This window comes from Miniopterus schreibersii (assembly GCF_964146895.1).
Source record: "Miniopterus schreibersii genome assembly, chromosome: 17".
Classification (NCBI taxonomy): Eukaryota; Metazoa; Chordata; class Mammalia; order Chiroptera; family Miniopteridae; genus Miniopterus; species Miniopterus schreibersii.
Window position 1 is genome coordinate 7094649 of NC_138117.1, and position 288358 is coordinate 7383006.

Consider the following 288358-nt stretch of genomic DNA (forward strand, 5'->3'; position numbering starts at 1 on the left):
AACACCTCCACCTGAGCTTCTGCCCCTCCTTCCTCTCTCTCCTCGGTTATCAGCTCTAACCCAGGAAGGGGCTTTCCTTACCTGCCTGCCCCTCCCCACTGGCCACTCTGTTCCTCACCTGCCTGCCCCTCCCCACTGGCCACTCTGTTCCTCACCTGCCTGCCCCTCCCCACTGGCCACTCTGTTCCTCACCTGCCTGCCCCTCCCCACTGGCCACTCTGTTCCTCACCTGCCTGCCCCTCCCCACTGGTCACTCTGTTCCTCACCTGCCTGCCCCTCCCCACTGGCCACTCTGTTCCTCACCTGCCCGCCCCTCCCCACTGGCCACTCTGCTCCTCACCTGCCTGCCCCTCCCCACTGGTCACTCTGTTCCTTACCTGCCTGCCCCTCCCCACTGGTCACTCTGTTCCTTACCTGCCTGCCCCTCCCCACTGGTCACTCTGTTCCTTACCTGCCTGCCCCTCCCCACTGGCCACTCTGTTCCTCACCTGCCTGCCCCTCCCCACTGGTCACTCTGTTCCTTACCTGCCTGCCCCTCCCCACTGGTCACTCTGTTCCTTACCTGCCTGCCCCTCCCCACTGGTCACTCTGTTCCTTACCTGCCTGCCCCTCCCCACCTGGCCCCTCTGAGTGATCGCAGGCTCCCACACACTCCCACTGAGCTGTAGTGAAAGGTGTGGGCTAGAGGGTGGAACAAGCCCTGGGATTTGCTCTTGTCGCAGGAAAGTTGACTATTAGCTAAATCACAGCAGGAAGCCGGCCATTCGGGAGTAATGGGATCAGAAGTTTCACTCAGTGCAAACCTACCTGCAGGAAAACAGTCCGGCTGTCTCTGCCTCTGAAGGAATCGCTGAGCTTTTGTATTCCAGCACTTCATGTACCATCTTCAGCACAAAGGTTCTGGTTTTAACATTAACGATTTCTAACTCGGTCTGGGCTAAAAGGCCGGAGGGCAGAGGCCCCACCCACTGACCCTCCTCAGGAAGGAAGGGTGCTGGGGTCAGTCCTGATGCGAGAAGCAGGCAGGGCCGCCCAACAGCAGAACTCAGGGCTGCCTTCTTCTGGAACCTTGCTGCTGGGGGAGGGGGCAGAGTGAAGCCATGAGAAAGGCGGGTGACTGCTCAGGGCTCCCTTGTGTCCTCTGCCCAACCCTGGAAAAGCCAGGCTGGACGAGGGCTGAGTGGGCAGGAGCGTTTGAGAAGGACGCCAGATTTGCTGAGAAATAGACCTGGTGTCTACATTTTCAAATGGTTTATAAATAATGTAATCAGAGTGGAAGTATCGAAACCACCATAAGGAATGCAGGAGGGGAGGCAGGGGGAATAATCTCATTTTGAATTGTTAAAAAAGGAGAGATTGTTTCGATTAAGACGCACTTGTAAGTAACATACGCCCTAAGAGTTGCTTAGATAATCCTGGTACTCATCCTGTCACAGAACAGAAAATGGGAGGTGGGAGGTTCCCAGGCTCACCCAGCCATGTAACAGCATCTTTCAAAGCCAGGCATTTTTCCTTTTAACTCTTTCATCATCGGTGACTTGCTTTGTCGGTATTCCTCATGTCTGTTGCCTCATGATCACAAGACGGCTGCCACTGTTTCAAGACGGCATCCTCACACAACTGTGTGAAGGCAGGGCGCAGAGTATTCCTGGCAGAGCTTCTCTTCACAAGCCTCACCCTTAGCAGAGTGGAAAAAATATTTCTCCATAAGGTTCCAACAGGCTTTCCTTTATGTCTCATCGGCCAAACTGGGCCACTTAGCCACTTCTAGCTCCGAGGGAGTCTGAGAAAGCAAGCATGTGACTTCCCCACCATCTATCACTGGAAGCGGGCAAGGACTGGGAATGGCTTTGGAGTAGGCAGCTACAAGTATCTGCCACAGAGATAAATAGAAGTGTGACCCAAAATAAAAATGGAAACAAAACCGCCTCCTCTGAGGCCGAAGGAAAGGTTTTAGAATGTATCTACAGTTTTCGTAAAAAGAAAGCTTAGTTTATAAACATCTCTTATAGCCCGGCCGGGCGTGGCTCAGCGGTTGAGCGTCGACCTGGGATCCAGGCGGTCCGGGTTTGATTCCCGGTCAGGGCACGTGCCCGGGTTGCGGGCTCGATCAATGACTCTCTCATCATTGATGTTTCTATCTCTCTCCCTCTCCTTTCCTCTCTCCGAGATCAATAAAGATATATATATGTTTTAAAAATAAACATCTCTTATATAAAAGAAAAAACCAGGCCTGGCTGTATATGCATACTTTATTTCCATATAGAGTTTCTAAAAAATAGTAGGACAGCCCTAGTTGGTTTGGCTCAGTGGTTGGAGCATCGGCCCTGCAGAAGGGTCCCGGGTTTGATTCCAGCCAAGGGCATGGACCTTGGTAGCAGGCTCAGCCCCACTTGGGGCACGAACAGATGGCAACCACTCGATGTGTCTCTCACATTGATGTTTCTCTCTCTCTCTCTCTCTTCCACTGTCTCTGAAAAAGCAATGGGAAAAAATATCCTTGGGCGAAGATTAAAAAAAAAAAAAAAAGTGGGACAACTTCAGAATTCTGCATTCTTCTGACCCAATTTATCTCAGGGGAAAATTGTGGATGTGCCTAAAGTTGTATATGTACAAAGGAATGAGTGCATGTGGATGCTCACCACTGATGTTGACAATGGTAATAGGTTGGACAATCAAGCACACCTACTTCCTGCTGCTCTGCCAGGCACGAGAGTCAGCTACAAGCTGTCCTGGAAAGGAGAGCGGGCATCTTCCCTTTGTGTCACCCTCGGTGTGGTCTGTATCCCAGCATGGCAAGGTTCTGTACACCCACTCCTTCAAGGTCTGCTGTCACCTGTGTTCCACCTGGAAAGGTTTATGTCATGGCCTCACCACTACATTCAAAATCTCTGCCCCATCCCATCACTCTGGTCGGAACCATCAGATCTGTCTTCTCCTTGCCCTGGGGTTGATTCTTTCCCAAGAAACCCCATGCAAAGAAACTGCAGATGAGCTACCACACAAGTTTCCTCTATATACCCAACCGTGCCTGAATCACAGTGGAGGGGCCTAGGCTCAAAACGAGATCCCCACTGCGAATGATGATCCATCTGCATTCCACCTGGTGCAGGGAGGGGCTGCAAAGGCAGAGCAGCAGCAAGTCTGCACCAGCAAGCTCAGTCAAGACGCCGGAACAGCAGGTGGAGATCCCCCGGGATTGGGGGTTCTCCCTAGAACAGGGATGTACTGTGGTGCTAAAGCTACTTGTCTTTGCTAATTGTAGAACCAAATGGCAATTACTCAGTATTAGGACTTGTGATTTGTTCATTAGCCTTAAAAGGGAATGTTCGTGATAACAGCAAGGAAGGATGTTAAAGCTGCACAGATAATTAAGGTAAACTAAGTGTCCCTGGCTCCTGATGCTGTAGGAGGGTGAAGCTATCTTATTTACTAAGAAAACACAAGAATGTACTTCCCAGCCCACTAAAATACTGGATACTAAGATCACTTAGAAATGTATCCCAAAAATTTGAATGACCAGTCTGTAAGATGGAAATGAAACCCATACAATGAAATGGTTTATGGGGACACCGCAAGAAACCCACAGCTCAACCTCAAAGGAACTATTGGCTGTCAGCTAACAGCTAATGCTCCTGTTCCGGGCACAGAGTTAGGATTTTAGTGCTAGGTAGAAGCTTTGACATAATAGTTTCAATTGTTGAGCAAAGTACTGTGCGCTGGGGGCTATTTTAAGTGTTCTGCATAATACAACACAGAAAGTCCACACTGTTGTTCTTCCCAGTGTCACAGATAATAACTTGCTAAAGTCATCCAGCAGTAAGGTTTGAACCCAAGTCACTTGGCTCTAAAGTTCCTCCACAAACAGCAGCGTCCACACTGAGGTACCTTCTATGGGTTGCAAGTGAACTGGGTGAAGATAGAGTCATTGGCTGGAGCATCAGTAAATGACGCCTAGCTCCCAGGACACCTGCTCCCTAGACCTGAAATGTGAAAATGCTCCCATCCTGCCCCTACCATAGATACCACCTTCCTAGACTGAGGTGGGAGGGAGCATCGGGTATCCAGGGCCAAAGGAACTCACGTGAACCCATTCTGGACCAAGAGACAGGACAGGAGCTAGTATGCCCTCCCCCCCCCCCATCCTCAGATCATTTCAGAATGGGCCAGAGGGTAGGTGCCATCTTTCTGCCATTTCTGACTCTGCCCTCTGCACCACCCCTCCCCCCTAAGCAAATACCAACTCCACAGGCGACTCTGGGACTGTCCCGGCCTCCTGACACCTCAGAGGATGTGTGGCGCTGTCGGTGTTTCATACTACTCAGCATCCATTTATGGAAAGAGGCTTTTCCTCCTTCAGTTGGTACAGAAATGCAGGTCTTCCCCCGTGGCACTGTCCCCAAGGTTTTTATCTCTCCAAAGTCAGCCTAGGCTGTGCCTCCCCAGGGCCCCTCCTGGGAGCCTGTCCTTTCTAAAGGGCCAGTGCTGAGCATGAGTTTCTTCTGTGTCCGGAGGCCTCGCTCCTGCCAAGCGGCCCAAGCTCATCTGGAAACACAATCTTCCTTTTTTCACAATCTGCCTCCTCAATTCCCACAGTGAAGGAGCAGCCAGAGCTTGATAAAGCAGCGGCTCAAGGGCTCCACCACGTGGAAGTCAGGAAATGAGGCCTCCAGCAAGACATTTCCAAGACTCATCTGGAGCAGGTACCACCCACAAGAAGGCCAAGGCTGGAGATGGGGAACAGGGGCCCAGTGGAGCAGCCAGGCCCCGCTTCTGACCTGTAGAGCACAGAAGGGTAACTTGGTACAGTGTCCCCCACCCCCCGCTCCAGCCTCTTCTGCTTCACCCTGCCCCAGGGAAGGCAGTGGCCACAGCGGCCTCCTTTGGCTTTCTCCAGCCCCAGGAGGGACACATGGGGGCAGCTGGAAAGACACTGAAGCTCTTCTCCCCTTTTTGGGAATTAGATGGAATTAGCTTTGCTAAATTCTCCCGTTAGCCCTGCCCACCAAATGCCCCAGTGAGAGCAAAAAGGCCGCCTGCCAGCTGCTGCTGCTGGCCGACGGAGCAGCCTAGCCCTCGCCCCCGCCCCGCTGCCTTCCCCCTGCAGCACTCTGCCCCACCGCCCCAGGCCTTGCAGCCCCTTCAAGTGGGATGGGGCGGGGACTCTGCAACCATCAGAGATGCAGCAATGTCTTCACTGGGGGATGCCAGGGAAAGCATGAGCTTTGCTATCAAGCAGGACTGGGCCAGAATCCTGGCTGTATCTGTACCACTTTAAGCAAGCAGTACACAAGGAGAAGACCTCTCTGAAAGTCATCTCAAAAATGGAGGAAATAACATTTTCTTTATTTTGCTGGTTTATTATGTCTTTCCCACTGTGCTCCATGAAGCAGACACGGTTTTTGTTTTTTTAAATCCTCACTTGAGGACATTTTTCCCCATTGTTTCTTCAGAGAGAGTGGAAGGGGGGAGGGGGGGGAAGAGAGGGAGAGAGGGAGAGAGGGAGAGAGGGAGAGAGGGAGAGAGGGAGAGAGGGAGAGAGGGAGAGAGGGAGAGAGGGAGAGAGGGAGAGAGGGAGAGAGGGAGAGAGGGAGAGAGGGAGAGAGGGAGAGAGGGAGAGAGGGAGAGAGGGAGAGAGGGAGAGAGGGAGAGAGTCCGACCGACCAGACATCAGGGAGCTCTCTTGTCCCTTCCTCCACATGGGGACACAGCGAGTAGACAGCTGTCTATTGTCCCTTCCTCCACATGGGGACACAGCGAGTAGACAGCTGTCTATTGTCCCTTCCTCCACATGGGGACACAGCGAGTAGACAGCTGTCCATTAACCAGGAAGTGAGACTCACCAGACAGTGACTCTGTCAGTACCTTGATCTTGGACTTCCCAGCCTATGGAACTGTGAGCAATAAATGTCTTATTTAAGCCACCTAGTTTTTTTCAATAGCAGCCTGAATGAACTAAGACAGTGAATTTATAGAAGATCCGGTTTGTCTTGAATGACTTTTTCTTTAGAAGTATTTGGCTGCTGGGATGCAAATATAAAAAAACTGGATTGTAGGGCTCATAACAGGTTGGGGAAATATATATGTTTCTTGATTAGGGTAGCGCCTGCACTTAAAAAGAAACACCCTTACTCAAAAAGGGCATACACAAATGATGTAGCTATGATACAGTTTATTTCAACATACTAAACTAAAACAAAATAAAACAACTCATTTCTTTGGGGGGAAAAACACACAGATTCCATATATGCAGGGTTGTCTTGATTCACCATAATGTGTTTTAGCAAAAAATATGTAGGTACACCACACCTCATAAAGCTCTCAATACACAGTAGATCCCAAATAACTCTGCTAAATGACCAAACATTAGAAAAAATCAAAACATAGTTATAAAACAGAGTCAAGTGCATGAGTTAAGAATCTTGTGAACTTAGCAAAAGACTGAGTTATTACATTTTTATCTATATAAAAAAAATCATTCTCTAGCCTTCCATTTTCACCTAGATTTTCTTTAACAGAATGAAGCCTAAAATTCAAAAGCTTAAATCCTTTCTCCCTAGAGCCTCAGGAATGTCAGACTCCCCCCTTCACACCTGTAGCTGCCTAAGAAGGAGCAGACGACTGAAAACAAAGATACACAGATTTCACTTCTACACTACTTACGAAGATTCTCGTGAAGACGAGTTCCTGAGTTGGCTACCAGTTCAGTGAACTTAGTTCAAAAACCTAAGACCTGATCAAAGAACTAAAATGGCTCTCACACAGCCCATCAGCAGCTTTCTTTATCACTGAAAACCAGTTAGTGGCATTTAGCCCTCAGCTTAATCTGCACAAATGCAATCTTGGAATTCTATGACAGTGATGCTAGCATATTTATATGTGAAATGCAAGGTTCTGACAATTAAATAATATATTTTTAAAATATGCAAGCTGCTGTCTTTTTCAATAATCACTTTTTAAATGAACAAATGAAAACAAAATGGCAAAAGCAGAAAATGTGGATGTTCCAAAATGAGACAACTGTAAAAATTTCACACATAAAGACATGACTGGGGTAAGCTTACATTGTATTAATAACTGTTCATTGTTGTATATAATTGAACAGCAAAACAGCCCTGTCTGAAAGCACTGGATCAAACTGTCTTCCCAAATCCTTCCAAGATATGATTCTACATACTACAATGAAATATATTTAACAAATGCAATATATCATAGAACTACCAGTTTTTATATTCCTAAATAAACTTTAACTACTATAGCAATGACTTAAATATATGTGCTGTTAAAAAATTATAAACATACTCTGATTTTTTCTTTACCTGCGAGATAATATTAAAAAGAAATGCCACAACTTCTTGATTCCTTAAAAACTAAGAACCAAAGTACTAAACATAATAAACAAACATGCAACCTGGAGGCCTGGGAAAGGGTACAGACTACTGAATGTAATACACCAGTATATTAAAAACTCGGTATGTCAATATTAAAATTTCTTCATCTCAGTAGTTAAGATTTATTGCTACTATAAATAAGCTTCATATTAAGGCACCTGTCATTATCTATGAGAAAAATTTGGATTCAAAACAAATAGAGACTGTACATATGGACTATTTTTCTTTTATTCTGACATCATTAGAGATATTATCAATTTTAAATTTAAGTTTTTGTATGGCAGTAAACATATTTCAACATTTACCCGAATATAGCTAAGATGTTTATGATACTTTGATACTTTAATTAATGTGCATGATACCTTAATTGAAGTATATAATATTTTAATGGGGAAGTAGGCAAAATCAAATCGAGATGGCTGACAAAGGACTAGATTCAAGAAATATGATGGCCTTTAAAAAAAATCACTTTGTAGGGATAGTGACTATGAACAGACCTTGATCAAGTCATTTAACTTCTCTGAGCCTCACTCTTTCTGTTGGCAAAATTTCAATACTAGCTGCTCTGTCAAGCTCATAACACTGTTGTGAGATCAAATGAGGTGATGTAAAACCACTTGGCAAACTACGAAGCACTGAACAAATAAATGGTATTATCGTAGGCCAAATATCTCAAGTTTCTAATATTATCCTCTCTAACAAATAAGGTTATAGCCATTTCTTTTTCCATCCACTTGAGAACTCCCTGTTTTAATCACTTAGATAGTTGTGTCATGAATGGAGCACAAATTTATACAAAGAGAAAATCTCTAAATTTGAGCTTCCAGAATTTATAAAGTGGTATGCTGTGAGTGGGGGACCCCACTGCTTGCTGGGGCTCAGGCTACCTCTGACACTTCCTTACAGGAAAGAGGGACAGCCTTCTCAGAGAGCTTGGCTCCTGGCCTTTCCTTGGTCTCCTCGTAGAGACCTCTGTCTCCCTCACCATCTGCTATCGTGGGCATGCACAGTTCCATTAAAAGAACTACATCTCACAACAGCATAAAAGAGTTATAAGAGTATTAAAGAAACACAGCCGATCCCAATCACAGTACATTACTCAGCTTGCACAAATTTGAAATGGTGTCATAACCCCACCAGGTTCTCCTTGGCTTAGTCCACAAGCCCTTCTACATATAAAATGGTTCCAGGCCAGCTTTTTCCAAACCGTGTTCTGAAAACACTAGTCAGATTAGATGTTAACAAAAAACACTTCTGCGTAAATAAGTTTGGAATATGCAGACGGAAGCAAGTATACGTACTGCAGAATTTCTCAGTCTTTGATTTACTGAGTGTACACTGTAAAGAGGAATGGACTGCACAGCATTTCCCAAACTCATGCGTCCACAGAATCCCTTTTCCCCACAAAATACCTAGAGGGTCCATAATAGCTCTTAGAATGCTCTTTGGGAAATGCTGTTTTAGCTAATTCACCTAGTTTTAAACATTCCAGGGTGATGTCTGGCAAGAGTTACCCTTTTTAATTTCTGAAGGAGCAGAATCATTTTGCTCACAAGGCCAACTACCATGATAACCTCCTGGATTCCACTCCATAAGTATCCTGCCCAAAGCAACTAAGAACTAAATTTCCTTTACTACATACTGAGGAATTCAAAGAAGTTACTCTCAAATGAATGAGAATTATAATTTTTAGGAAATCTTTATATCCTTCCTCAAACATTAAAAATACAAAGATCTAGCTCTAGATCTTAGGATCTAGAATCACAATTACTTTGAGATCAGAACATTTTATCACAATATCACTGCAATTAACACTATCAATAATAATAATCAGTAGTAATAGCAGTAGTGGTGGTAGTACTGACTAAGCACTTATTTTGTGCCTTAATCCTCATGTCATGTCTATGAATTTAAGACCTACTATTGCACTTATTTTATTTATTTTTTATTGATTTTACAGAGAGGAAGGGAGAGAGAAGGAGAGAGAAACCGATGTGAGAGAGAAATATCGATCAGTTGCCTCCTGCATGTGCCCTGACCAGGGATCGAACACACAATTCACGTATGTGCCCTGAACAGGAATCAAACCCACCAACTTTTGGTTAACAGGACAACGCTCCAACCAACTGAGCCACACCAGCCAGGGCTATTACATTCATTTTAAAAATAAGTACACTGAGATTGAAAGCGATTAAGTGACTTGCCAAGTGTCACACAAAGTGTAAGGAAAGAATCTCAAATTCATATCTGACATCTCACCTCAAGCTATTAATCACTACATAATGCCATCTTGTATTCTGGTAACAAAACAAAAGGATTTAGGTCACACTCTGGTTGTGAAACTGGAAAGTTAGAGTGTATTCATATAGATCCTAATGGATTATTATTTGGTTTTGAATTTCCTTTTGAGGAAACTCCTTAAAGGAGATACTTTAAAAGGGTTTTGTTTGGGGTGTTTTTGTTTTTGTTTTGTTTTATTTTTTTAAGCAGAGAAAAATAGACTGCTATTTACCAGTAAGTTTAAATAAGGGAAGGGTTTCAAAAATCTGCATCCAAGGTGAAGACATTATCTGTGTTTTCCGCCATCACTGCAAAACGCTGATACTCTGAAACTCGTTTCTCAAAGAAATTTGTTTTCCCTTCTAAAGAAATGTTTTCCATAAAATCAAAGGGATTTTCTGCCTGAAAAAACTGGGGAAAAAAAGAAATATTAGACATTCTGAAGAAGCCAAATTATATCCCATAAGAAGCAACAGACAACTAACACAGAGTTCAGGTCTCCCAGCATCTGTCTAGGCACACCCAGGATCACACTATTCCCTAAGGACCTGGAGGCCCTCAAAACTGATAAATGCTCAGGTGACTAAGATCACCTACTAGCCTCTTCAGGAAACTACACTAGCATCTCTGGTATTCTAGGAAGTGGAAAGGGAAAAGAAGTTTTTTTCAGGAAATGTAAGATTTAATACCAACCAACTAAAATGTGACTAAGGTCACATAGCTAGAAAGCAGTGGAACCAGGATTCAAACCCAGGTAGTGTGGCTGCAGCTTCCATCTGTAAGTCATGTGAAAAGCACACCTCTTTATGAAACTCAGGTACATTATCTTTGACAAACAAAATGACAGAATAACTTAAAGACAACTGAGTTCAAAGAGTAAATTATGACAGTTAATGTCTTCATAGTAACTATGTCCTAGTTAATAATGTTATAAGTATTAACCCAAAAATTACAACAAAGGCAAATGGAGATTTATACGAGGGTAAAACACATATATGCATATTAAATGCAATTACTTAAAAATAAACTGATTTAGCCCGGCCGGCGTGGCTCAGCGGGTCAGCATCAACCTATGATCCAGGAGATCTCGGTTCGATTCCCGGTCTGGGCACATGCTTGGTTGCTGGCTCAATCCCCAGCGGGGGGGCCTGCAGGAGGCAGCCAATCAATGACTCTCTCTCATCATTGATGTTTCTATCCCTTCCTCTCTCTGAAATCAATAAAAATAATCTGATTTATTGAGCTTATTAGTTCCAAGATTTATCAGCCTCCTCCTTCTGTTAATGAATTTCATTTTAAGTTTCAAAGGATTTTGCAAAGCCAATTTTTCATGCAAAACAAGGCTCTGTCACGGACATTTTAAAAGTAAACTAGTATGTTACAAATGCTTTCAGTTGAAATATAATATTTTAGTGGCCTTACTTGACAATAACATTTTAGCTTAGTAACAATACATTTTAAAACTCTTACTTTTGAGAATCCAAGTTCCACAAGTAATCTGTCAGCTACAAACTCAATATACTGTTTCATCAAAACAGAATTCATTCCAATGAGGCCAACGGGCAAGGCTTCTGTTAAGAACTTCTGAGAAAAAAACAAGAACAGAATACAGTACAAAGACAGAACAAGAAATAAGTATGGATCTTCCAAATAAAAAGATGGTTTTAGTTTTATTCATCTTCTAAGTCACTAATCTTGTCCAAGGAAAGTACACTAGGTTAAATTCTCTCAACATGGCAAACAATGTCCATTCGTTTAAAAATGTTTGGGATGTTTACTGTTCACATTATTTCACATCTTCAAATAGTCAAAATAAATTGAAACTAATTATCAAATTACTGGTACTTTTAATTTTTATTTGATTGATTTTAGAGAGAGAAGAAGAGAGAGAAACATCAATTTGTTGTTCCACTTATTTATGGATTCACTGGTTGATTCTTGTATGTGCCCTGACCAGGAATTGAACCTGCAACCTTGGCATATTGGGATGATGCTCTAACCGGCTCAGCTGCCAGGCCAGGACAAATTACTGGTATTTTTAAAAGCAGCGCATCTAGGACCTGAATTCATATACTTTCTCAATAGAAAAAAGGAGATACTTTGTTCTGAAATATCTAGAAAAATATTCATCAAAGATAATCATTGTGGGGAACATGATTATGGAAGGACGTTGCAAAAGAGAAAAAACAAAATTAACGAAAATGAGAAAGAAACAGGATTGGATCTGAGGGTTGGGAGAGAGACTGAACTCCAAGTATATTAAAAGACAGTGGTGCCCAGCTGGGTGTAGCTCAGCAGTTGAGCAATGAGCTAGGATCCAGGAGATCGAGCTTCGATTCTCGGTCAGGGCACATGCCCAGGGCTTGATCCCCAGTCGGGGATGTGCAGAAGGCAGCCGATCAATGACTCTCTCTCATCATTGATGTTTCTCTCTCTCTCTCTCTCCCCCTCCCTCTCTCTTCCTCTCTCTCTAAAATCAATAAAGATATATTTAAATAAATAAATAAAAAAGACAGTGGTAACATGTTAATAGAGGGGGGGGAAAAACATTAACTATCTGGATTTAGTTCTCAAAATGATTAAAGACACCAAAATGTATTTTATGCCTTTTCCCCTTCCCAATATGAAAAGTATGGCTGTTTAACTATGCAGTATTTTTTTTAAATTTGTTTTACTTTTAAACTAGTTCTTTCAAATGATAAAAACACATCCTAAGTGGAGCATCCAGATCTTTCTAGTCATAGGTCGCTACATGCTATAAATTAAGTTTTACTATTTACTCACTAACTCATTTACTCATTCACTCTCTAAGCATCTGGTGCCTTCTTTGAGCTAGGTCCCTGCTGGGTTTTGAGAGTTCAAGACACGCAAGAAGCCATCGCCACTCTCTGGCAGCCCATAGCCTAAAAATACAAATTCTGTGCCATTTGTCACAGCACAGAATTTGATGAGTTGATAAAACAGAAAAACAGCCCTTAAACAGATTTTATATACATGAAACCTTAATATGTAATACTTACTTATAAACCAAATTATAAACTGACATAATAATTGTACTACATTTCCTATTGGTACTGTCAGATTGACCATATAAAATTGCAGATGTTTATTTTGACCTACAAAATGGCAGTTTCATATGAATCAACCTAATAATATAATGGTACAAACTTGAGAGAGAGAAATGCTAACCATATGTAAGCTTCCCTGCTCACCTGCTCGATTTTAACAGCATTAACAATGATCTCCCTGGCCCTTTCTTCTGAAGGCTTATTTACCAAGTATCGAAACATCAGGCAAGCAAAGTCACAGTGAAGCCCCTAAAACAGAAGAATAATACCAATGTCAAAAAAACATTTTATCAGCTATTTTCACACAGTGACATGTCAGGCATCATACAGAATAGGTTCTAGGGATATAACACGTAACCTCTGGAAGATGGAAGAAAGGTTAAAAGGGCCAGGGACTTCTTTTCTTCAAATCTCATTAAAATGCAAATTATAATAACCTATAAAAAATATTTCAGTGCCAGCAAATCTTAGTTCATCAATATTAAAGAAGAATTAACTAACAACAATAAAAGACATGTTCCTATGTTGCTAGGTAAGGATGAATACTGATATAAAATTTCTGTGAAGAAATGTACAAACAAGTGTGAATGACCGTTAAAATGTTTATACCTTATAATCTAACAATTCTACCTCCAGGAAATCTAACTAAGGAAAATATTATGAATTTAGGACAAAGCTTATATACAAAGATATGCATTTTGCATTATAGCAAAGCAAATAAACAAGAAGTCTGGAAACAACCTAAATTTCTAACTATAGAATAGTCAAATAGTACTACTCATTAGAATATTACATATCTAACAAAATTACTGTTTATAAAAAATGCTTAATGTCGTAGAAAAATGCTCACAATATTCTGCTAAGTGAAAAAATAATAGCTCACAAAACTACAAAGATAGCAGAGTATCTCAAACTGTAAAAATAGAATGTCTGTGTATATCTACATAGTTTCAAATGCAGAAAATCACCAATAAAGAATACAATGAAATATTAAAAGTGGTTATCTCTGTGTGTTGAGATTGAGTGATTTTATTCTCTTAATTCTCTATAATAATTACATATGACATTTATAATAAAAATTATTAGAAATTTAAAGGGGTAAATCAACAAAAAGTTGATTTTTGTTGATTTACAAAGTATTTTATGACACTTAAAAAGTACTCACACATACTGTTTAATAGTATTTTAACAAAACCCTGTTTAGATTTAGTTGAAGATACTGAGTCTCAGAGAAGTAAAGTAACTTAACAAGGTCACTTAGAAATAAGCTGGGGAACTAGGATTAATATAGTCAATAAATGTGAACTGAATTGCTGTAATGGGCTAAGTATTGAGAACAGAAAGATAAATGACAAGGATTTTGCACTCTAGGAGCTTAGAGTCTAGCCAAGGAGAGAGAAAAGAAGTACAATATATGTTATGGACTGTAAGACAGGGACAATTTCGGTTTCAAAGAGACACATAAAGGAAAGAGTGGTCAATTTTACCTAATTGGGTCAGGAAAGTTCTGAGTTGCAACTTGTAAGAAGCTAATCAACAAATTAAAAAATTGGTAGGGGGAGATTAAAGATGGTGGCAGACTGAGTGGAAGCTACACTGACATTCCCAGGACCAAACTGGAACTATGACTAAACTATAGAAAAACCACCCTGAATAATCAACTACAACTGAAGACAGGCTGGAGAGCACCCTCATAACCAAGGAGAAAAAGGGGAGACCACACAGAGACGGGTAGGAAGTGTGGAGGCACAAGAGCGCTGAATGGGCTCCCACAGGCAGCAGCTGAAGGTCCGGAGGGAGATCTCAGTTGTGGGGGGTTCCCACTGAGGATTCTGGGGCCTAACTCCAGGCTGGGCTTCCCTGCCCAGACCACCAGAATTGAGAAAGGTGCCCAGGATAGAAAAAAATCATTCAATCAGAGATCCAAAAAGAAAAACAATTAAAAAACAGGAGGACAATCTAAGGGAACTGTAGGACAACATGAGACATAACAATATTTGCATCATAGGAATGCCAGAAGAGGTCAAAAGTAAGCAAGGGTTAGAGAACCTGTTTGAAGAAATAATGGGAGAAAACTTCCCTAACCTGGTGAAAAAATTGGTAGGAAAGATGGAAAAGGTACCGCAGGCAGAGGGAGATAAGATTTAGTTATTGTCTGGGTATGTGTGAAAAAGAAAATAAACCATCTAAAATGACTCCCAGATTTCAAATTTAAAGGACTGGATGTAAGTTAAAGACCCTCAGTAAGATATGGAAAACAGAAGGAAGAACAAATCTTGGGAGAAGGATGATGAGTTTGATTTCGCCTTCCAGGAGAAACCATCTAGCAAATTCAACAGGTTTGGAGCTCAGAAAAAAATATATGGGCTAAAGATAAAGTTTTGGTTGTTTTGAGCATCTGGATGGTAGCTGATTCCATGGGAATAAATCATCCAGGAGGTCATGTACAGTGAGAGAGGCCATGATGGGAACCAGGATATAATATTTAAGGATGAGCAGAGGAGACTGAGGAGCTTTTAATTACTAGGATCCTTGTGTCACCATAAGCATTTTCCAGGGGAAAGAAAAAGAAATGAACACCAAGTATGAATACAAATATAACTAGAAGAATACTTCACTCCTTACTTCATCTCTGCTGATGAGTTCATTGGAAAAGGTGAGTCCAGGCATAAGACCTCTTTTCTTTAACCAGAATATAGCAGCAAACGATCCCGAGAAGAAAACTCCTTCTACAGCAGCAAAGGCCACCACCCTTTCCCCTGAGAGACAAAAAAAGTTTCATTTTCTGAAATATATATTGCAGACATTTTTAAGCTACACAATCACACACACACATGCTCTTTTACATATTTTTTATAACAATACCACAATTCTTCTGTCCAAAAACAAAATCAACAAGTTAGTGCAATAACCAGAGTCTTTAGAGGAAGAAATCCGCCACCTCCACCTCCTATAGCAGAAAGGTGCAGAAAGGTACATCTACTTCAAATCCTATGTTAGACACTGAACTCACCTATAGGTCTTGGTATGCAGACAAAGGAGAGCCTTTTATACTTTAAAAAAAAAGGTGATTTATCTGTGCACCACGCGTGCCTGTGAGTTCAGTAAGTGTGTGTGCATGTGTGTCTCTCTCAGAGTGGAGAGTGGAAGACAGCTTTTATGACAAATGTCTCCCTCTTTGTGGCTGGGGGAAGAAAGGTCACTGAGGTTTATATGTTTAGAAACCTAAGGTATCTCACAGATTAGCTATAAACATTTCAAAAATCACTGCCCTGCATCTGCAATTAGAGAAAACGCAGATAAATCCAGCTGAAAATTATAAATATGTCTATCAGATAAAATGTCCCATCACATAGGAAAAATACTGTCCTCTGCTAAACATATAAGGCCCAATTTCAAAGGTTCCTCACTGTTCGGCAAGGACTTTGCAGAAGCCCATCTCCTGAAATGTCTCTAGTGGCAGCATATCTGCAACACTATCTCTAGGGGATGATTATAGGTCTAACCCAAAAGAAGGTCATTCTCAAGCCCCTTATGCCACCATATTGCATGCTCGGGAGAAATATTTATCTATAAGTCTGCCTGGGGAGAAGAGTTTGTTCTATAAGACCATGAAATAAAGGCAACTACAGACCATAGATGACACTGTAGCTTGTATCCCAGTACTTGCTGCATGACCAAAAACACAATAGCAGGCACTTAATAAATGTGTCCTGATCTGAATCAATGGGGACTATGTAAGCACTAGATGATAAAAGACATTAGAGAAATTGCTAAAAGTTGATGCAGAAACTGAATAAATATTTATAACTTCCCAAAGGTAATTGTAATATTTAATTTCTAAGAGAAAGGCGACTAGGCTTCAACAGTTCTGGGTGTCTCTAAATAGTGCTTTGGTATGCCCTTGTTCTTACCCATGATTAACATAAACAAACCAAATCAGATAGATCAACTATATCAAATATTTGTCTATTATTAGCCCGAAATACCAGAAACACTTTTATAGGATCTTATTTTCATAGACACAATTTAAAAAGTCACTTTGAAAAAATGGCAGAATAAATATAAATTAAATAAGTACTTGAGTACATACTGTGTAGAAGGAATTAACAAAAGAAGTCTCTTTAGTTTGGTATATATTAAATATGCTATAATTAAATCTCAAAATATATAATAATAATAATCACTATGTTCTGCTGACTCTTTTGAAACAAAAACGGGTCTTTAGTCATATTTTTAAGATGGAAATTTATCATTAGTTTAACACAGATTACTGTATTTCCACTTACTATTAATAAGGTAATGAATAGTTGTAATTGATATTTTTCACTGACATAAAGGTGATGTCACATGGACATTTATTTATCTGTACGGGAATGAGACTAATTTAACATAAGCACTGTGAATAAAAATAAAATTATTTTAACTATTCTGTGTATTCATGTGAATGCCAAAGAGTGAAAATCGTAGCAGCTAGAGTTACAGGAGGCTATTCTTCTTGGAGAGGATTAAAGGATCATAAGGGGTAAATTTTACAAATTTTCATGAACAGATGTGAACTAAAAAGAGACTTCCAAAACATTTCTTCTAAAAGCTATAATGAATGCGAAGGCTTCATGATCTGTTTTAGAGAAAGTAGGACGTATTTTAAAGATGCAGCTGACCTCTATGGTGCAATGCACTAAGGTTGTATAACTACAGGCTTTTTGATGTTTGAAATTTCATTACATATATTAAGGATGAATTTATATATTTAATGTCTTAAAGTCCTTTAAAGATATTTTTTAAAATTAAGTAGTATATCTCAATTTGTAAAAAACTAAGCAATATGTAATTAAGAATTTTTAGCTTTACAGGAATTGAATCTCCTTATAACATATCAACTTTCAAACAAACTAATGCTTTTTGAAGGATTGTTATGAGGTTCTCTTTAGCTAAATGTAAAGAATTAGAAGAGTCTGGATGTGAGGAAAGAACAGTTGCTCTACTGGGCCCTACTAGGTGCAAAAGTCATCAAGGTCACCGAAAATACCAGCAAAGCCCAAAGCCGGCTTCACCAAGCTACAGACACTAACGGTGCAGGTGGCAATTAGCTTATAAAACTGCACTGCCCCAGCTGGCTGACGGGAAGTGCAGGTGTCTGGTGAAGCGAGACGACGCTTTCCTGTCTCTTAGCCCCTCTCCTAAAGACGAGAGCCATCAATGTGTTCTTCACTTTTTCCTTTCCCACCGCCCATTCCACCCCCTACATCATTTTAGACCATCTTCTTTCCACTGAGACCCTGACTCAGAATCTAAATGGAGTGTGCCTTGAGAATAAGCAATATGGAAAATTTAAATGGAGCCCCTGATGCCACATGGTGACTGCCACCCTCATTTATTTTCTATTCTTAGGTTGCTTTCTTTGGCAGTGTCACAGCATACATGGCTTCCAGGAGCCTGTTCTTCATTTTCCATCAGGATCTATCCATCCTAATATTTTCAGTGCATATTGAACACCTTGGAATTTCCTTCTTTTTTGCTCTAAAGCCAATGCTTCTCCAAATGTGCCTTTCAAACCACTTATGAGCGAATCAACGGTATATAAAATGCAGATTCCTCAATTCAACCTGGGTCTCCTACGTCACTCAGGTGAGGACCAGGATTCTGCAGGGCTTTTCCACAAATTCTCGGGTGATTTTTATGCACATTGAGAACTGCTGCTTTTCTCATTCTCCAAATGAACTGAGGGCAATGCAAACATGTTTCTTCCCTAACACACTATAAGCTTGCCATACCTTACACTACATCACCAATTCTCAATGTGTGGTCCTGGGGTTGCTGGGAATTCATACACCAAGGAGGTCTACGGGGTCAAAACTATTTTCATAATAAAACTAATGGACTTTTTTTTTATAACCATTCTCTCATGAGTGTATACTGGTGTTTAGCATTTCCATAATAATCTGAAAAGCCTGGTAAAATACTCCTCCCTTTTCTAACTACGTATCTGAATGAGGGCAGATTTTCTTTGCATACTTCAACTAAAACAGCATTCTGCAACAAATGAATACAGAGGCAGATATAATTCAGCTGTTTTCTACTCAGTTGGACATTATAAAGATTTGCAAAAATTAAAATCTATGCCATTCTCACTAATTCTTTTCTGCAAAATACAGTGTTTTTTCATAACTATATGTTAGAATCTAACAGGTTACTCTCATTTAAAAATGCATTAATAAATATGTTGAAAGTTTCTTGGTTTTAATATCTAATATGGAAATATCAATAGCCCACATGAATAAAAGCACCTTGGAGTCCTCAATAATTTTTAATAGTACAAAGGAGTCCTGACATAAAAAATTTTGAGACATGCTTCCCCACATTTTAAATAAAGTCAGAAAGTAAAGACCACCAATTACAAAACAGATAAGACTGAGACAGATATTTAGAGCTATTCAAATGAATTACCTGAATATTTTAATTAAATTTTAAAAAGATTTACTGAGCACTACTACGTATAAGATGCAATGTCAATCACTTCCTTTAAGCAGTTAGTTATTGGACCTCAGCACATCCAGAAGGGTGAAAAATAAGCCTGTTCTGGCAAACTGCTCCTTGCCCTAGTTTAGTGCACTAATCTTTAGTTTTTCAGAAACTACATATTTGTTCCCTGAAAAATGTAAAAACTTTGACTTGCTTTAAACTCCTAAAATAAACATTCCTAAAAAGCAGATATAAACTTGCTTTAAGACTCTTGTTAGATTCTGTGACTCACTTATTTACCTGTTGTTATACACTGACATCTTAAGCTTTCAATTTATTAAACAGGATACAGTTTTAGATTGTTTTAATTTTATTATTATTTTTTTAAAGAACTGTATTGATTTTAGAGAAAGGAAGAGAGAGAGAAACATCAATCTTGCCCCAACTGGGGATGAACCCGCAACCCGGGCATGTGCTCTGACTGGGAATAGAACCTGCCACCTTTTGGTGCACGGGACAGTGCTCCAACCACCTGAGCCAACTGGCCAAGGCAGCTTTAGGTTATTTTAATCCTAGTTTCTAAGTAATTAGTAGAAAGAAAGATTCTACTAAAGGTGCACACTGAGACTTTTAGACAGTTACACCAGGTAAAATAGTACTATATCACCCAAGGCAAGTCTGATATATATATAAATTAAAGCTACATACCAAAAGTAGATTTTCTATCTGCTATCCATTGCAAGGCCCAATCTGCTTTCTTCTTAACATATGGCATTGTTTCAATTGCATTAAATAAAAATTCCCTGTAAAAACAAAAGAATTAATGGCAAAGTTATTCACTTGTTTTTCTTAATCAAAATAAATGTTCATTGGCTAATCAGAGATAATAATTGCAACTCTCTGGTCTACTACCAAACCTGTAATTTTTCTGTATTTTTGCATATCCATAAAATATAAAAGTTAAAACTCAAGTTAGTGGTTTCGATCTGGTCTGATACAAAACTAAATTCAAATATTCAATTGCTAAGCAGAATGTGCTCCACAGAGTAACAGGTTCTATACAAGTTCTTTTTTTTTTTAACCACATTATAGAATAATAGAAAACACTATCCTCCTAAACTTCCATATTTGAATAGTATTTCCCTAACATTTAGTTTCAGAGTAAATTCTGCTCTTAACATAATCAAGCAATATAAAACTTTGTAAGTAAAATCCCAGCGGTGATACCTTTCCTTGGGATCTCTGATGTAAGTGTCTATTAGCAAACTGTACATCTCTGAGTGAACATTCTCGATGAGAATTTGAAAGCCATAGAAACAGCGAGCTTCTGGAACCTGCACCTCCTGACTAAATCGTTCCACCTATGAAAAATAAGGGAAACAAATATATCCAATTCTGTGGGCTCTCATTAAACACCATAAATCAGAATCTGGATGTCAGAATTATCACTTAAAAATTGCCTGTCATGCCACTAACAGGTCAGACAGGATTATGGATTATTTTAAGCAGTACTGTTCGTAAACCCACCACAGTAAATATGTTGCATAATGTATTCTTAAGCAATTAAATTATTTGACCTGTTAGGTGGAGATACTGACTATAGCACCAAATAAACTGTAGAACATCTACCAAAAAATAATTATTTCACTTTGTAGAATTGAACATAAATCATTTTGTTTCTCCAACAGCAAACAGTAGACCTACTGAAGCCCTTCTTCCAGTTCATGATGAAAGTTCACCTCTCTCTATTCTCTTTAAAGAAAACACGCCTTCTGGCCAACCACAATACAGGTTTAAATATGGGGAGTCAGAACCCAGAGCTCTGTTACAGAGCTCCAGAAGGGTTATTAAGGTGCAGGTTCTTCATTAGGGTTCACATCTAAGGGTAAAAATCAAACTCATGTTTATGCATTTTAAGTAGTTTTGATTGGCACAAGGTTGTTGATGTAATGATATTTTGCTGGTCAAAGAGAAATGTATCCTTTCCTCTGACACTTTATCAGAAAAACATATTCAAGAAATAAGCTTCATCTAGTTCATTTCCAAAACATAATTTTTTAGGTTCCGTCTAATTAACTTACTGCCATTACCATCGTTTAACTGCTGAATGGGAACAAAAGTAAAATAAAACAGAAATCTTACCAAATTTTCATTCACAATTCCATCACTGGCTGCAAAAAAGGCTAAGATGCGAGAGATAAAATACCTCTCATCTTCTTTAAGCTTGTTCCAGTGAGGGAGATCCTTTGATAAGTCAACCTAAAACAAAAAGATTTTCAAAATTTTAACTTGAAGTTGAATTCTTCTCAAAATGTTTGGAAAACTAACTTCCACCTCAAAGTTAAGGAGAGACATCTCATTAGCAAGAAAATGTTTAAAAAGGAGAAAATTTTAGTATCACTGCTACAGACTGAATGTTTGTATTCACCACCACCCCCCAAAAAAATTCCTATGTTGAAAACCAATTTATACTACATGGGTCATTTTCCATTCCCAACGTAAACCTTTCTGTACAGCTTTACCTTATTTGAGTAAATTCTCCAATTTAGCATCTAAATATTGATTCCAAACTACTAGTTGTCAGAATTCCCTGGGTAGCATTTAAAAAAACAAAAACAAATCCCAGAACTTTGTCTTCTGAATCAAGGTTTTTGATGATTAGCCATATTTAGGAATAAAGCTAAACCACCGAAAAAACAAAGTCTAAAGATTAAATTATAACTTACATAATTTTTTTAAATGAAAAATATGTGGAACTAAATGTGTTTGACTTCCCTTCAAAATACGTAATTGAATCTTCCTAAAAGCTGCCTACAAACCTGTATATTACAGGGCAGGGCAAAAGTCGTTTTACAGCTGTTCATATGGAAAATACAATAATTAATAAATAAGAATAAACTTTCATGTATTCACAACTATAAACCTACTTTTTGCCCCATCCTGTATAATTTTTCAAATTAGTGTTTCTTAGTCATAACACAATATATATTACATTTGCTAAAAGATGCATATAATTTTCAAATGAATTTCAAGAAACTCAAGCATCGCAAGTACCTTTTTAACCCAATAAATGAAAAAGCCACCTGTATACTCCCCTTGTTCTCTTAACTATATCTAACAAAAAAAACCTTTAAAACCACAAACAGTAACAGTCAGGTGTGCCAAGCACTCTGACCCAATTTGAAAATGCTGGGGTATTGTTTTGCTTTGCTCTATATGTTAAATTTAACAAAGATGTTAATGATATAACAATACAATATAACAAAGCTGAGTAAGTGGGTAAAAGTCATGACAGAAGCTTCAAAAATTGGTGCTTCTGATTTCTAGTGCAAATCTCCCCCATTCTGAGAAAATAATAGCTTACATTTATTTGGTGCTAACTAAGTGCCAAGTAACATTCTAAACATGGCATTAATTTCATTAATAAGATTTATCTCATTAGTCCTCATAACAACCCAAAGAACCAGGTACTATTAGCTCAATATACCAATGACAATACACACAGAGGTTAAGCAACTTCAGTTCCAGAGTGAGTTAAGTGGTAGACCCAGGATTTGTCTGCTCCAGAACCTGCATTCTTAACAGCATGTATTTACATTTACAGAATCAATCTCATGAAAAATAGGCAGATAGGTCCAACTATGTCTATCCAAATATATACATACACACACACACACACACACACACGATTGACTGATCGATTGATAGATAGACAGACAGACAGACAGATAGACATACACAGAGAGCCAGAGTGCTATGCAGGTATCATCCATCATACGCAAAGATGAAGAAAATGGCTATTTTTGTGTTAGGTTAAACTACAGAGCAACCACTTGCATGACCAAATGTCCTTACCAAACCAGCAAGTATTTTCTAATTTGTTGTGTTCAACTCATTTCCAAGGTGGAAAATGCCACTAACAGAAAGCATTCTACAGCTGTCCTGTCTGCTGGAGCAGCTGGGGCAGGTTTGCTGTGGCTGAGAACAGGGCAGGACTGGGAGGAGCACTGTGAATTCTGAAGTGAGTGCACTGCCTAGTGGTCAGTGCTTCATGTGACAGCTCCTCCTGTACAATCAGACAAGTCTCTCATTTGAAAGCAGGGTCCCTAAGGCCTTCACTTTCTTTTTATGGCTATAGCTGCAATTTTACTTATTCTGCTGACCATAAGTAAAGACTAGTTTGATCACAGCAAACCAAAAGTCTGTTTAAAAATAAAAACGTACTAAAATATCCTGGAAGTAAAAATCTGGAAGACTAAGATGCCACTTTTGTGGTAGGAAACATGTTTCTAGCCACTAAAAACCAAACATTGGCCAACACTGTATTTAATCTCAGTAATTTCAAACATTATCTTATATAAGTGATTTTATTCAACGCATCTTACAATATAAGTTAAAATTTTTCGATGTCTTATAACAAGATGTGAACACTGCAACATGGATCATGGTTGCTGATTAAGGTGATGCCGCTTACCTCTTCTGCTGTCCAGAAGGATGCCTGAGCCTGTTTATACATTTTCCAAATATCAGGGTACTGGATCGGAAAGATGACATAGCGGCGAGAACTCTTTCTCAGGAGTGGCTCTTCATTTTCGTTGGTATCTGAAGATAACCTCTTTGAAAATTAAAGCACAAACGCCCATTTTGTGTAGACATTTACTCTTTATTCAAAATCCACAGAGTAATACTTTCTCAAAATGCATGAGCATTCCCTTTTACCAGGTTAAAATTACTATACATATTGAAACCATGCAGCATGTTGTTGAGGGGGCATATTTCACAGAATGAGACAATAAAAATAAGACTGAAAATCAGCACTTCGGAAATTGCCACCGCTACAGTAGAACCTGACATGAACCAAATGACCCTATATTATTCCAGACTGTCCATTATAGTACAAAATCGTGTCCGTTTACAGTAAGTGCATAGTATTATTCATGTTTTCAGGCAAGTCATTTTATCTGAGCATCATCATCTGTAAATCAAAGATACTTGCCATACTTATTTCAAAGTAATGTGTACTCTGCACACTCTCAAGTGCTATACACTTTTTAAATTATTACTGTGTTATTAACTGTTGGGATGCTTCTAGTTGGTCTTTTAAAGGCTACCTCTATATTCAAAGAACTGATAAAAGAACTATTATAGTGGTTAATTATTTGGTCACTCACTACCTTCTATGACGGCCTTTAGGAAACTTTCATTCATGAAATAAAGAACTCTTGGAAAAGCTTCGAACTTAAAGCCCAATTGAAAAGGAAGAAGTCTGCAGTCAACAGATATTTCAACTTGTCTTGCCCCACATAGTTCTTCTAGATTGTGCTTTTATCATCATATATAGGTTTTTGATACGATTCTGCATTTCTCTTTTCTTTTTCTTTCTTAAACATATTTTGTCACTGGGGTACAGAGCTGGAATTCTTTACCTTCACTCTATCTGCTATGTGGGCCCCACTGAAAGTTGAGAAGGACATCATAAGCAGCAACCCTTTGGCACCAAGCACCCTGGTCCTGAATGGGGTTTTTAAATGCTGACAAATATTTGATCAGCATCAGGATCTATGAAAACTGCTCAAGACCTGTACCTTCAAATCAGAATGAAAATCATGTGTGTACATTTGTTCTTCCTGTTCCATCCTGATAATATGTGGATTGTTAAGAGAAGAAGCTGGATTAGGAGGGTAGTATGAGGGATTTTACAATGTGAATAAAGGAGACTTAACCAACATAAACCTTTGAACTGAGGTAGAGATGACATATTGCTTATTTTCATGATGCTTAGAAAAGTCCACACACGTTAATGCAAAGCCAGGAGGGTCACACATTCTAAAGCTCTAGACTCTCCACCGTATTCTCTGTGGACCTAGGTTAGGAAGCCATATTTTAGAAGAGAAAGCAATGTAGGAAGAAAGAAAAAAAAAGCCTAAGAGCATGTAACATTTTTTTAAAACTGGAAGAAACTCTGTAAGTCTGGACTTCATGGCATGTGGGGACAATGGGAGGAGACGAAACCAGAAAGAAGGTAGAGAGCGCTTCCCAAATGTGTTTTCCAAATGTGCTCTGAAGAACTGTGGTGCCTCTGTCCTCTCTGTCACAAACATTAGATAAAACTTCAGTTTTAAATGTTTTTAACCTTTTAAAATAGTAATAAAAATAACAAAATTGTTTTCTACTGTACAGAAAGGAAACCACCAGTGCATGAACTTGTGTTTCCAGGTTGTCAGTTTTCTTTTTTTTTGTTGGGGGGGAATAACCTCAGATGAAAGTTTCTCTAGCTATCTCTGCTTAACTGAAGAATAACATTAGACTAAAAGACAGGCAGTTAAAAAAAATAGTAATAAAACAAACAAAAAACCGCAGCAAAAATTAAAAATTACCCTGTAACCATTTGTATTTATTTTTTAGGCATAAACCAAAAAAATTTTGAACCCTTCCCCTGTCCCCCAAAAAGGAAGAAACAATGCTACTAATAGTACCAAGAATACAGTAGAAGCACTCTTATTCAAAGTGACGCAAACTGGTCGTTGAAAATTGGCTAAAGTAAGAAATCATAAGAAAAGAATTTGACTTAAAACATATAATTTACACTTATTTGCTAATCATCTTTTATAAAGCCAAAGCTTTTTGTTGTTGTTAATCTGGCTCACTGACTGGAGTCCCAAGTCTTTCTGACATAAACACACTATAATGCATCACCTATGCTTTCTAGCGTTAACATACTTAAGACAGAACAATTTGAGTACAGAATCCTTACCTCTTTTATAAATCTCACCAATCTCTTTTTTATTTGTTTGTTTATATCTAATTCTACAGAATTTGTTTTTAATAACTCATTTTTATTGGGTTTCCCAAACTTTCAAATTTTCATAGAGACAATTTCTTTTCATACTCACATACTATTAGTTTACATAATATTTAAATTACAATAACTATAAATACAACTGGTATATAAATAGGACTAGAAATAAAGATAACTGATCCTAGTAAGGTAAAACTCAGAATTATGGGAATGCATCAGAGAGCAGCCTAAATGCATCCTAAAAGCCTATGGGTTGATAAATCCATAGGCTGGCTAGCAGTAAATTGATTAAGAGAACTTTGATAAATATGCAAAGAAACTGTTTGCTAAGTTTGATATAAATCTTCAATTATCGAGTACACCCCAATTCAAAGCAACAGGTTCATCAAAACAGCTTTATTATTCCATTAATTGATTTTATAAGTAGTAGTTCACATATTAACTTTAAAAATTACACTAATAAAATAGGCAAAAGTGGATTTAATCAGTGCTGCACTTTTAGTTTTTTTTTGGAAAATAAGCCCAGGTGTTAAAGCCACGGGAGGGCCTTCAATGCAAATATACATGAATTTTGCCACAGCTGTTTCCCTATAGCCGTTTTGATACAACTGTTTTGATACTTTACCTCAGTGTCATCATTTTGATGAAACAAATGAAAAAACACTTAACTTTCACCTTTTAAAATCTGTACTCCATCTCTAGGCTTTATCGGAGGTTAAGGTGGGTATGTCTATTTTGCATATTAAATGAATATTAAGATGTTGACTTAAAAAAAATTTGGAGCAAGTCAAAGTGATCTGCTTTGATATATAACACTGGCATCTGGCCTCTATCATGCAGACTACTGGTAGCTGCTGAAAGTTTTTAAGCAGGTGAGAAGCATAATCAGGTCTGTGTTTTAAGATCACTTTTATAGAAATGTGGTTAGAAGAGAAATTGGAGGCGGAGAGAACAACTTGAAAATTACTGCACTCCCCATCTCTTGCCCAAAATAGGATCTCAGCAGTAGAAACACAAAAGAAAATGATTTAAAACACATAGAAAATGCTCAGCACCTGGAGGACAACTGAATAAATCAGACAAAAACTGTTGCTTCTCTAATTAGATGTTTAGCAAACATTTCATTTGAATTAACCCCTCCCACCAACACAAGCCACAACAAAAATAAAAAGTTGCAAACACAAAAGTCTTTAAAAAGTCAATTTGGTCAATAAAAAAGATAATGGGTTCCATTTCAAGATATTCAGTGGGTAGCTGAAAACATAACACTAGGGTAGGCAGAGGCACGATCTCCACTCCCTCCCTAACAGGGTAATGATGCCATTAGGAATCGCCCTGGGGAGGGTTTTGATTATCCAGGGAAATCTTGGAGAGCAGCAGCGAGCCTGAGGACGAAGCCCAGAGAAAAGGAAGATGATAGGAGAGGAGCCAGCTGGGATTAAAACCGGCTGAAGTGGATGTAAAGCAATGGCAGAAGTGATCTGATTTGGCCAAAGGGTCAACAGCCGAGACAGGGAGGAATTTGGTAAAGGATCCACACTCTGGATATCAGTCTATGAGGTTAGGAATTTCGTGGGCCAAAGAACTTCAGACATCTGGAGGACTGGGAGGCTCAGATTCTAATTCTCCCCACTTGCTCCCAGCCTCCAGGTGCTGGCATTCTTGTGCAGCACAATTTGAAAGTCATTCCTATGGATAGTCATGGAAAATTCCTGAGTAGCAATTAACATGAATAGGAACGGCATTAGGAAGATTAATCGGATATCCACGAATGACAAAAAACAGCAGCTAGATTTTGGTAGTAACTATGGTGTCAAGTTCAGAGATGGAAATGACAACCTGAATTAAGATACTGCAGTTAGCATGAAAAAGCTGCTTGAACAGGGCTTTGCCAGTCAGAGAAGTTGGGCATTTTTTGGCGGGAAATGAGACCCTTTGGGGAGTTTTTATTTGGAGGGAGTGACATGGAGGCACTGGTTTAATGATGGGTTAACTTGGCAGGATTGGATAGCAGGTAAGACTGGAGGTAGAGAGACAACTAGGTGTGAGGCGATGAGAATCTGAAAATTTGCAGAGACATTCCTTAGCGACATTCCACCACCTCTTCCATCCCAAGAGCTTTTGATTCATGATCAAAATTGATTACTGGGTGTAGTAGGTCCAGTAATTTATATTTTTTTTACAAAGTATTCCAGGTGATTCTGATGCAGGTGGCCCATGATGCACCTCAAATCTAGTACTTACGGCATCCTTGTATCTCAAGTTTAAAACTTTCAGACCATATGCTCACTAACATTCATTCTGGATCTAAAGTTCTGCTTCTGTCTTTGTGGGTGTGGATCACTGAGATAGGGATAGTAAATAAAAACTAACTTCCAGGTCTTCAGCCTGAATGATTGCTGGTGCCATCAGCACAAAAAGAAACATGCGACTTGTCTTATTCAAGTGGGGAAATCAGTACTAAATGTATTTGCTTCAAAACGGAAGGAAAAGTTTGAGAAATATTTACAATTTGTTACTTAGTTACTAAATGTTTACAAAATCAAACTAAAATAAAACCCCAAATCTGGAATCTACAACTGTCTAAAGAAACGTAGGGCTAAGTTTAATTCTCTGTGAGCTGAAACTATTAAATCAAAGAAACTGCACGCTGCAGCAGGTTGAAGCGAAACAAATGGTTTAGAAGTATTTGCAAAATAACAGGGTACGAAAATTATAGAGCAACAACGTGAACTACCCTACAAACCGAATGAATCTTGGTTTCTTTACTGTCATTATGTACTTTTATTAATGCAGAAGCAGAGTGGAGGAACGCGTTAACTTAGGTTTTATGAAGCATCCCTAACTGCAGTAGTGCTTTGCACTAAGCATTTTACTTAATGCTCTGCGGGGGCAGTATCGCTTCTACTGTATAAATGAAGAAAGTTACATTCCGAAGACTCACAACTAAGTAGCCAGGTCTGAGCAACACTGGCCTCCTGAACTGCTGCTTTGACTGTTAGGGAGATTTCCAGTCGTCCCTGAACCTGTCACCTGCACCCCGCCTACCTGTGCCAGTTTCCACAGGCGTCCTCCGATTCCTTTTACCCACCCCACAGATGGCACGCACTTCCGTAGATACGCCAGCCCTAGCTCCTTGCCTCAGTTTCCCCGGCCAGGGCCCCAGAAAAGGGAAGGGCAGGAGGAGAGCGGAGGAGGGGGTGCGCCTCGCCCTGGCCTGAAGCCGCAGAGCGTTGCCCTTGGCTGGCCCCGGTCCGGAGCAGTGGAGCAGAAACCCGGCTCTCGCCTCGCCCCTCCCCGGGGACGGCCTCCGGGGCAGCTTTAAAAGACGAAACCAGGCTGCGGCGAGGGCTCCTGGCCCGGCCTACACGGCGTTTCGAACGGCAACGGGCAGCGTTTCCTACAGCGCTCCTGCGCCCGGCGAGCCCGCGCCGCAGCCCGCGCCCCAGAGGCCGGGGTGACTGTGGGACCGCAGAAAAGGCCGTAGCAACGTTTACCTCATCGAGCTCCGGCCTTTCGGGGTCGCCCATCGCGCAGACTCGCGAGCGCCGCGGCCGCCGCTTCAGGCCGCCTCCTACAAAGACGGGACGGAGGGGTCAGTCCGCCGGCTGAGCCCGCCCTCCCGCGCCCGCAGGCCCCGCCCCGCTCCTCGGCCCCGCCCCCGCTGTCTCGCCCGCCCAATGACGACTCTCCCTGAGCCTGCAGGCCCCGCCTCCCTGCCTCAGGGCCCCGCCTCCCGCCCGCGGGGCGGAGGAGCTCGCGCGGAGCCCGCCGGGCCTCGTTCCCCGCCTGCGGCCTGAGGCGTTCGGCCGGCGGCTTTCGGGCCCGCGCTCCGAGGCGGCTGGAGGCTCTACTGCCCTGGTACCCGAGGTGCCGCGCCTGCCAGGTCGCCTCCCCAGGTCGCGAGTCCCCAGCTGCTGTCGCCGTGCCTCGGGAACACGGTACGTCGCGCTGCTCGACCCGTCCCGAGAGGCTGCCAGGTGGCGGCGGGGGCACAGCCACACTGTCGGTGGAGAAACCAAACCCGGCCGCCGCGCTCGGCTAACGAGGCAAAGCCGCCGGTGCTGCGTGCGCCGGGAGGCGGCGGGCGCAGTGCGCGTGCGCGGGGTAGCGGCGCCCGACGGCCAGGCGGCCGCGGCGCTTTAGGAAAACGCCTGTCCCGGCGAACTGAGCTTTCCGTAGCGTTGAAGCCACTCAACCGTGAGGTCGCGACAGCAGCGTCCCTCGTGTTGCGGATGGAGGACCTCACTCGGGATAACTGAGGTTACCCACCGGGGAGGCAGCGGGCGGCGGCCACCCGAGGTCGCACCCAACGCCCGTCTCCCAAGGGAACCCTAAAGACGTCTGCAGCAGGACGGAAAGTTTGACGCACTTTAAAAAAAAAAAAAATGAGGCAAGAGGTGCCGTGAGGCAGCGCGGAGCCGCGAGGAAGCGAAGGACCCAAAGCTCAGCTGTGAACCGCCGGAGGCGCCTTCCGGCCCCGGCCCCAGGGTGGGGCCGTTACCCCTCTGGGGCAGCTCCTAGCAGCCAAGTGCGGAGCGAAATGTTTTACATATATTGGCTTTAAATTCTGTGAGAAAACCGAGTTTTAAAGACGTCGGAGCGTTTGTCACAGGCCACATGGCAAATAAACCGAGAGCTAAAACTCGACGTTTAATTCACGTCCTCAGACTGTCGGGGCCGGGCGGGGCGTGAGCTGTGTCCCCTGTGTCCCCTGTGCCGCCGGGGCCCGTTCCCGGGCTTGGGGCAGTTCCCGAGCCGGGGGCCGTTCCCGGGCTTGGGGCAGTTCCCGAGCCGGGGGCCGTTCCCGGGCTTGGGGCAGTTCCCGACCCGGGGGCCAGTTCCCGGGCCGGGGGCCAGTTCCCGGGCCGCCGCCTTCCCGTCTGTAGCACGATCGCGCCCGGCCCGCTCCTGGGCAGCGCACACACCTCGGTTCTGGGTTCAAACCCTGGCCGCGGCCGGTACTGTAGGCAGCCGACGTCTCATCAGTTTTTTTCTCTCTCCCTCCCTCTCCCCCCTTCCTCCATCTCTAAAATATCAATTTACAAAAATAAAAAATGAGTAATTCCTTCCTCATAAGAGCGTCACGTGGCCCCTTGCGAAGCACTGGTTGGGGGAGTTGCTGTGGGCGCTCCCAGCCCGCCGCCCCCCAGGCGTCGCAGAGGGCGCGGGACGGGGAGGCGCGGGTCCCGTCGCGGTTCCCCCACCCCGTCTATCGAAGTGAAATACACCTGGGGGGGGGCGGCGAGGCGGGGCCCGCAGGTGGTCAGCGTTTCCCGCGTCCGCTCGCCCCGCGGTGGCCGCCCGGCCTCGCCGCCCGGTGAGGGAGCCGCGCGTGGCCCGCGCACGCTGGGGCCCGAGCTCAGGGCCGGGCGCGGGGCGGGGCCGGGTGTCGCCCGCCCCCTCCGCTCCGCTCCGGGACCGCAGGAGCGGCCTCACCCCGGACATCCCGTGGGACGCGGGGTGCGCTGGCCGCGGCTCGCGGGGCGGGGTCCAGCGAGGTGCCGGGTCTTCCCGCGCTGCCGCTGTAAGGCAAGGCGTCCATCGTTCAGAGCCCGGGGGCACTGATTCATAACGAAGGAGGTGGCGTCTGGCCCCGCTTCCGAAAACCCTCGGGGTGTCCTCCGCGAGGAACGTGACGAAGGCGCCCTTCGTTGTGAAAGAGGCCGTTCGGGAGCGCGCCCCACGTGGGGCTGGTGCCGAGGATGCCAGGGGTGGAACTTCAAGGCCCCCACCCCGCTGCCAGGGAAGGGGGCCTGGAGGTGGCATCAGTCACCACTGGCCCCTGAGGAAGCCGCACGGAGCACACACGGCGGGGCTGGGGGGCCGCGGGGAGCACGCGGGGCTCGGGAGGCGCCCTGGCCCGGGGAGGACGCGAGCTCCGCCTCCTGACCCGCACACGGAAGGGGTCTGGGAACCACTGATGTGCGGCCGGCACCTGGAGGGGGTCGTGGGAGACGAGCCCTTCACCTGTGGAAGCTGACGCTGAGCCCAGGGACAGCGTCAGGGCTGTTACATCGGAGGACACCAGCTAGTGTCAACAGCGCTTCTGGGTGTGAACACCCCCCCGCACCCCACATTGGAACTGGGCGATGAGAACCGTCAGTAAACCCACCTGCCTATGATCATACCTTCCACAGCCCGGTGTGTAAGGCTGCGCGCCCCAGATGCCTGGGGACGAGCCTCACGTCAGGCTCATTAGCTGTGCAACCTTGAGCAAGTTCTTTAACTTGTGTCTGTTTTCCTAGGAGGATGGTAATAGGATTTATCTCATAGGATAAAATGAAATATAATACATGTAAAGCATCTGACATAGTGCCCGGCACATAAATACTAACAAAAGTTAGTAATTAAGAGAAACTTCATGTCACAGTCATAACAATCCAGTAATATATATATTTTTAACTTTAAGAGGTAATGTGAAATACTTCCCTTATATTTAATCTAAGGTATCTTGACACGAACAAAGCCACACTTTAGGTAAATTTCTACATTAATCAAATGATGTTTGGACAATTCATTTGTACGTTCATGCTTACCTCCTTAGGTTGATGTAAACACTGAAAATATGTTCAATCACTGCTCAGGCAGTTTATTGAAGGCACTTCTAACCAGCCCTTTATCAGGAGGAAGAACCTAATTCAGTATGAAGTTATTAACAGAAGCACTTTTAAATAGGTTTTAAAGTAGAGGAAAGATTTGGCTCTTGGGAGCTTACAAACGGGAATTTCTGTTTGTAAATAAAAGTAATGCTCTTTGGGCAGTTTCAGAGTCTCCTGGAATGCTGTTTAAGAATCAAGATGTGGCCCAGCCGGGCATGGCTCAGCGGGCGAGCATCGACCTAGGATCCTGGAGATCGAAGTTCGACTCTGGGTCAGGGCACACGACCGGGGTGCGGGCTTGGTCCCCAGATGGGGGGGGGGAGGGTGCAGGAGGCGGCCGGTCAATGAGGACTCTCTTCCTTGATGTTTCTCTCTCCCACGCCCTTTCCCTTCCTCCCCCTGAAATCAATAAAGACATATTTTAAAAATAATAGTAAGATGTGTCTTCCACTTAAGATTTCCTGAGCAAGAACATGACAGATCTGCATGAACAAGTCCCACAAGAGCATCTTAGGCCTACAGTCACCTGAGAACAACTGCCTCAAGGGAAGACATGTTTGAGTTTAGACCTAGAAATTGCTGACTACCTTTAAACACACACACTATCTTTAGGAGAGAAATGTTTAAGGGCAAACACTAAGTAGTGAAATCATACTCTTAAAAAGCCGTCTTAGGTCTGCCCCATAAGCCATTATGCTGGAGTTTCGATATTCAGATGACTTAGGAAAAAAGAGCAGAAGTAGCAAAACTTTGAAAACCTTCAGTAAAGTTCATTCTTGGTCTTCTCTTCCTAAATTTGTTTTCAGTTCTATTAGATTTAATCACTAAGCAAGACCAAAAGAGAACTTTATTTTACATGACTTTATTTTACATTTAAACCATTTTATGCTTTACTTAAAAAAAAAAACCAAAAAAACCTCACTCTGCTTTTAATATTCCTAAAAGCATTTTAACCAAAATCTTGATTTAGGAAGACTTAAGACATTTTGCATTATTTTAAATATTTTCATTCTCTCAATAATTATTAAAAATAAGTTCACAATTAGGGTTTCAAATGTCCTAATCATATCTAGTTTGTTCTCATTTCATATTTTATCAATCCCATAATGTGCATACAGAAATTAAGGTGATATATAAATTTAATCTATTTCAGACATACCAGTGATCAGCTCTTAATCTAATTACTATTTCATTTACTCAGAAATAGCATTTAGACATAAAAACCAACATTACTTTGTAAAATAACTTTTGGCTAATTTACATAAATCTAACAGCATGTTGTGTAAGTTTTAAGTAATACAATGAGTTTCACTATCATTTTCATTTTTAATATTACGTCAGCAAGGCTGAGAATATCATGTGCTTCAGTCTTCTGAAGGAAGTTATATGATAAAAGTGTAGTGCCTTTGAACATGAAAAACATCCCTAAGGCCAGTTCTATGAAGGAACTGAAAGGTAGGAGAAATTCCAGAGAATCTCCCTCCTCATTTTCAGTATGTAAAGTGACTAGTTTAAGTCACTGTATTGAAGACTGAAGAAAACTGCATTTCATATTGTGCCACTGAACAAAGCTACTAAAACCAAAAGAATTTAGAGAGCTTGGTCCTACGCTACATAATTAATGGGTCGTCAAAAAAGAGACTGTCACATAGTTATTTAGTGTGAATTAACTTCCTATGCCAAGTAAGGGTCCCAACTTCACTTCCTCCATTTGTAAAAAGAAAAGGTGGCCTGGCCAGTGCCATTCAGGATTCTCTGCTAACTGTAAAATGTGGACTGATTTTCTTGTTTCTTATAGTCCATGTGTATATAAACTTTCAGTTCTTTAAATCAAAAATTTTTATGCACATAACCGTGTCAGTGTATTGCCCTCAGTTAAAAAAAATGTACAACTACATAAATAAAAACTATTGTTTCTTCAATATTACTTGACATTTCTTCTGTAATTTCTTTATTTAAAAAAGTAAATGTAACAAGATACTTAAAAAAGGCTAGATACAAAAGTAGTTAAGCTGCTCACGAACATTTAAAATTTTCCAAAATGTATCTTCAGTAATCATGATCTTATAAAACATTTTACAGTTATCAGAAAGTGCCCAGGCTGAATTTACATAACTGAATACCTTAGTACAGATGTCTACGTAGAACTGAAGTGCATAACCTCCTGACTGCTCATTGAAATAGGGATACAAAGGGGGGAAAAAAGTTGATTGTGATAAAGTATTGTGCATTGGCCCCATCCTATGTACAAAAAAGTGCCCTCACTCAAATGAACAATTACATGCAAAATATTAGTGATTTCATTTAATATCCTAGAGCTCAATGCAGCCAAAATAAACCGCAATAAGTGGGTTTTATAGGTGAAACTGATTTTATCTCTAAGATCTGAATGTCCAGAACTTTTTACAAGTTCCATATACATGATACACAATTGCAGCCAACCACAGATTAACCACCATAAAAAAGTTAAAATGAAAACACAGAACATACTTAATTTTTTATTTTGAAATTCCCTAGTCCCTCTATACAAGAACCTTTGCTGAAACACTTTCCACAAAGGCAGCAGTGAATTTTCAGAACATTTTACATTTTCCCCTCAGCAAAAAGATAAATCACAGTGTAAATTATGTTGTTCTGCTGTCATCTTTGGCTGGGGTTAGACCCAGAAGTTGTTAACTAGCAAACCATTAGAGTCAAATGTTGCCAGTGCTCCTCAGTCCTTCAGGCTACAAACTCAGCAAGGAATGTCTGCATTTAATCTCTTTAGGTGCCTCCGGGGGTGTGACAGCATTGACTTCCATAAACTTTTATAGACAAATGGAAAAAAATCTACAAAATTAGCTAGTAATATTACACAGCAGTACATACTTTTTATACTCTACACAAAACCAAAATTCTTGGTCTTAATGGCGAGTAGCAATTTCTGTTTGAGAATCTGTTTAGAGGAATAGAGTGGGACGTAAAGTCGAGAAATGCAAGTATTTGCAGTAGGAAGATGTTGGTCATCTGGTGGTCTTATTGTGATTGAGGGCATAGGCTGAAATCCTTCTTCACTGGCTGGTAACGATGGGCTTGATGTCCAAAAGTAAACCTAAACAGAAATATAATAATTATAGTTTTGACTTTTAACAGATTAACATCCAAATCTTAATATGGCAATATACACACAAAGCCCCATTCTTGTATTAAAATTTGAGGGAAATGTCCCTCAAATTTCTATAAGAAAGTCTAGTGGAGACTTCCCTTTCAAGATTAATGGACAGGTTGATTTGGTTATGGATATATTTCAGGCTGGACATAGATTCCACTGACTTAGGATAGACTTTTCACTATGACCAAAGTTAAAATTACCTAATTTATGCTTCTAAGTTAATACGTAATAATAAGATTAAAATCATAGGTTTAATATCCACAATCACAATAAAGGTATCTGTATTCCTAGTGTACAGATAGCAGTCAAGATACTATACTATTCAGAAATTTTGGAAAGGCTTGGTACTAGTCAAAAGGATGAAGGATGTATAAAAGGAGCAGCCAACATACGCAAGCAAGCACTACAGGGGGGAAAACGGGTCTCAACAGTAAGCTGGTGTTATCTTCTGCGACTAAATGTCGTATTACAGCCAAGATGTATTTCTCTCACTTGGCGTACAGCGTTCATGAACACTTCAGGTGTTCTGTTGTGGACTAGTAAAACAAAACTGCCTGTGATTTCTGACACTCTCATTTCTTTAGCCAAAATTAAAATAACCAATCGTTACAAACTTTTAACAAAAGGCTCATACACAGTATTTTAAAATTGTATATTTTGTTCTACAAATTCTGTAAACTTACAAGATCCTGTCGCTCTGTCATGCTCATCTTCTCTACTATTGACCAGAACCAACGCTTGAACTGTAAGAGCTTCTCGGCATTTTCTCCTAAGAATGAAGAGTTAAAGTCAATCTACTGTATCAGTAGTTACATTTTTAGTGTATTTCTTATTATAAAGACACACACACACACATATATAATATTAAAGTGTCATTTAGGTCTAATTCCTAATATAGAAAATTAGGCATAATGTAAAACCTCTGTAGTTTATTAGTCAATCCTAACTCAAGATGAGCAAGATAAGAAAAATTAACCACTAGTCTCAAAATTGATAATCACATGACTTTAATTCCATCTGTAAGTCATGATTATTCTCATGATCTTAAGCAAGTGCTTCTCAAATTTTAATGAATTTACAAATCACTTGGGATCTTTTTAAAATGCAGATTCTCATTCACTAGGTCTAGGGGAAAGAGGGGGGGAAGAATTAGAAATACTGCATTTCTAGAAAGCTTTGGATGCTGCTGCTGTGATCTGAGGATCACATTTGGATTATCTTTAGATATATTCTTCCCCCTCCTAGGTTTTTGACTTGTAAATGAGACAAATTCTTACCTGAGAAGTACTGAAAACTATATTAAAAAGTAGCACAAAAACGATTACACAATGACCTACATATTGCCAAGCATGGAAAAAACAAGAAAATTTATCCAAATTTAACTTACTAGAATTTGACTGAAGCTGTTTGCAAAGTATGAAAAATAAAGGGGAAAAAACTGGTACCTTCAATGTAGGCAACAGTCTTGGACTATAGGTATAATCCTCTCATCATGAATTTCTTGGAGCTTCGTGTTTTATGGTATAGTCACAGCTAAGAAGTCTATTCCTAGACTATAAGACTTCGAAAAGACAAGAGTTGCAGCAAATCAAGCACTGAAGGTAAGTGTTATTGTAGGAGGATTATCACTACCTCTCTCTATTCTTTCTAGGTTCTTCATGTGTTTTGTGCTGCTATGTCTTTGTAAGTGCGCTTTGGGTCTAGTTCTACAAAGCAGACATCATGCAGTCAAATTCTTTAACTAGAGAGTTTAAGAGACCTCAACTGGGTAAGTTCAATGGAAGTGACACATGGATTGTTTTTTCTGAATTAGTACATAAAATCCTTTTCACCCAGTTGCTCACACCACAAGGAATTTTTATTTTACAACCCATATATTCTTTAAAGTCTAGAAAAATTAAGCAATAAAAATAAACACTAAGCCATCATCATTCAATCGTATGTTAAAAAAAAATGTAAAAAAACCTTTTAAGCATCTGAGTAATAGAGCATTTCCAAAGCCCTGTATCTAAAAACTAGAAACTCGGAAAGTGCTGACTGACCAATCTATCTATGTAGCTTATTCCTTAAACAAACATTTCAGAAATGTCGTACCTGATTCATCATTGAAAGAGGTAAAACTGATCAGCATCTGCACATTGACTTCGCCACAGCCGTTTACCAAAAGCCTAAAGTCTTCTGCTGTTAAATCTTCCAGTGAGTTTTTTGGAAGCACATCTAGGAGACCTTTCCTCATTGCCTAGAGAATTTTAAAGATCACCCTTCATTACTATCGGTACTTTCCCATGTAGCCTTTATTGTTAAAGCCCAATATTTAAGGGAGGCGGGGGGAGAGGGGCAGTGCTTCAAGAATAGGCTTCATTTCGAAAGTGAAGTGTATTACACACCAGTCATCAACTGAAGCAGCTGTTTAAACTGTATTAATAACAAACAGGGTAGTTGTTGAATAAATAAGAACAGCTTCAATTTGTTTAACATGCTATCCTGTCACCATCCTAAGATAGGTATGATAGTAACAAATCAAACTTTGACACAAACCCAAAATCTAGAAGTTTACAGAGAAATTACCACATGCCAAGAACTGTTCTAAGCACCTTACATGCATTAATTCATTTAACCCTATCCTCAATTTGCAGAGGGGGGGAACCAAGGCACAAAGAACGTGAGTGGTTTACTAATGTCACAAAGCTAGAGGGTGCTACAGCCAGGATTTGAACCCTGACAGTGTAACTCCAGAGCCTGCACAATTATTCCCAGCCCAAATCAGAAACACGACACTACCAGTCCGAAGTCTACATAAGCAAACATTTTAGCCTAGAAGGGGAAAGAGTTAATGTAGCAAGCTTGATGTTGCTCTTTAGAGGGCCTGAATGGCTCTCGGCTGGCATCTGGGAACTAACTTGGTTTTTGGAATCCTTACATTACTAACTGATGTGCCTGTGAATATCTGGGGCAACGAACCCTGCTGTACAGCTTGCCTAGACTATTGGAGCGAACAGTGTGACTCACGATGAACACGTGCTTCCCTCTCAGAGTCTGATTTCCAGTAATCATGTCTGGTTGTGCAGGCAGGAATATGCTAACGGGACTGGCCTCCAATTAAAAAGCCTACTGACTCTTAAGAGGGATTCCCTTAGCACAAACACTGCACATGTACGGCTGAATTCACTGCTGGAGGAAGAAGCGTGCTCTTTGAGACAACCCATGTCCCCAGACAGAGAACTTTGGAAGCCTGCACCTGGATGCCTCTATACACTCTGCCTGATACATTTTTTCCCCCTCCCTGAGAGTCTTTTTGCTATAATAAACCGTAACTACGAGTGCAACTACCTCTGAGTCCTAGGAGTCAATCTAGTAGGTCAGCAAAAGTATGGGTGGTCATAGGACCCCAAAACAGTAGTCATTTCAGTCCCATAAGCATCCTTTCCAAACTTTTGCCCATCAAATTAACTCTGATGATTACATGGTTTTTCCAAGTAGTTTCACCTAAAAGTAAGTAATAGGCCTGGATTCTCAGGTATAATTTACATTGTAAAGTCACTTTGGTTTAAAAATGTTGACCGTTTACAGGCAGCTGAATATACTGAGCAAGTTTGCCACAGACGAAGACACACAGACCCTCATCAGATCAAGTAACACTTCTTAGAAAACACTTACATGTAATGGCTGTTCTGCAACGACCAACATTCTGTGCTCTGCATACTTCCGCACATACTCATACACATTCTGGGGAGTCACTGGTATATTTACACCATTAGGAATAAGTTCAACCTGTGAAAATTTAGCAATGCCATTTAACAGTAATTTTGTCAAAGCAGTAATAAGTTAACAGTTTGTATGGTAAGTGGGAAAATGCGCCGCTTCCCAGGACACATCCAGCTCCCCCTCCTCCCCGTGGGGAACACAGTGAAGCCATCTGGACGCAGGAGAGACCTTGGGAACCTGGCGAGCAACTCAGCCTAAGAAAGGCCAAAGAGAACTGCTTCTAGAAGTGAGTCTGGACGGTAAACAGCCAGTGCTTGGTCTCAGGCCCATCACCCTCCCCTGCACGCCCTGTTTCTCTGTTTTCTGTGCTCTATAAAACCTTGTTCTGGGGAAGTCTGACGGTGGCAAAACAATAGCACTGGGCAGCCACTCCGACATAAACGTCACCGGTCAGCTGCCGCCGTGAGCACCTAAGTCCTATAAACCCGTGTCCTCCACAGCCAGTCCTCCAGGTCCCTTCTTCGGAACCCACGAACAATAGTTGAGGTTTTCTGGGACCTCAGCACTTTAACACAGTTCATAAAGCAACTTCCTAATTTTTTAAATTTAAAGACAATTCCGTATCTGACAAGAATCTAAGAGAGACAAATAAGTACAAAAAAACTCTTCTGCTTCTCAACTTGTCTCTTGCTCTCTGTCTGTAAGTCTCCGCTGTCTTTTCTGTGTGTCTTTTTCTTGGCTCCTATCTATCTAAACTGTTTCTATATAACATAAGCACAATAAACCAACCAAATTCTCTTGCCAGAATTAGAAAACTACGTAATTGCTTTACCTGTCCTCCACCCTCTTCTTTACACAGGTCAATTGCAAAAGCCAAATCCATTGCTGAGAAAACAGCATCAGCATCTGAACTCTGAGAAGCGAGGATAAGTTGCCGCAAACTCTCGTACATCACAGGGTCAAAAAAAGCAAAATCATGCCAATTGACCTAAGTAAGTAATCATACGAAAATTAATTTTTTCAATCTTTACTGGATTCATTAGTAAATTAAAATCCGTGATAAAGAATAGTTTGAAGATATACTGATAAAGAATAATCTTCCAATAAATATATAATAACTGATTTAAAGCAGTAAAATTTAATACATCTTTGGTTCTGACAATACATTTTAAAGTATGAAAAGTGTAACATATATTTTGAAAAATTTAAAGCCAATAGTGTAATTTTTTTAAGTTCCAAAATAATGTTTGCAAAAACCAGCACACTAATTATTAAACAATGATTATGCCGAGAAACTGGTCCTACACTAAATATGCATCCAACCCTTAATAATTATAAAATTCAGATTATTAATTCCAGATGATAAATCTGATGCTCAAAGGAATTCAGTAGCTTGCTGAAGATCATGTCATTGGGTTAAACTTGAGTCTATTTGATTCCAAGATCTTTTCCATAAACCTTGTTAAAGGCTAGACATAGTAACACGTGTATGCTGCTGAACTTTAATCCCAGTTCTTCTTTACACAAGGACATTTTAGCTAGAACGCTTTTTAGAATTCAATAGGGTCAGGTCTTTCTTTTTTAGGAGAATTATATATGTATATATATATATGTACACACACATGCACATATATGATATTGCTGTATTAACAGAAAACAATAGGAGGTTTGATTAAATAATGCTTGAAAGTTATTTATAATGGCTATAATGCTTTAAAACTTAACACAAAATTAATGCCATAATCAGTATGCTAGTATATAACTGTTTCAGAATAGGAAATTTTTGCAATTGTAAGAGCAGTCTGATTCATTAAAATCACTTACTTTTCTACCAAGCAACACTTTAATCACATGCCTATTCAACGTGATAGGACATAGTTCATTCTGTAACAGACACAGTCCAAGAATCCTAAAAATAAAAACAGTAAATATTTAAATTTACAAATAATTCTGGAATATGTATAACACCTCACAGAGATAATATACATATAGCATTGAGAAATTTTCTATAGCCTCACTTCTAATCAGTGTGAATCAGTATGCACATTTAAAAAGCTAATATATTTTAAAAGTCTCATTAACTGAAATTTTTTAAAAATTCAAATATAAGATTAGAAGTATGTTACCTGCCAATGTTTCTGAAACAATTCAACCTTGCTTCTGTGTTTTTGCCAGGTCTTGGAGTATAAAATCCTCTTTTTCCAGGTTGGTAAAACAAAGGGGCATTGTCATCACCATCATCTGTGTCATCTAGATCCATATCTACTACACTGCGACTAGAGCCATGACGCTTTCGGTTTTCCTAGTAACAGTATCAGAGATTAAGTCCCAAGATTAATTTTAAAAACAAAACATATGAACTTAAAATCATTCAAAGTGAAGTCAGGTAGGTAGAGCAACATTCATATTTAACTGTATGTGTGTAACATACTAACGGTAAACTTTTAATTCATCCTCTCAGAACTGTGATGTACAAAGCTTGTGCACGTTAAGTCTTTAACTTCCCTGCTCATATAAATAAAATCACTTTAATGGACCTCTCGTAGCTTCTTTCCCTTTAACTCCTTAAAGATATTTTCACTGGACGTAGAAGCCTAGAGTGATCATTTTTAAAGCACTTTAAGGATGACGTTCCATTCTCTTCCAACCTTCCCAGTTTCTAATGAGAAATCCAGTCTTTCCAATCATTGTTTCCATGCAAGGCACTGTTCTTTGGCTGCTTCATTTTACAAAAGCAGTTTGATTATAATGTGTCTAGACATAGTTTTCTTTCAGTTTACCTTGTTTACAGTTCACTGACTTTCTTGAATCTATAAACCTGCCTTGCATCAAACTTGGGAAGTTTCAGCTATTATTTCTTCAAATATTTTTCCTGTAGCAAACTCTCTCTTCTTTTCATGGGTACTCCAACGCATGAATGTCTGATCATTCATGGTCCCTGAAACAGTTCTGTTTGAAATCTTCTGTTTTCTAAATGGATAATTTCTAGCTCTAAGGTGACTGACATTTTCCTCTGTCATCTTCATTCTATTGACCTATCCAATGAATTATTTTCTTTCAGACATTGTACTTGTAATTCTAGAATTTTCCTCTCGTTCGCTTACAAAGTTTCTATTTCTCTGCTTAGAACCTCTATCTTGTCATTCCTCAGTGTTTACCTTACCTCAGAGAAAGAACATGAGATGTAAAGTCTTTGATAATTCCAGCAAGTGGGCCATCTCTAAGTTAGCATCTACTAGTTTTTTCCCTGGAAGAATTGGTCAGTCTCTCCTGGTTCTTTGTATGTTGAGTAATTTTGGAGTGTACCCTGGACTTTGAATATTGTTGTGAAAGCTGAGGTCTTGTTAAAAAGATATGGAGAATGTTGGTGTTTTGGCTTCAGGAGGCAATCGACCCGGTCAGCTTCAGGTTGGAAGTGCCGCCTTCTACATGTAGTGGTGACGATACCAACGCCGACTAAGTCTCCAAAGCCTTTCCTTGTACTGTTTAGGGTCTGCCCTGCAGTCACCATTCGAGGTAGCCTGAGCCGTGGACAGTGGTCTGTACTACAGGTTAGCTCTCACACCTCTGCTCTACCTTCCAGCTAACATGGAGTACCAATGATCAGCTTTCTACTCTCCCCTCCTTGAAACGATGCCCTACCAGTTGTTTTTCAAATTTTGATTTCCTTCTCCAAACCGTGTGTTTACTTTTCAGGATCCCCATTTGTATTTGTCCAGAGTTTTCAGCTGTAAGCAGTTAGAGATGAGACTGCATTGGGCTTGCTCCATCCTGGCTGACAGTGAGGTTCTCGGGTCACTGAAGAATGAAATGCATCACGCACTAAATCGCCTCCTTTACCGCTATACCACCTGTCGTGCTTTGTCTGCATCTTAGGCACTCAACTGCTGCTTTGAGGAATAAGTGCTAGGATTCCATGTGGCCTCTCCTCCTCTGCTACTAATTCATGACATCTCTAAATTAAAGCTTAATTCAGGCTGTGCTCAAACGAAGGCGGCCAGTGAGTGGGGTTACACTGAGCCCTAACTAAACAAAACTTACTTGATTCTGCGCATGACACCTATCTTTGTTTTTTTCTCTACTATAATCAAGCCTTTTACTTATGAAGGAAGACATAGTTCCTTCATAAATATGGCTTTCCTCCCCTTCTGTAATTCAAGTTCCAAGTGCTTATTAACAGCGCATGTACAAAATATCCCTTACCTGTACCTTTTCTGAGGAGTCTAATAATCCAAGATCCAGGATACTATCAGCTCCATTTTCCCTAAAAACAAACAAAAAGCCTTTCACATTCCAGATAACTGAAACTTCTAGAAATTAGTGTAGAGAAAACACTTGAATTTAAATTTACAAGAATTTATAAATACATTTAAGTTTTGAAGTTATAAATATCCAGGACACTCACTAATCTTAAAGCAGAGACATAACAAAAGCACTAGATGTTCCAGGTATGGTTCAAGACAATAAGCTAAAGGTTAAGACAAAATAAATGTGGCCTTCACAGGGGTGCTAAAGCTTAAGCTTGGGAAGCATTGTAAAGAACAGAAAAATGTTCAGAAAGTAATCACAGCTGGAATCAAATTCTTTAGTGTATTATTCTAGAATACTATTAACTTCACTGTTCACTCTGTAAAACAAGGTAGGTGAAGGGAGCAACCATATGATGTAGTATTTGCACTCCATATAACACTACTAGATTAGCAAACCTTATATATATTTACAAAACTCTTTTATCAAAATATACATTCCTCTCAACATTTTCTATGATGGGCTGAGCTATATCAGTGTGCTGATACCTCCAGAGACACAGAAGAATAAAGAAATAGTGCATAAAGTCTAGAGAAGAAAAACAGTAATAGCAAAGAAAATAAACTTCTAGCAATAGTTTTTGGCCTGGACCATTCAAAGTCTGAAACGGGAAGTGGCTGCTTAGTTTCAGTGCTTAGCTTTCCCACTTTCCATCTCTAGCACTAGATCTAACCTAAGTTCCTCATTCAAAATCATGACTAGGAAGAAAAAAAGAAAATTTCATCTAAAATACGGAACACCTTAAAGCCTCAAACTGGGTATTAGGGTAGCCCCAGGGTAGAAGGCACAGCACAAGTACGACATATCTTCCTAGTATCACTTGTTGCCTTAGAAAAGATGGGTAAGTCATTTAACTGTTAGAAATTAAAAATTTCGTATTAGAACAAAGGTATTACACAGTGGAGAGCAAACACGTGCATGGACTGAGATAACGCAGGAGGCCTGAAAGAAATTCCATAACTTACTGCAACAACTCAGGGACTGCACCCCAATTCCTTGAGGTATTTAGTCTCTGCCATGAGGGGATCCTGGTGGAGAATTTGAGATGCACCTCTTACAATTTCTAAATATCAGGTACGGAAGGGATGCTGAAATGCTGAAATTCGACCTTTCTAATACACGTGAAACTCAGCTCTCTCAATCATGGATTTTAAGCCATCTCTTAAAAAGCCATTTAAAGTCTTCTGCTTTACAGTGTGAATTCTAAGACACGGTGGCACCCACATCCTCATCACAAAGTAGGTGTCTAAACTGAAATGCTTTCCCAGCTGTCCCCATTACCGTCCGTGTGCAATAATGAGTTCCATGGCCTCATCCACTCTTGCTCTCAGAGAATCTTCACTTGCCAGAAGGAGAAGCAGCTGAGCTGGGGATAACTCCAACAACATGCCAGTGATTTTACTCGCAAATGCCTGGAAACGATGAATAAATGTTAATTCCCCTCATCTCTGAAATCTCTTGTTTAAATCAACAATCTTGCCTGCCCCCCAAAAGAAAAAGAAATATGACAAACTTCGATAACAATTCAAAAGTTTCTATACCAATAAGGAATTTCATTAAACAGAAGCTTAATCATAGAGAACTTTGGTGGGGAACAGCCCATGCACACGCAGTCTTGTTAAAGCTAGTTTATTATTTGTGTAGTGAGACTTTCTGTAACTAATGCTTCTGAATATTCACGAGAAAACATACAAATTTCCTATCAGAGAGCCAAGCACGTTTCTTTCATTTGTAGGAAGAGAGATGGGAGAAGTAACGTAGGAAGAAGAGAGGAAAAGATGCCCGTGTTTAAGGTTAAAGATTTACTGAAAGAACTATAATTAGGTTTCTGTTTTATTATTCTTTTGCTATATAACTTGTACATATAGTTATGTATAAAGACAAAAACCACAACCAGTTTGTTTCATATTATGAAAGAAACCTCCGAGGGAACATTCAAAATAGAAAACTTGCAATACTTACCAGTAGTAAAACACAGTACTTGCAATGTGTTCTAGCTACAGGTTGATAACACAAAAAGTCTGCTTTAAAATGTAACAATTTGTGCAAATATGGGTACAAATAACTACAATGCACAGAGAATTCTTTAGCACACAAGGAACTTATTAGGTAGAATGCCACAGTAGCATAGGTAGGAAATAGAGGAAATAGAACAAACCTCGAGCTATACAGCTTCTCTCCAGCAAATATGTTCCCTAAACTTCATTCTTACTCCAGTACTCAACCACCTGACTTGCCAGGAGCTGACAATTTTTTAAAATACCAACTTTAATTCAAAAACAAAAATGGCACACAGCCAATTAGGTGGCAGCTAAGTGCACGGTACATACTGGTTGCATTGCTTGTACACGGGGATAAAGTCTCTCTCCCAGCGCCTGCCGATGCGCCGGCAGCGGGTCCGGGTCATCGCTGGGATTCCCTTCAGAGGCTGGTCTGAAGGGTCTAGTGTCAATGGAAAGCTGTCTTCTGAAGTCTCTGAAAGAAGAACAAAGCTATTACGGTTTCATTTCCTCTGTCTGCAAAATGAAACATCAGCACAACAGGTAATGAAGTTGGAAATGGCACACCATGGTGGTGGATGCCTAACTTGATGATGTTGGGAAATAAAGTTTATCTGGATTTTGTCACTTGCCAATCTATAAACTCACAATGCACCGTTCAACTTGATTCTAAGGGAGAGGGCCTTAAAATACCAGAATCAAGAGCCCACCCATAATTCCTGGAGACCATAGTCAAAAGTAAAATGCCAGTCACTGCACCAGGATAAAAATTAAAAGGGTTAAATAACAAAATTGCAATAATTATAATTTTAAAACAAACTTAATAAATGTTTCAAAGGTGAATATAATTTCAACTGCCCTTGAGAGTTTTTAAAGCAGAACACTTTAATAACAGTTTGTTAGCTTTTTAGTTATTATGTACATATCCAAATATTAAGTTTCATTTTCTAAAAAAGAGTCCATAATTAAGATTCTTTTATTTATAGGCCCACTTTCAATTCATCCAAAAAGGTAAAATTCAATAAAAGATACAAAATCATCTCACCTATCCCGATCTCTCCGGGAACCGGCTCGCAAGCCACTACTTCTCCTCATTTCCCTTTCTCTCTCCCTTTCCCGATCCCGCTCTCCTCTGTTCCTTAATCTCTGCATTAGACCTGGAAGAAAATATGAAATAAAGTCAATGTGAGGACATGACCCAACATAGTAAGACACAACAACTATAGAACCATCTTCCTTTCACCTGTGGTGGTGCCTTTCTCTCACTCTCCCTATGGTTTTGAGGGTTGGGGTGATTGTGCACAATGTATCTAGCACGGAAAAGATGTTCACTCAGTATTTGCTTAATGACTTTTTCCCCTTGTCATGTCAAAGCTGTGAAATAATACGTAGCAACCAGGGCTATGTTAGTTTGACCAAAAATAATGCTGAAATTTCTTACAGATTAGAATCAGATTTGAATATCTTTCCTATTATCAGTATTTGATTTAAAGCATTATAGGCCACTCATAACATTAGCTATTATTATTTGTAAAACTATAAACATAAGTCAGAGTGTGGTTTCTGAAGAATATGCAGAAAAGTTATTTTTGAATTGTTAAGACTCCCCAGGTTTCTTCATTTACATTTGTCAATTTCCTATCATAAAACTATAGAAAGTCAAATGGTAAAACCACTGATGAAAGGCTGGAGTCCACTCCCCATCTTTTCAATCTCAATCCTTTACAGAGCTCATTCAGCCTCTACTGTGGCAGTTTACAGAATCCCAATAAAACATACCTACAGCCTCGTTAAAATATGGGATTATCTTAGTAACTCCCTCTCCCTCAATTACTATTTCCATCCACGTACAAAATTGACGATATTCTGCCCCCTGCTTTACATGAATTGCCAATTATCACCTACTCAAGGCTTTTTGTCACTTTCACAGACTTTTTAATTTGCTAATTGTAATCTTGAAAATTAGGCAAGAGTTCTAATCCCAAAGTGCTGCTCAAAGGAGGTAAACAGTTTGCACCAGGATGTTAATAGAAATCTTACTACCAAAAACCAAACAGGGAGGTTAGTGACATAGTCAACTAATTTACATTTGGTTGCCAAGCTCCATTATCTCATTGGGAACCAGTAGCAACACTACAAATCACACTTTTTTTAAAAAAATTATATTTTTATTGATCTTTTAGAGGAATGGAGGGGGGTAGGGAAAGGGAGAGGGGGAGAGAGAAACATCAATGTGAGAGGGTAACACCGATAAGCCGCCTCCTGCGCGCACCGCACCAGGGATCAAGCCCACAACCTGGGCAAGTGCCCTGACCAGGAATCGAACTGGCAACCTTTCGCTGCACAGATGACGCCCAACTGAGCCACACCAGCTCGTGCTACAAATCATACTTTTAATAGCACTGCTCTAAGGAACAGTATTTTCTTCTCAGGTATCTGTACCAATTAAATATAGGGGTGGGAAAATACTGCAATCTGCTCGCAGAACTTTTACATTACCATGGATCTTACAACCTCCCACTCCCAAACCTGTAACAACTAAGACAAGAAACTCATAAACGTAAACATTAAGGAAAATATGAGGTAAAAGGGCAAACTGCTAAACTGTCTATTAAAGTAGTGTAAACAAGATTAAATCATTAATCTAGAATAAAAGTATATAAAAATGTAAATGTACATTAAAGTTCTCCCACTATAAATACATACAACCATCATTATCATTGTCTCAATCAAACAAATAAAGATTTGTATGATGTCTGCTATCTGGAGACTACTTACTTGTGTGAGTGCCTTTGTTGGCATTTTGGATACAATCTAGATTTGGCAATTTTTCATTTGACAAAAACGCTTGTGCGATGGCTGTATAAAAACTCCGTGCTACACCACTGCCCTCTCCTGGCTCATCCTTAAATGTGACTTTTACTCTGTGTACAGCCATTGGAGTAGTAGCACATCTTCGCCCAAAGTGATTGTTCAGCTGCCTCATGGTCTGCTGAATAAGAAGGTCTCGATCCCGATCGACCTAGTAAAACATAAAAAAGCAGTAAGTTCAGTGTTGGAAACCACCCTGAAAACTTTCTATGTAAAATCTGAAAATCTAATTTTAGCTTTTTCTTGACAACTTAAATAACTACAAAGTAATTCAGGTTCTCAGAAATGTATACATTCTAAATAAACAACATTCTCAAGTATTACAAGAATGTCTTGTTAAGTAAAATCAGATAATGGAATTTAACACAATTCTAATACTTTCTTAGAAGTCCACGAGAAATAGCAATTCATTCAATTTTGGAATGCCCCAGAATAAATGGCAAGTGGATCACAAGTGTAAATTTTTTTAACACAGCAAATACTAGAAGAAAATACAGGATATTTCTTTGGTGACAGACCACCACCACACGCAAAGTAGAAAAAAAAAAAAAAGACAAACTGGGGAAAAGGAAAATTCTGCCCCTTCTGGTAAATGATACATATTCATGAGTAGCATGCACATCGCCTAAAGATAAAGTGATTCTAAAACCTGAGGAAAAACCAACAACTGAAACAGACAAAATGGGTAAGATATATCAGCAAAGAGCTCACAAAAGAGGACAGAGCCTTAAATATATAAAATAATGTTTAACTTTGCTCATAAGAGAAATGCAAATTAAAACTATATTGTGATGCCACTTCTTAATCTGTCAGATTGGTCAAGTCTAAAAACTTGACAAACTGCTGGCAAGACTATAGGCATCAGGTATTCTCGTACTGATGTTGAAAATATAAAACTATATAACCATTATGGATAGGTGTCTGCCAATATTTGGCAAAATTATGTATGCACATGCCCTTTGACCCATGTCTAGGTTCCATGTCTAGGAATCTATCTCAAAGACGCACTAGCCCACAAGAGATACACATGAGGCTATTTATTCCTCACACCACTACTGTAACAGCAAAAGGCTGGAAGCAAACCCAAAAGCCCATCAATAGGAGAATGGCTGAAAAAAACTGACATACCCATAAAATGCAGTACACGAAGACTAAGCAGCTGTAAAAGGTAGGCAGGCTATCTACATACAGTTAAGGCTGTATCTCTGGGACATACTCTTTACTGGGAACAGAAAGATGGGGTAAAATGTATAGCATGCTCGGGGTGGGAAGTGCGGGAGAAAGACGGGTAAAGAATACACATACTGGGTTATTTAAAGGGGGAGGGAACTAAACTTCAATTAAGAACTTGAAGGGTGGGGTACACAGTAAGAGAGAGAGAAATTGGAATGAAAACTAGATTTCTCTGAATACATATATCTTCTTTGTAGAGGTGACCCTGCAACATTCTAGATATTTTACATTAATTGTGAAAAAATAAATAAAAGGGGAAAGCAATCCCTAAAAACTGAAAGCAAAACGAAACAGAAGGCCCCAATTATATGGAGAGGGTAGTAAAATCAAACAAAAATAAATTTCATGTAACTTTAAACAAAGTCATTTGACCGTACATCTCCAACTGGATACACTCTAAGGACAAAAAAACTGCGAACAAATCTTGTTATTTTCAATAATCATTTTGTGGTAGTGTTGACATTGTGATTCTAAGACTGTTGTGTGTGTGCTGTGGGATAAAAGCAAATGAGTAATTAATTTACCAGTGTTGTTGGGAATTTAAATACTCAGTTTGGGAGAAAGGCAATAAAGCCGAAGAAGTAAAAATAAACAGAACCTCGTGGTCCTTAATCCTAGAGCTGACAAGTCAGCAGGATGAACTCCTGATGCCATTTTCTTCTTTTCTTGGTTTTGGTTGTTAAGCATTTCCTAGCTTTCTCCACGAAAAAGGCCTAAAAACAATGACCAGCCCAGGAGGCAGCGAGCAACCCTAGAGCCCAGATTATCATCTTGGAATACAACTTCCTACTGAAAGAGCAAGGGCTCCTGAAGAAACGGCTGCGACAGCAAACACACAAGATGAGACACACCAAAGCGTAAGGACATCAGCAAAGATCAGTCGCCTCGAAAGGACTCAGGAGCCAAAAAGGAACCCGACTCCTGCTGGCCAAAAGAGACAATCTCAGCATCAAATGGAGTAATATCCTCCATGAAATGAAGCATATCAGGAACATTTAAATCCATGTGTTCTTAATGACACTTAAAAACAGAAAAACTGAAACAAAAAACTCGTCACTAGAGGATGCTGGGAAACTAACTGCCAGAGACAGCCACTACTCTAAATTTGGTAATTACCATTTTTTTCTTTAAATTTTTGAATTATACAGCACATATCCCTAAGCAAGATTGTTAATTTTTGTTTTTAAACTTCATATAAATGGCATACTGTATGTATAGTATAAGAAAATCTAAATACCTTTACCTCTAGTGATAAATCTCTTGACTGCTGATTTCTCAGTTTTTCCATTTCTCTACGGAATTTTGATTCTTTTACCTCAAAACCACCCAATTCGGTTAGGATCTTAAAAAAAATGCATGACAGAATTATTCTCTGAAATACGTTCTTACGGACAAAATAGAATTTAAAGTGCTCAAAATACATACTGATCCAGGTTCTGCTCCAACATCTTCCATGAACACCCTGCCGAACAGCTCCAAGGAGAGGCGCCAGCGTCCCAGCAGCATATCGTGGGAGATGACCATTCCCATGAAGCTGCACTGCGGCCTGCGGGCGGCGAGGGGAGAGGCGCTCAGCCAGCCGGCTCGGAAAACTCCCTGCCTCCTGGCCGCAGTCACTGACTGGTCCTTTGCTATTCTGAGGCTTCATGTACTTCACTCGCACCCTCTCCAGGGGAGCTTCCTACGGCCGCTCGCTCTTCCCGATGTCTTAAGTCAGGACATGTCCCCAGGCTGCCTCCCTCCCCCCAAGGACAATGCCCATGCCCATCCCCATCTCGGACTCCCAGACACCTCTCTAGTTCACACGTTGGCAATGGACTGGAATTTCCACTGTGCTACACACATATAACCCTCCAATGACACTCAGTTCAGACTCAGTGGGGTAAAGCTGAACGTGGCCTTCGCGACAGTGACACTGCCTCCCTTCCTTCAGTAGTAACACACTTCACTACCGCGCCGACGTGCAGCAGATTCTAATTCCCCCGCCCCCGTTCCTCCAGGGTGGCCAAGTCCTTCACGAGCTGCTCCTTCCTTTCGGTGGCTTCCTTTCCACCCAGCGGCAAAGGCGACATTCCACCACAGCGTCCTTTCAACCCCTAGCCAGGGCCAGGAGCCACCCCTAAACTTGGCTCCCCGATTCTGCTCTCCGCCAGTCTAGCTGCTGCTCCGCAACCGTCTCGGCTCACACCTCCTCCGGGAAACCTGGGCCGCCTAGTCCGCAATTCTTCCTTGCCTTTTATGGTTGGTAGGCCATGTATGTAAAGTGTATCTAGCTTCCTAAACTAGCTTAATTCCTCCCAAGCAAAAATATTATCTGACACTATGTAAGCAAAAAACATAGAGCACATATATCTCAGATACTCTACAGGTCATTTGGTGATTAGCCATATTGAGCCACAGTGTATACTGGCAAATTTTTATTGGGAAAGCAAAGAACCTACCTCTTGCAAGAGAATTACCAACTGTGGACCTGGCAAGGAACCTCAAGTGAGTGTGAGAACCACAAATCTAGAAACCTCTTTTTAGTTATTCTCATGTCCCCCCCGCTTAGCTGAGCTGCTGGTTACATGTCTATAATTGGCTATTTGACGTGGATATATGTACTTTAACTCAGTACTAAGCATTAAAAACAAGTCTTAGGATTTCCTCAGTTAAGTGAGGGGAAAATCATGCCAATCAATGACAACACAGTCACAAAAAAAAAAAAAAAATCCATAAAACTAAAATTTAATTTTAAAATCTGCTTATAACCTATGAAAACAGAATAACATTTAATTATCTTATTTATATACAAATAAAATTACAAAATTCCTAAATAAAAATTCTTACAACAATCATATAATAGCCATAAAAGTATTACAACAGAAAAACTATCTTCACTTAGCAGATACCTGAAAGATGTGAGAGGCGGCCCTTCACTCTCGGTCAGTCCTATCTCTGCCAGTAAACTGCTTTTCAGTTGTGCGGCGAGGTCATGAGCAGATGGCCCCGCTTTTGAACTCTCCGCTTCTTCTGGCACCACGCTCTGCTCTTCCCCTTCCTTTTTTTGACGATTTTGCATGTTCATTACATTTTTCAAATTGGCAGCATAAGACATTTTAGTTGGAAGAACCTATGAATTTTTACATTTAAAAGTTACACATTAAAGAAACTAACTAGGTTTCATTTTCAACCTACTAACACTCCATAGAAATCAGAGAGAAGTGACATAATTCTTTTCTGGCCCTTCAACCACCAAGATGCAGCCCGTTTCTTGTCTGATTCCCTCAGTGACCAGCAATTCCAGTGCATTTACCACCACAGCCTCCAAGACCTTTTAAAATAATCTCAGTGATATCTGTGGTTACTTAAGTCTCTTATGCATTTTCAACCTTTTCTTTTATCATTTAGATTAAAAAAAAAATTCTATTCAACTAAATTTCTTCCATGCTTGCTCTTAAACATGGTATTACTTTTTCATTGGAGAAACAGTATGGAATAATTTTAGGTTCTCAAATCAGACTTTTATCTAAAATCTAGATCTTTCACTTAACCAGATGTGTAATAGACACTACCACATGAAATTTATGTAATCTCTCCAACCCTCAGTTTATTACCTATAAAAATCAAGATAACAATGTTTTCTACCTAACATGGCTATAAAGATTAACTGAGACAGTGCCCAGGAGATAGAATTATTCAAATTATTTATAATACCTTATTCACATTCCAAATTCAAAAAGAAAAATTGCAAGCTAATTATTATGCATGCTCAAAGACATAGAAATGTATCTACGTATGTACATATAAATTTAAATTTTCTGGAGCATTACAACAATCAACTCTGTGAAATAGAAGAGCACATAATGAAACTACCATTTTATCATGAAATAACCTGAAATAGCGCAAGTCAGTCTCAAAGCAGGCTAATGAAACAGTTGGAACTCCTTTTATTGTCATTAAACAGGAATTCCTGATACTTCTATCATTTGGGGAAATGTAATATTCTGAATTAATGCATTTCCAAAAATCTGGTTGCTGGGACAAGTGCTCATTCACAAATATGATATTGCAAAGATTTTTACTATCTTACCTCAAGGCAGTTTCTATCCACTGTAACCTCCATTAAGCATTTCCCACTACTGGCAGATGAAGAATAAAGACCCTGACTTGGACGGCCAAAAAGATCCTCCTTTCTAGCATTTGGCTGGAATTTTAACAGAAATATTCTAGTTATATTGAACACTTGAAAAAAATAAAGTCAATTTAAAAGAAACCTTGAGACCAGTTAATTTAAAGTACCTGCAACAGATGTGGCTGATCAGCCAAGGGGATGGCTTCAGCCAGAGGCACTTCAAATGGATTTGGGGGTATACACCCAAGGAACGTCATGGAATCTGAGCGTCGGAAAAATGGATGGTTTTGGCCAGTTTCTGCAGGAAGAGAGTCATCATCCTTATCATTCAAAGCAGCACCTAAACATAAAGAGGTAAAATGTATGGTTTTTAGAAAAATTATTTAATTACTGGGGAAGGGTAAAAGAATCTTAACCTGCTCCACCCAAAATTCCATTATCTTTATAAATTTTAATGCCACTCAAAAACAATAGTCCAAAGTTTTTATAATATTTTAAGTGATAAAGTATTAGCAGTTTAAAACGGTTACAATAAGTTTTATGTTATGTATATTTTAAATAATGACAAAAACTTGACAAAAATAATCAGCAGTCACAAGTACTGTTCCATTTTATATTAGATGGACGTTTGCCATATCCGCTTTCTCTCTCTCTAGAGATTCAGACCGAAATACAGGTAGACGCCTGAGTATATTCAGGACCTGGCTCACACATGACTCCAAAAAGAGGAGATGGACAGGAGCTGAAATCTGAGCATTTGCTTACGTAAGTTCTGCTTCCTTTAGAAGATAAACAGATCTCTGGGCACTCATGAATCCCGACAGGAAGTCAGCACACCAACTCCCCCTAATGGAATTAAACTCTGGGCAGTGCTTACCGTGTGCTGTGAACACAAGAGGTAGCAATGGCTACCAGTTAGGTCAGCTGTCTCTCCCTGGCCGAATAAAACTGCTAGCCGATGAGGAGAGGTAAGTGGACTACCTGACCCCATTTTTAAAAGTTTTTAATTCCACTTGAAATAAGAGCTGAGCACTACAAACAGGCTGCAGAAGATCCCAAAAATTTCTTGCATTTGGAATACTTTCTCTTTTTATTGCATTAACTGTTACAGATTTGGGTATTTGGGGAGTCATAAATGTTATTTCTCATTTTTCTTGACTTAATGTATTTTGTATCAATGTTACCAAAGGTTCTGCTAAGATTTTAATGTAATGCGTACACACTCAACCTAAGAGTAAAGATAAACTTAAAACTAAGAAATGCACAGGAGAGATACAAAGATTATGCAGAAAAAAATTTTGATTTTTGAAAAGTCCATGACATTTCTTTAACTATCCTTATTTTGAAGCAAATAATGCAAGGATATATAAGGAAAATGGATAGAAAAGGCAAGAAATGGGACATAGAGAAGAAGAGAGAAATTCCCACCCAGACAGAAAATAATGACGTTAAAAAGCTTGAAGGGGAACTACTGAGGCAGCCATTCCTTGCGGTAGGTTAGCAGATTTTCTGTACACTAACTTTGATTGGTGTCATCATCATTTTCGTGTTCTGAATCTTCATTATCAATACCCAGTTCCAAGAGTTCTCGCGTCCTTTAAAAAGACAATGAGTCATTTTACATGAAATATTTGTGTAATATGAACAGAAGCAAAGATGATGGGAACTATAAGCAAAAAACACTAAAAAGGGCTATTAAGTATCTAACCAATTTCAAACATTTTGATAAAGTTTCAGACTCTGGGAATTGTACACTAACCAGCCAAATGTACCACAATTACAAAATAGACTTAAACAGAAGTAAAAAGCTAATCACACCAAGAAACTGAGTGAGCGGTTACACAAACTCTAATAGAACACACGATCAAGCAGACCAAACCATGGATTCTTGGGCTTCCCCCCTTTAAGTGAGGAGCAGCTACAGTGAAAGGTTGGGTAGACTCACGCTCACTTTCCCACATGAAATGGTCCTGCACTATTTCTCTTTTGCAAAGCTGTTCTCCTTACTCCAAATATCAGACAATGTACTAATGAAGACCACACTGAGCAAGTAAGTATTTCTTAAACCAACCTCACGGCAAGTATGGATACCTTTTGCGTTCCAGCTGAGGTGTATCCAATGTTGTCTGCTGATTCATTGCTTTAATCCAGTATATAAGGGCTTGAAAAACATATGCGACATGCTTCAGTGAGCAAACGTCTAAAACTGGAAGGACATCAGAATGCTCATCATTATGAGACCTCATTAGAGACAGAGCATAATTTAGGAAGTCCCCTCGAGCCGACATCATTCCTTGGCGGGCACTAAGCAATGTGGCACGCCTATAGGAATAAAAAGAAATGCACGCTATTACAAAAGGAGCACAAATGTGAAGTTTGCCACTGTCATAGATATGCAAAATTAGGACCTGAAACTATCCACAGGTAAAAATTCATTAAGCCCGTGGCTCTGCTTTAGAAACATAACTATCGTGTATCATTCATAGTCCCATACTTTCGTACAGAAAAGGAATCCCAGTATCCTTTGGAATGGCAGATGGACCGCCTTCCCTAAAGACAATAGTTCTCAAACTTTAGCATCATCAAAGTCACCTGGAGAGTTTGTTAAAACAGACAGCTGGCGCCCCTCTCACAGTTTCAGTAGGTCTTGAGTAGGGCCCCAAAATTTGCATTTCTAATAAGCTCTCAGGTGATACTGATGGCTGCTATTCTGGAGACCACACTTTGAGAACCACTGCCTAAAATGACACCGAAAGCATAAGCAACAGAAGAAAACAGAGATAGCACTGGACTTTATCAAAATTAAAAACTTTTGGCCCTGGCCGGTGTGGCTCAGTGCTGAGAGCGCATCTGCCTGCACAAGGGTTCGATCCCGCCCCAGCTGGGACACAAGCAGGAGGCAACCAATCAATGTGTCTCTCCCCCTCCCTCCCCTTCCATTCTCTCTAAAAATCAACAGAAAAAATAGCCTCGGGTGAGAATTAACAACAGGAAAATTAAAAACTTTCATCCTTCAAAGGACACCATCAAGAAAGTGAAAACCATCCACAGAATAGGACAAAATTTCTCCAAATACTACTTCTGATAAGGAACTTGTACCCATAATATATAAAGAACCCACACAACTCAGTAACTAAAACGACAAAGGATCTAAATAGACATTTCTCCAAAGAAGATACACAAACGGTCAAAAATATATGATAAGATGCTCAACGTCATTAGCCATTAGGGAATGAATATACAAAACCACTTCACACCCACGAGGATGGCTATTATCAAAAAGATAGATAGAAACAAGTGTTGGCAAAGATAGGGAGAAACTGGAACCCTCCACACCCTGGTATTAGAAATATAAAATGGTGCAGCCACTTCAGAAATGAGTCTGGCAGTTCCTCAAAAGGTTAAACATAGTGTTACTATATGATCCAGCAATTCCACAACCAGGTATACACCCAAAATAACTGAAAATACATGTCCACACAAAAACCTGTACACAAGTGTTCACAGCAGTATTATTCACAATAGCCAAAAGGCCATTTTGGCCATAATAACCATAAACAACCCAAATATCCATAAACTTATGGATAAACAAAATGTGGCATATCCATACAAGGGACTATTACTAGGAAATAAGGTATTGATATATACTAAACATGGATGAACCTTAAAATCACTGTACTAAGTAAAAGAAACCAGGCACAAAAGACCATGTATTATACAAATCCATCTGTGAAATGTCCAGAAGAGACAAATCTATAGAGACTGAGAGTATATCAGTGGTTGCTTAGGGTTGGAAGGTGGGGGGAAGTGGGGGGGTGACTGACAGGCATGGGGTTTCTTGGGTAGATAATGAAAGTATCTCAAAATTAACTGTGATGGTTGCACAGGGCTCTGAATGTACTCAAAACTATGGAACTGTACACTTTACTTTTTATACACTTTACATGGGTGAATTATATGATAGATAAAATTGTATCTCAATAAAGCCGTTGAGAGAGCGAGCAAGAGGGAAAGGGAGAACCCTGTCACCAATGAAGATCTACTATCAGAGCCCTGTTCTTCAGAGCACACAAGCCTGATGAAGACAGGGCTTGTGCCTGCTTTGAGCAGGCTTCCTAGGGCAAGAAAGCTGATGCCGCCAAAATCTCCCTGGTCTAGGTCTCTCTGCCAAGCGCTCCATTTTGCATGATGGACATTTCCATCAAATTCTCTCCCCGTTCTCAACAAGTTCAAAGACACGTGCGTGTGTCCACTACAACCCTCTACGTCTTCCTCTTTCTTTTCCTATGGGTTATTCACAATCAAAGTCCAAAAGCAGATTCTGCCTTTTTGCTCTATCCCTCAGCAAGGCCCTAAGCTGCTTATATGATTTCAAAGCTGCTCTCTCCTCCTTCCTGAACTTTACTGTCCCACTAGTTTAGTAGCTATTATGTCTCTTGTACATGCCAACCAGAGTCTTGTTAAGTTTCCTAAGCAGTCTCCTAGACCCTTGTCTTTCACCCTTTATCATCCACCCAAAGAAGGCAGTTTAGCCTGAGCCAAAACTAGAACCAAACCCTAGGACTCGGACCTGAGAACAGGCACTTTCACTACATGGCACTGTTACTGCGCTAGTGATCAATGTGTCACCTAATTCCTAGTCCCGAAAAAGGCCGCTTTATAACTGAACAGAAAGAACACAACAAACCCACAAGGAAACACTCTTTAGTTAAGACCCAGCAGGCCAGAGAAGGCACAAAAAGAAACATGATTTGAAAACCAAGGAGCAGCTTTGGAAATCACATAGACTTTCCCCTCCTGAGTACAAAGTGCATTCATGTTCGATCATGTTCAAAATACAAGTTTTTCCATGAATATATGCCTTTGAGGGGGCTTGGGGACAATAAGGCAAGGATGCAGACTAACTCCTTCAAAAACGACGAAATACTTAGTATCAGATCCTACAATCTCAACAAATTTTTAAAAATAGCCTGGATTATAACTAATTTGTTTTGCTCCTGCTACACAGTTTTTAAAAAAAGTAATGCAAGGCACTTCTTCCTTCACAACAGACAGAGGGAGGAGGTCTTACGTAAAAAACTTTCTAGAATACAAGGGTGCCATCTAAGCACAGCTGAAGACTTGCATACCGTCTGCCTTCAAGGGTGCGTAAACTAGCCTCTTCTCGTGCAGTCATCCTCTCTCTTCGTGCTGAATTCTGAGAAGCGTGAAGAGGGTGATTTGGATGCCCCGGGTCACCAGCAGATGCTAATGCAGAACCATAACGTAATTGAGCTTCAGTAGAATCCATAATACTGACCATCCAGTTCCATGTGGGAATAAGCTTTTCTTCTACATAGTTCTATGAAAACCAAACTAAAATAGTTAAATCTGTGAAAACCAAACTAAAATAGTTAAAACTACCCAAATGAAGTTAAATTTGACACACAGCAGGTCCTTGAACAACATCATCTTGTTGATGTGACGCCATAGGAACGCAACTCGTCTGTATCAGTTAACCTATGGTAAAATGGTTCCATTTTGCTTAAAGTCGCAGAACCTATCAACGATGTTAAGTGAGGACTTACTTGGTAGTATTACATAAACACTTAAATATTTGTAATATTAATCCCCATGACACTGAACCTCTCATAACTGACAGCCAAAAGATGTGTCCGAGCGAGTAACTTCTCAGCGGCTTCCTACCTGTAAGCTCACTGCATCCTGGTAAGTCAGCTTCACCGCGGCTGGGATCTGCGAGTACACCAGGTGGTTGTACTTGGGAACAAGGCCCATCAAGTCTGAGACCTGTCTGACGACAATGCTGTAAGCCCTGGCTAAGCTGCTTGCCGATGTCAAGTAGCTGCTGGCACTGCTGGCTTCCAACGCAGCTGCGGCAGCTGCAGCGCTCGTGCTGATGGTGCCACTGCGACGTAAGTTTGAAGGGTCGATATAAATCAGACCTGCTGAGCTTGCTGTAGGAAAAACGGACAAGCACAACAAGCTAATGTCAGTTGCTAATTGTGTTTCTCAAGCACTATATATATTTTCAAAGCCTAAAAGGTCAATTATTTGCAAATGTAATAGCAAAAACCTTTAAGCCACACTAATTTAGAAATTATAAGCGAGACAAGAATTACTATAATGTTCTCAACCAGAGGCAATTTTGCCACTGCCCCCCAAAAAGGGGGATAGTTGGCAGCACATACAAACATTTTTAGCTGTCACACCAAGGTGAGGGATTGCTAATGGCATTCAGTGGGTAGACACCATGGATGATGCTAAACATCCTTCAATGCAAAAGTATACAAATAAAAAATTATTTAGCCCAAAGTAGCAATGGTACAGAGATTGAGAAACCATGCTATCAGCTTATAGAAATAATATTTATATTTGACCTCAGCAAAACAATAGAAAACTATTATGAAACTAATTTGTTCTCTAGATGAACATGTGTAACTTCAAAAAAATCTACTAAGCACTCTTAGGAATACTGAGTTTCTGACTTGCCTGCTGGCGTGGATGTGCTGGAAGGGGCTGTGCTGGCCGCCCGCTGGTGCTGGGTGTTGCGCACAGCCCACTGCATGGAACGGGGAGCCTGGGCAGCGCCGTTGGCGTGGGAGCTATTCGTGGTTCTCTCTAGGGGCTCATCGAGCATAAAGGTCTCCTGTTCTATGTCGTCGCTCTGACTACTGCTGCTATCAGAATCACTTGAGTCATTTGACTGTGAATCATCTTCAGAAAAGAAGGCAGGAACACTGCTTGCACCTAAGTTTTTAATTTTTAAAACCAAAACCATTGTGAGTTTGTTGATATTTAAAACTACACTGTAACCCCTCATTCAGGAAAATATATATATTAAACAGAATGTCAGGCTGTATTCAACAGTCCACAAACACATCATTAAAATAGTTTAATTAGAAAAGAATTCTTTTAAATGAACCTTAAAATTAATCCATAATTTAAAATAACCAAAAAAGTCATTAAAATAATACCTTCTTGACTAATATGTATAGGGAAAAAGGGTGAAGTTACAATAAGCTTTAGTCACCCTTGTGCACAGCGTACAGAATGCATTTAACCACTTCACGCTAAATGCACAACAGCCTTAGTGTAAGAGAGAAAGTTGTTAGGATAGGGTGACACACCAGCTTCTGAGCCAGCAGTTGCTGCCGTGACAACACTTCTGCGCCCACTAGCATTGTCTTGGTTGCTATGATTGCTTTCGCTGTCACTTTCTGTTTCAGCTGCTGCTAACAAGTCCAGCTCCATGTCACTCCCTAAGTAAGGAGAAAAAAGAAGTACAAACTCACTGTAGATCCAGACTGGGTCTTATAAGCCAGAGTGTCCTAAAGGGGGGGGAGGGAGGAAGACTAAGAAAGTAGGAGGGGGAAGCAAGGGCAGAGAGAAGTGATAACTACAGTACAGTAAGCATGACTGTCTGCTTGGCAGGAAAGGAATGCCTAGGTAAGCCATGGTGCTCAGCGATTATCACGCAGCAATTCAGTGTCTGCCCCGCAGAGCCTTAGGTAAAAAGTGCTGGGCAGGACGACACCAGCCAGCGGGCAGAGCTCTGGGCTAGTCCACCGCTTCCTTCTCATCTGTTTTATGTATCGGGCTTCCAAACCGAGAAGGATGTTAAAAAAGTCTGTTCTTCATATTTCACAGTATATACACACAGCAAAACATACAAAATGATGTATTTTAAATATGTCCAATTTATTGTATGTCAGTACACCTCCATAAAGCTAGTTCCAAAAAGTCTGTCCAGTGACTACTGGTAAAAATGGTTAAGGTGACCATGTAGCAAAAAGGCCAAAATGATTATTTTAAGTGAAAAAGGAAGTCACAAAAATCTCATATACAATATCTAAAAGACATGCATGGGGATGGGGCAGGACAGGGTCGGGCCGAAAGTAAAACACACCCTTAGGATATGGGTAGCGTTATGGGTCATATGTTTTCCTTTTCTCTAATTCCCAAATGTTTCATAATATGGTTATGATTATTTTAATTTCTAAAAACCCTTAAAAAAAAAAGTGATTTAAACCAAAAGGTAGAGAAAATAAACTATTTTATAAGTATACACATGTATTCATGTGTACAAACATACATACATGTATATATACACCTACAAGCACAATTAGATACACGTTTGTGTATGTAAAGTATGTATATGTACATGTGTGTACAGGGTGCAGCAAAAGTATGTCGACAGTTGTGAGCACATGAAACAGTTTATTCTTGTATTATTATTTATTATTACATTATTTTCCACAAACAACTGTTTGTATGTGTGCACACACCCCCCTCCTAAAATCTGAAACAGGCTACAGGATCCCTTGGCAGAAGGGGCGCCCCCCGTGGCCAGGCCGCCCCGAAGGCCGGCGCCCGCCCCGTAGGCCTACCGTCCTCGTCGTGCTCGTCGTGCTGGCCCTCGGCCTCCGCGTTCTCCTCGCCGTGCTCCTCCTGCTCGTCATGATGGTCCTCTTCTCCAGCCACGCCTTCCACCACCTCCACCTGCGCCCAGAGTCTCACTCAGACGCCGCAGGGCGCAACACGCCGCTTCTCCACCAGCGCTCCTCCGCGGCAGTTAGGGAACGACACCCAAGGGCCCGAATACAGGGAGCTGAACCCTTTGTTTGCCGGGGACAATTCGCTATCAACAGGAACGCTGACCCATCTCAAAGCTTTAATTATTGCCCACACACAGAACCTCAAAACTAGAAGCGTAACAATGTGTAGTTTAACTTCCGCAATTATAAAATTTACCTAAAAAAAATGGAGTATTCTCCCCAGTTCAAATACATTGCACAAAACTACTAAAACTGTTTTAACATTGAGAATATCTTTTCAATTAACCCTTAGGTTAGTTTCCAATTTCCTACTACTCAGTAAATCAAGCACTATTAAAATATTTTTAAGACGCATAACCACAAATGGGACATAGCAAAAATCCAGAAGCCGGCAACGGCCGCACTTAACAGTAGTAAGCTACTATTAATAAAACTCCGAGTGACTACCTTCCCCTCCCCGCCATAAAAGCCCCTCAGCTGCCGCGGTTACACTACCTCCTCCACATCTGCCGAGACGATGTCGTCCTGCTCCTCGTCTCTGCCCCGCACGGGCTGCGACTGGCTGATGCGCCTCTGCTGCGGGTTGCGGATGATGTAGGACGACTGCGACTGGCTGGAGCTGGAAGGAAGCGGAGGTGAGGCGGCCCTGCGGCCACGCCCGACAGTGCTCCTCGGCCGTGCGCTCGCGAGGAAGCTACTTTAAACCTGACCCAAAGGTCTTGGAAACCAGGAAGAATTAATCCAGTCTCCAGAAAACATAAACCCCAAAGAAATTACTTTATCATAAAGATTTAACTTATAAATCGCAGAACCGCTTTACTTCTAGGAAGTCACTTCAAATCTGTGTTGACACACACTTTTCATGAGCCCTCCCGACACCTTCTAAAGGGAAGGTCCTCCCTCCCACTGCTTCCAGCACCACAGTCCTTCACTTCCCAAGGCTCAGGCAGCATTCACCCACTAACAAAGCGTGCTGACTGTAAATAATCCACTTTAAGAGACCTGACATCACTTGCTTTGCATCTGCTTATTACCCTTTGACATCAGTTCAAAAGTGTGATGCTAAAATAGAATCATAACGCAAGGTGCGGTGGCAAAAGTGTTACTTCCTTAAAAATCAGACTGAGAAACAGCCAAGAAAGAACAGATGCCTCCAATATTTAAAAAAAGGGGGGAGCGGGGGGGGACAGAGTACAGCTTAAAATGCAGGTGGTTGCTAAAGACCCTGTGACCTACCTATTAACCTTTATTTACAGATTTTAAAACACAGTCTAAAATAGTGGTTAAAGGACCTTTAAGTGCTTACACTGTTCCTTATCTTGCCTCACCTCAGCTGCTCTGAGAAACAAGACCAAACCAGCTACACATGAAGAGTCATCAACTGAGACACAACCTTCAATAAACATGCCTCTTGGGCTAGACAGGTTAACGGAGCCATAGTTTTCACAGAAGATAGTCTGAGCAAAACAGGAAGTTTTGTCATAGAAATCCTCTCTTCTCTCCCCTTCAAATACATGAGCCAGACATAAACCATGAAAGGGCAACAGATTTCAAGAGACTTACCCTGTGTCAGCCAAGGATGGGCAGAGGCAGAAAAACACCGGTTCAGAGAACTTTCCACTACAAGCCTGAGCTCCTGAGAGTTTGGAACTGCAATGTGCCCTCTGAGGGAGGGTGGGCTTCAGTGCTGGTCAATCCACTGCCTCACCACTACCAGGATTTGCACCAAGCAGCACTTCCTCTCTCTACTCTCCCATCTCATACTCTGTCTGGATTCCTAACTATTCCTCAACTTCAGTAGCTGTGGGACCTGTTTTCTAACCTCCATGAGCATCAGTTTCCTCCCTTTCAATGCATTACAGATGCATTTTCTGTTTGGTTACCACCTAACAGGTAATGCATCTATAATGCTTAGGAAAGCTCCCAGTTCATACTAAAATCCCAGTAACAGTTATTATGAGGCATAGTGACAAAGTAGACACAGACTCATTAATAAGGACATTAAGAGTTTTAAAGAGGTGGGAGGGAGCAACAGAAGCAGCAAACTACTAAATTTAAGAATTTATACTCAATGGAGTGATAAACACCATCTACCATCCAACACAAGAGAAATCCAAGAAACTGGTTGTTTATGTTTTACTTAAAATGCTTGGAACACTGGTCAGAACACACCCTATACAAAGGAGAGATTGTACTGTATTATAATGAAGGACTTCTGTATTGTATCAACAGTAGTAGAAAACATTAGCAGTTATCTGTTGATTATCAAATGATAATCTTCTGGTGAGACAGAAGATTGATTGGCCCAACAATACAACAAGGGGAATGGAGTAAAGAGGAGAGCTTAAGAGTATACAATACTTTAATAAAGAACCTAAGCAAGGTGGCAAAACCTTAAAACTTGAGATGCATTAAAAAAATTTATGTTCTGAAATAAAACCAAGGGAAGGGCACAAAGAATCCACAAGATAATACCACTTAAGGAGTTGGGGGTTCCTCGCGGGTTATTAGAATGAGAAGCATCACAGGAGTCCAAGAGGATTTCACTAGCAGAGCCTTCAGATAATAGGATATATCTGGCAAGTCTTAAAACATACAGACTTACTGTATTGTATGTTATATTGATTTATTAACAGTTTTCAGCAAATCCCAGAAGTACATCAGTGACAAGGCTACCATCAGAGAGCTGTGACAGATAAACCTGGATTTAGATTCCAGGGTTCCCTATGAGACCTGACAATAAATGGGAAGTTGGGACACATACCGGCATATGGTGTAAAAAGAATAGTGAGAGAGCAGACACTCAATATCAACCCAGACAAAACTCAGGGGTTAAGACTTGGGAACTGTCCAAATACTAAAGCAGGCCATCCTTAACACACAGATGTTCAGAAAAGAGGAAGAAGGGTCTTTAGGTCTTAAAGATCCTTATTAAAGCATTATTACATATCCACACAGTAACAAAATTAGACCTGAGAAAACCAAATAAAATTTACCAAACAAGTATTTGCTAAAGGTCTCTAGAGCTTTGCCACTCAAAAGTGTGACCCCTAAACCAGCAGCTTTGGCATTATCTGCCAGTTTATCAGAAACACAGAATCTCAGGCCCCACCCAGACCTCCAGAATTGGCCTCTGCATTTTTATATAAGATCCCCAAGTGATCTGCACACGTATTAAAGTTTTAGATGCACTGTGCTAAATAAAAGACACCAGAACATTCAGCTTTATGTTCTAACCATTCTGACTCAACAAGCTGGAGTCTAGGTAGGGAAACTATCAAATGAATGAAAAAGATAAATGAGATTTGAGAAGAATAAGTAACTTTGTAACTAGAAACTTTTCATTACTGAGTTGTTTCAGCCCTAGCCTAGTTAATATGGCTGCTGTAGACAGTATTTTAAAATTCTACCATTCCGATTGTTATTTACATTATATGTAAGCTGCCCGCCTTGCCCAAGCCTCTGGACACAGAGAAAGTTACGTTTTCATTCTTCAATTTGGCCTCCAGCAGGAGGAAACAGAAAGTGACGTGCCTACAGAAGTCTTAAGCTTTCTCATCAGATTACTGTACCAGACTAATAAAAATAGTGCCTTTCCAAACTGAAACGAAAACCCACAACTGTCTATCAGATGTGGAGACACATGTATAATTTTTAAAGTTTTCACATGTTCCAAAGTAAAATCTTTACCATTCATTACAAAAATGGTCGTGTACACCACCTGAATGCTTATGCAAAGGTTTTCGTAAGCCAAGCACGACCTTTCCAGAGGAAGAATTAGTCAGAATCTATTACCAGGTAGAAACTTACCTGCTTGACTGATCAGATGATGGCCGAGGCGGTAGTGGTTCCACTGAAAACAATTCTTCACTGCCCTGCATGGCATCTATGCTGGTACTCGCCAGGGTGAAGGGCGCCGTCGGGCGCGCGATCCCCATGCGCACAGGAACAATCAGCGACTCTGCCACATTGCACAGCTCTTCCACCGCGTACGGGAGCAGAGCCTGGAACACGCGCTTGCACTTTCCAATGGGCTGCGGGATGAAGTTGCTAGAGCGAAAGGGGAAATACAGCAATCTGCTGTGAATCCTCTCATATACATGATGTCGTTTGCACAAAAAGTTCACACGAAATAATACAAAGTCAAAATTAGAAAGGATGTCTTACTTTTTCTTTTTGGATGAAGCCATTTCCACACTAAGAATGACAAAAACTCTTGCCACTGAACGCAGAAACCTCATGGTCACAGCGATGGCTTCTTCCCGGCGTCCAGGTGTGTATTTGTTTTGGAGTTCTTTCACTAGTGTGCCTAGGAGAGTATCTAGAAGCTTTAAAAAATTATAAACACTCTATTAATGTTGAGACATCACAACAGATGTTTAGACATTCATAGAGTAAAAGGTTCCAACACTTTTTCAACGTTAACATTTCATAATAAAAATCTGCAAATAAATTTAACCAAAACATTTACAAAGTCCGTGATTAATTTATGCCACATGCTGACCGCTGTGCTTGACCTAGAGGTCTCACAGTCCTATATAGAGCTTAATGTTCAGAAGAACAGTATCAGATAGTCAAGCCAGAGGAAGAACGTATTTCACTTGCCACGGTACTTACTGAACAGCAAAGTAGATTCAACTATTTACATTAATAGGTTCACAATCCCATCCCTTCGCTTAACCATTAGTACTTTCCAGTCTCATTTCTATGCACCATCTGTCATACAGATAACAATGACAGAGAACACCCAATTTCAGGTCATTTTGTTTTCTTAATGTTACTAAAAATAACCCTTATTTTAATTTTTTAATTCAAATGTTTGTTTGTTTTTTTAATGTTTTTTTGATTTTAGAGAAAGAGGAAGCGGGAGAGATAGAACATCGATCCGAGAGAAACATCCATCGGCTGCCTCCTGCAAGCCCCCTAACTGGGGATCGAACCCACAACCAGGGCATGTGCCCTGACCAGGAATCAAACCAGTGACCTCTTGGTGCATCGGACAAATGCTCAACCAACTGAGCCATACCAGCCGGGTAAAATAACCCTTACTTTTAAACTGCTACATTACATTTCAGTGAGTGGTTTACCTCTTGATTCATTTGTCCACGATGACTGGATCCATAAAGTACTGTTTTTTAATTTTACATTATTCTGTGGTATTACTTTTTCTTTCTCGTATCATAAATTACTTCCTTATGACAAGTTCTGAGGGCAATGATTATTTTTATGGCTCTTGACGTTGCTAAGCTATTTCCAAAAGAGTACCAAATGCAATGCCACCCCATCAGCATGAGGTGTTCTTTCCACCATAACCTCATCAGCACTGGATTGTGTGGTTTATATTCTTTTCTCATTTCACAGCAAAAAGCGGCACTTAAAAAGTTTGCGCCAAGGTGCTATTAATTCTGAACACGGCTCTATACAGTTTTACGCTGTTGTATTTTTAATACCTTTTAGGAATTTACTCTGAATGGAGTTCCTGCTGTTAACTAAGACATTTAAATAACCCCAAAAATTCCATTCCCCTTAATATACTGCTTAATTAGAGCTTATTAGTACTTAGGAGTCTGGACTAGTAAAATTATGGGAGCTAAGTTAGGAAAACCACCTTTTCACATGCTTGTGAGCAAACATTCAAAGGACTGACTTACCAAGATATCTGCTGTGCACTTGACTATAAGGCAATGAGTGAAGCAGTCCAGCCGAATCGTGCCGCTTTGCTGATTGAGGTATACTTGCTCTTCTGGCAAAAGATGGCCTATTCTACTGCTGGCACTGAGACTTGATGGGGAAGGAAAGACAGAATGCACTATAATTGCCTACAGTAACAGGGAAAGTACATAAATCTAAAAAAATATTAGTGACTACATACGGATCTTTATTCTCCTGTGACCCAAACATAATCATAGATTTCAAAGCATTCCAGTCCTGTAGAACACGCTCCAGCGCAAGCTGGGCAAATCTTGGGGGCTCTAAATCATGATCAGGCATATCTGAATCTAAAAAGAAAATGAAATGGTGGGTAAGACAAAAAAAATATATATATATATATCCCCTTTTCATGTGTGTCATAACTGTAAAATTTACTCACCTTCAGGATTGGCTGTTTTTCGGTTACGATCCTCCCTGATCCGAGGAGGTCTGTACTGGCAATGCTCTACTGTCTGCCTTGCAACTGTTTGCACTAAAAACAGTAGCAGGTGCTCTCCCCTGCAAAACAGAACACTGCTGTGAGGGGGAGCGTGTGTGTATGGGGGTGGGGAGCACTCAGATGTGCTGTGCTTTTTCAACCTAATTTATGTCCTAAAAACCTCACTTGCCTGCTGTTTGGCAGAGTGACCAGATTAGTAGCAGTGAGCAGGCGATAAAGTAGATCAAGACGAGCAGATTTCTGTCCAGCAATTAGAGTTTTACATTTACATTTCTCCCAACAATCACAGTAGGCTGTCGGTGATGTCCGTTTGAGTCTAGAAAGAATTCACCCACAAGTATAAAAACTAATTTTTTAAAAAGACAGACATCTATATTGAAATTATGAAGGCATAACTCATTGAAACCAAACAGAACCTTTGTTAATTTTTAAATGCAAAGTACAACTATTAAAATATACATAAGAAGAATTACATAAAACTCTGAGAAGAGATATCTCATAAATGACTTGGGTATAGTAACTTCCTCTGGGATGCGTTCCCTACTTCCCCACAGCCCCAACTGAGTTTATGTGATTTTTCTATGTGCCTCTAATGAACCCCAAAACCTTATGGGGAGATGTTTCTTGCTTATGTCCTCTGACAGGACTGTCAACCCTGTGAGGACAGGAACTATCACTGTCCACCACCACCCTAGCTTCTAGCACAATGAGTGCACTTAGTAAGCAATCAATGAATAAAGATGGTCACTTTTAGATGTTTAGAATAAGATGAAAGGCCAAAATTCTTTAAATAAAAACCATAAATAAGTACCAATATAGTAGCTATAAAAATTTTCCATTTGTCCTACACAATTGCTTCTTTTAAAGCAGAACAGATGGTTTTTACAAACCAATTCTCTCTTGCCTACAACATCTACACATCTGTACCAGTTACAGCTGATGTCCCTACAAGACTCTGAGGAACTGCAAATGTTAGTGCCAGGTATTTTATTGCTTCTCAGATCTGTGAAAACTAACAAACTAGCCACGGTAGCTCTACTGCTGAACTGAAAGGTTACAACATTTAGCTTAAGACATAAATGAGGCACAGGCCAAACATACACTATGATTCTCTTCATATGATTAAACCCTGCTAGTAAACCTGACTCTGGCTGGAAAATACAGAAAAAAATCATCCTGTCACCATATCTCAAAAGATTAATCTGATCCCCGTCACAATGCATGGCCACATATGCCTTTGCATATTAGCCTTTTATTTAAAGAACAAATATTTCAAAGTACACTTTAAATCAATAGCCATATTTTAATACAAAACTGGCTTAAAGAGGACAAGATGATAAAACCTCATGCCTTTCTGAATCATGAAACAGAACATGACTCGGGATAGCTCATTTTAATGTGGCAACAGGAATCTAAGCAGTTTCCAATGCTAAAGTCAACTAGATTGTACTCACTTGCAATCATGGCCTTTATGACAAACCCTGGCACATTCCGTACAACAACAGAGTGACTCCAGCAAGCCACAAGTTCGACATTCAAAAATATCCTAGAATTAAAAGGGTATACTTTAAAAATATGATAGGTATATCTCATCATAATTATTTCTGGCATTTTCTAAAACAATTCAATCACAATGCAGAGCAAATAGCGGAGCAAAATTGATGTGCTCTAGAAACAAAGAGTCATGGATGTGTATAGCAAATAGACATTTTACAATATTAGACAAATGCTAATCAAATACTACCAGTAGAACAAAAATTAACATCATCCCCCTAAAAAGAATTATACTTATAAAACTGTATCAAGAGTTGTGAATGAGATTATACTACCCAGTGAAGATTTCTAACTTTCATGAGATCTCATAACTAAGTTAAGAATCAACTCTCTGTCTCATTTATTTAGGAATTAAATAAAAATTAATTTTCTTTGAAGAATTTTATAACTCAAGAGTAACAAGAAATATCAGACTTGCAACACCAAGCTAAAAACTATAACTCTAGTGATGGTCAAAGGGAAAAAAAGAAAACCTGATAGCATAAATATAGGAAAATGTAAAAACACTTACCTGGTTAATGTGCTCTGCTCCAGTCCATGTAAAACTGCAAGTATCATTACAACATAAGACATATAAAGGAGAGTCATCAGGGTTGGTGCCTGATGGGCAAACCATTCCCATAAACACATCTTCCTCTTTTTCACTTGAGGATACTTCAGCTACAAAGATTAAAGAAAGGACTAAGTCACAGCCATCAATACTTTCTTCAAATGGAAAAGCTCTAACATTTACACAATATAAATCAGAAACTACTATATATTAATTTAAAAACTGATATACAAAGTCAACATATGCAAAGAAAGCCAGTCAATTCTGGTGCAAAGTAAAGCAAAGTGTAATTATACCATAACCACATATGAGGACAATACAAGTGCACACACATCAGCCACCTGAGTCTTTAGCTCCAAATTATGCTGTTAAGATTCAAGTCCTAGCTCTGCTTAACAAAGTACAGACAATCCTGCAAGTATTTATAGCCGGTATTTTAAAGAGAACAACTACTACAATCTTTTAAGGAATAAATGACAGGAACTGATATTCCCTAATTATTCTATGAAGCAGGAATTCCAAGTCAGAAAGAAGAACAGCAAGACACCTGACCTGTAACTTCTATAAAATGTTACCACCACCACCATTTTAACCACTGTCAGGTTCTATCAATAATCCATCTTTACTTTCAAAAGATAGGCCATTACACTATACATTATGAAACTTTGAAATTTAAGAAATCTATACTAGATGCTTTTTGATGGAAAGTTAGAAGATATAATTCACTTGAAAAAAGTAAAAACATGAGTTTTACACACATACAAACATATACATACACAAAATAATTATCTTGATAATTTCTAACCAGTTGTATCATTTCCATATACAGAAATTAAGTTTGAATAATTATGATGTTAGAAGAATTCTGTGTATAGAAGAGAATCTATTCAAAATTAAAAATAAGCAATTCATTTAGGACTTGTAATAAATTACCTTTTGCAATTTTCTGGGCTGTTTCTAGGATGGTAATTGCAGCTGGGTAAGCTCGGCCACTTACAGCTGACATAAATGGGGTCATCCCTCTTGCATCCCTAAAGTGAGAAAAATTGTACATAAAAATATTAATTACCAATTACTTTTCCTTACTGATTATAAATAAAAGACATATTCATGATGAAACAAAAACTAGTTATGTTTTGTTAAATAATGTCCCACCACTCAAAGGAAATCACTGGTGATGATTTCTGGTCTAATACTATCTAACTTAAGAAAGAAAGCCAACTCTATGGAGTCCTTGCCTCTCAAAACCATGCTTCTTATTCTTAGCCTTTGGAGACACTACAGACCAGCAAGGGCTCTGGAGTCAAACTAGTACTTTTTAAACGTTGGGACAGGAATAGGCTCTATCTCGAACGATTGTGATGCGGATTAAATAACATACTGTAAAAGCTTTTAGCACAATGCCTGCAAATACATATTTAATAAATGTTAGCTACTATTATGTATTCTCTTAAATGCATGCCTTCAATATTCTTTACTGAATTTCTACTCCCTCCTGGAATTCCCAGAAGTCCAACTTCAGACATTTGTGCCTCCCTCTCTTCCACCACAGCGATGACCACTCTGTGAGGCAAGTACAGCTCCAACCACCTACACTTGCTTACTTGATAATCTAGTCAGGATTTTCCAGTGATCCCTCATATTCAACATTTCAAACCACTAAAATCACCTTTCTCTCCAAATCTGTTCTCTGACTTCCGTCAACAGTATCCTAGTCCCTAGTAACTAAGACAAAAAAATTGGATTCTTCATGAAATCTTCCTTCTAAATCAATTTTTTACTTTTGCATCTAATCTTTTCCACCTTCAACTCATCGGTTCAGTTTACTGCCCACACACAGGAAAAGGCTGTGAGCAGGCTCACACGCGTAGCCTTGACTGTGCTCTCCGCTCTGGCCTATTTTCACCCTTTTATACCACCGTTGCATTATGATTCTTATAACCCCACTTTCATACTGTTACAGTCCAAACAAAGCCATTATTCAGAGGACTAAAGCCCAAAGGATAGATCTAAGTGGTGGCTTTAACCTAACTTTTCAGATTCACTGGCTACTGTTCTTCTCTTCTGACCATCCGCTCCAACTGGATGGGTTACCGTTTCTTAAAATATTTATACTTCTCCACTGTTACGCTGTTGCTCAATCCTGTCCCTCATGGTTCTACTCAAACTTCGTCTTCATCAAGCTGCCTACTACAAAACAAACACATTTCTCCTTTCTGTTTACTCCAAAATACAAGTGTCCTTCCTACCCCAAATTAATGTCTCAGTTCTGGAGGCAAGAGACAGACCAGGGCTGGAGTTCCAGCTGTGCCACTCACTAGCTTTATAACCCTGGGCAAGTTAATTAACCTCTAAAAGCCTGTACTTTCAAATGTACAATGCGGATAATATCACCTACTCCAGGCAGTTATTTCTAGAATTAAGAGTTAATGCAAGTAGAGTTTGGCACAGATAATGGCTAATTTTTATTTTATTTCTTTACATATCTTTATTGATTTCAAGAGAGAGGAAGGGAGGGGGGAGAGAGACAGAAACATCAATGATGAGTAACTGATTGGCTGCCTCCCGAATGCCCCCGACTGGGGATCAAGCCCACAACCCGGGCATGTGCCCTGACCCGGAATCAAATGACAATCTCCTGGATCCTAGGTCAGCGCTCAACCGCTGAGCCACACCCGGCCGGGAGATAATGGCTAGTTTTTATAAAAATGTTATGAGCATGTAAAGAAAGATACACAATCATGCTGAAAGCAGAGATATGATCTATTAACAGCTAATGAGCATTTACCACAGAATACTTATCAAAAACTCTGCATAGTCTCATGATGATGCATTCTGCAAGCCAAAAAGATTTCCAAGGCAACTATCAGAATCATCACACAGTTTTAAAATACAGATTCCAGTTCCCATCCCAGACCCAGAGTCATACTTCTAGTGTAGAGCTTGGGGGAAGAAGCTGTGTAATTTTTAAAGTTCTCCAGGTGGCAGTAGTAGAAAACTAATTTACAGATTCACATTTGAGAATAAAACACTGTGATCTATTTAACATATTACACTCAAATCAAGCTAACATAAAATCACTTTATATTCATTCAATGTGCACTGTATTTTATGGAGAAAGCACCTTTCACTGAAGACAGCGTAGTAACAGAGGGACTACAATGCTGGGTTCTGATAAATTATTTTAAATTCACATGAAATAATTGTCCTATGCTGCAAGATCAACTTAAACGGAGCTAAGCTGAATCTTCTTACCCAAAGTATATGAAACTTACTTGGCAGAGAGGAGTTCCCGTAGATAGGGCTGCAGAACAACACTGTCACATAACAGTTTTAATATAAAATGAGCGTTGGCTTTTCGATCCTTGGATTCTACTACAGATGGCTCTGTGGAGGGACCTGTAATTAAGCAGATCCATTCGGTAACAAGCATAAACAAGACAGTGAAAGAATACACTGGAATAACATACCAACTATCTATTAAATAAACCACCAGAAAAATTTTCTAGTGGAATAAATAACTTCATTAAAGAGAATTTAAACACATTAACACCTTTTACAAATCTCAACTGGTGAAATGTATGTACACACACCACAATTTCACTGACACATGGAAGATAATTCAGAGAATCAGATATTTTTCAAGCCAAGGAGAGTCTCCTTGAGATAAAGTGTGGATCTGTAAAAGCCATTTCCAAAGTGTGTTCATAATTTTATCTTCCAAATGCCTAAACAAATAAAGTACAGATTCTCACCTGGAATGGTGGAGGTGCTTGGTCCTTGAGCGGTGCCAGTGGCTGCTGTGGTAAGAGATCCCACAGCAGGGGCCAGGATAAAATCAATGTCACCATCTTTCAGTAAACAGAATGGCAGGATGTATATCATTATAGGCAACATATCCCTAACATGTTCTCTTAACTGGCCTTAAGGCTCTTCTGTGCAAGCCAAACAACAAATCAGGCAGAGGTTTAAGTATAAACTTCTCTTCCTAACTATAAGAGAAGGAATCCACTAGGGTAATTTATTGATTTATCCTGATGTATTACTAGGTAGCTTCTTACCAGTATGGAAATATTTCAATAAAAAAGGGATACCTGACAAGAGTTTCCAGAATTTTAATTTTTAAATTACAAACCCCTTAAACCAAATCTTTACAACTAAATTGGTTATAATACACATTATGCTACTTATAAATATTTCAGATTTTTCAATATCCCATTTAAAATGCTCAATTTCCCTTGTTTCATACCCTTCTCTTTTTGTTAAAAACTAAATAAAATAACAGATCTTACCAGGATCCATCGCAGGAGGGTCAGGAACCCAACTCGGGGGAGCTATGGGGGGTGAAACTGGATCCTGATGGTCACTGGACGAAGCTCCAGCCTCATGTCTACCCAAACCAGCCGCTCTCAATGAACGTCTCATCATTTCCCGTAACCTCAAACTGGAAAAACATGGACGAAATCAAAACTCACTACCACGACTAAAGGCACTGACAAGGTGCACAGCACTTCTCATGTGAGATCAAAGTTTGTTCTACAAGCAAATGCTCCGAGCAAGGGCAGAAGTACAAATGCCAATTCCGGAATCACAGAGTAAGTCAGTGAGGGACAGAAATCAAACTGGGGGCTCCTAGTACCCAGTTCAGCACTAAAACCACTATACTGAGCTCCCGCACAAACTTAAGCACAGGGCACAAAAGTTGCAGTGAAGTAAGAGTAGAAAATAATCTTTCATACAGTTAAGACAAATGAGTAGCTGAATATTAAAACAAAAAATTTTTCTGTCCCATTTATTATCAGTAAGAACTAAGTTTAATAACAGACATCAGCAAGCAGACTGATAAACACAGAACTAGGGACTGATTTAGCCCCTAAATCCCTTTCTGTGATCTCAAAGCAACTGAATATTCACAGAGTAAGTAGTTTTAAAACAAAGACCAATTTAGATTTATTTTTTAAGTTTTTTCTTTTACAGTAAAACTTGCATCACAAGGAAATTAATGAATGAAACTGGAGCTTGTAAAGTGTGTTGTTAGATTAATGTCTGGGCGTGATATATTTTTCCCACTATAAAAAAAAAATACTGCACAGATGTGCCCACAACTAAGAAGGAAAAGAATCCAGCACCGTCCCTGTGAGGGAGCCGGTAACTACCTACCCACACAAAAACCTGCACCTCTGAAAAAAGCTTGTAAAGGCTACAGAATTAATACATTAATAACTAACAGCAATTGAGAGAAAGCACACGAGGCAAATCCCTTCAACTCACATACAATTTAGAGCTTCTAAATGAATAGAGTAAAAATTCAATTAAGGGCCAGGCAACACATAAGGGATTTCATCTTCCTTTGCAGATTTAATCCCAAAGATACGACACTTCTGATGTGAAAGACCTAACGCCTTACCAAGTGAGCATCGTGATGTCTACAAATAAGTAACCTAGAAAGATTTTATTAATGTTTGAATCTCTAATTATGATTATTTAATCAAGAGTAAATGTGTCTTTCCTTAATAATACATATTCAAATTCATAAGTAAATTTCTATTTGTAAAGCATTTACAAGAATTTCTTCTAGGGACTACTTTCAGGAACATGTCTATTTTACAAGGCTTTTGCATGATGATGTATCTTTGGGAACAGAAACATTCTTTGGAAGACTCTGGAGTAAATTTTAATGTCTCAAATAGTATCTTAGTTACTATAGTATTCACTGTTTAAAACTACCTATAGCTGCCCAGCCGGTGTGGCTCAGTGGTTGAGCATCGCTCCATGAACCTGAAGGTCACGGTTTGATTCCCAGCCAGGGCACATGGCTGGGTCGTGGGCTCGATCCCTAGTATGGGGTGTGCGGGAGGCAGCCGATCAATGACTCTCTCTAATCACTGATGTTTCCCTCTCCCTTCCTCTCTCTGAAATCAACAAAAATGTAATTTTTTGACAAGTGTATTAAAAAAACAACTATGGTTAATTCTTTTACAGTGTCAATGTCTTCTCCCTCCTAATTTAGAAAGCTTAAGACTCGGTTTTTACAACATGGAGGGAGCGGGTCACAGTGATTATTTCCGTTGAAGTCACGTTCCTGTCCAAAGACATCACCCATGAGAATGCAGGCTCACAGTAACAGCACACACCAGGGTGACTGTCCATACTGTGACGCTCCTATACAATTTCAATTAGGCTCAACATAGACACTTGGTATCCTAATGTGCCCTCCTCAAAACACACACAAGAGGAAAAAATTCAGCAGTAATTGGGAGGCACTGCAAATGACCTGAAGAATAAATGCATGTTTTGGGCTTATCAAGGCTTACACCAGGGTCACAAACTCAATGCCTCCTGGGCCCGGAAGATAAAATAAATCAAGGAAAGGGCAGGCAGGTGTAAGAAGTAGGGAGCAAGGGCAAACTAGAGGTGTCCACGCTCATCTAAAAGCATTCAAATTGTAAAGGAAAAATTTAACATTGCACAGGCCAAACGAAACATGTGGGTTATTCTCCCACCTCTAGCTTAGAGTAGATTAATAATAAAGGAAGATAAATGGAGATCATAGTCTCATCTCGAACTTTCAAACTCCCAACTTGGTGGTTGTGATGTAGTCAATTCAATATTAAATGAGGGGACCATTCCTTGTCATTTAAAAAGTTGTCCTTAACCTCTTTTCTTCATTAGGTCTTGGGAACACTTTTAAGTACAATGCCCAGCTCCTCATACAGATTCTTTAAAAACAAAAACAAAAAAACAAAAAAAAGAAAATTATTCTTCAAGATGTTGTACACAATTCATGAAGATTCACCTGTATCCTCAGTGGCTGAGGACAACACTGAGGAGATACCACCTTGGCTGCTAAGATTCAGGGTTTTGACATTTCTTCGTGTGGGCTTGCCTGGAAGTCATCGTATTTTCTGACAATATGGAAGAATTCAAGCATGATGTAATCTCCTCTTTGTAAGCACGTTATATCCATGCTACAGAAGCCTTAGAATCCAGTCATGTTCAAACATACCACTGTGACAAAAAAGCGAAGGTCACGTGTCTTCCAGATTAACAATCTCTAGAGCACATACACCTGCAATCAGATGCATCAATCAAGCTCTCCACTAAATCTGCCCTTTGTACTCAGGAACTATCGAGTCACATAACAAAACTTCTGAGTCAAATCATCATCTGAAGGCATTTAACAGAACTCCAGTCAACATTGCAACTGCATCAGTTTTGAGCTTACAGCTCATGAATCCCAGCCTGCATACTCATCAAGGGGCATCGCCTAGAAAATCCATGGTAGGCTAGAGGAGGGTTTCACGTCAATGAAGCAGAGTCTGTGGACTTCCTACTGCCCGGCGTGGATAGTAAGACTCCTGTGCTTTCATCTGTTCAATCGGCAGCCCTGAGTTTGAACTGGGGAAGAGCACTGCAGTGAAATCTTCGGCAAATGCCTCAAAGGAGCTTACTCTGCAAATTATTTCTGTGAGCAACACATCGCCCACTCTTGAAGCTCCTTTTAGTCTTTGCCTTCAAAATAATCCTATATGAAAAAAAGATGGCAGCACTGGCATTGGACCAATCATATCAGAGTCCAACTTGATTTGCACCTGTATTTTCCCTGAGGAAATGAAAGACCTGAAATAATTCAGACACTAATTTCTTCATGAAGAATTTAAGTTGCTCTCCATTTTAGACCAAATACTTTGTCTGCTTAGTGCAATCCTAAACAAACAGGCTGGTCATCATTTCCATTCTGTATAGTCTACATAATGTTTTTGTACTGTTTTAAGTTATAATTTGGTGAACCAAAATAGTTTTTTGATAAATCTCACTTCAGGATGTTTTTGAACGTGGGACGCTATCAAGTTGGTACCAATTTTAGAAGACTCATTTTTAAAGGGAAAGTTGAGTATGGAACCGAAAACAGGCAGAGATTCTTCTCAGTAGACTTTACAACTATCACATTAGCACAGTGAGCAGTGCTTCCCTTAATGATCTATCAAGTATACATGAATTCTGGCTGTCATGTCTAATATAAATGTACTTTTCTTCAGAAATACAACTATATCCTGAATTCTTTATATTCGTCACCTAGCCAAACACTAGTAACTATCAATGTGTTATTAAGGTTTATCCATCCCACAACTCAGAAAGCCTGAAAATTTGTAATACCAAATACTCATAATACACACCAGCCTTTCATTTCTTCCCAGATCATTTGGATATCTGAGAAATTAACCTAAATAAGTAATCTCAAAATAAAAGATTGAGGTTCTTTCAATTACTGTTATTAGTTGCTCTCCAACTAAAGAAAATAACTTCCTAGGAAACAAAAATAATACATTTAAAACATATTCAAAGAATCAAGTTTGAAATACTTATCTAATTTATCTCAGATTTTTGGAGCATCCTAGGTCCTACTGTTCTACACTTAAATTCTAAGTAGATATTATCAGATATTTTTCCCAGCGTGCTATTGGGAGGAACAAAAACAAAACAAAATGACCCACCAATTCATGCAAATGACAGGTAAGATATACATTTATTTCTGTACTTGGATGTTTCTGCCAATTAAATTTTCCTGGTAAAAATCACATTACCTTCGGCTACTTGATGATCCAGCCCGATTACCCGGGCCATTACTTGAAACAACGGATATTGCATTTGCAATCGCCTCAACAGCGGAAAGCCTTTCAGCAAACGTGTTTCTTTCCGAGCGCTCTGCTTCTGAAACAGGAGAGAAAAAATTAGGGTCAACTTAAACTTCAAAAGTAACTAAGATTGAGTGTGTACAGGCCATTAAATGCTAACTGCTATGCATTTTAGTGCTCTAATTCACATACTAGAGATAATAAAGTTTTCCTCCCAAGAGCAATAAACACTTAAGGTAGACTGAATTATGTATGACCTTTAATATATGAATTATTTCTTTATTCTGCCTTACTTTTCAGCCCCCAAAGGTCAAAAATATGGTCATTTCTAAATAGAATGAAATAGCTTTCATTACTAAGGAAGAAAAAGACTCACATCGGTCCCTCAATCCTGATTTATATACTGCTTACTCAAACCACTGTTCAAAATGTGGCTACTAGATATTGGCAGAATCCAAAATAAGGAAAAACATGAATTACACAGTTGCACTTTAGGTTTCCAGTTTCCCCCTTCATTCAACAAAAATTTAAGGCAAAAATACTAATTTACTTTTCCAAAAACATCTAACAATTTATTAGGTTCTTTTCCCTCTACATTCTGAAAATTGGGATAAGGTTGTTGCCTTAATGTAAATTGCCTTCACTCTGCTAAATAACTCCCATGGTATTAACAGTCATCTGCAATTATACAATCAGCGAAGCCCACAAAGTATTACACATGCGGTTTGTATATATCACAGAGACTAGAACTCAAAACAACAAAAACACATTTGATTAAACTTTTATTTCCTATTGTCACACACTCAATCCTAGCAAGAAGACTGGAATTTTTACCTTCTGAGAATGCCAAAACTCCTAGACTTTACGAAACAAAGTAAAAGTAACGTAAATTCTTTATAGTGATTTCTTTTTCTTTCCTTTAATAGTTGTTCTATTTTCAAAATTGCCTAAAATTCCTATTAAAGACTTCGACATAGGTTTCATCTCACCCTCTTCTTCTTTAGTCTCCTTATTGCTTGTTGGAAAGCAAACGGACACACAAGCATGCAAAATATTTCGGTTTCCGTCACATCGGTGGCTGATGAATGTCTGTAGCATCTGTAGATTCTGCTCTAAAACAACTGCCTGCTCAAGATTCATAAGGTATTGTCGACAAGCCTCGTAGTCACAGCGTAGGATGTGCTGCATTAAGGTTTGTTTCTGTGCTCAGACAAATTAAGGAAAATATCTTCAATAAATTTGAAACATTACCCATCAAAAATTTCTCATGGCCAACAAAATAATATAATCAGCTCTGCAAATAAGTAAAGACAATTTCAGGTAGCCTGGCAAAAGGAGCCGAACTTAAGGGTGCCCTTTAAATAGAGTATACAATCAACAGGAATGGAAAAGGTGGGTAAATTTTCTGTAAAGAATCAGTAAATATTGACAGCTTTTCAACAACCTCGACTCTGTGGCTACAGTGGGAAAGCAGCCATATAATATGCAATGGATAACTGAACGGTAGTGGCTGGATTTGGCCTGCAGGCCATATTGTGCCAACCCCTGGTTTACACTATCTAAGCAGTATGTAACTGCCGAATTAGAACCCTAGTTAGTACTGTTAATCAATTAAGCAAAGAGCATACGTTTTATTTCAAGCCTACTCACATCCTCTTAAAGGATGCATCACACTGTGGGGCACATGAAAACCAAAACCTTTAACACCCCAGAAATCACGGCATATGCAATCCCCCAAACATGACAACGAACATACTTCGTCATCAACAACATGGTAACAATGATAAAGCACAGAGTACACCATTAACCACCAGAGAAACAGCATGCTATAGACTATCTGTGTCCCCGTCCTCCAATTCAAATGCTGAAATCTAACGCCCAGTGTGGTGGTGTTTGGCGGTGGGACCTTTGGGAAGTGATTAGGTCATCAATTTGGACAGACTTTGGACAGAATGGGATTAATGCACTTAAACGCTCAAGAAACCCAAGCTCACCCTTTCACCTTGTGAGGGTAAAGTAGGCCCTCACCAGACATCAAATCTGCCCACACCTTAACCTTGGACTTCCAGCCTCCAGAAATGTGAGAGAGAAATTTCTGTTGTTTATAAGCCACTCTATCTATAGCAGCCTGAACTTAGGGACTAAGCCACAGCATGAACATACCAGGAAGTTCAAATGGACTTCTTTCAGAAAGTAAAACTATACTTATGAAATATTTAATGGAATGAACATGAAGTATTAGTTTTGGAAAACAAGTAATATTGTTCATTTTAACAAGAATCAGAAACTGCTGGAAGAAAGCAGGTGGGAAGAGTGTGGATATACAAAGGGAAGAGAGGAGAAAGGTGCATCTGAACCACCTGCTACCTCCCCCAACTGCCTAAATAGCCCATTCCTTCCACTAAACTCAGACTATTCCCAGGACCTGCTACGTATGCTAGACCATTCTGTGATGGAATTAAAACTAAGACTCTGAGGTAGCCCCATAAACTACAATCTCCCGTTTAAGAGTACGAGGTGGGCCACATAAGACTAACCTTGCCCAAGAGTCTGGTGACATATCAACTGATCAGTATGTTGAGAAAATATGTCAAAGTCTATCCAAAGAGTAAGTAGCACAGTACTTTTAAAAGTGAAGAAAATCAAGATATTCTGCTGCACATCACTGTGATACAGTGTTTTCAAGCAATCAGCCAGCCATCTGGTTGGAAGCAGCTACTCTGCAGGGAACTTCCATCTCCAACCTGCTGGACTGGACACGGACTCTCACTGTGAGTATCAACACCACACTCGCTGAGTTACAAGCAAAGAAGTTTACTCTGCATCACTGTATGCTGCATTTTTCACTTATTCTTATAGCAAAAGGCAGGGAGAGGAGCGTTCACTAAAATAATTCTTGCAGATCTACTATGCACCAAGTCCTGAGATACAAAGATAAATGATAACATACTTTACCCCTACCTGTGGGATGAAGACACATTTTATCTTTACCCTTGAGAAGCTGACAAAGTGAAGGGGTCACAGAATCAAATGCCTGTAGAAGCATCTGAAGTGATATAAATGAGTGGAGGAGGCTGGTTGTAAAAAGAGAACACAAACTGTGTAATAAATAAATGGCAGCAACATTTGGACTCAGAGCAATAAATTTTAAGTAGCAGGAGCTACAATGAATTGGAGACCAAGACAACACCCATTCTAGTTTTCCTCCAAACCCGGTCAATGCTCCTTCTTAGTCCCTCACGCAGGTTCCTCATGATCCTCCTGGCACTTAAATGCTGGGTCTATTCCCATGGCTGAGTCCTTAGGCCGTTTCTCCATAAACTAGGTAATTTCATCACAGTTCCTTTAAACATCACAGATAACATACTAACCCCTCCTAAGTGTATTTCTCCAGCTTGGTCCTCTCTCTCCTGGTCTTCAGACTTACACATCTACCTCTCTATGCACCAAATCCTCTTGGACATCTGAAAGGCACCTTAAATCTAACAAGTCCAGAACAAAACTCCTGGTATCACACCCCACCCCCGAGCGTGCTTCATCACTAGTCTTCATCTCCACGATGGAGATTTCATTTTTCCAAACCGGGTCACCCTCTCGCCTCCTCTATTCAGCACCCTCTACTTACCCATAAGCAAATCCTGTTGGCTCCACTTTAAAACAGATCTAGTACATCCAGAATCTAATCACTTCTGAATCACAACTACCTCCTGGGCCAAGCCATCACCACCTCCCCTAGATTATTTTAACAGCCTCCTATCAGGCCTCCCTACTTCCCCCGTCCCCCAAGTACTCCCAGCATGTCAGCAGTGATCCTCTCTGGGTCCAATCAGCTCAATCTCTGCTCACATTGCTCCAACTTCCAAAGGTGTTACCTACGCATCTAACAAATTAGCAACATGTTCAAAATGAACTCCTCCTCCTCCCTCTGGTTCCTCCTTCAGTTTCCTCTCTGTGTCAACCACACCCACACCAGAAGGGTGCAACTCCTTCCTTTCATTTACTGCTGGCACCCAGTCATCAAGCTTCATAGTTTCTCCTTCCTTAATCTCTCAAATCTACCCCTCTTCCTCATTCCAGGAGTTCAAGCTTTGTTTCTCACTGGATGACTGTACTGGCCTTTTTATCTGGCCTCTGAACTTCTGTCCCCTGTCAACAGCTAATTTTCCTGGTGAAAAGCCAGCTTAAATTCCTTCTCCTCCTAGCTTCCAGGGGAACTCTCACACCCCTTAGGTTAGCACACAAGACACCCTAGTGCCTTTCTCCAGGTTTATCAGTGCCACTCACTAATCTTTATGAGCCGTACCTTTTGGTTCTATTAAAAGAATGTGCATGCCCTAGCTGTGTGGCTCCATGGTTAGTGGCTCCACGGTCAGCCCACGCACCAAAAGGTAGCGGGCTCGAATCGATTCCCAGTCAAGGGCACATACCTGGGTGGCACATTAGATCCCTGGCCCCAGCGGGAGCTTGTTCCAGAGGCAACGAATCAATGTGTCTCTCTCACATGGATGCTTCTCTCTCTCCCCTGGCCCTCCCTTCTACTCTCTAAAATTCAATGCAAAAAATATCCTGGGTGAGGATCAGCCAAAACAAACACGAAAGAACATACACGTGACCTCCAATGCCTGCGAGAATACGTCCCCCTTCATCTTGTGTCCAGGACACCCCTCTGATTACTCAGAGCTCTGTACAGGCATCACCTCCTCAGAGAAGCCTTCTCTACAGTCACAGTCTGATTTGTATGTCACCACACTGTGTATGCCTCAAACATTTAAACTGCATTTAACCACTGGTTTACTCATCTCTCTTGTCCTAATAGACTATTAGCTCCTGTAGGGAGGGGCAATGAACGATTATTCAAGACTGTTTCCCTGAACTCGTGTCTTCTGAATTCAAGCATCAAGTAGTTTCCAAAGCCACATTACCTCTACAGCCATGATGATAATAGCAGCTTTCTTCTTGATTGTTGAATTGGCAGGAAGGTTTACTAAAGAATGCACACCCATTCCAAGACTACTGATAGGTGGAAGATCAAGCCAATCCGGGTCCCTGATTCCTCCCATGCAGTCTTTGGCCATTGGGTAGATAGTACCATTTCCATCTCGAAGAATTATGGGAGACTCCTGTGAGAGAGAAAACAATAGAATTTGGTTACCAATTCAAAACTGTACCTCTGAGTTTCACAACAGGTATCATTTTAAAATTAGATTATGTGTGTGTGTGTATTAGTAATAATGACCGAATAAGAAACATAGTGTTCAAATGTGCTGAAAAATCTAAATTCTTCAATCGTTTAATAACAAGCAAACTAGAGCCAGACCCTAAGCATCACATAAATGGCAATGTTGTCATGTCACCTTTCAAAAGCAAACATAAGCCTCTGTACCTGTCCAGCAGTGAAAATGGCTACATTCCTCTCATTCTGACCAAGGAAAGCAATGCTGCTTGTGGGGAAATTGTTTTCCTGCTCTGCTTTTCCTGTAGCAAGATCAAAGATACAGTACCGTACCCAATTTCCAGTCTTCAAAACAGCATGCACACCTTCAGAAACATATAAATGTAAACAAATTATTACGTATCTTTAGTCATCTCCAATAAGCACTACCAAATTTTGACTTCTCTGTTCACATTTGTAAATCAATTCCAACAAATACGTTTTATTCCGTGACATCACACAAAGGGACTAAAAACTCTGAAATGCCTCAAACCATTCTGTTCATTTGCTGCACAATGTTAAGGCAATATAGTGTGTGCCAGATGAAAAACTTGTGGAATCTTTACCTTTGGAATCTACATTCACTGCTAATATTTCTGTTTTTTCAGGTATACAAAGCTTTTTAGGAGTCCTTTGGAAACAGTCAGGAACTTTCGGTGTTCCACCCGTTTTGACAACCTGCATGACACAAAAGTTCTGCTCTCAAATCCCGTAACACCCTCAAGGCATCAGTCCCAATATTCACCCCTGAGTGAGTCCTCTACTCTTACCTGCAGTTCATCGATTCTCAGTAACCTACAATCCTGCAGGAGAGAAGAAGGGTCTGCATCGGAGCCCGAGCTGCTCTGACAGTTTGTATTACTGGACGTTCCTGGAAATTTTACAGCAACATAGGCACCATCCACTTTTAGCACCTAGAAATACAGGTAAATGTGCTCAAATTAATAATCTAAATGAAATGAATATGCAAATGGTATTCACTGAATTAATTTAACACTGAGACATTTAATTCCTTATGTTTAATAATCACCAAGTTATGAAACTAACCTGAACAGACTCACCAAAGCTTTGTTGTTGGTTCTATTACTCAAGGCTTATTTTCCCGCAGAGCCAGTGACTACAGTTCTGGGGATGCTTAGCAATCCACGAAAAAATCAGGTATAACCCACAAAGTCCTCCCAAAACTCTTCTGTATTAGCTTAGAGCCTGCTGTGCTGAAGAACTTTTGCATGATGGTATGTTTTATTAGACCTGCACTGTCCAATATGACAGCCGTTAGTGGCTACTAAGCACATGAATTAAGAGTTAATGTGGCTGAGCAGCTGGCTTTAATGCTGTTTAATTTTACTAAATTTAATTAGCCACACATACAGCCAGAGGCTGCCATATTGGACAACACAGGTAGACAGTCAATAATGCACAGAAAGACAAGCACAGGACTTGAAACCAGAACACCCGAGTCCCACCTCTGCTATTTACTGCTTGTGATTTTGAGCCGGTGTGATCTTCTCAGAAGAAAATACCTGCCCATAAGCTACAGTTCTATTTTAAGAATCAAACAGACTAGAGTGTGCAAAAGGTCTTTGTAAACTGCAGAGGGTGGTGTATCTACTTGCTCCTTAAGGAACAAGCGAAAGACCATCACAATTCAGAAATTAATAGGCAATCAGGAAAACGGTTACTCAGCAGATGTTCTACAGGTATAGATCCATTTTGGTTTTAGGTAGATGTGGAGAGAAAGGGGAAACAATGACATTCCAGTTGGCACTCTACTACTAGGTTTCCTAGAAGGTAGGATGCTCTCCAGAAAGAAGGGGAGAGAAAATGGAAGGTGACTTAGAGTAGTAAGATTTTTAAATGTCATGGAAGATGATCTCCATTAGGACTGTCTTATAGTTCCAAAGAATGGACTCTATCAGAAAGTAATTTCTCTCTTTTCATCTAAAATTATTCCAAAGTAACATTTTCTTAAGAAGCAACACAGTATAAATGTGCGTGGAGAGGCATCATAACCACCTGCTCATCTGTCCCGCAGAGGAGATACCCGCATGCAATTAAGGGCTGGGGCTCACGGTGAAAACACAGCAGCTTTGAGACAAGAGCTGAGAGCTCGCCACCCAGATGCCCGGGTCCCCAACACCCTCACGGCTGCTAGAGCTCCACTGCCAAGAGCCGCGAGCGCACCTTGCCCACGGGAACGTTCTTCACGTCCTCCACGAACACGACCTCCCGCAGCGACCACTGCTCCTCGTTCACCTTCTCCTCCTCCTTCGGGGCGGGCGTGGAGCGGCGGCGTTCTTAGGCAACAACAAAACGTAAGTACCGAAAAGAAAACGCGCGGGAGACCCCGGAGCTCATCTAGATCTATGGACAGGCAGTCACGGTAAGGGCTACGCACTGAGGCGCCTAAACTAACGGCACGGACTGCTGCGTGGCAAGCAGGGCCTCCCGGGCCGCGCCTCCCGAGGAATTCGGGAGAAACAGCCCGGCCTGCCGCTCGCCTAACCACAGTGCCGCCACCGCCTGCGAGGAAGACACGCAAAGCTACTCTGGACCGTCAAGGTCAGGGCTGTCTACACAGCTCCTGGAAAAGCAAGCCGTGCTGGGCTGCTCTTACAACTGTCACATAGCTGGTAAAGTCTAACTTTCCATTTCAGCTGCAAAATGCTACCCAATCTGAGCAAAAGTTGTGACAGAGCCATAGGCAATTTACAGTAACATCCTCAGCAAAGCGGCGCAGAGGTCTAGCCGGGGGTAGCTATTCCCGCCTGTCACTGAGATGCGTTTTACATGCCGCAAGAAACCACAAGGCTCAAAAACAGCAGCAATAGTCAATGCTGTAAATAGTATTTTTTCATTTAAATAAAGTGGCAAGGACACAAAATCAAACCAGTAGAAACACAATTTCTAAAAACAGAGATTAAAACTGGTAGGGGCCGCCTGGAGCGAGGACAGGCCTGGCGAGCAGCGGGCCGACTTACTGTAAGGCATGGACGCGCTGCTGGCGATGGACGACGCGTCGCTGCACGTGGACGCGGGCGACGGCGGCGGGCCCATTTCCGTCTTCACCGGCTCCTGCTTGCTTTCAGGCCTGAGGACAGAAAGGAGACTCTCCTTACAATCGGGAAAAGAAGTACTAGGAACTGCTCAAATGGTTTACTTTTTAAAACTCAAGTATATTCTTATATAAGGGAATAAAATACTAAAAACTTGTACAAACTGGTGTATTTTTAGGACTCAAGGTACTGAAGAAGGTACACAGTGCCTACTTCAACTTTTTAGTACTATTTTAAAGTAGGAAAGAAAAATATACCACATAAAGCTATCAAGAACTTGGAACAATGCTTCAGATAAGCCTTATCGAGGAGTAACAATGAAAGCTACATCATTTATCATCGTAGCTTTATCACAAGCCTCCAGCAAGCAAGCTTCACATTTCAGTGAACCCTGATGTGGACACAGCAATTTGACTGAAAAAAACGGTAAAGGCAAATAAATAAAAACACCCACTAGATGATTAATTTCTTGGAGTTCAAAGAAGGAACTCTACTCACAATGGTTTACCAAAACTTATTCTTGAACCATCTGGTGATGAACCATCACCTGCTATAACTGAGAAATTACAGAATTAATAAACTACCCCTCTTCATTGGGTTATTCATTAATTATACTTAAGAAGAAAACTATAGAAACTACACAATATTCTGCAGATGGTAAAAACAAGTATATTTATTCATTAAAGGGCAGAAGTAGATTTTCAGTCAGAAAAGTCACTGTTATTCAGAATGTGTTAAATACAGATCATCCTGGTATATATTATAATCAGGGACATCTCCTTACCCCCACCAGGAATCTCACTTGGGTTTAGAAAAACAGTCCACAGAAAACCAGGACTGTTTCTACCAGCAGAGTCAAGAGCTCTGTGCAAGCACATGAACTGCTCATACATACCTTGTGGTGGAAGCAAGTCCATCCTGACTAATCACTACATGCCTTTAAAGTAAATGCACTTCAATGGCTTGCAAAGAGTAGATAGACATGAAAATGATTATCTTCTTAACATTTAATTTCACTTAGTTCTTTTACTAAATTTATTAATATAGATGGCGAATTTCAAGGAAGATCTTGAAAAACTTCATATGTAAAGAATTTTAAAAGCATATTCCATTGTAATTTCATTTATACTATTTATGCACATCAAAAATATCTGAAACTCTCTTAAAAAGTTTCATAAAAAATAAAAATGTGTTTTGTTACTTTTACTTTTAGGATAAAAAAAAAAAATCAATGTAATTAGGGAGAAAATCTATAAACCACTTTTTAACAACAAGACCAAACACTAAAACAAAATTTAATGAGACATAAATTACAATAGCTTTGGCTTATTAAAGATTCTTTTTTGTTTTAATCTTCACACAAGGATATGTTTTTATTGATTTTCGAGGCAGAGGGGCGAGGGGGAAGATCAATGTGAAAGAGAAACTGATCGGTTGCGGGGGGGAAAGGGAGGCATAATACACAAATATTTTTAAAGATGAGCAGATGCTTCCAACAGTACACGTGTTAAGATCTGCGTACCTGGCTCCCAAACCATAAGTCAGGCCCAGAATGTGGGCTACTTCTGTTCACATATCCCTCAGACCCAAAAGTTTGCAAATCCTTGACTGAAGTTCCCTTCCCAGCATATTTGAACTGCAAAATCCTTCCGATGCTCAAGATGCAGGCGAGATGATAGTTAGAAACTAAGATAATTAAAGAGCGAGAGGGCCCTGGCCAGGGGTTAGAGCTAAAGTCCACGGACCAAAGAGCGTGTACATGGGTTTCAGGTTCACTCCCCAGCCCCCGTCAGGGTGAGTGCAGAAGGCTACCAGTCGATGAGGCTCTCTCACATCAGTGTTTCTCCCTCCCTCCCTCCCTCTCTCTCCCTCCTTCTCCCTTTCCCTTCCTCCCTTCTACTCTCTCTGAAAAAGTAATGGAAAACATATCCTCAGGTGAGGATTAACAAAAAAAGGTGGGGGGAGTTGACCTGACATAGAAAGACTGAACACAGTTACTGCTGCACAGCACGTGCAAAAGGCATACTCAACCAACACAACAAGAACAGGAGAACCACACACCGGCATTCTGGCAATTAAACGTCAAGAACAACTACAATATATAAATATTAACCAAGCAACAAACGGTACATTTCTCCAATTCCTCTCCAAACTCCTGAGGCTCTTGAGAGAACGCACCGTGCCAGCGCTTTTCTGTGTCACGATACACCTCCAGGTCTCCCTCGCTTACCCCCTTCATGCACAGCGCAGACCACGAAGCCGTGTGAAGTCAAGGTTAGTTGGGAACAGTACTTACTTAGCCTCGGTAGTTTTGCTAGCTTTGTCCATGCTTTTCAAGCTCTCAGGAGATCTCAGTTGAAATCTACAGCTATCATTCATATTCCAAACGGACTCCATTAAGACACCCACTTTAGGAATCCCAGCACTGATTGAAAAGGCAACTGCTCCAGCATGATAGAGAGGATTATTTCTCAAGCACACCTGGCAAACAAAAGAAAAGTCACCATGGAGATGACAAACTAGAAGTGTTATTTCAAACATGTATAAAAATACAATATATAAAAGTATATTGCTTCCCCAGTTTGCCAAATGCAATCTTACACAACCAAGAGGGTGATGAAACACAGGCTTAAAGGTCTCCATTAAAAAAATGTGCTCCCAAAATAAGGAGCAGGAATAATTTTAGCACATTTGCTAAAAATTAAAATTTCAGGCAGCAAATATTCTGACATTCTGCTATAAGGAAACAATAGAAATAGCAAAGAAAACACAAACAAGGTAACTTAAAAAGTGAAGTGTGAACAAAACAACTGCACATTTTTGTCTGTTTCTTATAATTTGAATTTTCTTAATTCACGACCCTACATAGGCTCTAGCACCTCCTATCTATTGATGTTTGTTTCCCACCAAAGGCTGTTGTTTTCTACAGGCCAGAAGCTTCCCTAGATAATGTAACTTTTCTTTTAATTAAATGAGTATACAGACAATGTAGCATCTAGTTGAGTTCAGGAGTGAACAAGCTATACACTGTGACTGCCAGGGAACACCCTGAAACCAATAACCTGCAAGGTGGCACTGGCACACGCACTAATGATAGCTCCAAAAATGACATGAACATTATTTCTGGAAATCTCTTGATTCTCTAGTAGCCCAATCTCACTGACATTGTTTAGTTGTCCAATAACTAGTGATTATGATGTACATCACAGTGGCATATATGAAGATCCTGGTTTTTGGTGATTTATACTTTTGGTAAGTATGAGAACTGAAAATACTAGCAGAGTCTCAGTTCCCTCAAAGAATAGTTGCATCTCACTAAGGTACTTCTGTAACCTCTAATGAACAGTTCCTTTTTCTTTTCTTTTTTTAATAAATCTTTATTGATTTTAGAGAGAGGAAGGGAGGGGGAGAGAGACAGAAACATCAATGATGAGAGAGTCACTGATCGGCTGCCTCCTGCACACCCCCTGCTGGGGATCAAGCCGGCAACCCGGGCATGTGCCCCGACCGGGAATCGAACCTCGATCTCCTGGATCCTAGGTTGATGCTCAACCACCGAGCCACACCGGCCAGGCTAATAAATAGTTCTTAATAGTTAACTTCTTGAAAAAGGTATGTCCTGCTTTGTTGTGACTTAAAGGGAAGTTTCATCCACAAATTTTCAGAAAAGACTGGTGGAAAGCTTAAAGGCTGAAAGAGGAGCAGTAAGAAAGGTGGCTGTAACTGAGAGAGAAATGTGGCAGGACACATGCATTCTAACAAAAATAAATGCACCTTAAAGACCAGGAGGTGTGTATCCAGGGTCAAGCTTATAACAAGACATACAATGAAAATACAAGCATACCTCAGAGGTATCATGGGTTCTGTCCCACACTGCCGCAAAAACAGCAGTATTGCAATAAAGCAAGTCTCACAAATTTTTTTGGTTTCCCAGCGCATATAAAAGTTGCTTACACTATATATTGTAGTCTATTAGGTGTGCAATAGCATTATGTCTTAAAAAAAAAAAGAATATACCTTAATTTTAAAATACTTTATTCCTAAAATGCCAACCATCATCTGAGCCTGTTGGAAAATGGTGCTGACTTCTTGATGCAGTTGCCACAAACCTTCAATTTGTAAAAAAACACAGTATCTGCAAAGCACGATAAAAGGTGGTATGCCTGTACATTTCTCTCAACAGCTCTGGCATGAATACATGTGTAGCTGAAAACTCTAAATGATCAGTAATTCTCTCTGATGGTAACAATTCTCTCTCCTTGTCCTGTGGCTGTCTTAACCCTCCAGTTTTCTACAACTTCAATACAAAAACTTACTTCCACATCAAATATTTTAATATGTTGCTATCTTTTGGCAATTTAGTGCCAAGCTATTTTATTAGCTTCTCTTCAGCACATCTTTAAAGTACTTGTTCAGCTCTCCCTGTCTATAGCAATGCCACCCTATAACAAGGAACTTTGAAAATGCCTGAAAGCAGTCTCTGAACTAACTAGGAAAAGGGGAGCCCCAAGGAGAGGGAGGTGCCTAAAGCGAATGACATATTCAAAATAGCGGGTAACTGCTGAAAACTTCCTAGCTGGAAGACCAAGAGAGGATCAGAACAAGACAACCATGAGTAAGGCAAAAACAAAAGCCACAAAGAACAGCTCCATTTCAGCTGGGTTTTGGACAAAAGTAACAGCTAAAATAGTGACAACTTTTTAAGACAGAGAATATAATACCATGAACAAAGTAATATGAATGAAAGTGCCAGATGAGGAACTTAGCTCCACATTATGTAATAAAACCCGCCCTTTGTTTAAGTGTCAGGGATTATAAAGTCCTTAAACATTCATGGCAGCACTTGCTAGAATGAATATGAACATCAAGTTTACCCTGAACACAAACTTCTCTGAGAGTCTCATGAACCAGACATGTTACAATAGCCCTCAAACTCCCCTATTAAACATTACTGAGAACCTAACAACCTCCTGTTCATGTGGGTCATATATAGCTGGTTTGTAATATATTATTAGTTAAAACTGAGAAATTTTAAAATATATATTTAACAGTCATAAACCCCACATTAATATGAACAATTTTTATGAACAATACATTTTCAAAGAATCAGCGAGAAAAGTGGCACTGTTTGCATTTTTACGAATCTCTTAATGTCAGATTTAATAGAAGTCAGCTGGATTCCCATGTCTGATTCTGCATCCAATCTGCTGTGATGTTACTTTGAGTCAAGAACGTGAAGACAATTCAGCCTCACACAGCTATGTAATTGGAGAAAGATGGACTCTGCAGACTCCTGGAAAGAACTGAGAAGCCAGCTGGGGAACTAGGAAAATCACCTTCCACAGATACCTGTAGGAGCCTAAACCATCTGAGTCAAAAACCAGAAACTGGTGGAAACATGGGTAATGTGAAGAAGCCTCCAGTCTCATGCTGATAACGTCCCCAGAGAGCAGTATGTTGTAAACAGCTTGGTCATTAAGAATCATCTGGAATGTATGTTAAACACAATGGTGCCTGGGCCCTACCACCAGACAAACTGAAGGAACGTTTCAGGTAAGAGGCTCCAGACTCAGCATGTAAGTACCAAATGCTTATAACCAGACAAGTCTGGGAACCCTGCCCCACAGGGAAACCTCCTGACATTGGGGCAGACTCTAAATGTTACTCGACTACTGAAAAAAGTGACATGCCACATTCATGCTGCCGGAACCTGGTCCTTTAAATGATGTTCATTTGTAAAACTGCTTAGAGGGGACTTACCGGAGAAGAAAGAGAAACAATGTCCCTTAGAACAGGATTAATTCTCATCACTTACCTGGGTACCAACAGTGATGTTCGGCATTGAAGAAATACCAGCACTAGACTTGGGCTTTTTATTTTTTGCTCTAGCTTTCTCTAACATTTTTTTCCTTTGACTAAAAGGGACTACACCCCTGAAAAGAAAAGGCATAACTTGGTCAAATAAGCAGCAAAAAAACCCATCAAACAAATATGAAATTATACTTATTACTTAGGCACTTCTGAAATATATTCCTTCTCCAATATTTTTGCTTCAGAATATTAACATGTTCAACTTATTCTTAATTATAACTTGATCAAAGGTTTAATAATAGCTGGGTCCATTTTTATTAAACCTTTAGGATTAAAACTTACAGAAAATTCATCAGTTGGTATTTTATTCCAAATAATTATATTTCATTAGATTTCCCTATATATTATTTCTGCCAATGCAAATTTACTGATGCCTTAAAACACAACTGAGAATACACTTAAAGTTCTTTTTTAATAGAATACCTAAGGCATAGACTATACTTAACCCTTAAAATTACATTTTAGGTAACACTGTTGAATGAAAAAGTACCCTATAACCTGTGTTTTCAATTATATAAAAGCAAAGTACACATTTATGTATAGGAAGGAAAGACTAAAATACCACCAAATATTAAGAGTAGTTGTATCTTTGGGGTGTAGGATTATAGGTGACTTTTGTTTCTACTTTGTATTCCTATAAAATTTCATAATTATAGTCACTAAGTATGTATTGTTTCTGTAAACTTCTCTTTTAAGGTATTTTTAATGTCACTTTGCTGCAAAGTGAAACTTCCCCTCTGAAGAGTCATCTCTTGCTCATCTTCTCATATTGGTATTTCACTACTCAAAGCACCTACTGATGCACATAAAGCATTCCCTGAGCCTCCTCCCTGATACTCACCACCAATATAAACTGTTTTCTAGCTGGGCGCAGGTGTAAAGGGCACAGCAATGTAAAGAAACTATCCGTTCACCTTGAAGTTCTGAATAAGTCTGTGCAGTGTGTTCTAATTTAGAAGCCACAGAACTTAACGTTTCATCCACCCAGGTAGCAACCTAAGGAACAAAATTAAAGTTTTAAACAAAAACAATATTTTCAAAAGAACTGTCATCAAAATGTAATACTCTATGGACTGGAATTCTAAAATATTTTCAGCTAAATGCTACAAAAATAAAGTAATTCAGAAAAGGTTCTTAGTAAGACTAGAAAGTAAAATACTTTCTTTACAGAAATAAATCACAATAGCAGTTACTGAAATGAATGTCTAAAGCCAGGTAAGGCATTCATCAAAAGTAAACATTTGCTCCAACAATTTTTAAAAGAATTTAATGACTCCTTTAAAGCCAAACTGATGATGTGAGGTGTAATATTCATACCTTCTCCATCTATGATGCAATCTCAAGTTACAATGCTTTTCACATCTCTCTGTCAGCACTTACCCTGAATACTTTTTCCTTCCCTTAAAGTAGGAAGATACCTCTAGAGGTGGGTTATAATACAGAGATAAACAAGCAACAGAAAGGTTATACGCTGGGTTACTCTAAAGCCGAGACACTTTGTACGTGTGGATCTAGTTAGAAAGACAGCAAATGAGCAGAGAATCAAGAACTTAAGCTCAGTGCAAAGTGTTTCCTACCTTGTTGTTTTCTGTAGCTACCGTTGCTCTTATGCTATTTGCAGACAGCAGGACTATCTTTTCATTGGTTAGCCCCAAAAATGTTGCTCGTGGATGATGTAATGAAGGATTCTTTGAAAGCATAAGAAAAGCGATCAGCATTTTATACGTTGGTATGTAGAACTATTCAGTGAGAGATTTAACATAACCAAATACCTGTGCATTTCTGTAAGGCTCAGACTCACTCCACTTCCACTGATAAAGTTCTCCTTTACTGCTAACAGCCAAAAGCTCAGAATAGAGAGCCCCAATACAGATGAATTTTGTCCCATCCTATAAAGTAAAAATACAATGGTATAAATGTAACAGTTGCCAAACCTAATGGCTTGAATCCAATTACTACATAAGACCTGGGTTCATTACATGAACACATAAACCACAGCTACGCAAGTCCTCAGCACAGCCTGCAAGGCCCTCCAGAACGGGCCCAGGTCCCTCCCTCCAGTCACACTGGCTTTCTTCCCGCTCCTGGGCCATGTCCACCAGGATCCCACCATGTCCCTGTTCTCTTGTCTTATTTCTTGCGTGACTCCCTCCCTCTCCTCAATCAAGTCTGCTCAAATGAGACCTTCTCTTACCACACTACCTATAAAACCACCACTCATATATTTATCTCCTTACTCTGCTTCCTAGCATTTCACAACAACATATTACTTTAACTCATTTACAGTCGACCTCGCTGGAATATAATGAGCTTTGTACTTTCGCCACCGTATCCCCAGTTCTCAGAACAGTGCACACAGCAGGCAAAGCAGGGAATGCTGAGTGTGAAAAGGTGCCTCTCTGCAGGCCCCTCCAAGCCGCTAAAACAAATGTCTATGTTGGTTTTTTAAGGTAGAAGTTTGTTTAGTTCTAAGGCAATGCACATGCAATGAATTGGAATGCAATTAAATTATAAAAAGCTTGGACAATAAGTGTAAATAAACAATATCAATGATAATTTTTTAAACATAAGACCGATATGATCACAGTCATGAAGCTACCCAGAAATCTCACTGCAAAACTTGCCAGTAACAGATTTCAGCTTGTACTTTTTGCTACTGGTCTATACACCTCTCTCTTTGGAATTCTGGCTCCAGGGTATGCTAAACTAATGGTGTCTTTATGGCTTTCTGTCAAATTCCAATCTTATTTGGTCAGATGGCTTACAGTGCTCAGCTAAAGCCCATGAATTCTGCTGAGATTTTAAATGTAATAATAACAGATTATGAATTAGAGTTTAGGATATATTCATAGAAGTGGGATCACTGGGTCAAATGGCAGTTCCAGTTTTAAGTTTTTGAGGCAACTCCACACTGTTTTCCATAGCACCAGCAATGTACTAGGGTTAACATTTCCCCTCACACTTCCTTCTCAACCCCCTTGATTCAAAGAAGGATAGAATCAGATCAAAGGAGTCCAAAATCTGGACCCAACTCTTACTAAATATGTGACTTCAGGTAACTCACGTAATTTTTCTGAACCCATTTCTTCCACTCGAAAATGAGTATGACAACACATATGGAGATGGGAATGGTAAAAACCAAATAAAGTAACATATAAAGTACACAGCACAGAGCCCAGCACAAGTAAGTGATCAATCCATTCAACCATCATTACTCAGCTCCCCTGACTTCATCTCCTACTCACCCAGAAAGCACAAGCCTCCTGAATATTCCCACTTCTAGTCTTATTTAATGAAAAACACCCCATCCCAGAGAAAGCAGTGTCCTTCTCCATTTAAAGATAGCACACACACACTGGATACAACTCTTTTAACCCCAACAACCATCCAAGCCAACCTCTCCTTCAATCCTACTCACAGTAAGTGAATTATCACCTTACCAGCTTTCCTTAACAGCCACAACTGCTCTTACCACAGCTGTGTCACTGCCCCATGCGTTTCATCAACCCTCCTTCCCTTTAACTTCTCTTTGAACCATGCGACCCTGGTCACCATCAGTTCTAGAGCTGCCTCTCCCCCTTATTTATAGGTACCACTCTCTATTAGTCTTCCTCCCAATTTTCCTGACTTTTCTCCATCTCCTTCCTACACCCCCTACCCCAGAGCCTGTCCCTGTCTCTTTATTCAAATTATGTCCCACCCTCCACCTGGGTGACTGCATCCTAGGGCACCATGCTTTTAAACATGGAAGGCTCCTGTCTCCAGGCTAACCTGCAAGAGCTCTCTACCTGATGCCTTAAAATACTGTCAAGTTGTCACACCAAATGCATCAGCTCCTCCAGAGCTGCACGTCTCCTGCAGTCCCCAATCAAAACGAATGACATCCACAACCCACTCTGGGCGCCCTCAACTCTTCTTTTCCTCTCAATAACCTAGCAACCAGTGAACCAGTGGCGCACTTGTCGCAGGCTCCTCTCAAGTTCTTCCCTTCCTGTGTCCCCACTGTCACTGCTTTGGTTGAGGGCTTCACGATTCCTTTCTTCAACAATTCTATCAGTCTCTTAACTGACTCTAGATTTTTCCCATTCCTATTGCTCTCCCTCAATGCCAGTAACGTTCATCACTTTAAAAACAAAACCCACAAAACCCCAGCAAGCTCACTGTGTCACTCTCTAAGAACTCCACTGGCATCCTGGAGAACGCAAAGCACCTCCACTCCTCAGCAAGCTGTGTAGGGCGCTCAGCAGTCCTGCTGCGCCTTGCTCCCCCCCAGCAGCAACTCTGCTTCTCCCTGTTCCTCATGCACGAGGTGACCTTCCGTGACTCTGGCCCATGCCTGATACGTCTGGAATGCCTTTGCATCTTGGTCAATGCCCACTTAACCTTAAAAATGCTGCCTAAACGTCATCTTCCCTGCGAGTCTTTGCCAAATCTCTCAGGTGCTGTTGGTCGTTCTACACTCTGAGCCCCTAGGCACTGTGCTCTCACCGTAGGCCTGCCACGGATCACACTGAATAGCCCGCACGGTATGTGAATGCTTGTCTTCCCCATGGAGTATCCTGTGGGAGGGCCACACTGTACTCACTTCTACACTCCCAGAGGCCAGCCTGGCACATGGCACACAATGGGAAACACTGGTAACTGAATGAACATAGGAATCTAAATTCCAACTTCTTCAAGTAAATGGCCGTGCCAGAGCAGCGCAATCTGAACAAACCACCCCTGTGGCAAAACCATGGTGCACAAGGCCCTCTGGGAACTGACTTCCCAGTACCCTTCAAGGGTGGGCCAACATTCCCCAGGATGTTAAGCCCTGAGTGAGCCAAATGAACCCTGAAGGCCCTGAAAAGCCACCATGGACAAATGTGGACAGAAGGCACAACCACCAACCAAGGGAAGACGATGGAAAAATCACCTACTGCTCCTTGCCTGCTTTGTATTTGTAGGTAGAAAAATTCAAAACCATCAAATACACACAAAGGAACAGTACTTTAGCTCCCTCATTTCACAATGTCGTAGAAAACAATGCTTTCATTGTTTTAGCAGCTGCTTCTGAACAGGTTGGGGGCCTGCTTCAACCCAACTGGAAAACTGAATATGCACTATTTCCAAAAAGATCAGTAGTTTGGCTCTATTTAACAAAAATCAAATCATTAGAGGTTGAATCTAATTAGTAAATCTGCAACTGTCTGACTAATAAACGGGTCATCAATCAAATTAGAAACTCATCCCCAAAGGAAGAGGAAAATTTAAAAATATGATGGAAATTAGCTCGTGGTCACTCAGCCCGGCAATATGCACTCCTGCCAACATCACCTACGTTTAGTAATTTATATTTTGAAAAGGTTGGTCTTTCCAGTTCTAAATTTCTCCCCAGAAAACTTGGCTTTCATCTTTTTTATTTTAATTTTCCTACTATTAGCAAACACTAGTTTTCCCATTAAGTACCAGCTCCAAGAACGTATTATGTATCACAGCTGAAACGGGCGGAACACAGCTCCGGGTCACACGGCAATGTGGTCAGCGGGGCTTCTCCACACTGCAGTTCTCCTGGCCTACTTTTCCACATGACCCTCCTGCCTGCCGCCTTCTCCTTTTTATGGCTGTTTCCTCTTATTTCATTATTAAATTACATTTGTGACACACCTAGCTAACTTCTAGCAGATCTTCCTGGAAACGTTCCAGTCAGTTAAAAACAACAACAAAGGCCTCTCCCCCAGCTTCCACATCTGGAGCCCTGCAGGAGAAGCAATATGACGGAGTTTGATCAATTGGCTCCAACAAGGAGGCTGCTCCAAATGGCTTAAGTAAGGAACTAAACGTCATGGAGCTGTTTCCTCTCAACGCCACTCGAAGAAACTGGGAATATATTACACACAACTCTGTAATTCAAAAGGCTGGTGGGATCAGATGTCCTTAGCTCCCCTAGACTATCTAAACAGAGCCAGGACAGTAGGGATGTGACTAAGTTAACAGTACTGGGTGCTCAATCAGCTGTCTCTTCAGCACCTACCGCACGACTCTCACCGAGCTCTAACTGCTAAGACTGCGAAGCGTGGCCCTTTAATGAAGGGTTTGTCTGGGACGGGGCACAGTTTTCGTGTTCTGCTCCAGCAGATTTACTTACGTGGTTTCTGTGTAACTGTCCCCCTTCCTCTCCCTTCGACATTTATTATTCTGCTCTTATCCTTGCATTTTACTTTGAACAGTCTTTGTTACTACTATAACTGCACTTTTCCCCTTAAATGAGTCACTTCAGATTCTTGTTCAAAGTAGGTTGGTATAAATACATATAGAGTTACAATTTACACATTCACATACATATAGTTACAACGTACGCATTCAACAACTCTCCCTAACACCTAAGAAAAGGCCTACCACACTAAAGTTGGCATTTTTGGTAATACTATTCAGAAAGCAGTACAAACGTGGCTAGTTTTTACATCAAGGACTGGGATTTAAAGGCATAGATTTAAGCACTCCCTCCACTTCTTACTTTGGTACATACAGACTGCCTTTTAATTTCCTGTTATGCTAAATTACTATTGTAGTAAAATGTTCCCATTACTTGCATTCTAGTCCAGTCAGAAATGAGTGACGGTCTGTATCTCTCTACTGGCAGACAAGCTGGCACACAAAATGCTACTGCCACATGGACTCCCTGGAATCCCCGAGCCCACTGGGCGCTCTCACCCTTCCATGACCTGCGCAAACTCCGTTGTCTGTCAGGACCCTGAGAGAACCCTGCCCTTCACACTTTACATACATGAATGAATTCTCATGACAATCCCATAAAGTAAAAACCATTATTATCCTCTCATAGATGAGAAAACCAAGGCCTAGGGCAGTTACAGAATTTGACCAAGGCCACACAGCTAGTAAGTGGCAGAGCCAGGATATAAATTCCTGTAGCCTGGCTCCAGAGTCCAGACTTTTAGGAATTACTCTGCATGGCCTCCTGCAACTCCCAAAGCCTCTTGTACCTAATTCTATAACTGTACCTACTTGAATGTATTATCATTTTTCTGCCTTCTGACAAAATTCTCACCCTAAGACCTAAGCAAGAGGCCTCACACACTTAAATTAACACTGATTTAATTACCCTCACACCTGTCTTCATGGAGCTTTCAACGTCCCTGTAAGTTTCAATTATGCTTTTATACTAAGTTTTGACATTTAACTAAAAGGATAATTCATGGAAATACTTAAAGATTAAGGTTATCTCAAACATTTTTCAGGTCAAGACTATACTGTAGAGCCTTAAAGAAAGAGAACATTCCACCACGAAACGTGGTTTACTAGCCTACGAATGGTAAAATGTTGAAGAAGCGGCTGTTCCTCTACATGGGTGGAAGGAAAGTCGGTACTAATCTAGATAACATACCAATTGGACTGCATCCTAATTAAAAGAATGAAAAAAACTGTAGGTACTAACCAAACTTACAATCTAAAAATAAGCTGGGATGCATATTTTTAGAGAGAGAGAGAGACAGACAGAGACACACACTACTTCCACGTAGTGCATGCTGACATCTCCCTGAACTCTCTACCTACTTCTCCATCCCCTATGAAGCCTTCCCCCAAAACCTTTTCCTCCTTGGGAACCACTGCTCCAATTTTGAAGGACAATATGGCCCCACATACTGACTGTTCCTTCTTGTGGTGTTTATCTGATGCCCCTGAAGGCAAGGTCCTTTTACCGTTTCATAAATATGTTCTCTTTCTGAATGTAGCATTCAGCCCTGTAAATGAGCATCTACTGGTATTTGTCAATAACTGATAACGTTTAATAGTTTAATTAGGCTTAAGCTGTTTTCTTTCCCTGAACTAAAATTTCTGATGTCTAAATGTCAATCATAAACTAATAAAAAGGGGTTCTTTTTCAATGACAATATTTTAAATTAGGTGTTTAACAGGAAAAAAAAGGTACAGCTAGGCTATACCACCTTGTTTCACATACTGCTATTCCTCCTTCAGTCAATGTCTAAACAAACCAAGAAAATACACTAAGTAAGGTCTGTGCATTGTCAAGATTTCATGATGCACCCCATAACTTATCTCTGAAAATAAGCTGTGCCTAAAAACATGCCTATCAGTAAAGGCAAATACACTGGCTAAATCTAACAGGGGGTACACGCTGGCCAGGGAAAAAGCTTGCTAAACTTGTACTATTCAAAACACTTTCATTAATCAAAAATAATGATAAAGAAGCCTAGACTAATATACATGTGATGGCACTATTAAAATAAGATTCAGGAGTCTTCCATGACTGCCGGCCAATATGCAGACACAGCCCTAATGTGACACAGGCAAGAGAAACAGGAAACACAGAACAATGCACTAAACAAACTAAAAAAGCCCAGCGGTTTAAATCCCCTTCTACCACATGAAGTGAAGGTAAAACTTTGGAAATTTCTAGTTTTATGGAAATAAGTAAAAGAATTCAATTCAGGGGAAAATCTGTTAGCTGCCAAGGAAACCAGAATAACCCTTTGCTTCCAAAGGGACTGATTAAAATTAATGCTCCTGCCTGCATTCAAGTTTTCTACACGAGCTAAAAGCAGGGGAAAATAAATGGACCACGTCAAGATCTGCAATAACTAAGGGAAACACATTCAGGGGGTTAGATCTTTGCCTTTAACATCCCAAAGTCAAATTCAACTTAAAGAAAAGAGAGAAATCCTCATCAGAATCTCCTTATCTACCCAACTGGTTCTGGAAGTAAGAAGAAAGCACCACCCCAAAAAAGAGGTGAAAAACATATGGCTTCCTGCAGGGCCCTCTGAAGATGAATTACCCATCACTTACAACAATGAAACCCACACACCACCAACAGGGTGCATCACTCGAGGCAGTGATGGATTCTTAAAGGTTCAAATCATCTTAACAAATCCTGGCTGCTTTCCACAAGCCAGGCATTGTTTCCTCTCTGGCGCAGAGGGGAACTCCTCCAGTCCATTACTGTTCAGCCTGCTTGTCCCCCACCACATTAGAGCAAAGAGCCTGTCGGAATTCGCTGCCGTCAAAAGGGACAGCTAACTAATCAAAGGAACACAGATCCCTAATCTTGCCCTGACATGCATGGTTGTATCTGAACGACCACAAACGTGTCTAGCAAAACTGGGTCCACGTGACATTACAAAACAAATCCTACCAGAAATACACCATCAGTTACTGGTGTAATTATCACCAGAAAAGAAGTCCAAAAACAGAAGGTGATGGGTTATCTGGAACTTCCACTCCCATTTCTCTGATTTACTTTATCAAGTAGAAAAAATAGCACCACTGAAACAGCTCACTAATACGACTCATGTAGTGCCAAATAAAGATGCTCTACTTCTATTTTAAACAAAAATATCACTTTATGTCTGTGTGTGTGTTTTTATTAACAATAGTACAAAAATATGAAAAAACAGAACAAAACAGAAACCTTTTGGGGGGAGAGGAGTGGTTGCCAGGAATCTATTTCAATGGAAAGGGTGGAGATTTTTTCCAAATACCTTATCAGGCCACCACTGCAAATCTTCTCCTAGAGATACTGGACTTTGAACAGGTGTATTCTTCTTATCCAAGTTTGGCTCGCCTTCCTTGCTGGTAGAGCCCCTTTCATTATCAAATGAGGCTCCGTCAAGCCACCTTCGTTCACGTAAACGTAAAACGGATTCACGTTCACGCAACAGCTCAGAGTCTCTCTCTAAGGGAAGAAGGAGAACTGGTATGCAATTGGGTCACACCAGTGGGATAAAAGTAAGCCACTCTCTAGTAAAGACCCTTCAGGATGCAACTAACAGCAGTTTATCTACTCACAAAAATGTACTGTAAACGTATTTCTAGTAAGCCTGACATGCAACATTCAAAACATTAACTCTTTCAAGTGAATGTACAAAAACTATAAACTAGTATTTTTAAGAACTATGTAGAGGCAAGATTTTCTGAATCCCAACTACATGTTTTTTAGAGCAGAATAACTTTATTTTAAACTGGACTATGGGTATTTTAAATGGACTTTAAAATTTTTAGCATTCACTAAAAATGCTTATTATAACTTTTTTATTTATCTATTAGAAAGTGTGCGTAAGTTAGAACATCAACACGTTATATACATATATAAACCAAAAGTATTTGTTAGAATGTCTTCTGTTATTTAAAAAAACAAAAAAACTATACATACAGGAAAAAACTTGAAAGGTTAAATCCATTAACATTAACTAAAAAACTTTTGATAATCCAATCCCTTGTTTAGAGTAATTTTATAGGCTGTATCTTTATGAATAAGTCTTATTTTAAAATTTGAGAAACCAGACAGGCTTTTTTCTTTCAAGAATCTTTATAAAAAGATTTCCTTTAAAAAATGCTTCTCCTGCAATTGGCTACAAATTCTCTAATTCGCAAGTTCTTTGCAATTCCAAGATTTTGATAAGAAGGACTAAAAACAACATTAAGTTGAGCCATACAAAACTGTCATCAGTGCAGGTCAAAAATCACCAAGTACCGGCAATTTCATATGGTTAAAACTAAAGAGTAATGCCTGCTACATAGAATGACCTAAAGAAAAGGGGGAAACTTAAAAGGAGTTATTTGTGTTAGATATTGAATATTTGAAAATGCAATACTTGATGCATGTAAGGCAGTAAAGTATGCATTTATTTAAAAAAATGTTAAGCTATTATATAATAAATTCAGTACATTAAAAGATCATAGGTTTGTTGTTTTAAAACTGTTTTTAAGTACTAGATATTTACAACATGAGCTTAATATAATATGGCAACTTCTTCAGTTTGTTAATGATCAGTAAATAATACAGCTGACTGTTACTGAAACAAGCAGTTTTACATTCAGGAAACTAAAAACACTGACTTAAAAAAATTAAAATGTAAACTAAATCTATACCAACATAGACAAAGTCTTATATCTGTATGATTTCAAAATCTTTCTAACCTCTATTATATCTTGTAAAATAGCATTTTAATAGGCTAAACATTTCTATATATTTACTATTGGCCAATCCCTTTCTAAGAAGTTTTTTCACTCTTCCACTTAACCAAGATTTAAAATTAACAGAATAATCACTGTACTTTAACCAAATAAACTAAAGAGGCTTGTTTTCTGAATGCTGCATGTCACTATAAAGTAGAATTCTGCTTTTAGTTCAGAATCCATTGTCCTACTTAAAAATATAGTTAGGTATAAGTCATAACCCTTAATGAGTATTCCACAATGTAGATAAGATCATCTCTAAAATATTGTGGCTCTTCAAAATAAAAAATATCTAGTTTTAATGCCAAAGCATCCAAAAAAACTAGTAAGTAATGATTTCATCTATTGTAATACTGACAGTTCAAATACAGTAAATTTTACCGCCAATGATCACAAAGAAATAAATGCAAAATTACCTCGAGATGAGCCTAGCCTGGAAAGTGATGATCGACGAAATGAAGGGTAACCAAAATAGCTAATGTCTTCAGAAAACATGGCATCCGCATCAATAATGACACTTGGGTGGGCAGAATGAATGTCAGCATCAAGAAGAGACATAAGATCCTCTACAAACAGAAACAAATAAAAATGAAGCAGATACAGAGAAAACATCTGCAAACCACTGGAAGGTCTCTGCAAATTAAAACAGGTTAAAATCAGGAACTGAATGACATATCCTGAGAGAGAGAAAAAGCAGTAACTACCTAGGAAATAAAGTGAACATTCTTAACAAATATTTTAAAGAACATCAAATGCATGTCTGCCACTTGTGCTACCTACTAAATATACACAAGGAAATAAGATCTCTATTTAAGATACTTGTGCCATCAGAGAGATAATACAGTCAAAATTTAAATGCAGTTAAGACATATTCAGTAATAATGGCATCAAAAAACATTCCAGAGTCATTCGTCAGCCAGTGACAAAGCCACGTGCAGACATCCATTTCTTTGTTGGGACCAAACACAAGTACACTGATCAAGACATTTCCCGATTTCCCTTAAAAAAGAATTTATAATAAAAAAACACTACAGTGTGAAATACCTACCACCTTGGAAATTAAAATCAGAATATTCACTGTACTTTAAAATTCCATTCCCGTTAAAAAACTTGTCCCTCCAGAGACTCGGAAACCACAAGGGGATCCACCAACCTCCCGGCAAGTAAGATTCGCTGGCGGTGTCGTCGCCGTCGTCGCCGTCTTCGTCGTCCCGGCTCAGGAGATTATTCACAGCAAGGTTGACATCAAGATTTGTTCGCTGAAGTTCCCGAATAATGACACTTCTGGATTTGCCTTGTAAAACGACCTGGGCCTGCATGGAAAACACAAGAGCGCCATGCCAACCCCCGACTGCCCTGCGGGAGTGGTCGGGGCAGGACGCGCCCCAGCCTCACCCCGCCTGCTGTCCTACTCAGTGTCCCACAAGGGCCGCACCTGTGAAATGAGCTCCTCGGGGATGACGGACGCGGGGATGACGGGCTGCGGCTGGCTGCCCAAGAGCCCGGACCCGCGGTCCCGTCCGGTGCGGATGACGCGCGTCTGCCGGCGGGAATCCCGCGCTCCCGCGGACGACCGGCCGGAGGAGCCTCCTCCGCTGCCCCCGACTCCGGAACTCCAGCGGCTTCTGCACACGCGGGGATCGACAGGTTACCGCGCGGCACAGCACCCGGGCACACCGCCTCGGACCGCCCCGCCCCGCCCCGCCCCGCCCCGCCCCCTCCTGTGCGAAGCAGGGCTGGCTGCCTAACTGACAGTACGCGGCGGAACTCTGATACAACAAGGTAATAGAACTGAGCTTTAAAAGAACACTTGCAATTTTTTTAAATGTTTATGTATAAAACCACCTTTTAGAAAGATAAATATCATACTGTTACATCTTTTAAAATATGTTTTAAAAGATCCACATACCACAGATTTCTAGTCACAACTTTAAGATGAGTTCTAGCACCCATCTCGCCTCTGCCTGATGTAACTACCAACACTCTGTTACACAAAAAGTAAAAGTCAGAGTTTAGGGCTCAAAGTGCTTTTCATAGAATAAAACATTCATTTGCAAAGATAATACACTGTTCATTAATATTTAGCACTATTAGCTACCTTTAAAACAACTTAGAAAGGGTATGACATTTACATGGGACAAGTATTGTCCATATACGTGATCGGTGGTTAAAAAAGTATATACATCATCAAAACTAAGGAAAGTCTGACGAAGTGTCAGCCAAGAGGAGCCTAAGGAAAAATGACTAAATATAATGTGGTGTCCTGGATGGGATCCAGAACACAAAAAGGACATTAGGGGAAAACTCAGGAAATGTGAATAACCTGAGGCCTACAATTAATAACAATGTATCAGTACACATTACACTGCAAAAAACATGCCATGCTGTTAGATGTTAATAACAATAAACTGGGTGTGGAGTATATAAGAACTCTCAGTATATCTTGGTAAATGTTTCTGTCAATTTAAACCTGTTCTAAAATAAAAGTTATTTAAAAGAGAATATACATACACAAACAGATGCGTGTGTGTACACACACTACATATGCACACATACTATATACGTCTGATTGGTGTGTGTGCATTTATATGAAAATATTAATTAGTTCCAACATTTAAATCAGGAGACTTCACATAAAAATCCAGATTTGCAGCTTTTCTAATAAGGACAAAGGGAGGGGCATCAGGGTTTGTATTTGGCAACAATTCCCCTCCAGTAATAATCAGCTCATCAGCTACCGCCTTTTAAAATAGGGCGTCCACTTCGTTTGTCAGAGCCCTGCTACCTATTATCTTACCAACCTAGTCAGCATCAACTATTTACAATTACAATGACCTGCTTGGCTTTTACATTTCAAATCCTGTACAAATTATCAGCAGGAATATGATAGTTCAAACCAGTGAAAGCAGCTTATACCTATCACCTATTATGTCCAGTGACAACGAATAACAGAATAAAGAGACTTTAGATACTAATATCTCCATTTTCAACTTACTCTTGAATACAAATACACTTGGTGTTCTTATCCATGACCTGGTTTGAAATAAGTTTAACAAAAATATCTAGATTTCTGAAATATCTCCCAGGATAAATTTAAGTAAACAATTTAACAGCAGCAACTAGAAATGTTTAGCACACAAAACTGCCAATTAGTAAAAACAGCAAAGGGAAAAGTATTAAAAGTCCCATACATTCTGACTGCTATGCATTCCTGAGTAATCAAAATAAATGATCAATTCTCAATTATCCATGCTGATGAAAAGAAAACAGTACCAACTAAGCCAAAATCTTTCCAATGCAGCTATCAAATACAGAGACCACTCACTCCGATTCATGACACCTCCTGAACCCAAAGGGAACAAGCCAGGACACTTAAAGGTACAGGGTGGGGATGACGGTCTGTGGGGATGGACTCTGTCATATCTGACTGGAATTGATAAACTTGTGGGTAAAAATCCCTTCTGGAGACTCAAGATCTGCTTGTCCTAGATTCTGTATTACAAATTATAATCTGCAAACTTATTTCAAGTTTGTTATAATCAACACAGAAAGGAGGGGACACTATACAACTGAAAGAAAAAAATATTATGAAAGAAAGTATTTTTTACTCTAATTTCTTGATTTACAAAGTAACTTGATTACAATTTCAACATCAACAAACTGAGAAGAATTTTCACAGAGGTCAAGAGAAACAATCAGCCTTTAAGTGTGCACACTTGTGCACACTTGGTAAACATCTCCAAGACCAAATGAGGTAAACAATGGCCCACAGTGAGTTATCAGCGGGCACTGCAACATTTTTCAATATTCTAATACATGGACCCAATGCAAAAGAAAGTTTATACAGTTTTTTCTGGAGTGTGTGTACGTGTGTGACGGGGGGGAGGGGGGAAGTGTAGGCAAAGATGGGTAAGGGGGAACCCAAAAATTACTGACTCTCTCTACTTTTCAAAGTCTTCAAATTAGCCCTAATCGTCTTTGGAGTAGGTCTACAAAAGTTTTATTCAGGCTTAAATGTACTATATTTTACTATACTTGTTGCATATTTTATTAGTCAAGTAATTACATTCCACTGCTCTACTGGAGTTATTCTGCCACACAGCCTATTATAATTGGTTATATCCAAGTTTCATTTATAAAGAAAAGAGGATTTAAATCTAGGACAATTTGAGCAACGTAATAATAATAGTAATGGATTATAAACTATAAAACAAAATATCCATGAGACCATAATGATATAAATAACCAAAGAGAAACATAATAGAACAGAACATAAAAGAAATGGGCAAGTTCTTCCTTACAGCTGAATTCCAATTAATAAGTGTAAAAGAAATGGTGGATTTTTTTTTTTTTAAATCACTATTTGTCCAACACCACAGAAATAGTTATGGCAAAATAGTTAAGCCTGTCAGAGAAAGACAAACATCACATGATCTCACTTATTAAGTCACAAAACCAAAGATGGTATTACTAAAATGTTTAAATGATAAAAGTGACATGATAAATGGCATTATAAATACATGTGAACATTTTACATTTTTAAAAGGCCAAGAACCTGGATTAACTGTAATTAGCCGGTGTGGGTTATTTTTATCATGGTGGCTCATCATGAGCTACATGAGCTCCTGTCCGGAGTTCAGGAGCGGTTCCTCATTCCATCGCTAGACAATATTCTGTCGCTGAGACACTCACAGTGAGAGCACTCAAAAGCACTTAAGAGCACTGCCCAGACCAATGGATACCAACATCCGGCCACAACATACCCCAGGGTGTTGCCTGCCAGCCTGCCCAGAGTCTCGGAACCTGAGAGGAACCATGGGGAGTCGCTTGTCCTACCGGGCCTCGAGGTTCTCCCTGCCCCCGAGTTGCTGTTCAACTTTGACCTGGGAATAAACAAGAGGTAGAACAATCAGAATAGTCCCAAACTGCCTAGAAACAGGCCTGGGTTTCCAGGCCTCAATACTGTGCGACTTCCTACAGTAAAACACCAGCCTAACTATTCTCTGATTAATCCTACTAAAAATGTACACTTCACATCAAATAACAAATCTAACAACCTGTAGCCCCATAACAATCTGGGGTTCTTTACCAGTTGAAACTATTTTCAAGGTTTAACTACAGATGAATTATTCTTCAGGTTTTTTTTTAATGTTTTTATTAACTTCAGAGAGAGGAAGGAAAGAGAGGGAGATAGAAACATCAATGATGAGTCTTTGATTGGCTGCCTCCTGTACGCCCCCTGCTGGGGATGAGCCAGCAGTCCCAGCGGAATCCATGATCTCCTGGTTCATGGGTCAACGCAAAACCACTGAGCCACACCTGTGGGCTATTCTTTAGATTTCTTAAAGTAATCATGCTTTTCTTAGAATCAGTCAATTGAAATTCAACACACATTATCTAGCAACCTTTTTTGCATGCCATCATTTATAAAGACCAAAATTTTAAAGACCCTGTCATTTTCATAGAGTTACTTGATCTGAAAATATTAAAAAGGAAAAAGAAAAAACATGACTTAAAACATGACTTAACAAGTTATTTCAATCAAAGAGCAAATCTGACCTGGGACCTACTGAATACGTATCATTATTCTAGTAACATTTCTGTCAGGTATCATCGCCTCTGTTCCTACTTCTGAAGGTAATATTTTTAGCTGCAAATCACTGCATGCATAAAAATTAAATCAAACTACAAAGTAACCATTTCACTCTGTCTCTTTTTCCACAATGCTTTTTTTTTTTTAACTTGAGGTTACCAAAATCAAAACACAGGTTTAAAATAGTACCTTGTAAGAGCTAAATATTAAATAGAAAGGACATGTCTTACCCATCATTATTATCAGGTTTACCCAATTCCAATCTGTCTGGCTGTACTGAAAAACCAATCCTGCAAACTCTACCATCCTAAAAGCAAAGAAAATAGAGGAAATTTCCAAAGTAAAAATATGCCTTAAAGTTTGAATTTATTCAACAGATTGATTATGCACCTATCTATCACTGTCAATTCAGAAGACAAAAAATGAGCTCACTTGAGAAGGTGCTCACACTGGAGTTGGGGAAATATGTTTTATATACATTATCAAGAAGCCAGTAAAAATAATTTAAATTATCTTAATCTAACAGCTTCAGAGTAAGGAAATGACTGGATATCAGGAACTCTTCCCCATTATGTTACTAGTTTCAAGCTCTAGTAAATCATTTAAGCTTTATCTGGGCCAGAGGATTTACACAATAGGAAAATGGAACTGGGTGATCTCTGAAATAACTCTTGCAAGAAACTGCTATTTTCCATGGTTAAAAAGAAAGAAACCTGATGATGTACAGCTGTATTTTAACTGTTTATTTTCATTTCTCTATCTTAGAGTAAACAATTTACCTCAAGAAGAAAGGCGGCATGATTTGGTCCCACCACACACTGTTTAATAGTAGCCTGTTCCAATACATTCAAAGGGGGATGGCTGGTGAATAAAAAAAAGTATGTAAGTAAAATTACTTTGTAAATGGTAAATTCTTCGTAGGGCTGTTTTCAAAAAACTAATATTTGCATATTTTAAAGCAATAATTGAAGAACGGTAGTTGTATCCTCACGGTCATTATAGCTCCTTGGTATGACGGATTTTTTAAAAGTCGGCATGAACAGAAATTGTAAATCAAATGATCCCAACTCATAAAAAGTTGATAACTAGATTACAATATTCCTACTAGATGCTGCCTAAATATGAGTTCTTCCTCCTAATAAGAAAACATCATTCTTTTCAGGAAATTTTAAATAACTTACAACTCTTACCTGTTTAAATTATATTTGTTCAGTTTCTCTGAAACTTCCCGTAACCTTTAAAAACAAAACAAAACACGAATAAACCACATGTACAGATTCTTTGTAAACAAAACAATTCTATTATGATAGTACTTACACCATTATTTTGGTGATTTCTAACAGTTGTATACATGTTTGCTATGGCAAGAATGTTTTAATATTAAATTTGATCCCCCCGCAAAAAAAATCACAAGACAATTCTGCAATTCCCTTCCCTCACCACCCCATCAGCAACTTCAATAATAGTAATAACAATAATATTGTTAATCCCATTTTACACTTGAGGAAACTGAGGCTTCTAGAGTTCATATAACAAAAAGTGTCAGTAGAGCTGGTACCTGAATCAACACCCAATGGAAAGCCCAGTTTTAAACACTGTGCTATATATGTCAAGAGATTCTTGAATGTACATGTATATCATGAAATGAAAATACATGGGAAGCACAAATCTATTAAGAATCTAATATAATGAGGCAGAAAAAGCCCAGGAGCCTTAAGGGCACCTTATTATGCCTTAAGCACTTATTGTCATATTCAATTTCATCTTAAAGGGCCTTATGGCACAAAATGGTACAAATTAAAACCTCAATGTCCAGCCCAGCCAGCATGGCTTAGCGGATGGGCATCGACCTAGGATCCAGGGGCTCGAGGTTCAATTCCCAGTCAGGGCACAGGCCCGGGTTGCGGGCTCGATCCCCAGTGCAGGGTGTGCAGGAGGCAGCCAATCAATGACTCTCTCTCATGATTGATGTTTCTCTTCCTCTCCCTTCCTCTCTCTGAAATCAATAAAGATATATTTAAAAATAAAAAACCTCAATGTCCATATCTATAGAAGAAGAAGACCATCTCCCATTTTTAAGAGTACTGAATATTCTTAGAAAAATCTCAGAGCTGCATTAAAAAATATTAATTCATATTATCTATTATGATGTTGCTGTTTCTCTCAAACAGTTCTGAATATAAAATACTATAATACCCATTTAAACAATTGTCAAACTACTGACATAAGTTTATAAAAATATAATCAAATGTAGAGATTTTAAAGAGTTTGATTCTATGAAGTTACCAAAACAACTGCCTGGTCTTTCCAAACTCTGTCAGAAATAAGTCTCAAAAATAAACTGACAATTTTAGAAAGCAATAGGGAAAAAATTAGAACAGTAAATTCCATAAACTTTGCTCTCTAAAAAGTGGCAAAAATACATGAAATCAAATTTCAATCATTTGTACTAACAGATCAAAGTGGAGTACGTACTCAAAACTAAATCGCACCTCTCAGCCAGTTTAGGATTAAAAGGCTGCCATGAACCATATAATATGAGGGCAAATAATCTAATTATTTCAGTAAGAGATTCTAGTAGCAGCCAGTTGTCCCTCACCGTTCCTTCCCCTGCTAGTGCCACCCTCTTTCAAACGCTAAATGCGCGCAGTAACTGGCCAGTACCGAGCCGCACTCCTAAGCAAGAGTCACTTCTTTCCCGAAAAGTAGATGCTCGCTGGTGACTTTATTCTCACTTCCAAAGAACAGCACCTGGTCGTGTGTGGCATGGCCCCCAATAGGACACATTTTCTTTTTTGCAGCGTGGTGTTATGCTGCACTTCATTAACAAAAGTGTGTTTTACTGGGCCCGGAACAGCAGGCTGTCCCCAGCCCGGGTCCTCCCTGGCGCGGCCCACTTCTGGGCTCTCGGGCGAGTGAACCGTAGGGTGATGCGGCGGGAGTGGCGCTGGAGCGAAGGCGACCAGGGTCAGCAAGGGGACCCGGCGGGCTCCGAGCGGAGGCTCCATTCTGAGCATCCGCAGCCTCGGGCAGAGGCGGGGCGCTCCCTCGCCTTGGCCCCCACTTACTCTAAGTAATTTACAACACTGTGCACCCAACTACAGCCAGAATGTGAGCAAGGGTTACGAAAGGTTGACTTCCCCAAAACCAGAGCAGTGCCACTTTCAGGAGGTACTTATTCACTGGCTTACAACTAAACCCATTCACTTCCATTTCTTTTTTCTTAGCTCAACACTATCTCTAGAGTTTTTACAAAGTATACAGTATTGGGGAAGGGCAGGGATAAGACTTGTCAAAGTTTTTTCAAAGCAGGACAACAACTGAAATTAAGAATTAATGCTCCTTTCATGGTTCCAAATGTCATTCCAGGTAGATAAAATTTTAAAACCAAAATTAGCTTTTGAGGATAGCAAAACGCTAGAAAATATTTAACAACACAAGAATTCAGCAAATTTCAAGATACTAAAGGGATGGAGAAAATGGTTAGTGCCATTAATTAAAATTTCTAATCTTAAAAATCATGGTGGACTCCGAAGCACGTCTGAAATGTACACCCATTTGTACTAGAAACAATACCCACTGGATAGCAAGTAATCTCAGGATTACTCCCAGCTCCTCTACTACTAACAGGGCTCATTTAAATCCATCAGGTCTCAAATTCTCGCCTATGTGAGGAAAGATGAACAGTCATCTCTGATTCTTTTTAGTCCCAAAATTCTTACGAATGTACGAAAGCAAATGTCTCAGCAGAGGGTATATAATGCAATTATTTTATGGAAATAGCACTTATTAACTGTCAGGTTGAATTTCATCTTACCCATCTGAAATTTTCATACACAAATTGATTTTACATGGACACTTATTTTGAATGTTTCCCTAAATAATAAATTTTTTACTTTTCTTAAATTCAATCCCAAATGTTTATATAAAATGTATCATTCTTCCAAATCTCAAGACAGTTATCATGACTAAACTGGCCACCTACACATTAATTTACAGGAATCCCAGATAAAAAGAAGTAAACTATAAGTGTGTATTTTGCATTTCCCCAACAGACACACAATTCACAGAATCACTGTGGCCAAATCCCATTCACTTAAATTTACTAAATCCTGACTGTTATCTACATAATTATTAGGCCCTTGTCTACTTCGAAGGGTCTTCCCCCAAAAGCTTCTGATGCTTAAGGTTATTAACTATATTTCCTCTCATAGCAACATTAACAAAAGCTTTCCCCATTTTTAAAATAAAAGGATAACCACACTACAGCTCAGCAAATTCTATTTCAGTATAAATCTTTACATATGGTCATGACAGAAAACAATTTTAAGAGTACACTGTAACATTACAAAATAACCGCATAACTCAGTTCTTAATCTCATTCAGGGACATACAGAAAAGGCTTTGTGAGGTGGCTCTAACACACAATGGATAGGTTAGCAATAAGCTTCTGACAACCCTTAGTGCTCCTACACCAAAGATTTATTCAATATTCCAATTCAATAACCTATTTTATTCCTTTAAATTTAGACATTTTACAGATTCGGGAGCTGGGGTTTTTTTAAGCACAAGGGTAACAGCAAACTGATGTTAATAGAGAAACAGGAAATCAAAGTATAACAGTACTTGCTAGAAGCTAACACATTTCACTGCTGCCCTTGAAATCCCTGTAACTTCAGTCTATTTTCCCCAAATTTAACATTATAATTTCAAAGACAATTCATCTTCTCACTGGTACTACTGAACAGGCAATAGCACTTAGTGCGGGTTCAATTTTATAATTTTCTGCCTACCCTATTCCTGCCACATAACACACCTGCATGTTCAGACACACACACCTCTAAAGCTGATATATTTCTAGCTGAATTTCTAATCCTAAAAAAAGTAGGTATCTCTAGATCCCTAAAAGGCCTCAATCCTCCAGGAGAGATATTCCTGGCATCCCACCTTCTACAAGATGATGGCTTTCATATACCTGCAACTGTAAGACAGGACACACCACCCATGTTTCGTGTTTATCAGCAATCACCTCTATGACAGAAAGCGGCACACTCTGCCACGACTACCACTTCCCCAGTCTCATTCCAGTTAGCTCAGGCCCAACTTAAACACGACCTCCTCCCTGAACTTTTCCTGGTAGCCCTCACGGTCTGCCTATTGAAGTCTACAGTCTCTCCCTCCTGTAGGACCTTCACTGTCTACTTTACATTCTAGTCATCTGTGTTTCCATCTGAACCAGCTTCACAGACTCCAAGCAAAGACAGGATAAAACTTCGCAAGTCTTTCCCCACTCTTCCACTTCATTAGACAGTTTCCACCAGTGAAAATGGACCACTACTTGTATACAAACTATTTCAGAGGCAAAACAGCTATACTCCTCTCATTATCACCCATCCTCACTTCCATTTACTGTTTCAGGAAATCCCAATGTTGGGGAACCATCAGGGTATTCTTTAAAAGCAAATCAGGCCCTGCCCAGTGTGGCTCAGTAGGCTGAGTCATCCAGGGCACCACGAGCTCGCCAGTTCAATTCCCAATCAGAGCACATGCCTGGGTTACGGCTCGATCCACAGTGAGGGGCGTGCATGCAGGAGGCAGCCCATCAGTGTTTCTCTCCCTCTCCCTCTCCCTTTTCCCTCTCCTTCTCACTTCCTCTCTCTAAAATGCAATAAAAAACTTTTCTTTTAAAAAAAGTAAATCAGAATCTCTGGATGCATATTTTTCATCTCCCCAAATGTTCTTTAAGTCCTCTCAGCAGTCTCCGTTTCCAACCCCTCATAATGTACTTTAATGATTCTCAAACTTTTTTTTTAATCTCAGGACCACTTTACACTCTTAAAAATTATTGAGGACCCCAAAAGCCTTTGTGTGGGCCACACCCACTGATATTTAAAACATTAAAGTAAAAACCAATAATTTTTTAAGTATTTACTTTATAAATAACAAACTCATTACATATTGACATAAATTACCTTATGAAAAATAACTACTTTCCAAAAAATGTTTGTGATGGGGGACTGTTTTACATTTTTGCAGACCACTTTATTATCAGCCTTAATATAGCATAGATTCTCGGTTCTGCTTCTGCATTCAATATGCCACACAGTACAACGCTGCTGTGGTTGAAGCACATGAAGAAAAGCCGGCCTATATAGATAATTTGTTAGAAAAGCATGGAATAGTTTAATACCCTTTTCAGATCACTGTAGATAGTCTTCTTTGATATTACACCAAAACTCAACAAGTGAGAGTTTCTTTAAAACTGGGAGAAATGAGGAACCTAAAACCTATCTATCAATAAACAAACTCTTTTGCCATGCATGAGTCTATAAACAGCTTGCATCGGTCACTTGAAAAATATTGGTTTACTGACTTGTGCAGCTCCTCAAAACCACATCTGTTCAAGTCACTATCAATTTATATTGTCAAACTCACAGTGACAGATACAAATGTCCCAAAATGCTGATTTTTGCTTGCAAGCTCAATTTTAACACTGGCGACGAAGAGCTTCAGCTGCTTTCCCTGCAGCGGGAGGCTCAGGGCTCATTTTAAGGGCGCTGTCCCATCCCCGAGTCTGAGTAACCGTGTGCCAGGTAAAAATGGTGCCCAGAAGAAAACGCCAGTTCAACTGTCAGCGGGGGCACCTGCCAGCGGCTCCGGAAGCTAGTAGTGCGCCCTGAATACTGCAGTGGCACACACTCGCAGGCCAAGGCGTAATAAATTAATACAGTTTTACTGCTTCGGCAAGGACCCCCTAAGGGAAACTGGCATTCTCCCCCTGCAAGTACAAAACAAAGTGACGACAACAATCATTTCCAGTGCAGTTTGGTGCCAATACTTCAATTTGTGCTACAAAGCTGGTCTTTTCTCTACCAGTGTTTTGAACAACAGCACAAATGTCAAAACAGTGAGAAGAAAAGTCTTAGTATTATTAAGAAAGTTCTGACCTCAGAGCCCTGAAAAGGGTCTTGGGGATCCCCAGGGTCCACAGACCACACTCTGAGAGCTGTTGTAGTTGAGTCTCAAATGCCAGTGCCATTAAAGTAACCAACTACTAAATCAATGCCGGAAAAAGTAACTGTTCTTTCTTACTAAAACAGCCACAAATGTCAGCAAAGATAATCTCCCAATGATGTACTTTTAAAACACTTTTTAAATAATGGGTATTCTTTGACACTACACCAAAACCCATCAAGTGCTAGTTTCTTAAGGATTGTGGCCATGTAGAATCTGAAACCCGATCAATGAGCTTTTCATACTGTTATACTAAAATCCACTGATCTACCTTGCACTGTGAATAAATCATTTACCCATGCATGAATCTGTTTAGATATAAAAGGGCACAGCAAAGTAGCAGAATGCATATTTAAAATTTCAATACCCCCTCCCTCACGGTATTAAGCTCCCATGGGGCCCTAAGTGTCTAGCACTCGCCTGCCAGTGATTTTCAACAGTGGAGGAGGGGGCAGTGCTCACAAGGACACAAAAGAACTTCGAGATTTATAGGCAAAAGCTGCTGCCGTCAATTACCAAAAGCAGGTGGGACACCTCAGACACACTTCAAGGAATTCACAAACTGCCAGCCTACACTTTTTTGGACACTTTTTTTTTAATTTTACTGATTTTTAGAGAGAGAAAGGGAGGGAATGGGGAGGGAGGAAGTGGGGGGGAGGGGGAGGGGCAGACATCCATCCATTTGTTGTTCCACTTATTTATGCATTCACTGGGCGATTCTTGTATGCACCAACCAGAATCGAACCCGCAACCCTGGTGTATGAGAACAATGCTCTAACCCACTGAGCTTATATTCCCCAGCGGTGAATAGAGGTACCCTTACCTACCGAGCAGCTGGGGCCTCTGGGTTTGAGGGCACAGACACAGGATGACTACTCACACCCTGGGAAAAGGATGTTTCCTTGGTGAAGAGTCATCTGATTACCGTTTTATAATTTGATTTCAGTCTGATATCTCTGCTCAGCCATCAAAGTCTTAACCACATTTTATTTCTTTAAATTTGACTTGACAATTTCTACAATAGCAGCCTAACTTTTCTTTTTGCCTAGCCAAAGAAAACTATGCCAAGTAGCAAACATCTGACTTTACTCTTAAAAGATCCCAAATCACAGAAATGATGGCTTTTGTAGAGGAAAAATCCATCTGTCAGCTTCCTCAATAACAATTATAGGTAAGATGTACACATACTTTATGCTTATGGAGATGACAAATGCCAATTTATATAATGTGTTCACTTTAGTCTAAATAAATGATATAGGACATTCACCTTCAATATGCATTCAAGACCAAAAAGAAAAGAAGCTTCTAAATATTATAAATTCATATAATATAAATTTTTGTAAGTGGGGAATTTTTTAACTATCCCCCTAAAATGGTTTCAGTTGAAACTGTTAAAAGAGTTCTATAAAATTAACCCTTTGCAGTCGTATTAAATTTGGACATGGGTGTCGTACTGGTCAGAATTAAGAGCTTTCAGAGAAATTAAGAACTGATACATGAATGAATAGAGTTCAGATTCGTACGGTTCCTTGCTGTGGTGGCTGAGAGCAGACATACGACCGGAACGGTAAAAAAGCTTTGGTGGCTGAGAGGATACAAACGACCGCAAAGGGTTAAGATAACAAAATTCATGTTATAGGAACACTCAGCCAACTATCACAGAAAAAAATGACACTATACTTATAAATTTCTTCCTCTAACCCGGAAATTTTTTCTGGTTAGAAATTCCTATATAGTGTCATAAAGTTTCACCAATAAAATAGATATCAAAATTTCAAACTACTGTGGCATTTGAAAGATAAACACATCTCAGAGAAACTAAATGCTGAACACAACAAAATGAGTCATTTTCCTTTAAAGCAAAACCAACCATGTTATTTTCAGCTCCATACAAAACAGGAAAAGGGAAATACACATGCCAAATGGACAAGAAGAAATGTGATAGTAAAAAATAATTCTGAGAATTTCGTAAGTCCTGTCTCATCTAATTTCATTTTCTTAACATGAGACTATAAATACATACAAGAATCAAACTGTGCTAACAGGATGAGAAGCCTTCTTTAGAGCTCCCGTCCAAAAAGTTCGGCATCAGCCAAAATTTCAAGAGAAAATTCTTGGTTTTCTTCACCCTTAGGCCATATCCACACTCTGAATATCTGCAACATCATTCATTAAAGTACCTGCCAGATGTAGATAATGTATTCAAATCATTACAAACCCAATTTTAACTCTATATACAAATCAAATGTCTCATGAGATAACTGATGCACTTCACAGAATAAACACTGCCATTTGGCAAATTATGCAGTCCTTGAGATAGAACTGCAAACTGTAATACAATACCTGTAAAGAAATCTGATTTTTCCACAGAAACAAGACAATTAGAAGGTTCTATTCCTGACCAAGGATCTTGACGCCATTAAGATTCAGGGGAGCTTTTTTAAACTACAGCTACTGGGATTCCTTCTTCATGCCCTTTCAACATCAAAGATGAAATAGCAGTTTTACTGACTCTGAAATGGTCATATTGCATTCCCGAGCTCCCATTCCATCTGCCCCAGGATCCTCAGCTGCAGTCTTGTGAAGGGCAGCAGGTAGAGTGGGAAAAGAATGAGCTGTGGTATCACGCAAATAAACCTGGGTTCAATCCCATCCCTACCCTTCACTGGCTCTCAAGCTTACTTTAACATCCCAGAGCCTGGAAGGTTTCTTGGTCTGTTAAATGGAGATAAAAGCACTTGCCTGGTAGTGCTGCTATAAGGATAAAAGGCAATTTTGTAATGTACCTTGGTAAGGGCCAACTATTTAAATGCTCCAAAATTGGCAGCCATTATCATTACTGAACTGTATTTTTCATCCCTGGAAAGCTTGCTGTGTGTGTGTGTGTGTGTGTGTACACACATATATGTGTGTGTATATGTGTGTGTGTATTGTTGCTTCAAATCCACCAAGTCTGGCTTGAACTGGAAGCCAAACTAAATAGGGCCCAATTTGAATCCTGAGATCTGGTAGGAACCAGAGGATGCAGGGAATGACAACTAAGTCTGGGAATTCTTGGAACCGGAAATCTGTAGACGCACTAGAATTCTGTTACTTGTGCATGGGTTTTTATTTCACAAAAGTATCCTTCTCTTCTGGCCCCTACTCTCTAATCTCCTTTCCTCACTCCTCCAGAGCACTCTATACTCCAAATATCACTATACTCTCATTAATTCCCTACCTAAATTATACACCCAAAATACTCTACACTTTTTTGTAAATATCTATTCCCTCAGCCTAGAGTAACTATACCCTCACTGGCTCCTACATATCTAGCTATCAGTCCCTGAAGGCTGGGCTGAAAACACTGTGGGAAACCTTAACTCACCTTTCACTCGAGGCTAAACTAGGCATTTCTGAGACCCAGTTATACCTGGGGCATATTCCCTCCATAGCACTTATGCTATAACTATTTGCTTGATGAAATCTTTCACCACCAGACAAACTCTATGAAGGCAAGAGCCATGTTTTACTAATTTCTTAATCCCCAGCACCTGACACAAATCCTTAGTAACTGTCTGCCTATAGATGGGTGGCTAAACGAATGAATGGACAGTCATACACTGCCTCAACATGGTGGATTTACAACTTTTCTATTCTTTTCAAAGTCATTTTAGATGTTCTGTTGTGTGACCAATATTATGACTAGGTTTTTAAAACACACCAAAGGAATGTTGTCCTACAAGATAACCCATCTGGGGGCTATACCCTAATTCAAATGGTCCTGCAATGCTATGAGAAAACTTTGAAATGTTTTCTTTAAGAATTATTCCAAGAAAGAGTTTACCAGCCAACAAGAAAATCACACAGTACTTTACAGTCTCCCAGTCTCCTCCACTTAGAGGATGGTCTTCTTTCTCTCCCTCTCCCTCCCAGCTCTCCCCCCTGTGATTTAATCTGGGTTGGTGTTAAGGAAATGTGCTGAAGGGGCGAAATGAAGCTGGAAGCAAAAAGAGGAGAGGAAAACTCATCAGGAAGCAAAATTACAGATAAAAATCTGTGCGCGGCCTGCCTATTTAAGTGCCTGAAATTGACAATACAAGTCTATCTGGCTAAGTGACTTAAAAAGCAAACTAGAGAAAGTCTAATCTCTGGACATCTTCTACTGGCAAGTAATGCAATAAAATAACATTTAATGCTGTAGCAAAATAGGACGAATAGGACATAAATACCCACATTAATTTTTTATTTGTTTGGTTTTTGGCCAATCTTAAGCATTGTGGCCATGAAAACACAGAAATAGTGCCAACCTGGTTCTACCTAGATAACCAAAAAAAAGCCCAGGGCTCTGAGTCCCAGCTCCACCATTTAAAAGATGGAACATGACCTTGAGTGGGTCATTTAACATCTCCTGCTCTCATGTTTCTACCTCCTGGCCAAAATGGTGATTATTATATCTGTTTCACAGAGTTGTTTTAAGAATTGGATAACATGCCATATACAGAAGTAATATGTATCATCTAAAATAATGGTACCTAAATCTGTCCGATCATCACAATCTCTACTGAACAGTTTAAAAGACATATTCCCAGGCCCCATCCAAACCTACTAAATCAGAAATCAACAAATACAAGGCTCGGTAGTTTATATTCTGGCTAAATAAAGTATGGCACATGCATTAAATACCTCTGGAAAGAGTAATGTCAGTCACCAATGAGGAAAGGAAGTAGGCAGGTAGAGAACAGAGCAGAGAGGGAAACTCTTCCTGTGTGTCAATGTATACTTTTTGAATTTTAAAACACGTAAACATTATTAACTCAAAATTTAAAAAATAATTTCTAAGTGCCCAAAGTCATTCTGATGATCAACTAGGTTTGCAAATCACTTCTAAAAATATAACAAGTACAAATAGGATTGCTTAAAATAACCAAAAGATCAGTAGTTCATTTAGGGAAATGTTAATAACCCTACTGTTTCAAGTTTTGTTAATGTTGCTCAGGACAGTCCCATCTTAAAAATTCACAATTCACATACTTCCATTAAAAACTGATAAATCCTACAGTAAAGAACCCTGTTTAACTATGCTTAATCTTCTGTTTCCCAAATTGAAGTTGAACATGGAACACAGTTCAGGTCATTCTTTCTAGTAAGATCTTAGGGAACCAGAGGACACTGGTTTGAGATCCTAGCTCCCCAAGGTAGAGATGGTGTCTTACTTACCTCTCTGTCCCAGAACCCTGGGGAGTGCCTGGCCCAGAGAAAGCCTCTCCAAAAGCTAGAGCTCAAAAGTGACAAACTGCCTTTCCTGTCTTTTCTCTGTATCTAAATAAAAATGACCTGCCAATTTTCTTATTGCTTAATCAACTTAAAGCAAAGCAAGGTAAACCGCATAAACAATCCCACTTTGCCTAAAATTACATTGTTAAAAAACGCAAACTACCTTCAGGAGATAATTTTTTAAATCCAAGTAACACCACAACAGTCATTTTTACTCCTCTAAGTGGACAAATAAAAGACCTTTAACTATGATTCAAAATCATCTACTTTTAGGAGACAGTAATAAGTTTCAGTATCATTTCCTTCTACAGTACAAGCAGACCTTACTGGGCATCTTTATTACCATGAAGCCAGACTAATCAAGTGAGCTTTACAATCAAACTGACAGCCTTACTTTTTACTGGAAGCATGCTCATGGGTAAACCCAGGGCACATCTGAAAGTTGCATCAAATAGCTTCTCTGAAATCTGCGCGTACTAGGGTTCTTAACATGATTAACCTCTACTCCAGAAAGCCTTCCTTCAGATATAATTCAGACATCTAAGCCAAAGGGATCAAACAAATGTCATCAAAACTATAAACCACCAGAGTCAAATGTAAGGGCTCTACCAGGTTCCTTTGGTTTCATCACTAGGGGCACAAATGAACACAAATTTCTCCTCTCTGGCTACACAGCTACCAAAGCAAAGGTCGGGCTCTGGTCTTTGGCCTCAGGGATCCACCATTAAGCTTCCAATTCTTTCGTCTACAATACGTTGACTCAACAGGCGGAATCCAATTCACAGACTGATAATTCTAAGAGGCTTTCATTCCACCTCAGTCCCCACTCTCTGTCTCCCAAGCACTACAGTCCAGTGGGCAGGTCTTCTTTTGACCTCATCAAGAATTCATCGATTCTATTCAATTTTGCAAATAATCAATTACTGCTTTGAACTATTGTCATTGACATTGCTAGTCTACTTTTACATTAATTTAAGTAATTTTAAACATCTTAATGACCGGTCATGACGGAAAAGTAGCCAGCCACACAGGCAAGTTCTGGCTCAAAATAGCTGGTCAGTAATAAATAGGTACAGACATACTAGCTTTAGAGATGAACAATGGTCCTAGTTTCAACACTCAATTGGGCATGGAAGCTATTCCTCACTTTATACACCGTTCCCTCTCCTCCCTCAAACCCCAGGCAAGAGGGAATAAAAGACACACAATGCTGATTCTGCCCTCTGCAAAGAGATCAATATTTTAAAGTAATTTAAAAAAACGTATTTGTGTAGGCACAGATAGTTAATATAGTGCTTTCAAAGGCTAGAACAGTCATTTTCTATGACATTTTTATTTACAAATATTTAAAACTGCAGTTCAAAGAAAGTACCCATGAGCCTCAGCAGTAGAGCCTATTGTGCAACTTACTATCTAAGGGTCTGTGTTGGGAGACCTTCCACTCACACAGTGCAGCCTGGAAACCATGCTTAGATTCCTTCAACTCAAATTTTCTCCCCAACAGTGCTGCCAGGATGCTAAAGGAGATATTTGAAAAACAGTGCTTCATACATAGTAAGGAGCAACAACACTAAAAATGATGTTTAAAATGAGCAAACCACAAGATTTACATGATCAGCCTCTAAACACTAAATAATTCTAACCCAAAAAGTTACATCCCTCAATCTCCAAAGACGGCTCTCCACAAAACAATTTATTATCTTTGGGGGTTTTTAATATAGTCACATAAAGAAAACTTTATGTCAATTTTAAAACTTTATGTCAATTTTGAAACTAGGACCATTGTACTGGGCTTTTTAATATCTCTAAATGTAGAAAAGAGTCACTAAAAATTTATCTCAGAATATGATTAAGCTTCTCTCTGATATAACATAATAAACAGTGTCATTTGTTACCACTACTTTTAGCCTCGGCTTCCCGAAAGTCCAAAATCTGATTCAACTTCAATTGACAGTTCACTGGCACCTCCTCCCATCATTACCACCCAGAACTTCTGCCCACTCTTTCCCACTTTTAGTGTTAGAACTGGTAAGGCCCTTAGAATCAGTCCAGTCTCACATCTTCATTTTATAATGACAACAATAAGGCCTCTTTATTAGAAACAGACAAAACAAAAAGTACTGTATGTACAAAATAAATACAGGGTCTTTCTTTTTTTCACATCATACAAAAGATGCTGCAACTTCACATATTCCATTTAATAAAAACTTCAAAACAACAAGAAAAATGACACATTACTAATGTCCTTTAAGCCTGACCACAAATAGTAACAGAATACCACTTAGAGTTATGAAATAAGGCCTATGTCTAACAAACTTTACGTGCAAACAGACCTCATCTTCATATTAATCATACTGGTGAGCTACACATTTATTTCAACAATGACCCTGCCCAAAAGATTTCTGGAACTCTCGTTTTGGAATTGACTGTAAGGTTTCTTTTGAATGCCACTATGTACCCAGTAGCTAGTACAACACCAGACACATAACATACTAAGCATACAAATGATCATCAGAACAAATAGACTCAGCAGCAAAACCTAACCACTTCGTGGCATATGTGTCTCTGGACATAGAAAACATTCAGTCTGAAAGCTGACTAATCAAATGGATCATGAAGCTGAGTATTTTTATCCAAAGAAAATTCTGTTTCACAGCAAAATACATGCTGCATCTGAGTACAGTCATAGTAAAGAAGCAGCCCATATTTCAATCTTTAAGTCTCAGAATGTATCAAATGCTTCACACTTCCTAAATAATGCACCCCATCAACCACCTGACTATATGAGTAATACCAGTGATGTCAAAGAGGCACATTTATATTGACTTCCCTGTGATTCTGACCTGCGATGTTGAGTGCCTCTGTGATGTTAAGTTGTTGAACTGTCAAGTTCAGTACTTCTGCCTGAAATGTTAGGTTTATTAAGTTATGACTTCCACAAAATGCATAATGTCCAGTGCTGCAAATGGCAAGTCTTGTTTTTATTTTCAAATACATGACCATCAATCTTTTCTAATACCTTCATGGTATCCAAATCTCCTTCTGAATAATTATACTTTACTATTAGTTTATCATATTTTTTAATGGTTGTGGTGGTTTTAAAAAAAAAAATCTATAAATTCTTTGACACGCCTCCCATCAAGAGGTGGAGTCTAATTATCCCCCCTTGAATGGGCCTAGGTCTTGCTTGCAGAAAAAATGAGGCAGAGTGACTGCATGACTTCTAAGGCTATGTCATAAAACGGCATTCCAGCCTGACGCTCTTTCTTGGGACACATGCCTTTGAAACTCTGAGCTGACACGTAAATCTGGCTACCTGGAAGCCTCCGTTTTGCAGAGGCCACACACAGAGGTAGAGATGCCTGAGGAACCAGCTGTTTGGGTCTTCTGGATGACTCAAGCAACCATCTGACTGCAACAGCAGAAGAAACCTAGAGTAAGAACCACTTAACTGAGTATTGTCAATTCCCAGAAATAATGATTGCTGTTTCACATTAAGTTTAGAATTGTTTATTACACAGCAATAAAAAAAAAAAAAAAAAAAAAAAAAAAAAAACCCTAGAAGGATCAAAGAAAAACCTCAACATTGTCTTTGGTCTGTGAATAAAGCCTCATTCATGCTCCATCATTGATGTCGTTACCAGTTTCCTTTAACTGTGCCAAAGTTAAAAACCAAAACTTTGTATTACCTACACCTGTGGACTTCCTTAAACGTTTATTTCAAGTATCTTATTTACAAATCTATTTAACCATAGACTCATCTGAACAGTAAATCTTTGCTCAAAATAAAAGCCAATCTTTATGTAAACATAAACAAAAACCTCTCACTTCCATATGCCCCAATAACTAATATAACACTGACAGGCCAACTCTCCCGTCAATCACCCAGTTAACATACACTGATAGAAAGTTCCCGTCTCCTCATCCCTGCAGCCAGGGGACTGCATAAGGAAACAAAAGCTGACAAGGCCAAAACCTTCACGAGAGCCACTGACTTATTAATATGGTCTCCAAACATGCCTGCAAATTTCACAAGTGCACAACCTGATCACTTCCACATCTTTTGAAGTCAAGCTGCTGCTGATCATAGGATGTCATCTGACAATAAAATATAATCCAGCGCAAAGTAAGTGCAAAGTGAAACTGTAGATCCTGCAAAAGACGCACAATTTCATGAGGTCTAGGAAAAAGTAACATCAAAAACTTCATCAAAACATACACACCTCTGACAAATGAAAACCATATACACAGAACAATTGAAAGTTCGTGAAAATTTAAACCAATGACACAACTGTGCTTCAAAACAGAACAATTTTAGTATTTCTATAATTAAGTGTGGTCCTTGGAAAAACTGCAAATGTTTTGGTAAAAATAACTCTATGACAAAATTCAAATGAAGCCAAATCCAGTGTGTGAACCTTGATTGAATTCTGGTCTGAAAAACCCAGCTATTTCCCAGCCGGCATGGCTCATCGGTGAGCATCACAACTTAGGATGCAGGAGATCTCGGTTCAATTCCCAGTCAGGTCACAAGCCCGGGCTGCGATCTCGATCCCCAGCAAGGGGCGTGCAGGAGGCAGCCCATCAATGACAATTCTCTCCATCACTGATGTGTCCCTCTCTCTCTCTCCTTCTCCCTTCCTCTCTCTGAAATCAATAAAGATATACTTAAAAAAGGAAAAACTCAGCTATTATGGACATTTTGAGAACAAGAGGAGAATATTTTGAGTATATTACTGGCTATTGGATGATATTAAGGAATTCTTGTTAAGTTTCAAAGGTGTGATAATAGTATAGTGGTTGTACAGAAGGTCCATATTCTTAGGAGATGCAACCACATTTTAAATGTAATTAAATTAAATATTTAAAGATAAAGCATCACGAGATAAAGCATCACGATGACCGCTACTTCCAAATAGTTCAACAAAATTATTTATACATGTATATTTTGAAAATTTGATAAAATGTTAACAATTACTAAATCTAGAAGGTGGACAATCAAATAATTCACTGTTCATTTTTTCAATTTTTATGCATATCTGAAAATGTTTACAAAAGAATACTGGAAGAAAATGAACAACTCGACCTCATCAAAAGTACAAACACACAGCTAGCTCCCCCACTCGGCCCTCAGCCACCCTCCCATTCAGAATCCGGATGCTCCTTTTAAACATGCCTTCTTCCGGTCCTTCCTTCTTCCTATGCGCCTCCGGAAAAGAATCTGGAACTTCCTCTTCACTGCACTCGTCGGACTGCCCAGTACCAGCTGGTCTTCCCACAGACAGCTCCACCACCATACACCCAAGACGAGAACAGACATGTAGCAGAAGCCCCCCAAAATTTACTGAATCAAATGATGAGATATTATTTTAATGGCACATATATACATATACAGTGTACCCATAGTAATAGTTAATTCCATTTATACATATTAATACATGTATGTGTATCAGAAACACAAGTAACTTCCCATGCTCGTTCCAAAAAGAAAAGGAAAATCAATGAAGATGAGTTCATGCAGAGTCTAGTCTTTGCCACTTAATCATCTTGGGCACTCCAGTCCTCAATTTCCTCAGCTGTAAAAATGAAAATTTGAAAATCTTCCTTGGTGTAAAATTCTGAACTTCTCAAATATTACCTCCTACTCAGCAATCAAAGCCAAGCAGACCTGCAGTCTACCACTGCAGTCAAAAGGCAGCATCAATTATTACAGCCCAACATATCCACAATGGTAACAAGTGTCCTGGAAAACAGAAGTTCAAGTCCCGCCGAGCACCTGGCAGCACCGGGACCTCCCAGACAGCCTTGCAAAGAGAACAGTCTCGACCCACCAGAAATCAAAGATGAGCAAACACTCCCCCTCCCACAGGCGACACACAGCTAATGTGCGTTTGCTTTGTCACACCTTGTTTCAAAGGAACTTTGTCACACAGAACCTTCCCCCTTTAAATTTATATGGAAAGTATATATAATTAAAAGATAATATAACTGTATTAAATTCATTCGTGTCAAATACATCAGCCCTAGCAGTTCGGAATTTTTTTAGAAATACAGAATATTTGGGCTGGTTTTTAAGAGCTCCCCTCCAATTAAACAAACAGGTGGACTTTAGAATATCTACAATTCTAAATACCCCTTAAAACAAGCACCAAAAGGTAGGAAATCAATCTGAGGCAAGAAATAAGTATCAAATCTGACTAACATATATAAATATCTAGAGGCCCCCAAGTCACACAGACTCCAAGCTGAAATGAACTTTCAGACATCAGTAACACTCCTCATCTTACAAATGAGTAAACTAAGACTCACTGCAGGCAATGACTTGTCCAATATCCCACGAGTGGTTAATTCAAAGACCAACAAACCTCCTAACTCCAAATCCAGTGTCTTTCCAGTTCTCAGAGCTTTCTCCCCATCAGGACCTGTCTGTAATACACAAAATCTTTTGGATATACAGTACACTCCCAAATTCTGTAAGAACTGTAATACCTGACAATGAATATCAGTATCATAAAACAAACCTGAAGATAGGTAAAAATGTATTCCAAAACTTAAGAGATTAAGCAGGTACATCTAAATTCAAACATGTATTTTTGACTATTTCATCTCACCCTGAGGTCTTAAATCTGGTATGAAATTCTAAATCCATTAAAATTGTTCTATCACATGAATATCTGTAACCATAACCTTCAAATAATTATTGGCAGTATACTAGATGAATTTAAATATTTTAAACAAAGATAAGTCAGAGGACACTTGGTCTCATTTTTAAGCGTCTCTGTACTACTACACCGCTCTCCTGGCAGCATTCAAGGTGGCCACAGGATGACAGTCCCAGCCTGTACACGAGTGACAGACAGCAGACTTCCCACAAAACTCTTCAGGTAGCCCCTTCTCCCCTCCCTGCCAACTCCCAATAGAGCCAAAGCATAAGGATGAAGCAACCAGTTTCACACCCTGATGGGCCAATTATCTTGTTTTCTTTTCCCTAGACAGTACCTTTTGCAAATAAAAAGCAAAGAACAAAAACCACTGACTGTATGTGAACTGTTCTCACACAGCACAAGACTCCTGGACTCTCATCATCAGTATCAAACAGAGGCACCGATGATGAACCCCTGGCTGCTGACAGTATCTTCAATTCTATAAACAAAAATTCATTAGGCTCAAGAGAACGGAAAGAAAATGAACCAGTCCCCACACCCTGAAACTTTGTCTTCAAAGCCCTTCATAAGCACCAGGTTTAGTCATCAGATCCTTCTTCCTTGTAACATATACTATCTCTTCAACTTTTAAATTCTTTATTTGTATGTCTGTCTCCCCATTAAACTGAAAGATCCCTGAAGCAGAGGTCATCATCTCTGTATCCCAATGTATATAATTTAGTTGGCAAAATACTCGTTGAATTGAGCAAAAGAGTAAAATTTATTTTCCCACTTCCCAAGTTCATCTGTTCCACTCATCAACAAAATTTAAGGATCAGTTCTTTCTCCGCTAAGCCATTCCACAATACAAAAACCCTTTTCCCAACCATAATTCTGAAAGAATGGAAACTGGAGTGGGAAAAACCTAAATGACCTGTCCCAATTCTCTCCTTTTACAAATGACAGTGGCATCATTTACTCCTGGTCACATGGCGAATTAGTGTCAAATACAAAAAGAACAAATCCCCAATCATTGTTTTCCTCCCATTTGTATTGTTTACCATCATATCAAAGACTAAAAATTTAATCACTACCTAGTATATATTCCATCAATTTAAAATCATCTAAAAATATCAAGTTTTCTTTAAATGTGTCTTCTATGTTACCTTAGCAGAGAAATAAATAATTTTCAAAAATGCACATAAGGAAGACATTCCTTTCCCTCTCTACTATTTTGACAAGGATGTGAAAATTACTTGGCACAATCAAGATGTTACCATTGGGGGAAGCTGGGTTATGGGTACAGGGGACCTCTATGCACTATTTTTACAACTTCTTATGAATCTATAATTGTTTCCAAGTAAAAAGTTTAAAAACAAACAAACACATGGCACACCCACCTGATGCCACTCCCTAGGCCCACTAATCTACACCTCACTCTTCTCCGAACTTTCCCAATAAGCCAGAAAAAGTTCCAACTACTTCTCAACCCAAAGTTCCAGGAAGGGTTGGGGCAGCAACCTGGCCTAGCAGCACCCCTGGCCTAGCACAATGTTTGAGCAGCACACAAACATTTACTGACCAAGGAAAATTAATCTAACACTGTTCTCAAACTCTGTGCAGGCAACACAGAGCAAATATTTACACAGGCCAAACTCTTTCACCAGTCTCTCTGTTTGGTACTGGTCGGTGGATCAGCTTCACTCCCTCAACTAGACTATAACCCTATGAGCACTGACATCTGTTTTTAAAAAGCTATCCTCCCAGGGCCTTATAGCTCTGAGGACATAATATTTATGTAACTTAACTCAAATTTTTAAAATTTCATTTGTAAAAACAAAGCAGCAAACAAGTTAGTCTCAAAGGGCAGAAAAATACCCTATTCTCAGACAGACAGCTAGAGAACCCATAATCTCAGGGGGAAAGGATGGCTAGGGGTTGTGGGGAACTGGTAAGCTTGACCCTATTTGCTGTCATCAATTCATTTTAAACAAAGAAATGGGTAAGAGCCTTTTATACAGTGGTCCATTTAGACACTATGAGAAGCACTACTTTCAATCAAAGAAACTCTTAGGAAAAGCCACCACAATAAATGTTTTTATTACAATTTGGTTAGGTTTTGTTACTCTTAACAATCTTTAACATTATTGCCAGAAAAACTTTCCATTAAAAAAAAAAGTTTGAATATATCATACCCCAAAACAAATGCTATCACCCCTCAAAAATGCCCTAGAATCTACCAAAGAAAGATCAAATCTTTGTGTCAACTGAAAAGGCTTTTTACATTTCCAAAGAATCTTCTGAGGACTCAAGAGGCCCTGGAGAAGAAAAGCAAAAGACAAACTGCCCCCTGTCCCAGCCCCTCAATAGGTTTGTAAAACCAGAAAAATTCTGGGATGTTACAGGCTGGCTGCTAACCACACACAGATTCCTGTCTCTGGATGTGGGTGTTGTATTTTGCAGTAGCTCTCTGCTCTCAGAAGGGGCAGAAAGATGAGCAGCTGCCAACAGAAGCAACCCACATGTCACCTGACTTGCAGACCATGGGCTGCAAACCTCCGGTACAGAAGACACCCAGTCCTGGTTCTGCATGCACCCCCTCAGCAGTGACAGAAGCCTAACAGGGAATCAGTAGGGACAGGTGGCAGCAATGTGTACTCATCCCTGCTGGCAACTGTAAGAGGCAAAGAAAAAACAGTTCCTATACCTCCCCAAAGAACCACCGAAACAAAAGGCCGCGCTGTCCAGAGCATGAAGCGGTCCCGCTCCCTCCTTTTTCCAGCTACAGAGATCACAACACCGCGCTCACTGAAGGACAACACCAAGGGCTTTCTAATGAGACTTCAGTTTACACACCACTATAAGAATGAATGTTTACCCTAGATTTGCAAGCAATTTAAGAAAAATCACTTGACTGGTGCTCCCTTTAAAGACAAAGTAGGGTTTCCATATGCAGACGATGACACAGCCATAACTAGACTAGTTCAAATTACTCTTGGACAGGAAACAAAGCCACTCCTTCAACGTAAGCAAGCAGATGATGAACCGCACAAACCCAATACTCCATCCTCCCACAGCCTTTTCTATAAAGCCCTGTTTTCTCATTTAGACATTAAAACTGCCCTACCACACTGTCTGTTTTGACTTTTTCATCAAATTAATTAAATTTCCTTCTCTCAAAATTGGCTTTTTTTTAAGGCTTACAAAACCCATCACCCTCTACTTTTCAGATCACAGCAAGCAGGTTGTCACCCACAAGAAATACTTTTGGTGTGATGAAAACGTTCTGTATCTTAATTGTGGTGGTGGGTACACAAATTCTGTATACATCTGTCAAAATTCATCAAACCATACACTTAAAATGGGTGAATTTTATTGTATGTAAATTATACTTCAATAAAGCTGATTTACAAAACGAGTAGAGAAAGTTGAAAACATTTTATTAAAATGAATGATACCACCAGAAATTAAATAACATTACTCTTGCTATGTAGGTAAGACAGGTTGTGTCTTAAATAAAGACATGAATACACTTGAAAGAACACTGATTTCTAATGCTTTACTTAATATGCCGACAAAAATGAGACTCACAAAACATAGTTACCAAAGAATTTACCGTATTTCTCATTTTAAAGGGTTTATTACCACTATACTGATCTATCCAGAAAGTAATATGACCTCATTAGAGAAAAATTTCTAATAGCCAAGTTGAAATCACCGACAGCCTCACCTGCATGTTAACTTGGAAGAACGCTGCAAACTTTCTGCATGGCGACCTTGTTCCTCAATGTGCTCCGCGAAAACGACTTAATTTCAAGAATCTCACCTCACCACCATCACATAATCATTACAAGTGACAGCTGATGAAATGCTGTGACACTGGAGGTTACGAAGTGACAGCATCAAGCTCAGGGAACCTTGAGATTTCCAGTGTGATGCTGCCCCTCCAAGTCTACAATCCAAACTTTTTCTTATTCTTAAGAATGTCACATTTTGTAACATGTTAGAACCTAATTAGTTTTATCAAATAAAATTATCAAAATTGTCGATCAAAAATAAGTATTTATGTGACAATAGGAAAACCTGAACAGACTGAATTCTGATACTAAGGCATTTTTCTTTTTTGCCTTCACCTTCGCAGTACATCGTGAAGGTAGTGATTCAATTACCTAACGGAAGGGAAGGAATGGGGAAGAGGCCTGAAACCAGACCAGCTTAAGCTGGTAACTGCTGAGACTGGGTAAAGCTCATGGGTGTTCACTATACTAACCTACCTTTGTACATGCTTAAAATTTTCCATAATAAAAAGCTTAAAATTAATTTTCAAAGGAAAACTTTAAAATTGCTCCCTTCAATATACCCTGTAAGTTCCACTGAAGCGTAATTTTGCAATCTCCAATAATTAAACTTTCCTTTAGAGACTATTTCCCAAATAACCTAATTGTTAAGGAAAAATCCTGGCCTTTCTTAAGTTCATCATTATTCCCAGTTGTACTCCTGTATACGGTGTGATTTCCTTCACAAGTGTCTGCTTACGACTAACCTACAATATAGTCACTGGTTTCTTGATTTATATATTAATCTGCTCTTCTTTGCTTTGATTTTCAGTATTTTGTTTGGCTATTTCATAACCTGTCTTTAGTCTTACTTTCCTTAATCAACTTTATTTAATTATTTTAGTTAAGCTCACCTGTACTTTCCCAGTACAGTTGTTCTGTGTTATTTGTACTAACGATCTCAATAATCAAATAGGGAGATTTCCCACTGGTTTCGTGATGTGGTCGATGCTCTATCCCACACAGCCTAATACTTGTGTTTTCTGGCTGAAATCTTAGGCCGCTTTCAACTACCCACCACAACCTCTGTTCAGCTCTATGAAATCCCCTGGCATATTTTCTGGCTCCTACTGAGAGGGCAAGGGTATGTCTCAGTCTTAAAACCCAACAGTTCCAAATAAAAATAAGGAGCACTTACATTTTAAATGTCATGCCCTGTGCGCAAAAAAAAAAAAAAAAAAAAAAGCACATCAATGCTGCCTAACAGAACTTTCAGTGAAGAGGGCACTGTTCTGTATCTGCACTGTCCAGTGTGGTGGTCACTAGCTCCATGTGGCTACAGAAAACTTGAAATTTGGCCACTGTTACCGAGGAACTGACTTTTTATTTCATTTTAATTAATTTCTATTTAAATAGTCACATTTTGAGAGTAACTTATATTGTTTGGATTTTCTTCATAAAGATCATTTCCATTTAGTTGTACAACTATACGCATTGAAAATAGTCTTGGACAGAGTTTCTCAACTTCAGCAAAACTGACATTTTGGACAGGACATTAGCTGTTGTGGGGGCTGGCCTGTGCACTGTACTGTAGGATGTTTAGCAGCATCTTGGGGTAGAGGCCAGTAGTAGCAATGCCCCAGCTGGTCAAAAATCACACACAGTTTAAAACCATTGACCTAACATTAAGAGTCTCAATTCTCCACTCAGTGCTGCTAAGGATATTCTCAGGCAATTTTTTGGGAGATCCTGCTTTTCTATTTCGAAACCAGACTATACTTAAAAGCAGTTAAAAAGTAACCATCTCTTCATTACATTTTCTGTAGAATCTACATTATAATATTTGTGTTTTCTGACCATCTCAACTGCTCCTCACTGACTGTGAGGTAGGTATTCTGTCTGACTTAGAGATTGAGGTGTGGGAGGGTGGGGGGGAAGGAGAGAGAAAGGAGTAAGGTTCTAAAGTGGTTAGCCTACCCCAACATAGTTAATAAACAGCAGGGCTAAGACAAACCCAGATTTAGGAATTTCAAATTTCAAACTCCTGTCTATATTTATATTATCTTACCTCATAGTCTTACAGCATCTAAAGGGGGAAGCTCCTTAGAGAAAGGCCCTTTTGATAAGACAATCTTAACCAAGACTGTTTACGACTGTACAACACATGACAATGCCAAAAAGCAAGGCTCACAGGAAAAGTCCACATAGCGAAAAAACAATGAGAGCTGGTTTGTAATGTTAACAACCTGCATTCCTAGGAGTAATTCAGGACAGAGACAAGTCAAGCCATACCCACATCACCTTAAAAAGGCCTCCCCTCTCCTAATCTAGTTCTAGGAAAAGGTGAGAGAGCACCCTAACAAAAGGCAAAAGGCAGTTTGGAGCCCTGGAGGGAGGAGGGAGGGGAAGGGGAAATCAAAACTCTAAGACAGGTGGCTGCTCTAAAGCTGGGATGCCTCAGAAAGCAGAAATATCCCAGAATACAGGCCACGCGGAATAGTGGAAAGAGTTCCAGACTTTGGAAAAAAGTCGTAAGACCCATCATGTGGACCTCATACGTCAGTCGTTCACTGTGTACCCAGGATAAATTCCGTAAATCTCTAGGCCCGTTTTTTCAACCTAGTGAAAAGACTCGTCTACATGACTTCTTGGGCACTTTGCAGTTCTCCCCTCAACCTCTACAGGCACCATGTTCTTGGTACCGGTTGTCTTATTTCTGAGACAATGTTTTAAGCAGGAACATAGCACTAACAAGAAATTCACTAGAAAGGAAATTAAAAGGCCACAAAAGTATCTGAACATGGAATGGTTTTAATTCAGCTCAATGAGTATCTGCAGGCCAGCCACTCAGCACCAGGGACCTTGTAATCACTCCAGGAATTCACAACCAACCAACATCCTAGGACTCTGAATTCCTCACCTCTGTCCTAACCATCTCTACCTATATTCATCAACTGCATTCATTTTCTGGTCCCCCAGGGCCAATAGTTAAAGACTTTAATACACAAAAATATACAAAGGCTAAATTAGCAAGTTTGAAAACACAAAGAAAAAAACCAATATAACTTTTTCTAACGTTGAGTACATTTTACACGTCTGAGGAACATCGCACGAATACACTGAATGAAGTATCTGACTGTTCACAGGATGTGGCTATTTAAAGAAACCTTATTTGAAGAAAATGTTGATGTTTTGAGTCCCCTAAGTTTTCTTTACCTGAGCAATTTACTTGCAGTACCATGATGTCTGTCCAATCTTACTTTTTATGTAAATAGTCTACCTATTTATACTCTTTATCATTTACCATTTCATCTGTGACTATCACAGGCATATTTCTCAAATAAAAATAAAAAAAAAAATCAAGCTGTCTATAGTAGCACACTCTTTTCTATTACCCAAACTTACTAAACCTTGTTAAAGCTTTTATCTGAAGATGAGAATATTCTGGGCTTCTTGTTCTAGATGTTATAATTCCAGAAAACCAGTATCTCTGAAAACAGATTTTTCTCAAAGCAATGCAGCAATAGGTTGACTGGCTCCTTCCTCCTGAAGGGGCAACACAGAGAACAGCTCCACCACAAGTCAACTACTGTACTTCAAAACTTAGGCTGCAGGGCTCTCAACTGCTGCCTTCACAAACCTCAACAGACCAGACATTTTTACTGCTACCACATACAACTTTAGGTCCCTAAAGTTATACCTACAGCACGTTCCTATTTTTTTGTTTTGTTTTTCAAAATATCTGCACCCTTGATGCACAAATTTTATGATCTGAATCAAATCTACTTGCCTTTTATTTCATGAAATGAAAACTAAAGATGATCTAAGTATTCTTAATATTGTATTCTGACACTACAGGAATCAAAACCAAAGCTGACTACTTGTTTATACTAGGAATGAAAAAAGAAAAAGCAGCTTAAAGAGATACATTACTGGTCAATTTCTCAGACTAGCTGAAGCAAAGGGAATGCTCAAAAATGAGTCAAACTGTCCAACACGACTGCAAAGTAGGTTTTGGTACACATGGTCCTTGGGTAAACTAGTCAGTATTCTTGTTATATAAAGTAAAACTAATACTGAAAACAAGTCCTACTCCTCTCCTCCCTGGTGGAATTTTCTGTTACAAGACGTTATGGTCCATAAACTACCAGTTTGGTTCTACGAATGACAGCAGAGCTATCCTCACTACTAGCCTCATTCGAAAATTTAACCAGAAAATCTGTTAACAGAAGATCTCTAACACTAATGAAATAAAATCAGAATAAGAACCCGTAACAAAACCTTAAATGACCTGAATCTTTTTCAGTATTTAAAGAAACTATGTGATAACTCCAAATGCTCAGTATTTTCAGAAAGTATTCCAAAAGTTTCCCAAACATGTTAAAATACGGCTACGGCAAAGATTAGAGAAACCCGAGCCGGCTTTCGGATGGAAAAGCTGCCGCCCCCCGCCCCCCCCCCACCCCCCGAGGCGGTTGGACCCTCCGAGCCCGAGCCCGAGGCCAGTATCTTCGCAGCAGGTCAGGCCTCTTCCTCCCTCCGGGAAGCGCATGACGAACGGCGTCACTCAACTTATGTCACCCGGTCACTTAGCAAAAACCATATCTGAGTTCAAAACTTGGATCCAGACGGCCTCCTACACTCAAACGCGAGAGCGCAGCGAAAGCGCAGGGCGGCGGCGGCTTAAGGCGCCCCACTGTGACCCCGTAAACACTGAGCCCATCACTAGACCCGAGTCCTGGGTTCCGAGACCTGCTCAATGGAGGCCTCCCTGGGCCTCCCCCGGGTCCGTTTCACACCAGTGAAGGAACTTTTCCTGCCCCATCGCAGCTGCCTGAGAGCATGCGGCCCTGCACGGGCAGGGACCGGCGGCGGAGAGGAACCCGCGGCACGGCAGCCTTCTCCGGAAAGACACACGAGATCATCATCCCTCCTCCGCCCGCGGCAAACCCATCCCAGAAATCCACGGCGTGTGAGGAACAGCAGCACTGCGAACTGCACACGTAAGAGTTTCTCTTCGACTCGACGCGAGGTTTTCAGCTGTCAAATTACAACTCAGGAAAACACTATCATTAGAATAAAAAAGGAAACAAAAAAGCTCGCACCGCGGGGAAGGGAGCCGGAGCCGCCAGCCCCGGCTCGCGGGCAGGGGAGCGAGGGGAATCCGAGCCCCCCCTTCCCGCCCCCGCCCGAATTCACCCCGGCCCCGGGCCGGCCAACCTCGCAGCAGGGGCTCAAATTTAATAACAACAACAATAATCATGGCGCTTCCTCCCTGCCCCCCACCGCGACGACCTGCCGGGAATCCGCTCCCACCCCGCCCCCACCCTCCCCGTCCCCGTGATCCCCAGGCTTGGCAGGTCCAGACCACCCCGTGGACACAGCTCCCCGTGGACCGGGCGAGCCCAGCCTACCCCGGGGCCCCTCCGCCCCGCTTCTCCTCTTCCCTCTCTTTTTACCGCCACCATCCCCCATCTGCATTGTCTGTCTCAATTCAACTTTGACTAATATGGATTCCTCGGGCCTGGGCCCGGCGGTAATTACAGCCCGCCCCCCCCCCACGCCCGCGGGAGCCGGATCCCCCCCCCATCTCCGCCGAGTTCAACGCGGCTCCCCGGGGGAGGGGGGGTGCGGCGCGCTTCCCCATCGACACCGCGCTGCCCCCGCAGCCCCGCGCCCCCGGGACCAGAAGTTTGCCCCGGAAAGGGCCTAGCTGGGGGCAGTGAGGACACCCCCACCCCCTCGCCAGCCTGCCGGCGCGTAAACACTGGCGTCCGCCCCGGCGTGGCCCCGCGGGGAGGGCAGGGCGGGGAGACGCCCCTCCCCCCGCCCGCCGGCCCCATTACCTGTCATTGAGCTGGTCCTCGGTGCCCGGCAGCGGGTGAACCACGAAATGGATGGACGTCATGGTGCTTCCTTCTCGTCCTCCTCCCGAGGACGGCCCCCTCCCGCGCTCGCCCGCCCCCCCGAGCCCACTTCCCCTCCCCAAAACCCACTGCCGCCGCCGCCTCCCAGTCCCCAAATGGACGGAAGCAAATGCGCAGGGGCCGCCGCTCCCTGCCGGGTGCGTGTCCGCGGCCCGGCGGCCGGGCGGGGCGGCCGGGCGGGCAGGTCTACTCGCCACTCGCTCCCCCGGCGAAAGCGCGCACGACGGCGAGGCCGGCGGCCAGGGCTCGGGGCGCGCCGCCGCCGCCAGCGGCAGTCGGGCGTCGGGAGAGGGGGCGACTGGGGAGGGAGGAGAGGGGCGGGCTGCGGGGACGGTGTGGTCCCGGCGGCGGACGGGGTCCGGACTGGGGAGGTGGGGAGGGGGGTGAGCCCGCACCGCGCGTCACTGGCGAGAAGCCGCCGCCGCCGCCACCAGCACCGCCGCCGCCATCTTCACTTCTGCCCCAGTTTCTCCGTCTCGCAGGCTCGGCTCCCGAGCGGCGGGGGAGGGGCGAACGGGGGGAGGAGGAGGGAGGAGACCGGCGGGCGGGGGGTCCGGCTGCGAGGGGCGGGGCTCCGGGAAACGGGCGGTAAGGCCCTTGCGATTGGGCGGCTCAACGTCGTCGGGCCACGGCGCTGTAAGGCGCGCGCCGATTGGTCCGTTCGGCCCCGAGCCCAGCCCCCGGTGGGGGCGGGCTGGCCCCCGAGTGCGAGTCCCCGAGAGCACGTGTTCGGGAAGGGGCAGGCGGAGGGGCGCGCCCGGCCGCGCGGGGGGCGCGCGGGGCGAGGCGGCCGAGCGCGGGTGCGTGTCCGGGGAGGTGGCGAGGCCCCCGCGCCGCCGCTGGTCCCCGGGGCTGCCCTAATTATTTTCCGAGCCCTTAGGGGGGTTTTTGTTGTTTCCCGTCCTTCCTCTGCAGCTATATTTAAAGTGGAAACGTAGAGCCAGCTAAGGGGCAGGAAATGCACAGCCTTTCGCTGGAGAAGAGAGTTATGTAAGGACCTTGCCGCCAGGTCCAATCGCAGGATCCTAGAGCTGACTTTGCAGCAACTTCTGGTATCTCCTTGGTCTCCCCAGTTTCCCCAGCACCACCACCATCACGGAGCCGCACAAAGAAAAAAAAAAATGGAAATTTCCACTAATTTCAATTTAAATAGTTCATGATTTTTTTACGACTTTTGAATGAAAGGTGTCCTGTCTATTCTACAAAAGCGTTCTTCAGCTGTGAATGAAGCCAGTTGCTTTTTTCTAGGGAGCCAGTTCGTAGCTTTCTTTCAAAGGCTTCTACGGCCCCTTCAAAAAATCAAATTCCTATTACAAAGCAAAAGTGAAAACATGAAGCCGCTTCTCCAGTCTGGATGTAAAATCAGGGGCCTGTGAAAAGTTCTTAATGTTAAATAACACTTTTCTTCTGTTAATGAGTTACGTACGCACACTTTTGCTTAGGAGGAAAAGTGTGTATTTTTCATGAGCAAAATATATGAAAATTTATTAATAAATCAGGATAGATAATGGAGCACTTTTTTGTAGGTCACCAGTTCCAACATCGGCCCAGATTAGTATTGACTAAAAGTAATTTCAAGGCCACTATTTATTAGAAGTCCATATGAGCCATGGGGAAGCAGGGTGGACCAATGGACGCTGCTAGTTTTAGACCCAAGACAGACCTAGGTTTGTGTCCTGTTGCTGTTGCTTACGTATGTGACATTGATTAATTTAACCTATCATAGCATCTTTTTTTTAATTTGTAAAATATTCCAAGTAATAGATCTACATAGAGTTGTGATGAAGTCTAAGTAAAATAACACGTCAAGCACCTACGGCACTTCATGACACTTAGTAGGCTCTGCAAAATGGAAACTTATTTGCCAGGGGCTCACTATGTACCACTTTATACATGTCTTATTTATTTATTTATTAAATATATCTTTATTGATTTCAGAGAGAGGAAGGGAGAGGGAGAGAGAGAGATAGAAACACAATGATGAGAGAGTCATTGACCAGCTGCCTCCTGCACTCCCCCGACTGGGGATCAAGCCCGCAACCCAGGCATGTGCCCTGATCTGGAATCGAACCGCGATCTCCTGGATCCTAGGTTGATGCTCAACCGCTGAGCAGCTCTGGCCAGGCTGTACATGTCTTCTAATAGTCAAATCACACTCTGGGGTATGTATCATTACCCCTGTTACACACTGAGGCTCAAACACCTTAGGTAACTACTGAAGCTGAGACTGAAACCCAGGTCAACTCACTTTGCTCCATTGCTTTTTCCGCTGTACCACAGCTGCCATCTAGTTAATAATTTAGAAGGAACAATATTCAAAGCCGATAGGAAAAAATGTGGTATGATGAATGCAGTAAGTGTCCTATGGGAGTTAAAGAAGGAAGTGATTCCAGTCAAGAAAATTAAGAACAGTCATTTAAGCCGAGCTTTCAAGAATATTCTGGGCAAATAGAATTATCTAGCTTAAACCTAGTCATTTTAGATTTTCCCCTTAAACTCCACACCATGCCCAGACTTTGCCTGAGGACTCTTTCCTCCAAATCTACCTTTCTTCATCTTTTCTTTGTGCTCCTTCCACCCCGCTTCCAACATGGTTTGCCCACTCCCTCTTTCCTAGAACTGAGACTCTGTGGCCTCAGCCCATTCAAACTGCCCACTTGGTTTTTGACAGCCTCCTTGACATAGCCACCTTTTTGTTGTCCAAGGATGGCATGCTAAGGGGAATTTTAGTCTCCCAGGGCCCCAACACCTAGGTGGGTGGGTCACACTTTGAACAGGGAAAAATAAGAATAAAGGCATGGAGTTGTGCAAGCCCATTGCACGGATGGGGGAGGAGGGAATGCTAATAGGGGATGGAGATAAGCAGGGTTCAAGCAGAAGCTTTTTGGAAAGTCAAAATGCAATACAAGCCTAGAAAAAGAGGGGCTTTTTCCCTAATAATTTGGACTTTTTCTCCCTTTGAAGACAACTGGAAAAGTTAGCCAAATATTTCTGTAAATCTGCTTAACGGTACAAGAGAGTTAAGAAAATAATGATGAATTACCAAACAAGGATCCAAGGAAGTGAGTCTTGTGTTTGGAGCCACTTTTTCCTCTGGGATGAATGCCAGTTCCAGAAAGAAAGTGAGAAGCCAAGAGGCTGAGCAGTTCTGACAAGCTCTCAGGGCTGAAACAACAGGGAATGATGTCGAAGGTCCCCCAGTGCAGTGGTGAGTGCTAATGAGCCCCTCTTACTTTGTGTTGAGCCCTGGAGAGCTATATCTCTGAAATAGGCCATGTCTTAGATTTAGTTTCCCAAAAAACAGACCTTAAGACAAGGATTTAGCTATAAGTAGTTTATTTAGGAAGTGATTGCAGGAAGCACTGTATGGAAATGAAGAAATGAGACAGGGAAGGGGGGAAAAAACAACAAGATGAGCTGATGAATGTTTTACCACTGTGGGCAACTGGAATTCAATCCCACTGGGGACCACTGAGGGACTGTGTGGCACACCCCTCAGAATTATCCCATTGAAGGGGGAGGACACTGTAAGTATTTATTCGTCAGCTCCATCCCTCGTTTGTTGAGGATTGATCCTGAGTTGTTCACTCCCTGGCTTGGCAAGCTTTCCCCACTGGGGGCAAAGCACACTACTAAAGCATAGCCTCAAGAATGGGAAAAAAATGGACATTCCAAAAAGAGAGAGAGAAAATGAAAGGTGAGAAATGTTTAGCAGTCAGCCCACACTGGAGGGTATTCTTCGACCAAGAGGAAAATGGCTCCCCAGTGCAAGCCCAGAGACATCGAGGAATGAAGGAGAAAGAGAGGGGAAATATGTAGGTATGTGATTGGTGTCGGAGTAAAACAACTGAACCTAAAAATCCAAAACACTGACACCACCAGGTGCTGGCAAAGATGCAGAGCAACAAAAACTCTCGTCTGTCGCTGGTAGGAATGCAGAATGGTACAGCCACTTTAGAAGACAGTTTGGTGGTTTCTTACCAAATTAACATGCATTTAACACACGATCCAGCAATGACACTCTTTGGTATTTATCCAAAGGATTTAAAACCTTATATCCATGCAAAAACCTGCACACAGATATTTATACCAGCTTTATTCATAATTGTCAAAACTTGGAAGCAACAGAGATGTCCTTCAGTAGGTGAATGTATAGATAAACTGTGGTACATCCAGACAATGGAATATTATTCAGCACTAAAAAATTAAGCTATCAAGCATGAAAAGATATGGAGGAACTTTAAAGCCATATAACTAAGTGAAAGAAGACAATCTGAAAGGTTATATAATCTGATTACAGCTAAGCAGTGATGAGTGACTTGTCTGAAATCGCAGAGCCAGAAAGTACAACAATGGGTCTTGAATCCGGCTTCTGATTCTGGGTCCAGTGTTGCTACTGTTAAACCCATCAGAGAATGCTAATTTCCCACTTTGCCAACCATGAGATGTCATGGGAAGAGCTGGATGGTAGAGTAGTTTCCTGACGCTACGATTAAAAGTAATCCACAGAGTTGACTCTGTGGGCCTCACTGGCTCAAACATTTCACCTGAGCAGCAAGGCTGTGACATTTGCCTTTGTGTGGTCCACAGCTTCAACAACCATATGGCCTTGGCCCCAAAAGGATACACTTTATGAGAAGTGTATATATTTTCAAATTTAATGCCACTCCTGGGGGTAATAGTGTCTATCCCATTGAGTTCTGTCCACTGAGTCATGGTGTACAAATCGCCTAAACAAGCAAACAAAAATCAAATGTCTACTTGTGCTTACAACCTTCGATATTCCATAGCCCTCTGAGCTACATGTTGGAGGAAAATAACAATATTAAAACCCCCGCTTTACAGATGAGAAGAACAAGGTTCAGAGTGCAACTCTGGGCAGCTTTCAAGGTCACACTGTTGGACGCTTACAAGGGGGAAGTATCCCCTGACTCCAAATCTTATGCTCTTTCCAGAAAGACTGGCTAGGAACAATATCTATAATGATAATAACTAACATGTATATAATGCTTTAAAGTTTTACCAGGCATTTTCACATATAGTCCATTTAATCTTCAACAACCCCTGTAGGTTGATATTAATTTTCCCAATATTGCTTTTAAATTCTCAGCCATATTATCATTGTACCCTTTCACCTCCGACTAATAAGTGCAACTCTCAAGAACATTCATTTATTCATTCAAAAGGTGTTGTTGAACACTTGTGTGTAAGACCCTGTACTTGTTCCTGTGGTCGGACTGTGATTTGCACTCCTGCTCTCCTGGTACACTGTTAACACAATCGGGACATAGTGTTTGTGATTAGCTGAGAAATGAGAGAGGCAGATAGACCTACCTGATATTTTGTAATCAGAAACGGGATGACTCGTTTTACAGAAGGGAAGTGACCAACCACAGGGCAAAAAAGGCAGGCTCACAAATGGCATCAGATGATTCAATTAGTGGCTATTTCCACAGGCTAGAAAATAGATTATATATGTGCAGCCTAAAAGGGAACATTAGCCTAGCCTTGGTCTATGAGCCCTGTCCGTACACAAAGATACCAATCATTATGAGTAATGTCCTCATAAAATGCTGAGAATAATATTACAGGTCATGGTTATTGAATTGACAAGTGATTAAAGGTTGGCTCTGGAGCCCTCCCTTGACGGGGTTCAAGTGCTCATGGCCCCATGCAGAGGGAAATCAGTAGTGCGTCATTTCAATGATTTAAGAGAGGAAGGGGAACAGCCACACACTGTCATTTCTTCACGTCTTCCTCCTGTTTTTCTGTCTTTCTGTAGCGACCCAATGAAGAAAGGTCAGTGATTAACTGGAGACACAAGAGACTAAATTGGAAAGCGTGTATTGACCTAGGTGGCCTGGGGAGACCGGATTCCGTCGGGGGAAGTGACAAGGTTGGTGGAGTTCTCAGTTTGCCCTAATATTTTAATCCCTATAAGGGCAACTCGCCACAGTGCCACTCTGACGGCCATCAAGATGCTGAAGCATCTGCCAGGAGATAGAGCTTGATTTTTGTCACCTTTCCCTGAGAACTGCAGCTGGGAGGGGCAAGCATTTACACCCCCTGAAGACAGCCTTCAAAACTGGGGCCTTTCCAGCAACCATTTAGGTACTATTTTGACGTGAGCAAGCGGGAGCAGCATGAAAGCAAGACTGGGAAATGGAAAGAAGGCGGCCAAGGAGCGCCAAGTCTCTGTGTGTTGGCCCCGCACCAGCGTCAGCCCACGCGCTCGCCGGCCAGTGGTGCAGGTCCTGCTGTGCTGGGCAGTCTGTCTGCCTCTGCAGATCACTCTCCACCCGCTCTCACCCTAGGAGGCCCACCCCTGCCCACCACCCCAATGGGGCTCCCTTGCCCTCTGGCCTCTATTTGTACTAAACCAATGGCTGCCACTAGGGGGAGATCCCCCCACCCCTTGCTCCCCCCTGCCCCCTCTGCTGGGCCAAGGTTTCACAGTGCCTGCTGACTGAAGGCCACAGCTGTCTCCAACATCTAGGGCTCTGCCCAGGTTCCAGTAACCACTCCCTCTCCTTTCCTCTGCGGGCTGGGGGTGATAACCTGGAGTTGCTTACCCCCCACCCCCATCCACACTGTGTGCTTCACTAAAACCCTTGTTGGTTTTTCTAAGTAGCCCCTTCGCTAAATTTTATTCAACTGCCTCTTCTGAGAGTGCCACCTAACTTTAGGCAGGCCCCTAACCATTGCACCACCCCAAAGCTTGCTCCTAAGGTTTCAACCTGTCTGTGTCCACTCTCCACCCTTCCCTGAGACCCTCATTTCCCTCCTTCTTTCCTCTGTTCCTCACACTATAAACTCAAAGCTCCTAATCGTTTCCCTTGCCAGTTCCTTTAGTGCTCATCTGGGTTCATTTTAATTAAATTACATGAAAGTAATACGCCCTAAGGCAATGCTGCTTGACCTTAATCCCCCATCCCTACGCCCCACCCCGCCCAAAAAAACAAACAAAAAAACCCTCTAGCTAAGGAGATAGTCAGGCTCTTTCTTTCTCTCTCTCTCTCTTTTTCCCTCTGAGATGCACTTTCATTTAAAATTGCAGCGAATGGGACAAAAGCTGTGCTAAACCTCAGGAAAGAGGGAAGCCCTGGTTGGGCAGCACAGTGGGGCCTTCCGATGGGAAGTGGGCAAGGAGAATGGAGAACCAGTGTGGCTGTTGTGTCCCGGGTTGAAAAGGTACAGCTGCTTCTGGGGGGGAAGGCGGGGGGCAATGTTGTGTTCTACTTCAGAGGATCTGGAACTTGTCAATGAGACAGTGCATGGCCACAAGATGATTTCTAAGGTTGTCCATTTCTCTCTGCAGCACAGGACATTGAGGGGCAGTCCTGTGCTCCAGGGGGTGGCTGCTGCTTTTCCTGTAGCGGTGGTTGGAGAAGTGCCCTTGGTCACCTGAGGGTAGGGCCACTCTGGGCTTGACTCCTTCCTGGGCCATGGCTGAAAACTGTGAATGTCCTGGAACTTGGGAGGTCTTGATCTCAGGGTCTCCACTGTTGTATTCCCCCAAAATGCATGGATAGGCGAGATGGCTCTGGCTTGTTTGCTGGAAGTTGGCCCTTTGGGGCTGGCTCTTAATTTGGGTTGGTATCTTCTTGGAACACCAGTTTGGACTCCCTCATCCTACCCACCACTGGTTTCTTCCAGGAGTTGTGCTTGGTTGTTTGGGCCCCAAGGGGACCAAGGAATATGCTCAGCAATCCCAAGCACTGGAGAGCCAGAGATTGAAGGGAAGGTTGCTGGTGTCAGGGGACCTCCCGAGATGCAGGCTTGGGATTTTCTCCCCAGGACAACTTTTGGGGTACTACTAGCTACAGATTTCTTCTCCTGAAGCTCCTTCTTCCTCGGTTTGGCCAAGGCAGGTGACTGGGCCTGTCCCCTCTCTTCCCGCTGACCATGCTTGGCATTTTCTTAGCTGATGACTTGTTGGGAGAAGAGATATCCAATTCTCCAGCAAACCTGCAAAAACTAGAATAAAAGGAAAAGACCGGGGGGCCTTGTCTCTGGAAACTATTCCCTAGGGTGGCTTCTTGTGCTGACTCTATGATTACCTGTAGCTGAAATCAAAGGTTTAATCTGTATTTGGAGTAGGCTTTATTGTGTACGAAGGATGCCAAACCAAGTTTGGAACTCCTTCCATATTCCAGATGCAGGAGCCTTTGGTCTGAAAAGATCCAATGGAGAAAGAGAAGCCCGAAGGGAGTGTTGAGGAACTGTGTGGGCTTCCGTTTCCCAGAACGACTGGGGGGCTAGAGAATATAAAACCCTTCCCTCCGCAAGCTCCTTTAAATGTTGACGAAACACAGCAAAAGTCCTTTAAAATGTGTAGCTGAGCTCCTGAGAAAGCAAGAGGAGTCCAAAGGTCCAAATGAGAGACAGAACTGAAAGAGAGCAGGGGCGGGGTTGCTGCTGCGGCTTGGGTGGGGGTGTTTACCCCCCTCTAGGCAATCAGGGCGCTTGGGATTGCATGGCCCCAAGGGCAGAAAGCTGGACCTGAGAGCCTTGCCTGGAGCTACAGCCCTTGAAGGGTTACATCCTTGAGGAGGAAGGTAAGGACTGGAAAATATCCAGCCGTCAGCACCACGAGACCCCCAGGAAGCATGTGTTTCAGTGCAGACTCGGGGGGGGGGTAAGAAGTAGTGAGAGCCCATCATTTCTCACCCCGGCTCACCCTCATGTGATTTTGTGGCTCCACTGTATTCTACTGTGATTTGCAAATCTTCAAGCACTTAATAGGTGCTCAAGTAACACTAATGCCACCCCTCCTTGGGTAATCTGGAGATGGTGTGCAAGCTGAATCCAGACAGTGTATGGGTTTTATTTGACTCATAGGGGCTTTTTAAATTTAAATTGATTGGCTGAATTAAATATCAAAAGATGTTACATAAAATCCAAGTATTAAAAATCACTTTCAAAAATTTGAAGATCTCATCACCCACATTCCTGTTTGTCAACAGCTGTCCCTTCAGATGCACTGCTCAGTCCCGGTTGGCCCCGTCTCCACTATTCCCCGGACTCTCCTACCGGCCACCCTCATTTTCCATGTCTCCTGCCTGGTCCCTGTAGGCATTTGACCTTGACACTGCTCCGATAATTTATTTCCTGTTCTGGCTTACGGCCTAAAATAATTCCTCAGCCACTCAATATTTATAGTAAAACAGTCTTATTTAAGTGCACATAAGTCACGAAATGTCAAAAACTAAAATCCCCTACTATTGGTAATATTTAATTTTCAACTAGTTACCAAGGTTACACTATCAAATATTTGCAAGCATCCTAAATTTTCTTTCTAGATATTCCTCCCTCTTTCCTGTTAGTGAAAAGTTACCTCCTAATCACATCCTGCTTCCAACTACATAACATCACAAGACAGCCTCCAAAATGATAATTGTTTCTATGTTCTTAATCTCCAGTACCTTCAATAACCCTCTAAAACATAATATAATAAGGGAATTAACTTTTATATCTTTTGGTTATTGTTTGTTTGAACCATGAAGCAGAGTTCTTTCTAGGCTTTTGGTTCTGATGTGTTTCAGAAAGTTGGTTAGTGGTTAGTTTTTCATTTCTTATCACCATTGCAACTTTAATTTTTTCATGCAATAGGTTTCATGAAAAAGACATGCAACTGGTGTCAAATTTTATACTGCTGGCCTATTTGCTTTGTTTTAGCCAGAGTTTGGCAGACTTTGCAGAACAAAATGAAGCCTCGCCCTAAAACTTTTAACACAATTAGTCAAAATACACTAGTTCTTTGCTGTGCCAAAAATCTCCACACTAATGTTCTAATGCAACTGAGCTGTGGGAGAGAATATACCCAACTTTTTCTAAAACGGATTCAGAAGTCATTAAAGTTAATTTCTCACCAATGATTAGAGAAGAAATTTTTCAGGGCCCTCTGTAGGGTATAAAGCAGTATTTTAAAAGTCACTGCTTTTAGGAACTTACTTTTCCTACTGCCTCTCAAAATTCTTGTTCTGCTCTTTCAAAATTCTTCATTTCTACCTTCTTCAACTTCCTCTTATCTTTCCTTTTATAGCTTTCTCCCCATGAGAAGTATAAGGGTCCTCTCAGACCTTCTGGTATTTTTCTCATTGTAGGACAATACCACACAATGACAAAACAGTGCATCGGCCATTCACTAAACCGTGTCTGTGTGGAGGGGATGTTTTGCTTTATTACAAAATACAACTTTACTTTAGGCAATTACTTGCAATTAATATACCTTTTAGTTATTCATGATGTTGTATATATTTTTGTCAGATAAAGTGGCCATTTAAAAGGGAAATATAAGCGATCTAAATGCAGCTGGTGCCCAGCCAGTGTGGCTGGGTGGCTGAGCGTCGACCTCTGAACCAGGAGGTCACGGTTCGATTCCCAGTCAGGGCACAAGCCTGGGTTTCGGGCTCGATCCCCAGTAGGGGACGTGCAGGAAGCAGCCGATCAGTGACTCTCATCATTGCCGTTTCTCTCTCTCTCTCTCTCCCCCTCTCCCTTCCTCTCTCTGAAATCAATAAAGATATATATATATTTTTAAAAACGTAGCTGGTAGTGGGCCTAAAATTAGAAGCAGTGGTCACTAGCAGGCACTCTGCTGCTTTCTTGGCAGGTCCTCTGGTTTGACACTGGATTTACCACTCCCTCTTGCTTCTGCCAGGTCCCTTTATTTCGCTTCTCATTCAGGTCACCTGCCTCACCCCTGCAGCATTTCAGTTTGCAGCCCCCAAGGCAGTAAAGACCTGAAATGCTGAAGCCAGGAATGTGTCATCTCAGCAATTCAAAGACCTCGGTGCAGTGGGGCGACTGCTTCAGGCCCTACCCAACTTTGAAAATGGAAATTCCTGGCATCCAATGAAACCTTCCCTCATTTGCAACATAGATAGCGGGAGAACCGTAGACCGGTCAGCCCAGAAAGGAAGACCCCATCTCCACCCCACCCCACCCCCAAGATAACAGGCACCGTTCTGCAGAGGGCTTACCGTGGAAGACAGTATTGCAAAAACCCGTGTAGCCAGGAAAGACAGAGCCCAGAGCCTCGGGAAAGCAGTGGGTGATTTACTGCTTTATGGGTGAGGCTCTCTTATCAGAGGCAGCAGGACCGATAGTTTGTCTATTAATCAAAGAGCTTGCTTAGAGCCCAGAATCTTTTCCTAAAATGCCATAGATACCTTATACACATTAACTTAAAACATATAAACCCCAGTGTTTAAATGCAGAGCTACGGTATTCTCCTTTAGTATGGATCAGTGGACTCTGAGTTGTCTTTCCTGCAAAAGCCAGACCCGTGGTTTACTGCCTTCAGCTTCCAGGGTAGGTGCCCCAAAAGTGGAGTGAAAACGGCAGGGCGTATTTGATTCAATTAAATATTAAAAATAACAAGTACAGCCCAACTGGAGTGGTTCGGTTAGCTGAGCGTCATCCCGGGCACCAAAAGGTTGCCAGTTCGATTCCTGGTCGGGGCACGTGTCTGAGTCGCGGGTTCAATCCCCACCCGGTTGGGGCACTTATGGGAGGCCGCCAATCGCTGCTTCTCTCTCACATCGCTCTCTCTCCTCCCCCTCCCCCCTTCCTCTCTCTCTAAGCATGTCCTTGGGCGAGGGTCACAATTAATTAGTTAGTTAACTGAACTACTCAAGGTCACCGAGAGGCAGATTGGGAATCTTTAAAAATATATATATAATAATAACAAATACAAGTAGCAAAAAGCGATTTGGGGACCAAAACCGGCTGAACAATTCAATTTGTAGGAAGAGAAGTTATTATACCAGAGAGTGTACTATGACAAATAATTCAGAAACGGGATGACTTTTTAAGGATCCTTTTGTATATTCAGAAATCACTGAGAAATAATAGTTGTAACTTTAAAACAAGAAAAGGATGTTTGTGAAAATGATAGAGCGGGAGAGCAAGAAAGACACTGTAACTGAACCCTAAGGGCCCTGCACTTGGGGTGCCCTCTACAGAATCGGACGCGGTCGCCCCAAGGTAGTTTCACTTGGGGCGAGTAAAGGAGACGGGATTCCTGCCCAAAGCTCTGTCTCCCTCAGGGGAGGCTCGCCCGTTGCTTCTGTGCACTTTTTGTTCAATTACATGTTGATTTCTTTCTTTTATTTTTCAATTACAGTTTACTTTCGATATTCTTTTGTATTGGTTTCAGGTGTACAGCATAGTGGTCAGACAATCATACACTTTACACGGTGTTCCCCCTGATATTTCCACTCCCCACCTGGCCCCACACATAGTTATTACAATATTATTGAGTATATTCCCTATGCTGTGCTTTACATCCCCGTGACTATTTTGTGATTGCCTATTTGTGCTCCTCAATCCCTTCACCGCTTTCACCCAGTCCCCCCGAACCCCTCCCCTCTGGTAACCACCAGGCCCCTCTCTGTGTCTATGGGCCTGTTACAATTCTGTTCGTTCATTTATTTTGCTCTTTAGATTCCACATATAAGGGAAATCATATGGCATTTGCCTTCCTCTGGCTTGCGGTTGGCTACATTCATCTGGTTGAGTCCCTGTCAAACTCATCCTGCGTAGAGCTGCTCTCCAAAATGCTGTGCTACATTTTAACATTTAGCAAGAATAACATTTACTCATAACATTTAGAACTGCCCAGACCTTGAGACCCTGGTCCTATCTAACAAAACCTTGGAAATTTTAAACGATTGCTAAATTTTGAAAAATGAATAGAAGTCTTGGAAAATAAAGTTGAAAGATCCCTCAGAAAGTAGAACAAACAAACAGAGAGGAGGAAAATCTGAAAGTAATAAGGTCAATATCCCATTTATTAGAATTACAGAAAAAGAACAGAAACAAGGGGGTGGAAGTAAAGAAATCATGGCAAAGAATGGATTTTTGCTGAATTCTTGTATCTGTAGACAATCTAAGGTTGTAACTAATGAGTGTAATTCCAATATGAATGTTGATTAATATTTTTCTTTACATTACTGAGTAAGACAAAAGTGAAATAATGAAGAGGTATGTCTGAACGTCACTCATTTGTCAATGATGTGAGCAACTTCTTTGCTGAGTTGGATAACAGTTTTCAAATACTGGAAGAATATGTTCTCATTGTTCTGTGCTCTTTACAACATAACAGCTTATGTGACAGACTTTTAAATTTAACCTGCATTTTTAACATTTCCTCCATTACTTCCTAAATCTAGAAAATCAACAAAACTCAAGCCCTGATTTGTAGCATTTGTCAATCTCTGTGGCGCAAATGAAATCTGCAACCATGGCCCATTTTAAACTACCAACTTCCTAGCACTGAATGCAGAGTTGGGAAGAGATATACAATAACTTACGTATACTATATCTATATGTGTTATCATTCCCAGCATATAGAGACAATGTACATAAATAACCCAAAGAACTTAAATACTTGTAGTGAAATAATTAGGAACTTTTGAGTACCCCTTAGTATAATTTATTGTTATAAGTTTATATAATTAAAATTTTACTGATGGCTGTGTGTAAGAACTGGCTCACAAATTCCTGAAAATCAAGCGAGCTCTCGGAGCTGGTTTGCGTGGACTCCGGCACATCACTGCAGCACACCCATGCATCCAGTCCCAGGTGCGCCAGATCCTTCCCAACACCCCAGAAGGGCCCCTCTGCCCGGCCCTGGCACTGCCACAGTTAAGGATAACCACTAGTCTGAATTCACAGGGTGCTCTTTTGAGGTGAAGAATTTTATTAGGGAAAGTTCTAAATTTTATGTGGCGAAGTTGATATGATTTGAATGTTTATAATGCTTCTACATGCCCCAGCAACAAAGAAAACACCATATCAATGAACATTTAAAATTGTATTTTATTATGTTTTGATTGCTTTCAATGACATTTCACAGAATACCTTACTTCTTTTACAACTTAGTTTTTAAATTTTTTTCATTATTTTTAAGTTTGTTTCATTTATCTCCCCTTTCCAACATGAATCCCCCGTCTATACACATTTGGGGTCTCTGCTTTTCATTCTGGTTACTGTGTGCATTAGCATTGGTTAGACCCCACAGCACAACCTTATGCAAGAAAGGGGTGGATACCCAGGCCCAAGGGGCCATCCTGACTTTAGGAAGCAAGGGGCGCCATTTGGCTCGGAGTCTTCCTTGGGACGTGGGGACATATGTGCTAGTGGCTATCGCTGCATTCCCCGTCCTTCCCCACGTGCATGACATTTTAGAAAGAGGTGTCATCAGCGGGCAACCGTGGCCATTTAAGCCAGTCACATTGTCATCTCTCCTCAGTTTTTCTATAAGCTGTAACGTACTATCAATTTCATTGGCTTTAAGCCCTTGATTTGCGTGAGAAATGGTTCAAGCTCATCTTGGAAAGTTCTTAACTGCAAGTACTTCAACGGCCTGTGAAACCATTTTCATGTGAGATCCCTGCCACTTCGTTGCAGATCTGTGGCAAAGAAGAACACTTGATATTTTGCTACTAAGCTTTGCTTCCTTTCTTTCTAGTTCTTTTTGTAATTCTGTCATTTCTTCTCTGAAATCATTGTCAAATGCACTTGAGAACGTACTTTAAAATCTTACTGATTAATGACCTGAAAGGGGAACACCATGGCCTCCCTTTCTCAACTGTGGAATAATAAAGTACTTAAACCTCTATAAAAAAATATACTAAAAACCAGGCTTATACCTAAGTGGATATTATAGTAGGTCCCTGATTAACGTCATTCTATTCAATGTTATTTTGTTATAACATAGATGAGATGCCATAGGAACTTAATTCTTGTTTATACCAATTAGCCTATGGTAAAATTGGTTTCCTTATGTGTCATTTTACTTAAAGCCGCAGAACCTATCAACCTTAAGTGAGGACTACTGTGTTTGGTTTCTGGAAGAACATAAGTATAACATCAAGACAGGGTGAGGATGGGGTAATAGTGAAAATAGTGCAACGGGCGTGGATCTACCCAACACTCCATAGGGGACGATAGTTATACCTCTCAAACCAACTATGTAAATTATAAAATGTAAGTCACAGTTCTATTTGGTGAAAACTTAAAAATATCCAATTTTTCATATGGATAAAAGCAAAGAAAAACTAAGGCCATGTATGGATTAAACGTTTGTGTCTCCCCAGAATCCACATGTTGAAACTCTGCCTCCCAATGTGATGGTGTTAGGAGGTAGGGCCTTTGGGAAGTAATCGGAATCAGATGAGGTCGTCAGGGGGCCCTCATGAACGGGATTAGTGCCCTTAAAGAATCAGGAGAGAGCCTGCTCCCCTCTCTGCTCCCTGCCGTGTGAGGATTTAAGCAGCGGGCCGTCTGTGAGCCAGTAGGTGTGTGCCCGGGCTTCTGGTAACCGAACGCCTGTTTCATTCTTTCTCCTGCACATAGGCCACCGCGCTTTCGCCCTGCACAGGAGCAACCCCGAGCCTCAGTCAGTCACTACATTCAGCTCAAGACTCGGGACTTGTGGATCACGCGCTGATGTGCGGTGCTCGCCGCCAGGCCTGAGTGTGGCTCCTTGCGTGCACCGTCGGGGCCTGAACCCCCGACAGCAGCACATCCTTAAATTTTGCACCAGGGGCATCTCACTTGCCTCACCCTGGCCCCCGCCCTGCTTTCTGCACCTACTAATAAACTGGCGGGACACAGAATTACTGCATTAATCGCTCGCATTTGGAAGAAAAAAAATGGAAGACACGCAGCAGTCACTGATCTAGAGAAATGTGAGATCCTCTAGGCGTTCATACCCTGGATTAAGCCCCAATTCTGTTCTCTAAGAGGAACTTTCCGTTGTTTTCTGTGGCTCTGCACCTACCCTTTGGCAAGGTCTTCACTGTGCATCATTTTCTTTGGCTACAACCGAAACGTATGTTTGGAAGGACGTCCTCCTTGGAAGCAACATCAGGGGCTCGAAGCTCGAATAGTCGAAATGTTTCTCGTCTGGGCTGCTGGATTCAGAACCTTTGTGGGCTTCCCGTCTCTTGTCTTCAAGCCAGTTCCATGCGCCAGTAACCTTACCCCAAACTCCTTCCCACACATAGTTTTCAAGGCTGCCTTATTTTTTCGTTCCCAATCTGCCATCTCCCCCCATGCCTCTTTCTCCTTCGTGGTGTCCACGGTCACACTATCAGACCTGGGTGGGAAGGCCACACCCTCCATCTGCTCTTGAATGCAAGGCTGAGCCACGTGTTCGATTGAGAAATTTTCTTGGGACTTTGTTGATCAAAGTCTTATTCTTATGTCTTTCAGCTTGGAGCCTAAAATCATTCGGTTTTCCAGCTCTGCGAGACCTTGAATTTCTGGCCTTCCTCTGTTCCTCTGCTTTTGCTTAACACATTGGCCAGATTTTTCCCCTCTTTTTTTTAATAGTCTGTCAAATGCAGCCAGTAAGAACCAAAACACTACTAATATGTTGTTTTCTAATTTTTTCCCCCACAAGTTCTACAGGCATATGGTCAGCCTCCAAGAAATCACGGGTGACAATTTTACCAAAGTTTTGCCCCTGTGTTACATGGACTTCTAGACATCAGCTTGCTGTGTCTGTTTTCCTGCTGCTTTCTACATGATAACACAAGTTATTTTGGGTTTTTGTTTTTTATAGCATTTTTAGTACTGATTTCTCTGTTACCTGGGATGAGAAATTCTGGTTTCTGTAACAAACCACCCCCAAAATCCAATGGCTTGACCCCACAAATGATTTCTAGCTGACATCACAGTCTGATGTAGGTCAGTAGACGGGCTTTGCACCACGCAGCTGTTCAGGAACCAGGACCCCTTCCTCTGGGCTCCAATGTCTTCTAGTGCCTCAGAGTCCATCCCTGAATCCTTGGCATTTTGGAACATGAGGGGGAGAGAGAGAGTTGGAAGTATTCAACAAGAAATGTGAAAGGCCGTGCCTGGACGCAGCACGTGGCACTTCTGTCTGTATTCCACGGGCCAGAATTCATTCCTGGGTCCTGATGCAAGAGTCACAGAGTAAGTATTCCATCGACGCGTGTTGAGTGAAGACTTTCACCAGTGCTCGCTAAGGTACTGGGCTCTTTGTCCACCCACTAAATGTCTGTGGAAGCCAGATGTGTGGGACTTCCTGTCTATCTTTTGTAGATTTCTGTCCCCTCTTGCTGGCAGGTTGACGGTCATCACTTCCGGTTGCCCTTCGCATGCCAGTCTGCCCAGCTCTCTTGTTCAGTTCCCATGTGCTTGTAAGCTGGACGCCAGGTAACATGCTTATTCGGCCGTGCGTAGTGCAGGACTACAGGGGCTGTGAGTCAGGACCCAACGGATAGTCTAGACTTCCTTGGGGAGAAAAAATACACGACTTCTTATTCCATCTTTTTCATTTTCTCCTAGACATGGGTTTCTCAGCTGTATTCCCAAGAGGCTGCAGATTGCTGAGCTCTAGAGAAGTGAGAGGTTATAAACAGATGAAGTTTTTATTTTAAGGTAGAGCAGTGTCAGCATGTGCTTTTGGTAAATTTCAGACACAGTTACTTGGTTCTGAGTCCCAGGGTGCCATGGCGAGCGAGTGGCCTAAAATAATAAACCTTTGCCATTAGCTTTGCAGGTGGGTTTTCGCTTTATATGCGTACAATCAAGCCAGCCTTTAAAATGAATCTCCTCATTTTGTAGATTTCTCGCTCCATATTTTGAGGGGAAATTAAGAGGAGGGTGGATTGGTCCTTTGCACCTCTGCTAGCATCAGAGAAACGAAAGCTCCTACAGTTTTGATCCGGCACTCTGGCAAACTGGGTGTGATTTGTTTTTAACATTCGCATTTCCTCTGCCAAGGGCATGCTATTTGCTTGGTCTTGTGATCTCTTTGCCATAATATTTATTCTGTATTATTCCACAGACTCCATGGCAGAATTAATGACTCTTGGAACCTGATCTTTAAGCTGCTGGTGAGTCAGCAAACACTCACTTAAAGCTGCTGGACAGGAGGCTGCTTCCTCATGAACCCTGCTCTTAAGGGGAGATACAGTCGTCAGATGAAAAAATCCCCAAATACCTATACCCTGGAGGTGTATCCCAGTGGTTAGAGTGTCGGCCCTCGCACCAAAGGGTCATGGGTTCGATTCCCAGTTGGGGGCATGTACGTGGGTTGCAGGTTCGATCCCCGGCCCCGGTCGCAGTGTGTGCGGGAAATAAGCGATCGACGTGTCCCTCTCGCATCGATGTTTCTCTCTCTTTCTCTCCCTCCCTCTCTATCTCTGATTTCTCTGAAATCACTCTATCTTCCACTGTATCTAAAATCAATGGGAAAATATCCTCAGGTAAGGATTAACAACGACCAAAAATCCTCAAATACTTAGGGATGTCAACAAGCGAAAGTAAGTCAGGAGTTGGGGTCGTCACCCATAGTTAGCATTGTAGATTTTTATTATTATTAGTCTGAGTGGCAGAACTTATTTGCCCCCAATATTTATTCTCCATTTGTTTCTCAGTAACAGAACGAATGGCCGCCTGGGCCCTTGCCCACTCAGAAGCAGCACTGCCTTACCCGCCTTCCTGCCCACTAACTGGACCTTGTGACTTAGGTCAGGCCGGGGGGAAGGGGGTCACGATTCCGAGGAAGTCTCTCTGTGGGGGGAGAGGGTGTCTGCCTCTCTCTGAACCACGATGTGAAAGCTTTGTGTTGAGAATGGAAAAGCAAGAAGACAGGAGCGTGGGCCCTGCTCAGGGCACAGCGCCGTAGCGGTTCTGGGCTGCCCTTCCCAACTTCATGTAAGAGCGAAATAAGCTACCATCTTGTGTAAGCCTCTGTCACTGTGATTTTTCTGTCACCTGCCACTGAGTCTAATCTGGATAAAGTCCCCATCTTTAGAATAAATATTGTGCACCAGGCAGAAAATGGTCTTTTCTTTCTCTATCTAATGCAGAGTCTGGGTGCACATGAGATTGAAATGGGGAGTTTAGTCCAAAACCTTTTGACGCAATGGGTGACCTATTACTGTCTGTCTGAGATCTATTTAAAATTCTGTCTTGAGGGTGAAATTTCTCTTACCGCCTCCTGATGAGTTGTTGATAAACCAAAAACCAGTTCTACCCACAGAGTGTCCAGGGAAACCTGGTAGACACTCTCCAATGATCTGCGTTGACAAAGATTAAGGATGCAGTGCATGTGATTAAAGCGTCATCAGATTTGAGGCTTATTATAGATTTCTCAGCACCTAAAAAAACGTAGGAATTGTAAATCCCTGTGGAGGCTGTGAGTCTGGCTGTCAGACAAATGATGAAGGTAAATTCTGGGGACAGGTCGCGGAGGCACGAACTTGATGGCTGAGGTCTTGGAGACAAAGCTCCTACTTGAGATACGGTGACTCCCCCTGATTCACAAAACAAGGTCAATTGCTCAGATCTCTCTCTGACTGGAAACTGGTAATTATGCCTCATTTTACGTGGTTGATCAAACGCTTCAAGCTGAATAAATGCCTGGAGGAGTTTCCCAGCCCCCAAGTGACTTGGAGGACCACTCAGGACTGTCAGCTCACATGATTATCAGTCTGGTCACCCTCATGAATCCCAGGGACTCGCTGCTCTCTGGTCTGACCCAGCATGTGGGTTTTGTCTATTTTTCAAAATGACCAATTACGGACTTTGATCAAGATAGAGTACAGGCACTTTTCCCTGGTCTTCCAACTAAGTCAATGAATACCCCTGAACGTTACATATAAAACAAACACGAGGAGGCTCTGAGAGGCGGAGAGAGGGAGGCAGAGCAGCTAGGGACACTGAGACCCGAGGGACAACACGGTGGCGAGTTCCCTGGGCTTTCTGTTTGCCTCGCCCTTCCCAGACTTGGAGTTAAAGACGCCAACAACCCAGAAATGCCAACAAGCTAAGAAAAACAAAAAAGCCCCAACAAAAGCCTGCTCTCTCCAGCCAAAGAACCAGAAAAGGGGCAGCCTGGCAAGAACAGAAAACTTTTAGTTGAAAAACGCTCTACTGTAGCCAAATACCACAGAATAAAACTGTAGTCCCACCCCCACCAATGCCGGAGTGGGGAGCCTAGGTGGCTTCTTCCTGGGGCTGTAATGTAGGTTGCAAATGGAAAGTGTAAAACCCATCGCCAGGGTGGTGGGCGAGAGACCAGAATAGGGGGCTGAGAATTGTATCCTCAGAAGGGGTAACAAGGTCCCCTTCATCACGTGGAGAGCCTGGCCTTATCCCCCAATCCACAGTCATGCAGCACCCCCTTCCTTCCCACTGGGGTCATGTCAGGGGGGCATAGTGGACAGTCAGGACTTTCGCCACTGCCCAGCAGTAACAAGGCCACTCCCCACTCTGTGATGTCAGTGGAGGGCCCATGAGGAGCCACCCTGAGGCACTCCTACCTCTCCCAGCCAGAGCGGTATCAGTGCAGGCCTGGGAGAGAGCTGGGACCCCCACCCCACCCAGCAGTAATGAGGAGCCCCGCCCCCTCCCTCAAGTGTCAACAGAGCTGAGCTGGAAATCTGGACTCTACCCCCATTTGGAAGTAATGAGGCAGAACCTTCCCCCTGCCCCTGCCAGAACAAAGTCAGAGAAAGCCAGCTAAAACAAAAGGTTTTTTAATAAGATCCAAAGTCTCATAATACCCCCAAATTCCAGATTTAAATTAAAAAATCACTCATCATACCAAAACCCAGGAAGATCACAAACTGAATGAAAAAAAGACAGTCACTAGATGCCAATATCAAGAGGACAGACGTTAGAACCACCTGACAAAGATGTTAAAGCAGCCATCACACAAACGCTTCAATGAGCAATTAAGAGCAGGCTTGAAGCAAAACAAACATAGACGCGGCCAAGAAACAAAACCTCTCAGCAAAGATATACCAGCTATAAAAAAGAGCCAAAGAGAAACTTCAGAACTGACAAATTCAGTAACAAAAACTCAGTGGATGGGGCCAAGAGCAGAATGGAGGGGACAGAGGAAGAAATCAGTGAAGTTGAAGCTAGAACAATAGAAATTACCTAAATATCCTTAAGTTTTTTACTAGTTTGTCTCAAATAATTTCATAAAGCCAGTAAACTCATTTACCGCCCAAGATTTATGTAGACAAGGGAGAGGGGTGTGTCCTGCTCACCGGGAGACACGGGTGTGCTTTTCCGGGGAAGGCCATCTGACTGTTTCTCAGGAAGCCTCAGGTGGCACCTGTTACCTTTGGCTAGTTGCCATGGTCCGCTGGGTGGTCCTTGGTCTTACGGGTTTAGAAACCTAGTTTTGTCAGTTGTGCTCACCTTAACCAGGCATATGAGATGAGATATAAAACCGAAACACCACTGCATTAATCTACTCAGAGGTGTGCTCCGAACATGCTTTGAGGCTCCAAAGAAAGTATTCTTTTAGGCACCAGCAAATAAGGGTGCCTACTGAGACTTGAGCTACAAAATCAAAACACAATGTAGATTATAGACTGAAATACCTAAATGGGCATGGGGAGCCCATTTGCTCCCTGTAGCCAAGTTGTATGGGAAGCCAAGTCATAAACTAATAACAATTAAATTCATTTACAACATCAGAGATAATTGTTGTGATGGGAATACACAATGTCCATATTCTCCGTACAACGTTTCTCTGTAGGGACATCGACGTGAGAAGCTAGGGTAGTGAAGAGCTTGCTAATAAACATGGAATGAGAACACGGGAAGTGGGATTCGTTGCATGTTTAATGGTTTTGCACACACACACAGCATGATACACCCAATTCACTTTAGGGAGGTTCTTGCCTAGGAATCTGAACATTTATGGCCACTTGGTAACAATCTCCTGCTTCTACTCCTGCGTGGGGAATGGCCTTTCCAGGCCAAAAGTAAAAATAAAAAATAGTCAAAATTCAAAAGCTGTCGACTAAGCTTTCTGCTGCTCTAGGCAGTGCCCCTTGGCTAGGCACTGCCCATATTCCCCTCCATGCTTTTTGTAGGGAAGCCAAGACCTGCCTGGGTGGCATCCTCTTGCCTCAAGGAGATTTTCGCTATTTCGACTGCAACCTATTATGTTTCGATTTTACTGTTTAGCTCTCAGAGGACCACCTTATTCCAAGCTCTTGAGATTCAGTTCAGTAGCCTACAAATACTGACAAACATTTTGCAATGTGTTTATCTTGGAAACCACCCCCAGAAGCTCTGTGGCTCAAGTCAATAAAGATTTTTCCTTTTATTGACCCTGGTGGTCATTGGTAGAACTGTTCTAAAACCCTTCAAGGTCAAATACTTTCTGTGTCGCTATGGGGGTGGGGGCTTGGGGCTTTTCCCCATGGTCTATATTAGACCAGGTTCCGAATTGTTTTCTAAATAATCACTTCTGCTCTCGGTATGGTGTAAATAAACAAAATAACATAACATTGAGCGTGCACATGCAGGTCACTAAGCTAGATGTTACTTCAGAATATTTATATTTATCTCTATTTTGTAAGAACTGATAGATGTATACGAAAATAGCTTTTTCTTCCCCCTTTTGAAGAACCTGTACTTGTCTGTTTTCTCCCAGCAGCTCTGACGTCTTACTTTTGTCATAGGGTGACATTGGGTGACAAGGCAATTCACCTGCTAGAAAGAAGTCCGAACGCCCTTCTGGTGGCTGGGTTCATACACATTTCCTATCTGTTTGTGCTGCTGACGATAATGCCTCTTTCCAAGCCTGGGATTGCTAGTGAAAGGTGCTGACATTTCCTGCGGCATCTTGAGCACAGGATCCCACTAAGTGGAAGGTCATGGATCTTTGTTGTTGTACAGCCTGAATTAGCAGGCGGCTTTGCTCAGGAGTCTATCACTGGCCAAGGTGAGGACAGACACTGGTTTCTTAACCTGGGTCTCTGGTTCACATGAGCTTGAACGACGACATACCTTTGCTGCCACAGCCTCTCTCAGATGACAGACTGGACCAGGACTTCAAGTCACGGTGTGCTCGTCAACAATGCAGGAGCCACAGGCATCTGAGCCAGAAATTGAATTTGGGGGAGCCTGAGAGCAAGTATTTCAGGGTAAGACTGCATGAGCTCACCCACGAGGAGAGCCTAGTGCCCTGAACTGTGCACATTTACAAACCCTTAGCTCTCCAGGCCCTTTCAGCATGCACATGCCAGGCAGAGACACCCACTGCCAACAGAAACCCCGGGGGTTCTTATGGGCCACTCTGCCCCACATCCCTCCCAGGTTCTTACTTCAAGGGTCTGTGTCTATGAAACAGACTGACTTGCAGGCAGCCTGTGGCCTATAGTATAGAGGCATTTCATGTAGAAGTGCTTGTTCATTATGACCCTCATACATTTCTTTGAAGCTTATTAATCTAAAAATCACATTTCCCCCGGAAAGTTCTCTCCTAGAAAGTGACCTCATTAAGCATTTTACCTCCTGTTTAGTGTGTCAATGAACTTACGTCTGTTTTTTCAACTACACTATCTCATGGATTTGCAAAAACAATTTGGCTTCTTTTGTTCTGAGTAATTCCTGACCTGCTGACGTCATTGCGTCATGTGGGGTTACAATAATAAAATTAACATCAACCACCCCCAAAATAACAATAGCATTGAGCATCCAATGTTTTGAGCACTGTTCTAAGTACTTTACATTTATGAACACACTTCATCCCCACAGTTGCATGAAGCCGGAAATGTTATCTCCATTTTATAATGGGGGAAACTGAGGCACAGACAGCTTAGCTAACTTGCTTAAGGTTGTACACATATCAAAAGAGATGTGTGTAATTGCTCTTTGGAAAAATATTTTTTTGTCTTATCTTTAAAAATAACTCAGCTTATGGTTAAAAACAGTTGCTATAAGACTGAAAATTACAATAAAAAAGTGAAAAAAAATTGCACTAAATTCTACCACTCAGAAATAACCACTGATCATATTTAAGTTCCTCCAAACAGCTCTTTATATGTTTAGGATCATATTGATTTATGATTATCAAACCTAAATGGGCTCAAGCACACAAAACTTTTCAGTAATTTCTTTCTTTCTCTCCACTCTATCACGGGGACGTCAGCAGCCCTCTGGAGACTTCCACGTGTTCTGTAAATCTCTCCGGCTGTTAGAATGATTGGGGCTGAGGGTGCCTCCAGCCTGATGCGAAGGGAGAACGCCAGTGTTCCAGTCCCTGAAGGACTCTTGCCTTACTTCATAGCAGGCATTATGTTAGCCCGATGTTTCGGGCAGCCCTTCCTGAGAATGCCACAGAAATCCTTCCTAGATGCAAGCCGGGGAGAGCTGCTGGCCAGCCAGGGCCTGAGGGCCTGACCCCCCGCTCGGGGAATTAGCGGGGCTCCAGGTTCATGATGTCTGAGTCACGGGCCAGCTGGCCCGGGCACCCCACCCTGCACACAGGTACCCTCAGTGATGGAGCTGAGCTGAGAGCTGTCACCGGTTATATTGCTTCAGATGGACAGTGACACGAGATGGAAACTAGTAAGTTTTATGATGGGAGCGGCCCCAGGGCGCCTCACTAGGAGGCCCCATTCGCATCAGGCTACATGAACCGAGTCGCACAGCACGCACAGATGAGCAGTCTGCAGAGCCGGCCCCACCGTCCGTCAGCCGTCTCTGGGCCTGCAGGACAGACTTACATCCCGAGGCCAGATGGGAGAGAGCAAGCCTAATAGAGTCCCAAGTGTAACAGCTGGTACCTTGCAGAATAGCCTCGGATTGAACTGAGACTCCAAAGCTGAGAAAAACGGGTTCAAAAAGCCCCCTTGTTCTAAATAGAGATTCTAGACAATCCACGCACGGCTTGCAAATTGGGTGGCCCCAAAGGGATTCTTCCGGCCGTAGCCACTAACTACCTGCAGTGGCAGGAATTAACTAGGCGGCTGAAGCTGCCTGTGTTGGGGGTTGCTTTGGGGAGAGTTAGCAGCACCGTTTCCCACCCCACCGGCCATGCACAATGGGAGGACTCCTCCCACTTACCCTACACTGAGCGAGGGGTATTTCAAGAGGACCCTCACAGAGAATGATGGGTGCTCCCTGAAGTTTGGGGGAGTAGTCACATAACTTGGTGAATGACTCACACCTGGAAAACAATTCTGAAGGCCAGAGCTTCCTGGAGCTGCCTGCCTGGAAGCAGGACAGAGAGTCAAGGCTGGCCAGCATTTCCAGGGCTTGGTGGGGCGAGGATGTGGTTTTCTATGGGCCAGATTGGATTCTGTGAAAGAGAGCTGCCAATGGGCGGCTTTCAAAAGTTCCCCACCCAATAGTACCATCTTAAAGGGGTAAAAAAATGACCCCAATGGAGAGTTGCCAGCCAGAAGCCACATGCTGAGGGGACAGTTGTCAGTGGTCAGACAAATGAGGCATCTTTCAGGTCTAGGAAAGGACAGCTAAAACATCCTCAGTGATGAGCTACTCCCATGAGTCAGCATTGGACGTATGACCCACGAAGGGGGCTCCCATGGCAGACAACAGCTCTGCAGGCCAAGAGCTTTTCTCCCCCTTATTTCTACCCTTTCCATGTCTGCATGTAACTCTGGAGGAGCCAGAGGCACCACAGTGAGCAAGGTGGAATAAAGTGACGTTGACCCTCTACCCAAGGTTGCCAGATTTAGCCAATAAAATTACAGGAAGCCCAGTGAAATCTGAATTTTAGATAAACAATGAATGCTTTTTTAAGCATAAATACATCCTATGCACTATCTGGGACATAATTCTACTAAAAGTATTTGTTGCTTTCGGGAATTCACATTTAGCTGTGCGTCCTGTATTTTTTTTGGCAACCCTACCCATACTTCTTGCCCACTGCAGACTTCAAGCCTGGGTCAGGCCCAAGCTGTGAGAGAGGAGGAGTGTAAATTGGGTAAGAGCTTGGTGTTCTCATATCAGACTACACTGGACTTTGGATAACCTGAAAAGAATTGAGGTAATTCATTAATAACCTAAAAGTACTTACAAAAGTTATAGAAACTGTCTGATAGTCCATCCATGAGGCTGATAAAGGGAGATGACACAGGGGCCAGCAGCTGAAACTTTCCAAATCCATCCTGTTCAATAAGCTACTTATAGTTATATTTGGTTCAGCATTTAGGTTATTATTTCTATATAAATATTATTTGTTGCTGAGCCTGTGTGAGAACTAAGATTGCATTTCTTATACAACTTCCTATTTTTCCCCCTTTGAGTTCATAATTGCCCAGAAAAGTATTTTTTGTGTTTAAAATCTGTTTGTGTTCCTTCTCTGTGAACTGCCTGTTCACGTCCTCTGTTGGGTTGTTGAGGTTTCTCTTACTAATTTATAAAAGTTTACCTATATATTAAGACAATTAACCTAAAAGAATGCTCCTCTTTGGGGAAAAAGAAATGGCAAGTAACAGAGGACATGCAGCTCTTTTCTGACATTTGTGTTGGGAAGCTTAGCTTTTCTCTGTGCCCTGTTGTTAATACCTAGTCTTGTTCCTCCAAAATTGTCTCACATCAGCAGTTTCTTTAAATATTTCTTTAATGCATACATGTTCAATTCTTGATTAAAAATTTCCCAAGGAGGGCCAGCCGGTGTGGCTCCGTGGTTGAGTGTCGGCCTAGAAACCAGGAAATCAGAGTTCGATTCCCGGTCAGGGCACAGGCCCGGGTTGCAGGCTCCATCCCCTGTAGCGGTCGTGCAGGAGGCAGCCGATCAATGACTCTCATCATTGATGTTTCTCTCTCTCTTCCTCTCCCTTTCTCTCTCTGAAATCAGAAAAATATATTTTTAAAAAATTCCCAAGGAGGGTGTGTAGGAGTAAGACACAACCTATTAGCACTTTTCTCCTTGAGACATGATCATTCATCCTTGAGAAGTATTTCCATGAAATTGACCCACATCAGGAAAATAGTCGCAAATATCACTTCACAGAAATTATGAGAAATTTCTCTCATGATACTGTTACCATGTGGTTGGAACGTGGAATACAAAGATCAAAATCTCAGATGTGTTCCTTCCTCCGTTCGTGATTTTACGATTCCAACCTGATAGCAAATCTCTGTTATTTTCAGTTTTCCATGACAGAATCAGGAGCTCACTCCTTACCCGGCTGGTGAGTTCCGTCTCTGAGTCATCCCCCAAGTAAGGGGAATTGTGTGATAAGCTAAATGCTGCATTTTAGAATGCTGCCAATGCATATAAATTTCCAGTGTAAATGGTTCCAAGCCACTCAGCTAATTTTCACATATAATTCTTTTCAAAGAATCCCTGTGTTCTTGAGGGAAATAGAACGTTCCAAAAACAAATACATTAAAATATGAATTAAAAAAAGATTTCAGAGAACAATAGACTAGAAAAATTGCATTTCAGATCAGCTCTCAGTGGAGTCCTACATTTGTCAATAGTTCCTCGGAAGAGCCCAGGAGGTGCTTCGTTTTCTTATTTTTATGTATAAATTCAATTTTAAGACTGTGGTGAGACACACGGGTTCTCCTATTTCACTGTTTAATTTATTTTTTTCTCTAGAATGAATGACATGTAGGAAGGCTCATTCCAGGATCCCTTGGCCCTGATCGAAAAATCTTTGCATGTCTTGCAGATTCCAGCTGCGTTTAGTCTCAGCGATATCACCCTCAGCACATATAACAGTTCACATCCCTGTCCTGCTTTCTCTCTCTGTTCAGTGGGAAGCTAGATTCTTGGGGACCTCTGTTTTAAAAATTGAAAAATGTTTCCTTTTTTGTCTCCCTGCTACACAAACGTTCTTTGATCAGGTTTTGTATTTATTTGACAGAGCGACAAAGCAAAAATGTGATCCATGCACAAATCTGTGAATCAAACAAGTGCAATCCAGGATATCCGAAGCTTCCTGGAGGCTGGACCTGAGTGTTTGTGAGGGGTGGTCATATTCCGGCGCAGCAGCAGGCGTTTTCACTGGTGCAGTTTTTATTGCAAATCTTGCAACAGATTCCTCGAGGTAGACAAGAAATCAGAAAGTCAGAATTACTTGCTAAAGGCCTCCAGCTGGTAATCGTCAGGAGGTTTTCCCACTGCTCCCTACCTCAGACCCGATACTCCAACCCTACCAATGGTAGGCAGATCTTCTTAAGCTGGTCATCATTCTCCAAATGCCTCTGCTTAGTTTGGGGCATGAAAATCCCCATAACATGAATACCCCTGATGTACAGGGTTTGACGGAAGTAATGTCGGAGCAATGCTACAGCCACAGACAGGCACTGCTAAATAAAAATCTTGCAGAGTTAGACCAGTTAACAATTAAGGAGGGAAAAATGGACATAATAGGATCTTCAAAAGAGAAACATTTGAAAATCATAGATTAAAGGAGGCAGCTTAGATGAAAAGCACAGACCAGTGATTCTCAAAGCATGGGCCCCTGGCAGCCTCAGCATTACTTGGGAACTCACTAGAAATGCAAATTCTGGCTCCCTGCCACCCCAGACCTACTGGCTCAGAAACTCCGGGGACAGGGCCAGACAGTTTCTGTCTCGATGAGCCCTCCAGGTTATTCTGAAGCTAATGTTTGAGAACCACTGCTCTCCATAGGAGACACTGACTTCGCATCCAAGTTAGCAGAATGGAGCTTATAATCAAAAAGAAGGCACCATGGGTAGTAGGGGCACTCAGAATATCCCCTCTGGGACAGCGCACAGCTGCCATCTGGGCCCTAAAACTGCCAAGTGAGTGTTGTTGGGAATAAATGTTTTCCCCAGAGAGCTGGCACCAGAGCTGTGTGCATTTCCCAGTTGGGTCTCTAAACAAGAACCTGCAGGAGATTCCAGGGGAGGTCCAGGGAACCACAGCTTGTCCACAGGCAAAGAACTCTTAAAGATCTGCCCGCATCTGCACAGGTGGGATGTTGAGGAGAGCTGCCTTGCAGGAGGGATGTGGGGAGGCTAATTCTTGTTTTAGCATAAACAGGGTGAGGGCTCTGCATGAGCCTCCCCTGTCACTTCTCTTCTCTGGATTGCAGGGTTGAGCTAACTAAGCTTTATTCACCCAGTCCAAAAACACTTCACCTTGGCAAAGTGAGTGTGAGAACCACAGAGTTTACTCTTGTATTATTATTTATTAATCATTGTATTATTTGCCATACTAACAACTCTAAACCTACTTTTGCCCCACCCTGTATATATATCCTGAGAGATTTCTCATGGCTCCAAAATAATTCTGGACCTGGATCACTATGTCAGCTACTTCTGTCAGCAAGTAATCTTATAAAATATTTAAGGCTCCTTCTGACTTTGGGTATTTGGAAGAGATTAAGTTGCCTGTAAATGTCTAATGCCTTCCCTAGGGGTTTGGCCACAGCGCTGCCACTGGGAATGCTGACAGGAAGCTCTGCACTTGGGGTGCTAACAGCTCGTCACCCCCACGCAACAGACCTTTGCATCAACTGGAAAAGATGCAGCAGACCTAACATTTGCATTATTATATATTATTATTTTAATTATAGTTCCTCTATTTTTCTTCCCTTGCTAGAAGTAAAATTCAAAAATTCCAAATATCAAAGTGATTGTGTAAGCCTGGCCAATGTGGCTCAGCAGTTGAGCATCGACTTAGGATCCAGGAGATCAAGGTTCAATTCCAGGTCAGGGCACATGCCTGGCTTGGGGGCTCGATCCCTAGCAGGGCGTGTGCAGGAGGCAGCCGATCAATGACTCATCACTGATGTTTCTATCTCTCTCTCTCTCCTTTTCTCTCTCTGAAATCAATAAAGATATATATATATTTTTAAATGATTGTTTAAAAAGATACTTAGTTTAAAAAAAAACATCTTAGCCCCAGCCTGAGGTTGGGGACAAAAAGGGGCAGCAGGGGCCCTGAATGGAAAAGCTCTGTCCCCTCAGGGATGCTGCTGGGTGAAACCCCAAGGCCTTCCAGCAAGGGGCGACAGAGGCTGGCCGCACCGCAAGCTGGACACCACGTGGTCCCTCTGGCAAGAGCAGACTTCACAGTCCTTCTGCAAGACCTGACGGGTTTCTCTAAATGTCTTGCTCTGGGCTGAGAGAAGCCACTTCTGAGGACTGGTTCGCTGGCAATTTGCAAGGTCAGAAACTGGGTTTCCTAAGTCTTGAGTTTCCCAGAATGGTCTGACCTATTGACATTACACTTCAGGACGCAGACTGAAAGCTGTTGAAAAGCTGTGCTTATTTACCTCATAAAAGGTTTCAGCAGCTACACACACACACACTCCACACTGTCTTTCTGCAAAGAGAGCATTGTGTTTATAGATTACAGTTTAACAAGTCTCCCCGGTCTCTTTGCCATGCCTTTCTAACAGCTGTTCTGGCGGTCATAAAAAGCCAACCTCTGGATACCCTGCAGAGTGCAGACTCTTAACCCTAGGGCTACAGCCCCTCTGGAATTATGTGCCAAGTTGTGTATATGAACATTTCCCCCCCCTAGAATTAAGAGGTCATAGCTGTCATCAGAGGGTCAAAAAAGTCCCAAGGTGTTTAAGAACCTCAGCAAGTTATTCAAGTGTGAATGCCATGGCAATATTAATTTCTGTTGCCTGCAAACATATTCCTGAAGGATCATGATCAAGGTTACTCACCAGAGCCTTCCTGCTCAGCACGATACAACGCAGCGCACATGCCCCAAATCAGGCTCGTAGCCATATTTTTGTTTTCTGAGAAAAGAAGAATCTTTGCAATATAGAAAGTGTTCTCATACCTCAACCATCATCTTAAATTCAGTTAATATTTGTCCTTGAAGGCTTTAAGGTGTTTTTTTCTTTTTTTAAGTAAAAGAGAAAAAGCATTGCTGATAAAATGTAAGTCCTTGGGGTTCCTGGTCTAATTTCTCTTCCCAAAAGTAACTACAATGATAAATTTTGCCAGTATCCCTTCAGGCTGGTGTGTAAAGCTTGTGCATATATGTAGCCCTGAACAATGCATAGTGTCACTTTCCTATCTTTAAAGGGTATCATTCTGAATGCATCCTTCTGCAACTTGTTTTCCTCGCTCTTCCACTCCCCCAGCAGCACGTGAGATGGTCATGAATATTTTCCACGGGGGCTCAGATGGAAAAAGCCCCTGCCTGAGGCCTCCTGTCTCCTTGCTCCTTTCTATGCTCAGACAGCTCCGTCCCTAAGCAGAGAGCCCTTCAAGTAAAGGCTTTGGGAGGAACTCTTTCCCAAATTGTTTTCATTCCATAAGGCTGTGGGAACTTGCCGTGGCCTACACCACGGGGTTGTGCCCAAGCCCAGCTGCTAAGACTCAGCCTTTATTTCTCCTGACCTGATAGAACAAGTGGAAACCCTTCATCTGCTCATACCTGGGTCCTAAACTGACCCGCCCAGGGCCCTGACTCAGGTCACCTTGTTCCCTAAGGTCAATATTGCTGCTTGGTTTGGTTTGTCCACTCATTACACAAGAATTTATTACTCGCTTGGGTGAGGGGGTGCAGAGATAAACGGGACAATACAGTAATTGTCATCTTAGAGAGTGTGCATTAGCAGCTTAGGTTCTTATCTCAACCAGTCCTTCCAACATGCCTGTGAAGTAGGTACTATCATCATCTCCTTCGGACAGGGCAGGAAACTGAGGCTTGGCGTTCAGGCTGCTCTCACTTGCCGGGGCAAAGCTGGGATCCCAGCCCAGGTCACCTCCAGACAGCGTGTCTAAATAAAGCGAGCGGAGCTCTCTATAGCGCTGGACCGGGAGGCCACTTTTGTTAAGGGGATCAGGGGAGAACGTGACGTCAGGAATGGGCTGGGGGGTGTTGCATATTTTAATGGGACATGATGGTGGGAAGGTTAGAGGGAGCCTGAAGGCTCGAGGTGGGAAAGAGCAGAAGCTGTAGAAAATTGTAGGAGTGCAGTAGGGCGTAAGCCAGGAAAACAAGTTGGGCCTTGAATGACAGCTGAGGGCGCTTTTAACCTCCCTCGGTGGAGAGGATGAGTCATCGCTGACTTTTGAGCTGCGGAGCAACGTGATCAGAGCTGGAAGCAACCAAGAGAATGGGATTATGGGGAGGAGCAGGGAGGCCGGGAGACCGGCTAGGGGGTGAGGGAGACGTCGGGACTGGCAGGCCCAACGTCCATTCTAACCTGTGCCACTAAGTTGGAAACCTGGAAACCACACTCACACACTTCTTTGTAGTTAGACTCCCGGACAAGGGTCCTCTTGGCTGGCACGAATGACACAGAGGCAACATGGTGCCAGCGTCACTTGCTTCCTGATTCAAGGACTTCAATAGTGACAAGAGTCACTTTCTGATTCTTGACAGAGGTAGTACGATTCTAAGAGCTGGTGGTGTTCCTGGAAGCTCTGTCTTCTCCAGATTTTTCAACAATTTGTTAGCCATCTATACCTGAGTTCTGCTCAAACTAGCTTGAGTGGCTTCTGTTTTTGCAAAGGAAACCCAAGTGAGGAGTGAGGGCGTCCATTTGGAATGGAAGTCACAGGGCTGGAGAGAAGGGGGCGGCTGACACGTTTCAGACATAGAAGTGAGCAGGATGTGGGAGATCCTGGGATGTGAGATGGAGGAACCTGTCCAAGTTCCTGCCTGGGTCCTACCCAGTGACGATGTGGGAGTGGCAGGGTCATTAATGGGCACAGACAGTGGATTTTGAGAAGCTGACTTTAATCTAGAACTTTGGGGAAGACCTGAATTTTGGGAGGTGGCAGGAAGAGTCACTTATAATGTAATTACCTGTCCACTGGAAGCTGGAGCTCCCTGAGGTCAGGGTGCCTGCGAGGTAATTCACCATCACAAACTCTAGGTATATTGTGGATACTCAAGAAATATTTGTTGAGTAACAAAGTCAGGGGCCCACGGTGCAAGGAGAATTCGGTAAGGAAAACATTTTTAGAGCAAGAAGAAAGGAAATAATAACACAGAAGGGACAAAAGAAAAGGTAAGAAAAACACTACCAGGTGTAATGATCAATGATAGATAAAACAGGATATTTTTAAAGTTTTTCTAAATATAAGCTTTTTAAAAAAATAAGTAAAACATACATACAGAAAGCATATATCACACATGTATAGCTTAATGAATTATCACAGACTGTAACTACCTTCCAGATCAAACACCAGAATATTCCCAGCACATCCAAAGCCTCCCTCATAATCCCTCTCAGTCGTTAACCCCGACTGCCTGAAGGACACCACTATCCTGACTTCTAATATCATAGATTAGTTTTGCCCATTTTGAGCTTTTTGAGTTAAACACTGTATATTCAGCTGTGTTCAGCTTCTTTTGCTCAAAATTATGTTTGTGAAATTCACCATTGTTGTTGCATGTAGCGTCTTGTTCATTTCTTTGCTGTATAATATTCCATAGTGTGAACCTACCAAAATTTATTTATATGCTCAACTGTTGGTGGACATCTAGCTTGCTTCCTGGTTTTGACTATTAATAAAGCAGCTATAAACATTCTTATATAAATTTTTTTGTATTCCTACATTATATATATATATATATATATATATATATATATATATATATATATATATATATGCAATATAAAAGTAGAAATGAAATTGCTGGAATATAGGGTATGACTACATTAAACTTTAGTAAACATCATTGTGAGGAAGGAAAAATAAATTTATTTCTACCCTTTTAAGTTATTTTGGCCAATCTAGTAATCAAATTAACATGAGACAGATTAACTGGAGAAAATGACCAACTTTATTACTTATATACATATGGGGTTTCATAAGACTATGAGACACAGGGACGAATCAGGCAGTCGAGGCTTATATGCCACCTTAAGTGGAGCTGTGGTTTGGGACTTCAAAGGGCAATTTACAGGATATAAAAAGCAAATGTTTGATAACGAATGCTTGCTGGGCCATCTTTACCAATGGAGCACAGAGAGGCCTTTGATCCGATAGGCTTTGCTAGGTTCCTCCCTGCCTATCATGCCTAGTTCCTATTAAACTACAGTTATCTACGATGATAGCTCCCTTCCTGGAGCAGGTCCTCTGTCTAAATTCTTTCAGATAGTTTGGGAGAAGGTCAAAGATTTTTCCTGAGTCTTTGGTTTCTTAAAAATAACCAGCTTAAAATAATCAATATCCCAAAAGGCGTATTTTAGGGTGGCAATCTCTGCATCCCCTCACCATCAAACAGGTTTCCAAAGTGGCTGAGTTTATACTCCATCCAACATCTGCATTTCAAAATTGCTCTGCATTTTCTCCAAAGAAGATAAGTAGTGCACTTTGTGTTCCATTTAAGACATCTTATCTGACTTCAAAATCATGGAGATGGCCTCCAATTTTATCTCCTAGCAGATTTATCCTTTTATCTTTCACAGTTAGATTTACATCTTGAAGTTGATGTTTATATATGTTGTGAGGTAGGGGGTCAAAATGAATGTTTATTCCAATGAACATCCAATTGCCCCAGCACCATTTATTTTTTGTTTGTTCGTTTGTTTTAATATGTTTTTATTGATTTCAGAGAGAGTAAGGGAAAGGGGAAGAGAGAGAAACATCAATGATGACAGTCATTGATCGCCTACCTCCTGCAAGCCCCATTCTGGGGATCAAACCCAAAAACCCTGGCATGTGCCCTGACCGGGAATCGAACCGTGACCTCCTGGTTCATAGGTTGACACTCAACCACTGAACCACGCTGGCTGGGCAGCATATTTATTTTAAAAGACAGCCTATCCCCATTGTTCTGCAGAACCACCTCTGTCGTGTATTATGTATCTGTATTTGTGGGAGTCTGATTATGAACTATCGGTTCTAAAATTTTGACTCTGCCATTTGCCCACATGCTATAACTTTTCCCTCTTAGTATTTTGTATTCTTTATTCCAAGAAGTAGCTAGTAGTGACTAGTCATTTATTCAGTTTGCAGTGACTCCTCTGGGGACGCTGTTCCCTAGGATTCCTCTCTGGAGGAGTGTGGGCTGGGCTGGCCAGGAGTGAAGCTGGGTGAGATTTAGGAGCAGGCACCGCGGCCTAAAGGTGGTTGCTGGAGAGAGGTGGCGGGAGGGACACAGACGCCCACCAGGTTCGGATTCGCCTTCATTCTTCCTGTCCGCCTGCTCTGCCGGCGACAGCAGCCCCGGGGCAGCCAGCAGGTGCCCCGCTGTGACGCACGGAGGCCTGGTCCCGAAGAGCCGGCCGTGGTCCCTAGACCCAGCCCCTCCGATCCCACTCCCGCAGCTCCGCCTGCCTGAGGCCCAGGCTTCCCTGCGAGTCAGGCTGGTTAGTGACTTTTCTCTGATCCTTCAACTCTGTCCAGACCTTGACTTCCCCAGCTCTTCCCAAAACTACGTCAGGCCCATTTCCTATAATAAATTCCTTACCCCGTAACTTACGGCGGATCTGCTTCCCTGATGGAGCCCCGACTGACGCCCACACGTTGAAGCCATCAACACGATGTACCAGTGGCAGGCGAGCCCTAAAACTGCACAGCGGTAACACGAGCAACAGATGAAGCACCGACCGCGGAACCACACAGTGGTGTCCTGGGCTGACGACGCTGGCGACAGGGCCACATGCCGATTTTGAATTTAAGACCTTGAAGCTGCTTAATTTACCTCTTGGCTGGTCCTTCCCCTGCCCCATTCCTAGCTGCTTTGGGTCATTCCTTCCATAAGCCCATGTCTATTTTCCCTCCAGACTAAAGACTCACTTTGGGGCTTGTCTTGTGCATCTTTGCCCGGAGGGAAGGGCAAATCCAGTGCCACAAGAATGTCAGGAGGAGCGACTGGAAGGAGTGACCAGCTGCGGCTGGGAGAGCTCACAGGAGGGACAGGTAAGAATAGGTAACATTTTTCTGCGGATTATGTGCCAAGTACTGTGTTAAGGACTTTACACATTAACTGACCCATTCTCACATCACTTCTACAAGCAAGTACTATAGTGTCTTCATCTTACAGCTGGGGAAACTGGGAATCAGTAACTAGGAAACTAAACCATCACCACTCCCCCCACTAATTAATATCCAGACAAAAACTAGAAATGGGGGTTGATCTATCTTCAAATTTAAGAATTCAAGAAGAGTCTTTCCTTAGGAATGGTCGTTTTAAAACTTTGGTGTTTTAAAATTAAACTTGAAGATGCAAGGGAGGCCTGGGAAATGGGAGGAATTTCTGTGCATGTGGGTTGTGGGGGTGGTTTTTGTGTTGTTTTTGTTTTCTCTTAAGAGAAAGGAAAAGAAGAGAGAAGGAAAGGAGAAGGCGAGGGGGAGGGTCACCCAGCAGGGGCCGCAGAAACGGCTGAAGGATGTTTTTAAGAACATGACCAAGGAGGCCATAAAGAATGGCTAATGTTTACTTTTAACTTCTCTGATTTTCTGTGATACAAATCCCTCCATCCTTCTGAAATTTTAGTAAAAATAAAGTCTGCCACACACACAAAGATTTGTCCGTGTGATTTTTAGGGAGAATGGAAGGGAGGGAGAGAGAGGGAGAGGGAGAGAGGAACAAGGGTGTGGGAGAGACATGGATCGGTTGCCTCCTGCCCTCGCGCCCACGGGGCCCGGGATAGAGCCTGAAACCCAGGTTCGGCACCTTGACCTTCCCAGGAATCAAACCCACGACCCTTTGGTCAGAGGGCCGACGCTCTAACCACTGAGCCACACTGGCCAGGGCAAATTTCTATTGTTTTAAGCCAAGTGTGTGATCATTTGTTACAGCAGCCCTAGGAAACTAATACGTGTGTTTTTATCCCCACTTTGCAGACAAGGAAATGAAAGTGAACTAACTTGCTTGGGTTCTGTTTTTATGCAAAGAACTGAGTTACACTCGATAAACATAGAGCTACTGAGCGTGCATATGAGAAAGCGGGAAAATTAGGACAAATGCGTGGCCCCAGGTCTCTCCGGGAGACAAGGAGAGCGAAGCCAGATCCTTTTGCTTCATGTGCAGCTTCGTGCAAATACCCGCGCTCTTTCAGTTAGGCTGGAGAAGGCCTGTTGGAGGGAAAAGGCGAGCAAAATAGGACGCAGGGGGGCATGCAAAGCAGCTCAGCTCAGCTCAGCTCTGTGGACGAGCCCGACAGCCAGGGCCAGCCCTGAACACCCACGATTCACACTCGCGGGAGACCTGGAGCAGTTGAAATCAATAGAGCAATTAGGGGCAGGACGCAGGCTGAGCCTCTTAAAATCTAGGAATCAAAGGGGAAATTTTCAGAACAACTTGGTCTGTAGGAACAAATCGAGGGTTGCACTTAACTTTTCCTTTGTTTGGTTTCTTTTTAAGATGCTAGCATGGCAAGTCTAAAGAGCAATAAATAATCGCAGATGTCTCCTGCGATGCAAACGGCGGGGCATCGTTAATTTTCAAGTCCACCCATTTCCCAAAAGACCAAGGAGCCAGTGGAATCCTTACAAGCAGGGGAAAGATTTCTCCTAACCCACGCCGTTATACCGTGAGGTTTCCCTTGCCTTTCTTTTGAAAAAAAATTTTTTGTATTTTTCCACAGTTGCACAAACAACAAATGCTCAATGTACAAAACTTGGAAAACTTGAAAACGCACAAAGAAAGTGAAAGGAAAACAAACCATAACTTCGCCTCCATCATATTGAAATACTTTCTTCCAGTGTTTTAGATACAGCTATAGGTAGAAACACGTAATTCAAAATCAAACTGGCTGTAGCTGCTCCTGCATGTTCACGGGAGGGGTGAGGTGAGGCATAACTCATACTTGAGGGTAAAAAATGAAATAGCTCCCATTGAATAGTATTTACTATGCCCCAAACACTATTCCACGCACTTCGTACATTGTTGCTCTAAGAGCTTTTGCCTATCGCCGAGTCCAAAGATACTCTGCGGTGTTTAACTCATTGAGTCCTCAGCAACCCTTATTAAATGTTAATGCCATTCTTATTTCATAGATAAGGAAACTGAGGCACGTGAAGATCTGTGCCCCAGACCACACAGCCAGTAAGTGGGAGAGCTGGGATTTTCTAGTTTACTTGAGAAGCAAGTGAGGGGCTGGGCCTGCATGTGCCCTATTTTCTCTTAGAGGCTGGAGGAGAGGGGAAGGACTCAGGATTCAGAGTTTCTCCTTGCTGGTCTCTTCTTTCCCAGACTGATCTCTGCCTGAGTCATCAGGGGGTCCTGGTTTGCAATCTTGGGGTACAGAGCATGAGATAAAGAGGGAGTAGGGGGATTAAAGAGAGAAGAAACTAGAGAGTGGACTTCACCTGCCCTGGCTCCAGCTCTATGGACAAGTACTCGGCCAAGGTCACGGCCACCGTGGCCACACCCACCCATGGCCATGGTGGGGCCTGTGGGCACTGTGGTCAGAGCCTAGGATCCTTGAGATGTTTATTGCAGGAAACGTAGGCACCTGGTGCTCCCAATCCTAAGATTGGTCTCCCATCATTTGTCCTTCATTACGTTTCTGTGGCATGGAATCAATAAAACCCTGATTCCCACTTGTGTTCTGTATTAAGCACGTTGCAGACACCACCTGTTAAAGCCATGCTATCCTCTTGGGATGCAGGTGTTATTGTGTCCATTTTACAGATGAGGAAACTGAGGCTGGGAATTGCTCAACTGGGGCTCTAGCTGTGATCTGCTAGGGAAAGTGGGGTTTGCTGTTCATGCTGGTCACTATGGCACTTCCATTTCCACTTATCCCAGGACTCTTGGTGGGTTTAGAACTAGTCAGTGGTGAGAGTGACAGTCAGTCCCCTCTCCTAGTTTTAGACGTGACTCACTGAGTTGCATCCTTCATTGGGACTCACCATGAGCATCATGTGAAAGCAGAAGTGAAATAGTTTGCCCTTTTTCACAAGGGTGCCACACTGTCAGTTTTATAACTGGGCCCTGAATTGAAATGCTGAATTTCTGAGTGGCCAGCACGTGCTGGAAGACGTTTTCAGTTGAAGAGCACCCTGCAACTCCACGCCACTGAGACACGTCAGAGAGAGCCTCAGAAACCTGCACCCTGAGCTGGCCCTGAGTCTGTGTGTGTACACAGATTTTCTTGCTTAATTACCAGAAGATGCCCAATGAGATTGGTATTTTAGTCCCATTTCCAGATGAAAAAAAATGAAGGCCCAGGGGCTCTGTTTGCTTTGAAAGCCCATGCTCTGAATTATGGCAGCCCCCCAGTTACACACACACACACACACACACACACACACACACACACACACACACCCACCACAACCACCACTATCTCCACCATCACTACCACCACCACCAACAAACACTAGCCGAGTCCAAGTTCACGGGAATCCAAAGACCTTCACCTTGAGTGTTGACACCCTGCTCTCCAGAACCACCAGGGGCCTCACCCCACCCACGAGATACTACAGGAATGGCTCATCTGCCCGGACCCTCCCTCCCTCCCTCCCTCTCCCCCTCCCCCTCCTCTCTCCCCTCTCCCCTCTCCTCCTCCCCTCTCCCCTCTCCCTCTCCCTCTCCCCCAGCCTGACCAGGTGGCTATTTTGAATTGAATGTCAAAATACTCAGATTGAGGTTTCCCTTTGCGACGCATTTCCTTTGTCTCCCCAACCACACCCACCCTCTGGCCTTGAACTTATTAACAGTGGGGGCTTACCCAGCAGTTTTTATTTTTAGGATCTCAAAATGTTGGAACAAGAGATTTTTATTGTTTCCATGTGCTCATGACTGGGGAAATCAGGATCACAAAGACTCTTAGGATCGTGAAGATTTGGATGGTTATGCAACAAACAATTCGGAATAACAGCCTTGGCGGCGGGGGTGGGGGATGCCCGGTTCAGGGGGGTGGGGGTGCGTGCTGAGCCCGCTGGCCCGCCCCTGTCCCCGGGACTCAGGGTTCCCCGATCCCTGCCTCTGATGCGGCGGCCTCCAGCCGGGCGGCCTCAGACTGACTCTCCCCGGCGTTAGCCATTTTCATAATTTAAAATTCATTTCAAATACTAGGAATAGCGGCTCGTCCCTGTCGCTGTTGTTTTTTCTGTTTCCACAGACATATTAATATGGATGTGGCCAGCAGGTTCCAAGCTTTGAATTGTGCTCATTAAGTCACAGCTGGCTGGGAATTCGTGTCACTCTCCGCCTCTATTCCGCAAGCGGGTCTTAGAGAGAAATGAAAATGGGCTCCTCCAGACACCCCCTTCCCTGCAAGCAAAGCAGCTTTGCCCTGGGGGGGGGGGGGGGCTGTGTTTCGAGGATGCTCTTTTCTCAGAAGAAATGCACATATAATTTCAGTAATTAAAACATTTAATTTGGTGATTACCCTCACAAAAAGAAATCGCATGAGTTAACCCTCGTGGAGAACATTCCATCCAGCTGTTACAGCAGGGGTTTCCTGCGCCCGCCCTCGCCCCCCTTTCCCTTGAGGGACCGGCCCACCTGCTTGGGGATGTTCCCTTGTCACCCCCCACTTACCATTCTGAGTGAAGTGTGGCTGGCCCCACCGCCTGGCCTTACACCCTCGCCTCTGAAATGCGTGGCTTGTTTTCCAAACTCAGCACTGTGTTTATTGTTTTACAAGAGCTAAGGAAAAGCTGATTCATTGTTCCTCCGGAGGAATTCCTTAAGGCCAGACAGTTCATGAAAAACTCTTTGGCTTCAGTAAAACTAGTTATATCAAATAACTTCACCTGGGAGCTTGTTAACAAAGGGGCTTCCCAGACCCTCCCTGGACCTGCAGAGACGGAAACCTGGGCCCGGGCCTGGCAGTCCGGCTTTTTCACGGGCTGCCCAGGTGACTCATTTGCATCCTAAAGTTTGGGAGTCACTGAGAGGGGGACACCCACTCATTATCAGTATGGAGTTGGGCGGGGTGTTAGGGTGTCACCTGAGTCACTCAGGCCTGATGGGCCTGGCCTTTGATTGGACGCAGGCAGCTATGCTCACCTGGCAGCTCCTGTGTTTCATTTGGAAATGACAAATTAGAAAACATGCAATTAAGCTTTTCACGAGGCAGTTAATCAGTTCACCCCCTCTTGTGCCTCAGAGTGAGTCTTTGTGTCCCTGGGTAATCAAGAGCGTCACCAAGACTCCCCATGCCGTGTGGGCTGAAGGATGACAGAGCAGAAGCCCTCAGAGAAGTTGCCTGTCAAGCTGGGAAACAGAACAGGCTGAGTGAGCCCGGCAGCCTCGCCCTGGCTGGGCTGGAGCCCTCAGACGGGCTGAAGAGAAGCCCCGTATATCTGCAGATGTTTCTGTAGTGGTTTCCAAAGGTCAGCCCGACCCAGGGTTTGGATCTGGCTGGCTTATTAAAAATGCACATTCCTGGGCCCTGGCCCAGAGGCACTGATGGAGCATCTTGGAGGCGGAGCCCTGCAATCTGTATTCATAGCCCCCCTGGAAAGACAGCAGAGAATTTTAAAAGTTAACTGTAATCATACTACTCAGAAGTAACCACAGTTAATTTTTCGGGGGTTTTCCCTCCTGTGGATTGTTAACATAGTTGAGGACACAGTGTGTGTATCATTTTGTATCTGATGTTTAAGTACCGTGTCCACCCCACAGCTGCTAGAGGAGGACCTTTGTGACATTGGCCCAGCGAATGGGCACGGTCTGTAGCTGCCCTGTCTGGTGCGAGGGGGAGAGGAGACCCTATGTGCCCACAGTTCCACCAACACAGGGGATCAGCATCCACTTTGCCCAGCCTGGGAAGTGGCCCAGGCCTGCCCTCGACCACAGACGAGGTTCATTCTGGACACCAGCCAAGGTGGATGGGCGCTTCCACAGACACAGACCTGTGTCAGAAGGGCCCCCCATCTTCATGTTAGAGCGCACAGAAGCTCCTTGTGTTTATGCCTCAGGAAACTGTGACTCTAGATCATTCTTGTAGGTTTCTGAAGTTTTTAAAAAATTTTAAATTTTATTATTTTTTACACCACCATTTATCCCCCATGTACCCCCTTCCACCACCTCTCCCCCATTCTGCAGGTTTTAATGAGTTTCTGTATTGTCCTTCCAACATGAACAGATCACATTTCCATCTGATCTTTAAAGGAGTCACCATTACCTTTGTTAAGTCACTTGAAGTGATGTCAAGAATATACATCATGATGGAGTGAAATCACTAGGAGGATGGGATTGTGGGAGAATCCTAGTTAAAATAAAGCTGTAGCCATCTTCATGATGTGCCGTGTATATACAGATGTGTGTACTTAAATTCCCGAACCTGTGTATTTAAGAATCTAAAACTGAGAACTTGCTTGTGTTAACCTTTACTGACATTTGCTAAGGGATGGGATTTATGGTGATATTAGAGTTCAGAAGTCTATCACTTGGAGCAAGAGAAATCTGTACAAGTCCTGCAATGAACTCTCAGGAAAGCACAGGCTATATTCCTGTTAGCAGAGTCCACTCTCAGAGGTGGGTGGAATCACTCCTGAAAGACTTCAGCATTTGTCCATAGAGAGTGTGACTCATCTTTACTGAACTAGTCATCCCATGGGACTCAGGGGCCACCTCCCATTCTAATACCTCCATGGAAACTTGTTTTCTTTACTAAGACACTTCATCTCACAAAAAGGGGCCCCCACCTAGGTCAAGGCTGGGGAAGGCTGGGGAATGCTGGGCTCGATCTAATGATACACTAGGGACTTTAGCGTAGGGGCTCTTAAGTCTCTGATTCTCCATGAGCCTTTCATGAGCTGCTTCACCTCTCTCATTTCTTATTAATGTTCTTCAGGAGTCTGCCTCTGCCCTTCTTTTTTCAGTCTATTCTTTCTCCTAAATGATCTTGCCCACTCCAGGGTTCCAACTACCTATAAAACGGTGGCTTCTGAATTTATATCTCTAGCCCAGCTTTCTCTTGAGTTCCAGACCCACTTATCCACAGACCACTCCACATTTCGACCTTAAAGTTGTCACATACTCAAGTTCAGCATGTCCTCTGAACTTATTCTTCTTGCTGTGTCTCTTACCTCAGTCAATAGCACCGTGATTCTACCAGGTAGAAACCTAGGAGTCATTACTCCCTCACTCCATCCTTATGCTATCCACTAAATTCTGTTTAATTCACTAATTTGGTCATTCAGTGAATAAATCTGAAGCCCCTAGTATGTGCCAGGCACTGTGGTAGGTAACTAATGGTGAACAAAAAAAGACAGGGTGCCCTGCCCGGGTAGCTCCATTGGTTAGAGAGTCATCCCAATACACCGACTTTGTAGAGTTTGATCCCTGGTCAGGGCACATACAAGAATCAACCAATGAATCCATAAATAGGTAGAACAACAAATCTATCCCCCCCCCCCCCCACACACACACACAGACACACTTCCTCTCTCTCAAATCAACTTTAAAAAAATTTTTTTAAAAAGACAAGGAAACAGTTGGGGAAACAGACAAATGATGGTATGGAAGAAACATGCAAAGTTATATGGGGAAGGGAAATTTAAGAGGAGATCAAAGAATTCCTTGGGAGTTAACTAGATCAAAGTCATGGTGTGGGAGTTCAACTTCTAAACAGACAGGTCTGAGTGCCCACAAGTCCTAAATGAGATGGACTGAGTGAGACTTCAAGGAAGGTCATTGTGGTTCAGGCATTATGACGGGAGGGGAGACTGGAGGGGTAGGTTAGGGGCCCTATCGTTCAGCACCTTGTAAGGATTTTGGCCCTTCTAAAAGAACAGAAGAGGCATTGAAAACTTTTTTGGGGGTGGAGTTAAGGAATCACAGATTTATATGTGAAAGTCACTCTAGCTGCCACATGGAGAATGGACTGGATGGGACCTGAGTGGATGTGGGGAACGTGATCCCATTGGCTTCCTTCTTGCCATCCCTATAGCTGGGACCCCCATTCTAGACTTTGGCTATCTCTTGCCTTCCAGCGGAAGACACCTCTACTGTTGTCCCCTGACAATGTACCTTCAGTATGGCTGTCAGACTTACCTTTCAACTTCTCTCAACAACAAAGAAAATCACCGATTCTTCATTGTGCTCAAAATAAAGTCCAAACTCTTTGGCTGGCCCACAAGTCCCTTCAGACTTGGCCCTTGTCTCCTTCTCTAGTGTCACATCCAACTACTTGTCCTCAAGTACTCGGTGTCTTAGTCCATAAAAGGGGATTTGAGAGCTGGATAGCAGTTTGAGGGGAAGGGCCCAAGCACTCGAGCCAAGGCTGAGGCTGAGTCTGAGGTCCAGCGTGTTGATCCAGTTGGGAGCACAGGAAACCTGCCTAAGTCGGGGTTTCAGGCAGTTGGCTTCAAGCAACATCAGGTAGTTGGCTACAAGACTGTCAAGCACTCAGAAATAAGACATCTGGAGGCTTGGACACAAGAACAGAGGTGTAGTTGCTGGGCAGTGGTGACCAAGGACAGGGCCCTGAGCATTGAGAGATGGGTACTCAAGAGCAGGACCCTGGCTACTGGAGAACTGATGTCCCAGGATAGCCAGGACACCAGCTCTTAAAGAAAGGGTAGGACTCAGCCCTGGCCGGTGTGGCTCAACTGGTTGGAGCTTTGTCCTGTCCCTTACACTGAGGGGCTGCAGGTTCAATTCCTGGTCAGGGCACATACCCAGGTTGTGTGTTCTATCCCTGGTCGGGTTGCATACAGGAGGCAACTGATTAATGTTTCTCTTTCACATAAGTGTTTTTTTCTTTCTCTCTCCCTTTCCCTCTCTCTCTCAAATCAATAAAAGTTGAGGATTAAAAAGAAAGGGCAGGACTCAGAGACTTGGGGCTCAAAGGGTCAAGGGCAAAGACTAAACGGAGGATGACTTTGTAAGGGGAACCATGGGAAAGCTCTTTATCATCTATATATGAAGACACCAGGAGCCAGAATGAATCCCAGAGCGTAAGGGGCAAGGCTAAGGGTCAAGTCAAGGCTAGAGCCCTAGAAGAACGCAGAGAACGCTGCCAGGCAGCTCCTTCCATCGCCCACACTGAGATCTTCCCGGCCTTGGCCGGTCCCCAGGGCACACGCACAAGTCAAGAACATCAAAGCTTAGCCCCGTGGACCCCAAAGAGCTGTGAGCGCCCGGGGGACCCGTCCGCCCTCGAGGCGCACGAAATCTCAACACTGGTACGGTTCGGAGGGCGGCCCCGGAGCTCCGAGGAGGGCCCCTGGGGGCCATGCCTGCGTGCGGTTCACGCGGCAACCCCACGACTATGACACGCTCGGGGGGCGGTGAGGTCACAGGACACAAGCTTTAAAGTGAGCGAAGCATGCGTGCCTCCTTTATTTTTAAAAGAAACTTCTGAGAAGAGCTTAGAACAATTTTTTCCCCCCCGAGTGCCATTTCCCACAGGTGCTCAGAGAACACTAGGTGTGACTGTAATGGCTGCACTGAGTTGTCTTTTGGACAGCGTCAGAAGGGACATCAAGAAGGTGGACAGGGAGCTGCGGCAGCTGCGATGCATCGACGAGCTGAGCTCGCGGTGCCTGTGCGACCTGTACATGCACCCCTACTGCTGCTGCGACCTGCACCCCTACCCCTACTGCCTGTGCTACACCAAGCGCGCCCGCTCCTGCGGCCTGTGCGACCTCTACCCCTGCTGCCTGTGCGACGTCAAGCTCTACTGCCTGCGGCCGTCCCTCAGGAGCCTGGAGAGGAAAGCCATCCGGGCCATAGAAGACGAAAAGAGAGAGCTTGCCAAGTAAGGGGCTTTTTATTTTTTATTATTATTATTATTTTTTAAAAAATATATCTTTATTGATTTCAGAGAGAGGAAGGGAGAGGGAGAGAGAGAAACATCCGTGATGAGAGAGTCACGGATCGGCCGCCTCCTGCAGGCCCCCGGCTGGGGATCGAGCCCGCACGCCGGGCCTGCGCCCTGACCGGGGATCCAACCCCGATCGCCCGGATCCTAGGTCGCCCTGACCGGGGATCCAGCCCCGATCGCCCGGATCCTAGGTCGCCCTGACCGGGGATCCAGCCCCGATCGCCCGGATCCTAGGTCGCCCTGACCGGGGATCCAGCCCCGATCGCCCGGATCCTAGGTCGCCCTGACCGGGGATCCAGCCCCGATCGCCCGGATCCTAGGTCGCCCTGACCGGGGATCCAGCCCCGATCGCCCGGATCCTAGGTCGCCCTGACTGGGGATCCAGCCCCGATCGCCTGGATCCCAGGTCGCTGCTCAACGGCTGAGCCACACCCGGCCGGGCGAAGGGAACTTTTTAAGATTCTTATAGTTGGTACGTTAGCCTCGTACGCTGGAATAAGGGAGGCGCGGAAACGTGACAATCGGCGCTTGAACGAAGATGAAGAGGGTTCGAGACAGTGGCTCCGGTGGCTTAGCAAAGATTTAAGAAGAGTAAAGGGGTCTGTGACGGGAATGATGAGAGTCTCAAAAGACAGCGTAATGATGGCAGTTGGCAGGGCTGTTGCTGGCTGGCAGCAGGGGTGCCGCCATGATAAATAATAGGGCTGGAGCGAGGGGCAGAAGCAGGGGGTGCCATTAAAAAGCTATTGGAAGCAGCGAACTGCACATTTTTCTGGTTATGAATAAAGTGATTTGAGTCTATTTGGACTCACAGAAATGACTCCAGGAGAAGTAATAATAATTGATCAAGTCCTTCCTGTTTGCCAGAGGCTGTAAGAGCAGGGGGGCAAACGGAGCAATAGAGGCACTTTCCGGGTTTTGTAGGAATAAGGGGGGGACCTTCCTCCCACCCCCGACTTCAGACAAAGACTTGAAAGTCATCTGGAGTTGGATCTATTATCTTGGCCTCTCCCTGCAACTCCAGTAAAGGTGGTGCTAAGAAACCACAGAACTAAGGGTCTCAGCGTTCAGAACAGAGTGGAAGGTTTTAATTGAGGAGGGTGATTTGAAAAGTCATTTTAAAAAATTCTGTTTGATTACATTTTCTTTTCTGGCCTGGAGAAAGCTTTCCTTTTCTTACTTTCCACAAATGCCACTTAGTCTGTTACTATTGATGAAAAGAATGTCTGGAAGCACAGTCCCCGGTGGAATGAATTCTGGTCCACCCATACGCTGGAATGACAATGTGGCTGTGAATAGGACTGATGAAGCATTTTATGTATTGATGTAGTAAGTAAAAAAAGCAAGGTACAGGAAAACTAGTTTACATGCTGTTTTTCAAAGATATGAACAAATAGATGCCAGATATGTTTGTTGAACTATATTTGATGTATGACATTGTGTAAATTTAAGGTATACGACATGTTAACTTGATACTTTTATATATTGTAATATGACTGCCGTTGTAGTAATGATTAACACATCTATCACATTACATAATTATCATTTCTTTTTAGTGATTGGCATAATTAAGTTCTAGTCCCTTAGCAAGTGTGATGATTATAATACAATATTATTGTCTATATTAACTATACTGTGTTAATATTAGATCTCTAGAACTTACTTACTACTCATTTGTATCTTTAAACAGCATTGTCCTATCCTGGTGATAAATTAATCGATTAGATAGATAGATAGGGAGACAGAGAGTGACAGAGAGGGAGTGAGACCCTTGACAACAGTGACAGTGATGTTTCACTGGAAAGGGTAACAAGGCAATTATTGTTCATGTCATCAGTCACCAAAGGTCAGGAACAAACCTCTCTTAGTAGTGTAGGATGGGGCTGTTGCCTATAAACTAACTCACCTACACTCAATGTGAACCACTTTTTATTTTTACTCCTTAGAGAATCATGTTACAAAAATTATTCACACTGAATCAGGGATGCTTTTGTAACATAGTCTAAATGAAGGGTGAGCAGATCTGTGCCCACTCTCCCTCTCCCTTTGAGTGCTGGGTGGCCTTTGATCCAAGTCCCTTCAGCCTTTGTCTCCTGGCTGTCCCTACCTTCCAGACTCTCCAGGGGAGAATGCCTCTGTTCTTTATCACCGGAGCACCCCCGCCTCCTCCAGGAGGCCCTAATTCTTGGTGTGCAGTAGACGCAACTTCAGGTTTAATTCCCAGCCGAGTGGTTTATACTTGAGGTAATGCTTTCTATGGTTTGTGACACTTGCCCTGACAATGTCTGGATTTTTGCTAATTTTTTCTGGGCCTGCGGCAGTACATGAATCTGGTGATGTCTTTACATTAATTCCCAGCTCTCTCAACTTGATAGATCCATTTTAGAAGTGACCTCAGACTTGCCCTCTGATGTCTCCTCTCAGCCACTTGCCTTCCAGAACATTCATCCCACCTTGTGAAACCCTCCTATGCTCTACTTCTGACAGCTTGACATTTCGCCATCCTAAATATTCAATTTTCCTGACTATGGATGAAAATGTCAAACCTTTAGCCCAATCCCAGAGGACTCTCTCTGTTAATATTTTTTCTTTCAGTGGAATGCCTCCTCTTCTCTCAGCTAACTCCCAATCCATGACTAAATAGATCCAGAAAGGTCCCATTGACGCCACTTTTAAAAACAATTTGGGGTGTGAGACGTTGCCTGAGGCTTTTTGAGTTTAGAAATCATATCTATGACCTCTCACTCCTTTCGAGAATGCCAGCTGTTTGCTTAGGGATACATGTCCTTCCAGATGCCAGGCTTTGTTGGCCAGAAGGTTCTTTGCCAACCCAGAAAGTAAGATTCCGGGGCCTGTAGTTGCCACGGCCCCGTGGAACTGTGTTGCTGGGTGGGAGCGAGTCTGCTGTTTCCAGGGGCTCCTTTAATAGCTGATAGGAAGAGTTTGCCGACAGCTGAATCCCCCCAAGAGTTTCTTGAGCATCCCTGAGTGTGTGTGTATGTGACTGACGTGTGTGCCTGCGCGTCTGTGCGCACGTGGGTGCTGTAGTTTTTCAGCTGGGCGTAGAAGGCCCCCTCCGTGCCCGCTTCGCTGGGCAGCTGCCTGGGGAGCGGGCTGGCAGCACCTCCCTTAGCAGGGACCCAGGGGAGTACTTCTGTTTCTTTAGCTCCTTAGGCGCGGTCTTTTCCCCACCAAACGAACCTTCGCCCAGCAGGCGCACGCTCGTTCCCCGACTCTGCCTCCCTCTCCCCGAGGCAGGAGGACTGAAGAAGCTGGATGTGGCTTCCTCTGCAAGAAGCGGTGCCACCAGCCCACCTGGCCACACTCCCTGGGCGCTCGGTCCCCGGCGCTGACCTGGGAGAGACGAGGCACAGCCAGCTGCCATCGGCCCTGCCCGTAGGGGTTTGTTGGGTGGGGGTGAAGCCCCCTCGAGGCTCGGGCCCCCTGCAGCTGGCTTTAGGGAGGGAGGAACCTCCACTTGCAGCCACCCCCGGGGGCAGCGGCCCCCACCCGGCAGCCTCTGCTCACTCCTGGAAACCGGCCCTGAGGCTGCGCTTCCCTCCACTCACCACTGTGGTTGGCCTGCATCTCAGCAAAAAATTCCCTTGAAGATCCCCGCACAAGGGGCACCCCATCTTCTGGAAACCTCAAGGATCTGCCTTCTCGTTTCTTTCCTGGGTTGCCCCTTTGCACTCTGAGAATGAGGTTTCCACTGACTCACTCTTGTGGCTGATGACGCTCGACCCTCCGGTGACTTCTTTGCGGGTTTAGCCCAGTCCTAAGCCCTCGGGGAAGTTTTTTCGTCCCGTTCCCCCCCCCCCATTCCCTGACTCAGAATCATGGCCCAGTTAGGGGAGAACCCTGGAGGCTCTGTGGCTGGTGGCAGGCTGGCTGTCCCACTGAGAGCAGAGCTCTTCTCCTTCCCTCTGTGGAAGTCAGTCGGGCCTCTCGGTCCCCTCTCATCACAGTCTCTTCACACACACAGGTCTCAGAGCCGAGTCACCCAGGGTGGCAGGGGTATGAGCTGGGGCCCGTCTAGGCCAAGTGCACGTCTGCTACTTGGTTTGACCTTGTTTAATGATACAGGACTTGGGCTTAGTCACTTACAGCCTCGGGTTTTGGGAAAGCCTGCGTGAGGCGGAGCCTGGTACAGCCTGATAGCCTTTCCCTCTACTGAGTGAAAACTGTGTCCCTCCGACTTCCGCTTCGTTTCATCCTTGTACCAGCTTGGCCACCTTATAGACAACGAGAGTCTTCGCAGCTGTGCCCTCGATCACCAGGGCTGGGAGGCCGGGGACCTGAGGCCAGGCTTGCCTGGTCTGGCCAGTGGTTCTCCAGGAGGGGTCTGGGGACCAGCAGCACTTGTTAGAAATGCAAATTCTCGGCTCCTCTGGCAGACCCCTGGGTCAGAAGCTGCGGGGTGGGACCCCACCACCTGTCTCAACAAGCTCTCTTGGGGACTCAGATGCACCTGCAGTGTGCTGCTCTGCTCCTGCGGGCGACACTGTCCTTCAGTATCACCCAGAACCTGGAGAAGAGAGACAAGGCAGGAAAAGAAGGGAAATCGTGCTGGAAAAGAGGAACCTAGTTTAACAGGCCTTGGAAGGGTCTACGTAGGAGAAAGAGCCGAGTCCTTCAAGGACCACTCGCGAAAGGCCTGCTTCCCCTGGCTCTGGGGTAGGGACAGGCCTTTGTGACATCTTCATCGCTTTAATCATCACCTGGCTGGACGTCACTTCTATCTTTGTGAAGACACCTGGCTGTATAGCTCATCGCTGCAGCGGGCGATGTGTCACATGGAGGAGCTGGGTCGCACATTCAGGCACAAGTCAGCTTCAGGAGGGAGAACAGGTGGCAGACACAGGCACCGGCTGTCCCCTCCCTTTGCCCCAGCTTCCCATGAGGCTTCTGCACCAAACCAAAGGGGCTGCTCTCCCCATGTTTATTGTGGCCAAGCTCCACCCTCGTGATAATACCGGAGGCAATCCCCGTAGAGCCGCGGAAAATCCCAGGTGGGATGACAGGTCCATCGCCAGACAGGAGGCAAGTTGCAAGTTGCAAGTTGCGAGTTGAGTCTGATGAATAAGATGCGGCTCTGGCACGTCTCCTAACCCCACACATCCTCTCCGATAGCCCCTGACCTAGAAGCAAATGGAAGAAGAAACCTGACCTTGCCAAGACTCTTAGGCAATTTCCTGAAGATCCACATTGGAGAGAGACTTGTGCAGCTGCTGCAGGGGCAAAGGGGACCAGAGTGAAGAGGGGGAATCTAAGCAATACAATACATGAAATTGAACCCCAGCATGCAGGTCGCTAAGAGGAGGAGATGGATCTGGGAGTCGGCTGTGGCTTGTAGATCTGGCTCCCAGATCCACCTCCTGCAGAGGGCCTGGGGCTTAGGTGAAATCAGTCGCGGCAGTAGCCAGGTCCAGCAACCCCGCTTGGGGCCCCTGGTCATTCTCTGTGAGGCCCAGCCCTGCCTTCATGGTGGGCTTTGATGTTTATCATCTCCAACTGGAAGGTCTGAGCTGAACAGAAGAGCTTGACGCTCAGCCCACACACCCCAAGGGAGATTCTTGAGAGATCTGGGGGCACTTGGTCCGCTCTGTGCTCCTCTTGGCTTTGGCTGTTGGGGCCTCACCCCTGTGCTCCATCCACAGCGGGCCTGGTGCGCCTTTGTGTGCTCTCATCTGCCATCCAGGGAGACAGAGTGCTTTTTCCCCTGTTCTCACAGGGATGCATACAGATTTTCAGGAAAGCCCAGTTCTCTTCCTTTCTTCTTAGTATGGCCTGTGGGTACCCTGGCACACCCACGGCATGAAAGACGTCTGGGCCCCATCCCTCCCCCAGGGGTGGAAATGGAGCCGAATGACTGTCACAGTCCTCTGGGTGCCTTGCATACATTTTCTCTTGGCCTCAGCACCTTCTAGGACAGCATTCTATTTGACCACTTTGGAATTAGCCACTAAGAGCCCTGGTTTGTAACTGTCAGCACAAGGGCTCACGTTGTTAAATCAATCGTGTTAGGGCTACCAAGTAAAAATACAGATTCAAAGCAATATGTATAGAGTGATTTCATAAACACACACACAAAACTCTCTATATGTGTATGCAGAAATATACACACATACACACACAGAATAAAGTCGAACCCCAAAACGTTAAATGTTATTTAGGATTATGGGTATTTTTTGAAATATACCATCTTTTTGCTTATCTGTATTTTCTGATTTTTCTTCAATGAACTTGTATAACTTATGCAAGTGTATAAACAAAATTCAGCATAAAAAGTAAGAATTAAAAATGTATCCCAAACCAATAACCTAATCAATGAGTCCAGGCTCCTCAAACTGGAAGAGGTTCTAGAAATCACACTCCAAAGCCTTCCTTTGGACACAGAGAGATGCAAGATTTGCCAGGAGTATCTCTCAGAACACAGATTTTTTTTTTCTTATGTTAAGGAATAAAAGGACCATTTAAGAGCATTAAGTTGTGTTTAGAAGGATCTGGCAGTTAGAAAGTGGACCCCGAGGCAGGCCAGAGCACACAGGACTCACACCAGGCTGCAGTGACTGACAGCTCAGTCTGACTGAGGGTTGAAATCATAACCTTGCCATTAACAGGCCTGAATTTGAATCCAGACTCTGCCATTCGCCACCTGTACCTTCTCATCTGTAAAACAGTGATAATTACATCTGCATCCAAGGGTTATTGTGGAGATTAGACGAAACAATGTCTTTACCAGCTTAGCCCTTTCCCTGGTACATTGTGTGTATGGGGGGGGGGGGGGGACAAAACCCAGCATCTTAATCAAGTGCCAAGCATAATGTGCAGTACTTTTTACTCATTAACTTAAGCCTCACAACAACCCTAGAAGTAGGCCCCAAATTTGTAGATGAGGAAACTGAGGCAAAGAGATTCAGTAACTTGTCCACATGGCAGAAACGAGATTTGAACCTAGTCTTTTAAGCATTTCACTTTACTACCTCTTGATGTATCACAAGTAATCTATCAGTGTGAGCTGTTGTTGTTGTTTTATTATTAAGGATTTATACACAGGACTGCTGAGCAGCGACAAGGCAGCTCTAGGGGCCACAAACAGTGGTATTTACCAATCAGCTTGGTGGAGGGGGGGAGAAAAACCTTGATGTGTAGTGTTTACCAATTCCCATGGTGTAAATATTCTCACCATGATATATTTCAGGCTATCAACATGAAGTCACTGGATGAGCAGGTGGGAAGGGACGTGCATAGTCAACCCTTGCAAGCTGGTAGGACCCACCACACATCCCTCCAAGCTGATTTCTCTGCTGGGGCCAGCCAGCCAGAGTCTGGAGCAGCCTCAAACAGGAGGAGACGGAGCCAGGCCCTAGCGTCCTGCCTTGTCATTTGCTGATGGAGTGTTCAGACTGAGTCTGTGTGATGGCCCAGTGGTGGCACCAGTTCTGTGGACAAGCAGGGCTGAATTCTAAGGCTAACAGCCATCATTAATGCAAATTTTAAATGGTATCTTATTAGTTGGATCCCCTTTAAAAACATAATAGTAGTAATGACAATGATCATGGTAATAATTAACCAGGGTTTATAATGTGCCAAGCACAATTTTAAGCAAATACATCATTTCATCGAACCCTCCAATATTATGATGTAGGTACTGTTATAATTTTCGTTTTACAGATGAGGAAACTGAGGCACAGAGAGGTTAAGGAGCCTGCCAACTGGCCTTAACTAATCAGAGGAGGAGCTGGGATTTAAATACAAGAGAAAGATCTGGAAAGCCACACACCTATATGTTGTTAATAGAGGTTTACCCGGGGGAGGCCTGTCATTTTTTGCTTTATACGCTTCTGTAAAGTTTGATTTTCACAATGACTAGCGTTTACTTTGGCTCTTAAAAAAAAATAGAGATCAAAATATTGCTTCTCAAGCTGTGCCTGAGACCTGAGGCCTGAGCTTCTTGTCCCGCCCTTTCCACTTTCTAAATTTCAGACTGAGAAGAACAACAAACAGGATTCTGGCCTCCTCTTGCTGTAGCAGTAACATCTTAGGATCGGTGAACGTGTGCGGCTTCGAGCCCGATCAAGTAAAAGTTCGGGTCAAGGACGGAAAGGTGTGCGTGTCGGCCGAGCGGGAGAACAGGTATGACTGCCTCGGGTCCAAGAAGTACAGCTACATGAACATCTGCAAGGAGTTCAGCCTGCCCCCCTGTGTGGACGAGAAGGACGTGACCTACTCCTACGGGCTCGGCAGCTGCGTCAAGATCGAGTCTCCCTGCTACCCCTGCGCTTCCCCCTGCAACCCCTGCAGCCCCTGCAACCCCTGCAGCCCCTGCAGCCCCTGCAACCCCTGCAACCCCTGCAACCCCTGTGACCCTTGCAACCCCTGCTATCCCTGCGGCAGCCGGTTTTCCTGTAGGAAGATGATTTTGTAAAGTGTAGGAAGCCATGATTTAGCTTTTAAGTAGTTACTCCAGCCAGGCAGCTCTTCCAGTGTTTCTCTCCCCTTTCCTAGGCCCGTTACTCCCGTATGTAGGAAACTGAATACATAACTGCAACCCACTGGCGGTGTGTGCACGTGTTTTGGTTCAACCCGCTGTAGGAGCCCTGCCTGGGTAGAGGGCGTTGGAGGAATTAATGGGTGGGAACGGAAGACAGGGAGACCTGCCCTCCTGGGTCCTTTACGCCCAACGGCTGCCAAATTCCAGGAAAAGATATCCTTTGGGTGGGCATCCCCAGACACTGTTTTTCCAAATGGTTCCATGAAATGACCACGCGCAGAAACCAAACTGTCAAAGCAGAAACAGACTAGGGTTAAAGGCAAGTGCCGTTTCCAAGCTGCTGCACTAGGGAGCACGGCAGAGAAAGTGACTCCCCGAGCAGACCGTGGTCGGGATTTTCCTGGGCAACGATCCGAGTACAGAAGTATTGGGGGAGCACGTTGACTGACCGAGGGTGGGGTGGCCATACAGCTAGCTTGTCATTTCTCAACTTGCCCATGATTTGGGGGAATGGCCAACTCTGGTTCAGAGTGCTCTGCAACCTCCTTGGGATTTATTTCAACTCTCTGCTTTTCTCAATTCCCGAAACTCCTTTTTAGGCACAGAAGTTCACTTCAAAGTCCTTGAGTGGAAAGTCCAGCTTTCACAAAATGATAGAATAGTTCACCTGAACTTGGATCCTCATGGACAAGGCCCATGAGCCACTTTTTTAAAGCTAAATTTCTTTTTAAAATATATTTTTTATTGATTTCAGAGAGAGGAAAGGAGAGGGAGAGAGAAAGAAACATCAATGATGAGAGAGTCATTGATCGGCTGCGTCCTGCACGCCCCCGACTGGGGATCGAGCCTGCAACCGGGGCATGTGCCCTGACCGGGAATCGAACCCCGATCGCCTGGATCCCAGGTCGACCCTCAGCTGCTGAGCCACACCCGGCTGGGCCCATGAGCCACTCTTGACCACCAAGACAGAAACAAGTATAGAGGAAGGAGAGCATGGGGGGTGAGGCTGGGGATCGGGGTGAGGACACCGGCTGGTTTCAGACCTGACTTACAGGGAACATAAAACCCTGACGTTTGCACAGTAGGTCTTTTCATTAGTTTCAGCCGCATGTGGGTTAAAGTCACGGTTTAGCCTTGGCTGCACAGGAAAATCACTTGGGGAGTTTAAAACTATGGGTGCCAAACCATAAAAGAAAAAAAGAAAAAAAAAAAAATGTTTAAAAAAAAAAAAACGCCGATGCCTGAGTCCCATCTCCAGAAATTCTGATGTAATAGATTTGAAGTGCACCCTGGGCATTAAGACTTTTAAAGGCCTCCCTGGGTCATTCCATCATCCCGCTGAAGCTGAGAAACTCCGCCCGGGATCTTACAGCTCTCCTAGCCTTTTTTCTTTAAAAGCTCCCTTCAAGTTCAAGGTTAAAGAATATTGATGGTGATGGCAGACATACTTTGCTTTCATTCCAGGGAAGTAATGGACCTCTAATATAGGTGGCGAATATAAACATTGAACATTTCAGAAAATGTATTACCTAGCAACCAGGTATAAATGAGTATGTTTGTGCGTACCAAATTCTAGAATTACCCTTATAAGTGTCTTGCCATATTTTGATTATATGTTCATAAATATTCTAGTTTCTAAGTTATAGAGTTTTGAAAATGATTCTGAAAAAATTTCACCCTGTTGAGTCAATGGAATCCCACTGGGGTCTTCAACAAGTAGGAATCTCTGCCCTCTGGAGGGTGCATTCCAGGGCATGCCAGCTTCCTTCTTTTATTCACACACTGACCTACTCACCCTTCTGTTAGTCCAGCAATTCATTCATCCAACCTGCCATTTTAAAGGCCAGATACTGGGCTCTGCAGCAGCGATGGTGAGACAAAAATACCTTTCCCGAGTGCCTCAAATTAAATTTAAGGAGGGGTACTGTGGAGGGGTTGAGGGAGGAGGGAGTCCCAAAGAAACTGAATTTGCAAGGGCTAGGAGAGGCCAGGGGGGCAGTGCGGACAGGCGTTGGGCATTTCTATGGAACGCACTGTTGACATCGCTGCCCTGCAGGACACCTCAGGGCAGCCGCAGGCCGAGCCTCAGCCCAGAGCCTGGCCTGTGGTGGGCTGGCTGATCTGCTCACCACCCTCGCAGGCAAGACTTGCTCCAAAGGCAAGTGTTTGTCTACCGAGCACCTGCTCTGAGCGAAGCCCAGCGCCGGAGGCTGCTGTCAACGAGAAGTGCCTTTCCAGGGGCTTCTCATGGTGAAGGCGAGACTCACCTGCGATATGATTGTCGGGGCACTTGACTGTGTAATCAAAAACTAAATTGCACGGTGTGGATGTTAAGTGGCCCCGGACATCAGAGAGCGCGCATGGGAGGGGAAGCGAGGCAGAGGAGGCAGAAGTTGGGTGTGGGCCTTTGAGTGCTTGAGGGAAGTCCCAAAGCAGGGCTTATGCCATGGACTGGCTGGGCTCCTGGGAAGGGGGGAGTGTGGGTGCAGAGGAGGGGATGGAAGACTTATTTGCTGTTTCCGAAATTATCTTTCACTGGTTGAGTGGAGCCCTGGGCTTGGACCACTCTGCTGTGGCCTTTAATGCACTTGCAGACCTGAGTCCAACTGAGTCCAAAATGCCCTACTCATCTAGCAGGGTGGGAGGCGGAGTGGGGAAACTGAGGCATGATGACCGTGGAGTCAGCAAAGGCAAGAAATTGGAATGGAGGGTAACTGAAAGAGGAATCTACTTCACTGTCTGGCATGGTATAGTGACTGAACATATAAATTAATAGTGGGGGTGCTTTGTCTTTGCTCCATTTGGGAAGATCCAAGTGGGTTGAATCTTCTGGAGGCTGCTTTAGTCACTATTTGGCATCTGGGCTGGGATGACTCCAGGGCTGGGTTTGCTCCCAGTTTATGGAACTGCAACCAGAAAACGCAGGTTCGGCTGCCTGCCCCAATGAAATGCATACTCATGAAACAGGTGAGTACAAATAAACCCCAATTTTGCCTGGGGAAAGATGCAGTTATGACAACTTCCAGGTTTCGGTGCCGCCGCTAGGGGGCACCTGTTTGTAGAAACTAAACCCGCCAGGACTGTAAAGTGATTCTGCTTTCCCTGTGAAGGTAGAGTCAGAACAGAGCTAATTGTCAAGAACTAAGCTGAGACAGGTATTGAATTTTCATTTCACTTTTAAATTTAGTTCTCAAACCATGTGACAAATGTAATAAAAGAGACTGCCAAAGGCCAAGGGAGGGAGAGAAATCTGCACGTTGGTCTTCCCCTTGTGAACTGCAGAGAACAAATGGTATTACATTGTAATGTTTCTAGATCGCCAGGGCTTTAGAGAACACATTATTAGAGGAATTTATTAACTTAGACTCCACAGTAATGAGTGGACACAGAACGTCCTGCTTTGGGAGATTTACTTAATTTGATTTCCTGAACGATTCCTTTTGATTCACATCTACGTGGAAACTCATGTAAAACATGAAACTATGATTTGCATTAATTTCTCAAATGTTTTCTGCTTTGTTTTCCCTTCTGCGGGGCGGGGAAATAATGAGTTCCCTGGGAGCTGTCCTCCTTACTCACCTTATTTAGAATTAAAAAGAGGGTTTACACTCCCCTCTAGTGGCTGCTTTGGACTCTTTGCCAATAGAAACCGCACTGAGAAGCTGGACCAAGCAAAGTGCAGAGTAAGTGTCCACGGGGAAGGTAACTTGAGAAGGTCCCCAGGCGGGGCAGGGCAGGGAGAGAGGAAAGTTACTCCCACAGGGATGCCACTCCTCCTGCTCGCCTCCCCACTCCCCGCAGGGAATCGCGCGGTTGTGGGCACCTGCAGCAGCTCCACCCGACTCCACGCTGCGCCAGGAGGCCGCGAGGGCAGGAGGGCTTGTGCAGGCCAGGGGAGCCAGTGTGCCAGCCACTCCTGCCTCGTAGGTCTGCACTGCGAGTGGAAGGGAGGGGTTGCTGGGCCTCTGGGGACCCCTCCCCCGGGCAGCATCCCCATGGGCCTGCCTGCCATGAGCGTTGAAAGTCCTTTGTGGTTCCATATCCCAAGTTCACTGTGTCACCCAGCTGGGCTGCTGGCAAATTCCTCACTTATGTGCCTGTATCTGCTGCCTGTTGCGGTGGGAGCAGGAAGGATCAGAAAGACTCCAAGGAGAGGGGACGCTTTCCTGTTGTGTGAGCTTCCCCTGGACCCTGAATCCTGACACTCCCACCCCCACCCTGCCCCCTTCTCAGGGAAATGGCTACAGATACCAGATACCTGTGCCTGCCCAGTTGGAATGCCAAAAAGGGTAACCGCCTCCCAAACTTTCACACTTTCCCAACTCTTTTGGGAAAGGTTGCTGGTTTGATTCAGGTCAGGGCACACGCCTGGGCTGCAGCTCCATCCCCTATCCCCAGTGGGGGCGTGCAGGAGGCAGCCGATCAGTGACTCATCATTGGTGTTTCTCTCCCTCTTCCTTCCTCTCTCCGAAATCAATACAGATATATTTTTTAAAAAATTTAAATAGCCATGTGTGGCTATGGGCTACAGTATTGGATAATGTGTTCATTAAAATTTTGTGGTTGATTTGTAACAGCAGCCAGCATTAACCTAAGTATTACAGTTGCTTGTGAGGGATGGATACCTGAGGGCAGTTCATCTCTGAAGTCATTTCCTTCTAACCGCTTGTCCTGGAGGCAGTGGGTCCTTCTCACCCACCCCCACCCAGATACCCCATCCCTTTCCCTCCCTCCCTCCTTCCTCTCCTTTCTCACAGCCCTAGTCTTAACCATTCCTTGAGAGCTGAGAAACGCACTGGCAAGCATGCATCTGAATACATTGTGTCTCACACTCAAGCCAGAGATTCTTTAAAATCTTTGCCTCTATTTTGGAGTGGGCTAGAGGAGAGAGCAGTGAGAGCGCAAAAGGGGGAGGGAAATTCACTGGAAACACACAGGAGAGCTCCAAGGTAACCCTTCCACCTGTGTAACCCTGGCATGGGCTTGCTGTGGGTCTGTGTGACCAATTCCCCACCAGTGCCTCCAGCAGGACACAGGCCCAGCGGGTGCCTGTCTCGGCCTGGCTATGATTCCCAGCTTTTGTTACTGTTCTATCTTATCAGTGGGGAAGAGGGCCTTGGTGGTAAGCATGTGCCCAAAGATAGGAGCACAGCTCTCTGTGGCCCAGCGCATGTAAGTGATGCTCTGAGAGGTGAGATTTAGGAAGAGGAGATTAGGTTGTTTTTTAGATGGTGGTGGCGCTGGCGGTAATAGGGGCACTGGAAAAAGCTAATGGGAGGGATATCAGCAAGGCGAAGACTCCAGCAGCCACTGGGAGGTGGTCTCAGTAGGAAATAAAAATGCCTCTGTGGGAAAAGCAGAGGACTACAGTGGAAATCAGACTGTTGCCCTTGTTAATAGTGTTTCCTGTCCTTCCAGATGTTGAGGGGCATCACTGTGGGTGCCATGAGCTACTTGGTGCTAACTACTCACTGGCCAGCATCTTGAGCAACCGTGAGAAAATCTTTTGGCTTCAAATTCCTTAAATTTCTGATTAATGGGGGAAAAATAAAATGAAACATTGCTAACAGAGTCACTTAAAATAGGAGTCTATTAAGGGAATGGGGCCTACCTGGCCTGGGCACCTCTTGTGTCTCAGTTCTTGGAACTGCTATTAAGTTGCTAACCCTGTTGCTAAACTCAGCTCAAGGCAGCTCAGCCATAAACATCCTGGAGCCATAAACATCCTGGAATAACTGCTACAGGGACATATATGGACTTGCCCTTCTCTTCGTGGTTTTCACCTCCCTCCTTTGCATATTGGAACCGACCAACCCCTGTTAACTGAGCCAGCGATCCTTCACTTGTGCAATAGAATTGCACTATGTGGGTTTCGCCTTTCTTTGTTCTTTCCCAGACTGGTATTCGAGTGGCTACCTGAATCTGTGTCTCCTGAATTCGAATCCTTTAAATCCCCCAAATAAACTTTTAATTTGTTTTACAGCCTCAAATCTTTATTGGTCAATATTTTAAAACTGATTACTCTCACTATTTTTTCCATTTGTATAAAAGTTAAATAGTTTGAGTTCAAAGATCAAGCATCTAGAAAGAATATTCTGGTGTTTAGAACCTGGAGGCCAGTTACTAGATTTAAGTTGGCAGCCACAGAAGCTGATGAGGAAGATGCAGCTATTTCCCTAATAACCTGCTCTCGGGAAAGACTTCCATCTTAAGCCTCAAAGTATGAATTACAAAAATCTGTAGCATTATAGAATATATTTTAAACAAAATAAAAGCTAAAATAAAATTCAGGTTTCACATCAGAGCAAGGAATAAAAATCAGAGCAAGGAATGAAACAGCTCCTTAAATGTTTCTGTTTTTAGGTGCTAAATGAATTTGTGTTATGGGAATCATACAGAACTGCAGTGTGGTGATTATAGTTTTGATTTCACAGACACGTAAATGTGTTTTTATTTTAATATGATCCAACTATCAAATCTTTGCATACTATGAAAGGAGCACTAAAAATAACTTTTGAAAGGAAACACCTCAAAACAGTTTTCGCTGTGGAATGTATTTTCCAGTTTGCCCTGGCATTGTTTTTCTTTTCTAATCACTAGAGGAAACTGCTTAAAAACAGGATTAATGATGGGCAAACAAGGTGGCTATGGAAGTGATTTGGAGGCTACAAAGCAATTTTGAGCTCACATGGGGACAAAACCACCTCCGAGGCTCTGTTCCGAACAAAGTCCCCGTGCGGATGGGGTGCACACCCTAACGAGGTCAGCCCTCCATGCAGATCTCTCACGGATTTCCAGGAGATAAAACAATTGCCAATCCAAGCTGGATTTCTACGCTAAAATTCAAGAAAGATGCAGTGCTCTGCAAAAGATTAACCTGGGCTCTCAGGGGACTGTCCATGGAAATGCGGCCTGAGGACACGGGAACCATACATACAGCAGTGAATTTGCAGCTGAGCAGACAACTCGGACCCTCTCCCTTCCCTTTGCCTCCCCCCTTGGCGAGGACGGGCTGCTCGGGCTGCTCCTGGGTCCTCCTGTCACATCAGTCCTGCTTCCAGCCTTGGCTCTAGGACCGGAAGTGGGATAGGAGGGACAAGCAGTCAGGGATTAGCCCCCCCCCCCAATAAACCCTCCTAACCACCCTATGATTTGAGGTTGAATCTCTTTACCCTTAAGGTCTGAAGGAGCTGGGCTGGATGTGACCCCTTAGATCCCTTTGGGCCCTAAAATCCTATGAAAGTGATTCAAAGAAAAAAATAAACTAAAAAAAGAAATAAGCACAGGTCACTTACAAAAAAAAAAAAAAGAGATGCTTTTGGCTTTGGGCTATTTAACACCTAACCTAAAATATTTATAACTAGAAGCTAACTGCATCCTGGGCTCCTCCACCCCCAGATCAACCTGCATACTGTGCCCCCACTTCCCTCTGCCTCCCCTGTCCTCCAGAGGGACCATCCACACTCCTGGTCACTCAGGCCCCATCCCTGCATTCAGCTCCCATCCCTGCATTCTGCATCTGAGCAGCAACCGCACCTGAGGGCCCCGTGCATTTCCTGGTTTCCTTCCTCCCCGCCCTTGAGCTGGACAAGCCTCCTGGGCTCCGCTCTCCCCTTCAGGCCATCCCAGGAGCAGTTTAAAAGTGTAACTCAGATTCCATTACTCCTTTCAAAACCCTTCCACCCTTTGCAGGTAGCTAAAAGTTGAAACTCCTTAATAGGCAGTTACAATGTATCGTTCCAGCATTTTCTCCAGGACTCTCAGAGGGGACCATCTCCCTATCCCCCAACATGCCCCGATCCCTATTTCTGGTGAAGGTATTTTGTCTGTGGTTCTCCTGCTCGCTCACCATCTGCCTGGCAAGTCCTACCCATCCTCCAAGGTCCAGCTGTCATGCCACCTCCTCCGTGTCCCCATCACAAGCCCCAGCACCCACCCTGCCCCGCCCCCACCAGGAACCCATACTACTCTGATTTGTAGCCCTTTGCTTATAAACTCTGTTGTGGCCCTTGACCCGCTCTGCCTTGATGTGCCCAGATGTCCCCTCCTTGAGGGACAGACCTGCGATCTGTCCCTGCGTGCACTCCCTGCGCCACCCTGCAGGGTCTGGGGTGTCTGTTCCTTGGTGTTGAAGCGATTCTAACTCTAGGCCGCATTTCTTGTTAAAGCGAGAACCTTCCTGAGGGGAGAGGGGATCCCTGTGGAGGGGGCTGGGTGCAGGGCAAGGCTCTGCGGGCTTTGCACTTTAGCCGGTCCACACCGGTGGCTGTCCCCGCGTCGGCCTGACTTGAGATCAGCGGCTGCGCCCTCTCACCCAACTCCTGCCAGCACTGCCGGCTGCCTTCCAGGGCTGCCCAGACTGTCCAGTAAATGCTGTATGTAACCCGATTCTTGATTAAAAATAGCCCAAAGGTCTGACCCACTAGAGTCTCCTGGGGACTTCCAGGTGGGGCAAGCTTTTCCTGGCAGCCCACTCCAAGCTTTAAAAAGACCCCGCCCCCTGCCCCCCACCTACACCTAAGATGCCTGGAGCCTGTCCTTACAGAGACCTTCTCTGGGCCCACGTTTGGGGAAGGCCTCTGGCTTTCTCCCTCCCTGTGGGGCGGGTCCCAGGCTTCCCAGGCTCTGAGTGGAACTGCTGAGGTCATGGCCAGATGTACTTCTGCAAACAGACACCAGTCCCCACAAGTTTGCTTGGCTGAGCCCCCCTCTGACCCCCAGACCCAGCCACCCTGCCTGAGGCCCTCAGCCATCAGGCACAAAAATGAATTTTTGGCAATAAGAAGTAACAGGAATTTGAAAACGTGGGGGGGGGAAAGTAATACAAGTGGAAAGGCATTTTTAGTTGTAAACACTGGCTACTGCCATTTAATGAGTGGTGACCAGTGATCCTAAAAGTCTTATTTTGTGCAGTCTGTTGAGACACCCTGGGGATCAGTTATGAGTTATCCCTGCAGGTTCAAACCTGGCTGGCCCGTTAACAAGGAACAAGGAGTGAGGGGGCAGCAGGGGTGGCAGATGGGCAGGCAACGAACGATGACCGCCACAATATGGGAATGACTCACTGTAATTCAATAGCAAAATGTTCAATAAGGCTGTGGCATTGAAACTGGAACTGCAGCAGGTGTTCTTGGTTTTTGTTGGTGTGTGGCCAGTTGCATCTTCCCATCTATCCATCCATCCATCCATCCATCCATTCAATGAACACAACTCAAATTGACTTAAGTTAAAAAAGGTTCAGTTATTAGTACACATAACCAAAAGTCCGGAGGAAAATGTTCAATGTCTCCAAAATCTCATGTGGCTCTGCTTTCTCTATGTTGATTTCATTTAAACAGGCTCCTCCTGCTTGGAGGTGAAATGCCACCAGCCATTCCAGGTTCACATTCCAGTCCCCCAGCTAGTCCCTGGGAAAGAGAATTTCTCTTCACAAGTCCCAAGAAACATCTGCACACTAAGTCTAATTGGGCCACCTGGGGCAAGTACTCAACCCTGTGCCATCTCTGCACTGGGGGGTGGATCATACGGCCCCTCAAGGCTTGGATTGCACGGCGGCCCATGCGGCAGAGAGGAGGGGGCATTGGGAGTGCGTCGCATAAATTACACAGCTCATTTGTGAAGAATGGTGGGAGGTGGGAGTGTTTGGAAAGATTTTTGAGATGACATGACGCTTTGGTTTCCACTTAAATAAGGAGATTAGCCTATTGTTAAATATGCATTAACCTTATCAGTTGACAGGAAGAAGAAAAAGTCCTATAAAGTCAGCAGTAGGCACCTGGACCTGTGGGCATGTCACCAAGCAACAGCTTTAATTACTGCTATTGCTCATGGTTTCAGAGGAAAAGACAGGTACTGAAATGACTTGATTTCATAAATGGAAATGTTCTTCTCTGTACAGTTCTACATTACGTGAGCATCTCACACCGAGATCCTAAACTTTGGCTTTTGTATGGGGCCAGTTTTTCACCCAGTCTGACAGATATCCCTGCATCCTGTTCCAGGCCCTGGCCAAGAAGAGGTCTAGTTCACAATGACATGGCTTGGATTCCTTCTGGGGCTAGTTCCCCAGCAAACTTCTGTCTTGTTCTGAAAGATGACCCTTCTAAAAGGGTTGAGGAACAGGGAGAACACCAACCTGGCCCCCAGCAATGACATGGTGCTAAGAGCCCTTTGTGTATTAGATCTGCATTCTTACAGGGCAAGGTTCACAGCTTCAAGTTCTTGACCTCTGGCTGCCCCCCCAGCCAGGAAATCCAGTGCCAAGTTCATGCTTTTAGCTATTGCCTGTTTGGAAAGTGAAAGATCAAGTGCATCTCAGAGGGACTTCCTCCCTAGAAGATTCCCTAAAAATTAGGGGCATGTAAACTGCCTGGAAATGCTCATAGGCTTCCAGGTGTCAAAAACAACACTTGAGTGGGTCGGGCGCCCAGGTGCGTGGAGAGCTGTGCTACTGCGAAGCACTTCTCTGTGTCCTACGTTCTGATGCTATTACGTTGTTCTCAGCTTTTTTACTGCATATTGATTATTGAAAAGATACATAGATATGCCACGAAAATATCTTAGAAAACATCAAGAATCAAAGTTATACATAAACAAATATGTTCTTCTGCTTGAATGTCAATAATAACAATGTTAATAACTAACATATTTTGTTCCAGACCCTCCAGATACTATATGTAATATCTCATTTAACCCTGACAATATTTCAGTGAGGCCCCTACCTATTCTCCCCATTTTACAGATACAGGGAATAAGGCTCAAGAGGTCAAACGACTTGCCTAAATTCCCACAGTAAACGCCAACACTGAAATTTAAACCCAGCAAGGTTCTCTTTTAACTACTATCTAATTCTAACCCTCGCCCTGCATGGAAACATACATCGCACATTGGTTTTGATTGATAACGCGTTCCTTTAAAATAAGATTCAGATGCCTTATGTAATGCCTATTTGCAGTAATTACAGGGAATTCCTAAATTCCACATCGTTCAGGTTGTAGGAACTGGGAAGATTGGGAACGAGGAAAGATCAGGCCAAGCAGAGCTCCTCAGCCCAGCAGTCACAGGAGTGTGCCCCCGACACCCAGGAGCAGCTCTGACAGCGTGAGCTGGGCCTGGGTTTCTGGCACTAAGAAGCATCCCAGGCAAACAACAGGGGGTGGGGAGGTGACAGGAGCGTGTGAACTACCTCTGGGCCCAGACAGCTTCCTATCTGACCAGTGTCAGAAGTTCTCCTGCTACAGGCAGCCAGGCGTGGCCCGCTCGGGAAGGCAGCGCTGCCTCAAAGGTAAAGTTCACAAAATGTTTGAGCAGCGAAAGCCCTCCTGACCTGCAAAGAGTCAAAAAATGGTGCCTGTTTTCTCTTTTAAAACCTATTTTAAAAGTGCCTTCTGTGTCCACCACGTGGGGTTCAGAGCTTGGTCCTGCCTGTGACATGGATGTGGGTGGACCAGCAGCAGAGGATTGTCCCAGGTCACTGCTCTGTCGGGAAGGAGGGGGCAGGCGGGGCCTCGTCTGCTTGGCTCACTAACAGAATTAAGTCTGAGAAAAAGACATATTCCTTAAAGCAGCCACATTTTACTATAGAAAGCAAACTGGTGGACTCTAACATTGAGAGATGGTGATGGTGACGGTGACAGTAGGCATTCATCTGTTCTATCTCTGTGTCAGGCTCTGCGTTAAACTCTACACAAAGTATTTCATTTAATCTTCACTAATGGACCTACAAGGTGGCCCTCATATCCCCATTTACTAGCCAGGAAAATGAGCTTTTCAGAAATTAAAGAGCTTAGCCAAGACCACAGAGGACGTGGTGGCATCTGTGGGAGGTCCTTTCTGAACTATTGCCATCAGCAGGGCCAGCGCTGTTTTTCCAAGGACGTGACAAACCACCCGAAACTTTCTAGAATATGAAGCTTCACCTTCACCTTTTCACACCTTTCTTTCATTTTCTTTTCCAGAACCTTTTTGGAGACGGCCCAACTTTTTTAGTACTAAAAAAATTCTCTAAAAATCATTAGAATTGAGATCCTTGGAGGCCCTTACCCCAGACACAGCAAAAATCTTATCCAAATGTATTTTGGACACAAAACTCAAGAACCTAATCCGTTTTCCTCAAGACTAAAAGTTTTAAAACCTGATTATTTCCCTTTTAAATTATTGTTCTAGTTTTGATACAGAATTTAAAAGCTGCAGGGGTAGGGGGGAGGAAATAGAGTCCCGATTTCATTGCCTGCATGTAGTAGGGTTCCTCACCCAGATTCTGCACTGGAAGGGGACCGAGGGCAGCTAGGGTTCCTTACAATAGCTTTGGAATGAGTGGGAAGTACAAAGTTACTGAGACTCACAGCTTGCCAGAAAAAAATTAAGGGGCAAGGTGTCTAGAAAATAACCAGGCTGCAGACAATTCCACGACGCAGGGGAATCCAGCCCCAGTGAGCCACCCTGCCAGGCAAAACATCAGACCTCACAGGGCGCTGAAAATCGGCATCCCCAAGGAAGGAGGTTGGCTGGCAAAGGAGCCCACCTGGCTAAAAGCCAGTGACCACACCCAGAGAAGTGCTCCTTCAACTCCCAACAGCCTGCCTTGCCCAGCAGGAGGCGCCCTCTCCTCCCTCTGGAGCTGACTCCCCTGGTAGTCACCACGACACAGGTGACCTTCTCGAAGGCTCCATTTCATCTGGTTCTTCTCCAGAGGGTCTGGGCCAGAGCAGCGTTTCTCCAAGCCTGACAGAAAGACCTCCCCCGACCCACCCACCCACCCAGCATAGTTATCTGAGGTACAGTCTCCTTCGCAGCCCTGCTGAATCAGTCTCATGGCTGCAGCTCAGGAATCAGACTTTTAAACAAACTCTCCAGATCTAAACTCAAGGGTGAGAACCAGTAAACGGCAAACAGCTTGAAAACAGAAATGCTGTGCTGTCCACTGTGGTCTTCCTGGAGCCTGGCACAGGGTCTGTGACTGGCCAGCGATCAGTAGCTATTTAGTGGATGTATAAATGAATACCAGAGGCTCCTTCACCATCATCTGGGGGAGGGGGTAGCTCACAAGGGTCTCCTGGAGGGCCCAAGCCTTCCGGGGCCAGGGCAAGTGCTCCTGTATGCTCACTTGGGCCTGGCATCTCTCCTTTGCCCCTTTCTCCTCCCTTTGCCCTGCACCGTGGCTCAGCCACCTTTGGGCAGCCCCAGCCCTGGCCCAGAGCCCAGCAAGGCCACCCTGCAGTCAGACACTTTTCTCTCCAACAAACTGCCAGGCCAACCAAGTCGGGCTCTCAGGACTGGGATTTGGCAGAACAGGAACCAGCCTCAGACGTGCAGACAGCCACACCACCCCGCGCCAAGAGGGTGGTGCTGGGTCAGCCCCAGGAGAGGCCTAAGGAACTCTTGGCAGTTTAACCCAATGAAACCACACAGAGGCATCCAGGCTTCCCAGGGGCGAGATCCTCCCTCCCTGGGCCAGCTCTAGTTTGTTAAAGCGGTGCACCAGCCCGTCTCCCCACCCTCCCCGCCCACCGCCCAGAACACTGAGTTCCGAGCCTGGCAAGCCGGTAAAGTTATCTGCTGCAGTCAGACTGCCTCGGGCACGCAGAGCGTGGGTAACTTTCAACACGATTTCATATCTGTTATCTCTATTATCTCATTTCATACAGTGTTATTATTACCCCATCTGACAGGACAAATTGGCCGAGCTCAAGGTCACAGTGCTCAAGGCCACAGACCTGCTTAGTGGCCAAGCCAGCACCATGACCAAGGTCTGGGCCTTTGCTCTGGTCAGATCTGGGAGAGGCAGCTGGCCACATGTTTCAGACATGACCGTGCTTCACACCCACCCAGGAGCATATTTACAAAGCAGAGCTCCAACCCTCCCAGGGTATTAATTGAATTTGGTGTGCCTAGGAATCTGCATTTTAATGTGTGCCTCCAGTTGAAGTGAACGGACAACAGGCATAAAACACAGGCCTTCTGGAGCCCTCGCCAGTTAATGTGGTTTGATAAAAATGAATCGCTTTATTGGTGAGAGGTTGGCAGCCCTTCGCGGGGAAAGTTGTGCCCGAAACCCTGAAGCCCTTGGCCCCGGCTGCATTGGGGGCCCTTCGGAGTGGCTCACGCATTAAAAGGAGAAACACACTGGGAACCCCGTAGCCTGCTGTGGGCGCCCTGGCAGAACAGTGCTCAAGTGAGGGCTGGTTTCTTTTCTTCAATGCCAGTAACCTTTGGTTATACACTCTTAGGCTAACTGTGAATTTTGCTTTTAGCTGTTTTTTAAAAAAATACCTTTTGTTGTCACATTTTCTCCCCTTGTCTTTCAAATTTCTGAAAGCTTGATCTTTTCTTTCACACGCCAAAGGCTCCCTGGTTAAACAATGTCCTGGGGCCGCATTGGATCAGGCACTTTACTTTCACCGGTGCCCCCCATTCCCACAGCCAAGCCTCGGGCCCACCCCACCGAAACCACCTGTGGAATTTACAGGCACACCTCGTTTTATTGTTTCACAGATGTTATTTTTTTTTTAAACAAAAGTCAAAGACAAGACCATGCACCAGTAAAAGCATTATGATTCACTGCATTGTGATACTTGCTTTACTGTGGTCGTCTAGGAGGCCCCCTCCCTCCTGCAAGCTCTCACCCCGGTCCCTGCATGAAATGCTCCCGGGAGGGGAAGGTACAGCATGCTGCCTCCAAGCCCTCGGCCCGACAGGCCTGGTCCTACGTAAGGTCCTCCTCTAAGTGACACCAGCAAGTTGATAGGTATAGAAAAATGAAGACAAATCTAAGTCAGCTCTGCCCATGTCTCCTAAGTTCTCTTGGATTTAGACAGACATTGTTGTGCCTGTTTTGAAATGGTCTGTCAGTGTTTGCCTCCAAGTGAAGTGCCCGCTCCCTCCTGAAGAGCTTGTTACTAACGTGTTTCACTTAATGTTTCTGTTTTGCTCACTTCTAGTCTCTTGAAAAATCTTTGCATAACGTGTTTTCTAATTATAAAAATGTGTGTTCATTTAGAGAATGTGGAGATCCCAGACAAGTATAAAATAGAAGAAAATCACCAATGAACCCACCACCCAGAGTCCTTTTTCCATGAACATTCTGCTTTATATAATTCTATTTTTATATCCAAAGAATTCTTAAAAATATATTTGGGATATTATTTCATAACCCAATCCCCCACACACACTTAATATATCATGATAATTTTCTTAGGTCATTATATCTTCTTCTAAAGCATGATTTTTAAAAAAATCCTCCATAGAAGCACATCATTTGGATGTGCCATGATGTACTTACTAGTCCTCTTAGTGGACACTGTAGAGGATATTCATCATTCTTAGGGATCATTCAGTACACTCTGTATCAGAGCCCTCTCCCTGTGTTTAGGGACTCTCCCACCCAATGAGCAGAACTCCATCCCACGAGGGAAGCTGGAAATAATACACTTTCCCAGGCTCCCTTGCAGCTAGAGTGTAGGCTCATGTCCTGGGCTTTGCCGATGAGATGAATTTGCCCAGCTTTTAATTGGAAGCTGGAGTGTGAAGAAGCAGGGATCTCGAGGCCTCGAGTGGAGTGAAGGTGGGGCAAGAGTGGCAGCCTGTCAGGTTCTAGCAGGTTCCAGACCCGATCATTCAGCAGCTGTGGTGCTGCAGTGTTTGTGCCCAGGGGCATCAGCAGGGGGTCTTCGTTAGACATCCTGTGGCTTGATTCTGAGTTGTTTCTGGCCTCCAAGGCTGCCTCCTTGGTTTTCCTGAAGATTCTGTGAGCTATTCACTATCCTTTAATTAATCCTGTTTTTTAGGTGGTTTTTTTATTTTTGTTTTTTTTTTGCTTGAAATTGCCAGACTTAGTTTTTGCTGCTTAATAACAAAGAACTCTGATTGACAAAAATTTAGTTTAACATTTGCCATTTTAAATAATGCTGTGGCCAACATACTTAGACATAACTCTAGTCACACATCTATCAGTTTCTGTAGGTTAAATTCCTAGAAGTGGAATCCTTGAATCAAAAGTATGAACATTTCCTAGGCTCTTGACAAATATTGCTAAATTATGCTCCAGAAAACTAGGAATTTTAATGTTCATTTTTGCACTTCCCTGTGTTTTTTAGGGGTGACTTTTCTTTGTGTGTATATATTAGAGTTGGCAAAAGTAGGTTCTCAGTTGTTTGTAATAAATAATAATACAAGAATAAACTGTTTTGTGTACTTACAACTGAAAACCTACTTTTGCCCACTCTTTATTTTCCCAGTGTTCATTTATTCATTTAACAAACACATGCTATGTGTCAGGCACTGCACAAAGCCCTTAAAAATAAATGTGTATTCAACTAACTGCAGTCATGTGCTGCTTAACAGTGTTTCAGTCAACAACAAACCACATATACGGTGGTCCCATAAGATTATAAGGGAGCTGAAAAACTCCTATCGCCTAGTGACATAGCCATTGTCAGGTCCCAGAACAATGCATTACTGTTGTAACTGTCTAGGATAGTCATGCTATCAGAAATTTGGGGGGGGGGGGTACTCACCTGGGCCCCTCAGTGAGGTCCCCACAGACATTTTCCCTTTCTAAATTAATGTTATGACTAGACTGACCCTGTGGTTTTTACTATGATTTCAAGGTGTTCTTCATTGGGAAACTGAAGAAATAAAGAATTTATTACTTACAGGCCCTGCATAGTACAAAAAATGTCAGAGGCCACACAGCAAGGTGGCAGGAAAGGTGGGGGACAGAGAGAGAGAAAGTGCACATGCACATTTGAGCATGGGGTTCTCCGGTAGGCAGTTGGAGAGACATGAGCAGAGCAAAGGGCCAGATACAGAAGGTCACCAGGGCAGAAAGCCCTGGTTGCCTAGCAATGGACAGCACTGGGAAAACAAGGACCTCGCCCCCAGGGCGACCTTTCCTCCCCCGGCCTATTGCTGGTCATGGGGTTTAGACCCCCTTGGAGGAGGAACATGGGGCAGAAGAGTGGCCTCATTAGACTCCCACATGGTCCCAGCACAACCACTCCCTCAAGCATTAACCCCTAAGGACAACATCTAGGCCTCAGCCGTGCGTCAGCTCCAGGCCCAGAAAAGCCGCAAAACCAGACAAGCGCCACCATGGCTGACATCAGGACCAGCGGCATGGACTAATGACCCCGACCCTGGTGCAGGCCCACTGGGATCCGCCCCTGAAGCCTCTAGATAATACCCTCGAGACAAGAGACCCAGTGTGGCTCCCTGTGTGGAGCACACCTGTGCTTTTCTCCACCACCTTGCCCCAGGCATGTTTTCCTGGCTCCAAGGGCCCTTCTTCTGCCTTTGTAACCTGTTTCCTGAGCTCATTTCTTCTACCTGTGACTTTCTAAATACATTTTCTTATAGTTTGAGCTCTTTCTTAGCTCGAACCTAAGTACTGAGGTTGCTGAACCGAGGTCCGGTGGGACTCCCCCAGCCTAACACCTGGTGCTGTTCTCACCACCAGCAGTTCTACTTGGGGTTCGACTTTAATTGGAGTTAAGCTTGAAAATAAGAGAATTTAAAGCTAGGGAAAATTAAAAAACAAGTATCCCAAATAATCAGTTACCTAAATCAAGATCTAGAAAACAAAGGAGGCTGGGGAACACCAGGGAGGAGGCCCGGCTCTTTATCTGATGGTGGTGCTAGCAGTGGTTCACTGAGATCGCCCCTTGGAGTTGGATGCCTCATCAGTGCATTACAAAAACATAAGCCCACGGTCAGGGCTTATATTACACAATTACTCACGTTTGTGGTGATGCTGATGTAAACAGAGCTACTGTTGGCCAGTCCTATAAAAGCACAGCACATACAATTACTGTAGCAGGTAATCCCATCTAGGTTTGTGTCCCTGCACCCTGGTGTTTACACAACTATGAAATAGCCTAAGGATGCACTTCTCAGAACTCTCCCCTTGTTCAGGGGTATAAGACTGTATAGCATGAAGTTAAAGGACTATAGCAGAGGTTTGGGGGACTTATCAAGTCTCAAAGCACCTCTCTTCACAGCCTGAGTGCTTAGCCAAATGAGAAACATAACAAAGGAGTGAGGCATTTGGGGTCAAAAATATCACCCTTGTTAAGTTGGAATTGGAAAAGCTGGCCTGTATGTGCAGGCAGGCATGCCCACTTGGCTGTAGGAGCAAAACTTGTCGTCCTTGTTGGAAACTAGCACCCAAGAAATAGCAAAAAGGAAGAACCTGGGTTTCACCTTCCAAATCACAAACCTTCAGGGAGTGAGGCGCCAGAGGGAGACTAGCAGGAGCTCATAGTCCATGGAAGTGCTGTCCCACGGGAGGAAGCATCCACAATGAGAGGTGGAAACAGAGGCGGGAGACTGCTGGGGAGGGGTGGGAAGGTTAGGGTGTCTCCCAGGAGGGAGAGCGCTGGGCCCTTAGTCCTAAGGGTTTTAAGGGAGGAGATTTTAGGGGCGGTCCTAGGAGAAGCTCTCAATAGGATATTCTGCAGCTTTCCAGGTGTGTCCTTTCAGGGTTGTGGTCTCCACTGATTGATCGGTTGGTGCCTGGTCGGGGTCATTATCTCAGGCAGCTGATCCTGAGGTCAGCTGTGGCTAGTTTTTGTTGCTTTTCTGGGCCTGAAGCTGAAACACAGCTGAGGCCTAGAGGTTATCTCTAGGGAGGAAAGGTTAGAGGGTCCAAACTACATGACCAGTGATGTGCTAGGGGAGGGAAGGCCACCTTGGGGGTGAGGTCCCACCCTACAATTGCCCCTTGCTAGGCACCCGGAGCTTTGCACCTGGTGAGCTTCTGTACCTGGCCCATCTGCTCATGTCTGTCTAACTGCCAACCACAATAGGACCTGGGCTTTGAAGGATTTCACCCGAAGGACAACTGGTGAAACCAGATCTGTTAGCACACACAAGCACATGAAGCAGACCTTGAAACTTCCCTAAGAGAAAATGTCCGATGGTAGATTGGCCAGTGTTTGCCACGGACAAAGGGGACTAGGTAAGAGATGCTATCAGTATATATCTGGTTTGGCCTAAGGGAGGATCCTTCCTCCCCTTGGAGCCTGAACTTCTTGTCCTGGATAAGGACCCTACCCCATGTGACAGAAACTGGCAGCTATTCCCCAAATCGGTTTTCAGTTAGGTTACATTTTCCAGTGTCTCTTATAATTAGGTGTAGCCCTGTGACTAATTTCTGGCCAATGGAAAGTGGCACAAGAGATGCACTATAGCCTGGCGGGCGGTTGAGCATCGACCTATGATCGAGGAGATCGCAGTTCGATTCCCGGTCAGGGCACATGCCTGGGTTGTGGGCTCCATCCCCAGTCGGGGGCGTGCAGGAGGCAGCCGATCAATGATTCTCATCACTGATGTTTCTGTGTCTCCCTCTCTTTCTCTCTCTCTCCTTTCCTCTCTGAAATCAATAAAGATATATATTTTTTTTAAATAACATTAGATTTTTTTTTAAAAAAGAGATGCACTATATCCAGGTATGCCCCTGTAGTGGAATGATGCCCCCCTCAATTCATGTTCACCCAGAACCTCAGAATGTGACTTAAAAAAAATGATCTTCTATACCCACAGAATACTTATGACACAAAATATGGGATGGGAGTGGGGGGTAGTTCCCACACCAACCAATTGTACAGTTTTCAAAAACCACCAACTGGGTATCCTATGATTTAACTCAATTCTGACACTAACTGCCTGGAGTTAGCACAGACCCCACAGGTTAAGGACTCAGTCCCACAAGACTGCCCCCAAGTTCAGATGCCAATCACAAGTCCCAAGTTGTCACCATTATTTCTGTCTTAGGGGACACAAAGAAGGAGGGAAGGGGGGACCTGGAGTCCCAGTGATCGGTCAGATCAGAATGAGCAGGGCTAGAGGGTGGGGCTGGGTGCAGGAGAGGAAACCAGAGGCTGGCACTGGGAATCCTGAGGAGGAACCCCAGGGTTTAGTCATGGAACCATGTTATGGGTTGAACTGTGCCCACCCCCACCCTCCAACTTTCATATGTCCTAACCCCAGTACCTACAAATATGCCCTTATTTGGAAATGGGGTTGTTGCAGATGAAGTCATTTAAGTGGAGGTCATTAGGATGGGCCCTAATCCAATATGGTTGTTGCCCTTATAAAAAGGGGAAATGTGGACACAGAGACAGGCACACAGGGAGAACACCATGTGGGGATGAAGGCAGAGATGGGGCGATGCTTCTATGACCCAAAGTACACCAAAGATTACCAGGAAACCACCAGGAGCAAGGAAAGAGGCATGGAACAGATTCTCCCTCACAGCCCCCAGGAGGAACCTACCCTGCCAACACCTTGATCTCAGACATCTGGTCTGCAGAACTATGAGACAATAATCAGCTGTTGTTTAATCTACCCAGCCCGTGGAACTTTGTTACGGCAGCTCTGGCAAACCAATACAGACTCATTCCAAATGGTTCTAGGATGGGCCCTTCCCCTTTCCTGCCCTGGAAGGAACATGAACAGTGAGCAAGGTTCGTATATGTGCTGTGGAGAGGAAAGAGGCGTTTCTAGACAAGAGTTACTGTGAGCAGAAGCAAGCACGTCAGCATGCTATTGTAATGGGGATGGGAGGGGGAGTTAGGTAACAATGCTAACATTTCTCGGGCATCTCCTGTGTTAAATCCATAATGTCCACCTATCCTTAGAACACATGGGTTTGAAGTTAGTATTACTATCATGTCCATGCTACACATGAGAAAAATGTGGCTCAGAGAAGTTAAACAATGTGCCCAAGATTAGGTAAGTGGGGAAGCCAGGGTTTAAAGCCAGGATCACAATAGTTTGTTTTCAACTTTCCAAGCAGAAGTTAAATCTCGCCCTGATCTTCCATTTGGCCTGCAATCAACCCGTCAGGCGTTTAGCCTGGAGTTGGGCTGAGTTTCTTAGGACCAGCCTGACCTGAAGCAGTCCCTCCCTGTTAACCCCGTTCCAAACACGGCCACTGGGTAGATACAGTGTTAAGCCAGCCAAACCAGAACAGAGGAGCTAGGGTCCGGGCCAAGTTCCTGCTCCAAGTCTCTCCCACAGTGACTGGTGGCTACTGCTGCGTCCACCCAGAGTGCCTGCACACCAGCCAAAAGATTGAGCACAGCCACACTTACTCCCATCGAAAAGGATTGACTACGCAGGTGCCGAAGAAAGCCTGAAAACAAAACCGAACAATCCTTAAGACATTCAGATACAGAAAAAAGCGTTCAACAGCTCTTCACCCAAGCAACAGGCCTGGGGGGAAGCCAGCCTGTAGCTCCAGCTTTAGCTCAAAGCATGGAACTCAGCTATCTTGCCTGATCTCAGAGTTTTTATGATGAAACAGCACGTGTCACTCCAAAATCTGTGCTTATAAAGTCCTCCATGAGAACCCCCTTTTTGGTCCCTTGCAGCAGAGACCCCAAGTAGGTCAGTCTTGTACCCAGGCTCCTGTGGCTGGGGCATTGGAAATGCGGACATCTTCATTCTCATGAGCACTTACATATCATGCTATGTGCCAGGCATTCCCAGTGCTTTATGTCCTGACTCACTTCAGCCTCACACTTAATCCCGACTTGCCCTAAATCACACCAGTAAATGGTGGAATGAGGGTTTGAAAGCCAATGGTCCCGAGTTTGTGTTTTTAACCACCATTCCACACGGCCTTCTTAAAATAGGTAGAGAGGATCACCTTTTTACCAATTTAGCATTTACAATACCCTCACCATCAAAACCAGGCAACTACAAAGCCACTGTAATCAAAACAGCCTGGTACTGGCACAAGAACAGACATACAGATCAGAGGAACAGAAGTGAGAACCCAGAAATCGACCCAAGCCGTTATGCTCAATTAATATTTAACAAAGGAGGCAAGAACATACCACGGAGTAAAGACAGTTTCTCCAATAAATAGTGTTGGGAAAATTGGACAGGTACATGCAAAAAAAAAAAAAATGAAACTAGACCACCAACTTACACCATGCACAAAAATAAACTCAAAATGGATAAAAGACTTAAATGTAAGACGTGAAACCATAAAAATCCTAGAAGAAAATGTAGGCAGCAAAATCTCAGACATTTCTCATAGCAATATGTTTGCTGATACATCTCCTAGGGCAAGGGAAACAAAGGAAAAAACCAAATGGAACTGCACAAAATAAAAAGCTTCTGCACAGCAAAAGCAACCATCAACAAAATGAAAAGGGAGCCCGCTGTCTGGGAGAACATACTTGCCAATGATACATCTGATAAGGGGTTAATATATGATATATATAAGGAACTCAAGAAACTCATACAACTTAACAAAAGGACAAACAATCCAATTAAAAAATGGGCAAAGGACCTAAATAGACATTTCTCCAAAGAGGACACACAGATGGCCAAGAGACACATGAAAAAAATGCTCAAAATCACTAATCATCAGAGAGATGCAAATTAAAACGACAATGAGCCTGGCCAGTGTGGCTCAGAGGTTGAGCATCCACCCAGGATCCAGGAAATTGCAGTTCGATTCTCAGTCAGGGCACATGCCCGGGTTTCGGGCTCAATCCCCAGTAAGGGGCATGTTGGAAGCAGCCGATCAAGGACTCTCTCATCATTGATGTTTCCATTTCTCTCTCTCCCTCTCCCTTCCTCTCTCTGAAATCAATAAAGACATATTTTTTTTAAAAAGAAAAAAAAAATTAAAACGACAATGAGATATCACCTCACACCTGTCAGAGTGGCTACCAACAAATGACAAGCGCTGGCAAGGGCGTGGAAAAAAAGGAACCCTAGGACACTGCTGGTGGGAGTGCAGACTGGTGCAGCCACTATGGGAAGCAGTGTGGAGTTTCCTCAAAAAATTAAAAATCGAACTGCCATTTGACCCAGTGATCCCCCTTCTAGAAATATATCCTAAGAACCCCAACATGCCAAGCAGAAAGAACTTATGTGCCATGTTCATAGCAGCGCAATTGACAATAGCTAAGATGTGGAAACAGCCCAAGTGCCCATCAGTAGATGAGTGGATAAAAAAGCTATGGTTCATTTTCACCATGGAATACTACGCAGCTGTAAAGAAGGATTTCTTACCCTTTGGGACAGCATGGAGGGACCTGGAGAGTATTATGCTAAGTGAAATAAGCCAGACAGAGAAAGACAAGTACCACATGATTTTACTCATATGTGGAATCTAATGAACAAAATAAACTGATGAACAAAATAGATCCAGAGACATAGAAGCATGGAACAGACTGAGGGATCTCAGAGGGAAGGTGGGGATGGGGGAGTGGGTGGGGAGAGATTAATCAAAGAACTCAGATGCATAAATGCATAACCCAGGGACACAGACAATGATATGGGGAAGGACTCGGGGTGGGGCAGAGGGGATCAACAGGGGAAAAAGAGGGATATCTATAGTACTTTCAACAATAAAGATAAATATCACACACACACACACACACACACACACACACACACAAACAGGCGTAAGGCAGCCGTGGTCAGATCTATGCTCTTTCGTTCCTCCTCCTTAGAGCTGCGAAGTACAAAATGCTGGGAGGTCACCTGCTCCCTCTTCCCTGCTTTCCTCAGCACCTCCCTTAGGATCCCATGCTCCAGTCTTCTCCCCACACATAAGGCGCTTCAGGTGAAGAGTAGATTATCCCCATTAAGAACTTGTGAATCTCAAAATTAAGGCCTAATTCCGGAAGGTGCCATGATTACCTGGGAGGCATCATCGCAATTATTGTTTGATCACTTCCCCTTTGTCTCCACCAGCTCAGCCAGGGCGATGGGTGTGTGAAGGGGGAGGGCTCTGGCAGCTTGCTGCTTCTAGGTGAGCCAGGCGGGCACTACCAGCCGCCTTGCAGCAGAGCTGCTTTGTTCAGGGTCCAGGACCAGGGACTTGTCCCTTCTTAGTTATGCAAATATAAGGTGTCAGTTGTGGTGGGGGAAGAGGTGTCACGGGTCCTTTTGTTCTTTAAAGTCACCATTTACAGCTCCTAGCTCATTTTACTGATGAGTGACTAGCAAGTGGTTCCTCTTCATAGGTGGATTAACGTTCATGAAGCTTAAGTACCAGTATGTTTATTGCGTTTAAGGTACTACTTAGCCCGCCGGCGTGCCCGTTTGAGTATCGACCTATAATCAGGAGATCATGGCTCGATCCCCACTGCGGGGCGTGCAGGAGGCAGCCAATCAATGACTCTCTCTCTCCAAAACCAATAAAGATATACATATTTTAAAAAGGTATTATTTAATGGTCTGAGCAAATCTAACTTCCGGAGGTGGACAATTTACTCTAACGTCAGGTATCTTTCCATTTGCCACAGCAGTCTCATTGCTTATAATTATTCACTGTGGTGTTTCCTTTAACTTAACGCTACTTAACAAGATTTTGCTGAGCCAGAGCTATAGCTCAACCACAAATCATCAAAATGTACAAGAGTGTTTAAAAATTAAAATGTAGCCCAGCCGGGCGTGGCTCAGCCGTTGAGCGTCGACCTGGGATCCAGGCGATTGGGGTTCGATTCCCAGTCAGGGCACATGCCAGGGTTGTGGGCTCGATCAATGACTCTCTCTCATCATTGATGTTTCTATCTCTCTCTCCCTCTCCTTTCCTCTGAAATCAATAAAGATATATTAAAAAAAAAATGTATTGGGTAGGCTCTTACATTAGCTCAATGAACAGATACCTGGCTTCATTTTGTATATATTCTCTAAATAGATTCATGTTAAAGATACATCCCTACAGTTCTAAATTGGAATGAGGCCATTAGAAAAATTCAGACACTAAGTCCTTTGATAGTACCAAAAATGATTAATGTCAAGGTTAGAGAATGGTTTTCAACAAATGCAATCAACCAATTATAAATACCAAAGGAAATTCTTTATTGTAAACAAGATATAAAGTACAACAAAAGAAATATTGTGCAAATTGTAAATCACAAGGATTTCTTATTTATTAAAAGAAAACTTTTCCAAGGGTCTAAGAGTTTGGATGTCAGAAATCTAGACCCGATAGAGAGAAGTGTTAAATGGGTAGATATGGGGACCCTTTTCACTGTGTATTTTAAACAATTTACTTTTGTTTCACCACTGTGTATATCACCCACTACACAACAGAATAGAACAGAAATACTGTTAACAAGAGTGAATGTTCTAGTAACTTTTCTACACATCTAGTTCCACATCCCCCCATAAACCTCCTATAAATTAACAGGACAATATCTGTCCTCTTGTGAATAATGGTCATTAACTTTCTAATTCAATAAAGCTCATGTTATAGCCTCATAACATAAGGGTATTTTACTGATGACATAAGCCATCTTTTTCAAGGAGTTATCTAAAATTCTTGATATCCCTTCTTTACAATATATATTTTCATCTTTGAAATTTTTTTCTAAACAAAGTGCAGTGTATCTTAGTTTCTAGAGAAAACACATTGGTATACAATTTTCAAATCTACACAAGAAACTGCAGGCAAACTAAAGTTCAAAGCATAATAAAATGCCTAGATATAGTTATCTGTTAAACTTTCAAAACAAAAATGCAAAAAAAATCGCAGCTACACTTCAAAGGAATTAAATTATTTGAGGATTCCAAATCTTTGGGTCCTCTTTAGCAATATACAGCTAACCAATTCCAAATGTCAGCAACAATGTAAAAATGCTAGGACTATTTAACAACTACATCCACAAAGTTGACTGGAAAGACTAGGAATAGTAAACAAGATAACTCTAGGAAAAGATGACAATATTTGTAATTATAAAAATCGATCTTGTATCTCCATCTCTGTACCGTAATGTTGATTTCCAGTCTCTACACTCTTGAAACCAGTGCTTTAGAAGAATCACATTGAAAAGTTGGTCTCAACTATAAATGGCAAAAGTAACAAATTGTGCACATAAATTCAAAATCTGTGCTGCCTGTGCTGACCTCATCCGAAACCTTCAAAAAATATTTAAAGGAATAAAAGCTTTCTCGTGTCTCTTATGTGATATGAAATGAATCCTGCGACTCTGTGACATGCCTGTGACCATAGCACTTCTTGTCATCTAACCCAGTCTGGGCCTTCTCCCCAAGCTGTGGAGCTTCTGCTTTCAGCCGGCACTGGAGGGCCACAGGCTTGCAGTGGAAGCATTCTTGTATCACCACTGGCTCCCAGCTGTGACCAAAGTTAGTTCTTACTCTTCACCTTCCGAGCCGTCACTGTGCGGGAGCAGCGTTTGGAGGTAGGGCAATGTCGTTCAACTTGCTCACTTCCATCTGCCAGTTTGGTAGCTTCTTGGCTGACAGATGACGTCGGGCATGCTTGGTCAAATGGTCACTTCTCATGAACCGCCGGTCACACATGGGACAGGCGAATTTCTTCTCACCTGTGTGGGTTCGTCGGTGTCTAGACAGTTCATCAGAACGGGCAAACCTCCTTTCACAATCTTTCCAGCTACAGCTAAAAGGTTTTTCTCCTGAAATAAAAAATTCAGATTATCGTTACTACGTGTTTACCAAATCACTATAAATGACACATTTAATTACATCTAGATATACATTTTAAATATAAAAGCTGTTAAATAAACTGTCAAGTAAGTACTATGTGTGTATGCACTATTTTTAACTTTCACTGTCACCTTTATAAGTCTTTCCTTTATAAAAGCCCAAAACAGTAAAGTTTCTGGACTTTAACTATGATACAAAGGCTTTAAAGGTAATTTATTAAAGTAGTTACTGAAGACATTCAAAGAACCATCATTTGAAAAACTAAAACAAAATACCCTAATGAAATCTTTTCAAGGAGCTTGCACAGGTAGATATCACCCACTGAATTGACTAACATGGCAAGTTCTTCCTTAATATGCCTGGTTTATAGCTGTGATCACTGCCCCCAAAACATCTATATTTCTGACATAAATAAGAAGTCATTGGTACCTGTATGCGTTCTCATGTGGGCCTTCAGATGAGAACTTTTAAAATACGTCTTGCCACATCCTGGATGGCTACAGATGTGACTTCTTATCCTTGATGAGTCGATCTGAGGAGTGACTTTTGCTGCCGAAGGGGAAAACCCTGGAGCAGGGGCAATGGGAGAGAGTCTGGTGCCATTTGGGCTCACTACTGGAGGCTTTGGATTCTGGACAACGGGCTGGGGTACGACAAACATGACAGCACCTTTGGGCACCTGAGGACCCATGAACACAAGAGGTGGGCAGACAGCTGGTGGCTGACTGGGTGGAGTGCTGGGAACAACTGTTGTCACAACAGGGTTGTTTGCAGGGAGGGGAACCATCTGACAGATGACTGGCATAGGTGGCACTCCTCCTGCTGATACTGCTGCAGGTGGAGAAACCAATACTGATTTTTGTTGGGGGGACACAGGAGCTGGCTGAGATCTACAGATGACTGTCTCTGAGGAAGGCACAGAAAAGTCATAAAGTACAGCACTTGCTTTCTCATCAACATCTGCTACTGTGTTTCTCTCACATTTGGCTCTGTTTGGTGACACAGCTGCACAAGGTAAGTTTTTTCTTGTAGCCTCAACATTTAGGTGGGCTCTTCTTCGAAAAGAATTGTCCTGACAGTTGAGGATGCTGGCTGCTTTCACTGGGCAGGATTGGTGGTTACACAGCTGGGCATCAGCTGTATGACGAATCACACTTGTTGCCTGAGCCTTAGGGAGTTTGGGAACAGGTCCTGGGCTTTTCTCTTCCTCTTTGAAAGATGCAGCAATGTGAGGCTTGGAAGTATCTGAGAATGATTTGAAGTGTCCAGTAGATGGGGCTGGTGCGATCAGATTTGACACTTGAGAGGGTTCAAAGTCGGAAGGACTGTAAGGTGGAGTTAAACACTACAAAGAGAAATATATAGGCAACAGTGTGAGAAATTTAAAGTAGAGTTCATTGTATAAATCATAAGAAATTAAATCATTTATTCACCTTAAAAACAATACTTACAAATGCTGGGATTGTATGAAAATCGGGTGTACCAGGAAGCAAATTCTCTTCCTCTGACATATCAGATACAGGAGTAACAGGTCTGTTCTCAATGTATTTCTTAAAATCAGACTTCCAACTGCAGCTCATTGACATAAGTGCTTCTACAGCTTCAAAATCACTTTTCTCTGCAGTTTTATTCCAGGAATACATACTCTCTTTAGGTCTTTCAGAAATCATTTCCATTCTTTCCTCCTATAGAAACAAAAGAGTGAATGCTTATAAGCATATTTTTGCCATCCAAATAAGACCAGAACTCTGTACATTTAAAAAAAATTTTTTTTTTACTATTGGCACAACCTTCCAAATTAAACATGAAATAATTCTTCTCTCTCCCCTACTCTGATAGTAATGGTAATAAAATCTTCCTCTCACATTTAGGCTTGAACCCTGATATCCTTGCCAGGTAGAGAGGAGCATGTGATTATCATTAAGGGGACCAAGGCCAAAGGCATCAATGCATTTGTGATCCAAAAAGAAGCACTTGGCTTAGAAGTTATATATTCTTTCCAGAGTAGCCACTTGCAACTGGGTTCAGACAAAATAACTAAGGAAAGGCTCTGCAAATGTTATCTTCTTTCAAGACTTTCTTAAAAATGAAGTGCAGTAGACAGAGCTCTGGCCTGTTCATATGGACCTTTGAAAAATGACTTCATACTTTGGGATAAAATCAACAGGATAAGGAATCTTCAGTCTCTTTAAAATTAGTATATTAGGTTATTTGAAACCTAATTTTTTTGATAACTTAGTTATCTATGGTAAAGTGAGATAAAGTGAAATATATAGAAAAATTCCAATATTTTAATTTTCAACTTTTTCATGTTTGTGTTTCATTTAACACAATGGTTTGCTACTCACAACTATGGTCAGCTAATGCAATAATACTAAAAAGTGGATAATCAGAAAATTTAATATTCTACTCAGAATTTACAAAAACCCTAGCTGCAAGGAGTCTGCAATAGTCAAAACAAAATATTTTAATGTTTTAAAGAACTTCTAGATGACAAGGGGACCGGACATGCTTTGTATTCATATATACAGCTCCTTCTAGCAAGTGTTTAATGCTTTTTATTAAACTGCACTTTAAAAACAATGGTACTACCTACCGCCTCTCCCATTTTCCATTAACGTGATCCCATTCTTTCTCCCAAACTAGAGATTGCGTAAAAACACCGAAAAAAAATTCTTTACGTTGCAAGGTATTATTCTCAACGCTCGTTTCTAAAAATGCGTAAACCCTTCGTGTTGAAATGCTTAGAAAACGAGCCATTGCTCTTAAAAAATATCGCTAACAATGCAACTGCATGACCGAGCGCGCCTTTATGGGGAAGCTGCAACGGGCTGCGCACGTATGTGTAGAAGCCCCAAGACGCCCAAGGAAAGAAAGGAGAGAGAGAAAAGGCAGGCGGGCAGCAGGAAGAGTGCGAGCGGGGAAGCGGAGCGGGGAGGGCAGGAAAGGGAGCGGGCGGGCGGGAGGAAGGGGAAGCGCGGGCGGAGGCGGGCGGCGGAGGCAGACGAGGGGCGGAGGCGGGCGGCGGGGGAGATCCTCGCTGGCGGGGACAGACGGATGGGGCCGCCCTAACCTCAGTGAGGCTCGGGGGTGAGTCACTGGGAACATTCCTCGCGGCTCGCACGTCCCCGCATCCCTGCCCCCGCCATAGGCCTGCCGGCCGGCGGCCCGAGCCGGGATTGGCTGCGCCGCCAGGGCGGGGGCGGCGGGAGGAGGGGGCGAGGCATGTGAACAAAGCGTGATCAGCGGCTGCTCCCGGCAGCGCGGAAACGTGAACTGGGAATTGCCGCGCCGTCACCTTTCACCTACTTCCTGAGCTCCAGGGCCCCCGCCCTCGCCCGGCCCGGGGGAGGGGCCGCGGGCGCCGCCGCCAACCGCCCGGCAGTGCGCGCCGGGGCCCGCGGGGAGGGGCGGGGCCGCAGGCGCCCGACTCCCGGAGCGCCCGCCCCTCCCAGCTCCCCGCGGTTCCCTTAGGAACCGACAGCGGGGCCGGGCCTCGCTCCCGCCCCTGGCGGAGGCCGGGGCTGGGTCACTCGGGGACGAGACGCTCCCCGGGTGCACCCGCTCCCGGCCCACCCCCGACCTCCGCCTCAGCGGCCGGAGGAGGAGCCGGGTCCCCGCGGAAACCCGGCCTCCGCCCCCTCCCGGCGGAAGCCCCCGGGGATCCGGCAGAGCCCTCGGTGCTTCCCTCCCACGCCGCCCGGGGGACCTCAGACCACCCGGCCTCTCCCCGCAGGCGCGGCGCACCCTCCCCTGAATGCGGCTCCCCGCGCGTCTCCACGGGATCCCAGACGTGCAGCCCCCGCAGGCCCCGGCTGCAGACGCGCGGCCCCACGGCCTGCGGCTCCCGCCACCCCCTCCCCGCCCCTCTGCTGGGTCTCGCACTCCACCCTCCCCTCCCCGAGGCGGCTCCCCACCCCCTCCAAGGGGTTCGCAGGAGGCGGCCACCTGCCCCCGCCGAGGATGAGGAGCCCCCTGCAGTCGTCCGAGGGTCAACTTCTCGTGCCCCTCCTCGGCGGTCTGAGGCCAGCGTGCCATCCTCCCGCATCCTCGCCGGCGCCCTCTCCCCGCCCCCGGATATCTGAGCAGCCCCCATCCTGCGAGCCTCCGTCCAGACCCCCGAGAGCGGGTGCCCCCTCCCGTGAACACCCCGCCCCTCAAACGCTCGCGAGCAGCCCCCTGCCACCCTGGGTCGCAGTCCTGATCCAGGAGGAGGCATCTCCCCGGCGCCAGGTGCAGGGTGGCCCCCTAGTCCCCCCCCCCATCCTTGCAGTCAGGGCAGCGGCCCCCTCCTCACTCTTCCCGCCCCTCCGGTCACCCTCTCCCTCACTCGCTCGCGTCTCTCAGTGGCGCTGCCCCCTCCCCTCTTTACACCGCGGGCGAGACCCGTCTCCCCCTGGGCTCCACATCCCGGGCCGCCTCTCCTGACCCCTGGCGACACGCACGCCCTCACCGAAGCCCCGTCTGCAGACAGGAAACCCGCGCCTCCCCCGCGCCCCCGCTGCAGCCCGGGTCCTCAGGCGCGGCCGATCTTAGGGGCTCGGGGTGCGCGCCCCCGCCGGCCCCTCGGACGTGGCGAGTCAGGGAAGGACAGGGCATTCCCAGGTGACTCACCGCAGCCTGCTGGAGCGCAGCGCCCAAGTTGAGCATGGTTGGCTGCGGGCCGCGGGCGGCGAGCTGACTGGCTGCTCGTCTGCTCGGCCACAGACTGGCGCGCGGAGACACTCGACGTCGCTCCCGCCGCCGCCGCCGCGCTCCGCGCCGTCTGCCCCCTCCCCATTCAGGTAGCCGCTCCGCCCGCCGCGCGCCGCGGGCGGGGGTGGGGCGGAGCCGGGGCGGAGCCTGAGGCCGGCCAATCGGCGGCAAAGGTGTGTGAGGTGCCGGCCAATAGGCTCGCGGGGCCACGCGTGATCAGCGGCTGCCCGGCGGCGTGAAGCCTGTGTCAGTGGAGCGTGTACACAGTCCCCGGCTGCGTGTGGCCGCGGCCCGAGGGACTCCCGCCGCCACCTGACTCGGTGGCACCCCCCATCGCTCGCCCACCCCCCAGCCCGTCGTCCCCCAGCCCCCGCCCCCGGCGTAGGGGGCGGTGCCAAGGGCGGGGGCCCAGGCGGAGGCGCGGCGGCGGCCCGCCCAGCCACTGCGGAGGGCCGGTCCCACGTGGGTGGCGAGGAGGGATGCCCACTCTGCCGCGTCCCCTTGGCACGGGGCCCCGAGTCGGCCCGCCGCGGGGTGGGCGGGACGCCAGGCGGCCGAGCGGGGGAGGCGGCGGCTGCAAGCTGAGGGGTCCGAGCCAAGAGATTTGCATTTGGAAACGCCGAACCTTTCCACGTCTGGCGAGAACGCAGAGCCCGCTGGCCGAGCGAGCCGCGTGTCTTGAGCATTTGCTGGGTTTTGCCTCCCTGAGCCGCGGGGATCGCGGGGCGGGGCGGGGACGGGGCCCGGGCAGCGCCGACACCTGTTCCCGCGCCCCCCGCCCGCCCGCGCCCGCGCCTCCCCACGCGCGGTTGGGCGCAGCGCCCGCGCGCCCCGCCCTCCTCCTGGACGGCCGAGGGGACGGCGCGGGGACCGCTGGAAGCCCGGGAACCGGACCCGGTTTTTTAAATTCTCTCCGGCGCCGAGGCTCGGTTGTGGAATCGAGTTTTGAGCTCCGTGCCTTCAAAGTTTGAATTGCAGTCTACGAGCTGTTTCAATAGTAGACCCCACCCCCACCCCCACCCCCACCCCACCGCGGCCGAGGCCTCCGGAAGCGCCCCGCCTGGAAACTGGGGAGTCGGGTGGGGAGGGCCCGCTCCGGGTCTCCGGGGCCTCTGCGCCACGCTGCGGGTGGGGGTGCTGCGGGGCGCGCACGGGTCGAGCGGCTGTGCTGTGACGGCCTCCTTGCCCCCTTTAGCCGTTGGGTGCCCCTTCGCAGCTGCGGTTGGAGGGCTGGGTGGTGATAACGGGGCTCCGGGCACCGGGCGTTTATCTCCTGGGACCGGCTGCGGCCGGCGGAGACCACTGCCCCGCCCGCGGGCCCGAAAGACCAACGCTGTGTCTTTCTTGCGCCACCCGGCAGAATGCGCACAGACGGGGAACTCATCCCTTAGAAACCGCCAAACCCGCGGGCATTTTCCAATGGTTTCTGGAGTGTCTAAGGCCCAGGCCAGCCCGCGGCAGCAGTAATAATAACACGATTAACAGGGCCCGAGGCGCGCGGCCGGGCGGAGACTGAACGGCCCCTGCCCCTGCCCCCCCCCCAGCCCGCTGGAGGGGCGCCAGCTCGGCAGCCCGCTCCTCCCGCCGGGCTCGGCCCGTCTGCGGGTGTCCCTCCCAGCAGGCTTCCTTCCGCCTGGGCTCCCCATCCTGTTGATCCGGCCTGAGGGGCTGGCGCAGCTGGCCCCGGGCACCTGCTGCAGCAGAGGAAGCTGCCGCCTGTCCCAGCCGGCCGGCCAGCTTTCCTTCCTGTCGGGGAGCCCCCCCCCCCCCCCCCCTCCGGCCACAGCCAGCCCTCCCTCCGGGCCTGAACCCCGTCCCTTCCTCAGGAATGCGGGGCTGCTGGCACGGTGCCCCACACGCTGAGAAACGGAGCATTCATGGCTTGTGGGAGTGATTCAAAACAGGAAAGAAAGGGGAAGGGGTAGGAGGGACAGTGCGGTGGCGGCACAGTTCCTAGAGATTGGGGAGCGGCGCTCCCTGGCCCCCTCAGACCAGCACGACCAAAGCTAAAACCATCCTTTCCGCTGCTTCCCGCACGCGCTCGGTGTTGCCCCGCAGCCTTCGCCTTCTCCCTCAGCGCCCTGGAGCCAGGTGGTCCCCAGGTCCCAACGATCCTGCTTCAGAAATGCCTCTTTCCCCCCTTCCTACTTCCGTCCCTCAAATGTTGCTCTAGGTCAGTCTGTCACCAACTTCCCCTTGGGTTAAACAAACTGCAATCTCCCAACTTCCATCCCTCCCCCTCCCCCCAGGCTGGTTTCCAGTCCCCAAACTTTCCGCAGTAGACTAGAGTGGCTTTTTGGAAGTCATGATCCAATCATGACACTCCCTACTTAAAAAAGATTCTTTCCTCCTGTTGCCTAGGAGATAAAAGGCCATGTCACCCAGAGCTATACAGTGTGCCCCCAACTGCTCTCCCCACCCGGACGTACCCCTGCCCTCAGCCATAACAAATGATTTCCTTAAACATATGGTACACTTTCATGTTTCTAAGCCACATCCCCATTCAATAAACATTGTGTTGTTCATTTACCCACTGCATTCAAGAAATATTTGTTGAGCACCTACTATGTGTTCTACTCACCGGGCACTGGGACAATAGCAATGAACAAAACAGGCTGAGACAGGCCAGTAAGCCAGGGCATGTGGAATAGGGAAACTGAGGCAGATAGCTGAACAAACTAGCAGAGCAATTTACAGCAGATACAGGTCACCTCCCTAGAAATAACATCTAGGCCTCAGTTGTATTTCAGCTCCAGACCCAGAAAAGCAGCAAAATCAGGTGGGTGACACCAGGACCAGCTGCAATGACTGACGAACCCCTGCCCCGACACTGACCAATCAGTGAAGACCACGACCCTGAAGGAGCACCCTAGAAAACTGATGAATATTCTGCTAAAACCCTCTGAGACCTCCCCTAAGATTCCCACATGCACATCTAAAGATACATTAAACATATTAGAGTGGGTGCCATGGGGCAAAGGGAACATGATTAGGGTTCGGAGGTAAAATTTTTAAAAAGTAAAGTAAGAACCTTGCATAGATTAATGAGAAAGCGCTTAAAAACGGAGTTTTTAATTCAAATTTCTTTACCTGGGGTTAAAAGATAAAAACAAAACAACCCCCTCCCCCCCAAACTCTCCTCTATCAGATGTATAAGGGCCTTCAATGCAGCCCTACATGACCTAACCCAAAGTTAACTCCCAATTTCAGGTGCCATCTCCCTCACCGTTATCTCACAACAGTTCATGGCCTTCCTCTCTGACATTCTTTTGGGCTAAACTCAACTTCTTTTCCTATTGGCCTCTTGCTACATTCACCTTGAATAGATCCCTAGCAGACAGGAGCCGGACCTAATGTAATATAGACAGTGTTAGCTTAAGATGTGTTAGGATATGTTAGATCAGGTTTGCTTTGCCCCACTTTGATGACACCACTGATTTGACGGAGAACTTCAGGAAGTCACTTAATTGTGCATCGCTCTCCTGTAGGACATACCACACAGCAGTGTCTGTAAGTCAAGTATCTCAGTTCTCCATTACACTGTAAGCTCATGGAGGGTCTGAACCTTATTTGCCTATGTCTACTTCCAGAATTCATCACCCAAGAGGCCCCTCTCTAATAATGTTTGGGAAATGAATTCCCCAGCCCCCTAAACCAAAGAGTGGAGTAATCCACTCTAACTAGGCCTCTAACTAGTTTACACATCTAATTCGAAACTTTAATTTGTACTAGTCTCAAAGTGTTTTGTATTATGGTCCTAGAATATGCCTCCACATTAACATGTAACAAGGAGAGTGTTACTCAAGTTCTGTGTCCTGAGGCATAGAGTCCCATCTCTATTTTTCTTTCCTCAGAGAAACTGTGGAAAGTTTGGATATTGTTCAAGTGAACTCTCGGCCCTGCCGGCGTGGCTCAGCAGTTGAGCATTGACCTAGGATCCAGATCATGGTTCAATTCTCAGGGCACACGTCCCGGTTGCGGGCTTGATCCCTGGTAAGGCCGCGTGCAGGAGGCAGCTGATCAATGACTTTCTCATCATTGATGTTTCTCTCTCTCTCTCTGAAATCAATAAAGATATATATAAAATAAAGTGAACCCTCGGATTCCCACAGCTTGGGATGGACGGAAAGCAGAATTGTGTGAAACTCTTCAGGCGAAAGCCCAATGAGTCATCACTGACGTTTGGCATCGTTTAGCTACTTCTGTGTGGTCAGATCTGGGTCGCGTAACCAGCAGGGCCTGGTGTCTGCCCAGCTGGGTCTCTGTGGGAAAGCCTGCACTCCCGCCTCCAGAGTGGCGGAGGCCTGCACCACCTGCGCCTCCGAGGGACTGTGGTGTGACAGAGCATCGTGGGAATCCACCTGCCCAGCGTGGACTACGGAGGGCCGGTCCTGACTGGTACATTCTTCAAGAGACAGGTGTCAGCTTCTCGTGAGACCTGAGGGCCTGACAGAGGTGCCCTGCCGGTGGAGAGGACAGCAGGCTGCCCCTCTCCGCGCGGAAAGCCCAGTCACCACTGCGACCAACGTGGACACAAAGTTCAGCACAGCAAGGGCTTGGGCTTCTAAAACAGGTGTTTCTCCTTGAACTGATCACTTTTCTCAAAAGGAGAGATTCATTTTGAAATTTGCTTTCTCCCCACTGCCCTTCTAGGCCAGGGCCCAACGCTCATTTTTATGTACCCAAGTAAGTGTGATGAAAAGACCACCGCACATTAAGGGAAAAGCAGTGGGCGGTGAAACGGACTGGTCCAGGGCCTGGCTTCATGCATCGCCACAGCAGTCGGTCGTTTTCAGCTCAGTAGTCATTTGCTGTCAGCTAGGACTCGGGTGGTCGGCTTCTGCTGCCTGCTGCTCCAGGAGTGAATCCGAAACCCGAGCATATGGAGAATATTTAGACTTAAATTGGGGAATACGGCTGCTGCTAGAGTGTTGCTGCCGTGTCCCTGGTACATTCGGCTGTGAAGCCGACCATCTGCCCAGTGTAAGCAGGCTGGGTGGGTGAGGGGCCGGCGGCCTTGGTTTTCAACACCTTCCTCATCACTCACCAGGTCCTGGCCCTGCCACCCTCCACCCACTGGCTGCTGCCTACGGTCACACAGCTCCACCTCTTCTGGCCTTGGGCTTTAAATATTGTTGGGATATGGCAACAGTAGAGAAGGAATAGAATTAATTGGAAGGGGAAAACTGGAAGGACAGGAAGAACTGTAGTGGAAAATGATATCGGTCCTTTTGCAAGAGCCCAAATTAGGAAAGGTCAGTGGATCTCAACTCTGGCTGCATGTTAGAATCACCTGAGGAGCTCTTAAAACTCCCCAGTTCAACTGCACCCAAGACCAATTTAAGTCAGCATCTCTCGAGGTGGGACCCAGACGTCAGAAGTTTTTGAAGCTCCTCAGGTGATTCCAATGTGCAGCCAAGGTTGAGAACCACAGCTGTAGATTCAGGAGACTTGGGTCTTGATTCCAGCCATTAATAGCAAGTGTGGTCCAGGGGAAGCCACTTACCCGCTTTCTCTTTAGTTTTCTTACATATGAAACGAGGTGGTTGCCTCCAAATGTATTTCACCAGAAGCAACAGAATTTTGATCTATTTTTTTAAATAGGGACCAGTTAAAAAAAATGTTTTCTAACTCTGAAGTTCCAAGAATTTATTCAAATGGCAATTGAAAGTCAAGTTGAGGTTTGAACTCTGAAGTGTCTTGAAGTATCTGATTTGAATGTTTGCTCTCTACTTCCAAACTCACCCCACAAACTCCGCCAACAAAAGTCTGGCAAGAGAGCTCGGGTAACTTTCTAGGGCCTTCTCTACTAAGAGGAAATGCCCACCTCCTTCCATTTCACAAGACTCGAAAAGAGGACAATGGGTATGTTTGTCTCTCACTGCTGCTTAGCTAATTAGGCAACTGTCGGAAAGGTGCGGGTGCCCGATCACACGCCCTCTGTCTCTTCCCACAGCTGAGGATAATTGCTACCAGGCAAGGACATTTAATATGAATACACTTAAAAAGAGAATAATGGCTTTGTAATCAGTTTGATTGAAACTTCATATCGAAAAATAAAACTAAATGATATTAAAATAATGTTTTCTTAGGTTTCACAAATCTAGGTTATAATAGCAAATATGCACTAATTCTCAAAGAATAAATTATGTATTACTTTTCTCATGGTGCATTTTCTGACAAAATTACACATTATTTATATATTTATGCATATGTAATACATATATTTATGTATTATATATCATTTCACTTTACTTGGAAACTTTAATTTTATATATATATATATTTTATTGATTTCAGAGAGAGGAAGGGAGAGGGAGAGAGAGAGAGAAACATCAGTGATGAGAGAGTCATTGATCAGCTGCCTCCTACATGTACCCCACTGGGGACTGAGCCCGAAACCTGGGCATGTGCCCTGACCGGGAATTGAACCGTGACCTCCTGATTCATAGGTCGATGCTCAACCCCTGAGCCACGCCGGCTGGGCTGGACTTTAATTTTAAAGCTCTATCATGGAAGAGGCAGGGATAGTAGTATTAGACAAGAAGTGATGTTTTAGTAGGGACCAATTTTATAAGTGATTGGTTTATTAGAGAATATTTTCACTACTCAACTCCCTAACTTCAAGGAATTGGATAATGAACGCTTGAGTAATTACAAATACACATATATTTATGCCCTATGTCTCCACATAGACACAAAATAAGTCAATGTATACTATAAAATATATGCTGGTTAACACAAGTTACTGTACCCTGTACTTGAATATGGCATTACAGACAATGTTACTATTTCCTGTACTTGGGGGAAGTTGTCACGTTACCCAAGTTTTATTTTCTAAATTCAAAAACCTACCTCCCTTTACTCTACCACTGGCAATTTTCATAGATTCCTAGTCATTTCTGTAGCTGTCTAATGACTATGCCCTCACAAAGAAATTTACCAGCTAGTTTTTATGAGTTGTAATACTAATAATAATCTCTAATACTTATTGAGCCAAGGCTCTGTTCCAAGCACATTCCTGTACTGTCTTGTTTAATATTTATAGCAGCCCTGTGACCAACATGTATAATACCATCTCCGTTTTGCAAATAAGTCCACATGCGCGCTCTATTTTGTTAACTGTTGAATAACTGGAAGTGTTCTGTACAGGTCTTTATCTTTGGAAATCCTTTCTCCTTAGTCCAGTCTGAAAAACATTTCCCCAGACAGAAGGTAAGTCTATAAAAATAGCTTTCTAGCCCAAACGTTCATCACAGAACCCTGCACTTGGGTTGGACCTCCTCTGACATCAGCTCAAACCCCTCCCAGCATCCTGACAGGCTCCGGCCCCCAATTCAACCGTTCTTCCTGGGCGCAGATGCTCTCCACCTCCTGAGGCAGTTCGTTTTCACTTTTACTTTAAAATAATTATAACTGTTGAAAAGGTTTTCCTTGTGACAAGTGGATATCATCCTTCCAGTAGCACCCCTCCCACTACTCCTAGTTCTGCCGTTGTGAGGTTCCCACCCCAAACGCAAGAAGTCCTTTTCTGCGTGGACGCCAGGCTTATATCTGAAGCCCCCGTCACCTGAACCGTGGTGAGAACCTTCCTGCTGCGTGTTTACACATCTCAATCGCCCATTCAGCAGGCTGTACACCTAGAACGTGGGCCTCTCCTGGAATTGAGCATCAATTAGAAAAGTAAATTAGGACCAATTAAATAAAGGTTAATCACAGGCCAATAAACTACTTGTAAAAGTGTTTTCATAATCCTCCAAAACAAAGAGTGTTTATGCCCCCCTGCACCCCCCAAGACAACTGTGTAAGAGGCCTGCACCTAAACCTACTAACTAGAATGTGGTGAAGAAAGGTCACGGGTTGTTCATTCTCTCCCCGCAGCTGCCCACAGCTCGACGTCCTCTAGGGCTTGTGCTTCCGAATCGCTTCGTTTTGACAGCTGGCCTCTTCTTAAAGCAGAGGTTCTCTGAGAGACGGCACCTGAGCTTCAGCAGCCACCATCTAGCTGGCCGACTCTTCCCCTCTGGGGGATGTAAGAAGCTTGATTCGGTAGAAGCAGCAGCCTCTTGGGAATTTTATTTCCCTGGGCAGAGATGGGGGGTGGGGGTGGCCAGCGTTAGGAAGGAGGAGGTAATCTTTTCGTTTTCTTGTTTATTAAGTTGAAGGATTCTTCTGAGTGTGGGAGCTCAGGGTTCTCCTTCGCCCGGTTGTTTCATCTCTTACCTGGGGAAGGGCTCAGCCTGAAGGGTGGAGGCCCTCTCTCCTGTGGGGGGATGGAGGCCTGCTGAGGGGCCCCCGTGGGCTCACACCTTCAGACCTTCGCAAAGTCCCGTGTCCCCTGTGGGATGCATCTACCTTCCCAGGCACCCCAACTGTGGGTGCAGGGCAGGAAGAGCGGGGTGCTGGAAGACTAAGAAAGGAGGCAGAGAGGAGAAAAGTGGGCAGGGGTTGTGGCTGTATTTGGGGAAACAGCAGTTAAGACTGGCAGTACCCTAAAATCAGGTTTCTCAACCCACTGTTGGGTTCCAGATGGAAGTCAGGGTCCACCACTCCCCCCAAAGTCTCCTGAGTATCAGGAGAATCTTCTACCATGGACATCCAATCCTTTGGTGCAATTTCTTGCTTTGGTCCAGCCAGGAAAGGAAACGGGGGGAGCTGGGTTTGTTACTAGAAAGATGCGTGTGGTTATGGCCCAATGCAACTGCATGGGCCCCGGGCTAGAGCTTTGTGAGGATCATCTCCTTGGCCTCATTCAAGCTATTGGATCCTGTCTTTGTATAGTAGATGGAACTGAGGCACATGGAAGTCCAAAAGCAAGTCATACACATTAGATTTGGCAATGGTTTCTTGGATATGACGTGAAAGGCACAGGAAATTAAAAAAAATATTGGACTTCATGAAATTAAAAACTTTCGTGCATCAAAAGACACTATCAACAGAGTGAAAAGGCAACCCATAGAATGGGAGAAATATTTGTGATTCCTATCTCTGACAAGGGGTTCATGTCTAGAATTTACAGAGAACTCTTAAAACTCAACAACAAAAAACCAGCTGGTTGAAAAAGGGCAAAAGCCTTGAAGAGACATTTCTCCAAAAAATACATAAGAATAGCCCACAAGCACATGAAAAGATGCTGGACATCACTAATCATTAGGGAAATGCAAATCAAAACCACAGTGACTGCCTTGGACCCATTAGGATGGCTATGATTAAAACAAGAAAAACGAAACCAGAAAATAACAAATGCTGGCATGTGTGTGAAGAAATGAACACTTGTACACCACTGGTGGAAATGTAAAATGGAACAGCGGCTGTGGAAAACAGGATGGTGGTTCCTCACAATATTAAAAAAAGATTTACCGTATGTTCCAGCACTGCCACTTATGGGTATTTACCAAAAAGAACCAAAAGCAGGTTCTCAAAGACACGTTTGTACATCCGTGTTCATAGCAGCATTATTCATAGTAACTAAAACATGGAAGCAACCCAAATGTCCATCTGATGACTGGATAAGCAAAATGCAGTGTATACATAAAATGGAATATTATTCAGTCTTGAAAAGGAAGGAAATGCTGATATGCGCTAAACATGGATGAGCCTTGAAGGCATCGTGCTAAGTAAAATTAGCCAGTCACAGTAAGACAAATACTGTATGATTCCACTTGTATGAACGCTATCCACTGAATGTGTCCCCTCAAAATCTGTATGTTGAGAACCTAACCCCCAATGTGGTGGTATTAGGAGGAGGGGCCTTTGGGAGATGATGAAAGGAATTAATGCCCTTGTAAAAGGGACCCTAGAGAGCTCCTCACCCCTTCCACCGCCCCTTCCACCATGTGAGGACACAGATGACAGCCGTCTATGAACCTGGAAGTGGGTTCTTGATTTTGGAACTTGCAGCCTCCAGAATTCTGAGAAGTGAGTGTTTATTGTTTAAGCCACTCGGCCTATTCTATTTTTGTTATAGCAGCCTGAACAGGCTAAGACAATGAGGACCTAGAGTAGTCAACATTATAGAGACAGAAAGTAGACTGGTGTTGCCAGGGGCTGGGGAGAGGGAGGCCTTGCCCTCTGCCTGCCGGCATGGCCTGGTGTGTGTGTGAGGGCCGTGGCCGCTCCTGGAGGCTAGGGCCCAGTGCTCTCTAAAAGCTGGAGCCTTTATTCCTGATTAGAGCAATGGTTCCAGGCCTGGGTGTTCATGAGCTGCACCGGGGGAAGTCAAATACAGATTCCTGAGTCCCGTCTCTAAAAATCCTGACTTGGTAGGTACCACGGGGGTGGGGCCTGAGGCAGTACTTTCCAAACACTCTTCAGGTGGTTTTGATAATCACCAAGTGTGGGAACCACTGGGCTGGATCATTAGTGGGCCTTTGTTACTAACATCACTTAACTCTAGGCACCTGCTTTTCTGGACTTACATTCAACTATAGAGCTGCACCACACACTGGAGCATCTCTTTGAAACTTTGAGGCTGGTGTTTGCCGTTCAGTCACTTGACAAATGTATATCAGGTGCCTACCATGTGCTTGTGCTATGCCAGGACCAGGGATGAATCAGAAGAGGCAGGGTCTCTGCTCTCACGGAGCATGTGCTCTAGCAGGGACACATTTAACCCCTCACTCCTGCCCCCAGCACTTCCCTTCCCACCAGCCTTCGCTCCCTTGCATTTTTCAGTACCCGGACTACTGACCTTACTGTATCATAAACTTCCTTCAGAGCCAGATCTGTGTCCAATTCATTTCTAGGCTGTGGTTTTCTCCTGGACCCACCCCCACCCCAACCCCCAATTGCCCACAACTAGCGCCATGGTTTGCACTCAGTGTGTTAAAGAGATGCATTCATTCACCCCACAAATATTTGCAGAGGCCTACCATGCACCAGGCGTGGTGTAGGTGCCAGGGCTCTAAGCAGGACGAAGTGAGTGAGGCACCCAGGGTGCAACATTTAAGCAGGCGCTCCCTCCGGGGTCCTGCGGGTGCAGGGCCGCACCGGACAATGAGCATCTGAGTCCACGCGGTGCTCTGCCTCCTCGCCTCGCCCCACCCTAGGCCTCGCTCTGCCAGGAGCTGTGACACGGCCATCAACAAACCAGAGATCAGTGGACACAGGGGAACTCCCTCCTCCCAGGGGACTGCATGTTGCCCATCCTTAAGGTTTTTCCCACCTGCGTGCCATCTCCCTTCCCAACTAGCCTATGAAGTCTCATTCTGGTCTGCCCCTTGCTCCTCTCCCCGCCACCTCCACAGGCATTCTGCCTCGGACCTGGTTTTCCAGAGTCTTGTCCTTGACCGTCTGCAAGGGAATCCCTGGTGGCGCCTGTTTAGGATGCAGCTTCCCAGTCTCGCCTACTGAGTCGGGCTCTTTGAGGGTGGAACTCGGGACTCTGCTTCACTGACGAGCTCCTTGGGTGGGCAGAGCAGGTTCATGTGTGAGGATCCCTGGCCCACCAATTTGTTCAGTGAGCACTGATAAAACTGGCCAACGCATGAGAAGACGAGGCGGGGGAGGGGGGAGGCATTTAATGTGCTTCGGTTCCTTTGTGATTCTGTTTGCAAAGGCGGCAAAGGCAGGTGTGGGGGGACAGTCTGACCTTGACTCTCACCTTGTGGAGCTCTGCAGGAAGTTCTCTCAGCTTGGCCTTGCACCTAGCTGGGCCGCTCTAGGTCCTGCCCCATGTTCCTTTGAGACTTCTCTGGTTGCCTGCCTTAGCTCCCCAAGGGGCTAGAGTTTGGCACTGCCGGTAGCTTTGGCAACTGGGTCAAAAGTTTCCATGGGGCTGGGTGGGTGGCCAGGGAAGGGTCTGAGATGCCCAGAGCAAGCAAGCAATGTGGGATGACCTGTGGGTGTGGCCATCCCTGACGTCTAAGGCATGTACCTATCATTTTCACTTGCTTCACCCGTGCTCTGCATGGGCGCCCACGCACTTTAGGGTGTCACATGCATACTATTTAATGGTGATCATCTGAATGACATACATCAATTGTATGAGTTACCAGTAAACCCAGTTTGCAGGGTGGAGCATACTTTGACTTTCCCAGTCTATTAGCTCCTTGGCAGCATCGGGTGAGATTCCTCTCGCTGTGGCCACACCCAGCTCCCTCAGAGAAGAGTTGGGAAGGCTGCCCTCGCTGGGGACTGTTTCACTGCAGAGACCGCCCCTCTGCTCCCCTGCACCCCCACACAGGCAGGCTAGTTTGTCTTGAATCCAGCAGAGCTATTAGGAGTCTCCAAATCCTGCCCATCTCCCTGCTCTGCAATTGCTTAGCTTTAGCTACAAAGCTTGACATTCCCACCAGTGACTCGAACCCCTGGTGTGGTCAAGAGAGAGGAAGGGAGGGGAGGGGAGGGGAGGGGAGGGGAGGGGAGGGGAGGGGAGGGGAGGGGAGGGGAGGGGAGGGGAGGGGAGGGGAGGGGCTGTGGGGCAATGGAAGGAGGTGGACAGGAAGGAGGCAACTACTTGGCTTCTAGCTCCAGTTCTGCTACTTAGTAACCATGCCACCTGGGAAGAGTCACCAGTCTGAGCCTCGGATTCCTCATCTGTGAAGGGGCGGAGAAAAGAGTAATTATTAGTTGCTTATATGTATCTCATTGGGATACTGAGAACATCAAACCAAACTGAAGTAGCTGACGTGAGAGTGCCCCCAGTCAGGGAGGGGAAGGTTTGTTTTGTTCACTGCCTTAAATAAAGCACAGAGCCTGGCCCAACGCATAGTGGGGTGTTCAGTAAAATGTTTGTTGACTGAATAAATGTGAACACAGAAATCCTTCTCCCCCGGGAGCAGACAAGGGAATGGGATCAGGAAGGAGCACACAGGGGGCTTCAAAGGCAGAGGTGATATTCTCTGTCTACGGCTGCTTGGGTTACATGCTTGGTTGGTACTCTGTGGGCTTGCACATTAAATATTCTTCGGTAGGTATGTATTCAACCTCGCAGGATAGCACTTTATTTTTATTTTTTAATTTTTATTATTTTTTTAATCCTCACCTGGGGATATCTTTTTCATTGCTTTACAGAGAGAGTGGAAGGGAGAGAGAGAGAGAGAGAGAGAAACATCGATGTGAGAGAGACACATTGATTGGTTGCCTCCTGCACGCACCCCAACCGGGGCCGGGGATCAAGCCTGCAACCGAGGCACGTGCCCTTGGCCGGAATCGAAGCCGGGACCCTTCAGTCCACAGGCCGACACTCTAACCACTGAGCCAAACCCGCTAGGACAGGAAAGCACTTTTAAAAAATTAATGCGAAAAGAAAAAAGTAGAAAAAGGCCCTATATAGTACCTTGCTAAAAGAAAATCATATTATTTTAACTCTGATGTTCTAGGCCCTGTGTCTGGCCAAGCATCGAGGATAGAGGGATTCATGGAAAGAAGGTTGCATCGGAAACCGAGACTTGGTGGGACCTGCTTTTTATTTATTTATTTAATTTTATTTTTAAATATGTTTTTATTGATTTCAGAGAGAGGAAGGGAGAGGGAGAGAGAGAAACATCAGTGATGAGAGAGAGTCATTGATCGGCTGCCTCCTGCACGCCCCTGCCGGGCATGTGCCCTGCCCAGGAACTGAACCGCGATCTCCTGGATCATAGGTCGACGCTCAACCGCTGAGCCACACCGGCCAGGCGAGACCTGGTTTTTAAAGAGAGAGTATGTAGGCTGATTATTGTGGTTTGTTGGAATTTACTTTTGAATACTTTCTCTGATGTGTGGGTCACACTTATGCCGATCAAAGGTGAAGTGCAGGGAAGCCGTCGTGTCTTTTCTTGGGTGGGGGACCCTGCCTTGCTTTACCTTGGTAGTTGCCGCACACCTGTCAGACCTACCCCAGGTGTCCTCCTTGCTGGGACCTTCCCGTGATCCTTCCTCTGACATCCTGCCGCCTTAGCGCACCTGTGGCAGCGGTTCTCCGTCAGGGGTGATTTGGTTCCCTAAGGACACCTGGCAATAGCTGGAGATAGTTTTGATTGTCACGACTGGGTGGGGTTGGGGGTAGAGGTGTACCAGTGGCATCTAGCTAGTAGAGTCCAGGATGCTGCTGGTGCACCCGACAATGTACGGCACGGCCACCCCCCAACAAAGAATTACCTGAGCCAAAGTGCCAGTGGTGCCTCTACGGAAACCTGCTGGCTGGTGTGAAACTTTCTGTGTCTCACTGCGACCCAGGTTCCTCCTGGGCAGGGGCCTTGCTGACTCAGCCTTTCATCAGCACACTGCTTGGACACACACACACACGCGAACACACTCCCCCTCCCCCTTCATTGGTTGCCCTACTAAGTGTAAGGTGCTGGAGATATTCTCTAGGAACTTTGTAGTCAAGTGGAGGGAAAGGCCATGTAAATATCTGATGAGTCACAAGAGACTAGAAACAGGGCCATAGAGATCAACAGGCACGGGGCTTTGGGATAACTGATTATTAGGTTGAACCAAATGAAACTGCTGACACTCTGCCTTTTTTGACTGGGAAAACGGCAATTTCGTACGGTTCATTCACAAATGTGGTTTAACCTAAATCCTTTGGGCTGCGTTGGAGGCAGTGATCAGACTTCCCGGAGAAGGAGAGACGCAGGGAGCACTTGTTGCGGATCCCGCCTCCTCTGCCGCATGAAAGCAAGGATCTTGCTTTTTACTTTGTATTTGTACCCAGTTTTACTTCCTTGTATGTTCTCCCAGCTCGCACTTAGAAGGCATTCGCAATTTTTTTGTTGACTCGGGTTCCTGTAAACTGTTTGCGCTTCAGTTTGATTACTGTCATTGCACTTTAGCTCAGGGAGCTCTGAAGTGTGCATGCACGCATAAAACATGTAGTGTTTTCCTGGTGGCAACGGGCACAAGGGAACACTGTCCCCTAATACCACCCAAAGCCACAGCCTGTCAGAGGAGGCATAATGGAAATTGTCAGAAGCTAAAACCCCAGAAGCATGAAGTGGCCGTCCATGCGGCCACGTGACCGTGGGGTGTGGGCCCATGAGCCCTGGGGTGTGGGCCCATGAGCCCTGGAGCAGGTGGTGGAGGGTAAACATTTCAAAGCTGGCAGAGCCCGGCTTCCAGCCATCACAGGCCAGAACGCTCTGGAAAACTGAACTGCTTATAAAGAGTCCAACTTTAAGTCTGATAAAGCCTGGCTCCGGGTGTCCATCTAGTCTCTTGAAAGAATTGCCCCGAAGCTCACTGCAGGCTGGTTGGATGTCACCAGGGGTGCAGAGTCCCTGCTCGTAGATGGAATCCGGCAACTGGACACCGCCGCCCCGCCCCTGATGCAAGCCTGGGCGGGAGCTAGGAGCCCGCAGCCAGGAAGATAAGCCCAGGATAGCCCGTAGGCTCTCCAGCCATCTGCCAGTTGGACTTACTCGGGGTCACTGGTGACTCCTGCAATGACACCAGACACCAGAAGCACGACAGCCTGAGATCCAATATGCTTTTCCTTTCTTTTCTATGTGACTCCTAGAGAGTAGAGGTGGCTCCTACCCTTCAAATGCAACGGTGACCCCAAGGACACCTGTTCACGTGGATCTCGGTTGATGGTTGAATGCTTTGCTTTCCTAACCAGACATTGTTGTCAGAGCCATGGATTAAAATACTTGAGTCCAGCCTAAATAAAGCAAGCTCTGGGTGCAGAGGATTGTTTTCAGTAAAAGAAGAATTCAGACCACGGAGATAGCATTTCTTCAGCTGTTTTCACATAGAGATTTTTGTTTGTTTGTTTGAACGCTGGTCCCTGGGGAAAGATTTGTGGACATTCGACAAGCTGATGTTTATGGACTAAGATGATTTACAAGACTTGGCGAGGCAATAGGATTTCTACTGTTAAACTTGGGAAGCCACATGATTTTCCAGCATTGGATAGTCTAATCTCACTATCCTTCAGATTTAAAAATGCCATGACCGTGGTGCTTGCTCCGCGTGGTCAGCCCTTTCCCAAGGAACTCACTTTCTACTTCTCCTCTTGGGAGAGCTTAACACTGTTTGTGATGAGGGAAACTTTATTTATGTAAAATTGAATTAAAATAGTAAGCTGGAAGACTTCATTTTAATTCCTGTTTTTGCAGGGAGAGAAATACTCTTCGTAGGCTAACCATCAAAAATCTTAACAACTCATCAATGAGCTCTGCTTCTAGAAACCTCCTGTGATAGCCGCCAGGGCTGCAAGGGCAGGGGCCAGGTTTGGTTTCTCGCCATCCTGCCATTCCGGACAGCGTGGTAAATGTTTGTTGAATGACTGTGTGTTCCCAACACTATTCTAGCTTTCATCTTTTTATACTACTGTTACAATACAGGGTGGGGGCAAAAATAGGTTTACAGCTGTTCGTATGGAAAAAGACAGGCAGGCTATCAGTATTACAATAGCTTTATGAACTCTGTGTTTCTCGTACTCACAGCTTGCCCCACCTTGTAATAAGTGTGAAACTTACATAGAGTCCAAACCTATATTTTGATAAGTGAAATTATTATTATTTAAAAAAATTTTATTATTATTTATAATCCTCACCTGAGGATATTTTTATTGGCTTTAGAGAGAGGGAGGGAGGGAGAGAGAGAGAAAGAGAGAGAGAGAGAAACATTGATCAGTTATTTCCCATCTGTGCCCCAACAGGGGATTAAACCCGCAACCTAGGTATGTGCCCTGACCAGGAATCAGATCCACAGTCTTTTTGGTGTAGGGAACGGCGCTGCAACCAGCTGAGCCACCAGGCCGGGCTTATAAGTGAGATTAAATATCCTTAATGTTTTGTAAAAGTTTTCCAGCCTTAGCAATGTCTCAAACACCTTTATTTTTTATATCTTTCTAATTCATCTATACTAGAGGCCCCTGGGAATCCTACATGATCAAATCCACAGTTTGCTGCAATTAGTATTTAAAACATTTTCTTAATAATTGCCACACCTGGTACAAAGGAGGCCGGGAAATGGGCTCTCTAGTCGGGCTTCCCCATGCCCAGCTAAAACCCAGGATTTCTGCAGTTAAAGGAAGAAGGCAGAATGGATGTTTGTGGTAAAGCATCCCCAATGATGTTTCAAACCCATTAACCACTAACCAGGGTTAGAGACTTGGGTGAGCCGAGGCCTGAAATCAGTCTGACTGAAGCAAACACCCCTGCTCCTAAGACAGGACCATAGAAGACCCTGCCTGAGGTTTCCAGGGCATCACCAGTAGGAAGAGGGCTGGAATAATAATACTTACGGCCTAACAGTAGCTTGAACAATAAAAAGATCTCGAATATGACGTCGAGGTGTTAAGATTTATTAGGTTGCAAGATGCAAAAGTCAATTAGAGTCAGCTTAAGCAAATAAAATAATTTTATTCATTCATTCATTCATTTATTGGGGGGGATCCCAGAAAGTTTCCCAAATTTCAGAAGGAACAGACATTGAGGGTCCACACCAAATGGACAAACAAGACAAACAAACAAATAAGAACTCGTATAGACACGGACAAGAGTGTGGTGGTCACCAGAGGGAAAGCCGGGCCCACCCTGTGCCTCTGGGCTGCCTCAGAAGAAAGGGACCTACTGGGAGTTGTGCAGGCACCACCCCCCCAGAGGGTCCAAGGCATAGTAGATTTACAAATGGGATCAGGCAATAGGAGAATAAATTAGAATTTTGTATTAAAACTAAATTTAGCAATTTTTGAGTTTTAATAAACTTTGCTATATAAACTTAAGTGTAATTCAGATCTAGCACAGACCATAGACATTGACTAGGGCCGAACTGTGGACCTAGGTTATAATTCAAGGAGCCCAGGTGGTAATTCTATGATGTGAGGTTACTGTTCTGGTGACACCACTTGGGGAGGCGGGGAGGGAACCTGTGTCTGGGGACACATCTGAAAATTTACTTTCTGAATTAGGAAGGTTAATATGGAAGTTACATCACAAGAAATTTAGAAAGAGGAGGGGAACATCACCCATAATCCCACTACCTTAATTCCGTCGTCAGTCTTGTCACTTTAGTCGCCATTACAGTGTTCAGACAATTTTTCAACCTGCTTTTTTTCTTGTCACGAGCATTTTTCTGTTGCTCAAAGTCTTCACAGCCATGACATTTAATAGCAACATGATGAGAATATACTCTGTATAAAGTGAGCAGACTGGACACAAGGGGAGGTAAAGTTGACATTTCCGTCAAGAAAAGGCTGACCTGATGCCAAATGCCAACCTACCTGATTTCTAAGGATCACCTGTTTCTGAGTTCTTTATGGCCATGCTCTCCCTGCCTGTCCTATTGTGGGATTTTCAGATCTGTTGCTTTGAGTGGGCAAAGCATAGCAAGTAACAGTGGTGGGGCGGCAATGGGGCGTTCAGTCCATCCTGATGGTCCGGACTTCTAGATCAGTGATTCTCAACTGAGGGCAATTCCTCCACTCCACTCCCACCCAGGGTACACTGGGCAATGTCTGGACACATCTGTGGTTGCCAAAACTGGGGATGAGGGAGCGATGTTGCTGGGACCTAGTGGGAAGAAGCCAGGGATGCTACTAAACATCCTACCATGCACAGGACAAAGAATTACCCCAACCAAAACATGAGTAATGCCAAGGTTGAGAAACTCTGACCTAGGCTGCCCTGGAATTTCTTTAAAAATGTTGATGAATAAGCACCGCATGTGGTTTATATTGTCTGATTTGGGAAGGATTCTGGAATTTTTGCTCAGGGCGATGGGAATGAATAATGGGTTTGCAAAGTGCTTGAAATATAGCATGAGGGGGGAGAATGCAGTGGCTAAGCATAGAGACTCTGGAGTTTAAAAGAATCAAGTTTAAATCCTGGCTCACCAGGTAAGCCCTCTAGGGACGTATGCTTCCTAGAGCTAAAATGGGAATTGGATTAAGTAACGTGTCTGAAGCAGTTAGCGCAATGCCTCTCATGTGTAGAAGTGCAGTAGATGGTGGTGGGAGGATGGTTATTACTGTGCCGAAGCTCAGGTTCACAGTATGGACCACTTCTCCAGCCTATAAACTACAACTCCATTTTGCAAACTTGTCTTTTAGGAAAAATAGACTTCAACTGGTTTTTGTAATCTGGGCTTTAGAGACCCAGGCAATGTATGAAAGATACAAGATGAACATAAATTTTACAGGAAGGACTTCTTAGTGAGAGTTGTCTAATTAAAATCTCTAATATATTTTCTCTGGTGGAGCTTTTCCCCAATAATCACTGTGGTGGTTGTTCTTGCACTTGTTTTCTGGTGTTCTTGGTTAAGCTATTTTGATCTACTGAGACTTTCAGAGTGGGCCTTGCTGAAATACAGGTAATTGGTTATCTAAACAAAATTATTGTCCGTAAGTGCAATTCAAGTCCCCAGTGCACTGTAAAAATTTCTCTCGCCCCCTTCCTGAGCCAAGTGGCTGGTTGTCAGAGAGCAGTGGTAGGAGAACCCAGTGTGCATTGGGCTGGGGGGGGGGGGGTTGTTTGTAACCACTCTGTAATCTACAGCTTGTTCTTGTATGTCTGAGAGCATCTGGGGAGCACTGAACGTCCCTAGTGAAAGATACCTTGAGCTGCCTGGTGTGGGCACAGTCCTGAGTCCCAGTACAGGGAGGAGGGAGGAAGGAAGGAGGCGGCGAAGGAAAAAGGGGGAGGAGAGCATGCTTGGGACAGCCCAGTGCAAGGGACTGTGCTGGAAGCTGAAATGCCTTCAGCCAATAGGCAGGGGTGGGCACGCAAGGGTTCTGGCCTCAGAAGAAAAAGAAGTGACCCACAGTGTGAGACCTGCTCCCATCAAAGGACCAGCCCTGGTTCTGGTGAAGGAAAAAGCCCAAAGAGCGCAGGGGGCGCCCAGGGAGGCTGGGCGGATGTGCCGGTCTTGCAGGAGCTCGGACCCAAAGCAGGGCGTGCGCAGGCCTCCAAGGCAACGGCTTCCTCCTCCCGCACCTCCTCCCATCCGCCCTCAGCGCTGTCAGGAGGTCAGGTTTCCGTCTGTTTCTATGGGATCTGGGTGCTTTGTGTCCCCTGGGATCCCTCCCTGGGGAAGGCCACCGTTTTCTGCTTCAGACAGTCTGGGCCTTGAGGCCCATCAGATGCGGCCTCTGGGGTTGGCGGGAGCCTGCGCTGGGGGCTGAGAAGATCACATGTGGTCTTCGTTGGTGACTTTGATAGCATGTCATTGTTTCTTTGTGAGCCGTTTCTGCTCTCCCCCAAACCTGAAGTGAGCTGCAGAGATAACTGATATGCAATAACTTAGTTAGCTTCTATAAATAGTACAGGAGAGGAAAGGGGAGGGGTCTATAACATAAAACATAACGTGTGGGAATGCAGATGGTGAAAGCGGGAAACCTGAGGCTGAGAGGAGGCGCCGAGGCCCCTTCTGTCGCCTTGATGGACGCTGGCAGCGAGGGGGCACGGTTTCCTCATCACAGGTTTCTGGGCCACAGTCAGCAGGCCTTGCCTGAGGCTTTGAAGGGGAACAAACTCAGCCCGCTAGTCCAAGCGCGGCCCTGTTGTCGGGACACCTTGACTCAAAACCGAGGTCCTTCCAGGTCAGACCATGGGGCCTTTTTCCTGATCTGCCCGCCTCCAGCTGTTTGTGCCCAGATCAAATAAACAACCTCACCACCAGGGAAGCGACAGGAGCAACCCGGGAATTCTTTAGCAGAGACTCGGCTTGATTGAGAACAACTCGGATGACTAATTATGACTTCAAGGGGAATTCACTTCGTGGCTCCAGCACTGGAAGAGGGACTTTTCGCATGTAAACTGGGCCACCTCACAGCTCTAATAATTTAATTAGCTCCATAGATAGCGAGACACTGTGGAAGCTGGTGCAGCATGTCAAATAGACAGTTTTAGCAAGTGCGGGGCAGGGAGCCTTCCCGATCCACGTGCGTGGGCAGCGGACCCGTCAGGCTGTTGAGAAGCTGCAGCTGCGCTGGGTTGCCACCAGAAACCCTCTTAAAATGTCACCAGCTTTCCCCTCTCATTTCAACTCAGAAAACTCTTCAGTTCAGCTCTCAAGATTCTTAAAAATTAATTTTATTCACTTAACACTTTGCGGAGAGGGGGGGGATTTTAAAAACATACACAAATGTAGAGAGGGTAATGAAGCCCCATGTGCTCAACACGCAGCTTCGACCACGGCCCACGTGGACCACTGTTGTTTCCTCTAGCCTTCCCTGCCAAACGGTTCTATTTAATTGTTTGTTCATTTTTTGCTGGAGTATTTTAAATTGAATTCCAGACAACATATCATTTCACCTGTGAATACTTCTGGATTTATCTTTAACCAATAAGGGCTTTAATAAAAACATAACATGATACTGTTACCACGACCTAACAAGACTGAGAAACTTCTTAACGTCATTTAACATCCTGCTGTTAAAATATAACAGTATATTGGAATTCAATTATTGGCCAATTGGTTCAAATTTCCCCAATTATCTAAAAAAAATGCCTTTTTACAGTTGGTTGATGTGAACAGAATTTAAACAAGCTCCACACGTTGCATTTCTTAAATCCCATAAATCTCTGACAATTCCCTCAACACTCTCCCCTCTTTTCATGCCATTTATTTATGAAAAAACTGAGTCATTTGACTTAATGGAGTTTACCTCCCTCTAAGTTTGGCCTTATGGTACCATTTAACATGTTCTGTTTCCTGTAAAATCAAGCCTAGAGACATGATTGGGGTCAGGTTCAATTTTTTAATTATTTTTTATTTTTTGCAAAAGTTCTTTGTAGTCAGTTCTGGGCTCTTCCTATTCTGTCATCTCAGAGGGCACATCATGTCTGGTGGACTCAGCCTTAGCGAAATTCAAATTGATCAGGGGTTTCAGGTGATATTGGACTGATCCATCCATTATGAAGTCCCCATCATTGCCTAGGTCTGTTCTCTTGTTAGGAGTTGCCCACTCAACCAGTCTTCTCAGAACCTTAAAAAAAAAAAACAAAAACAAAAACAAAAAACTCAGTTCCTGTTAGTTGTGATTTTCCAACTCAAGTACCAGATTTCTTTTGCTTTATAGTTCTGAGTGCCATTCTGCGTGCTCTGTGCTGTTGTTCAGAACTGTTTCCCTGTAGGAGAGCAACTCTGATTTTCCAGGTTTTCTGGCCCAGGTGAGCCATCTGGGGAGCTGTGCTTTTCAGTGGAGCTAACTCTAGAGCACCACCACCAACCCCAAATCGATTCAACTAGAAAAATAACATTTTTGATTGCTTCATTTCCTTCCCTCCTTTTCCCTTCCTTTCCTTCCTTTATTGGTGAGTTTAGATACATGAAACTAAGAGTATTTTCACAGAAAGTCTGAGTACTTGAGTTTCTCACGTCTTGACCGCACAGGTCAAGTTGACATTGTCGAGCATATCCCTGTGCCTGCTCTGTGCAAACCATATTCTATGTATGTTTTGCTCCATCCCCATACATCCTTGCGATGTAGGATATCCTCTCTAGCTCCATTTTGGAGATGGAAAAGCTGAGATTCTGAGAGGTTCAGACTCTTGAGCCCCCACTCCTAGCCACCATGTCAAAGATCTCCTAGGGGTTCTGTTGGGTCTTATTTGCTTGTTTTCCAAGAATGTCCACTCTTGGTTATAGGGCCTAATCTGGAGGTCATCAGGGCTGCAGAGCACTAGTCCTTTGAGATGACCTGTGAGTTCATGGTTCTGGCTAAAGAACATAATAAATGCTCTAAGAAGGCCTTCAGTAAAGAAAGCTATTTAACTGAGAGTATTCCAAACATTTAATCATGGGACCCCTTTTCCAAGATGAATGATGTTTTGCACCCCTTCATCTCTCCAGTAAGGAATGTGGTATCTGCAGACATAAGCAGGGCAGGCCCGAGGAGATAGATAGCCCTCATTAAAGTTGCCACCCACAATCTACAAAGTAGATAAGAGAGACAGACTGCATGATTGTAACACAGGGTGAAAAAAGATGAACGTGTTTATAGCACAGGAAGCAAAGCTAGGCCTCCCTAAAAGCTGTCGCCTTCTAGTAGCAGGAAGCCTAATGTTCTAGGGCTGTCTGGGTTTAATTATTTCAATTAATCTATTTGGAATTGACTTTTTCTCTGTTGGGTGCCCGATTTCTGGCTCCCATCCATGAGGGAGGAGCTAAACACATCGGAGAGTATCACAAAGGGAAGAGCGACCTGCTCCTGAAGGGGGCAGCTTCTGCAGGATCCCCGCTTGGCCATTTCCCCTCTGCCAAGGATCCTGTTGTTGCCAATGATTCTGTTATGAAAAAAATATCAACAAAAGCTAAAGAAATAATAATTTGATGTGAGGGAGCAGCCTTTAGGATACCTCTCTCATAATTTTTTGCCCCATCAGGATATTATCTGTATTGTTGCTTACATGCAGCTTTTCTTTAAATCACCTCGCCTTTTTGAACATAAAGAAATACATTGAAATGGAAGTTTATAGTACTTTATAAACAGGGAGCCACTATTACCCTCCAGAAAGAAGGAAATTAAAAAATCACCATAAAAATAAAATAGCTTGTTCAATTTAAAATATTCAAAGCATGAAGAGTGAACTATGACAAGCAAATAGCACATCTAATGAATTTTTTAGAATGCATCCCAGAAACCAAGAGAGATTTATTCAATTTGCAAGATAAACATAAGTTTATATGTATATAATATCTTTATTGATTTCAGAGAGAGGAAGGGAGAGGGAGAGAGAGATAGAAACATCAATGATGAGAGAGTCATTGATCGGCTGCCTCCTGCACGCCCCCAACTGGGGATCAATCCTGCAACCCGGGCATGTGCCCTGACCGGGAATCGAACCTCGATCTCCTGGTTCCTAGGTCGATGCTCAATTGCTGAGCCACGCCTGCTCGGGGGAAGTTTATATTTTTAAAAAATTCCTAGTTGGAAAGGATAAAAGAGGGCAATTTAACTCTAGTACCAAATGACAGATGCACATACTCTTGACCCCACTGTCCTCCTGGGGCTGATCCTACAGATGCCTCTCCGCTGGTCGAGACATGAGAGTACAAAGCTGTTTGTTACAACATTGTCCGTATTGCAAAAGATTGAATACAGCAGAAAGATTGGGGGCCCCCTAAATGTCCCGGGGACAAGTGAGGCTCTATACATCCACACGGTGGAATACCATGCAGGAACTAGGGTTGCTATTAGCTGGCATTAAAAGAAAGAGATTATCCTGGATTATCTGAGTGAGCCCGATGGGATCTCAAAGCTCCTTACAAATAAAATCTGGAGACTAGAGAATCAGTGTCAGTCAGAAAGAACTAGAGAGGCTCTGCTTCTGTTGAAGGTGGAGGAAGGAGGCCAAGAGCCAAGAAATGCAGGCAACCTCTAGAAGACAGAGAAAGCAAGGGAAGAGATTCTCCTGGAGCCTCCAGAAGGAACTCAGCCCTGACTACACCTTAATTTCAGCCCGGTGAGACCCGTTTCAGACTTCTGACTTCCAGAGCTGTAAGGTGATAAATTTGTGTTGTTTTAAGTCACTAGATGCGTGGTAATTGGTTGCAGCAGCAATAAGGTGTCACTTACTTTAAATGCATACATATGCACATTTTGATATATTTAAAAATGTAGCCTAAGGGTTAAAAGTTTGGCCTTTGGCGCCAGAACTGCCAGGGGTTTTCTCCTGGCTTTCCTAGCTGTGCAGCCTTGGGCAAGTTGCTTACCTTGTTGTGCCAAAGTTTCATATTTATCAAATGGAGATAATACTGACTTACTTATGGGGTAATCCCTACCTCCTAGGTTGTTAAGAGGATTAAAGGAGTTAAAACATGCACTTTCAGCCGTGTCTTACACAAAGGAAGTGCTAGCAAATGTTCACCACAACTATGATTGACGATCCTCTCTGATTGGATCAGATGCTGAGAAGGAATTCCCACTTAAGAGGATGTAACTAACCTTATTCAAAACCCAAAATTACAAACAAACCTAAAAAACTGTGTTTCAAGAGACCATCTGAAGGTATCTCCAGAATGTCTTCTTCTCGAGAAGGTCTAGCTACTTGGTCATGTCTTCAGGTGGTGGAACAGAGGCCTCCTTGCCCACTAAGCCACCGACAGTTTGGGGAAAATACTCATGAGAGCCTTTCAACGAAGTCTTCTCAGTGTCTCTTCCTAACATATTTTCAGAAGCGTTAATAGCCAAGTCTTTCAGGCGATGGGGAAAACTCTCAGCTCCAAGTCTCTGCCCCACTGCAGCCCTTTGAATTGTGGGTTACTACACGCACTTGCCTCGTAACAGTCTACACAGCGTTTAGGTGAGCACATGGGATAATTTGAAACTGTGTTTCTTGGTAACCGGTGATCGTCCTGGAAAAAAGGTGAGGTGTTTAATTGCCTGCTGGTGACACGATTGACAATTTCACCAGCCTCATCAAGTACGCGTCTTAACTGGTCTTACGTATTCTGGGGGGTGATAGTTTCCTCGTATACACACGGGCACCGAGGGGGTGCGGCCTTGGTGCGACAGCTGGAGCACGGGATGGGTCTCATGGTGCCGGCCGGCGCTTCGGCTCATCCACGCCCGTTCCCAGGCCTCGATCCCGGGCTGCGCCCCGAGGGATCAGCGAGTGTAGACGAGCCCTTTCACATGTGCACCGGCCAGTGTCAGCTGGAAGTCGGGGAAGTCAACTTGTCTGTACGAGTTGGCCAAGGTTGGCACTAAAATGTCTTCGTGGGCTCCTGTGCTCAGCTCATAGGCTGTCCGAGTGACAACCCTAAAAGAACACCGGAGTTCGGAGTAGCACTGCGTTTGCCAGTTTGCTGTCACTCGTTTTATTTTGCTGTGCTGATAAAAATGGCTGCTTCACGTCGGCCACTGTTTCTGTTGCTGGACCGAGGTGTCTTGTCAATCACTGTGCTCCGATCATCATTCACCACATGTTTTTGGTGTCAGGGCTGACAATTTGTCAATAAACTTGGCAGTTCCAGGCTTTGCAATTAAATATAATTATACGCATTTGGCTTCCACAGATTTTACCCTTTTATTCCTGATACACTGTGTGCTAGTCCTAACGTTAAATTATTTTGATATGGTAATCTATGTACCTTTCACACTAACGGCTGTCAACTGCCCCAGGGGATGTTGTGATTTATTACTGAAAAGAACACACGTCCATATAGGATGGGTTTGAGAATCCATCCTAGCAAACCGCTCTGTTTGTTCACAGCACTTACAACTTTCTAACATATTATTTACTTGTTTATGAGAGCTACTTTTACGGTCTGTCACTCCTCTCTCCCCACTCAGGAATGTAAGCTTCCTGAGGTGGGAATATTTTTTTGTTTTTAAATATTTACAGAGAGAATAAGGGGCCTATGCCCACTTCTCTCTCCAGAGATTAGTTAGATTGTCCTTGCTTTGAGAATCAGGAGTGCTAATGAACATTTCCACCTCCGGCACCTTCGCTGGACCTTTATTAGGTGAGCGTCTGTCCCGAGCAAGGCATGTGCCCGGGGCCTGTTCTGTCAGGGGCTCGAGGAAGAGGCCGGGGCTGGCGATGGACGTAGGGAAGTCAGTGGTTTGGAGGAAACGCACCAGAGAGCCCTGATGGGGGGGGACGGGAAATGTAGGGTGAGAAAAGAAAGGACAGGGCTGTAGCAGGCCTGGTGCTCTTGAGAGAGGCAGGGCCAGATTTGCTGAGCTGGCCTCAGGAGGCTGGCAGCTCCTCTCTGCCACCCTGGTACCACGTTTCATGGTTGCACTTTTCACGGTCAGATATTACTTGCTTTCTTCACTGCTTTCTCTATGTGGCTTGACTCCCCGAGAATAACCTCTATATGGTCAGGATCTAGCTCATTGCGAGCGCTCTGGAACCAGCATCTGTTCTGCAGCGCCTGCGACTCTCCCGCTGGCCTGGTCCCAGACCCTTGCTGTGCAGGGCGGCCTCCCGGGAGCTTCAGCAGCCTGCAGTTTGTCTGTGGAATGCCTCGTAGCCTTGCCCTCGGGGCATCTAGTCTTCTAGAATTGCTTGTCTGGCTTCTGACTCACCAGTTACCTTAATCCCCTGCATTTATGTGGGCTCAGGTTCCACAGTCTCCAGGTCCTTGCCAGCATCTGCTGACCTGCTGACTGGGGCTAGTCTTCGCTTAGCGCGAGTGATAGGTGCTGAAGCAGGGCCACGGGGTATCTCAGAACCAAGGAGGTGAGTTCAAAGACTGCAGAAAAGTGAAGCAAAATAAGTTCCAACAAGTGTCAAGGGAGCAATCACGCTTCACCGGTGGTCATGAGGTCTTCAGAGGTGTGATGAGTGAGGCCAGATCTTAGGAGGCCAGCAGGAGACTGGGCGCTGAAGACATGGAGGCAGAGGGGTGGGTGCCCTTCAGTTGTGTGAGAATAGAAAGACAGGTGGAGTCTTAATCTGTTCAGCAGCTATAACATAAAGCCATAGACCGGGCAGCTTATAAATAACAGAAATTTGTTTCTCACAGTTCTGGAGGCTGGAAGTCCAAGATTAGAATGCTAGCATGGTCAAATTCTGATGAGAACCCTCTTCTAGGTTACAGACTGCTGACTTCTCCTTGGGGCCTCACGTGGCAGGGAGCAGAGTAGGCAGCAAGCTCTCTTGTGACTCTTATAAGGTCACTAATCCCATTCAGAAGGGCTCCACCTCCATGACCTCCTCTAGACCCAGTCACCTCCCAAAGACACACCTGCTAGTGCCATCATTTCTGGGGCAGTGTTGCAGCACATGAACTGGGGGGAGACACAAACATTCAGTCCCTAACAGACGGAGTGGCAGCCGGAGGGGTAGCAAGGCTGAGAGAACTGTGTTGTTGACGTTACTAGAGTATCTCCTGCACCACAGCAAATGCTGCCTGTGTTCTCATGGCCCCCGTGCCGCTCCTGTCGTGCCACCTGCCAGTACCTGCGTCATGTTAAAGGTGAGGGTTTCTCATCCTTTGCCCTATGACCTTTTGGGCCAGAGAATTCTTTGTAGGGCTTGGGGAGGGGGTGCAGGGAGGAGGGTGGCTGTCCTGTGTGTTGTAGGATATTTAGCAGCATCTGGGCTTCTACACACTAAATGCCACTAGTATCCCCTCCCACCCAGCTGTGACAGTCAAGATGTCTCCAGACATTGCCAAGTGTCCTCTGGGGGCAAAATCCCCCCCAGATGAGCACCATTGGTTTCCACACCCTTAAACCCAACCCCTCCCCTCCCCTCGTCCTTAGTGCCTCAGGGTCTGCTTCTCGGGGAACCCACATTAGGACAAGAATGACCCAAAGCAGAGGAGATTATGGGGAGAGAGAAAGGTAAAGAGGGAAATGAATAGAGGGGGGAAAAGGAGGGCATGGAGGGCAGGAGGGAAGAGCGGGTCTAGGGTACGAGGGGAAGTGGAGATGCAAGGGGAGGGTGTTTTGGGGGGGCTGGGTCAGGGAGCAGCTGCTGGTGGCTTCAGCTTCTCAGGGGAGGGGAGGTCAGGTCAGCTGCTGAAGGGGGGGAAGAAGTACAGCATTTCCGCTGTTTGAAGAAAAGCTGCTGGTCTTCGAGATGTGATTGCAGATGGCTGAAAAGAGGATTCCATGTTCAAACACTTTGGGGAACTTGCTTACGATGCTTCATAATGCTGATCAGGGATGTGAACATGCCGATAAGCTAGCTGTTCAACATGAGGCCAGCTTAATTTTTTTTTTTTTAACCTAGCATTTACCAAATTTATTTGGGAACCCTTTCCTTCCCTACCCTCCTCCAAAACAAACAAACAAAAAGCCCCAAATAGAAAAGTAAGTAAATAAAAACCCATTTACATCTCAAAGGACACCTGTCATCTTTGGGACTCATTCCAGGACTCAACAAGAGTATATTCATGAGCCAGCCTTAAGGGGAGGGGGTCAGCTAAGGACAGAGGAATTTGTTAGTATGTAGAATTAACACGATTTCCTGTTTTTGTTTTGTTTTATCCAGCAACGTGAACTGCCTTAGAACAAAAGAGCCCATAGAAATGCAGCCAGGTGCCAAGAGGGTGGGAGGTGCAGGGGACAGGGGAGCTGGGTGTTAGTGACACTGTGTTGACATTGCAGGTCTAGGGAGTGGCTGAGGCCTCTGACAGGCTCTTTCTACACTCACTGTCTCCAAAAGAAGGTGCCAAGGCCCCTTGGAGACATGGAGAAGGATGAGTCTGTGTGAGGTGTCACCAAGGATGGGAGAGATGGGTTGAGTCTTAAAGAATAAACAAGAGTTTCAGAGGCAGATAAGAAAGGAAAGGATATTTCAGGCAAATGGAACCAAGGTGCAAAGGTGTGGAGGGGTATAAGAAGGTGGCGACTTCCAAAACTGTTGAGAAATTTATTGACTGGAGTCCCCCCAAAAAGGGGGGGGAGCAGAGAGAAATGTGGACAGGGGATCATGGAATATAAACTATAGGGGCATTTTCAATCATGATAAAGGAAAAGATCCCTGATAAAGGTTTTATTTATTGGTTTTTGATGATTCAAAAGAGCTTATTATTATTTTCTGGATAACCTTGCATTTTGGGCTTATATTTCCTCTTTGACTCAAGATAAATTAAAAGCATATTTTCAGGTAGTAGCGACTTTTTAACTTCCAGTGATTATTTACTTCTAGTCGTATTGTGTTGCAATCAGAAGATTGTCTACTGACTGCATTTTGAAATCTATTAAGTTTTCTTTGTGACCTAAATTATGGTCAATTTTAGTGCAATTTCCACAGACACTTGTATTATCAATATATAAGAAAAAAACCAGAAAAAAACAAATTAGTTCTATCTCATTATTTATGTTATTTGGTTGTTTTTTTTAAAAAAATATGTTTTTATTGGTTTCAGAGAGGAAAGGAGAGGGAGAGAGAGAGAGATGGAAACATCAATGATGAGAGTCACTGATCGGCTGCCTCCTGCACGCTGGGGACCGGGGATCGAGCCCACAACCCGGGCATGGCCCTGACCGGGAATCGAACCCCGATCGCCTGGATCCTCGGTCGATACTCAACTGCTGAGCCACGCCGGCCTTATTTGGTTCTTTATAAGCTGTGTGCGGGTGTGCACGTGTGTGCACGTGTGTGCCCGCGTCTACTGACTCTCGCGGCTGCTCCTTCCACGCTGAGTGGGGCTGGCAGGGGACGCCCTCCTCTCCTGCTCCCCGCAGCTGCCCTCTGTCTCTTTCTTTTCTCTGCACGTCTGTTATCTCTTCTTATCTGGTATTTAGATTTCAGCTTGAACCTATTTTCTACCTTTTTCCTCAGAAGCCTCTCTCCAAGGTCATCAGTTTGCCAAATCCAGCTCCAACGAGTCACTTTCTAAATGTCCCTCCCTTGTCCTTTCTGTGGCATTTCACACCTGCATTTCCTCCTCCCGGATACTTTCTCCACCTAGATCCTCTAAGGAGGGCGAGTATATAATTTATCTTCCAAACTGGGCCACTGTTTAAAGAGAAAGGGGGCGCTAATTAATTATTGCGCCGGGCTGTCACAAACCAAGACTCTCCCAGGAAAACTCAGCCGTATGGTGTCCCGCTCCCCTCTGGCTGCTCATCCTCGGGCTCCTCTAAGGGGTCCTTCCCCCTTTCGCTCCTTCATCGTGTCCTGGGCCCCCCCTGCTCCACGTGACACCACCTCCCTGTGTGACTTTATCCACTCAGGACTCATCCCCCCTCTGTCTACAGTGTCTTGATTTCTGTACCCCAAATACAAACCCAGCTGCTGACCACAAGTCTACCTGGACGCCCTAGAGACAACTCCTCAGCAGCATCTGAAACCAAACTCATTGTCTGAAGCCCGAGCTGCTCTCTTCCTGTGGGCGAGTGGGAAGGGGGAGCGTGCAGGAAGCGGTGGTGAAGAGCCCTGGGTCCAAAGCCACACCCTAGCCATGCGTATCGGGGCCACTATTTATGCTTTCCAAGCCTCAGTTTCCTCGCCTGTAAAGTGGAGACAAAAACATCACCTCATGACTTGGTTGTGAGAATTAAATGAGACAGTGATGACAGTGGCAGGTGTTTGTAGGGCACCATATGAGCCGGGCACATCTGTGTGGCTCACATGTATTATTTCATGTAATCCTCACACATGTATGATTTCATTTAACCCAGCCTACTAGGGTCAGTGACACTATTATGCCTTTTTACAGATGAGGAACCTGAGGCACAGAAAGGCTGAGTAACTTTCTCTGCGTCAGCGGGCAGGGGTTGAAATTTAGCAAGTCTGACTCCAGAGACGTTTTGCCAAGCACGTCAGTGTTCCATGTGTGCAAAGTGCACATAATAGGTGCTCAGCAAACCACCTCCACCCCCATTCAGTCCAGCAAACCATCTACCAGAAGGAGGCCTATTTCCCTCACCCTTTCTCACTCTACCTCTATCAAGCCCTGTCAACTAACCCTTAAAATGCAAGGCGCCAGTGCATAAAGTTTCCTTCTTCAGCCCCCGCCCCCGAGTACTAGGTGCTTTCCCAGAGTTTAGCCCTTGAACTACTTTTCTACATTCCTAGTTCATTGCTCAAGGTGTCTTGATATTGAGAAGTCGGCTTCCAGACACCAGGTGTGAATGGAAAGGCCCAGATCTCTACCTCTAATTTGAGGCTTTTCCTTCCAAACCACCACTCTGCTTGCTTTCCTGAAACCTTGCTGTGCTTCCATGAAAACAAAGCCGGGCCTGCCTGCCTGTGGATCAGAGACTACACAGAGCAGGGGTGAACCGTCCCAGCTGAGGCCACTCTGACCAACCCGTGTCCAACCAAACCAGCAGCTGACCACAGACACATGAGTGAACCCGGCCAAGACCAAAAGAACCACCTAGCTGAGCCCAGAACAAATAAAAGGTTATTTTCAGCCACTAAATTTCGGGATGGTTTGTTATGCGGGAAAAGCTAGCTGACAGACTTAGGTATCATATTAGTCAGCCCAGGCTGCCATAGCAAGAAGCCACAGACTGGGTGACAAACAACAGAAATTTATTTCCTCACAGTCGTAGAGGCTAGAAGTCCAAGATCAAGGTGCCAGAGGAGTTGGTGAGACCTCTCTTCCTGGCTTTCAGATGGCATCTTCTCACTGTGTCCCTGCGTGACATTTCCTCCATGAGAGCCCAGAAGACAGAGGTTTCTGGTGTCTCTTCCTCTTCTTAAAAGGACACTCTGTCCTATCAAATTAGGGCCCCACCCTTATAACCTCATTTAACATTAATTACTTCCTTCAAGGTCCTATCTCCAAATGCGGTCACGTTGGGGTTAGGGCTTCACCATGTGAATTTGGGGGCCACACAGTTCAGAGAGCCGCGACGATCACTTGAAGTGTGAGGGCAGAGGAGACCAGAAGCTAAGGACAGACTCAGGGTAGCAGTAGCAGCCCTGGGCAAGCAGAGGACCCTGTGAGGAGACATGGAAGGAAAGCGGGGGGAGTGCAAGGAGACCCACGTGAGTGCTAAGGAGGCACTGAAGCCAAGCCGCCCATTTCGCAAAGGAGGAAATGATCAGCAAAGTCAAGTGCAGCAGGCAGAAGTCAGGGACCAAGAAGTGCCCATGGGTCTCGGCCAGCTCCTTGGTGACCCTGACAAATAATGTCAGAACTATGGTAGGACCAGAAGCCACATGACAGTGGGCTGAGGAACTAGAGAGAAATAAGGAAGGAGTGAGCCGACAAAGAGTCTTTTTGAGAAGTTTAGATGAGAAGGGACGAAGAAATGGGGAAGGTAGAATCAAGAGGAGATACTTAGGATGGGTGGGGGTTTGTGCATCTTTATAGGCTGAGAGGAATGAACAACTGGCAGGAAGAGGTTCCTGGTGGTGAACAGGGTTTGGAGGGAGCCGAAGGGGAGGTGACAATAGCAAACCTTTGGTAGCATTTGCTACAGTCCAGGCCTGAGCCTCGCTCTCTGTGTGACTTATCTCACTTACTCCTTAAGTCAACTTTATGAGGTAAAGGCAAATATTATCCCATTTCATTGATGAGGAAACTGAGGCACTGAGGAGACTGAAATCTGCCCGCAGCTCACACAGCCAGGGAGGGATAGAAATGGCGTTGGAACCCGGGCAGCCTGACTCCATAAGCTGGGGGATTTGACCTGGATTTCGGCCTGCTTCTAAAATTAACAGGAAAGCAGTTGGGATGGTGGTAGCAGAATCGGTAGGGAGCAAGAATTTGATGGTGATCACATGATCTCAGTGGCCTCAAATGTTTTGCCCAGTAGCAGGAGACAAGGAGCTCAGCATAGGCCAGGGGTCAGCAGGGAGCACGGACGAGTGATGCCAGCCCGGAACAGCAAGTGGTTCAAGACGGTGAGGCCCGGGACTGGTACGGGTGCTGCCGGGTGGTGCCGTGTGGGGAGTCTGAGTTTGAAGTGATGCCAGTCCCGTGGTGGCATTTCCCCAGCAGCGCGCCAGGAGAGGGGAGGAGAGGGCATGGTGACCTCTGCACCAGGGTGTGAGGCTTGCCAAAGGGGTGCAGCCAAAGGATGGGAGAAAGAGCGACGGGTGTCGGTGAGAGGCCATGGCCTTGACCCTGGCTGCATTTGCAGGCATAGGAGGCCTGAGCCTCACTCCACAGCAGATGCACCTGACTCTGCAGCTGGGGCCTGGCTCTGCTGTGTGATTCACGGTCCCCTGTGACAACCTCCGATTCCAGCCTAGTGGCGTCCAAGCTGAGTCTGGGAGGGTGGGGAGTAAGAGGGGCTGATAGACCGGGTGTACAGAAATAGAGGGGGGAAGGGAGGGGTGAGCAGCAGGGAGCCAAAGAGCAAAGGAGATGTGAGCGCTGGCAGGGGTGGGAGGACCCCCTCCTGGTCTTCGATGTCCTGCATTGAGGGCGTGGAGGGCCAATGGTGGGGAACTTTTCACACCCCCTTCCACACCCATATTCCTGCCGCCAAAACTGAATCGTCTCAGAGCTTTCCCTTCGTCCTCAGAGTAGAGACCTCCGAGGGGCTGAACTAGGGGAGGCCTCAGGAGCTGCCTGACTAGAATTTTCTTCCCACATGATCAGCACAGCCAAGAACACCCATCCGGCGGGACATCAGGAGTGGGTCTGGAGTATCTTCCATGGCTGGGGGACTCTTCAGGGAAAGGAATATTGGAGAATGGGCTAGGGTGACCTAAAATGAGGGGAAAGTGTGTTAGTGTTACTCAATTAGTGTTTATTAACCTCTTAATATATGCCAGACACTATTTGAACAAGACAGGAAATACTATCTTGAGTGGCATTTCCCAAAGTGTGTTCTTTGGGCTAGTAACAGTGTTCAATTAAAAGAAAAAAAAGGAGTGGGAATTCCAAGTGCAAATAAGTTTGGGAAACATTTGGTTAGAGAGAGGTAAATGGGTACTCCCCGCAGGACTTTTCAGGGCCTTTGATATGTCACTATGCTCTAAGAGTCTCTGAGAAATGAGGATGACTAGAAAGCACTTCCCTAGCGTGCTTGACCACACGTCTCATTCACTCCTGGCAGACCTAGAGGAATGAATGAAACGATCCAAGGAACACCATTTGAGAAGTGTAGCACGGTGGCGAAGCGCTCAGTTTTGAAGACACACGACCTGGCTTCCAACACAGGCTCTGTGTGTGACCTGAGGCAAGTCGCTCACGCCCATTCTCGCATCTGCAAACCAGAGCTCAGGGACTGAGTTAAGCCTGGGAAGCCCTGAGCACAATGCCTGGCACCTGCACACCACTCACTACAAGGGCACTGGCCTGGTTCAGGAGATCCTGTGTCCATTCCAAAATTCTGTGACATCTTAGCCTGAAAAACCCTGATTGGGGACCACGGGTCAGAGCTCCTGTTACTTAGGAGCAAGACTCCCTGGCTTTCAAAGCCTCTTACATGACCAGAAAGAACAGTCACAGAGGAAGGAGATGGTGTGAGGGTGGGGATGGGGTGGAGGGGGAGGAGAGGTGCTTCCCTTTCCACTCCTGCCCCCAGAAGGAGCCTTAAAGAAGCTGAAGTTGGTGGGCTGGGTCGGCTTCTTGGAATGCCAGCCGGCCGCCCCTGCACCCACAGCCCCAGCATTGTGACACTCAGAGCGGGCAGACCGCAAACCTCCCTGGGCCAGGCAGGCGTGGAGCAGCTGCAGGACTTGGCCCTGGTCCCAGCCTTGTCCCTCCCGGAGGGCGCTTGGGGGAAGAGCTTACCAGAGAAGCTCCCAGCCAGCCTCTGCTTCTGGCTGACGTCAGTGCCTCCGGACGACAGGCCGGACAACAGGCAGGACGACAGGCAGGTTTGGGGGGTTTCTGCCCCCAGGGGTGACTGGTAAAAGGAGGCCTCCTCTCCCAAGTGCTCTGTACCATTTCTTTAAGATCTTGGAGAAGTGGGAACAGAGAGTGGTGCCAGGGGGAGGGGATCTGAATTAGGACCACGTGCCCACCTGGGGACCAGGGGTGCTACTCCTGCATCCCTGGGGGGTGGGGGCTGTTCCCCGAGGTCCCAGACCCCACCCCTTCCCACTGGCCCCTAGAAGCCAGCCCCCATAACTTTCGTGACACAGAAAAGACCCAACCTTTTACCAACCGAGTCCACCTTCACACTCCTTACGCCTCCTCACACTCCTGACACCTGGGGTGGGGGAAGGGAGGGGAAGAGGGCCACCAGCAGACACCTGTGAGTTACTGTGACCCCCCATTTTACAAGGCTTAGAGGCCAAGCATCCTGCAGAGGTAGCCAGCAGCACTGGGATTCAAACCCACGCACGTTGGCCATGGGGCTCCTGCTAACTGGGAGGGGAGAGGCGCGCAGGGTCCTCAGTTAAATGCTGGTTTGCTGGGGGAAAGCCCTGTGTGTAAATCAGTAAACCATCCCTGATGGAAGGAATGCTAATCCTGCCTTTTGTCTTTCTTAAGGGGAAAGAGCTGCACTGAGCCCTGGCTCCTGAGCTCTGTTGGCTGCTCTGACCAGTATCTAACTGTTTTTTCCAGGAGCATGCCCAGCACCACCAGAAATCAGACAGCCCCCACCCCTTTTGGCTTTTGGGCTGCCCCCCAGCTCTCCTCAGTCTCTTTTTCTAGCCAGGGTGGGGCCCCCGGGGCTCATGGCCTTGGGCCCAGGGCTGGCCTGGCCTCTTTTCTTGGCAGCTGCTAGACATCACTGCAGTTTTTGGCCCAGTAAAACCCTTTTTTGCCTGCCCAAGGGAGAGCTTTGATTGGCTTCCACTGGGATGATCTCATCCTCTCCAGAATCTGGGGGTGTTCCCATTTTCCACTGCCCCACCTTCATCCTAGGAGTTCCCTCTGGCCATCTTTTCTCTAAAGGCCTCCCTGCCCAGCCTGCCTAAGCTTTGGGATTCCCCTCCCCCGCCTGGCTTGGGAAGGCAAGTGCATGCCCTGGATTCGGGTCTCTCCCCAGTTTACAGGTAAAGAAGCTGCAACTTGGAGAGTGGAGGGACCTGCTGGAGATGGGCAGCTAGTAAGGGCAGAGTCGGGAACTGGACCAGGCGTGTCTGGATCCAAAGCCACAGCTCGTGTTTGTCAGATTGAGAAATGCTGCTGACTGCACTCTCATACATGATCCTGCCAGACACACAGCTGGCTCTCTCCGAAGGATCAATAACAAATCCCATGAGCCCTACCTCCAAATCTGTCCAGAATCTGACCACTTCTACCACAGCCTCTCAGCTGAGCCACCACCACCTCCTACCTGGTTTTACTGAAACATCTAAGAGGCCTCCTGCTTTTAGCAGCTGGAGTGAGCTTTTAAAATGTTCCATCTGCTCATGTCTCTCCTCTCTCCTGTGCTCAGATCCCTCTGGTGGCTCCCGTGTCACCCAGAGTCAAGGCCAAAGTCCCTATAGTGGCCTAGGAGGCCCTTCACACCCTCAAGTCCATATCCCCACACCCCCATGATCTCCGGTTTTATTTCTTATTGCTCTCTCCTCTGCTTCAGTTATACCACCTCCTTGCTAATCCTTGAACACACAGCAAGCTCCTGCCTCAGGGCCTTTGCACTTGCTGTACCTGCTGTCTGAAAGGCTCTTCCCCAAATGCCTCCTGTTCACTTTATTCCTTCCACCCTTCTCCCAAATGCTCTACACTCCCTGCTCTTTTCCTCCCCATAACACTACCACCAAATGACATTAATTTTACTGATTTATTAAGTAATTATCTGCTGCCCCTGCTAGAATATAAGCTTCATGAGCATAAAGATTTTTTTGTTTTTTATTGCTTTATTTCTAGTGTCTAGAACAATACTAGGTGCATAGTAGATTCTCAGTAAATCTTTGTGGAAGAAAGGGAGATGTTATTCAGCGTCTCAGGTGTTGCCAAACAGAAGGGAGTCTGGGCAGGCCTGGGGGAAGCTGAAGTTTGGGGCCCATCCCCCAGATGGAATTAGCCTTGTCCTCCTTAGGGCCTCCTCTTTGCATGCAGGACCAAATGTGTGTTTTTTAATTGAATTTATTGGGGTGACATTGATTAATAAAATTATATAGGTTTCAGGGGTATAATTCTATACATCACCTGTCCATTGTATTGTGTGTTCACCATCCCAAGTCAAGTCTCCTTCCATCACCATTTATCTCCCCGTTACCCTCTCCACATCCTGGCCAGCACTTCTTTGTTGCCATCTGTTTGCAGGACCAAATTTTGACTTGAGCCTCTAGAGAGGCCTGTCCCAGGGTGGGTTCCCGGGAAGCTGGCTCTGAGATGATGGAGTTTAGAGCAGGCCTGAGAGAGCATTCTTATGAACAACACCTGGGGAAAGGAGGGAGGGAGGCTGGTGCATGCGGCGAATCCAGGTGTGACTTGGACCCCAAGACAACCTCAGTCAACCCCACGGGACCTCTGGAGATAAAACAGCCCCTCAGATTGCCCCACCTTAGGCTGAAACTCCAGGCCCTTGTGCCCCAGCCTCAGCCAGTCCCTGGCTGGGGGCCTGACCGGGTGAGGTGAGGCGTCCCTGCAGGTGAGACACTCCCCACAGCTCAGGCCACGAGTTCTTTTTGAAGGGGGTCTGGGCAGTGCCCACCCCGCTAGCCCAAGACCTTTGGCGGGTCTGCCTGACTCAGTGACGCCTCATTGCCCTGTGGTGGCCTTGAGATGCCAAGAAAGGCCAGGGTGGCCCCAGGGAGATCTGACACGCTGCTGTTCAGAATCTTCTGGTGAGAGAACCAAGTCAAAGTCTGACTAATTCAGAGACGTACAAACAGTGCTTTTTAAAGTAAAAAACCCCAAAACTGTGAAGGTGCAGGTACTCGGATCTGATGAATTGTGAATTGTTGAGCACTCCGCCTCCCTCCCTTCCTCCTGCGCCTCCTCCCCTGTCTGGCACCTGCAGGCTTCCCACTCACGCAGAGTGACAGGTGTGGGATGTCGCCAGGTGTGGGATGTCGCCCTGGGAATAGGAAGCGAGGTGTCTCACACTCAACAGCATGAAGACAAAGACGGCGGGGCCCTTTCTGTCCTGAGAGGCAGGGCTGTTGGGTCAGCTGCGACAGGCACAGGAACGTGGGGCTCCTGCGAAAGCGTTCGGGGAACGAGAACATTCCACTACGAGGGCAAATGTCTGTCCACATCAGCGTGGAAAAAAAGACTTGTGCTGTTCGTCTGTCCCTCCAGAGGGAAGCATAGAAAAGAAGAGATTATGAGGGTCCCTTGGTATCCCTGGGGGATAGATTCCAGGCCCCCACTCGAATACCAAATCTTCGGCTGTTCAAATCCCTTAGCCAGCCCTCCGCATCCTCAGGTCCCATCGGCAGATCCAACCCACCGTGGCTTCTGACCCGTGTCTTCAGGGCCCACAGCAGCCTTCCCGGAGCCTGTGCTAACCCCGACCCTGAGCCCTGCCTCGTGATTTCAAAACACAGGCCTGGAGGAAGGAGAGGGTGCTGGGTCAGCCCTTCCCTATATCTAAGCCAAAGAGATAGTATCATTGTCATCAGAAACAGACCCCTAAACCGCAGCCCTCATCCTCACCTAGCCCAGCACTGCCCCCAGGGAGTGGCCCTAACACCTCTGCTTGCCTCAGAGCAACGGCAGGCAGACCAAGCACCGCGCCGCTTCTGAAGCCTAAAGTGAACGGAATGGTTGTCAGTTAAATGTGTGTGTTTATTGCACCCAGCGCCTTGGTGTGTTATAAAAGTCATGTGTGCATTTTAACATGTGATACATATACTTAAAAGTTCACTGCAGGCCCTCATGTAATCAATGCGATATGTATATTTTGTAGGGCCTGGAAAATAAATCCACTCTTTTGAAAACTGTGTCAATTTATAGTTACTATGGCATTGGTTTTATGGCATATTCTTGGCTCCAGTTGTCACAATATTCCTTTTGGAAGCTTCTCCACTTCCCTTGACACCCTAGAGTTCATCTTTTCTTCCTCTTTGCTTCTACAGCTTGTGTTGCTAATTTTTTATTTTAACATCTACCACATCTAAAAGCTTTTATTGGTGGGATTGTAAAAACGATACATGCTCATATTTTAAGTTTGAGAAAAGATAGCAGAGTACAAAAAAGAAACTAAAACCTCCCAGAATCAAAACCTCCTGGAGCATTTCCTTCTTGTCTTTTTTCTAAATCTGAGCAAAAGTAAGTAGTGCACATGTGAGAGGAACAGGTGGGACTAGAGAGCCCGGCCTGCGGCAGGATGGGGACATGCCCAGGCTTGTGAAGGAGCCGGTGGGGCAGGCTGCCGGGCTGGTGCTGCAGGAGGAGCAGGGAACCGACCAGGCGCAAGTCAGCCCGAGGGCAGAGGGCAGGCGGATGCCCAGTGAGAGAGCCCTAGTTTTTGGAAGGGGTGTGTGTCTGAATATGACCCAGCTCGGCCTCTGAGCTCGGAGCCTGTGGAATCAGGTCTGCGTTGTGTGCGTCTGTGTGTGCATGTGTGTAAGTGTGTGCATGCATGTAAGCATGTGCATGTGCGTAAGTGTGTGCATGTGTGTGCGTGAGGGGGTAGAGGGGGTCCAAGGCAGCCATGTCGGACACTGCAGGGCTGTTTCACTTAAAGCTCTGTAAGACACTGGGGCTCAGACTCCCTGGCAGAGTGTGACACTAACTGGAGAGAGGGCTGCTTTGTGATGTCACCCCGGGTCGGGACCTGCCTCATCGCCAGCTGCAGGGACTAAGCCGGGGTGTGGTACAGAGTGCATGGGGACTGAGCAGGAAGGGGGAGGGGAACAGTCATGGCAATCACGTGTCAGCAGCAATGCCTGGACTCAGGCTTAAGCCCACATGAGACAGCCACAGGAAACTTCTAGAAACACTTAGGGAGACCTCGCAGAAGCAGATGGGAGCAAGAACATGCACAACTCAGGTGCCTTTGACTGTGGTGAGTTGCTCCATGACACTAGCAAGACGTGGGAGCCCTGAGAGCAGAAGTCACGCTGTTTAAGTTTACTCCCCATCACCTAGCTCACTGCCTGCATATAGTAGGTGCTCAGTGCACGAGATTTTTGCTGACAAAACACAACCTCCTTTTCTATCATCTGATTGATGACATGGTTTCCAGGAATGTATTATGGTACAAAATGGGACTCCCTAGACAGAAATAACAAGGTCGGAGATGCTGCTCACAAATGTGGCCTCAGGGAATCTTGAGTTCCCTGGGTCCTTGTGATTCACGATGTCTGGAAACCAGGATTAGAAAGATGCCAGCGTTCTCCATCAACACCCTTGAGCTCTGACAGTTTTTTTTCATTACTTACGTGGAATCATTGGGGTAGAAGAGAGCCCAGAACCACCCAGGCTACCTCCTTGGATGGATGGGAACCTGGGGACCTGGCCTTTGTTTCATTGGTGAGTGAGGGGATATTAACTGGGTGCCAACCATGTGTCTGGCATCACGCTGGGTATCCTGGGGGCTCCTAGAGAAACAGAGATCACAGCCCTTGCCCTTGGGGAGTTTATCACTAGTTAGAGATGCCTCTGTATTACAGAGCCCTTCAGGGCAGGATGCGGTCAGGAAGCTACAGGGATAGATGCTGCTGCAGGAGGACCTGGGAAGACAGAGGCCCTGGGGGTCAGAGGAAGGGGAGGGCTTTGTGGAGAAGGTGGGGCACGTGGGAATGGAATGGAATGGAATGGAGCACAGTATCATCTTGGTTGTTGAGAAGAAAGTCAGCTAGCTGGGCTCCAATCCAGGTCTCCCCCGTCTAGCTGTGTGTCACCTCTCTAAGCCTTGTCTTCTGGAAAATAGTTCCTGCCTCATGAGCTTGAAGAGTAAACAAAGGCCAGTATGCACAAGGCACTCAGCACAGTGCCCGGCACATGATAGCACTCAGCCAGTGGCCGCCCTTGTTTTGCTACCAGGAACAGCGGGCAGGGCGGAGAGATGTGGGAGCCTGGCCGAGCTTCTGGAATAATTCAGTTCAATCCAACAGGCACAGTGCTTGGCTTCTTGGTGATGGAGACAGGGTCCCTCCCCTCAAAGAGCTGTCAGGCAAGTGGGGCTATAACAGACAGGCAATAGTCCCTATTGTGTTCCCTACACTAAAGCAGGGATGTATGGGGTGCTATAGGCACTCAGAGGAGGTCCCTGGGCCAAGGCTACAGGCACCGAGAGCCCTTTCCAGGGAGATGCACCTAAGCTGAGATGGGAGTATGCGCAGGAAATAGCCAAAGGGTAGAGGAGGGGTGGAAGGGAGAGGAAAGGGAGTGTCTTGGGCAGAAGGATGAATATTTTGACTGTCTGGAGAGTCCAGTCCATTCAAGCTTTTACAAGTGGATCCGTGTCTGGACCCAGTTAGATGAGGAGAGAGTGGGAACAGGTTATAAGGGCTCCATCTGAGGGCAGTGGGGATCCCAGAAAGAGGGAGTCACAGACTCACCTGTGCTTGCAGAGGATCTCCCCAAGGACCAAAGGGAGTGGACAAGCCCAGAGGAGACAGACCATAACATTTTGTGACTGGCCAGGTGAGAGACCGAGGTGGCCTCAACGAGGGTGTTGACCGTGGGAATGGTGACAAAGGGATAGACTCCAGAATTACTCAAGAGTGAAAGTGACAGGAGCCAGCCATTGTCCTCAGGGTTCTCACACAAGCACTGCATTTACATTAGACACGTGGAAACCAGACGCATACAGACCCCGGGAGGCGTGTGGCAATGGAGGTATACCAGGGTGCCAGAGGGGCACACAGGAGGGCCTTAGCAAAGGCTGGCAGGGGGGCCAGGGCTCAGGTAGAGAGAGGCTCCTGCGGGGGTGCTAGTGGCAGCCTGGGAGACAGCAGGCAGGGTGTGGAGCCACGCTGGCCCTCGGGGTCCCAGCAGGGTTGAACTTGCTGATATAGGCCTCAGGGGCCTTCTTGGGGCTCCCAGGGGAAAGGAGGCGGTGACGTGAAGTGCAGGAGAAAGCAGCTGCCTGCAGGGTTGGTTGGAATGAGGGAAGCTGGGACCCAGAAAGGTGGGTGAGCTGGTCTGGGCCCAGGGGGGAGAGAGGGAGAAATGAGTAGGAGAAACGCCACAGGAAGTGACTTGGCTGACGAGGGAAGGAATCCATTGCAGCCCACGGGACGAGATTGCAGCAGTGACCCTGTCAAGGCTGGGCTGCTGGAACCAGGGCCACTTGGCACCCAGTGCAATGAGGTCATTGTAACAGCTGCCCTTTCCGGAGTGCCTGCTGTGGCCAGACCCAAAGTCAGGTGACCCTTTGACCCTCACCATCAGCACCGTCCCCATCACCATTCCCCACGTTACAGACAAGGACACTTCCTTGCCCCTTCGAAGCGAAGAAACTCACCCAGGGGCCTAAGTGAGGTGAAGCCACGAACTCCAGACATCTCAAGGCCGACTCTATGAGTTAGGGTTAAATATCAAGCACATGGATGTGTGTAGAGAACATGGAACAGTGCCTGGGACAAAACCAGTATTTCCCAAGTGTTTCCTGTTATCATCATGTGCCAGCCCAGTGTCAGGCCCCGGAGATACTGTGGTTAACAAGACAAAGCCCCGTGGACCTCAGTGTCCTGTGAGGGAGGCTGGCCTGAAACAAAGATGCCAGTAAACAGTGTAGCGCGCAGGAAAGGCCCGAAGGAAAGCGGACCCCTAGAGGAAGCCCGCGGCTGGCCCCGAGGCCCAGACCACTGGCCTGCAGAGCAGCGAGCCTTAGTGGTCGGACCTGGGCTCCCCAGCTGGCTCCGATGCGGCCCCTCCAGGCCAGGGTTTCTTTACCAGAAGCGGAGGCCGGCTGGAGCAGGGGTTCACAAACTGTTCTAGCTGAGGAAACTTTTACTCAAACATGACCTTAAACCAAATTCAGTGTGCAAACAAACACAAGCTCTGCTGCTCTGATTGAGGACAGAACTGCCCCCGCTCGGCCCCCTTTCCCTGCCCTTCCCCCCTTTCCTTCCCCTCCTCCACAGCCCCAGAGGAGCCTCACAGGATTCCCAGGGGGAAAACCAAGGGATCATAATAGGATTTGACATTAAGTGAGCACTTACGAAGAGCTATGCTTATTACATAAGCTATTTCAACAGCCCTATGATGTCATCATTTTACCAGTGAGGAATCTGAGGCTTAGAGGGCTCAATCAATAAATCAATCAATAGCTGCTTGAAATAGTTGCTTGTTGGTCATGGTCTGGCCCCTGCCCAGCTGTCCAGCCTTATAGCTCCCACCCCCTCACCCCCACACATATGCACCAACCGCACCTTCTTTGTTTAGATCACAGGCCCCTCTCCCTCCCCTGGCTTTGGCACATTGGTCTGTTCTCCTCCCACTGTGTCAGTTCCTCGTTGCTGCTGTAACAAGTTACCCCAAACTTAGTGGCTTAAAGCAACACACTTAGTCACTCTCTTTTTTTTTAACCCTCACCTGAGGATATTTTTTCCGTTGCCTTTGAGAGGGAGTGGAAGGGAGAGAGAGAGAAAGAGAGAAACATTGATGTGAGAGAGACACATCGATTGGTTGCCTCCCGCATGAGCCTCGGCCAGGGCTGAAGATGGAGCCTGCAACTGAGGTACGTGCCCTTGGCCGGAATCGAACCTGGGACCCTTCATCTGTGGGCCGACGCTCTAACCACTGAGCCAAACCAGCCAGGGCCACACTTATCCTCTTACAGGTCTGGGGGTCTGAAATTCAAAATGGGTCAACAGGACTTTGTTCCTTCTGGAGGCACTAGGGGAGAATCCATTTCATTACCTTTTCCAGCTTCTAGAGGATTCCTTGGCTCATGGCCTCCTTCCAGCAATGTCATCACTCTGATCTCTGCTTCTATCGTCACATCTCCTCTGACTCTGACCCTCCTGCCTCCTTCAGATAAGGACCCCCGCGATTACATTGTGCACACCCGGAGAATCCAGGAGAGTCTCCCATCTCAAGATCCTTAACTGAATCACACTTTTCTTGCCATGGAAGGTAACATATGCATAGATTCTGTGGGCATCTTTGGGGGCCATAATTCACTCAGCTGCCACACCTTCTAACCCCACACTCATCCTTCAGATCTGAGCTTAGAGGTCATTTTCTGGAGGAAGCCTGCCCCCACCCCCCACCCCGAAAACACCATTTGGTGATAGAGTCTCACAGCATCCTACACTCATTGTTGGTCACAGTCACAATTTAGCAGTTGTTTGGATATTATTTAATTAATGCCATGACTCTAAACTTCAAGGGGGTGGTGAGTCACTTTGTTTTTCCATTTGGATTTTCAGTGGAGCCTGGCATACAGTAGAGGCTCAATTAACATTTGCTAAATAAATGAACAAAGGAATGAACTTGCCTGCGGTCAAAGAAGTAGTCGAGGAGGGATTTGAGCTTGGGCAGTGGGTTTAGAGTCCTATGCTCAAAGCCTTACACTAGGTTGCCTCTCACAGACCTGTAGTAATGCAGGAGCAGGGAGCAGGAGGCATGTTCAAGGCTCCAGGGTGACATCCCACCCGGTAAGTGGTTGGCTGGCCAGCCTATGCTTGAACACCTCCTCTGGGGCCTGACAGTCTGACATCCTGTGTTTTAAAACACGCTTCATGGTGTGGGGGTGGGAGTGAGAACTTCTGTAAACCCTGGCCATGTGCGACTGGGGACAGTGAGTGGCCAGAGGCCAGAGAGGCAGCTGTGTGGGAGGTAGTGGACGCCCGAGGGGGGGTGGAGAGAGCCACAGGCATGCTCACGGGGAGAAACCAGGAGGAGGTCATGCCAGCAAGGAAATGAGCTGTCAGAAACCCAGAAGAGATGTGGGAAAGTGCAGTGTCATGGACACTAGAGGAGCCAGCACGTCCATCCTGGGAGAGGCGGCTATCGGGGGCCACAGGACAGGAGCAGGAGTGGGAGGCCCAGGGCCACCTGTCCTGGGAGGGACAGCTGCGTTGGCCTTCAGCAGGATGATTTCAGCAAACTGCATAGGAGCTGGAGAAGGAGCTGGAGGCTGAGTGGGTGCTTCCACGATTCAGGAGGAAACTGGAGGAGACCACGCGTTTCCTTTCTGGCAGGGAGAGAAGAGGGTGGTTGCTAGGAGGGGCTGGGGAGACGGGGGAGGGGGCAGGAGAGCCTTGCATGGGTTTGCAGGCTCCTGGGAAGAGCCTGGGAGGAGGCCGAGGAGAAATGGGGAGGGCATGTGTAGGCGTGCACCTGATTGGACAGGGAGAGCCCGAGGATGAGTCAGCACCCACAGAGCTCAGTTAGAAGTGGGAGGCCAGCCTGTGGCTCCGGGCCCTCCTCCCACGGGGCAGCCAGGCCAGGGCCTGGGAGCTACGCTTTCTCTCCAAGTTCCCGCAGGCAGGCTCTGCTTCGGAGAGAACCCTGGGGAGCCGGGCCTCAGGCTGCTGGATGCAAAACCACAGTACAGCCTCCTGCAAGAGGCCAAGTGTTCCCAGGGCTCTCGGAGGCCTCACAGGGCCCCATGCCCTGGGCTGCGAGTCCAGTGTGAAGCCACCGGGGTGGGACTGGGTGGGGGAGTGCAGTGCCTCTCCTGCACCGCTTCTCCAAAAAGTTCTAGAACTATTTTCCTGACCCCACGGGGTCTGACAACCATATTGTGAAGATGTGAGTCCAATTTTGAGCTTTAAGACCCTTTGACAGGCTGGTGAAGCCTATGGACCTTTTCTCAGAATAAACACATAAAATAAAATACATGAAATTACCAAAACGAAACCAAATACACTGAAAAACTCATCAGTTTATTTGTAAAACCAGACTTTTAAAATCACAACATCTGTGCTTCCCTATCAGATGCATTAAAGAGTAAGACCGAGCAATTGGCTGTGATTTTGGGGTAGTGATGAACATAGAAAACATTTGGAGACATCTGCAAAACTCTGTGATATGAAAATGTCTGTGATTCTGCCCTAGCTGGTTTGGTTCAGTGGTTAGAGTGTTGGCCCTTGGACTGAAGGGTTGTGGGTTTGACTCCCAGTCAGGGGCATGTATCTCTGTGGGACGCAACCAATCTATGTGTCTCTCTCATGTCGATGTCGATGTCAATGTCTCTCTCTCTCTCTCTCTCCATCCATCCCCTCACTTCCACTCTGTCTAAAAATCAATGGAAAAAATATCCTTGGGCAAGGATTAAAAAAAGAAAATGTGATTTTTTTTTCTGGTGGCAAAGTCACAGATCCCATTACTGCTGTGGCCAAGGCTGACAGTCGTAATGGAAGGAAATGCTCAGTTTTAGGTAGAGGTTAGTGAAAATAAATATGTAATTTTTACCCATCTAGGTTCTTGGACCCCCTGAATTCTACCCATGGCCTTAAAAGTGTTAAGAGCTTTTGTTCTGTAGCAAGAGCCAAAAGCCCCAGTGCCTAGGGGGCCAGATCGGTGGCATCCTGAAGGTGAGCAGGAGGGAATGGCTGTGGACTCAGTCCCACGGAGAGCACATTCACCTCCTAGGGGGAGCAACATAGCTCAGCTCCTGGGACAGCAAGCCTACTCACGCTCACATTTTTAAGAAATGCCAGAAATACCAATTCCCATGTAGATTGCCTAATTTTTAAATGTTAGCAAAACATTCACATTTTAAAGGACACTTTGGGGCCAAACATAACACAGCTGCTGGCCAGATGAGCCTGGGGACAGCAGGTCCTGGATCCCTGCCAGATGGGGTCCTTATGGGGTCCGGGCATCAGCCTCCAGGTCTACAGTCTTCCGTGAGAGGCCTGTTGGATCAAACATAACCATGGCTTGTCTAAAAATGACCCAGGCAATAACCCCAATCTGCAGTAAATTGCCACATTAAACCTAGCAATTGTCAACTTTGCCACCTCATGGGTTCGGCTTCCCCTCTGCCCGGCGCTAACAGGGTCAGGGGTATGTCTCCATGAAGGTGGCCAAACCGGAACCAGAAGCCCTGGGTTTCAGTCTTAGTTCTGCCACTTACCGACCCAGTGGCCATGAGAAGTTATGAATCTCTCTCAACCCTACAGCTCATATACAAAATGGTCTATGGGTTAATGGCATGGTCTAAGTTCCAGGATGCCATCCGCATGCAAGGAATACTGGTTATTTCTACCCAGCTTCCTTTTGTTCTCTGCTTCTGTCAGCTGGGTCCCTGGGGGGTTAGGGGTGTAGAAAATGAGGGAAGCTATATTTGTCCCCAGATGTAGCATAATGGATGATATCTGTTGGATGCCTAAAGCAAGAGCATATACAAGGCAATGCCTGACTTATTCAAACAATGATCACTTTGGGAGGGTCCAGGGCCTGGGCAGTTACCTCGGTTTTTCTGGCAGCACTGAAATCTGGGTGTCTTGCAGATTTAAGAGGGGAAGGGAGAGGAGCTACAGGCCTCAGGGACCCTGGCTGCTTTCGTTTGTGTTAGGCCCAAATCCCTGGAGTTTCATTCTCATTTTCACGTGGTGCAAACTGATGTTCTGAGCTCTCAGCGGTAGGTTCTCAGGGGCTGGGTTGTTATGGGAGCTGGGAAATGAGACTGGATGAGTTTCCTGCCACCACATTGTCACATCAGAGCCTTTAAAAAAAAAAAAAAAAAGCAGCCCTGTTGCTCCGTGGGAGTTTCGCCTGTGTTTTCCGGGTAATTGCTCGCCCCCGCCCTCTGTGAGCTGGGCTGTGGCAGGCGCTGCTGGCGGCTGGGGGTGGTGGCAAATGTCTGTCTCCTTCCGTGCAGTCAGCCACAGGACAGGTGGGCTGCCTGGGGAAGCGGTGGGAGAGCCTCAGCCCCCCAAAGACAGGCAGATGAGAAGGAAATAGGGCCCTGGGGAAGTGAAGGCCACAGGGAGACAATCTATTCTGGGGGCACAGAGGAAAACCAGGAGCCACTGGCAGCAAATGAAACTTCAAGAGGCACCCACAGGAGGCGGATCCAGTAGACTGAGGGCCCATGCTCTGCAGCTAGACTGGCAGGTTCAAGGCCCAGCCATGCCCTTGTGCAGCTGTGAGAACTTGAGCAGATACTTAGATCTCTCCCTACCTCTGAGCATCTATCTGCCTCATGCTTTGTTATGAAGATTAATAAGTTAATACAGGGAAAGCATTTAGAGTGGCCTAAAGAAAAAATTATGTTTCTTCTACACTCACAGAATACCTCTGACACCAGATGTGTGTCAATTTTTTTCAACTGTCTGGACAATTTTCCAACTGTTGGCCCCTCTCCAACTATCCAAACACCAACTGGGTGTCCTACAGTTCCCTTCTGACTCTAAATGCTTGGAGTTAGCGCAGACCCCACAGGTCGAGGCCTCAGTCCTATGAGGCCCCCCATTCAGATGCCAGTTCTAAGTGCCACCTGAACTTCTGACCAACTGCCTATAAATTGAGGGACTCCCACAACTCCCTCCTGGGGCTTGATAGCCTGCTATAATGGCTCACAGAATTCAAGGGAGCACTTATTACCAGCTTTTTATATAATAAAGGAGGCAGATGACAGTGTGCATAGGCCAAGGTGTGTGGGAAGGGCAGAGCTGCCATGTTCTCCGGGCATACCACCCTCCTAGCACCCTCATGTGTGCTCCAACACATGACCGATTATTGACTCAGTCTCCAGTCCCTGTCCCTTCCCCAGAGGGTGGGGGTGGTGCTGAAAGTTCCAAGTTTTCAATCATGCTTGTTCTTCCTGGTGACCAGCCACCATCCAGGAGCCCACCAAGAGTCACCTCATTAGAACAGAGGATACTCCCGTCAACAGGAAATTCCAAAGGATTTAGGAGCTCTGTAAGACACCTCTGTTCCCCCCATCACTCATGAAATTACAGGGGTTTGGGAACTCTGAGTCAGGACTTGGGGTCAAAGACCAAATATTACAACACAAGATGCTGTTAACACTCCTATCACTCAGGAAATTATAAGGGTTTTAGAGACTTTGTTCCAGGAACTGGGGACAAAAACCCAATAGATTTCTTACTATACCACAGCAGCACATCACAGGTGCTCAGCAAATGGTAGCTCTTATTATCCTAGCAGCAGCATCCTCTGCTGTCCCTGACGAGTAGAGACTGTCATTGAGCTCAGCCCTCCCCATCAGGGCTTCCCCTGTGAAACCAGGCTCTGTGAGCACTAATTTCCCATTTATCTCCACCCTAACGTCAGCTCTTCTCAAGCTCAGAGACGGCTCATTCATCTTTGCCCGTGGGGTAGCCCAGAGAAAGTGCTCAAAACATGCATGTTGACTAAATGTACACACTCCACCTTCTCTGTTTTGTGCCTTTGGTCTCCACCAAAAAAATCTATTTCATGCTTCTGTTCAGGGGTTCCTAGCCCTAGTTTAATGTTTTGTGAAAAGTTTCTAGAGAGAATGGGGGGAAAATTAAGAAACCTTCGTACAGGACCTCAAGAGGGCTACAGAAGAGGCTTGTCAATTCATACATTTAACAACTGGTTATGAGGTACCCCTCCTAAGCCCTAGGAACCAGGAATGAACAAAACAGACAAATATTCCTGCTCCCAAGATGCTTGCATACTATGGGGGGATATAGACCATAACAATATAAACAATAATATCACAGCCTAACAGATGGTGATAAGGGCTGTGGGGAAATATAAAGCAGGAAAGGAGATTAGGTCTGCTGAGGGAAGTGGGGGGTGTGGGAGCACCTCATGGAGCAGGTGACATTTGAGAAAGCCCCGAAGAAAGTGAGGGAGTGAGCCATGTGGCCATTGGGGAGGACCTTCCAGGCAGAAGGAGCCACACATTCCTCCAAAGGCCCTGAGGCACAAGCTTGCCTAGTGACTGAGAGGAACAGCAAGGCCTATTGTGAGTAAGGAGGGAATAGCCAGAGAGTAGGGTCAATGAAGGGACATGGGCCAGATGTGACAGGCTCTGTAGGCCATTGTGGAGAATTTGGACTTGAATCAGAGAGAGATGGGAGCTGAGCCATTGGAGGGTGGTAAGCAGAGTGGCCTGACCTTGCTTTCATTTTAGAAGGACCCCTCCATCTGCCAAGCTAAGAATAAACTGTAGAAGGCTAGGCTGGAATCAGGGAGACCAGTTAGGAACTATTTCAACAATCCAGATGGGAGATGGTTGTAACATGGATAAGACTGGTGGCTGTGAAGGGGTGAGAAGTGGCTCATTTCCAAGTGATTTTGAAGACAAAGATGATGGGAAGTGGGATGTGAAGGAAAGAATGGAGAAAGGATGACTCCGAGGTCTCAGGCCTAAGTAACAGGAAAGCTGGGAACACGCAGGGGAGGGAGAACTTTTCTGGATGTAATCAGGATTTGGGGTCTGGACATGTAAAGCTTGAGATGTTTCTTAAAGTCATGTAGACAACTGGATACATGAGACTGGAGTTGGGGAAAAGGTCCAGACTGGAGAAATAAAATTAGGAGCCATTCAGATATGGTTGATATTGAAGGCCATGAGACTGAGTGAGATCACCATGGGGTTGTAGACAGAGAAGGGGGTCAAGGTCTGACCTATGGGGCTTGGCAGTGCTTCGGTCAGAGAGATGAAACTGAGGAGCAACCAGCAGGGTCAGGGGGAAACCAGGAGAGTGTGGCGTCTGGAAGCCAAGGACAGATGGTGTTTCCAGGGAGTGGACATCTGGATCCAAGGCTGATGACAGGTCGGGTTGATGAGAGAAGTGATCATTGGATTAATGACCTGAAAATCTCTGGTGACCTTGTCACTAGGAGTTTTGGGGGAGTGGTGGCTATGGAAGGCTGACTGGAGTGGGTCTAGGAGAAGGAGAGGAGCTGTGGTCAGCAGGTGTAGACTCTCCTGAGGAGTTTTGCTATGAAGGGGGACAGGAAAGGAACAAGAGCTGGTGAGGGAGGCAAGAGACAAGAGAAGTTTTCTGAAATGGAGAAATGATAGTGTGTTTACATGTTGATGGGAATGACTCAGCAGAGAGGGGGGATCAATGGTGCAGGAGAGGAACAGTCACTTGAGTGATGGACTTGAGTTGGGTTGGGACCTGGAGCACAGCGGGAGGGTTAGTCTGGGACCTCCTTTGGCTGTTTGGAGACACTTATGAGCCCTTCTCAGAATAACGTCCTTAAATTCATGGAATAAAATCATAAGATTACAAAGGAAAACAACTATACTAAAATACTATAAAAATATTAAAGAATTATGATCTAATAGTGCATAATGCATTAAAGAACAATCTAGCAATAGATCTAATAACCACCCTGCTTTCAAAGTAATGAGAATGAGAATAAATGGCATCTCACAGTATCTGCAACTAAATGTGATAAGAAAATATCTGGATTTCTATTGGAGATGAGGTCGGAGGTACTGCCAATATTTTCCTGTTTGTGGCCTGATATCAAAATGGAAAGAAATGCTAATTTTCAGGTAGTCCTTGGTGGAAATCAGGATGTAATTTTCCCCCATGAAGGCTCAGAGAGCCTGGATTCTGGCCAGCCCTGTTTGAAACATCTAGAACGTTCAGGACATCCAGGTTTAGAACATCTGTCTTTGGGGATGGTAGGAGCACAAGACGGAAGGAAACAGCATTCACAAATCATCACACGAGGCAGAGCTACCCTGTCGGACTGATGTGAGAGAGAATTAAAGTCCTGTCTCCTTTACACTATCATCTTTTAGGGTCTTTTGTTATAGCAACTTCTCCTGCACCCTGGCAGAGAGGCGGCCGGTGACTCAACATCTTTCGATACCCAACAGCATGAGTCAATTGATTGCCTTGTCCCAGAGCAACCTGAAACTCAACTGAGGGCCCCTGGGAGCTCGGGAGCGAGACCGACCTTGCCAGGCCACCATGCGCCTTCTGATGCCCACGCCTGGGCCTCCTCGTGGCCCGCCCCGATCTGGGCCTTAGCAAAGTCCACCTGTTTCCTGTTCTTGGCCTGGACAGGCTGTGCCCTGGCCTCACCCTTGATGTGACTGGCTGACAAAAGAGCAGCTGCCGCTCCCCTCCCTCGCCCCCTTCCTCTCAGGCGCAGACACACCCGGACAGACCTCAGGCAGATCCCTGACTACAGTTAACAGGAATGTTAGCAGAGAACTAGGGCCGGTTGGGCCTTGACTGCTGGCAGGATCCCAGGACTCCGAGAGGGTCTGAACTGGAGTTAACTCTGCAGCTGGGAGCAGCAGAAATGCCCTTAAAAAGGGAAAGGAGAGAGATGCCAAGGAGAGAGACAATGCCTGGGCCAGGGGGACAGAAATCTCATGGGGTGGGCAGAGGGAACAAAGTCGACAATCATAACGATGAGAGCTACCACGGACTGAGCACCTACTAACTGCCAGGATTATTCTGGAGCTTTCCATACACAGCCCCTTTTAACCCTCACAGCAACACCCCCCCCCCCCCCCCGCCCTGAGTTAGATTTTACCATCTTTACTTTACAACGATGCAAACTGAGGCTCAGAAAGGTTGAGTCGCTTGTCCAAGGCCACACAACCAGGGAGCTAATAAGTATTCAAACCTCCTCTTAACAACAAGGCCTGGAGTTAAGACTGAGGTATCTTCTTCTTTCCTGGAAAAAGAGGGCTCAGGCCTCACTTTAGAAAGTCCTGCTGCTCTGGTTAAATGTGCGGCCCTCACAGACAAAGGCAAGACAAGGAATCTCCAGGGGGACTGTGCAGTGTCCTGGGGTGGTAGGGGACACGTGGTAGCCACATTGAGCTGTAGGGTGATGTCAGAGCCAGTGCCCACCGGTAGCCACAGGCCAGGCTTCGAGCAGGGCTGCCAGTCTGACTGTCCTTGCCTGGGCCCAGGACCGGGAGGGCAGAAGCTTTGTCCTGGCATTTCTTTTCTCATGCTATTGAGCATCCTTATGATAAAGATGCTCTATATCTGATAGATTGCTTATCTCCATTTTTTTTTTATCTCTTCTTCTGGATAATTCTTTTGTTCTCTCATTTGGGGCTTGTTTTTTTGTCTCCCCATTTTGGCTACCTGTTTGGGTTTGTTTCTATGTATTAGGTAGATCTGTTAGGACTCCCAGTCTTTCGGATGGTCTCTGGTGCAGGCCAATGTCAGATGCTATTTGTGACTCCGAAATCCAGCTTTTCTACCTCATTTTTGAATCAGGGTTTGGACAATCTAGAGGAAGTTACAACTGATGGCAGGGCAGGCAACATGGCTTACAAGGTCCAGGACAGAGCTATCCTTACAGGGTGCAAAGCACCTGGGAAAATGCCAGCCTGTGAGTGCCAGTGAAAGTGTTAGTTACTATGATTATCATTATCTTGCACAAGAAGTGTTGTGTGCCCCGCTAAATAAAAAAAAAAAAAAGGAAACACTATTAGGCAACTTCAAGTTTTAGGGGAAAAGGTTTTGTTTTTGTTTTAAATCAAGATTGAATTGGAGACCTATGTGTATGTTTCTTAGTTTTGAAGCAACCCTTGCAAGCAATTGTCATGGGGCCACCAAGGGCAGGGCCTGAGCTGAATGACCTCAGAGCCTTCCTGCCTGGCATAGAATGTGCTCTGACCTCTGGCATGCCCTGTGACCTTGACAAGGTGAGACTGTCCTGTTGAAAGGGGTGTGGTGGGAAACCAGCTTGGGCTCTGCAGGGTAAGACCTCTGGGTGGGCAAGGTGCTAGGCAACAGATGACTCAGAAGGTAACTGCCGCCTGCCATGGGGCCTCAGGGAGTTTTGACTCACCTGTCTTGGCCAAATAGGATTGCTAAGAGGCCACAGAAATAGGAGAAGTAAGGAGAGCAGAGTTGGAAAACCAGGAGACAGATTCCCAGGATATCAGAGGCACTTCCTGTGGCTGCAGGCCCCCATGTCCTCAGTTGACCCAGCCAGAGCTGCAGTCTGAGCTCTAGAAGAGGGTCCAGTGCCACAGTTGACTCCCAGCCCAGCTTCCCAATTGTACAGCTGCTGGGGTCCTATGAGAGCAGAAGGGAGGGCCCGAGGGCAGGAGGAGAGTTTAAACAGCCAGGGGACCCAGCTGCCCTGCCGGAGCTCCACCCACTCCTGGAGGGCTAGAGGCTGCCCACAGCCCTGGGATGCCGCCTCCGCTCTGCATCTCTCTGGCCTAAGCTTGTCGAAGACTTTTTTTTTTTTTTTTCTGACTCATTTTCCCAGTTTACGAGTGAGTATGGCCCTAGAGGGAATTGGATCCAACTAGTGAATTCATCTTAATAAACACTGATTTAGGGATTATGAGCTGGCTCGGGGTGGAGGGTACAGAGTGAGAAAGACTCCACCTTTGCTCCAAGGGAGAGCAGACTCTCTACTTTCGACATAAAAAATGCCCAGCCTGTAGAGAACTTTTATAAGAGTTTATTTTATCTAAACTGACAATGTGTCGGGAGCAAGATCTCAAGTTCTCTAGAGAATGAGTTTTGTAGCTTCTTTCATGCATTTGAAATTAAGGAGGGGCCATAAGGAAGATTGGAGAAAGCAAGGCAGGATTGGATTGTAAGATGGTTGAGATTATGTACTCTCTAGAGGACTAATACCTCCTTCCAGGGGCATAACTTCTTATATTTCAAAGGTGTGTTAACCTAGATGCACAGGAAAATGGGCAGGGCTGGCTTAAAGCCTTTCACTGAAGAAGTTATAGACCTGGGCATGACTATCCACCATGACCTGCCCAGTTAGGAATTTTTAAAAATTTTTTAATTTTTTGTTAATCCTCACCTGAGGATATTTTTTCCATTGAGTTTTAGAGACAGTGGAAAGGAGGGAGGGAGAGAGAGAGAAACATCTATGTGCGAGAGACACGTCTATTAGTGCCTGCACTCCACTGCTCACAGTGGAGCTGGGAGGAAACAAACATGCAGGGACAGTGGTCTGCCTCTGGTGACCCAGCAGGGGACTGAGCAGTGAGTGCACGACCAGGCTGGACAGAGAGAGTGGGCGCACCGCAGCAACAGACCTCCTGCTGGCCCGATGAGCGAGCGGGGGTGGCGTATCAGCTCAGGTTTCTTTGGTTACAAGCTACAAAATACAATTCTAACTTGAGCAAACAGTAGAATTTATTGGGCATATGTAATCAGTGTGTGAAGAAAGGTTGAATGAATGGATGTGAGTTGATAAATAACTACATACAAGTCAGAAAGTGACAAAAAATACTAAAAGAGAGGTCTGAATAAAATGCTACAAGTCTGGAAGTGGTCACATCTGGCTGGGGGAATCCAGGACCATCTCCTGACGCAAGTCCACAAATGGAAGGAATGGCTGCCCTCAGGACGGATAAGAACCGGTAGCTCTGGGGAGCAGAATGGGAACCCTGAAGGGCTCTAGGGGGTGGCCATGAGTGTGGCAGCTCAAAGTGTGTCCCTCCTGGACTCAGATTGTCAGAGAGAAAACTGATTGCCTTACCTTGGGCCATGGGCCCACCCTTGGGGGCCCAGCCTGTGATTGGCAGCTTGGGTGGAAGGGACTAATTATGCAGAGGAAAAGAAGAGGGGACTGATGACTAGAGTCAGGTAGAGCAGCAAGGGATTCTGGACAGGCAAAGCTACAGGCACCGAGGGGAGGGGAGGGGAGGGGAGGGGAGGGGAGGGGAGGGGAGGGGAGGGGAGGGGAGGGGAGGGGAGGGGAGGGGAGGGGAGGAGAGGAGAGGAGAGGAGAGGAGAGGAGAGGAGAGGAGAGGAGAGGAGAGGAGAGGAGAGGAGAGGAGAGGAGAGGAGAGGAGAGGAGAGGAGAGGAGAGGAGAGGAGAGGAGAGGAGAGGAGAGGAGAGGAGAGGAGAGGGCTTGAAATTCGGGAAGCTGAATGACAAAGGAAAGAGTTGGGATGAGTCATGAATGAGACTCAGGAAGGGAGGAGATACACCCGGTCAGAGCTCAGTGCAAATGTAGGGTTAGCAGACACCTATCCTTTCATTTACCCCTAAAGACACACCCCACAGCCCTCTTGGGCTTCTGAGAACTTTCCCTCCCCCACCCTTCGCCCCCCCGCATCTCTATGGTCCCTAAGGAAGCCACTCAGACATTCTTTTCTATCCAGGGCTGGCACCAGACCCAGCTTGGGCCAACCATGGTGCTCAGCCCTTCATGCAAAATCCACCCCCCAGTGGGTCTCTAAGGGAGTTTGAATTTCATTTTTAATCCCTTGTGATTTTCTAGATTTACGGTTCTATCTATGGTACTGAGCTCAGACCAATGCCTGGAACATAACGAGACACAGCACGTGTCCTCCTGTTAGTGCTCATGTTATGCTCCAAGTGTGATGTGTGTGTGTAATCACTTGGTATGGCTGAGGGTTGAATAAAATAATGCATATAAAATACTTAGTATGGTTTCCAGCAAAATATTTCTTTAAAAGATGTTCAGCCCGGCCAGCGTGGCTCAGTGGTTGAGCATCGACCTAGGATCCAGGAGATCGCGGTTCGATTCCCGGTCAGGGCACAGGCCCGGGTTGTGGGATTGATCCCCAGTTGGGGGCGTGCAGGAGGCAGCTGATCAATGACGCTCTCATCATTGATGTTTCTATCTCTCTCCCTCTCCCTTCCTCTCGCTGAAATCAATAAAGACATATTTTTTTTTAAAAAAAAGGTGTTCCAAAAATTTCAGTTGCTGTTAGTGTTGTCCTCATTAGGGAACAGCGTAGCCAGTCAAATGGCCAGTGAGGGTCAAGGGCCAGAGCTGCTGCTATGATGACCTTCCGTACATGTGCGTTAAAAAAATGAATGAATGAGTGAATTAATCCTTCACCTCAGTCACAGGATTGGCTATATCTTTCCCATGCTTCTTGTCCCGATGTAAAAATAAATTAAAAGTACAGTAATAGGAAGAGAAGGTCCTGCCTTGGTACCAGAGGGTCTTCACACCACTCCCTACCTTCTGAGCACCCCCTCTCCATGGAGGCTGCACCTGGGAACCACAGACCCCGAACCCCTTGCCAGCAGGGCTCTGGGTTAGGGTGACCTGCGCCAACGTCAGGAGGGAGAAAGACCAGAGCAAACGTGAGATTTTGTAGCGGCCTCTTGGAATCTGCCTAAAATTCACCTGCTGTGGTCTGCCGGGGGCTCCCCCAGCTCCTATAGCTCCCTAACTCTCACAGCCAGCAGTGACCCGAGAAATGGGCTGGGTCACCTTGACGTTCCTCCAGCTCTTTCACCAGTTGTGTAACCCACCAAGGTCCCTGTATTAAATCCCCTCCAGCTTGAAATACTTAGAGTGACGACTGTCTCCCTGACTGAGCCATAAGTAAACATTTTCTTTTTATCAGGAGAGAAAAACTTTCCCAGAAATCCACCATTAGACTTTTACTCACATGTAATTGGCTAGAACTGGTCGCAAACCCCAGCGGACCAGCCAAGGTAAATGGGATTACAGAACCAGCTTAACCTAGTCGCAGCTACCCCGCAGAGTTGGCACATTGCTGCCTCATCCCAGCTCTAGGTAGCAGCACCTAGAGTTCCTGCTACCCAGTGATCTGGAGACCCAGTCCGGTTTGGGGGGTCCTAATGAGGAAAGTCTCACTGGGAGCAGGGTTTGTCTTCCAGGTCTGGCTGATGGTAGGAATGAATATCTGAGGGACGGGGCTTCATGGTCAGGCTGAGAACCCATTACAAAAGGATGTGTTTGCATTGATTGGAGGTGAGCAGTTGTGCTTTCTTCTCTGCAAGGCATTCTTGGGACATATTAAAAAATAATGTACAGTAAAGCAGGACTAAAAATTATTTATACATTATCTATCAAAAGAACAAATACTATGTCTCATGCAGCTATCCTATGTTTTAATAAAAATAAAAATAATCATCATCACTTTTATAGCACTTACAGTGTTCCAAGCATTTTTCCAAATGCTTTTTTGCACATTAAGTCCTCACAATAATATAAGGTAATATTATCAGTATTCCCACGTACAGGTGAGGACACTGAGGCACAGAGGAGGTGCTCAAGATCCCATGGCTTTACCTGATAGAGCTGAGATTTAAATCCAGACAGCCCGGGTCAGAGGTCGCATTCAGAACAAACAAACGAATGAATGAATCAATAAGAGCGAGACCCGGCCAGCACAGCTCCATGGTTAGAGTGTCGACCTGTGCACCAGAGGGCCTCGGGTTCTATTCCCAGTCAAGGGCCCACACCTGAATTGGAGGTTTGATCTCTGGCCCCAGTTGGGGTGCATGCGGGAGGCAACCAATTAATGTGTCTCTCTCACATCGATGTCTCTCTCTCCCATTCCCCCCTCCCTTCCACTCTCTCTAAAAATCAACGGAAAAATATCCTCGCTCCTTGGGTAAGAATAAAAAGAAAAGAGTGAATGAGCCCATCACCTGGGATGAACTGGGTGTGAGTTACACTGCTTCTCAGACGCGTGTGTGGTTAAGTGCAGTACTGAATGTGAGGTGGCATTTTGTCACGTTTTCAATTCACCAATAGGTGCTAAAAGAGCAACCACAGGAGGAGCCATGGCGCTTGTTCACATTGGCATTCATTTCCAGTTACCGCTGTAACAACTTACCGCACATCGAGTGGCTTTAACTACATAAATTTGCTCTCTTACAGTCCTGGAGGCCAGAAGCCTAAAATCAACGTGGCTGCCTTCCTCCTGGAAACTCGAGGGGCGAATCTGGTTCCTTGCCTTCTCCAGCCTCTAGTGGTCACCTGCGTTCCTTGGCTCTTGGCCCGTTCTTTCATCTTCAAAGCCAGAGACGTAGCATGTTCTCTCCACTCTGGCCTCCTGCCTCCCTCGATAAGAGCCTTTGAGATGACATCAGGACCACCAGGTAACCCAGGAAAAGCTTCCCGCCTCAAGATCCTTGACTGAGTCACAGCTGCAAAGTCCTTTTGACCACGTAAGGTTACATATTTCCAGTTCCAGGCCACCACGTTATAAAGCCCACTGTAATTCAGACTGCCACGTGTTATAAAGAGACCCCACCCCTGGAGAAGGCAGAAGAGGGCCCTGCTAACACAAGTCAGCACATGCATGGGCCTTTCCCACAGGGCCTTGTCCTCCTGGAAGAAAACCGACAGAGGGACAGACAGCAGCCGCCAATAGCAAGAACTAAGCGAAAGCTCTGAAGACGTCCACAGGGCTCTGTGTCTCACACGGGGTCCCTCAGGTGGCAGCAGCCACGGGATGCGGGATGAGATCAGGGAGAGGCCCCTGCAGGCAGAGCTTCACGCGTCTTCCTCCGGGCTTTGGGGACTGGGCGGACACATGGTCAGCATTGTGGGGTCACTGGGGGAGACCGTGGGTGCAGCGGGGAGGCGGGGGCTCCTGCTCCCTTTCCTCTGGGGAAGCTCAGCCTTCTGCATGCTGGGGGCTCCCGCTCCCTCTTCTCTTCCTCCCCTGGCAACAAGCATTTTCAGCATCTTTTCCCTGAGGCCCTGGACAGTGAGGCAGGCAGGGGGCTGGGGTGGACGAGCAGAAGGTTCCTACCAAGAGGATCACTTTTGCTTCCTGCCCTCTGTGGCTCCCGTCTCCCCGAGGGAACAGGGCGAGGTCCCTCCACGGAGCTGCCTTGCTTTCTGAGCTCTCATTGGACAAGGAAACTCCGGAACAGTGAAGTTCATCGCTCCCCACAGAGCACGTTCCCGCACCCCCAGCCAAGGTCACCGGCAGGAGCAGTCCCAGTTACACTCTTTCCAGGGGGCTTTCTGTCCTGCTGGGACAGGGAGCTCCCCCAGCGCTCCTTCTGGAGGCAGGATGGAGGTGGAGCGGGACCTGCAGGGAAGTTTCCTTCCCCCCCTGCCGAAGGCAAACCTGCCGAGCTCAGGTCTGCACGTGGCCCGCCTGCGAGCACAGCTGGGCCTGCGTCACACAGCTGCCAGCTGCAGTGTTTACTTCACAGCAACCACCCTGTTCTTGACAACAGCAGCCTGGAGCCTTGCTCCAGGTGACAGGCAGTCAGTGATTTGCCTCAGTCGCTTTTGTCCCTTCCGCCCATGGCGGGTGCCAGCTGGGCATGCTTGTTCCTGTCCCTCGTGAGTCTGATTCCGGCTGATTCTCTCCCCCACCCCCACCCCCAACTCAACTTCCTTCAGAGCTGGGCCTTGCCTGAGCTCTCGGAACCCTCCCAGACTAAGCAAGTGCCCAGGGCATGCACATCTGCTCCCGGGCACTCAGCCAGGGAAGAGAAAGGCACAGAAAACACGGGAGGAAAGAGAGCGCTGAGAAGGCAGGCAGAGCCCCTCGCTCCTCACGCAGGGGGCAAGGGCTGCCCAAGGCTCCTCCCAGCTCGGCTTCTGTTCCTGCAGCCAGAGCTCTGAGGGCACATCCCCAGCTTACTCTCCTGAGCAAGGAATCCCGGCATGTGAGGGCAGGAGGCACCTAAAGATGACTAAGACCAACCTTGTCAGCAAACAGATGAGGAAACGGAGGCCCAGGGATGCTAAATGACATGCTCGAAATCAGAGCATGGGTGGGTGGCGAGTCTGGGAATAGAACCTGGGACCCACTGACTTTCAACATCCACACCAACGCACAGACACACACAGGTTGTCTGTGACCTCCACACCCTCACCAGGGTGCCCTTGACTTGAGTACGTCTGCATGCAAATGTGGGCTCAAGGGGTGCCTGGAACCCACTCCGTGATAATTGCACAAAGCATCCACTTTTTGCCACTTAGCTATGTGCCAAGTATGGGGCCAAGTGCCGAACGGCATTAGCGTCTCACTGCAGTGACGACTGTCCTCAGCTACAAAGGAGGAGCCTGGGCTTGGGAAGGTTCCCTCATCACCCAAGTCATTCAGCTAGAAAGAGGCAGAGCCAGGATTTGGGCCCAGGTCTGCTGACTCCAAACTCGCGCTCTCAGCCAGGCAGGGATCTGTCCCCGTTTAGACAGGACCTGCTTCTATTCCTCGCTGCAAGAGCCTCACAGAGGCCTCTGTGATTCTCCCCTGGGCCTTCTCTCCAGATAGCAGGCATATTTCTTGGCAGAAGGGGAAGGTAAAGAGCTGTAACGTTTTACGAGGGATCAATCCTCATGCACGTGTGTAAGAAGCCCGTGGACCAGCAGAAGAGCCACGCAGACCCCTCCAGCCTACCTGGTAGTGTCCAGGGTGGGCAGCCTGGGGCCAGGGGCCAGGAGGGAGACACACTTTGCACTGTATACCGTTTTATATCTTCCCAACTTCTTATTATTTGCCTTCTTATAATTTGCCTTTTGAAAAATAAAATATGTTTTTTGAAAAGTTACCCAAGTATATTCAGAAGGGGTTATAACCCCAAACTGACCCAGTATACATGCTTTTTGTAGCACAAGCCCTGTGACACCTGCCAGCTTCCAGAACCAGCCAAGCACTTCATGCCTTGGGAATGTATTGTCATAAATAATAACTTGTACTGCTCTGTCAAGGTGGTGACAAGTGGGTTCTCGCATCTCTTGGCCCAGCTCACACTTTGGCCTGCAAGTTCCACTCAGCAGTGGCCCAAGTGTTCTAGCTTCCTTCTTACTCATGCAGGAAGATGGCAGAGGCACAGGAAATATGGTTGTCATCAGCCACTACCCACCCACCCCTGCTACTTTCTTCAGAGCACTTAACACAACTTTAAATAATCTCATTTAGGCATTTGTTCCCTGCTAATTGCATCTCTCCCCGCTGAGCAAGCGCCCTGGGCACATTGGCTTAGCCCTGTTCCCGGTACCTAGAACAGTGCTTGACACACAGTGGGCACACGGGAAGCCTTTTTGGAAAAAAAGATCACATAGGCTCACAGATTGTCATAGTAGAATCTCATGCCTACCTTATAGAATTAAACCAAGAGTTAAATGAGATAACCCACACTGCACATATAGCAATATGAATGGAAGTTTTGTGCCTAGCACAGTGCTTTGACCATAGGAGCTTAGGAGATACTGAGTGAGCAAATGAATGAATGATGACTGAGTTCATGATCCATGATGCATGAATGAATGAAGATGAGAGGGACCTTCGAGATGAACTAGCCCAACTCAACTATATGACTGAATACAAGAGAAGTGAAGTAGCCTTCGCTCATCTCAGCCTTCTGAGAAATAGAGAATTCTATACCCTCTTTTTGGTTATGACCTAAATGTGAGGCTCTGCTAAGCAAATGCCAAACCCTGCGGCAGCACCCTGCCCAGCCCTGGAGCCCACAGGTGTGTTTAGATCCCTGTAGACTGCTCTCCCCTCGCCCCCTCCCTGTGCATCAGACAAACATGCAGAGCACGAGTCCCTCTTTACCCACTGGCCGGTGGGGTTTGGAAAGATTGACTCTCACACTATACCCCCAAGGGCTATTGTCCCCAGTCACGAGTCTCTCCAAACTCTAGGCATTCCAGAATATTTCAGTGAGATGCCAGGCTGCCTGGATGGCCTCTTCTGCTGGGGTTCCTTGGACTCCCAATTGTCCCAGGCTGGCCCTTCATCTCTGAATCACACACTGAAAGCTCAGATCCCGTTCCGCTCCTTCGAATCAGATCTACACCTGGAACCGGTCTAGAGCTCCCAGGCCACAATTTGGACTTGAGTGCAATTGTCCAGCCGTCTCCTGGGATCGCCACTTCAACCCTGGTTTTTGTCCCTTATTTTTGTTTGCTCCGCGACCTTGCCTCCCAACATGCCCCAAGCCCAGCAGAATACTCCCAGCTCCTCATAGAAGTCAGGGCGGGAGGGGAGCAGGGAGTTGTTGACTAGCCACCGCCTCTATGAGGGCCACCGTTGGTTCCAGCCTTTCCCAGACAATGAAAAGGATCCCAGTAAATCCTTCATTGAACTGAATTTTTTTTTTCATTTTTTCTCTCCCCAGAAGTCCCCTCATTCCTCTACCTCAGTTACCTGGCTGGTGGAAAGCACAAATATTTAATAGAGGCCAAGTAACAGGATAAGCCAACAGAAAGACACTGGAACAAATAGCCCGAGAGATTGCATGTTCTGCTCGCTCCCCATAACCCAGCTGCGCACCCCGTTTCCTGTAGGCACAGAGACCCAGGCAGGGCCAGGCCGGGGCGCAGGCGAACACCCAGGAAGGAGGGTGTCTGATTTCAGATCCGAGGGAATAAGTCTGTAAACAGCCTAACTAGGCCGAAGGGCAGGGACAGGAGCCGAGCTGACTTCACCGTCTCAAGGTGTGGGAACAGGGCAGTTCGGTGACGGGTGCCAAGGTGCCAGAGCAGGGCACGGGGGAAACACTTCTGATTGACATTTCCTGGCACACCTGCGTGGCTTGGCAATCTCCTGCTCCTGGGACACATGGGCTCTTGGGAACATATTAACCCAGCCAGTGGGGAAGGTTTAATCTTGATCAAAACTCTTCCAGCTGAAGCGACAGAAAATCCAACCCAAGTAAAAGTGGTAACAGGTAATATAACAGGTGATGCCTCATTGACTGTGCCTCAGGCCCTTCGTAAGCTCTCTAGACCTTAACTGCTTAGACCTCTCAATAACTCCATGAGGAAGGAATTACTATTATTTTCCCAATTTTACGCGAGAAGTCACCAACTACCTGTCCAAGGTCACACAGCTTGGTAAACCAGGGTTAAAACTCAGGCGTGGTTCCTCCTAACTGCTGCACTGTGCTGCCTCTTGAGATCAAACCGGTAAAAAGATGTCTGCGCTAGCTTATGTCCAAGTCCCCCCCAGGACGAGGGTCCCTCTGGACTCCCCTTCTTGGCCCCAGTCCCTCTTTCCCTGTAGGCTGGAGCAATTCTCATCTACTGCGGCCTAATTTCCTCCCCACATAAAAGGAACCCGGCTCTGGCAGCTCCAGAGCTGCATCCAGCCACAGGGGAACAACATATCCTCTCTGTGCCCAGGTTGGAAACTTCCAGAAGAGGACTCTGACTGGCCTGCGGGGTCAACGCTCGGTCCTGGTGGGTCTACAGCGGGCAAGGGGCAGGGATCTGTGAGGAGATGTTAGCTCCCCTCCAATTCTTGGCCAGAGCAGTGGGAGGTGCCTGTTCCAAAAAGAAGGGGTAAGAGTCCTTTGGGACCCAAGTGCCCGATGTCCACAGCACAACTGAGGGAAGTGAGAGAGGTCTCCAAAGGGGCCCCCAAACACCGTAGGCCAGGGTCCTCTGAGCTCAGGGGGCAGCGGGGTCTGGCGGAGAGAAGGCTCGGATGGGTTGCGCTGAAAGGAAAGGAGGGTGAGCAGGAAGGGGAGGGAGCGCCTGGAATGAACCCTGGCACAGCAGGGGCCCTTGAGACAGGCCGAGAGGACATGTGAGCGTGAAGGGCAAAATGCTCTTGGATTCCTGGGTCAAGAGTGAAGGGTCCACGAGGACCTGTGCTCCGCTCTCCCACAGCGAGTCTCCGCTGGACGCCAGGCTGGCTGTTGGAAATGACTCCTCAGGCTCCTGCTAGCTTGTAGGGGGCCTGTTCCCGAGTAACATGTCGCCCCCAAGCTTAGCTTAAAACAACGGCATTCATTTCTTATGTCTCTCGGTTTCTAAGGGTCCTGACTTTGGGGGCTGCTCGCCGGGGTGATTCTGGCTGGGGGTCTCTCACGGGACTGCAGTCCCACAGCGGTGGGCTGGCCCCCGAAGGGTTCTGCAGCCACGGGTACGCTGCCTGGGCCAGGGCCCCACAGCTGGGGCTCCTCG

At 44.5% G+C, this 288358-nt stretch overlaps 4 protein-coding genes across 13 annotated transcripts; 1 reads left to right on the forward strand and 3 right to left on the reverse strand.

Moving 5' to 3' along the window:
- Window positions 1-6154: 6154 nt before the first annotated feature.
- Window positions 6155-30113, reverse strand: RRM2B (ribonucleotide reductase regulatory TP53 inducible subunit M2B). 2 transcript variants are annotated; one of them, XM_081117007.1, is made up of 10 exons: window positions 29869-30113; window positions 29501-29577; window positions 23679-23819; window positions 21347-21463; window positions 20432-20565; window positions 19913-20007; window positions 15365-15498; window positions 12884-12988; window positions 11142-11255; window positions 6155-10082 (listed from the first exon to the last, which is right to left on the reverse strand). In XM_081117007.1, exons 2-10 carry the CDS (start codon window positions 29531-29533, stop codon window positions 9930-9932), a joined length of 1026 nt encoding a protein of 341 aa, XP_080973133.1. In that variant the 5' UTR covers window positions 29534-29577; window positions 29869-30113; the 3' UTR covers window positions 6155-9929. The 2 variants fall into 2 exon arrangements, with proteins under 2 accessions (XP_080973133.1, XP_080973132.1); XM_081117006.1 differs by lacking the exon at window positions 29869-30113 and having other exon boundaries at window positions 6157-10082; window positions 23679-23806; window positions 29501-29581.
- Window positions 30114-35090: 4977 nt separating this feature from the next.
- On the reverse strand, window positions 35091-139237 carry UBR5 (ubiquitin protein ligase E3 component n-recognin 5). Of its 8 annotated transcripts, none has more exons than XM_081116339.1 (59): window positions 138679-139237; window positions 111333-111377; window positions 110922-111003; window positions 110373-110449; window positions 109313-109432; window positions 105985-106174; window positions 105703-105862; window positions 104966-105115; window positions 103073-103266; window positions 95345-95461; window positions 95150-95260; window positions 94414-94568; window positions 93517-93634; window positions 89998-90182; window positions 87627-87736; window positions 86830-86942; window positions 85416-85559; window positions 85212-85323; window positions 84817-84971; window positions 84356-84553; window positions 80423-80633; window positions 79383-79509; window positions 75090-75241; window positions 74553-74648; window positions 74073-74196; window positions 71731-71828; window positions 70759-70907; window positions 70148-70239; window positions 68863-69009; window positions 68634-68752; window positions 68415-68541; window positions 68194-68323; window positions 66710-66870; window positions 66353-66592; window positions 63038-63161; window positions 62375-62486; window positions 61115-61246; window positions 60477-60734; window positions 59673-59941; window positions 59117-59328; window positions 56079-56309; window positions 55509-55582; window positions 54155-54327; window positions 53946-54059; window positions 52765-52985; window positions 51299-51419; window positions 51117-51215; window positions 48548-48791; window positions 46815-46926; window positions 46100-46244; window positions 45051-45181; window positions 43665-43725; window positions 41588-41763; window positions 41286-41370; window positions 40294-40449; window positions 39414-39527; window positions 37851-37995; window positions 36440-36525; window positions 35091-35696 (listed from the first exon to the last, which is right to left on the reverse strand). In XM_081116339.1, exons 1-59 carry the CDS (start codon window positions 138738-138740, stop codon window positions 35484-35486), a joined length of 8379 nt encoding a protein of 2792 aa, XP_080972465.1. In that variant the 5' UTR covers window positions 138741-139237; the 3' UTR covers window positions 35091-35483. The 8 variants fall into 8 exon arrangements, with proteins under 8 accessions (XP_080972465.1, XP_080972464.1, XP_080972461.1 ...); XM_081116338.1 differs by having other exon boundaries at window positions 51111-51215; XM_081116335.1 differs by having other exon boundaries at window positions 51111-51215; window positions 79383-79506; window positions 103073-103284.
- Window positions 139238-183786: 44549 nt separating this feature from the next.
- Window positions 183787-192603, forward strand: ODF1 (outer dense fiber of sperm tails 1; the record flags this gene model as incomplete). Its single annotated transcript, XM_081116858.1, has 2 exons — window positions 183787-184106; window positions 192162-192603. 2 exons carry the CDS (start codon window positions 183787-183789, stop codon window positions 192601-192603), a joined length of 762 nt encoding a protein of 253 aa, XP_080972984.1.
- Window positions 192604-217482: 24879 nt separating this feature from the next.
- On the reverse strand, window positions 217483-223892 carry KLF10 (KLF transcription factor 10). 2 transcript variants are annotated; one of them, XM_081117364.1, is made up of 4 exons: window positions 223723-223892; window positions 220560-220793; window positions 219538-220453; window positions 217483-219077 (listed from the first exon to the last, which is right to left on the reverse strand). In XM_081117364.1, the coding sequence occupies exons 1-4, from the start codon at window positions 223756-223758 to the stop codon at window positions 218818-218820; spliced, it is 1446 nt and encodes a 481-aa protein (XP_080973490.1). In that variant the 5' UTR covers window positions 223759-223892; the 3' UTR covers window positions 217483-218817. The 2 variants fall into 2 exon arrangements, with proteins under 2 accessions (XP_080973490.1, XP_080973491.1); XM_081117365.1 differs by lacking the exon at window positions 223723-223892 and adding an exon at window positions 221705-221975.
- Between the last annotated feature and the right edge of the window lie 64466 nt (window positions 223893-288358).

Bases quoted from the DNA above. Each gene is read 5' to 3' on its own strand.
- RRM2B (XM_081117007.1), bottom strand. From the start codon at position 29,533: ATGGGCGACCCCGAAAGGCCGGAGCTCGATGAG. The intron at 20,566-21,346 runs GTAAGATTTCTG...TATTTTTCATAG, and splicing joins GAATTGTGAATGAAAATTTG to GTGGAACGATTTAGTCAGGA. The intron at 15,499-19,912 runs GTATGTAGCTTT...TTTGTCTCTCAG, and splicing joins AGATAGAAAATCTACTTTTG to GGGAAAGGGTGGTGGCCTTT.
- UBR5 (XM_081116333.1), bottom strand. From the start codon at position 138,740: ATGACGTCCATCCATTTCGTGGTTCACCCGCTGCCGGGCACCGAGGAC. The intron at 95,462-103,072 runs GTATTTGGAAAA...TTTACTTTATAG, and splicing joins TGCAGTGGTGGCCTGATAAG to GATGGGACAAAATTCATCTG. The intron at 93,635-94,413 runs GTGAGTATCAGG...TTTTCTTTTCAG, and splicing joins GAAAACAGTTTATATTGGTG to GGGTGTAGTCCCTTTTAGTC.
- KLF10 (XM_081117364.1), bottom strand. From the start codon at position 223,758: ATGCTCAACTTGGGCGCTGCGCTCCAGCAGGCTGCG. The intron at 220,794-223,722 runs GTGAGTCACCTG...TTGTTTCTATAG, and splicing joins CTGCGCTCCAGCAGGCTGCG to GAGGAAAGAATGGAAATGAT. The intron at 219,078-219,537 runs GTACCAATGACT...TTTTTATTTCAG, and splicing joins CCACATGAGAACGCATACAG to GAGAAAAACCTTTTAGCTGT.